This window comes from Ambystoma mexicanum, chromosome 5q (genome assembly GCF_040938575.1).
Source record: "Ambystoma mexicanum isolate Mex_15411 chromosome 5q, UKY_AmexF1_1, whole genome shotgun sequence".
NCBI classification, from domain to species: Eukaryota; Metazoa; Chordata; class Amphibia; order Caudata; family Ambystomatidae; genus Ambystoma; species Ambystoma mexicanum.
Genome location: NC_090933.1, coordinates 314,379,746 through 314,668,103, shown reverse-complemented (window position 1 = coordinate 314,668,103; position 288,358 = coordinate 314,379,746).

Sequence of the window (288,358 nt, the reverse complement as noted above, 5' to 3'; positions counted from 1 at the left end):
CTAAGAATTAACCTATCATGATGTTAAAATTAACAGTGATGTGCAAACATGTTAAAAATAATAGGAAGGTTCAAGTCTAAAGAAATAGATTGCAACATGCAAAGTACAGAATGGTTCTCATTGAAGCTGACTTCAACACTGAGATTCAAAGCTTCCATCTCCCTGCTTTCTCTATGAAATACCATTGCTTTTAAGCTAGAGCAGAAGGGCTTGACTCCTGTGTGACATAAATGTATGGCGTGCTGGATAAACAGAGGCTGCTATTAAGTGTAATTGAACTTTGTAAAATACCCCAAATTTGAGAAATGTTGTGGACTATTCCTGGCCTGACTGGAGGATGGCCTGCCATTAAGAGGGTCAGAGGAGGTCAGAGACCCACCTGGTCAGGGAGATAATATTTCATCTGCATTCATTAGTCCTAAGAGAACAAAGACTAATGAATTTACCCCAGCCTTCAGTCAACATTGAGCGGCAGAGACTGGAATAGATGCCTCAGCCATCCCTGCAATTTAAGTTGAGAATTGCAACAGAAAACTGTATATATAATTATGTGGCCATAGGTCTACATTAGAAATGACATTTTGTCCAGTATTCTTGAACCATGATACTCACAAAAATGGGACACAAGCTTGTCCCGAGCCGATCACGTTGATGTAATTTATATAATCCCTGTCGACTTCCCCGCAGTTGCACTTTATTCTATTAATCGGCTAATTCTGGGCCCATGGTCGGCCAGAGGTTGATTCTACGTAACTGAAAATCCTATGTGATCTGTGTTCGTATTTTTGGTCTATTGCTACTGTTAATGTCATCAGAACTGGACTTGACATCTTTGACATCTGCTTAGTGACTTTACATATGAGACTGTGACACAATGAGCGAATACCTCAAGATTGTTGTCAGTGCTGTTTTGCCGATGTACATCAATCTCCCTTTTACTACCGAAACACTGCTGATCCCATTTTTACCCCAACTAGAGGCACTGACACTGAAAACCCGTGTGTCTGTGCCAATCCTATTCTGGCAAGTGGTATACAATTGAAAGCAGGGTTCTTCCTCTATAAAGTACTTTGCTAATCACTATTCACTCAAATTGATCCACTTACAACCCTACTACACTTAAACACCATGGCAGCCACCTTAAGGAGCAAACAATTAACAAGCACAGACATGGCAAATGAGATAAACCCCTTTATAAACAAAGTGATAATTGGAATAAATGGCATTCATTGCAGACGGACAATCTATCAGTAGTATGGGAGACATGTACCCTGCCATCTGCAGACCTGTTAAGTAAAGGCCAGTAAGGGTGTCTAATTCAATAGGTGGGGGGCAACCAGACCTAACATATCCATCTGTCGATCCGGGGCAGATGACAGATGGTTTAAACTTGAGTTCCGATCCATCCATTGTCATTCCTATCACTACTGTCAAGGTGCACGTGGCCGAGGACGCTAACTTGAGGGATTCTCGAACTGAGGCTGCTTTGAGTGTACCATGTGTACAACCCTTCTCACAAAATGAACTCAAGGATTCAATTATTCTGGGTGAATCCTTCCTATGACTGTGTACGGACATTGTTGATTTAAATGATAACAGCACTAGTAAGCCTGATAACATAAAAAATAAATAATCTGTCACGGTGCAAAATTTACCACAGTCTGCTGTTTGTAATCCCAGCTTACTACAAAGACTGTACATCACCAACAGACCTAACTCACATGATTTTTTTACACCACAGAATATACAAATAAGACTTGATTCAAAAATGTTACCAAATCTAGTCTCCCGGGGCCCGGCATTGATTTCTGCCCTTCATCTTCGATGGAGTCGCTACTCTGGCTCTTCAAAAATATCAAGGACTCCTGATCTGTCCAGGACAATTCCCTTCAAAACTCAGAGATGGATAGGAACATTTAAAAACGGTTGCATTTAGAAACAATGAATAAGAAACAGAAGAGGGGTAAGCCTAGTGAGATTGAAATTGTTGACTCAAACAACGACAGCCTGGTCTCAAAGATAGGCTTAGACACATGACATGTCTGGATTTGGATGTGGGGAGTATGACACCAAACATTCCCTCCCCCTTATTTATTGTCATCTGGGGAGTAGTCTCACGTTGCAGTTGCATAATGCACCTATGGACAGTTCCTATGGACAGTTCCAATCTGGAGCAATGTGTCATGACTGTACTGGACAAATCATCTTTTCCAAGTTGGACAAAACAAGAAACACAATAGTGAATACTAAAAGAAAGCAACAACAACAAAAAAAGAATATGCTAGCACAAAATAACAATAGAAGAACATCCTGAGGTTCGTGCCTATGGTAAAGGCACTTACTGATACATCTACTCAGAAAACTCATGGACCTTCACCTCTAGTACCAGGGGGTTCAGTGGATCAAGAAGAACATCCACTGGTTCTTGTGCTGCGGAATAAAGCAAACCAACAAATAGAATGCCATGCAGGTCCACCTATTGTAGACTCATCGACAATGACCAAAGAAGACAACACCACTACCAATAACATGCCAGGGACGCAGGTCGAACACAGACAAAGAAAAGCCTGTTTAGTAGGCACTACGGACAAGGTTGACCGCAGTAATCTAAGGGAAGTTGGCATAGTATTAAGAAGGGAAAACTTCTCAGGCGACTGACTAGTCACCGAAATAATACCTACAGAAAATGCTGGAATGTAGGCAATAGAGTCGGGTAAGTGTGTGTATGTCCTGTTTAATAAAGTGACTAAAGCAAAGATGTGAGCGGTAAACTTACAAAGGTTACAATTGTTGCCAGCTGGGTCTTGCTCCTTAAAGGACAAGAACGAGCGCTGTCACGGCAGGTTTGGGAAAAAGAGATTCACATGCGGATAGTAGATCTACAAAAATATATGTATTGCAAGCAGTCAGTGTGGGTTCATACTATTAAGGAAAGTAAAGTAATAGATTGTTAGTCTGTTGTAAACTTACAGATTTTCCCAACGGAGTCCCACTCATATGTGGATGCCGACTAGTGCTGCCTCTCCAGGTAACAAGATACGATGGCGGGCAGTTACTGTGATGGAATAATGAAGGGCCAGCAACGTGGCATAATGATGTCACTGCGCCAAGGTGCATGTGATGTCATATGTCAACAACGCTGTTTTTTAAATGTAACTTTATGGACAGACAAAATTGCCCAACGCTGATAATGAAGAATGTAATGCAAACACCTAATCAAGTAAGAATCAAAGAGGATATGCAATGTGTATACAAGATATGATGGAATACTCAAATCGAGTCAACTGCGGTCAACTTTGGCCGTAGTGTCTACTAGACGGGCTTTTCTTTGTCTGTGTACGCCATTCACGGGGCACACAACAATTATTAATTTCCAGTTATCAATGCATTGGTCCCCTTGTCCTTTGATAAATCCTGACACTTAGCACTGGAGAGAAAGTCTTATTGAACTACTTATAGATCTTGTACACCCCCATAGGCAGACAGTCTTTTAAGCGCGTTTGCAAGTAGTCTGTAACTGTGACAATGCATATAATTAGTCCATTTCCCCTTTATAGAGCACATCCCGGTTATGGAGCCGCTCCTGACTCCTGGTTCACTACACTTAATTTGTCTTCCAGTTTCTGGTTATTATACAGGTAAATGGCATCATTACACGGTAATCCCCACCGCCCTATTACGAGGTCCCTCAGCGGGTCCCGTCCTTAACGTGTGGTCAGACCACACGTTAAGGACAGGACCCGCTGAGGGACTTCAGTGGATATAACAGTACCGCAAATTGCGGTAGCATTATTTGCTCCTTCCCCATTCCCATTGAGCCCTATGGGGGCTCAAATGGGAATGGGGAATGGTTCCCGGAATGGGGATTTACCGGTCCCGCAAAGGTCGGAGTAGGCCGGTAAGTCCCTATTCCGGGAACCCGGCCTCCGATGGCAGTAAGGGGGTAGCCATGGCGCTAATGGCGCCATGGCTACCACCTTCCAAATAATGAGGCCCAATGTCTTCCCTTCGACATTAGGATAGTTCCTTTACCAGCCCACCATGTTAGAAACTGTTGGTTGGCTTAGGTAATCGCAGTACCATTCTATTTTCTATAGAAAACTTGTTCTGCCTAATGAAGATTCTATCCCTTCACTCAGTTCTCTGATGGACCGGATGAGAAAAATAATACCCTTTGCCCACAAGCAAGATCTACCTTTGGTAAGACTTAGGGCTCCACCTAAGTTTTTATTTGTTTATTGATTTTTAATGTCTATTGCAATACAAGAGATGCTTTTGGGGAGTCCACCATTCATCTAATATATGTAGGTTAGACCAAAGTCATAGTTAAATACGGATTCACAGTTTTCAACTTCTTTATTAAAATTTAAAATGTGATTAGATTTAAATTGAAAATATGACTTGATCCTCATTATGAATTAATATAGAATTAAGCATACTTTTCAGTCCAGGTACTGATATATAAGGCGAAGATTCACAACTTCATCAACATGAGGCATGTAGGGATTACACTTTCGGATTATTATTTTTTCCACATTGTTTTTTCTACATTGTTGTTTCTAGTATTTGAATGCCATCAACTGTCTTCATACTTAGGAACTAGAGATGAACATTATGAAGTCTGGCTGTTTTCTGACACATTTTTTCATGTTTATCAATTTGACTGTTAAACAATAATTAAGTTTGGTTGATATCTGATATTATACCTGTTTAAATTCTTTTGTAGTGTTCTTATATGTAGCCCCTGAGGAAGAGTGACTAAACTCGAAATGCTTTAGGCATTCCCTCACATTAAATTTGATGAATCCATGGACTATATAAAGTCTCTTTTCTACTAAATATGTATGAACTTAATTGACCTAATAACTGTTGTTATACCTGAATCAATTGTCTTTACCTTGCCATAATGTAGAAAAGTGATTCTTTTGGAGACCTTATGCTACAGATTATCAATTGTTTGCCTGTCTTTAGGCCATAAGATAGTTTTCAGGGGACGTGGAAACTTTCTTTTTTCATTGTCTAGCCACAACCTATATGCCAAGGTTGCTTTTCTCTCCCCTGCACCTGTAATTCATCAAATTACTCATTATTGATTCAAATAAAGTAATTATAAACTTAGTTCTTAAAATTTGAATGAACTAATCTGGAACATTTTTGGTGTGCATTGTGTCAATTTGGAGTAGTCAGGGTTGGAAGCCACGCTCAAGATGTTTGCAAACTCTAGGTCTGCACACCAGTAGCTTTAACCCCCCATAATCTTTACTCTCCTGGAATGTCTGTGGATACAGCAATCTATATAAAACTTCTTTATGGACAAACATATTCTTCTTTTCCAAGAAACCATGGCAGACTCTCATTTTCATTTGGAGGGGTTTCACCCCTTTATCAAATCAGCCACCAGAGGCTCTAAAAGTCGACCATTGGGAGGCCTTGCAATTGCTGTCAATCTGGGCCTGAAGGCCACATTTTAGGAAACGGAAACAACTCTCAACAGACTACAAGTGGCAGTTCTGTCATTAGAAAACCTCAACTTGGATATTCTGGTTGTCATTCTATACTGGAACCCTCAAAAGATGACATGCAACTGTATGTTAGAGGTGTTGACTGACCTAATCACTAAGAGGTTTGACCTATGATACCCCCCAATATTATTATAGGTGGAGACTTCAACACCAGTTGTGTGGAGAGGGCCAGACTAAATGACACACAAACATTCCCCCTGGGGATTTTAGGGGGATCAATCATATGAGGTCAGAAATGGGACAGCTTCATGCACAATTGGGTCCTACAATTGGCTCTACCCATGAGTACACCAGAGGAAGGGGAGGTGTCGTCTTAGAGCAGAGGTTCATTGTCCTCCTGGATAGATCACTTATATCCTCCCAATTATCTACATTCATTGTGTGGACCTTTAGCAATACACAAGTTGGGATTTAGCGATCATTCAGTCTTACATCTCAGCCTGGACGTGGAGGTTAAAACACACATCACTTCCCACTTATTGGTTCCACTCTCGTTTGGTAGGGGAGCGTTATCTGTCACTGTTCTTTTCACACTTTGTCAACCACTTGTCGCGACTATCTTACCATGCAGAAAAAAGTGATCAAATCAGTAGAACAAAGAGGAGGTAATAACCTGAATCTCTTAAAGAACGTTAGCTTTGACATCATATATCTTCTAACTTAAAATTGCTGACTGGCAAGGGTAAGTTGTGACATCCAAAGATACATCCCAACATGTATTACATCAGAATTGCAGAGGAAAAAAACTTAAGAGAAGACACTTAAGAAACCTTTATACAAAGAACTTGTCGATGAAAGTATTTATCCAAGAAAAGAGATGAGTTCTACAAGGATACAAAGAACATTGTGAAACACCTTAAGGCTCATTTACACATCATGGACAATCAAAAGTTAAAACAGCAAGTTAGGCTTATCTAAACCTACAATGATATGCTTAAAATCAGAATCCTCCTGGATAAATTATTATTCAACCAAGTTTACAGATTTTGAAAGGGTAGTTTTATAGGATATTCGGATGACGGGGCCATTGAAGCCGCCAGCCTATCAAAGGGGAGAAGAGGACTTTCTCTGGGCTATCTCAAAGGCTAAGGCATCTAGAGCGCCTGGCCTGATGGCCTGGCGCCTTTACTATTGAAGAGAGACCCTCAGGCCTGGTTGGGACCTCTGGGGGTATTGCTCTAATCCATCGTCCCCACTCACCTTTTCCCTCCCTCCTGGCATGAATCAATCATTATTCTCAGCTTTAAAAAGGGCCATGCTAACGATCTGAACAATTATTGGACAATTGCACTCCCATATGCAGCCAGCAAAATATTCACTTCTCTGCTTTTGCTAGATATGAATCATTTACTGGTGCATCTGGGAGTGATGCATCGTTTCCAGGTGAGTTTCAGAGCAAGTATGGGCACAGTCCTTAATGATAGTTATGGGACTCGTATTGGCGTCGACGAAAAAGTGGGAATCTGGTACCATGTATATTGCCTTACTCAATATGAGTAGTGTATTCAACAGAGTTCACAGAACTCTCTTGTGGAACAAGCTGCTACAATGTTCTGTTCCCTTGAAACTAGTCCAATTAATGGCTAATTTCCACAAGAACACACCATTAAGATCAGGTTGACAAAAGAGGGTAGTGTTTCAGGACCAGTGCAAACCTGTGTGGGTCTTAGACTGGGTTGTGCCGTGGCACCTACCCTCTTCAATGTTTACATCAGAGACCTAGAAAAACTTTGGTCAGAGGCTAGCACCTTCCCAGTTGAACTGGGTCATGTAAAGATAAGTTGTTTAACATTTACCGACAACCTTTCTTTCTTTGAAAAAAACGCAATAGGCCTCCAAAGAAAGCTACATCTATTTTTGGCCTACTCTATTGAGAACAATTTCATGGTCAACAGGGAGAAATCCAAGATTGTTATCTTGTGAAATAAAACTAAACCAAAGTGATGCACTGGAAGGTGGGCAAATAGAGCAATTCGATATCAAAGATACAATTTTACAAATTTCTGTTCACTACAGTATGTAAGAACAGTCTCAGCGAGAAATCTAGGCCTCTGATCTGTCAGATGAAAGGTTAATTTTACATCTCTGTAAATTCTCCCTCCTTCCTGTAATCAAATATCTATCGAAAGTGGAGGCCACAATTTTGCATGGTTTAGACATGATTACCCTTGACTTGGGTTTATACCTAAATATTATTCAGGGTGTAGTCTGGAAAGAGACCATGAGCTTGTTGAAATCAGTCCCAAATGGCATCATCAGGCATGAGCTGTGTCTGATTTCACTTCAGGACCAGGTCTAAAGGAGGCAACTGTCTAACTCCCAGTAGCTGGGTGAATTATTAGCAAACCAGTCGCTAGAATTGTTAAATATGTTCAAGGTCAACTGTAAGAACCTCCTTATTAACAGAAGGCTATTAGGTCCATGGAAGAACAGTTCACTTTAAGGCCACCCTCAGACAAAAAAAAAATCTTCAATATGGACTTGTGTGTGACAATTGATAGTCTGTCTCGCTAGAAGATCTATAGAGACTATGCAAAATTCCCCAGAAAAAGAGTGAGGCTCCCTAAACTTGTCTTCTTGTTTCCTTGCAGTAAAATCTGATCTCTGTACCTGCGCTTGAGACTTAACCAGTTCCCTACACTGAAATGGGTGGGTAGCTGGAACTCTGAAGTTGGGTCAAGGTTGCATTGTAGATTGTGCAATTGTAGGTCTATTCAGGAGTCTTTGAAGCATTTGACCTTAGTTTGTAATAAAATAACCGACATTTGACTTAAACACTTAAGATCTGTAGTGCCCAAGGATCTCAACGGATTGGGTGAGACCTTTAGGGCTCGCCTTATGTGGGGTGAAAGTGTTTTGCTCATACTCACCCTACACAGCTTCTTGGTTTAGACATTCAGGAGAATTGATGAAATTCCTTAGGTTTTATTTTCATTTTTGAAGACCTACCCTTTGTACATTGTAGGCAAATTAACAATGTTGCAAATAATTGTATCTACTATGTGTGTACAATCTTTTTATTGTATGAAACCATTTACAAAACTTCTTTGTAATTGTGTGAATCTACTTATTTTCATCTTTTATATTTTGTCTTTTTCCTTTTTTATCTTTTACGTATGTTGAATTTGTGAAAGGCTTGAATTTAAAACCATAAAACACAAAAGAAAAAAAGAAGGGGATACATCTCCAATGAAAATTCAGTACTAATAGGTTAACACCTCCTGATCTCATTATTTCAGGGGGTGGCTTGTAGGGTAAAAAGCCCTCACTCTATGGGGAAGGGAACAAACCATCTGGGAGAGCTGCCTAGAAATCTTGAAGGAGGCTTGCCTATAATCCATCTGGGTGAATGCTGACACAGTTGGCTTATTTTACCTGGGTTGGAAAGGATTGAAGATTGCTTCAGGATTATTTTACCTGGGAGACAGCAACTGGAAAAACCGCACCAAGCAAGTACCACAAGTACCTCTTTGCTTCGGGACGCTGCTTGTGGATCCTGGATCAGCTGCTGCATTTTTTTGTTGCAGCTTTCTACGTGCGACTGCTATTGGATTGACGTGTGTGAAGCCACGGCCCCTGAAACGCCGCCCTCAAATACAGACGTGCGCGCGCACCAGCGCGCGCGCACCAAGCGAGTACCACAAGAACCTCTTTGCCTCTTCACCTCGTTGTTGAGGCGGGAGGTTTATCTTGTGGTACTCAAATCCTCAGTGTTATTTGGGGATAAAAAAGCGTGAGGGGCGTGGTCTAGTTCCCTATTAACACGTTTGCCATAATGAGAGCATTCAGTTTAAAAACTGGAATGCCGCCGTCTATTAGGTTGGCAACGGCAACAGAAAATCATGGCGATCTGCAGCAAACCTCCTCGAATATGAATTCAACACCTATCAGACCCAAAGGTATTAAAGGGGGGATGCCCAATATGGACATACGGTCATTTTGTAGTGGTTCTCTATCAGCGCATAGAATAAAGTCTAGATCAGAGAAAGAACAGCTTATAGAGGAAAAGAAGGTTCCTAGTGCTGCCTCGTCCGGTCTTGTGCTTTACTCGAGAATATACCTGCGACTGTCCAACCTATTGCTCCCATTTATCTGACCCCAAGCGCTAATGATGTAGTGGTAATTGACCTGGATCTTAATGACTCAGTATTTTCAAACAAAATGATGTCTGAAAATCTATCTAAATCCCCTATAATGTTTTCTGAGGTGACTCACACCTCCATACAAACTGTTTCCTCTATCTCTATATCAGAGACAAGTGTTGTACAGACCAACTCACAGGGAATGAATACATGATTTTGTTCGGAAAAAAGCGATTCATCTATAAATATCACATTACAGGCTATGAATTTAGCTATCCAGGCACTAGGGAAAATATATCAAACCATAGACAATCGAATGATAATGCAAGAAACACTTATCCAGAAAATGTTAGCACTATATGAATCATCTAATAGTGAATCTCAATTACAGATGGTTTCTTACTATAAGAATTTGTCACTAAAGACAGTCACCAATTCTATAGCATGCCGGACTGATAAGGTCTCTGAGCAAGACAATTTTAATGTGATCGCTGTGGAGCTTGGTGAAAGTGGAAGAACAACCAGTGCATTACCATACATTGCCTCAATCATATATGACCCATTAGCATGTATTTCAAATGTGTCTAATGACATATACACAGATCCACCGATTAAATCAGCTGTGGTTTCAAAAGTTGCACTATACCCGATGTTTATGCCGGGATTCCCAGATGTATACAAACAAAAAAATAAGGAAAACTTGAAAGCAATGACTTCCAGTGAGGAGTCAATACCTCAAGTAGTGAATAAGGGAATCAAGAAGGCCAAGAAAGTGGATTTAAAGTTATCAAAAAATGAATGCTCTTTTAAACACACAGGAGCCTCTGCCACCAAACAATTTTTAAAAGCTATTACGCTCCCTAAAAAGAATCAAATACTCACCTCCCAGGCCATTAAGAAAAGGTATGCTCAGCAAATGCTCATCAAAAAGAAAATTTAGAAATTAAATTTTCAGCCTGTTCAAGCAATGAAATATCCTCCTTTGGATGAGCTCTTACAGGCGCTAGGATCTCAAAACACTGCTAGCCCCCCTCCACCTTGTGAACTAGAAAATTCTAATATTCCTAAACCAAATGTGAGTAAGAACTCTAATAGTAAGATTATGTCAAGTGTTGATCATGACAGATCTGAAATTAGAAAAGCGATTAATGCTTACATGTCTAGTCATGTTCAACCTCAGATTGAAATACCTAAGAGAGCCTATGAATGCATTGAGAGAATGGATAATCAGAGTCAGAGTGGTTTGAATTCAGTACTAGAACAGTCAGCACAATCAAGGTTAGAAAAAATGAACTTACCCTCAGATCCTAAAAAAACAGTTCTTCAGTCCTCTAAAAAAGGAAATGTTTATTCAGATGAATGTCTCATGGTCGATGCACGAGAGAATGACACACTTCCCTTGAATGATTTGTCGTCTGCTGTCATACGACTAACTGAGGTTGCATTAGGGAACTTACAATCTACTCCCATAATAGGCAAGAAAAGAATTGAAACTAAAAAAAACAATAAAAGAACTCTGGCTGATAGAATCACTCCCCTAAAGGTGAAACCAGCCCCTCATTCATTAATCTTGGCCTGTAAACCACCCCCAATCACTCAATACGATTTAAATCGGAGAGAGGTGATGGCGATATTTACAGACATCCCGCAGTTGGAAGACATTGTATCTGCCGATTTAGCATTGGTGGAGTTTGTGAAGAATAAGAACTTGAATACAGTGAGGCTCTGGATACAATCCAGGGTAATGCAAAATCTTATTTGGCAGTCGAAATATTCCCTGGCTGCTCTGGGCTTTGATCTCACTATCGATCATTCTATCTTGCAAGGAGATTTCATGAAAAGCGGCCAATTGCCCCATGTGTCCGTACCCCAGAGACAGCAATCTAATTTAAATCAGATAGAACATCCAATGCCCAAGAAAACAAAAGGTAATGTCACTTTCAATATACCTTGCTCTTGCTCGCACAATACTGAGCGAAGATAGCTAAGCCCAAAAAGTTCACAAAAGCTTACCCTGGTCAGTTGGAATACTAGGGGCCACAAGCATCTTGCCAATAATGATCAACATCAGTTAAACAGCTATGATTTGGTGCTTTTGCAAGAAACTTGGCTGTCTGCACCTCCAATCTGGGACCGTTATGAGGTGTTTTTAAATCCAGCCATTAGAACGACAATGGGTAGGCCAATGTCTGGACTCCTTACAGCTGTTAGGAAAAAAAATGGCCTATCCTCACAACTGTGGGCTATACCCAATGAATTTATGATATTGATCAAAGTCTGCACTCCTGCTGATAACTTTGCCGTGTTAAATTTGTACTGGAACTCGGCGGCAATAAGTGATGACTGTTTCTTCAGAGACCTGAATGGTCTATTAGACATTGTGACTGGTGATCGGCAAACTAGATTTCTTATTCTCGCTGGCGATCTAAACTTAAGAGGCTTGGAAAGCGTGAACGAGCAAGCTAATCAAAGAAATGTACGCTGGAGAGCACTAGTACAATATAGAGGTCTGCATGTTCTGAATGGAGCTTTTACATCTGACATACCAGCTGCTCCGACTTGGCACAGAGGATCTGTGTCGTCAACTATAGATTACATCTATGTAAATGCGACTGTATGGCCAAATGTTCAAGATTTCACTGTTATAACCTCAGAAGCCAGTGACCATAATATGTTGACCACCGAATTGAATGTTCAAATGCAAGGTGATCATGGTGAAAAGAAAACAACTAAGGGATGTTTAGTAACAAACTCAGGCAGGTGTCGTCTCTGATGGTCGGAGGATGCCTTAATGTATTTCTGCGAGCTCCTTAAAGAGTCGAATATGAGCAAGGGTGATAACTCAGATAACTCTGGCATTGTGTACAGCAATATGCTTCAAATATTTCAGCAGACAAAAAGTCTCACTAATTCGCAACAGAGTCACTTACACACATTTGACAACTTGGTACGTATGAGAAAAACTGCCTATCGGGCAGAGGTAAGGAAGCTCGCCAGGCATCCCCCCGCCATCAGAACGAAAATGGTAAAGAAGCTGCATAACAGCTTTAAGAATTAGGTTAAGTGTCATAGAGGATTGCTTTATCAGAAAGACAGAGCTGAAATGTTAAAAACGCTTGCTAGCAAAAACATTTCTAAGATGTGGGCGGCTTTGAATCAATCCCTTGGACAGCATCAGGTCTGTATTCAGTCCTCTGCAGTTGATACACACACATGGGTTACGCATTTTAGTGAACTCTATGCGGCACCAATTAATAGTTCCCCCTCGCACACATCTGGCATCTTAGCACCCTTCAATCTTTCGTTCGATGAGTCGGAGATACTGCAACTCATAACTACGGCCAGTAAGTCCAAGACAGTTGGCCCGGATGGTTTGTCCAATTTTGCCATGCAAAGTCACCCTAAATTATGAGCTTCCATTCTCTTCCACATCTTCACAGCTGTCAATTATGATCAAAAATTACCACCTACATGGACTCAAGCAATAACGGTACCAGTTTGTAAAAAGGGTGACCGACTGTCTCCGGATAGTTATCGCCCGATCTCATTATTGGACGCCCCAGGAAAAATCTTCTGTAGAATCTTACTGAGAGAACTGAATGAGTGGGTTGAAATGAAATCATTGCGAGATCCGTTCCAGTCAGGTTTTGTGAGAGGTTTGGGGACCATTCCAAATATTTTCGCTCTTACTATGGTGCAAGCCCAACAACTAGCACAAAGACAACCGTTATATCTGGGATTTATTGCTTTTGACTCAATTGATCGTGAGTGACTCTTTCTTAAACTCAGAGAACACGATTGTCCTCACACCCTGTTATCCTTAATTATACTGCTCCACTCAAACACATCCATGCACGTGCGTATAACCCTTGATGGGATACTATCACCAAGGATAGTTACTCAAAGGGGTGTAAAGCAGGGATGTGCCATGGCTTCCTTCCTGTTTAATTTCTATATATTAGAAATCGGTGAATTTTTGACCAATTGTGTGGGAGATCCACCTAAGATAGGTACGCAAAAAGTCCTGTATTTGTTATATGCGGACGACTTAGTTCTACTATCATAGACCCCACAGGGATTGCAAAACATGCTAGAACAACTTGGAAGTTATGCTCAGGCCAACAACCTTAACATCAATACATAAAAAACTCAAATAGTTATCTGTAACCCGAAGAGAAATTTTAAGGCAAGCGATCATAAATGGCAATTGCAGCAGTGCAAATTCATATTGTTGACCAGTATCGATATCTAGGTGTAATTATACAACATAAAAAGACACTATCACAATACAAGTGCGAAGTAAGAAATAAGCTACAGTCATTGGTATCTCAATCGCGAATACTTCTTCGCAAGTTTGGGAAGTTTTCAATGAAACACATCATTATGTTCTATAAGATGAAGGTAACACCCATTTTATTATATGGTGTTGAAGCTTGCCTCCCTAAAGTTCGTATATTCTGGGATGGCATAGAGTCCTCCTATTGGAAGCAAGTAATACAACTCCCGACATGTACACCCATAGCGCTGATTCGCTTTGAGCTGGGTCTCACATCTCTTTATTCACAGGTGTTGTGGAAACAATGCGCTTTCCTTCGAAAAGCGCTTACTGGTCAAGAGATTCCAACTATTCTGAAGGTTGTAGCTCACAATTTACTTACGTCAAACAACCTCTTTCCATGGAAATGGCGTAATCATGTTTTAAATGCTCTTAGTGATGCAGCCATATCCATTGATTTACTCAGCTCGAATCCCAATCGAGCAAAAGTTAAAATATTTCAGTATGACTGGGCAGAAAACATAACAAAATGTACAACATATAAAGACTTCAATGTTCTCCTGTTTGGAGTGAAGAAGCATGGGATAATGGCAACTTATCTTGGAAAATTTCCGTGCCCTCAACTCAGGAGGAAGTACATGAAATTTTGGTTGAATTTATACATCACTCGTGACATATTATGTAGGAGAAACATTATTACAAATGAGCAAACTTATTGCCGGTATTGTGAGAACACAAATCAGATGGAAACTGTGCAACATTTGCTGACAGATTGGAAAGCAGTAAGTGAGGCAAGAAGCAGATGCTTCAAGGATAAACTGATGTTTCAGAATCATCTAACCCAATTTCAAAAATGGCAACACTTTTCTCCAACCCAAGAACTTCAATACAAATAGCAATTGTCCAATTTTTAGACCTGGTATTGCCGGATACCCTCCTAAGTGAGGATGAAAATCCTGTTTTGTAAATCATAAAACAATGACAAATGTTATTCGATTTTATTCCAGGGATAAGGGAGTAAACTGTAATGCTGGTGATGTAGTATTTAATTCCTTTTGCTTTTTTTATTCTATGACCTTCTTTTTAATTTGGTTGATTTATCAGGAAGTGTCATTATTATCAGTAACTGTTCTTTTATTGTTCTAATTGGTGATTATGTGATTATGTTCATTTTCTATCATAGATAATGTTGATAGAAAATGATTTGTTTAATGAACTGAAGATGAATGTTGGTATACATTGTGTAAATAATTTGAAAAGTTGTTATACGACTAAACAAATAAAAAAAAAACAAAAACAAAAAAAACTGGAAAAACCTAAAATCTGACTGGGCCCTTTGATTAAGGACTGTCTGACCAGACCCTTGTGCTTCCCCCAAAAGCAGAGCCCTGCTGAATTTCCTGAGTGCCAAAACAGAGGTTTCCAATGTAAGTAGACTAATCCAAATGAAAGCAAATGCCTGGGGGAATCTGCATGCCTTAATATGTTCCCTTAATAGTGGGTGGGGGGAAAACTATGTAGACCCTTAGCATGTTTTATAATTTACTGATTTCCCATACAGATTGACGCAGGGCGAGCTTGGGGAGTTTGAAACCTCTGCCCTCTTTCCTAGAGGTACGTTAAGTAAAGTAATTAGGCCCATTTATTTTTCCTGTCAACCCCAGATTTCTCTAAACAAAAGGGGTGTCTTTGTCCAAAAACTAAATTCCTAAACTGCCCCTACTCCCTAGACCTTGGGCCTCATTACGAGTTTGGAGGCAGCCATGGTGCTTTTAGCACCATGGCTGCCTCCCAACAGGGCTCCAATACCGGGTTCCTTCAATGGGGAATTACTGGGTCATTCCAACATTGGAGGACCTGGTAATTCCTCCTTGAAGGAACCATTCCCCATTCCCATTTGAGCCCCCATAGGGCTCAATGGGAATGGGGAGGGAGGTAATAATGGGCACATTACGAATGGCCCGTTATTATCTCCCTCTTCCCCTTGCAGGACCCGGAAAGGACATCTGGTTTTACCAGATGTCTGTTCTGAGTCCCACAAAGGGAACCTTGTAATCGGCACTGCCGTAATGAAGGGTGCCGGTCCCGTACCGGCACCCTTCATTACGTGAGCGCCAGGGTCATAATGAGGCCCCTTGTCTTTAAATAAAATCTAATCAAAGCCAGGGTATGTGGTGCTGGGGAGAGAAGTGATTTGCAAAGTGAAAACAAGTTTAATTCTCCATTGAAAAATGCACACTCTTTCCTGAGAGTGAGTAAGTGACCCTGAAGACAGACAGATTTTTTATTGCGTTTGGGGGAAGAAGGAAGAACGGTTATATCAATTAAAAGTGTTCTCAAAAGTATGTGTGAGATCAAAACTGCTAGCATTTTGAAGTGTGCAGGGACATGGCACGTTCAAAGTGCTGCGTGTGAACCTGCTTTAAAAACCAAAGCTCTGCAGTTTTTTTTTGTTTTTTTTTTAATCTGAACCTTATCAATCAATGCTTATGCCCAAATAATATGCCAAGGTATTATTTCATTTTTTTACATCAAACGGTTTCGTGGGACAAGAGTTTTGACCTTTTAATTTGGTCTGTGTCCCGTGGAACTGAGACAAAAAAGGAAAAGGTGTTTGTATTAAAGCTTTGTTTTATGCTACAGTTACAATGCCCACATGGCAAGCAAAAATTAGCACTGTCAAAGAAGCTTTGTGTCTGACCCAAGTAAAAAAAGTAATAAAAATGAGTCAAGGATTGTTTACAAGTAATCAACCATTACATCCACTCCTCTCCCGCGACTCACACGCCCTTGTCCCAGTACCACAACAAAACTCTGCCCCGACCCCCTAATTCAAACCAGCACCCGCGAGCCACAGCACACTGCACCTCATCCCCCTAACTCAAAGCAGCACCTGCTCACCCTGAGAAAGTGTGCCTTGTCCCCCCAACTCAAAGCAGGACCCACAAACCCCAGAGAAAGTGTGCCTGCTCCCCCTAGATCAAAACAGCACCTGCGAACCACATGGAAACTGCGTCTGACACCCCTAACTCAAAGCAGCACTCGCAAGCCCTGCAGAAACTGTCCTTGGTCCTCCTAACTCAAAGCAGCACCTGCGTACCAAAGTCGAAACAGCGCCTTGTCCCCTAACTCAAAGCAGCATGCAGAAACCCTACAGAAACTGTGTCTTGTCACCCTAAGCCAAAGCAACACCCCTAGTCACCCCTCCTCTGAGTACCCCACTGCCCCTGATCCAACCCAAGGCAGCACCTGCTAATCTGCCCTCCTCCCAGTTTCCCACTGTCCCCTTCCCCAACCTATGGCAGCAACCGCTAGTCTCTCCTTCCTCCCAGTACCCCACTGCCCCAACCCCCGAACCCAATGCAGCACCTGCTAGTCTGACCGCCTCTCATAGCCCACTGCCACCTTCCCAACCCCCAACACAGGGCTGCATCAGCTAGTCTGCCCTCCTCTCAGCACTCCACTGTCCCCTACTTCAACCCATGGCAACAACGACTAGTCTGTCTTCCTCCCAGTACCCCACTACCCCCTACCCCAACCTCCAGACCTAAGCAGCACCTGCTAGTCCACCCTCCTTCAGTACTACACTGCCCCCTGCCCCAAACCCCCAACACAGGGCTGCACCCACTAGTGCACTCTCCTCCCAGTACCCCACTGTCCCCTGCCCCAACCCATGGCAGCACCTGCTAGCCCACCCTCTTCCCAGTACCCCACTGCCCCCAGCCCCAACCCAAGCCAGCACAGGCTAGGCCCCCCTCCTCCCCCTCCATAATCCAGGCCTTGTGACAACAAGGCCTGGATTATGAATACACCCCATTGATAGATGTTGGAGAAGGATCTGTCAACATTATGGTGAATAATAAAGGACATCAGGATATTCAATTAGAGGAACATTTTTCATTAGGAATGGCCATACAAAAATCACATTATACTGCAGATTTCAATAACATGGCAATTGGAAATATCCCTGAAAGGTATGTAGATGCAGGGGGTGTATTGCCAGAATATCTGGATTCTTAGAGACAGTGTGCTGTCACCAAGAGGATTATATAGTATTTGGCTTAAATGAAAATGAAAAAGAAAATCAGCACATTCAAGTGGAGGCTACCATGCCAAAATATTTAAGAGTGGCAGCTTTACAGAGAGACACAGCCACACAGTTAGAAGAAAGCACAGAGATTCCGCCACTGGAGGATTTCCCAGAATTCTCAAAAATGGTAGAGGAACAGATTTTGTTGGCAGATGCATGTGATAGCGATGAAGATAAAAATGAATTGAGAAAAATATTTATAAAATTTAAAGATGTATTTGCTAAAGATGCATATGATTGCGGCCTAACTATTTACATGTCGCCACATTACCGGAAGGGTGTAGTAGAAATCCAGTATTTGTGCACCAGTACCGTTTATCGCTGGCATGTTTATAGTCATTGGCAGAGATAATTAAAAACCTGGAGTCTCTGGGAATTATCAGGCCCATTCATAGCACATCCAACACTCCTATTTTCGGTGTGTTAAAGCCAAATGGTCAATGGCGTCTGTGTGCAGATTTGAGAGAAGAGTGCCAGTGTCCAGATGGCCACTGCCATTCATTGATCAAGGACTTGCTCAGGTGCATGTCTCAAAGGTGTTTACTACATTAGATCTTATATCTGAATATTGGTGTGTGCCATTGGCATAGGATATTCAGAATTTGTTTTCCTTTTCATTTGATAAGACCCATACGCATGGGTTAGAACACCATTCGGGTACGTCAATAGTGGGAGTGAATTTGGCATATTTTTGAGAAAGGCTATGTCTGATGCAGCGGAAAGAGGAACTATGGTTTATGGTTTATGTGGATGATGTCCTGATAAAAAATGAAAGCTTAAAAAGCCATTTTGATGAAATTAGACATGTTCTTGGCCAATTGCAAAAGGAGGGTGCCAACGTATCTTTACAGAAAGCACAATGGTGCACGAAAAAGGTGAATTTTCTAGGCCATGAAGTGACTGAACATTGACTAAACCCACAAATGAAAACAGAGGAGGCCATACAGAAATTAAAAGACCCTAGAAGTGTGAAAGGTATAAAAGTTTATTAGGAATGACAGGATATAACAGGACATATATTGAAAACCATTGACTAAACTACTGAAGCTGAATACACCATGGAAATGGGAAAACAGAGAAATGTGAGGCAGTGGCTAAATTAAAGGAATGTCTTATAAAGGCACCATGCTTAGCATACCCCATAAAGAACAGGGATTTCTTTATAGAAATAGGTTTCTCTGAACATTGTAAGTCAGCAGTGTTATGTATATGTAGGATATTTTGTGTAAATTTGGGGTTTGGCAGTATTTTCTTACTGCTAAAGGATGAGCGATAGTTTGGTAATACTTATCCTTGCATTTAGTTTGGGTTTGGCCTCATATCACTCTAATGACCATACCTTCTTATATTATATTGGAGAATCTAGTAATATATATACTACTGGTGGTATTTTGTGGTAATAGGTTATTTAGTGGTGATCATAGTTTCCTTCCCTACATTATAACTCCATCATAAACAAAACCTTCCTTTCTATTAGAATACCTGCTAGTGATCTATAGAGAGGGGCTTGGACCTATACAAAAAAGGGGACCCAACCCTTTTATATAGAGTGCCACCTACAGCTCGTGGCCGGTTTCACTGGCTTATCTACACCAGCGATCTAGGCGCTCATAGACATTGCTGGCTCATGGACCTCCAGCAATCTATATTATATTAGATACCCTCCAACAACATGCAAGGAGGACACATGCACACACCTATTTATCACTGCTTATTCTGGGTTATTATTCTGTCTGCATGGGCAAATTGATACATGTATTACCAAAGATACAATCCCAAATGCAATATATAAAAAACTCTACGCAATCTGCTTTTATATATTATTTGTATTGCAAACAAATACAAATCACAATAAAAATGTTACCATGTGCATTTTCCCATAATCTGTAACAAGGAGAAAAGAAGAAAAATACAGAAACAGAGCAAACAAGCTTTTTTTCTTTTATGAATTGCTTTTTAACATTATACACATGACGAACCAAGATGCAGAATATTTCCCTAGCTACTCTGCCTACCTGATATTTTTACATCGGTCATTCGTACAACAGCACACAGTAACCTCACTTAAACTGTGTCTGCTTACCAGAAATATTTGTGGCTCTCTACCACACATGACCTTCCTTCACTCGCCTCCGAAGAACAGGCCCAGTCAGCATGAGCTGTCCCTGTAATCTTGATGTCTGGGATGCTCAGCCAAACTTCCAAGCCAGTGCCAGTGACACCAAGAACATCTATCTCCAGAGCCCAGCCAACACAAACTAACTTCCCTCTGTCAGTTTTCCCCTTAGCAGACCTCACCTTTGCCTACGTGATATATCTGCAGACACTTTCCTCCAATCAGGTTGAAAGGCAGCATCACCCTTCACTTTTACACAATAGAATCTTTGCTCAGTGAGCAACTGTATAAATTATTATTTCCTTTCGCGCATACGTTCTGCTTTCTGCAAACACAGAAAGAGAAAGAAGAAAAAAAAATGCCAGTGCACACTTGAAAAACGAATTTTAAAATATGTATTTTCACCTCATTTTGTACATTGGACTACATTATAATGTTAAGGTGTTAGCATTAGTGATTAGTAATTGTTAATTAAGTCAGTCAGTTATTACACAGCCACGGTAGTGGCTGTGTAGTTATGGTTAAGTTGCTGTTTCCATAGGAAAAGCCCTTTTTGGGTGGCTTATAACTTCTCTCTCCCTGGACGAATCCTCACCAAACTTTGCAAAAAAAGTATATGGATCACTCTGAATTTTTTTTTGCAAAGTTTGGTGAGGTTTGGTCTAGGGGGGCAAAGTCATAAGGGGGGTCCCAAAACTTATTTTTTTCCCATAGACTGAATGGGGAAAAAACTTTGCTCACGTCTACAGCCCAAACCGCTGGACGGATTTTCACCAAATTTGGACCAGGAGCAGCAGCTTGGTCCCGAAAGCGTGCTTTTGCAAAGTTGGTGAAAATCCGTCCAGTAGTCTTTTATAAAATGATCAAAAAATAGGTAAAAATAAAATATGTGATATCTATGTTCGGTTCGCAGACACACTTCCCTGTTCGCTGCGCGGACAGTGACCTGATTGGCCAACCGGCTTGCGTCATGTCCGAGGAATTGCAACGTGTTCGTTGATTGGACGGTGAAGAGCGTGAAGCGCGTCAGATTTTCAGGAACACCCGCCATCTTGGATTCGCGGACGTCCGCGGACAGTGCGGTGAAACTTTGTTGAAAAATACTATTTAGTAGAGTGTGTTGTTGTGTGAAAGTGTTTGGGGAGGGTGGGGGAGTATGAGATGGGTTCAATGTTTTATTTATTTAGGTGGTAGACCCCCCTGTTGTGTTCGCTTTGTCCGCGGACAACGTGGATGTTCTAAAATGTTCTATATAAATGAAACGGGGGTGTTATGAGGACACTACGCCTGTCCGTATTGTTCGCAAGCAAGCTGAAAGTGTTCTAAGAACACTGACGGTGTCCTGAAATGTTCGAAAATAAACAAAATGGGTGTGTTCTGAGGACGGTAAGCCTGTTCGTTTTGTTCGCAGGCAAGTTGAATCTGTTCTAAGACCACATCATGTGTCCTGGGATGTTCGTTAATAAATAAAATGGGTGTGTCCTGAGGACGGTATGCCTGTCCGTTCTGTTCGCAAGCAATTTCAAATTGTTCTAAGAACACATGTTCGCAAGCACGTTCAAAGTGTTTTAGAACATATTATGTGTCCTGGGATGTTCGTAAATAAACAAAACGAGTGTGTTCTGAGGACGTTAAGCCTGTTTGTTTTGTTCGCAGGCAAGTTGAATCTGTTCTAAGAACACATCATTTGTCCTGGGATGTTCGTCAATAAATAAAATGGGGGTGTCCTGAGGACGGCATGCCTGTCCGTTCTGTTCGCAAGCAATTTCAAATTGTTCTAAGAACACATGTTTGCAAGCACGTTCAAAGTGTTCTTAGAACATATTATGTGTCCTGGGATGTTCGTAAATAAACAAAATGAGGGTGTCCTGAGGACGCAATGCCTGTCCGTACTGTTCGTAGGCAAGTTGAAACTGTTCTAAGGACACTCATGATGTCTGCGGACATTAAAAGTGTCCATATGGCATAGTTAAAATGTTTGACTCTATGGGTGTCATATGATGCAATGGTTGTGGCTAAGGCATAGAGTCTTGGGAGCATGGCCATATGGCCATGCACCAAAGACTCTATGCCCTGGCCAAAACTCCCGCAGCATATCACACCCATAATGGTTTATAACTTTGGGATCCAAGAACAAATTTATAAGCAATGAAGTTATAAGACACTATGGGTGTGATATGCTGTGGTGGTTGTGGGCAGAGTCTATAGTCATGGGTGCATGGACAAGATCAAATTTATAGGCAGCAAAGTTATAAGTCGCTATGGGTGTGATTTGCTGTGATGGTTGTGAAGTGGGAGAATGGAAGAACAGGCTCCCGCCCTTCCCCTCTCGCGCTTGGCCTAGAGGATCACGGCCCAGACACCCGCCACGAGAGGAGTTTGCCCATCTACCAGACGACCAAATACCCTGGTACAGGAACATACGGATGTGCCCACCAGCCTGCCCTGCACATGCCGACACCTGTGGCATGGATGGACTCGACTGAACCATCCAGCACTAAATCAACACGTCGTTAGAGATGCCATGACGACCTAGCCAACGGTTAGCACACCTGTGCAAACATGCACACCGGACACTCCCACACCAATCCACATGAAGAATATACTCAGTGCAATGACGTAGGCGACAGACATACTCACGGACATGCATCTTTATTATTTTCCACATAGGCTCTCAAAATGCAGAAACGCAAGACGCATCATGAACTTATCTAAAAAGGCTTGCTCACGCTTCTTCTAAGAACCATGTACCATAATGAAGAATATAACGGAGACACGATACTGAGGATAGGGCAATATGATACCGTAACCTAAAGCGCTCTGCATCAAACGATTCCACCTATGCACCAGGCCCAAGTAGGCCGCAAGCAAAAGCTTCCATGAACATTGAATGAGCAAGAGCTCGGTTGCTGACCCTGCAGAATGAGCCCGGCGAAAGCACACCGCCAAGGGCACGATGTTGCAATCTCGCACGCCGCAAGCCAACGCCAAGGTCGCACCTGCAAGATAAACCAGGCACACAGTGGGAAAAACAATATTAATTGTGCTGAATTCTGCCTCAAACACGGTCCCACCTCATGTGACAAAGCCAAACCTGACAGGATGCCAAGCCCAGGAGGAAGGAGACGCCTGAATCCCACGTTTTAAGACACAGGCAGATACAATTAAAAGACTCACTGGACATTTGCAGCAGTGGGAGTAGTTGACCTCCCAACATATGAATAAATCCTCACATTGTTTACACCTACCCATAGTAAAACATTGTTGCAAATTACAGGTGCACCTCGAGCTGGGAACAGCGATAGTCCCAGACTGGGAGGCTCGCGAGCGGACCAATCAGAACATGGGGCTCTTATCACTGACGCCATTAACATTGACCAATCCTCAGAGGTCTTCATGTAACAATTTTCATGTATCCAATTGAAGGGACAGCCCAAGTATATCACCTGACTAACCCTCAACCACTAACACCGTTCTCTATATGTATGCTATACTAACCCTACCACTCGAGTAACCAATCCAGAGTGGAAGTAGGTTTTTTGTTAAACTTTGTAAGGTGACGCAAGTAGCGCGTCATACTAAGGTAAAAAGGGCCTGCGAGCCCCACGATTATGTGTGTGTCAGGACGGACGCATACGCTCCTTGACCCATCCCTGCCGTTTTGTCTAATAAACAGCAGAGTCACCTTGCTTCTTGCGTGTGTCTCATACTCTATCTCTTTTGGGATATACGGGAGGAGTTGGGGCCTCCCTGCCCGGAGGTCTGCGGACGGCCCGGCCTACCCCGGCAGAATTTCCCCCCGACAAGTTGGAGGCACTGCTGAGATCTGTTTAAGATCTGCTTTTTTTATTTTTTTACTTTTTTCCAGGTAATCTCGTGAGGAGGCCCGGCGGCGCGGCCCCCTCTGCCATTGCCCCCTTCTGAGGACTACAGGACAATCGCGGAACTGCGAGAAGACCGGACAGCGCAATCCGGATATTGGCCTTCGGGAGCTGGTTGAGAAGTATCCCGCCCGCGGTTGGCGAGTGTCCAGACGTGGTCCAGATGAGGCGAGGTGGCGAGCCGCTTGGAGGGATGCACGCAGTCGAGCGGCCCCGCATCAAGAGAACTTGGTGAGCATGCCACGCACAACAAGCAATGTGAAATTGTGAGGGAGGGGGGAGGAATTAAATACGGGAGGTGGGAGGTGTTGCACAGGTGCGCGGCGAAGGTTTGACAATTTAGTGTTGGCAATGAAATGAATGGTAGCCGAACGAGTGCGAGAGCAGTCGGCTACGTTACGCGAGAGGGGGAGGTGGAGCACGAAAACATCACGTGCGGCCGCTCGTAGACACTGATTGGCCTAGGTCGCGATTACGTGTAAGGGTGTGTGTGTGTGTGGTTTCCTACGATTTGGCATTTATTGATCAATGAGTAGATGAGGATCCCTATTGTTCGAGCAAGAAACTCGATAGGTAGATGACGTTTCCCTGTAGACGGTAGCTAGTTAGTTGCCCAATACGAAAGATAATTGGCTGGTTAAGCCCTCCTGTCGAGGGGCGTATCACACGCGAGGCGACGCAGCGTGCGCAGTCCGATTATATTATTGATTACCTTGTTCCAGGAGTGACAGGAAGACAGCTGTGAGGATTAACGGGGGTAGATTGCAAGTGTATTTTGGACTTAAAGAATATATGAAGAACTTACCAGTAGTTCGAAGAGATCGGTGACGTCACCAGTAGGGTTTTTATAGGATATCCCGAGCACAAGGCATCTTTCTTTCTGAGAGTGGTGGGGAAGAGAACTGTGGTAAGGGAGTGGAAACGGAGATAAACGGTAATGAATTGATCGAGGAAAGGCGAAACGGGGGACGTGGCGGCGCACGGAGAACGCCGGCCACGGCAAGTGTAGAAGAAGGAGGAGGAGCAAGTGAAAATAGGACGACTGTATAAGAACGTCACAAGGGGTACGCAGCCGCAGGGGGCTACGTGCGCCTCGGCCGCAGGGGGCCGTAAGGGTGTCGTGTAAAGGAAGAAAGACAGAAGAAAATATACAAATGTAAATACTATATTTTAATCATTTTCCTTAGTGGACTATCGCAAGTCCCCAAACTTACGGGGCCAGGTAACGATATAAGGCTGTATATTGTAAACTGCTAGTGAGATAACCGCTACCAAATAGGGGAAGGGTAACAAGTGCAACGCTACTATGTCACACGGGACAGGATCGGGAGGGTGGGGGAACACCCTCACTACCCCACTACAACACATATGTACAACACTGTCACCCCATAGGGAGAAACTGATCAAGTATAGCATAGAATGGACACAGGGGACGGACAACAAAATGATAACACCATGGCCGCCTAATGGTAGCTTCGATCCATATACCCAACATTCACTATTAAACCATTTGCATAATACATACAAAGGGAAGAAGTTGACAAACCACGTGGAGGTGTTTAACTTATGGAGGATGTTCCAGGGGTCCCGACCAGGACCAAATGGAATGTTCACTGTGGGGGAAATACCGGAAGAAAAAGAGATTAAGGAGGAAAGAGAGAATGGGAAAAAGGGGAGTGAAGACCCAAAGAACACAGGGAATGGACAAGAGGGAGGAGAAAAGAATAATAACTCAAAAGTAAATGAAATAAAAAAGGAACAGAGCAACGATATACCCATAGCAAAGGTAGTAAAAACAGAGGGAGGGGGGTTGTACCCTTTAAGAGAATTAGGAGAAATAGAAAGAGGACAGTTAAGGGCGGCTGAGGGGTACTCGAACCCGGCATACAGCCCGCCACCATATGTGGCTCATAGGAAGATGCCAGCAGGGGAGGAGAGGACTGGAGAAGAACAAACTGTGGAAATAGGACATGAGGAGTGGGTAGCCGCGCAGATATTATTAAAATTACGAGGTTCATTAACAGGAGAAGAGAAGGAGGTAGTAAGGAAAATAGACGAGGATAATACTAGGGAGAGTGGAATGAGAGGGTAAGAGCTGTTACGACAAAAGGAAGAGATTTTGGAGGAACGACTAGCAGAGTTAAGGGATGAGCAGAATGAACTGATCAAACAGCTCGAGAGGGAGGAAAGAGAGAGAGCGAGGGAAAGGAAAGAAGGTAAGAACGAATTGGAAAAAATAAGGGAACGAACTGAGGAGCAAAGGAGAGAAGCTGAAAGGGTAAAAGGAGCAGCAGAAAGGGTATCAAGAGCAGTGCTACGAGAGAGGAAAAGGGAAGAAGAAGAGAAAGAAAAAGAAATGGCAATGTGGAAGAAGAGATTACTATCAGAAACAACTAAGAAATACGAAGAAGGGAGGGTGATAGAGAGTATATTAGAAAGGGAGAGGTTGAGAGGGGAAAGGAAGAAAGAGGATGAAAGGATATTGGAAAAGATGAGTAGTGAAGTAATGGAGGAATTTAAAAAAAGGAAAAGGGAGGAAATTGGTAGAGAGATGGAGGAGAGAAATGAAGGGGAAAGAGAAGATAGGAGAAGGGAGAGTGGAGTAAGGGGGGATGTATATATAGACACAGAAGTAGCAACAACATCAGCGCAAAGGGGAGCGGTTGATAAAGGAGAAAAGGGAGAACTGGACCTAATAGACTTAAAAACAGTAACAATCAAGGGGAAAAAGACCGAGTGGGGGGGTGCCGTTTATGACTGACTTTTGTAGTGAGGAAGAAGAAGGAATGGAGAAGGAAGGAAGAAACAGTGAAAGGGAAAGTTTAGATAAACTATACACCACCCGGACCAATACAGACTCACCATGGATCTGTAGGAGAAAGGATGAACTGGAGAGAAGTGAGGAGGAAGAGCAAGGAATAGCGGAAAGACAGACACATGAAACCACACCGTCACCATCACACCCTCTCCCATCCCACCCTACATGCTCAACCACCTCACGCTCATTACATACAATAAAACTTGCGCCCTTCACAAACGAACTGACACCCTATGCATGTCGGCTTAGAGACCTCCCTAGACGCAGGCAGGAAGGACGAATACACACGCCCACATTAAATACAGGAAATGATGGAAGAAGGGGAAAGGATGGAGAAGAAAGAGTTACGAGCAGGGGAAATACGGACGAAATTGACGATGTAGGAGAGAGGGAAGAAGAGGAGGGGTGTGAAGACTCGATTTTTTGGAACCCAAGGGATAAAACGAGACACAACTTAATGCCACTTCTGGAGAGGGGAGGGGTTAGACCACAGTACGTCCCTTGGAAGCATACAGACAAAGAAAATATAAAGTGCAGGCTCCCATCATTAAGTGGAGGTGCGGGTAAATGGATATACGAAATGGAAAAACACACCGCAGGACAGAAACTGGCAGTGGGAGATGTAAAGGGCCTTCTAATATCGATATTAGGGGATGCAGCGGATGACATTTGGAAGAGAGCGGGATTCCCTGGGGTAACAATAGCAAACACATCGCATGATGGGGCACCATTCGCAAACTGCAGACATGCACTATGGCAGGCATTGAGGGTACAGTACCCAGACACATCAGACATAGGAGCAATTACCTCACGCAAGATGCGTGAGAACGAAGATCCTGTTGATTATATCCAGGAAATCCAAGAGAAGTGGCGCATGGAAACTAGAGAACAATGGGACAAAACACCAGCAATATTTTATCATATACTAGTACAAGGGCTCCCAGAAGGAGTTCAGAAACAACTGAATAAAGTAGTGGGAATGGAGGCAAAAGCATGGCCAGAAATACAACTGACAATAGTGCATCATTGTAGGGCATGGCAAGGAAAAATGAAACAAAAGGAAGAGGACAGGAAAACGGAAGAGGCTAAGAAGTACAGAAAAAACTTACTAAATACACAATGGAAGGGGCACTAATAACTGTACCTACAATAATGACCCAAAGCCCCACACAAGTATTGGCTGCACAAGATCCCTCCCAAATACTACCCTCACAGACAATAACACAACAGGTGCCGCCACTCCAACCATACACGACCAACATGGGAGGAGGATACTCATTGCCAGGAGCTGGGTATTATAATTACAACAGGGGAAGAGGAGGAATTATGAGGGGGAGAGGATACGGATATAACACACAACAGCAGGTGGGAGGACTTAGAAACTCCTACCCCACCGGGCAACCAGTATACCAGGACAACACAGGAAGCTTTCCATGGCAGAGTAGGGAACCACCGGTGTGTTGGAGTTGTGGATTAGTAGGGCACATGTCACGCACGTGTAGAGTAAGACCAGGTACACCATCATGGAGCGAACAGGGACAACCAAGGCCCACACAGGAACAGCAGGGCATACAGCAACAGCAGACGTTGCAACAGGGAAATGAACAGCAACAACTAATAACACAACAACAGCCACAGACATATTCACTGCCACAACAACAGGTAGCGATAACACAACAACCCCAAGCACAACAAACACAACTGGGTAGGGTGACGGTCCTGGGACACAACCCTTGCACAGGAAATGGTCAATCGTTGTACCCTCAATAGGACAGCCCACAGACGGCCTTGGTGTGTCCCATCCTGTCGGTAACACCTAATAGTGCGGAGGAACCACGCATAGAGGTAACGATAGGCGACAAAAAATTATCATTCCTTGTTGACACCGGGGCGACCCGGTCTTGCATAAGGGAAGGTACATTTAAGATGTCGGGCGAAGCCATGAACACCCAAGGATTCTCTGGGGCTAGAGGGTTGGTTCCTTTTACTGATAACATTCCCTTATCTATAGGAGATTATGACATGTCAGTCCCACTTTTATATTATAGTGCCTCACCAGTAAATATACTGGGGAGAGACATAATTAACAGGTTGAATATGACGATCTCCTTTACGGAGGACGGCATAATTTGCTCTACTCCAGGAATTAACATGCTCACAGCACGACAGATTATGCAAGCATACTGCGGACAGACAGCGATTAGGGCCGAGCCAGTAGATGGCGAACTCTTCCAGTACGGGACAGACATGGCATTTGCATGGATGCCAGGGATAGAGGGAAAGATCTGGAGGAGGCCAGCAGCCTATTTGTTCAGACCAGAAACACCAGTCAACGAACTAGAAGGAAAGGTGGTTCCAGTGGACATTGAGAGCATTATAGCAACAGCTGATTACATTGCTGTACATGCCCAAGACAGAGAAGGAAGAGCATGGAGGGCAGTGATAGCACTAGCAGAAGGATGTAGACTCACCCAGGTGTCAGATGAGGAGCTGTTCTCAGAAGAAAAGGAGGAAGGTGAAATGGTGTTTATGATGAGTGTGGAAATATGGCTAAGAGTGGCGTACAAACAAGTGGCACAGAAAATGGCAATGGCACTTGAGGCACCCACATCCACCCCAGTTCCCTTCTTTAAGGAGGATATGACAAAAGTACCCACATCATTATGGACTACTAGCCCCTATGACGTGGGGTGCATTAAAAGTATAGGGGGGTAAGGATAAAATTGAAAAAAGGTGCAATACTCCCCAGAGTGAAACAGTACCCACTATCAAAAGAGGCAGATGAGGGCATCTATGAAACCATAACGGCCCTTATAGATAATGGCATATTGGTCCCCTCAGAATCACCATGTAACACGGCTGTATACCCAGTGCGCAAGGCTAGAGGGGGGGTCTTGGCGCTTCATACAGGATCTCAGGCCCTTGAACAACATAGTAGAGGCAGAATACCCCATAGCCGCAAACCCGGCCACGATATTGTGTGGCATTCCAGCGGAAGCATCACGATTTACAGTGATCGACCTTAAAAATGCTTTTTTCTCAATACCATTGCACCCAGACTCACAAGAACTGACAAGCTTCACTTACAGAAACACAAAGTGGAAACACACCAGATTACCACAAGGGTACTGCGAATCACCCTCAATATTCAACAGAGTAATACAGATGGATTTGGGTAACATTGAAGTGGAAAGCACAGTGTTGCAGTATGTCGACGACATAATAATTTGCAGTACAAACGAAAGAACATGCAGAGAGGACTCATTAAAGATGCTGACAATATTGGCTGAAAAAGGTTACAAGGTGGACATGGAAAAGTTACAGTACTGTCAAGAACAGGTACTTTACATTGGTCAGCTCATATCCCAACATGGAAGAAAGATTGCACCACAAAGGGCACAGGCCATTTCAAAAACGCCAATGCCACAAACAGTGAGGGAACTGCAGCAGTTCCTGGGTCTGTGCAACTACTGTAGAGCATAAGTATTTGATTACAGCTCATACATAGGACCCCTGCTTGAGGCGTTAAAGGAAGCTAATAAAGGGGAGAAAAAGTTGGGGTGGACAATGGAAATGAAAGAGGCTTTTGATGAACTGAAAGATGCGATATCAACTGCTCCGGTACTGGCAACCCCAGACTATGAGAGACAATTCTTTATATTTTCACATTGCGACTCAGCAGTAATGAAAGCAGTGTTGGCTCAAAAAACAAGCATGGGCTACAAACCAGTAGCATTTTACAGTGGCCACTTAGATCCTGTGAAGTTAGGTCATTTCCCTTGCGAACAAGGTCTCGCCGCAGCTGCTTTTGCGGTAGAAAAAGCAACAGCAATCACCATGGGGTGCCCAACTACACTGTTTGTGGAACATGCACTATTTGCAATATTGAATAAACCTAAGTCCACCCTAACCACGCAAAGGGCATCAGGTTATGAGATCATCTTATCCAGAGCTGAACTATCAATTGTTAGATGTAGCACGGTCAACCCTGCAAGGTTCCTAGCAGAAGTACTTGAGGAAGGAGATTATGCCCACGATTGTACGCAAATAACTGAAATGTACTCATGTACTAGAAAGATTGAAGAAAACGCACTAGAGGGAGGTGAGCTCCTGTTCATTGATGGGTCATCAACTATCGACCAAAGGGATGGTATAAGGAGGACTGGGGCAGCAGTGGTAAAAATGATGGAGGTACCGGTGTGTGTGGCAATGAAATGTGTACAACTACCACAGCATTATTCCGCTCAAGCAGCAGAATTAATTGCACTGATTTTGGCGTTGAAGGAAAGCTTTGACAAACAAGTGACCATATATTCCGACAGCGCATATGTTACGTCCACTGTCCACTCAGGGCTGTCGAAATGGAGAAGAAGAGGGTTTAGGAGAGCTGATGGCACTCCAGTGCAACATGCCCTCCTATTGGCTGAACTAATTGAAGCAATAAATGACCCCCAAGAATTAGCTTTGGTCAAATGCACCGCACACACCAATGGTGAAGACCACATTTCAAAAGGGAATGCAGCAGCAGACGCACATGCGAAGTATGCTGCATATTTTGGTGAGATATGGAACCCCCCAGAGTCACAGAGAGGGAGAGGGAGGGGAATGGCTAAGGAGATGTTGATAAGAGAAGGGTACACCCATCTCCCAGCCACACAGATTATGGAGCTACAAGCGGCTGCACCAATGGCCGAAAAAGAAATATGGCTAAAAAGAGGTTGCACAATGTCACCAACCGACGCACTATGGCGCCAGAGTGACACTGGGAAGATTGTAATACCACTGGCACTATTGAACACCGCCCTGAGCCAACTACACCACCCATCCCACACAGGCAAGGAAGTAATTGCAGCACGAATTAGGGAAGACTGGTTCTGCCCCGAGTCAAATTCTCATGTGTCAAATTTTATCAGCAATTGTCTCACATGTCAACAGTTTACGGCCGTTCACACTCTGAAGGCGATAAGAGGTTCTATACCCCGGCCAGAGGGACCCTTCCGACATCTCCATATTGACTATGTTGATATGATCAACTTATGTCAAGGAAATAGGTATATGATTGTAGTAGTATGCCCATTCTCGAGGTGGATTGAAGCAGGGCCCTGTTCACACCCAGATGCATTTAGAGCAGCTAAATTCCTAGTGAGGGAGGTCTTCCCCAGGTGGGGAGTGTGCGAAGTACTGCGGTCAGATAATGGCCCACATTTCGCAAACGAAATGTTCCAGCACATCACATCCTTACTGAACATCAAGCATAAATTTGCATGTGCATACCACCCACAGGCCAACGGTGTATGTGAACGCCTGAATGGCCTATTAAAGGAGGCAATTGCAAAAATACAGCAAACAACAAAGAAGAGTTGGTTGTATTGCCTTCCATTAGCCCTATTTGAGCTAAGGAATAGACCAGGTTCCGACCACCACCTCACCCCTCACGAGGTGGTTACCGGACGTCAAATGCGCCTTCCCCTAACGCCAACATCAAGAGCATTTACTGACCACGCGAGTACTGCAAATGTCCTTGGTGATGAAATGTACCAATATGTGTCTTCTCTGATTACTAGTGTAGTGTTTGTGTCTCAACAGCTCGAGCCCACGCGGGGCGGGTCTAACAGCGAGCAACAAGAAGACGCGGATAAAGAATTGGAAAAGGAAAGACTGTGCAAAGTTGCTAAAGGTGACCACGTATTACTTCGCAATTTCAATAGAAAGTGGAACAGTCCACGCTTCACTGGCCCCCATCTGGTAGAGGAGGTATCAACGAGAGCAGTAAAGTTACAGGACAAACATGCCTGGAACCACCTACATGACGTAAAGATCTACAAACTCCAGACCCGCCCCAGCGCCACCGACAGGGCCACTGAAAGAACACCAACAGCGTCACCAACGGAGGAAGAGACTTCTACCGCAACTAACGGCCTAAGTGTCCCCATACCCTGACACCCCCCAGATTCCCCAGAGACAACTACTAGAAAAGAAAGGGGTGATCCCCATACCGCCCACCCCATGGTTACACGATCAAAGGATAAAGAGACTTCCGCCAGTTGAGCCCCAAACCCTCTGCCCATTGACCCCCTACCCACTGTAGTAATAACTGAACTGAAGGACATTGTTTTGCACATATACACATGTAAACACCTGAATGTTCTCTTTCTTTTCTCTCGCACATGCAGGTACAGCGTATTATTGTACTGTTAAGAAAGTAGATAACTAACCAATTCACTGCCCAGGAGTAGATGGTACCCTCAGACGATAATTACCTGGAAGAATTGTCACACCAATTTGTATATGAAAGAAAACGGCCAACGTACCTGAAAAGAAGGAGGGTACGTGTCTACTACACAGCATTCCTCTTGGCCATAGAACACTCAATGCCCCACCTCCAACCATACTTGCCTGCCCTAAGAGATAGATTGCTTAGATTGGCGTGGGAACAGCTCTTCGCCTGGGCACTGAATGACTACTTGATAGGGAGAGCTTAAAAAACGACAACTAACACCAATAACAAGCATATTAAGAATTTTCAGGCGGGCAACTGTAACATCGCAAGAATAAGCTGCCGGACTGCAGCAAGGTAAGAGCAAAATGCCGGTGAAATTAGCATCTGTAATAAAATTGATAGGGATTTTAATGATCACCGGGTTCTTGGCTGCCTCTGTATGGCAGTACAGCTATGCTATTGATATTATTGCTGTACCCAAACCTAATGCACCCCCACCCCCAGCTGCAACAGGTGTTACGTCAGGTGGTACTAGTAAAATCCCACACAAGAAAAATAGAGTTAAACGCAGCACATACTCAGATAATAAAGGTATTGACAACTACATACAAGATTCAGCACACATCTCAAACAACATATGCTACCAACACATGACCCACATAGGTAAACAGACAACAGAAGACAGCTGCTACGTTTGCTCATTAATTCCATACGCCATGAGCGCTTCTCGAACATTTGTTGCCACGGAGATAGATGAAAAAATAGCACGATGTATAATATACCTGGCACTGTTCCAGACGAAAGGAAAATTTCAAGGGGCATCTGGTGTGGAAAACACGAGATACATATCCATATGAAAACAACTTCCTCAAGACTTATTTGAGTTACCACAAGAGCAGTTTACATGCTGAAGGATTCAAATACATAACAAGTGGTCCTGAAAAAGGAGAAACAAAGAAAGTAACACTGCAGTACCTACCATGTGATTGGTACGCCACTGAAGTCCCTGGTAAAAACGGATGTTGGGAAAGACCACTGGTGATAATAACAGGGAAGGTGTACATGAACAACAAATGGGACATAGGAGTGGTTGGCAGCAACATGGTAACAAGAGAAAATATTTCAACTATTGATGGACACAACCATAGATGTTGGATGACTTGGGTCAAGTACGTACCCATGCTCACGTGGATGGAAAAGGATGAAGACCCAATAACAATACTGCCGCTAACTGCGCCTAAGGTATGCTACCAACATAAAAGAGAAGTGGACGTAGGATACAACACCAACTGTGAAAGCGTGATGGAGTTACCTGAGGGGGGAGCAGGAACAGCAGTAGTAATGGACCATTACTGGGCCTGTGGAGACAAGGCATACCACACACTGCCCCCTCTTTGGAATGGTGTATGCACAATAGTACACGTTAATGTACCATCACTAGACATTGTGTAAGTGCCTTATGGTCGCTTAGAGACTACTGTGACATTGTGCAATGCCTTATGGTCGCCTAGATTACACTGCGTATTAGTACTGGGTATCTGCACTGCGCACTAGCATTTCTCCGATTCTCTGCGCTAGTACCCTCAATGCAGCACCATTGTGTACTAACATTGCGCACTAGCCTCTCTCTGACGATTTTGTGCGTCAGTTCCCTCTAAACTCAGAAATGATAACCTGGACCTTCCTCATTATGTTCCCATTCTGCCTGGTCCCCCATGACACCCCCTGCACAGGGTCACACTTTCGCTTACACCCCAACGGCCTCAGCAGACTAGCTTGCCCCAGACATTATCCCATACCCGGCACACCCCCTTCCTACCCAACATCAACCCCTTCCAGCCTACCTCCTCCATTGACTCTCATCGCATAGCAGACACCCCCAGCCCCCAAGAAGCATCACAAACTACTCCCATCGGCCAACCCACTATCACGAACCTTACTACCAGCAGATCCTATCCCTGCTCAGGATTATCGAGATTCACCCGACTCAGATCCAGAACACACACACCCGCATCCTTCCCCAATCTAGGCAACAAACAAAACATAACCTTTACCAAATCTGCCCCTCACTGCACACGCCCTACACTTCCGACAGACCAGATATCACACGGCCTGATCGCACCCTCCCCCCGCACCCACATCAAAAAATCATGCATCACCACCGAAACCATTAAAGGTGCACTCATCAATGCGAGATCTGTAGTCGCCCATGCCTTAGACATTGCCGACATTATCACCGTTAATGATCTCAACTTCATAGCTATTACAGAGACCTGGCTCCACCCAGCATCTGGCCCCTCTCTATCACTTGCTATACCCAATGACTATGCCATCTTTCGTGCAGACAGACAAACAGCTAAAGGTGGTGGAGTAGCCGTTATTGCAAAAAGTTCCATCAACATTAGACACATACAAAACCAATCACTGACATCAGCGGAATTACTCACCCTCAAACTATCCACAACGCACACAAGCACTATCACCATCCACCTCATCTACAGACCGCCAGGCCCCATACTATCCTTTAATGACGACATAGCCCTTCTACTCTCTAACAATATCAAACCTAACTCTCGACTACTCATCCTAGGAGACTTTAATCTAGGTCTCAATGATGAGAAAGATGACAAAGCTCACACTATCGCCAACACTATTTCAGAATTAGGACTCACCCACCATATCGCACAACCCACACATAACAAAGGCCGCATCCTTGACTGGATAGCTGACCTCAATTGCAACACTACCATCCTCTCCAACACTCCATGCGCCTGGACCGATCACCACCTTATTACCTTCACCATCAACAAAGGCACTCAAACACCAGGGCCCTCCTCCAATGCCCCACCCACACTCACAAGAAACAACAAAAATATCACACTAGAGAAACTCCTCCCGCTACTCCAACCCATCATCGACTTCTCACCCACCATGACCAACCCTACTGAATTAGTAGATTTATACAACACAACTATCCTTAAGGCCATAAATACCATAGCACCACTCAAGCTTCGGAAAGCCAAACCACGAGCACACCTCAATTCCTGGTTCACCCCCAAACTAAAAACACTCCGCAAAACCAAAAGACAAGCTGAATTAGCATGGAAACAGTCACCATCCACTATTAATAAGACATCCTACGCACTAGCATCGAACATCTATAAATCAGCCATCATCCAGTCTAAAAAAAACATGTACAATGAAAGAATCAGCAACGCCAAATCTAATACCAAAGAGCTCTTCAATATCCTGAGAGAACTCGAATCACCCTCCCCCATTCCAGACACTTGCAACAAAGACATCCACTGGTGCACGAACATCCAGGAAGCACTCCTAGGCAAAATTGCCACGCTACAAGCCAAAATCCTGACAAAGAAAGAAAGCCTCACCCTCTCCGATAACATCACCCCCTCTACACACACCCACACCACCCCCCAAAATGATGACAATAACCTCTTTGAGTTTTCCACCATAACCATTAAAGAGGTTGAAGAAATAATCTACTCTCTTAAACCGTCCAAATGCCAAGGCGACACTTGCCCAGCCCCTATCATTAAAGATGCTGCCAAACAACTTGCTCCCTTCATCACCTCCCTCATCAACGCATCTTTCACCTCCAACATAGTGCCCAACAACCTCAAGGACTCCTGGGTTCTTCCTTTACTTAAGAAGCCCACCCTTGACCCTAATGTCCCCACCAACTACAGACCCATAACGACTGTACCCTTCCTACTAAAAATCCTCGACAGAGCTGCCTATCTCCAGATACAGAACCACCTCGAGAAAAATAACTTACTAGGACTCAGACAATCAGGATTCCGCCCCAAACACGGCACTGAGACCGCCCTGATTGACCTTAAGACACAGATGGACAACATTAAAGACAATGGTAAACTAGCCCTCCTTCTCCTCCTTGACTTATCGGCCGCCTTCGACCTGGTCAACCACGACATCCTCTGCAAACATCTATCCTCAGCAGCCAAATTTTCAGATAACGCCAACGCATGGATCCATTCCTTCCTTAACAACAGATCCATGAGAGTCTTCGCACCCACAGCCTCTGCCATCCCAGCCCCAGTCACTTGCGGTGTCCCCCAGGGCTCCTGCGTCTCCCCCACTCTATACAATGTATTCACGAAACCCCTCTTTGACATACTGGACCGCTTGGGTGTCATCTACACCAACTACGCAGATGACACCCAAATACTGATCCCTTTAACAGGCGACTACTCCACCGACCTCACTGCTCTCAACAACATTTATTCCATTATCCAAGAATGGATGGCCAAGCATGGCCTATGCCTTAATGACGACAAGACCGAGCTTCTTCTCCTAGGTTCCCAACCCAGACTTAATAAACTCGACAAACTCTATCAAGCATTCACTATAGACGGCAATAACATCACCGTCTCTAACAGCGTCAAAACCCTAGGAATCTACCTCGACTCCTCCCTCACACTGACAAGACAGATCAATTCCATCTCATCAGCCACTGCTTACACTTGTAAACTTATCAATGCCAGCAGACCCTACCTCTCACCATCCAACTGCATCACCTTAGCCAGAGCGCTAGTCCTTTCCAAAGTTGACTACTGCAATGCGCTATACCTGGGAACCAGTCAGAAAAACATCAACAAACTACAAGTCATACAAAACAACGCCTTGCGAGCAGCCCTGAACATACCCAAACAAGAACACATCTCGGACGCCAGACGCACCTGCCATTGGCTATCCATACCACAAAGAATTGAATATAAAACCATCTCACTCACACACAAATGCCTAGCTAACCAAGCACCCAGATACCTATCCGACAACCTCAAGCACCACACCCCAGCGCGCCCTACCAGATCAGCTCAAACACACTGCTTAAATATCCCAAGATTTAAGCTCCAAAAAGCAGGTGGCTCCAGCTTCCCCGTGCTTGCCTCCAAACTTTGGAATTCACTTCCACTCGAGCTGAGATCAGAACCGTCCTTTCACAGATTTAGACACAACACCAAAACTTGGCTTCTATCCAAAGAAACTGACTAGCCCTACCGCACTAGCATGGACCAAGACTGTAAATTTGTAAATATGTAATCGATTTGTACATTTCTGCTGCATTATTCTTGTTGTATTCATTATTCTTGTTGTATTCATCGCAAGCGCCTGGATGCCCTAGGGCCAGGCGGCGCTATACAAATAATAAACTAAACTAAACTAAACTAAGTGGTGCCCCAGAAACATGTGAATATGGCGAATTTCCCCAAAATGGATGAAGGAAACCAGAGGAAGAAGAGATCTGCACAGCTTCAGAAGGGGCAAGAGAACAGGAACAACGGCAACAACACCGTCCTGAATAGGAAGAAAAGACAAGGAGAACCTCTGACAGGAAATTACCTGTGGGGAAGGTCGGAAACAGCACTCACTTCAATTCCGCCAGAACACAGACTATTCAGCAGAGCAGCAATGTTCTTCTCCTCAATAATACATCCGGGACTACAGGCTTACGCAAACGCAAAATAACTCCAGATAACTAGGTGGGAACTAATGATGACAATTAACTCTACAGTGAATGGATTCAAGGCAATAAAAGAGGAACTGCGAGCTGTGAGGATGGTAGCGCTTCAGAACAGATATGTACTGGACCTCCTCACAGCAATGGAAGGAGGAGTTTGCGCTAAGATAGGACAATCATGCTGCACATTTATCCCTGCCAACGATGCTGACAATGGTACACTGACAGAAGCAGTTTTACAATTGACCCAGATGCACTCAAAAATGATGGATGAAAGTAAAGGTGTGAAAAAGGATGAGAGCTGGTTTTCAATATTATGGTCATGGATGCCATCTTGGCTGTCAGATGGACTGAAGATTATAGTTGGATGTACTATTTTGGCTGGCGCTACACTGATCATAATAAGATTTTGGAAGGCCCGGAAGGCACGCACCACAGACGAGATGATCGAAATGGTTGGTATGCACCTCTTGATGCCAACAAATGACGGCAAACACACAGGCACAATAATAAAAGAGAGAGAGAAGTTGCGCAACCAGATCATCACCAACCACCTGGACCCACCATCTGTAAAGCTCGAAAACCCAAGAAACCCAAAGAGCTACATAGGGAAATGGGTATACTGCACTCCTGGAGGAACCTGTGAATATATGTATTGGTCATTTGAAGACCATGTTAACCACTATGGACATTTGGGAGGAATAACTAAAATATGGAGAGTAAGAGGAGATAAAGAAAAGGATATGTTTGTGGTCGACAAGTCGACCAGAGGGGGGACTGAAGTGGGAGAATGGAAGAACAGGCTCCCGCCCTTCCCCTCTCGCGCTTGGCCTAGAGGATCACGGCCCAGACACCCGCCACGAGAGGAGTTTGCCCATCTACCAGACGACCAAATACCCTGGTACAGGAACATACAAATGTGCCCACCAGCCTGCCCTGCACATGCTGACACCTGTGGCATGGATGGACTCGACTGAACCATCCAGCACTAAATCAACACGTCGTTAGAGATGCCATGACGACCTAGCCAACAGTTAGCACACCTGTGCAAACATGCACACCGGACACTCCCACACCAATCCACACGAAGAATATACTCAGTGCAATGACGTAGGCGACAGACATACTCACGGACGTGCATCTTTATTATTTTCCACATAGGCTCTCAAAATGCAGAAACGCAAGACGCATCATGAACTTATCTAAAAAGGCTTGCTCACGCTTCTTCTAAGAACCATGTACCATAATGAAGAATATAACGGAGACACGATACTGAGGATAGGGCAATATGATACCGTAACCTAAAGCGCTCTGCATCAAACGGTTCCACCTATGCACCAGGCCCAAGTAGGCCGCAAGCAAAAGCTTCCATGAACATTGAATGAGCAAGAGCTCGGTTGCTGACCCTGCAGAATGAGCCCGGCGAAAGCACACCGCCAAGGGCACAATGTTGCAATCTCGCACGCCGCAAGCCAACGCCAAGGTTGCACCTGCAAGATAAACCAGGCACACAGTGGGAAAAACAATATTAATTGTGCTGAATTCTGCCTCAAACACGGTCCCACCTCACGTGACAAAGCCAAACCTGACAGGATGCCAAGCCCAGGAGGAAGGAGACGCCTGAATCCCACGTTTTAAGACACAGGCAGATACAATTAAAAGACTCATTGGACATCTGCAGCAGTGGGAGTAGTTGACCTCCCAACATATGAATAAATCCTCACATTGTTTACACCTACCCATAGTAAAACATTGTTGCAAATTACAGGTGCACCGCGAGCTGGGAACAACGATAGTCCCAGACTGGGAGGCTCACGAGCGGACCAATCAGAACATGGGGCTCTTATCACTGACGCCATTAACATTGATCAATCCTCAGAGGTCTTCATGTAACAATTTTCATGTATCCAATTGAAGGGACAGCCCAAGTATATCACCTGACTAACCCTCAACCACTAACACCGTTCTCTATATTTATGCTATACTAACCCTACCACTCGAGTAACCAATCCAGAGTGGAAGTAGGTTTTTTGTTAAACTTTGTAAGGTGACGCAAGTAGCGCGTCATACTAAGGTAAAAAGGGCCTGCGAGCCCCACGATTGTGTGTGTGTCAGGACGGACGCGTACGCTCCTTGACCCATCCCTGCCGTTTTGTCTAATAAACAGCAGAGTCACCTTGCTTCTTGCGTGTGTCTCATACTCTATCTCTTTTGGGATATACGGGAGGAGTTGGGGCCTCCCTGCCCGGAGGTCTGCGGACGGCCCGGCCGACCCCGGCAGAATTTCCCCCCGACAGTTGTACTTAATATAATATACTTACTGTTTGGTTTAGTAACTGGATTACATGTATTTCTTGTTTATTTCTGTGATAAAAGAAAAGATCATGTTAGTATTGGTATTTTATAACAACTTATAACATTGAATAATCAACCTTTTTTTCTTTTTTTGACCCTCATATTTAGTAGATTGCAAACCAGTGTACTGTGCAATTTGCTCAGTTTCTCTGTTTGTTGCTAGAATCATTGGGTCTGTTGGAGAAAAAAAAATCCATGTTGGATTAAAAAAAAAACTTTTTTTGTTATGCTACAGTCTATTTGTGTGTTTGTTTTCAGTGTTCACTTGTTGTTTCCGTCTAATGCCCTATATATTGGCTTGTTGCAGATTTTTGGAGCAGTTAGATACCTGTTGACATATTCTATCAGTCTATTTTTTGTTATAATGAAGTGGTATTGATTTATCTATTTGGATATTGTACATTTTGGGTTATTTAGATACCATTCGGCGTATTCTAACTGTCTATTTTTTGTTATAATGTGGTATTGATTTATCTGTTTGATTATTGAAAATCTTGGCATAGTTAGATACCAGTTGGAGTAGTCTAACTGTTTATTTTTTTTATATAATTTATTGGTATTCATTTAGCAGTTTAGTTGTCGTAGAATCTTGGGGCAGTTATATAGCTGTTGGCATATTGTAACAGCTTATAGTTTTCTAATAGAAGTTTAGGTAATGTTTAAGTAGAGTTTAGTTAATACATTTTGGTTTTAAGAAATTATAATGAATTGGTATTGATTTATCTGTTTGGATATTGTAAAATGTTGGGGTTGTTAGATACCATTTGGCATATTCTAGCTGTCTATTATATTTTATAATGTAGTGGTATTGATTTATCTGTTTGGTTATTGGAAATATTGGGGTAGTTAGATACCAGTTGGCGTATTCTAATTGTTTATTTTTATATATAATTTAGTGGTATTCATTTATCTGTTTAGTTGTTGTAGAATCTTTGGGCAGTAATATAGCCGTTGGCATATTGTAACAGTTTATAGTTTTCTAATAAAAGTTTAGTTAATGTTTAAGTACAGTTTAGTTAATACATTTTGGTTTTAAGAAGATTAAATAAGCATTTGTAAGATTTGCAGGTAATCTCTGCTTTAGAGTGATGGTACTATCATTACATTAAAACCATCCACAATTCTTTTTTATATATGCAGTATAGTGACCTGCATTGGTTGTGGCTCCTGTGTGGTAGATTATACCTATTGTTGTGAAGGTTTTCTTACCAAGTGATACTTGACCATGTGTGAATACAGTCAGTTTGCAGTTGTTTTTCGTACCATCTGCATTGTAACATAGAAGCATTAGTATTACGTATTTACTATGTGTTTGTATTAGTAAGGTGGAGAGATTATCCGCATTGCAGGTAGTACATAATCTACCATGGTTTGCATTTTGTACAAGTTGCTCAAATGGAACAGATTCACAATTAGGTATTGATACATACACAAAGCGCTCATTGGGGATGTGTTCTTGTGTCACATTGTTGCACATAGTGCATGTATGAAATCTGGAAGATTTCATTTACAGGTATGTTTTTGTTGTCCAGTACCTGTACTAAGTACATTAGAAATTCTTCTGGATCTTCCTTGGAGTTTATAGTGAATTTCACCATTCCAGCACTCCAATTGTTGTCTTATTCCCTAAACACTATACGTGTTGTCAGGATTATTTGTTGCGTTTATATGAAGTACTAACATTTGCAAACACAATTGGTCTGGACTGCGTAAGTAAATGTTGTCAACTATTGTTGGTAATTGAAATAGAATATTCATTGCTACATTTGCGTAGCAACTTACACCAATTACATTTGAAAATTTAAACGGACAAGGTAGTTCTGTATCTGAGAGCTCTTTTTGGAGTTTGTCTTCCTTCTTTGAAGAAGTACTTCGTTTACTTTCCCTAATAGGTTCTTTTTTGATTGTGGTACTTGATGAAGTATTAGTTTCTTTTAATCTCTTAAGAGGATTTGCAGTGACATCCTGTTGCATTTCTGTTTGATTTAGTTTTCTTTTAGAACATTTTACTTTTTGTGGAATAGGATATGATTTTAGATGGGGGGTGTATAGTGAACAAAGTCTATTGTATTCTGAAATGCAAGGAATATCAGCGTTTACTTGCATCAAAGTTGATTAGAAATAGACCGTCAAGTGTGCGTAAGCGTGATAGTGCTACGTAGCTCATGCCTTCTTTAAAGACTGTGTTACCAATGTCATCAATGCTTTGTCTAGGGTAAGACCTTGTGATTTATGAATGGTGACTGCGTATGCAAGAGTTAGAGAAAATGTTTCTCTTCGTACATACATGTCTTTGAAGAGAAGGAATCGAGCTGTTGAGCATCCTATCCTTTTCACTTCTGAAAGTTTGTCAAAGAGAATATTGACAAACTGAATGTTGTTGTCACGTGGGTATGTTTGAAAGCCAACAACTGTACCCAGTGCTCCATTAACTACTCCTTGATCCACATCAAGGTTACATTTAAGCATTAGTCTGTAATTTAAGGATAATTTAAATATTTTTTCCAATCCAGCTGGGTTGGAGATTGAATTTCCTACACTATTTAGTCTCGTTGTGGCTTGTTCACACATGGGTAGTGTCATACCATGTATGTCTAGTTTGTCTGTGGTGCTAATTTCAATTATTGGTTGCATTTCTTTTTTTAACATTGTTTCATTGAATTTGAAACAGCTTGCAAGAGTTGGCATTAAGGCCATACAATTGACATTTTTCTGGGCTAATTGTTCCATAACATCCGTAGCACATGCATTATGGCCATAAAGTGCATGAATGTGCCGGGTTTTCAATATTGCTTATGCTTATTGAGATAATATACCAACTCTAATACTTTTAAAGATGTTGGCATAAGTGAGATCTGCAGATTGCCGCATGTTTTCTGTTAATTCTCTGTATTGGAAATGTTGCCAAAGGTTGACATTTCCAATTCTGCCAACAGTTTTACGGCAGAGTTTGTGTCCTAAGGTTTTAAAAATATGCTCACCTTTCACTGGTGTCAATTGAAGAAGATCTCCAAAAACAATGATGTGTTTTCCTCCAAAGAGCTCTTCATAGTTTGTTTTGAATACTTCTTGTAATCTGAGGTGAATCAAGGCCAACATTAGGTTGCAGACCATGCTCACTTCATCTATTAGTAGCATTTTCATTTGTTTTAATACTCTGCGTAGTTCCATTGCAGCTTCTGTAGAAAGTTTGCAATAGTCTAATTTGTTTTGGTGTTCTACCGGCAGGAGTAGTAATTGGTGTAAAGTGAAACCACCTATGTTGTAGGCAGCTAAACCTGTGGGGGCAGTGACAACAGCTGACAGTTTGTTGTTTGTCAATTGTTGAAGGAATTTACTGATGATTTTGATTAAGAATGTTTTGCCAGAACCAGCTTCACCACTGATGTACAGTAGTATAGGTTTGTAATTTTGGCAGGTGCATTCTTTGCTTTCATGTTGTACACCATGTGCAATTTCTTTTGTTACCTCTTCAAAAATGCTACGTTGTTCATTGTTTAGTTTTGATTGTAGTATAGTTAAGTCTTCTTTATCTTCATACTGACACATGGTGTTGTCTACTTCTGTCATAGCTAATTCTGCCTCATTTGTTATTAGTGGCTCTCCCAGTGGTTCTTGGCTTCCTGTTACAGAAGGTTGACTACTGTCACGAGTGTCCTTATCTAGTTGGGCCTGCAGTTCTTCTTCATGTTGCTGTTCATTGTGCAACATTGTTTTGTACTGTGTAAAGTTTACATCAGTTATAGTGCTTTCATTTGCTTTGAAAGCGTCTTCATAGGAGTCATAGTTATCTAGTATTTCTTCTTCTTTTCTCCATGGTTTAAAGAGTTGTAGCAGGGACATGTAATATAGTTCTTTATGTTGAGGAGTCTTTAATGACAATTTGATATGATTAATTAAATTTGGTTTGGTGAGTTTTACTAAGCTGCCTTCACAATTTTCACTCTGTATCTACTTTTTTTTCATCGGGTTTTATATTATTTTTGTATGTGAAGTTTTGGGCTATGTGGTATAGACACATGGTTTCCAAAGTGGTACTTCTGTTTGGGTAGTATGTGTCCAGCAAATTGTTTTTTAAAATGTCTTGGCTGTTGGGATCATGTTTGGCTATTGTTTCTATATCTTCGTATGATTTTAGAACTCTTTTTCTAGATTTGGCAGGACCAAGACTTACCATACTATGTTTTCAGATTGTCCATACAAAGCAGTACCAGTTAAACGATCTGCTGTTTCATAGGAGCCACGTCCTCTATGGGAGAGTATTTTTATGCCCAAGCTGTATAATTTTTGAGACAGTGTTTTGTCTGATGACAGGTCATTCCAGAGGTCTTGTAGCTCTGTTTTTTCTGCTTTGGTTAAGTATGCTGTAACATATTGTGCAGCTGCAGTGGAATTGTCTGCAATGTACTGCCCATCTATGTTTGCATTACATAAGTGGGAAATGATTGCATTGTAATTATTGATATATTTATCTTCTTCTGTTCTTCTTATGTAATATGTATTTTTAGGTGATTTACCTTTAACAGTATGTCTAACTGAAGACATGAAGTTGTTCACTTGACTTGTTTTTGTAACCATTCTAGGGAAAACAAAGTGGCATTTGGTGTAGTATTTCCCTTTGTTTTTGTATTTGCGATGATAATATTTGCTACATTTGTGTCTTTGAAATTGTAAGATTTGTGCTTGAAGATCACTATTTGTTGCTTCTGATGGAATTTGACAAGTGACATATTTTTCAATAAATTGTAAAACAGTGGCGTCACTGTTTTGACCAAATTTAGGAGCATCTTTAATCCCTAAAAGTATGTGGATATGTGGTGCTCCACTGGCTTGGTATTCTTTTCTCCAAAAGAAGTGTTGCACTTCTCCAACGGGAGGAGCAGTTTTATTACAAATAAAGTGTAGCATAGCAATGAAGCGATGGTGAAAATATCTTGAAACATTAACAGGATCTAGAGAACAAAGTTCTCCAGGTTTTAGTATATCTATGTTTGTTTTGTTTTTGTTTGATATGCGTAGGAAATCATATAAATCTTCCCATGCATATTCTGCACAACTTAATGTAACAAACCAAGTGGGTGGACCAAGGTTTCTTATCATACAATGTACATCTCTGTGACGTCGAAACCACTGTTGTTTAGTACCATGCATATTTGCTAATAGATTTGTAATATTTGATTGTAAAACCTCATCTTTTTGTTGCACTTTTTGTAATAATTGTGTAGCTGACATATTTTGAAAGTGGGATCCTGATTTTAATGTGTGTGTAACTCTGTAACATAAAGTTGCTAGTTCACTTTCAAAGAGTAGGTGGAATATGTATTCCATATTTTGTCTAAATCTGGGATCTTCAGAATACATCCGTAATGAGCGATATTCTGATGCTGTTATTTGAATAGGTCTATCATCGTACCTTCCTCCTTTGCCAGTAGGAAAAAGTAGAGGAAAAGCATGTGCTTCTATACTTTTATCCCATATGCTGATTGGTGATCCTTTTGTTTGACGCATTTGGTATGTTTCTAGTGCATCTTCTACGGTGTCATTAGAATGCAATGGGGGAATTGTATAATGGTCTAAAGTATTGGATATTGTAGCAGGATCTAGGAGCTCAAATTGACCGGCTTCTTGTGTTTCTTGAATTATTTCAGTGGTATCCTTCAAGTTTTCTTCAATATTAATTTCTTTGTAGTATTCATTATTGTCTTTTAGATATTGCAAAGCTTGTCTAACTTTATGTAAATCTACCAGTTGTTGCCAATTTTCATTGTCTGTAGGTACACCATTTACTAAGATAATTAAAGATTGCTCCATTGGACGTTGCACTGCTAGAGTGTGCACATTTTCTTTTAGATCTAATGGAAAATACACTACTTTTCCACGAATACCTTTCACTAATTCAGAGGGAGGTAATTTTCCTGTTTTTGGTTGAAGGCGTATTATTGCTTGAAAGGGGTGCACTGTTTGAATTATTATGCTCTCATATAAATTGAGTTGTTGTAGTGGATTTGGTAGTGGAAATAATTCCAAATGATTTGTGATAGCACGTGAAGGAGTTTGTTGTCAAGTTTTGTAGTGCAGTAACTGCAAAGTATTAAGGGGTCAGTTATTTTGTATTTGTTTTCTGCTATAAGGTAGAGAGCTAATTCAACCATTTAGAATCTTCATTGTCTTCTATTTTATAAGTTAGGTCTACAGTTTTTGTGTTACTTTTATAGAAAGTTCTACGGCAACATACACACACATGGTTTGGTACTTCAGCAGATGTACTTTTAAATTTCAGTATGTCTTTTTTGTATGTGTGTAGTAGAAGGTTGCCATGCATAGAATTGTTGCTAATTTGCTCTAAAGCTATTTCATTCTGTAAGTGGCTTTCACTTGCAAAATATTTTTTCTGGATATAGTCAATTTCTTCAAGTAAGTCTTTTGCTGTACCATGTAGAAGAATGTTATTTAAATTGGCTAGTGCTAAAGCAGGACCTTTAGCATAGTACAGTTTATAGACTTGATTTCTTATAGTTGAATGATGTGTTGATATCATTTTGATATAATGGAAGGTGGTTTTGCAAGTAGGTCCTGAAATGCAGGCCAATGAATGTCTTTGTAGTCCTGTGTACTTGCGCACTGGACAGGTATCCGTATTTTGCAGTAGTTTCATTTTCAATTTGTCTTTGCCATTCACATATTGATTGAGGAATTGGCGTAAAGACTTGAAAGATTCTTTGAGAATGTTACACATTGACGTGCATGGCCATTTGTATACTAGACGTTCTGATTCAGTTGAATGGAGAGGTAATTCTAAGTTTTCTGGGGATATTTTGGTAAGCAGTATTTCCTGTTCCATTATGGTATTATTAACTTTTCCATAACCTCGTCCACTGCTATGTATGGCAATTGTATTTGTTTGCTTTTGTTTGTATGCTTCTTCATTAAAGTATGGTTCTGTGCTCGTAGTGTGACTCCATTCACTCCACAGATACTTAAGAAGTTATTTCTGTTGACATTTTGTTTATTGAGAATTCTTTTTTGTAATTTAGTCATTAGTTTTGTTAGTGGTTTCATTTTGTTTAACACTAAAATAAATACCTTTCTTTTGAGAAGGATTGCAATGTCTATCAACGCTTCTAAGATTAATTTCCTACGATAGGCTTGAAGGGTTGAGTTTGATTTCTCTCCTGTTTTTACAAGGTTTTGCAGGACTCTGTGATGTGACATTTTTGCTAAAAATACTTTTTTTGGTATGCTTAGTTTGCACTATATCATGATTTATAGGAGCAGTTTTATCTGTAGTGGTAGCTGATTTTAAGTTAATTGTTTTGTGGTTTGTTTTACATTTTGATAGAGGAGGCAAAGTTTCTGTACTTGAAGCCTGTTTTATTTCGCTAAATGACTGTATTAGCTGTTTTGTTTTAACTTTTTTTACAAATTCTGCTAGAGATGGATGCTTGTTTTGGACACTTCTATTTTCATTTGCTCTGTTTCTGCGTTGCTTTCTACGGACTTGATTTTTGGTAGGGATTCTTTAGGGTCTGTTGAAAAAAATAAAGAAGGTATGGGTTGGGGTATTCTTAATGTATGTGTGCTGTTTGCATGAGTGTGTGAGTAAGATAATAAAGATGTATGTAATGGCGTGTGATTGTGCATTGGGCAACTACAACTAGTTGGGATGGCTATTCTTGAATTAATGTGCTACTAAACTGGGGTACAGATGATAGCAGAAAGTAAGCTGGTGGTGTGGGGAAGTAGAAATAGTAAATCTAATGGTATACAATTAAAACAGTTGTTTGTTCTATAATATCAAAATTCTAGGGTTTGAGTTGGCTTATTTGTGTGTCGAAAACTAAGAAATTGTGCGTCATTCAGCCTGTAAATCTCTGTTTAAAAAATGGGGATTTGTAGACAGAATGGTGTACAATCTCTATTTTTAGACACAGAAATATCATGAATTAACCTTACAGTGTGTTTGAATTATAGTACAAATAATATGGGGGTATTCAACTTACTTTTTTTCTGAAATGAGCAGATTTCTTCTTAGTTGTTCTTTGTACTTCAAATTCGGCTGCTTCTTTTCAGGAGAATGGTCTTCACTACAATTGTAAAGGAAATAAATAAGGAATTTTGTTTGTATATAGCATTGTTTTTAATTTAGACATTGATTTTTTTAATTGACATTGATCCTCAGCGCCTTCATCAAAATCATGAAAACTATCTTATTCACATAAGATGTGTTGCACCAATTGAATACATATCATATGTTCTTAATGCATAAACTCTATTGTAATGACCAACTGTACCAACCAAAATATCATTTGTATGCCTTGTGGAAATCATAATGTACCACTGAATACCACTATTTCTGTAACTAAGCTCTTGTAAGTAACAGCACCTCAATGTACTTTAAATATGTTAGTTCAACATGCTTTGAAAATGTGTGTGTAAAAAGAAATTAAATAGCAGATAGGTTTGTAAGTGACAGTTGATTTCAGGAGATGGAAAAAATGACAGTAAATTCATTTTATAGATTATACAAGATAAAAGTCAGTTAATCTGATTTATGAATCTATAAAAATTGTACATGTACTATATAGAAAATATGCATACCTGTAGTTTGTGTTCATGCATATGGATATGCATGCAGCTGCAAGTAGAAATCTTGGAGACTTGTACAGTATTTCTGGTAGAAGGTGCTTTCCAATGATATGACACTTGTACTCAGAGAGATTAACAGTACATTTAAAGTGCTGATCTATGATGATGCAGTTAGATGTAGAGGTCTTGGATGTGATTGGTGGAGGTTCATGTGACTTCTTCGCTATATCCAATGAGGGAATGGCACAGAAAGTGAAAAGGAAATGGTAGAAGGACTGTTCATGTTACGATATGTCCGCAGGCATGGCGGAAGTCCGCGGACATCGGGTGTTACATCTGGGGTTTTTTGGGTTGGGAATCCATGCAAATGAGAATTAGCAGAGAAAGGGATTGGTCAATAAAGTTTAGTGGGTGTGTTGTGCAAGGAGAGAGTTTCTCAGATACTCTTTTTGCTGAGAGAAGAACAGATAGCTATGGCTGTGTGTTTCAAAAAACAGATTGTTTGGATTTTGGGAGACTTGTGGATACATTGGTTGAAGGTGCATGCAGAAAGCTGTGGAGTAGCTGTAGATCTTGTGGAAGTGCACTGGCATGGAGTACGTGGAATGAAGTGGTTGGACTTGCTACCTCTCTGTGCTACTTTGGAGACAGAGCAACATCCAGACATAATTGTAATTCATTGTGAAGGGAACAGTTTAGGACATGTGTCTGGAATTTCTTTGCAATTTGCAATGAAAGAAGGACTTTGGAAGGTCATGGACATGTTTCCAAATTCTCAAGTAATTTTTTCACAGTTTGTGCAGAGACAAATGTGGCTTTGTTCTTCTTCATTTGGTCCACAAATGGAGAAAGCAAGGCGCAATGTCAATAAGGCTGTTTGCGCCTTTCTAAGAGATTTTGGCATGTCCTCTTTTCACAATTAAAATATTATGTTTCGAAGTACATACATTTTTCGCAAAGATGGAGTCCATCTTACTTATACTGGCAATCAGATTTTTGGAGAAATGTACAAAATGCATTGCAACCTTTTTTGGAATTACAGCATCCATTTTATAGTAGGTGTTGAGCATTTCAAATTTTTCATACACAAATAAACACCAGCAAAGGCTCTTTTCAGAGCCACCACTTCCTCCCAGATAAAACTGCAATGGTTATGATAGGGTAGCACCCCAAAATTTTATATGTCCTTGGACTGTCCGCAGACTTCGAAAAAATACACAGGATCCTGCTTCATTTATTTTCACTTCGATTTTTTAACCATAAAAAGCGGCTCTGAAAAGAGCCTTTTTTATTTTTGTTGTTTTACATTTTTTGTTTTTTTTCATACAAGACACACTAGGAGAGGAGGGGAAAGGAGGGTAAGGGGGGGACACCAACCACAGGGATAAGAAAGGGCGAGCTGAGAGAGGAAGATGTAGAGTGGGTTTCACTTGGGTAGTGAGCAGGCCTTCTCGTGCTTTGAAACGATAGCCTCAAAAGCACTACAAAGTCTTTCGCCCCTGCACAGTATTGCGTCGCAGTAAATACACACAACTGTGACCCTCAAAAGGTAAGGGTCATCAGCATTGCGTATGGCCTGTGAGGCAGCTTGAGGAATACGCTGTCCCACAGGAGTGGTCCTTGTGGTGACTGGATCAGAAACAGAGGATGAAGTAGAGGAAGTCAACCTGCTATGCTCCTCGCAAGGTACAACTTTGCGAATGGCCCCCGAGTGGAATGACTTTAGGTGTCGCTTCATGGTAGTTGTCTCAAAGCTGTAAGAACTATCCCTCCCGCGACTGAGTACCATTTTGCACTCATTGCAGGTGACTTGGTTTGCACACGCCTTAGGACCATTACCACAAATGGTAAATAACCGCCACACCCAAGCCCTTGGGGAGGTGGTGGTGGTAGAGGGGGTGGGGGTGGTGCTGAGGCAGATGCAGCACCAGGTGGCAGTAGTGGAGCCACGGATGCCATCAAGTTCACGATGGAAATATGCAAATTGGCAGCAAAATTTGCTGTGCTCTGTAGGATAGCCAGAAACACAATGAGGACGAGCTCTAGGGCGTGGTCTTTTATAGGGGTGCTGTCCGCGGACAGATCAAACAGAAAAAAGGGTTCAAAAAGTCACAAAAAGTATGTAGAAACTCAGGATTACTATGTTGGACTTGTTCTATGGTGAGTTTTTGTTGGAAAATATTGTAGATTACTTGAAAATGTAGTTTTAAATTGTTTGGGGACACGAACAGTGTTCTCAATCAGAACATACACTGATCGTGGGCGCAGTCAAATGATAGCTTCACGAACATGTCCGCGAAGGGAGCGGGTGTCCACAGGACACCAAATGCACTGAAACTATTTTGCGCATGCGCGTTGGTGTTCCACAGACCCATTTCGGGTCCTGGATTGATTAAAAGAGCGTCACAAGTGAAACGAACAGTTACGGACAGGCGTTTGTTCTTAGAACAGTTTCAACTTGTCTGCGAACAATACGGACAGGCATAGCGTCCTCAGGACACCCCAATTTTGTTTATTTACGAACATTCCGGGACACTTGATGTGTTCTTAGAACAGTTTCAACCTGCCTACGAACAGTACGGACAGGCATAGCGTCCTCAGAACACCCCCATTTTGTTTATTTACAAACATCCCAGGACACATAACATGTTCTAAGAACACTTTCATCTTGCCAGCGAACAATACGGACAGCGTCCTCAGGACACCCACATTTTGTCCATTGACGAACATTTCAAGACACCCGGTGTGTTCTTAGAAGAGTTTCAATTTGCTGCGAACAATACGGACAGGCAGAGCGTCCTCAGGACACTCCCATTTTGTTTCTTTTTCTGAACATTTTAGGACACAGCCTGTGTTCTTAGAACAGTTTCAACTTGCCTGCATACAATACAGACAGGCATAGCGTCCTCAGGACACTCCCATTTTGTTTCTTTTCGAACATTTTAGGACACAGCCTGTGTTCTTAGGACAGTTTCAACTCGCCTGCGAACAATACGGACAGGCATTGCTTCCTCAGGACACTCCCATTTTTTTTCTTTACGAACATTTTAGGACACAGCCTGTGTTCTTAGAACAGTTTCAACTTGCCTGCGAACAATACAGACAGGCATAGCGTCCTCAGGACACCCCCATTTTGTTTATTTACGAACATCCCAGGACACATAATATGTTCTAAGAACACTTTCATCTTGCCAGCGACCAAATCGGACAGCGTCGTCAGGACACCCACATTTCGTCCATTGACGAACATTTCAGGACACCATGTGTGTTCTTAGAACAGTTTCAACTTGCCTGCAAACAATACGGACAGGCGGATCATCCTAAGGACACTCCCATTTTGTTTCTTTACAAACATTTTAGGACACAGCCTGTGTTCTTAGAACAGTTTCAACTTACTTGCGAACAATACGGACAGGCATAGCCTCCTCAGGACACCCCTATTTTGTTTATTTACGAACATCCCAGGACTCATAATATGTTCTAAGAACACTTTCATCTTGCCAGCGAACAATACGGACAGCGTCCTCAGGACACCCACATTTCATCCATTGACAAACATTTCAGGACACCGCGTGTGTTCTTAGAACAGTTTCAACTTGCCTGCAAACAATACGGACAGGCGGAGCATCCTAAGGACACTCCCATTTTGTTTCATTATGAACATTTTAGGACACAGCCTGTGTTCTTAGAACAGTTTCAACTTGCCTGCGAACAATACGGACTGGCATAGCGTCCTCAGGACACCCCCATTTTGTTTATTTACGAACATCCCAGGACACATAATATGTTCTAAGAACACTTTCATCTTGCCAGCGACCAATACGAACAGTGTCGTCAGGACACCCACATTTCGTCCATTGACGAACATTTCAGGACACCGCGTGTGTTCTTCGAACAGTTTCAACTTGCTAGTGAACAGTACGGAGAAGTATAGTGTTCTTAGGACACCTCCATTTTCATTTCTTTGCGGACATTCCTGACACCCGTGTTGTCCGCGGACACCTGAATTGCTTTTAAAAAAAAGAAATGAATTAGGACACAATATAATAATTTTACTTTATTTTACATGTATGTTAAATTTATGACAAATTAGGTGAGGCAGAAACTGAAACAAAAACAGGAGAATTAGGGGTTTCAATACGATTTATATGAGGTGAAGAAGGGATGGAAGTCTCATCAAAACTTTTTGGTTCATGGAGAGGTTTTGGGGATAATTGACTGGGATATGGTGAGGGGGAACAGGTACATGTGGGACAATGGTATGTAGTTGTTTGTTTGAAGTGATCTTCCACAAAGTTTTTTAAATTTTTAAAATGTGCCAAGAGTAGGTCCATATTTTCTGCTATGTGCTGAAGAGTGTTATCCAATACAGATTTTTCATTAGTATTTTCAATTTTTGTATGGTCTGTATAAAACAAATATATATGTTAAATGTATATAAAATAATATTAATTAATTGGTTTATATAGTAAAGTGTCTACCATTAGATTCACTATCTTCTGACATTTCCTCACGTGGGAAATGCTCCTCTAGCCACTTCAGAGTACTAGATATTTCTGTGAGAAAAAAAAAACATAATATCATTCTTTTTTGTATCTAATACAGAAAGTTTAGAAATATAGGAGTAAAATGCAGTACACTTATTAGTTTCTGGCAAGGTTTGTTCTGAGTGGTCTGTAGATCTGCTGTTGCTCTTAGTTGTGGAGTTTCTGTGAACGGCTATCAGCAGACATGAATAAACAGTTACTGCTGCAGCCGTAATTCAATGCTCTGTGTTTTACAAAATGCACATTGCTAGAGGCGCAGTGCCTCGACTCTCAGAATGTGGCTGCAAGCCTTGCAAATGTAAAATAGGCAAATGAACACGGGATGCATGTTGCCGAAGGCAGTAGTACCTCGGCTCTTAGCATATGGCTGCAAGCCTTCCAAAAATTAAATGGACAAACAAAACGTCCCTGCCCGACTTACCTAAACAATGTTGGCGTCTTGGAATTGCATACATCCATGTCCCTGGGATTTCAATGAATCTCACGAGAGTCGTCAACGGAAGGGGTTTAAATATCCAAGTGGGCGGATGCCTTGACAGGGTAATTAGTGAAAATAGGCCCCAGCTGGAAATGAATGTACACGAGCCCGAACCGGGAAGGGAAATCACCCCTCTCCCCGATGCTGCGCAATCCCAAAGGCGCCAACTAAAGCAGTGGCAATAAACACACGCGCTGCAAAGTAGAAAGGCGTCAAACTCAAAGGTCGCCTCATGAGAAGTAAGTCTTACTCAGGGCAAATTTGAAAACTACTACAGAAAAGTTGAACGAAATGTTCAAATAGGTAATGGCTGTGAATGATGTAAATGAGATGATTGACAAAGGTAAAGAGAGAACAGCCACAATGCAAATTACAATGTGAATAGAAAGGCGACATGAAATTAATGTATGTGTATTTCTGCAGCCTAGTGAGGGGAATTGCCAACCCTGACCTGTAGAAATATATATACTACAGGGAAAAAAAACCTAAAATAGAAACTACACTAGTTTCAGAAAAAGACTGAAGATAGAATAAAAATAAATGAAATAAACTGAACTGCAGAAAACATAGCACCTAAAATAGAAGCTGCAATAGTTTCTAAAGAAAAGCTAGAAGTGAACAGATAATGATAAAGTAATCTAGGCTGCAAGTGACATAATTCGAACTTAGGCAAATGTAGAGGCGGTGGCAGCCCACTCTTCCTGTGAGTTAAGGCCTACAACGTGGCTTTGGGTATTATAAATCCACCAATTTTCTCGAATCGATAATCTATTAGCAGAAATGTGAGGGTCAGAGCCTCTTACTTGTTCAATGGCCCACCAGCGTAAATCGTCGCAATTGTGACGTTGTTCGGAAAAATGAAGAGCAAGAGGGGATGTAAAATTACCAGTGCGGATCTTGGACTTGTGCTCAGAAATTCTGAGTTTTATGTGTCTAGAAGTTTTGCCAATGTAGGTCTTGTCACAGGGACATGTAACTGCATATATGACGTTCTTAGAGTTACATGTAGTGTGGTCCCTAAGCTTCCATACCCTGTTATTAATATTCACAGCCGAGGTAGCTGTGGTAGACCCGCAGTGGCAACAGTATCCGCATGGAAAATGGCCCTGTACTTTATTCATGCCCCACATCTCAGTGATGGTTTTGGGTCCTGTTGGAAATAAAGACCTGTGGGCTTTGGAGAGCCAGTTCTTCAGGTTTTTACCTTTTTTAAAAGCAAACATGGAAGAAACCAGATCTGGGTGGTTCAATTGTAGAAGATGCCAATGCTTGCTAATGGCTTTCTTGATAGCCGAATGATGAGTATTATAAGTCATCGCACAAACCATTCTTGATTGGTCCGGTTTATCACGGTTGTTCTTAGTTAAAAGGATCTCACGATGTTGGTGGCGTGCCCTCTTGCCTGATTGGCGCAATATGTGATGAGGATACCCTCGATCCAAAAGTTTGTTTTCAATAATGTCGGCCTGTTTGGAAAAATCTGTTATATCAGAGCAATTGCGCCTTGCCCTTAAAAATTGGCCATAGGGAATGCTGACTCTCAAGGCTTGAGGATGAAAGCTTTCGAAGTGGAGGATGGTATTTCTGTCGGTAGGCTTACGATATAAGTCCACTACAATTGCCCCGTCCTTAACTTTCAACAAAAGGTCCAAAAATGGTATTGACATGTTGTTAACAGTCATAGTGAAACGAAGATGGTCATTCAAAGAATTCATCCATGTAAGGAAGGTTTCATAGTTACCCAAGGTTTTGTCCCAAATTATTATAATATCATCTATATATCTTCGGTAGAAGATAATAGATTGAAGGTAAGGATTGGATTCATCGAAGATGGAAACCTTCTCAAAAGCCCACATAAATAAGGTGGCATAGTTAGGAGCAAAGGAAGCTCCCATAGTGGTTCCCTTGACTTGTAGAAAGAAATCCTCCTTGAACCGAAAGTAGTTTTTGGTAAGTGTAATTTCTAGAAGGTCAATGAGGAATTCACTGGGAACCTGTGGGTCATTTCTCATGTCCAAAAAGAATTTTATGATGGGAAGAGATTCTGACTGTGGGATATTGGAATATAATGATTCCATGTCTAAAGTGATGAATAGATTAGTGGCAGTGTTGAATGGTAAGCCCTCCAAATGTACGATGGCATCCGTTGTGTCTGCCAAATAAGTAGGAGTATCGGCAGCAAGCGGTTTGAGAAAAAAGTCGAGGTACTTGCCCAGAGGTTCTAAAATGGAGCCACATAAAGACACTATAGGTCTGTCTGGTGGATTCGAGCTATCCTTATGAATTTTAGGAAGGATATAAAAGAGCGGAGCTCTAGTGCCCTTGGTGGTAAGAAATTAACATTCCTTAGGGCTCAAAATGTTGATGTCATGTCCCCCTGTGGCCAAGGCGAGAATCTCGGCCCGTATACTGTCTGTCGGATCTCCTCTGAGTTTAAAGTAAAAAGAAGTGTTGTTTAATTGTCTCAATCACCTCGGAGTCATAATACGTGGCATCACAAACCACTACTCCTCCCCCTTTATCAGCCTGTTTGATAATAATGGGGGAGTCTTCCTTGAGTCTTTTAAGACATTCCCATTCCTTCTTAGAGCAATTGAATGACCTAATGTGTTTGGCATCAATAGGAGCAGAGAAGATAGAGTGGGAATCTCTAAGTACTGACCGCTCAAAAATCATGGTTTCAGGAGAAACCATTTGAGAAGTCGGTGTGAAACTGGACTTCAAATGAAATGGGGTGTTATTCTCTTCTAGGCGATCGGAATTGCTGGCACCAAAGTAATCTTTCAGGCGGACCTTCCGGAAAAAATTCCAAAGCTCTATTTCAAGGTCCATCTGACTAGGATTCTTCATGGGGATAAATGAAAAACCCTTTTCTAGAATGGCTGTTTCTTGGGTCGAAAGGATGCGTTTGGAAATGTTATAGACGGCTGACAAATTGTCAGAAATGCTCGCCGCCGGTATGCCTTCCTCCTGGTCTGAAACACGTTTTCTATGGGTGGAGGCCTAGATCAGTTGGAGGAAAAGGAAGGTTTGGCGGGGGAAACCAGGGTATGGGCCCTGCGGGGCATACATGGGCATCTGAGGGTATTGTTGCAATTGCCAATTTTGGTGTCCTCTGCGCCCCCTGTATTGCCCTCTATTCCATGAGCGACCTCTTTGGCCTCTTTGATTTTGATTGGGGAAAGAACCACTGCTGTCTGAAGAACTATCAGAAAAGGTAACCCTTTTTCTATAATTCTGTTGGCCTAGGTTGGCCCGAGTTGGATCATGCCATTGCCCAGGACCCACATGATCTGGACTTAATATAGGGTAAGCATTTTCTTTGCAAAAATTGGAAATATCCTTTCTAAGCTTTTCCATTTTTTTGGTTGTAGTTATCTTGATAAACTCCTTTGTATGTTTATCAATAAGGTCCAGTTTTTCCTTTATATTCAGGATGGTGGTATCAAGTGCAAAGGCTGCTTCTGCCTCGTCTATTTCATTGCCAACTGCAATACTTTTTTTAAGAGCGGTGTTGATGGTCAATAACATCCAATCTCTGCTACATTTGGTGCACATGCCAGCAAAAGCGGTTTTGTATTCTAAGTCATCAATAAAGAGGCATGGTTCATTCCTTACCAGTAATCCCTGAGGGATGATGTTTTTCTTCAAATATTCGGTAAGTAAATGTCCATGCATTTCCGTTCTAAACTTCTTTTTCCTAAGTTTAAGTATGCTCTCACTAGTGATGCCCCCACTTGATTCTTCACCTACTGCCTGGATCAAGGAATCAAAGAAAGAGGGCACCCGAATTGCCTCAACCAGTTGTTCCTCGCTGAACGAGAAAATGCCTGCAGCAGATATCTGGAACAATAGAACAAATCAATATTAAAGTAAGAAAAAATATATGCCACGACAAAAGATGAAAAAATGGAAATAAAAAAGAAGGAAAGAGAGTCTATGCAACAAACTATACTGGAAAACTATGGAAAAAACTATGGAAAAAGACTGCCCTTGATGGTATCACTATACAGTAAACTATGAACCTGTAACCAAAGAAAAATGGTTAGAATTAAACCCATGCAATAAACCAATTGCACTAAGACAAGCGAAACAGGAGATGGGAAAACCTCTACTTCGCTGACAAGGAGGAAGTAACAACAATAATATACGCAAAGTGTGTCAGCGGAAAAAAGCCAAATTAGGGATGAACCCGTCATTAGAACTGGGAGAGGGGCACCCAAATTCGGAACCACAGATCAAACCATACCAAAAACAGAAACAGAGAAAGTAGAAACCATTAATATTTTATTTGTATTTCATTGTATGTTTAAAATATACATATTAAATCATGTTTCGAGCTCATTATCTAAATAATACCATTTAATTAGAAAATTGAAAAACACAGTACTTTTCTAAAAACACGACTGATAATTCAGTCAATACTAACTTAATGTAGCCAAGCAGTCTGAACGTTGTGCCGGTTGAAGGGGATCATCCAGCTGGCGGTCAGAGGCTACGGCCACATTTAACAATATAAGAACCGCCGCAGCTAACTAGACAAGGCAATGTTGGTTACTTCTAAAGTTAAGACCAACAGAAAAAGGGGGGGGTGCCGTACGTCAACTACTATACTGTCATGACCTATTGAATACACTGGGTCCGACATGTAAATAGACAGTAGTTTCAATGGTACAAGGCATCTAAACTGATTCACAATTGATGCCCATCTTCTTCAGGACGGTGCACTCCCATCAAATGTATGCCACAGGATTTTATAATGTGGAAAACTGCATATGTAAGGCGATAGTGCGTTCAGCTATGGAGATTTGTGCAGGCTGAATCCATAAATTTGCCTAAAACATAAAACAGAAGTGGAAAAACACAAACACCAGTCAAACAAATTCAAAAATAATTAGTGCAATGAATATTACACTAAAACTTAAACATTTACGCAATGAACTAAAAATATGGTTTTGGTAGGAATGATCTTGTGAATAACGAACAGAGAGAGTGCCTCCCTCCTAAATGATAAGGCAAAAAATCCTCCAAACTTGTTAACGGGAGAAATGGGTATAACAATTAAATTCTCAAATTACCATTATCTCAACCTTTAACGCTGGTCACCTTATCCCGAATGTAAATCCTGAGAAATAAGTATAGGCCAGCAGAACCAGTTTTCTATGAAGTAGAACTGCAGAAAACAAAAAACGACAAGTAGGAACATGTTATAATCACGGAGAGGCAATGGTAAACTAAAAACCTCTCCGAAAAGCATTAAAAGACCACCGAGGTGCAGTCCTTCCCAATGTAGCCATAGGACCAAGACATTATGCTCACCTGAATAAGAATAAACAAGGCGAAGAAAACATTGATCTTGACATTGTGTTGCAGGCGACAGATGGCATCAAGGCGTCTGCAAAAAGTTGTCTTATCAGGACGGAATGTTGTTCGGCGTGGCGTAATGAACACACCAAAAACAAAATAAATAGATAAATAAATACGCAATGTCCCGCCAGTACAAGGTGTTATCATAACACATCATAATTGTTTTGTGGTGTTCAGCCTGATAGTAATCGAATTATGTTCCCAAGTATTTCAAAATATTTCAAAACAAAATGCTCAGCAGATGTAATAAATGCCGTGCTCAGAGAAGTGTCAATAATGCAAGGAAAGTAAAACGTTCCTAAATATTTTGAAGGGTTTTGCAGAGCATTTTCAGCAGTTGACTAAAGCAATAAGTTTGTTATAGGCGATGCGTTTGTTATAGCGCCCATGAAACTGACTAGCACTTTCCCAACTATTAGTAAAAGCCAGATATATCTGCTTGGGAACAATATCCAAAATAGTGTCCAAGATAGTATACAGGCTCACAAAGGCTGGCAGAGGCTAAAAGGATCACCATGCTGATGTCCTCCCTCTTGAACGGCTATCAGCAGACATGAATAAACAGTTACTGCTGCAGCCGTAATTCAATGCTCTGTGTTTTACAAAATGCACATTGCTAGAGGCGCAGTGCCTCGACTCTCAGAATGTGGCTGCAAGCCTTGCAAATGTAAAATAGGCAAATGAACACGGGATGCAAGTTGCCGAAGGCAGTAGAACCTCGGCTCTTAGCATATGGCTGCAAGCCTTCCAAAATTTAAATGGACAAACAAAACGTCCCTGCCTGACTTACCTAAACAATGTTGGCGTCTTGGAATTGCATACATCCATGTCCCTGGGATTTCAATGAATCTCACGAGAGTCGTAAACGGAAGGGGTTTAAATATCCAAGTGGGCGGATGCCTTGACAGGGTAATTCGTCAAAATAGGCCCCAGCTGGAAATGAATGGACACGAGCCCGAACCGGGAAGGGAAAACACCCCTCTCCCTGATGCTGCGCAATCCCAAAGGCGCTAACTAAAGCAGTGGCAATAAACACACGCGCTGCAAAGTAGAAAGGCGTCAAACTCAAAGGTCGCCTCATGAAAAGTAAGTCTTACTCAGGGGCAAATTTGCAAACTACTACAGAAAAGTTGAACGAAATTTTCAAATAGGTAATGGCTGTGAATGATGTAAATGAGATGGTTGACAAAGGTAAAGAGAGAACAGCCACAATGCAAATTACAATGTGAATAAAAAGGCGACATGAAATTAATGTATGTGTATTTCTGCAGCCTAGTGAGGGGAATTGCCAACCCTGACCTGTAGAAATATATAAACTACAGGGAAAAAAACCCTAAAATAGAAACTACACTAGTTTCAGAAAAAGACTGAAGATAGAATAAAAATAAATGAAATAAACTGAACTGCAGAAAACATAGCACCTAAAAAAGAAGCTGCAATAGTTTCTAAAGAAAAGCTAGAAGTGAACAGATAATGATAAAGTAATCTAGGCTGCAAGTGACATAATTCGAACTTAGGCAAATGTAGAGGCGGTGGCAGCCCACTCTTCCTGTGAGTTAAGGCCTACAACGTGGCTTTGGGTATTATAAATCCACCAATTTTCTCGAATCGATAATCTATTAGCAGAAATGTGAGGGTCAGAGCCTCTTACTTGTTCAATGGCCCACCAGCGTAAATCGTCGCAATTGTGACGTTGTTCGGAAAAATGAAGAGCAAGAGGGGATGTAAAATTATCAGTGCGGATCCTGGACTTGTGCTCAGAAATTCTGAGTTTTATGGGTCTAGAAGTTTTGCCAATGTAGGTCTTGTCACAGGGACATGTAACTGCATATATGACGTCCTTAGAGTTACATGTAGTGTGGTCCCTAAGCTTCCATACCCTGTTATTAATATTCACAGCCGAGGTAGCTGTGGTAGACCCGCAGTGGCAACAGTGTCCGCATGGAAAATGGCCCTGAACTTCATTCATGCCCCACATATCAGTGATGGTTTTGGGTCCTGTTGGAAATAAAGACCTGTCGGCTTTGGAGAGCCAGTTCTTCAGGTTTTTACCTTTTTTAAAAGCAAACATGGGAGAAACCAGATCTGGGTGGTTCAATTGTAGAAGATGCCAATGCTTGCTAATGGCTTTCTTGATAGCCGAATGATGAGTATTATAAGTCATCGCACAAACCATTCTTGATTGTTCCGATTTATCATGGTTGTTCTTAGTTAAAATGATCTCATGATTTTGGTGGCGTGCCCTCTTGCGAGATTGGCGCAATATGTGATGAGGATACCCTCGATCCAAAAGTTTGTTTTCAATAATGTCGGCCTGTTTGGAAAAATCTGTTTTATCAGAGCAATTGCGCCTTGCCCTTAAAAATTGGCCATAGGGAATGCTGACTCTCAAGGCTTGAGGATGAAAGCTTTCGAAGTGGAGGATGGTATTTCTGTCGGTAGGCTTACGATATAAGTCCACTACAATTGCCCCGTCCTTAACTTTCAACAAAAGGTCCAAAAATGTTATTGACATGTTGTTAACAGTCATAGTGAAACGAAGATGCTCATTCAAAGAATTCATCCATGTAAGGAAGGTTTCATAGTTACCCAAGGTTTTGTCCCAAATTATTATAATATCATCTATATATCTTCGGTAGAAGATAATAGATAGAAGGTAAGGATTGGATTCATCGAAGATGGAAACCTTCTCAAAAGCCCACATAAATAAGGTGGCATAGTTAGGAGCAAAGGAAGCTCCCATAGTGGTTCCCTTGACTTGTAGAAAGAAATCCTCCTTGAACCGAAAGTAGTTTTTGGTAAGTGTAATTTCTAGAAGGTCAATGAGGAATTCACTGGGAACCTGTGGGTCATTTCTCATGTCCAAAAAGAATTTTATGATGGGAAGAGATTCTGACTGTGGGATATTGGAATATAATGATTCCATGTCTAAAGTGATGAATAGATTAGTGGCAGTGTTGAATGGTAAACCCTCCAAATGTACGATGGCATCCGTTGTGTCTGCCAAATAAGTAGGAGTATCGGCAGCAAGTGGTTTGAGAAAAAAGTCGAGGTACTTGCCCAGAGGTTCTAAAATGGAGCCACATAAAGACACTATAGGTCTGTCTGGTGGATTCGAGCTATCCTTATGAATTTTAGGAAGGATATAAAAGAGCGGAGCTCTAGTGCCCTTGGTGGTAAGAAATGAACATTCCTTAGGGCTCAAAATGTTGATGTCATGTGCCCCTGTGGCCAAGGCGAGAATCTCGGCCCGTATACTGTCTGTCGGATCTCCTCTGAGTTTAAAGTAAAAAGAAGTGTTGTTTAATTGTCTCAATCACCTCGGAGTCATAATACGTGGCATTGCAAACCACTACTTCTCCCCCTTTATCAGCCTGTTTGATAATAATGGAGGAGTCTTCCTTGAGTCTTTTAAGACATTCCCATTCCTTCTTAGAGCAATTGAATGACCTAATGTGTTTGGCATCAATAGGAGCAGAGAGGATAGAGTGGAAATCTCTAAGTACTGACCGCTCGAAAATCATGGTTTCAGGAGAAACCATTTGAGAAGTCAGTGTGAAACTGGACTTCAAATGAATGGGGTGTTATCCTCTTCTAGGCGATCGGAATTGCTGGCACCAAAGTAATCTTTCAGGCAGACCTTCCGGAAAAAATTCCAAAGCTCTATTTCAAGGTCCATCTGACTAGGATTCTTCATGGGGATAAATGAAAAACCCTTTTCTAGAATGGCTGTTTCTTGGGTCGAAAGGATGCATTTGGAAATGTTATAGACGGCTGACAAATTGTCAGAAATGCTCACCGCCGGTATGCCTTCCTCCTGGTCTGAAACACGTTTTCTATGGGTGGAGGCCCTAGATCGGTTGGAGGAAAAGGAAGGTTTGGCGGGGGGAAACCAGGGTACGGGCCCTGCGGGGCATACATGGGCATCTGAGGGTATTGTTGCAATTGCCAATTTTGGCGTCCTCTGCGCCCCCTGTATTGCCCTCTGTTCCATGAGCGACCTCTTTGGCCTCTTTGATTTTGATTGGGGAAAGAACCACTGCTGTCTGAAGAACTATCAGAAAAGGTAACCCTTTTTCTATAATTCTGTTGGCCTAGGTTGGCCCGAGTTGGATCATGCCATTGCCCAGGACCCACATAATCTGGACTTAATATAGGGTAAGCATTTTCTTTGGAAAAATTGGAAATATCCTTTCTAAGCTTTTCCATTTTTTTGGTTGTAGTTATCTTGATAAACTCCTTTGTATGTTTATCAATAAGGTCCAGTTTTTCCTTTATATTCAGTATGGTGGTATCAAGTGCAAAGGCTGCTTCTGCCTCGTCTATTTCATTGCCAACTGCAATACTTTTTTTAAGAGCGGTGTTGATGGTCAATAACATCCAATCTCTGCTACATTTGGTGCCTATGCCAGCAAAAGCGGTTTTGTATTCTAAGTCATCAATAAAGAGGCATGGTTCATTCCTTACCAGTAATCCCTGAGGGATGATGTTTTTCTTCAAATATTCGGTAAGTAAATGTCCATGCATTTCCGTTCTAAACTTCTTTTTCCTAAGTTTAAGTATGCTCTCACTAGTGATGCCCCCCTTGATTCTTCACCTACTGCCTGGATCAAGGAATCAAAGAAAGAGGGCACCCGAATTGCCTCAGCCAGTTGTTCCTCGCTGAACGAGAAAATGCCTGCAGCAGACATCTGGAACAATAGAACAAATCAATATTAAAGTAAGAAAAAATATATGCCACGACAAAAGATGAAAAAATGGAAATAAAAAAGAAGGAAAGAGAGTCTATGCAACAAACTATACTGGAAAACTATGGAAAAAACTATGGAAAAAGACTGCCCTCGATGGTATCACTATACAGTAAACTATGAACCTGTAACCAAAGAAAAATGGTTAGAATTAAACCCATGCAATAAACCAATTGCACTAAGACAAGCGAAACAGGAGATGGGAAAACCTCTACTTCGCTGACAAGGAGGAAGTAACAACAATAATATACGCAAAGTGTGTCAGCGGAAAAAAGCCAAATTAGGGAGGAACCCGTCATTAGAACTGGGAGGAGGGCACCCAAATTCGGAACCACAGATCAAACCATACCAAAAACAGAAACAGAGAAAGTAGAAACCATGAATATTTTATTTGTATTTCATTGTTTGTTTAAAATATACATATTAAATCATGTTTCGAGCTCATTATCTAAATAATACCATTTAATTAGAAAATTGAAAAACACAGTACTTTTCTAAAAACACGACTGATAATTCAGTCAATACTAACTTAATGTAGCCAAGCAGTCTGAACGTTGTGCCGGTTGAAGGGGATCATCCAGCTGGCGGTCAGAGGCTACGGCCACATTTAACAATATATGAACCGCCGCAGCTAACTAGACAAGGCAATGTTGGTTACTTCTAAAGTTAAGACCAACAGAAAAAGGGGGGGTGCCGTACGTCAACTACTATACTGTCATGACCTATTGAATACACTGGGTCCGACATGTAAATAGACAGTAGTTTCGATGGTACAAGGCATCTAAACTGATTCACAATTGATGCCCATCTTCTTCAGGACGGTGCACTCCCATCAAATGTATGCCACAGGATTTTATAATGTGGAAAACTGCATATGTAAGGCGATAGTGCGTTCAGCTGTGGAGATTTGTGCAGGCTGAATCCATAAATTTGCCTAAAACATAAAACAGAAGTGGAAAAACACAAACACCAGTCAAACAAATTCAAAAATAATTAGTGCAATGAATATTACACTAAAACTTAAACATTTACGCAATGAACTAAAAATATGGTTTTGGTAGGAATGATCTTGTGAATAATGAACAGAGAGAGTGCCTCCCTCCTAAATGATAAGGCAAAAAATCCTCCAAACTTGTTAACGGGAGAAATGGGTATAACAATTATATCCTCAAATTACCATTATCTCAATATATCTTAATATTCATTGCACTAATTATTTTTGAATTTGTTTGACTGGTGTTTGTGTTTTTCCACTTCTGTTTTATGTTTTAGGCAAATTTATGGATTCAGCCTGCACAAATCTCCACAGCTGAACGCACTATCGCCTTACATATGCAGTTTTCCACATTATAAAATCCTGTGGCATACATTTGATGGGAGTGCACCGTCCTGAAGAAGATGGGCATCAATTGAGAATCATTTTAGATGCCTTGTACCATCGAAACTACTGTCTATTTACATGTCGGACCCAGTGTATTCAATAGGTCATGACAGTATAGTAGTTGACGTACGGCACCCCCCCTTTTTCTGTTGGTCTTAACTTTAGAAGTAACCAACATTGCCTTGTCTAGTTAGCTGCGGCGGTTCTTATATTGTTAAATGTGGCCGTAGCCTATGACCGCCAGCTGGATGATTCCCTTCAACCGGCACGACGTTCAGACTACTTGGCTACATTAAGTTAGTATTGACTGAATTATCAGTCGTGTTTTTAGAAAAGTACTGTGTTTTTCAATTTTCTAATTAAATGGTATTATTTAGATAATGAGCTCGAAACAGGATTTAATATGTATATTTTAAACATACAATGAAATACAAATAAAATATTCATGGTTTCTACTTTCTCTGTTTCTGTTTTTGGTATGGTTTGATCTGTGGTTCCGAATTTGGGTGCCCCTCTCCCAGTTCTATAGACGGGTTCCTCCCTAATTTGGCTTTTTTCCACTGACAAACTTTGCGTATATTATTGTTGTTACTTCCTCCTTGTCAGCGAAGTAGAGGTTTTCCCATCTCCTGTTTCGCTTGTCTTTGGGCACAGTCATTTGCCATTTTCGGATGTTCAGAGCCTGGGAGTGGCAGCGCGAACCACATGGAGTGCATAGAGAACCCATACACACTGTCTAGAGTAAGCCAGATCAAATCAACAATGCTTACTTGAAATCTGTGTACCCTGGGTGACCGAGGAGGACATCTGGCCAAACGTGTCCTGCCTCTTCATAGACCTGACAGGAGTACATGTACTATCCGGACTCTCTGGACCTTCCATACATTCCTAATTTCAACTACCAGATGATTTGGGACAGAGAGCGGTCAACTGGCAGTTCAAAGCACCATAATGGGCCCCGATCAGCCATGCCTCTCGTCTCCTGGTAAAGACCACCACACCTGAAGCATGGCCCAGAATGCAATGAACAGGGTTGGGGGGGTGGTCAGCAGGGCCCTTGGTAGGACAGGCAACCACTAAATGCATGGAAGAATAGCTGGCATGGGGGACCTCCCAGGGAAAGCAGAGTGTGCTGTTGGCTACACTGTAGTTTTCAATTTACTCTGTTTCATGCAGGACCGCTCAAGCCACTCCTTGTTTGCTTTCACACAACTTGGCCATGCAGGTGGGTGGAGAGGTTTTACAAGACATGCTTGGGCACTTGTTCATCCAAACACATCTAGCAACATGCACCATGGGATTCTTTTTGGAAAAGATTGGGCTTTCTGGTGCCCCTTTAGTATGGTTTGCTTCTTTCTTGGCAGATCGCAACATACTGTCTCTCTAGTCCCCTTTTGTTCTGTGCCATCCCCTATTTCTTCTGGGGTGCCTTAGGGGTCTTTGTTGTCTCTGCTTCTACTTAATTTTTATTTACGTCCTCTGGCTGACCTTATCTCTTCCCATGGTATTTGTTTTTATACATATGCCGATGATACGCTGCTGGTTATTCGGCTCCATTCCACGGTCTCAGATTCTCACTGTAAACTTAAGGCATGTTTAGCTGAAATTGGTGGATGGATGTCTAGGAATTGGATGTGGTTGAATGTGGAGAAAACAGAGATTGTGGTGGTTGGCTCTATGGATTCTCACTCTTTTTGGCACTCAGATTTTTGCCCAGACTCTTTAGGTCCCTGTCAGGGAAAGGCTTTGGCACTAAGACGGCTATGCTGGATCTCAAGGCCAATCTGCTCCAGAATTTGGACCAGGGGCTTTTATCAGCACCGATGCTGTTAGATTTATCTTCCGCATGTGATCGTCTAGACCACGATCTTCCTGCCGAGAGACATCAGTCAGTGGCGGGCTGCTCGCTAAAAGCTGCACTTGGATCTCCTCTTTTTTGGGTCCTAGGACTGCACGAGTAAACGTAAGGGATGTCTTTTCTACCCCTTCCTTCATCACCTGCGGCATCCCTCAAGTGTCTTGCATCGCTCCTATGCTGTTTAATATCGATATGATTCCATTTTTGCTTCTGTTACTTGGCTTGGGCATGCTAGTGGCAAATTATGCTGACGACACTCAAGTCATTATCAAACTTTCAGGTGCATTCTCTGTGGACACAGAAACGCTGAATGCCATCTACAGGACCATCCAGTCCTGTAAATTCCCTAGTCCTTAACGCAAGCAAAACTAAGCTTCTTATTGTTGCCCCCACCAAAAGTTGTGATCGCTCTCAGGAGAATATGCAAAGTTTCTAATTATGGACACGCCCATGCGTCAACATGTGGCTGCTGTTAGATCCGCCTGTGGCTTGATAAATACATTATTACACAACATACAACTTTTTTTGACAAAAGAGAACCTGACGATTTTAGCCGCAGTTCTCGTAAACACTAATCTGCATTACTGCAACAGCCTGCTTAGCGGATTCACTGTTTCTGTTATAGCTGCGCGTCATGTCACTCAGAACGGTGCAGTGCGGACTGTTATTGTTCTGTCCAGACGCTCTCATGTTATTGTTGGCAGAAGGGCCCTACACTGGTTACCAGTTAAACATTGCATCACCCACAACATTGTGACATTAACACATAAATGTGTGGTGAACGTTGCCCCTGAATATCTCAAAGCACATATTTCTTTATACGTCCCGAGTCGCTAACCTAGATGAAAACAGCATCACAGATTGATTGAACCAAGGCTCAATCTGGTGAAGGCAGGCAGGTGCAGCTTTAACTCTCAAGGTCCCTGTGCCTGTAATGCACTGCCACCCAGCATTAGACTGGTGGGTACACCCTCACAATTCAAAAAGGCACTGAAAACCTTTCACCTGATTAGTACCTTACTGTTTGGTTTCATGGCTTGCCTCCTCTGACCTCTGAGCCTCGTCCCCAGTCTTCTTGGCACGTCCCTTTGGTACTTTTTGTTATGATTGTCTGTCTTTCCTCTGATGTTTGCACGCCCTCAAGCCTGCAGGCTAGTGATGCGATGGACCAAAAATTCTAAATAAATTAAATGAATGAATACATGTATTGCAGTTCAGCTTCGTTCTTCAGTAGTCACTGCTTCCATTATAGATTCTCGGAACTATTGAAATGCTATTCACCTGGGACAGCCTGATTTTCTAGTACAGAGGTTCAAGATTCTACAAAATTATGCAGCACATTTAGCTCTGAATGTTTCTAGGCTTGTAGGTTAATGGCATGGGAGGTTACCAGCACCATTGTTACCGGCCCGGCATACTCATAATGAAGCCCAATATATCAGAATTTCTCACAAATTCAACCCAATCCTGATCTTCCACATGTCTAAATAAACACACAATATTCCATGATGCCACCGTTATCTCCCTGGTCTCAGAAACCTAGCTCTCGATTTATTTTCCACTGTGTGGTTTTCTGGGGAAGAGGGGCAGGATAAGCCAAGCAAAGTAGAAACTGGCAGTGGGCCAGCTATTGGGTCAGCTTGTGTTGCATCCAGTATTGAACCTTCCAATATTTATCCAGCATTAACATACGCTGGTGGGCGTCCCCTTAATTCAATATGTAAGTCTGGTGAGGGAAAAGTCCTAGCATCTATTGACAGCAACCCTGATTGAAGGTGCCCATTCACCAGAGTAATCTTAATATAGTCTAGGGGCCTCATTATGGGTCTGTTGGAACCATGCCAGTAATACCGCCGGGTTGCCGCCGGACCCATACATATTTACTGGTGCCTGAATTCATGGTAACACTGGGGGATTACAACCCCGGTAGACAGGAAAGTCAGGCGCCAGCAAGTTGTAAGTCCCCAGTCCCATGAAGTCCTATGGGATTCTATGGGAATGGGGACCACAGAAGCACCGGTTGTTAACAGTGCCTGGTGTTTCCGTGAAAACTCTGCGAATGGGTGCCGTGCCGCCCGGCAGGTCTGACCTGCCGGGCAGGAAGGCACCCGCCTGTCAGAGTTGTAGTGTGCGTGTCCGGAAACAGCGGTGCCGGTAAACTTATAATCAGGCCCTAAGTGTCCTATATTATCAAGGTGAATGCAACATATATCAGTTACCTTACCAATGTAAGGTACTGTTTCCTATGCCTTATTCAGGGTATACATTTGTTAAGGAGGCTTTCTTTATCTTCCCAACAGCTGTGTTTCAATTTTTCCACTGTTGATCGCATGGTGTTATCAGGCCACCTATTTTGATTAATTTGGCTTTTTTACATTTTTAGGGGACCTCTGACGAACTTTGTGAATGCTTATATTGCTAGATGCAAGGGGGGGTGGTCCTATAACCACAGTGATAGGTGTGATAGTTAATATGACTCACCTTATTTCATGCTAAAAGATGTGTACTAAGAGTCAGATGAGTTCCCCATTCGTGCGGGTCAAATTAGAACAAACTACCTTTGTCTCTGAGAGTTTTGCATTTCCCCCCATCTTCAGGACTAAAGTGTTCATTGCAGCAAGTTCTTGTTTTACCCAATGGCAGTCCAAACAGTGATCACTTCCACCCCCATATTCTGCTGCACTGGGGATTTAGTAATTGGCTTATGCTGGCATGGTTGCTGTTTATCTGGGATTGCACCTTTGCCAATACCTGCTGACTGAGTCATGTGAACGGTCCCTATGATAGCAGTAATATCTTCTAAAAGGACTCAAAACCGATTTGAGGTGGGAATTACATCATTAATAGTAGGTGGCAGGGGCAGGGTTACAGATTGCCAACAGGGATATCATTACAAGTGACAGCTTGTTGAGGGGGTGAGACACCCTCTACATATTCCACTGGTTGTACTTTTATAGGACATGTAAACCTACACCCTCCTTGCTGATGTTCAGGCATTAGATTAGCTTAGGATCACAATCAAAAACTTTTGATTTTGCCCCTCCCACTTTAGGTATATTCTGCTTAGTAGTAGGAAAGGGCAATTTACTTTGCTGCAACTTCCCGTTCTGGGGCCCCTCTCATGAGATTCCCCCACCCCTAAACTTGCCCCTTCTCCAGAGATCCTAACTCCCACACCCCGGGCAACTCTCCCACTTGGTCAAATTCATCCAAAAGAATACCTATTTTATCAATCAAAATATTGCCTTTCCTAATGGGGGCCGTCAAACATATACTTGTTTTTGAATCCTGTCCTGGTGAAATCAACATTGTTGTTTTCCATTTTGATATGATTGAGCTACTTTGAGAATGTGGCTGCACACCATCCTTGTGTCACTAGAACAATCCCCATCCAATTTGGGTTAATCCTATTACAATATGCTATTAAGATACAGTATGCATTAACTAAGTGCAAACAGTGCATATAGTGTTAGTGAAAATAGTATAGTATACAGTATAATTTAATATTCTACCTATATTAAGCCATTAAAGTTCAGACTGTTAAAATCACAGAATCAGAGAATTCCAATAAGGTCGTAAGAACCTTTAAAATCAAAATCAAAACCAAGTTATTAGAAAATGTTGAGAGAAGGACTGTTAAATGTAACTAGCAACACCAGCCCTAACTGCAGCTCCCTAACAGCTCTTTCAACATATACTATTGAAACAAACAAATAAAAAGCAAAAGAGGAGAAACAAGAGGTCCTGAATTGTCACACACTAGGGGAATACTATGGAGCAATGCCCGACTGGTTTAATGGGCTTTCATAGAGCGACCGCTCGACCTCCCGAGAGATGGCAATTATAATTTTGTGGAACAATCCAGAGGAATTCAAGCATAACAGCTTGCACTGTAATATGTACACCGGAGCACACGACACAATAGAACAAACTCCAGTTTAGAACTCTAAAATGAAAGTGACTTCCCACTCCAGTATTCAACTCTAAGCTCCAAGAGCCACAGCGATCTCAGTCACAGACTATTATGGCTGTTAGAGCGTACTCACCTTCACTGCAACAGCCAAAAGAACCCTCACCTGGCCACGCAGCGTATTTGCCTTTAATGGGTGGAATACCGGAGAGCCATCATAGGAAGTTCAATAGGGAGGAAATACCAATGCGTGAATGCCTCAGGTACCACTGAAACCACGTTGGCCTTTCGAGGCGTCCCCAAATATTCCAGAAATACTCCAGCAATATGACAGGGTAACAGAGTGTAAGTGGTAAAACAACGCAGACAGCCACCACTGCCAAGACTGTGCTTTCTGCTCTTTCATCACAGTTTTTCACCATGAGAGTCAGCTTTAGTAGCAAACAGTTGTAAGGCACGAAGGACCCCTCCTGCAGCCACATAACAGCCTCCTTTGTTGAGACTGCCATCTGCTCTTTCACTGGTAATTTTCATTACTCCTCCAGGGGAGATGGTCTAAATCTCGCACAGACCCATACCCATTTCCACAGCTGGGCTCTAAGGTGAACCGCCTCTGGCTTGTTGCAACAATGTAGATAAGGGAAGTCTGCAAGTCAGGTCCATAACGTCGGGATGAGAATTGGCTCTAATAGTTGAGTGGGTCAGGCTGTTGCATGTAGTGGGGCTGGCAGCGGCCCACAGCTGGATGATGCATCCCCACCCCTTGGGGCCTACCAACACTGCTCGAGAACTGGGCCCTTCCTAACTATCTAGCAAACCACAGCCAAGGGAGCAGGTGTGGCCAAATTAGCGGGGATAGCAGACCCTGTTGAGCTTGACTCTAGTCTGCCACTGTGAGGAGACATGAGATGTGTAGGATAGGTGGGAGGCGCTCTGGCTAGTGGTGAAATACCACTACTGTTATCACGTGTTCAGTGAGGCGGGGAGGCAGGCCCCATGGGGTTGTCACTTCTGGCTCCAAGTACCCTGCTCCAGAAACATTGCCAGTTGCGAAGCTTGAAAGAGGCAGTCCGATAACGCAGGTGTTCTATGGCAAGCTCAGGGAGGACATACAAATCCTACTGACACAAAGGGTAAAAGATTGCTGGATCTCGATTTTACATTTTAAGACATACAGTGTAAATGGGGCCTCATTATCCTTCTGATTGTATGTGTTCCCAGCAGGTGTAGCAATTGACCACAGGAAAACTGTCTTGTGGCAGCAAAGCATTCATAGCAACTTCACATATTGACCCTTCCATGTCGGCTCTTCCTATCATTGTGAAGCAGAATTCAGCATATGTTAGATTGCTTACCCACTAATGGGTGACATTAGCTGGGTTTAGACCATCGTATGACAGCTTAGTTTTAGCCTACTGGTTATGTGTTGTTGCAATAGTAATCCTGCTCAGTACGAGAGGAACAGCATGTTCAGGAATTTGGTGCATGTGCTTGGCCAAGGCGCCAATGGGGTGAACCTTCAATCTGTGGGATTATGACTGATTTCTTCTAAAGAATACCCCCTAAACTGTAATGGTAATGCAGTACTGTGGAGTCTCGGTTGGCCTAGGATAGCCAGCCTCTGGGCTGGTGCAAAGAGCTGCTTGCTCCAGGGCCCGAGTGTGGATAGAAGGGGGCAACCTCTCGCACCGTAGTGCACCACATGTTCATGGGGCATGTGGTGCATAATTATTTGGAGACTATCTGATTCTGGGTCAGGGTTTTGTATGTAGCAGAGCAGTTGCCTCGCTGCAATCTATTGGAAGTCATCCTCTTAGCCAATGTTTTTCTCAAAGGTGCTGCAGTGGTGCAGATTGCGACAAGGCTATCAAATTTTCCTCCTTCTACTATGACACAGGTTGCACAGGAAAATCTGAACCAGCCGGGGTGCACCTGCGGAATGTGGGCTGGGCAGGGATCCCCCTTGTTCCTTTCCAGTCAGCCTAGAAGACCAGATGGTCTTAGCCCAGCCGGCAGAAGAGTGACATGATCCAGCCAGTGGGAGTCAGGGAAGAGAGGCAGCGTCTTGGTTGCTGAGGGTGGCTCAAGCCCTGGACCCAGGGCGCAGATGTGGTGGCTTGAGCCCTGGACCCAGGGTGCAGAGGTCACAGCTTAAACCCCAGACCCTGGACGGGGACCTTAAAGCAGGGATGACCTCATGGCTGCACAGCCATTCGAATGGGCCCAACTAGCCATTTGGCCAAGGCGCTCAGACAAAATGGGCTGAGCCGCGGCTGAGCCAGCTTTCTCCTACATTTGTCTGCAGATGGGTTACATAATACTCAGTGGGAAGTGTCTCCCTGGGGGATGGATGTATGTCATGGGAGCTGGATCGCTCCTCCATGCTCGAACTGGGGCCCCAGAGCAGGTGTGAACCACCACACCTGACTGCAGAAGGAGAGGCTAAGCAAGCCTGGCAGATGAAGGCCCAGTTGGCAGCCGAGTTCCGTCTGGTGTCCCAAGAAAGTTCTTTCGGGGCTGGGCCTCGCAGTTAGAGTATCCGGCGCTCTCCATAGGGCATAGCTTGAAGGTGTCCCAGCCAGAGCCACAGGCATCCTGGGGTGATGATGCATGGCACCGGCCACCTAACTCACTGGTGGTTCATGCTTGAGCCCCAGCCTACTCTGGAGAGCAAAGCTCTAAGGCATATTATTGGATGCCACTGGGTAGATCATATCTGTCAAGTTTCCTTGTTCCATGTGGGACACCACAAAGCACTTGTGTTTTCTTTCTTTCATGCACTGCATGTCTAGGTGAGCAGACAAGGTGATTTTGCAAGCCGTGATGAAGATGAAAGCCAGGTGAGGCCTTTGTTGCTGTTGTTGCATGCCACTCAGGAGACCACATGAAATGGTGACCTTGTGCCCGGGGATGTCTTCACTGTGATCTGAGATTGTACCTGTGTTAGGTTGAGGTGAGCAGGTCCAGCGACAATGGTGTGGAAAGAGTCATCATGAAGATAGCAGCCCGGTTACGGCTTTGCTGCAGTTGTTTCATGCCCCCCAGGGGACCACATTCTATGGTGACATTGGCCCTCATTACGAGGTTGGAGGTAACCATGCCGCATTTAGCGGCATGGTTGCCTCCTTACCACATGCCAGTTCCGGGTTCCTCAAAGGAGGACTTACCAGGCCATCCCAACCTTGGCGGACCCTGTAATTCCTCGTCCGAGGAACCCGGACCCGGACCCGGTCCATCCCCATTCCCATTCAAGCCTGGGTTGGTGATGGGTGCTCGTATATCATGAGTAAGTATATAATGTATGGGTGCACAAGTGAGTGCTGTGTGAATGAACAAGTGAATGTTTGTGAGGATGTGTGTGGTGGGTGCTAGTGGGTTTGTGCCAGGCCTGGCAACTGTTCTGTGGGAGTGTGGAGAGGGCTTGGGTGATATGATATGGCATTAATAATGGTGGGAATACAACAGCAAAATTAAACATTGCCATTAAAAATGATGCAGTGACAGCATCATTTTTTACTGGGCATCCTTGAGAAAGCAATCATGATAAGTGTTATAATGAAGGCTAGATTTCCATTTTGGTGCAGCCAGTCTAGCCATGTTTTACTGTGGAATGAGTGATTTTAAGGACTAGATTGGCATTATGGTGCAGCCAGTCTAGCCATTTCATACTGTGGCATGACACGTTTTACTGGGCATCTTTGACAAAGCCAGCATTATATGTGCTATTGGCTGGGCACACTGGCATTTTGGTGAAGCCAGTGTAACTATTTATTTGGCATGACATTTTATTTACTGGACATCGATAATAAAGCAAGCATAACACGTTTATTTATGTTGTTAGGCTGGCATTTTGGTGAAGCCATTCCAGCTATGTCTTACGTTGGCATGGCATCTTTTAGTGGGCTTCCATGTTAAAGCAAGCATGATGTGATATTACGTGGCTAGACTGTTTTTTTTGGTGCAGCCAGTTTGGAATGTTTTCATAATGTGGCATCACATTTTTAATGGCAAGGCCAACTACAGTATGTTCCTATGTGTGTATACAGCCATACATTGGCAGAACGAGTGTGGATATGTATTCTTATGTGTCATTACTGGCATTATTTACACAAAGCAAACATGAATGTTCTTATGTGGGAATATTGGCCTATATCGCCAGAGTCAGCATAGAAATGTATGGACACATACTGGCATATATTGTGGGCAAAGACATAATGAAAATGTGTAAATAAATGCTCCTGTGCACTGTTGCCGAATTGCATCTATTGTTTTTTTGTTACTTTACAAAACCAGTCTAAACTGCCTGTCTTTTTCCCCAATTTTCCACTTAAAGTGTGCTTGAAAATGCACCATATTAAAATATTAATCAAAACATGTTCTATGCGAAGAAACCCCCAGGGCACCCATTTGTTGGTTCAGGTTCCCTCGCTCCGATTAGTGCTCTGGCATTTTTTTGGGAATTATTTACAGTCCTCTAATTAAAAATTCACCAGCTTTCAGTGCATCCACGGCTAAATTGTATGTGTCAAGGGGGCATAGACATGGTTGTGAATCCTCGTTCAGGCGTCCTTTGGCAATTTCACTTAAGTTTTATGGATATCCATGGTTTCACCCCAGAACAGTAAAAGTAATCGAAACAAGAACACCATTCTCTCCATGCCTCGGAAGACTTTGCCGTTCAGCCACACCTCACTGATGACTTTTGACAGGGCAAACTCCTGTGTCTGTGATTGCTGCAGGTGCTCATGCACAGTGCTCTATTACTTCCTAACTAGGTTTGTGCCATAGAAAATCCCTCCCAAAAAACTCTTAATAAGTGTAGGCCCTCATCAGTGGGTCGTATCCTATAAAGTAGTTTATTTGCCTTAGTTCCTTCACAGCAGAGGAGCTTTCACACATTTGCAAAATATTGCAACACTTGAGGTTTCACTCTACATTAGTAAGGGTACCCAGAAGAAGAACTCTTTCTCTTTGTCACAAAAAATACTGCATCTCTTGCACACCTCACCAACGACGCCCAAGGTAGATATGCACGTCGCAGGTTGCTGGTGGTACTCTTCTCTGGAGGTGATTGCCTGGCATTTCAAGACTCAGCTATCCTTGCGGGTGGGATCAAACCGATATGGAAGAGGATATCTCTCTCTTAAAATGATACACAGAGTTAAAACGTGAACACATACCTTTGCGAGTGGAGACTATACCATAAAACAGGAGATATGCCCTTGCTTTCTCTCAGCATTCTCCAAATATTTGCTCTCACGTATTTGGAAAAGGTGATTAGTTAGGGCAATTCAGAAGTGAAACATTTGCACAATGCCTGGAGGGTTGCTGCACATTGGCATACTTCACTGATGATGCCCAGCATGCTAGAATTGCCCAATTGTGGTTGACGGTGGTACCTATGTTCAGCAGATAATTGCACAGCTTTTGGAGCTGGACTATTCATATTAGTGCACTGAACCTGAAAAGGAAATTCATATTTCTTCTCTTGCAGGCAAATAGTGCATACTCGTGATTGTAGATACCCATGAATGGGCACTGCCCCATAGGGCAGGGTATGTGGCTCTCATTTACGGGCCATACCCATGTTTACACATTTCTTTTACAGCCTTTTCCGGTTAATGCAGTCAGTGTTGGAAACATAGCTGCCATAGCATAAGTACAATTGGCACAAGGGAATGATATAATATGTAAACGTGTTATGGCATCTTCTAAAAAGCCTACCTGACGCAGGGGAATTAAGTTGCATTTTCAATATACCAAAACCTGTCCTGCAGTGAGTTTGTGTGCAATCGAGTAGTGACATTGGGTTATAGGGATCAGGTAAATTAGCCTGGACCTTCTCTACAATGACATGACAGCACTACACCTCCACAAGACTAAATGTGGGATTGATTCTTAACATAGTACTTGTCAGACATAGCCAAGACTGGAAGATCATTTTGGGAGTTTCCCTATGGTGTGGTCAATCTCCTTATGAACAACATGGATGGGATCAATAGCTACCAGTGCCCAAGTGGTTGGTCATATGACCATGGTCTGAATATGTTTCATACTTCAGGGTAAAAGGGATCACTAGAAATTGGAAACAGATGGATTGGATCAAAGAGTATATGTGGTGGAATCTTTTGTGCACCATTCATACTTAGGAATTATTATCGTCACACTCGGGAATTACTTCTCATCATGCTCTCTTGAATATGCTGTTACCAGTTTCCAGGCTTCTGACTATATGATGGACTATGATGTTACCTGAAGAAGGTATGGGTGGGTGGAGAAAGCAGTGGGGCTATGGTGTGGCCACAGACATGTTTGCAAGGGGAGTACATAACATAATTTATTAATCCTGGTATGCACTCATCAGATATACTTTATGGGTATTATGGTCATGATGACATATACTTCCAATGTAGGATATACATGCTAGTTATTTTCTATCCTGAAAGTTTGTACACTGATGACAAACTTGGTGTTTCCTAATCGATCTGCTCCTCTTCTAACTGCACCCTCTAGATTCTAGGTCGTCCACAATAGTTAATGTAAACCTATAGCAAAATAAGTTATATAACCCTTTGAAACACATTATGTCAGTATTCAGATGCTTGTTGATTACACTTGAATATTTACTATCTTAGATGAATTTGATTTGGGTCCTTTCCAGTCCTATAGTTGAGTTATTCTAATTTGATGATGGTTCATTGACTCCAATGAGTTCAGCTTCTATTGCAAAGGACATGCTTCATTTCTAATTCCATGTATTGCTCATACATGTATTATAATCTTGTAATAGCTCCGCTCATACAGTTTTAGAAATTGTCAATGAACCATCATTTTCCCAAAAAATATCTTTTGTACAGTTTCAATGATTTCCTGTATAATTAAGGATAACTGCGCATGCCATTGGCTCCGGAACAATGCCTGCAAAAACGAGCTACTTTAACCAAATAAGCTTTTTCAATGACCACTGAATGAGAAGTTGTGTTCTGCTCAGTGTTAGACTCACACTCCGAATGCGTGCACGTTCGAATTGGTGTATGACTCAACTTTTGCAGACATTTTACTGCTGGGGTGAGTATTGGAACTAATACAAATCAAGCCCATAGCACATTGTCGGTTCATAGTAGTTGCATGTCTACATCATTATCACAGACATGTGTGTTAAATAGAAATAAATAAATAAATAAATAAGTAAATACATTTCTATGTTTATGTTCGAAAATGCTCTTTGAATGTATGCAAAGCAGCCACAATCTATTGTGCCATTTATCTTCATATTCTTTCCCACAGTAGATTCATTGTATTGTTTATATGCTGAGTGATAGAATATTTTATTTATGAACAGCATCATCACAAGTTGGGCCATAACCCTTAAATGCAGCGATAACACTATTACCGCCACATTTAAGGGTTGGCCCAATCAGAAGTTGGGCGTTAAACGGGAGATTTACCTGCACATTTCTGCTGGAGGTAAAAATCTCCATTTAACACCTGTTATTGGCGCTATTAGCACAGCGCCCCACAACCCCATTGGGAATGCAGAGTGGGGATTTACAGCTATGCCCCTACATGTGATCTGGCACAAATTGCGCCAGACTGAGTAGCGGTAATGCTAACGGCTTTGGTGGTAATCCGGCACTATTAGCACCGGGATAGCGCCAACATTGTGATGAAAGTCTGCTGGAGAAATGAATTTGCAACATGCATGCTGGATGCAAACAAGATCATCTGAGATCATGCTGAGATACCCAAAATGCAGGTTTGCACTGTCTCATGATTTATTTTTATTATTATTATTATAATTATTATTATTATTAATGTATTTTTTGAGTGTGGACCTTGTTTCGGGAAGCAAGGCAGCACTTTACAAGTCAGAGGGGGAATCATATGGTGAAAGAAGTAGTTTGCAAGGGCTCAATATAGAGGAGTGGAGAGCTAATAACGGCGAAGGAGGGTCAGCAATTTGCCAACAAGGGATCAACAAGTAACTAGGGGAGGAAACAGGACATATCAGATCCCCAGTCTCAAATTGATTGAAGAGTGGAGGGTATGTGATACCAGGCATTAGGGAGAAGTAATTCATTGAAGATTTCTATCCTGAAATGGAAAAGCGAGGTGGTCTGTCTGGTGTTAATGGGAAAAAGGTTTCAGAGTCTGGAGGCATGGACAGAGAAGTCGTATCTCCTGGTTCCTGCCTTCCTGCACCAACAGAGTTGAAGTCTGAACAAGCCCTTGTTTTTTCCTTCTGATTTATTGAGGGAGTGATGTTTGTGTGTGGGGGTGTCTGAGTGTCTGAGTGATATGCGGGTGTGTGAAATGCGTTAATTTGTTGGGCGGCAAATTTGTATTTGCATTTTTGTATTTGTTTAATATTTACATCGCGCACCAAACCCTGAGGTAGCTGCGCGCTTGAGAGACTTAGTGGTACATACATGAACAGGCAGAAAGAAACAGTCAGGCGAGAAGATAATAAATACAAAGGGCACTGGTTACAAATGGGTCTGAAGAAGTCAAGGATAACAGGGAAGTGGAAACATACATTACGTCAATATCATGCATATTCCCTGAGCAATAATGAGATAGCAGTAACTTAGTGGTGGGTGGATAGCCAGTTTTTTATTCTGGCTTTGAAGGAGAGGAAGGAAGGTTCCTGTCTGAGAGGGATGGGGATGGAATTCCAGCATTTGGCTGCTTGGACCGGGAAGCTAGCTCTTCCGGCAGTTTTGAGATTGAACCTTGGTACCGGCAGACTATGGTAGAGAGAAGATCTGGTGGTACGTGTAGGTTTGTGCATACAAATTGTGTCTGCCCAATATCTCGGGGATGAGTTTGTGAGGCATTCATGCGTGATGGCCAGGGTGCGTGGATATGTGACAAGATCTGGGGAGACTGAGTGCCACTCTTAGTGAATTATTTTGCAGTACCTGCGCCAGTTTAGATTTGGTTCAGAAGTGCCCAGGAATAGTGCATTACAGTAATCAAAATTAGATAGAGCGAGAGCTTTAGCTAGCATTAGACAGCTACTTTTGGAGAGGTACGAATTGCAATTGTAGATCAATTTGTTAGTATCAGCCATGGTGGATGCAACGCTACTGACCTGTCTTTTGAGAGAAAGGGTTTAGTTTAGATAGACCCCCAATGTTTTTATTTCATTGGAGACTTTAATCATGTTGCTGTCAATGACGAAGGAAGTGTATCTGTCCTCGAGTTTGTTCAGACGTGCCTGTGTGCCAACAATCATTAACTCGGTCTTGTCGTCATTGATGCAAAGACTGTTGTTAGCCACCCATGCTTGGATTTCGCTATAGATGTTGTTTAACAGTTTTAAGTCATGATCATAGCAGCCAAAGAGGGGGAAGAGGACTTGAGTGTCATCTGCATAATTGGTGTAGACGACACCCATCTTGTCCAAGCGGTCAAAAAGTAGCTCAGTGAAAATATTGTATAATGTGGGCGACACACAGGAACCCTGAGGGACGCCGCACAGTATCGGAGTGGGATCAGCTGAGGCAGAGGGGAGAAGACTCTTGTAGCCCGGTTTGAGAGGAAGGATTTAATCCAGTTGGAAGCATTGGTGGAGAATGCTGTTGCTGTTTTAAGGTGTTTAGTAAGAATTTGATGGTCGACGAGGTCGAAGGCTGCGGAAAGGTCTAGAAGTAGGAGGACTGTTAGCTTGCCATTGTCCTTCGCCTCGTCCATTTGGATCTTAAGATCTAACAGAGCTCTCTTGGTTCCATGTCTGGGTCTGAATGCAGATTGTCTGAGTCTGAGTAGTTCATTTTTCTCTAGGTGCTTCTGGATTTGCAGGTAGGCCACCCGATCCAGGATTTTTAGCAGGAATGGGACAGTGGTAATGGGCCTGTAGTTAGTAGGGACATTGGGGTCGAGGTTAGGTTTTTTTAGTAACGGCATGACCCAAGCTTCCTTGAGGTTGTTGGGTACCTGGTTGGATGAGAACGAAGAGTTTATCAAGGAAGTGATGAACGGGGCTAGGTTTTTAGCTCCCTCTTTAATGATGGAGGCTGGGCATATATCTTCTTGGCAGTGGGAGGATTTTAGACTCTTTATGATATCTTCAACTTCCTTTGGAGTCACTTGTGAGGAGGAGAAGGAAGTGCAAGTTTGATCGTTAATCAGTGGGTCAGTGGCAGTATGAGGATCAACGGTAAGGCTTGCTTTTTTGGCTTTGATTTTATTTTGGAGTAAGGTGATTTTATCTGCAAGGGCTTTCTGGATTTTAGTGCACCAATCTGCATTTTTGATGCAGTCTTGTGTGGGAGGTGCAGGGGATTCCAGCTCTTTTAGAATGCTGAAGTTCATTGGTACAGGATTTGGCGTTAAGGATTCTGTAATTAAAGGTTTCTTTTTTGGCAGAGAGGATAGCTGCTTTGTAGATAATTGAGACTGTGGTAAATGCGGTTTTGTTGTAAGTAGTGGGAGATTTATGCCACATTGATTCAGCAGATCTTTTGATGTTTCTGAGGCTTTTTAATTCTGGGTGAACCATTTATTAAGGTGGGCCAGGGGTTTGGCCTTCCTGAGTTTCAGAGGGGCAGCAGCGTGTGGAGCCGACTTGAGAGTGTTGTTGAAGAGGTCTACCAATTTAGTGGGGTCAAGCTTGCTAAATTTGGCCTTGTTGGGGATATCGCTGATGAGGGGTTGGAGGCTTCTGGAGAGTGATGGGGGTGCTAGTGTAGATTTGGGAGGGTATGGTCGAGGGATGGAGAAGAGTATGAGGTGGTGGTGTGACCAGGCTACAGGTTCATTTTGGGTAATGGAGACTGAGCAGTTAAGGTCAGACACCCAATCCAGCATTCTGCCTTTGGCATGGGTTGGTGTTATTATTCTGTGTGTAAATCCTAAATTAGAAATAGCATTGGCAACTGCTAAGGCGAGGAGATTGTTAGGGTTGTGGAGTCCAAGACTCAGGTCTCCAAGAAGGATAGTTTGGGAACCCAGTTTGATGAGGGAGGAGAGAAGATTAAGGATGTCATCCTTGAAGGTGAGGGAAGGACCAGGTGGTCAATAAATGAGGTGCAAGAGTATAGTTTGGGTAGAGGAGAGGGTGAGCTTCTCTGATAGGAGCTCTGCGGAAGGAGGCTGGAGGAGGGAATAACTCTGAGGGCTAGGTGGGTTTTGGCTATGAAGGCCACTCCACCGCCTTTACCTGACGTCCTATCGGCTCTGATAATGGTGTAACCTTCTGGTTAGGCTAGGGAGAGTGCTGGGCCTGCTGCGAGGTGTACCCAGGGTCTGTAACAGCCAGAAAGTCCAGGCTATTTGTAATGATGAGAACCGCGATCTCTGTGGCATGGGCGACAATGGATCTAGAATTGATAAGGGCTTCTTTGATATTAGGGGATGGTGGGGTGCTCGAGTTAGGAGTGGGCATAGGGGTCAGGGGGATAGGACAGTCTGTTTCTTTGCTAGTATCAGGTTGGATGTTTTTTGTTTTGTTTTGGAGGTGTTTTTGTGTTTTGGGAGCGGGAGCATAGTCTCTGGTTTCTGATGTGAACTGGAAGTGGGATGAGTGGAGTTGGGGGCATGGCGAAGCGAAGTAACCATTCGAGAGGGGTGAGTGGGTCACTGGTTGCTGTGATGGGGGTTGTATACTGGAAGGACTGTGGTTAAGAGCGGGTAATGTAGGTAGAGAGTAAGGAGGGGTGCCAGTCTGAACTAGTGGAAGGAATGAGACCAGGGCCAGAGTGGCTCTGTGGAAGGAAGACATAATAGTGCTCGGTATAACAGGCTTGGATAATGAGAAGTATAAAATGAAGGCTCTGTAGGAAGATTATCAACACAGAAATGGCACAGAAGCACAGAAGGGCACAGAGAGAGCTGTAAGTTGTTCCAGTAGGCAGTGCAATGTGTACAGAGTATGCAAGCGGGCTAGGCCAGTAGGTAGATTCAATAGTACAGTGGGCACCTTAGGCTATTTCAAATCAAAGCCACGGGCAAGTAGGCTAATATAAGTAGCAATGCAAAAGGAACAGTGGGCTATTGCAAGTAAATGCAAAAGGCAATGTAAGCTAATTCAGTAAACAAAGCAATAGGCACTATATTAAATGCAGAGGTCAGCGTAAGCTAATTAAGTAAACAAAACAATAGGCATGAGAGGCTAATTCAGTAGACAATACAGAGGGCACAAAGTATGCTGCTGGACTGGGTAGGCTATCAGCATTCGGCAGAATCAGTGGAATCAGATAGTAGTAAAGTGTGTGCGGCAGGTTAATGAAGATCAGAACAATGGGCACCATATGCTATTTCAATGAAGAATGCGGACAGCACAGTAGGCTGATTCAAAGAACAACGCAACTGGCACAGTGAGCTAATTTCATAAGCAGTACAGTGGGTATAATGGGTGCACTGTTTGAACATTAGCAGAACAAGGGAAGGTTTTAGGCAGGAATACGTGGAAAGCAGCAACAGCGGAATGTACAACATGTGCATTAGTATACAGCTTTAGTTCGGGAGGGGCCGACTGAATTAGCAGTGTGGCGTACACGCTGGAGTGGATATAGTGCGCTATTCTGCAAACACAAGCCCCCAACAGCACTGAAACTGGCCCGGATGGCAATAATAAGCAGCAGGTTACAATACTGATATTGAGGCGAACAGCAAGACACAAACCACACTGTTGGAAGCACTGATATGGCCCGTGGTGGAGCATGCAGGTTGAAGTACTATCAGAAGGCGAACAGTATTGCGCGAGAGACAGGCACCGCAGTGGCACTGAGGCTAGCATGGATGTAGGCAGGAGTAATTAGCAGGCAGGTTAGAGTGCTTGTAGAAGGGCAGGACAATATGATGCGAAGCATGACATTGTGGCAGATATGGATACGGGCTATGTGAGGCAAGCAGGTCAAACTTAAAATGGGCGAGCAATACTATGCAGGATACATGCACAGAATCAACATTGTGATTGGCATAGACATGTGCTGTGGTGAACACAAGGTTACAGCAGGATACAGTACAGAATAAAATATTAAGGCTGATGCATATGCATACTTTCGCCCTGGCAATGATACGGTGTGTGGCCGGAGGTGCACAAATGAAATACTACAGCCCGTAATGTTAGCTGTGGATGGGATATGTTGTAGGGTTTTTGCGGAAGTTTGGCCAGTTCTGAGAAGTGTGCGTACCTGAACGGTTATGTGACTTGCGCCTCCAGGTTTTCCTGATCACGTTTGAATGTTGTAGGCTGGTCGATGGAGGGCCACTGCCCACTTGCAGACTGTCCACGCACGGACAGGCAGAGACAGGCTAAGCCTAGTAGGCGGTGCCTTAGAGGTAGGGGGCTGGCTCACGCCTTCCGGTCCTGCCGGGAGCAGAGAGTAGGCACGTAGCTAGTGGTTGCTAGGCAACCGAGATAAACAAACAGCCTGTTACGATGCGGCGAGCATTTTCTGGTTGTGGGTGAGCTCCACGAGGCGAATGGCGACTGTAACAATACACAGGAATAAGCCCAGAGGTGACCGTGTTAGCGGTTCAGGGCACCGCAGGGGTTTAGATGGCCTACCGTGATTTCAGTGCACGGTATGGCTCAGCGAGGGGGTCGCTGCTCATGACCCACTGAAGACTCCTAGGCTGGCAGTGTACTCCTCGATGGAGGGATGGCTGCTCCTGCAGCTGTCCAGAGAGGGCTCCTGCCCTGATGGGGTGCTGCAAGAGAAGGAAAGAATTAAAGGATTGCAAAAACATCGATGTATGACGGTCCTTGATGGCTGCATCATGGAAGTTATTGATAGTGACAATGCTGGCTTATATTGTTTGTGCGAAGTTTACTAAAGGGAGGCCTGTTAGGGAGAATTCTCCTTCTACGGCTAATTTCCCTCATCTAATGAGTCCCCCAGCAGCTTTGTTGGATTTTTGGAGTTTATTTTTTCCAGCTAGTAAGAGTGTGAGCCTTTTTTCACACTCTTACCAGTGTTTTGCCATGTGTATTTTTACTGTTTGTGTGATTTTGGGATCTGGAGCACACCACTCCATGAGCCCCACTTTTTGTGTGTGTTACAAAGGACCTATAGTGCAGTGAAACAGGGTTGTCTACTGTCCCCCAGAAACATGTAAAGTTGCCATTAACTTTATGTAGTCACTTTAAAACTACACACCCAGTACACCCCATCTTACATGGAGTATTGGAAAGGGTTAACTCCTACACCTTTTTTGTCTGTGCCTCTCTGAGCTTTGTTTTGCTCTTTTAACATTTAGACTTGGCTGGTGGCAGTGGCATCTACCCTAACTTTTCTAGCACGATTATATTATATAAACATGGTATTTTTCCAGGCTATTGTGGTAGCCTCGAACTTAAACCCACTTGCCCAAATACTTTTTTATTTCGGCGCCGGTTGGGTTTAGTAGCCATTACTTTTTGTTAAAGTCCTTCTTGTGTTTTACTTTGTGCAGCAAACCAGGTTTGCCTTCTTTGTTCACTGTCTTTTGGCGGGCTTCTGCAGAGAAGCCCTCCTCTTGGCGCCTGGGTGTCTAGGTGGGCTGAATGTGAGGGAGGGGTGTAGTCACACCCTGCACAGGGTCTCCATGGAGACCTAAGTCGCACTTTGTCATGATTGGCTGAGGTGGTTGTCCGGGCCGGACAACCCCCCTGCTGGATGATTGACAGCCAGGCTATGTGAATGGCGGATTTTCGCATAAAAGGCAGGACTCTTGGGCTGGAAGTCAGAGTCGCCACTGGAACTGCAAGGAACCGAAGAGAATCAGAGAAGACGGCTGCTGCAACCCTGAGTCCCGGTGAAGCCCTGCTGCAGTCCCGAGCTATCTACCCTTATTCGACCAGAGAAGATCCAGTCCAGAGTCTTCTTCCCTTGAGCCTGGTGGGTTCAACCAGCTCATCTTCCACAGCCTTAGGATCCCCTTTGTGGTCAAAATCGCTGCACCTTGATGTAGTGGTCCGTATAGCCATCTGAAGAGCCTCTCCTGTTTTAAAGGAGCACACCTTTTATTCACCGTCGCTGCTGCTGGCCTCATCCCTGGGTAGTGCAGATCGCTCCAGACATCCTCCTTCTTGTCACCACGACTGAAGCTCCAGGAACCGTGAGTCTGCAGGAAACTACTAGGAACAACTGCCGTGGCACCAGCTTCTTCAAGGAATAAGGTACTGTATCCGACTTTGAGGAACTAGGGTGAATCCTTTTCTCCTCACTAAAGGCTTGTCCTTTTAATCCTTCCCTCTTATAACTTTTGCCTCCTCTTCTGACAATGACTAAGTACTCCTGGCAACCTTGAATCATGAACTATCTAACTGTGTGATCCTCGACAACAGGAACCCTGTTCCACCTAACACTGGCACAGTCCTATTGACTTTTATCTTTGGGTTAGAAAGTGTTCTCTGATTCTGTCTGCCTTGACAAAAGTATTGCCTATGATTTTTGCCCCCAACTCTCTTGTGGTAACTCAAGTGCTAAGTGTGTTTTTACCCCGGTAACATTTCTTCCCGCGGATACGCGTATCTTTAGTAAGACTGAACTGTCATTACTGTCAAAAAGTGATCGCATATGTAGTCCCTTTAACATCTTTTGTTTCATAACACCGTTCTGTCAAATTATAAGGTACTTACCTTGAGTTGTTCTGCACAAGGGGAATTGGTTGTGTGTAGTGTATTTGAAGTGTGGTTTTATTTTCTAGAAGTGAAGTGTTTTGTGAACAGATGGTTTAAAAATAAATGTAGTTATAAGTTTTTAAAAGAAATCTTGAATCAGTGTTTGCTTTAGTCACAGTAATTGTAGTCCTTTGTGTAATCTCTACTACTGCTCATTTGCTCTTGAGATAAGTCTGGCTGCTCAGTCACTGCTACCACTCTTTCTGTTTAGTACAGGTTTGTACCAAAGGTGAACTTGTATTACCACTTGTAGTCTTAACTATATAGGAAAAAAAGATACCATAAAATCATTAACAGGCAAACAATAATCTAAAAGTCCATGGGCCTCATTACGAGTAGGGTGGTAAGGGATACCGGGCACCGGTAAGGAGACCGGTGCCGGTAATCCCCTACCGCCCTATTCCGAGGTCCCTTGGCGGGGACCATAAGGAACGTGTGGTCTGACCCGCTAAGGGACCAGGGCGCTCATAACGGGCTTGCAAGTCTATGGGGGCACAAATGGGAATGGGGAATGGTCCGTTCAATGGGGACTTACCGGTCCTGCCAGGGTCGGACTACACCGGTAAGTCCCTATTGAACGAGACTGGACACGGGGACGGTATAGGAGGCAGCCATGGAGCAAATAGCTCCATGGTTACCACCCATCTCCTAATGAGGCCCAATGTCCTGATTTTAATAAGCAGTCTGCTAGTCATTTTTAGTAGGTGCAATTTGCAAAGCTCTGATACATGTGCATCCGGAGATGCATATTACTAACACAAATAATAACTTTAACTACACATGTCAGTATATTTAGATGTGAAACTGCTCATCCTTCTACTGATGTGCCGGGTGAGAGTATTGCCCTTTCCAGATCAAAGGTATTCTTCTTTAACAGGTAGCACACCTAGTTAAGCTGTCCTTTCGTTTATCATTCATCTTTAATGCTGAACTGTATGAATTTAATGGAAAATAAACAAACTCTAATGGAAACTAGCAAAGTGATTTTGTGAAAAGAGACCTGCCAGGATGCTGGTAAACACGGACTGTCTCTCTCCGTGTAGATGCTTTGAATGGGGATTTAAAACACACAATCGTGTCTGCCATATATGGATTACTATGCACGTGGCAATCTTGCCAAATCAAGCAAGGACTACAAAACCACAGGGCTTTGTAGTTTATTAGATAACTGAATTGCAAAAGGAAGCTTGGAAAAAAGGAGCAAATGGAAAGGCTGAGATTAAAGAATTAAAAGCTTAACTCACTGAAAAAAAACCGTGGAATTACTACCTGTTTAAGGGCAGCATGATATAAGTCTACTGGGAAATGGAGAAACGGACATACAACTACTTATTTTCAAAAACATATATATACACTTTCAAAAAAATATCTATGTCCCTCTGAAACACAATAATCTAGTGATCAAAGTGTCGAGACTACTTTTATTCCTTTTTCCAATGTATCACCCGTTAGATGTAACAGGACGACCCATTTCAATGTATTCGGCTGACATTGCTTTTGCTCAAAGTTCTCCACAGGGGGGGCTCTGAGGACATTTTATGTTCAATCATTCTTGTTTGTACCACTCTCTCTGTCTTATCAATATATATCAGCCCACAAGGACAGATTATCATGTATAGAACCATCATGGTATGACAATTGGTAAGGTTTTTGAGGTGCCAAGGATTCCGTAAGCCAACAGCCACGTCTTTCACAGTGATAGATTGTGGGCACATCAAACAATTACCACAAGGATATTGACCAAATACTTCACTTAAACACCATAGTTGGTTCAGGGTAGGGGGTTGTGTAGTGTGTTTTTAAATCATTCCGTATTAACACATCTCTTATAAAGGGGCACTTTTTGATGGCAAAACTGTGTTCATTAAAGGAAGAGTTACCACAATTTAAGATTTTCAATTTTTTTTAATACAGTTTTTGATTGTATAGGATACATTTGTGAATGTGCTCAAATACATAATTCTCTGTTCTTTTACTGTCATGTATTTCTAATGTGGCATCTCTATTGTTATTCCAAGCTCTTTTGGCTGGCTTTTTTAGTTGTTTTCTGCCATATCCTCTTTGATGTAATCTATTAATAAGTGCAATGGCTTCTTTCTCATAGACATGTTTATTGGAGCTATTAATGCTATGTCTTAGGAACTGTCCTAAAGGTCAATTATCCTTAACATTCTTCGAATGATGGTTAGTCCGGTGTAGCAACTCATTTCTTTCTGTTGTTTTGTGGAAGGGTTTCACATTTAAACTCCCATCTTCTTTGTATATCGTAAAATCCAGAAAATGTATACTTTTGTTACTCATACTCAATGTGAACTGCAAATGTTTATTTTGATTGTTTAACCACTCAATAAAACTTTTTGCCTGTGTTTCTCTATCATCGCATATGCCAATGATGTTAACTATCTGTCTTTTCCAGACTCTAATGTAGTGTGTAAAGGGATTTCACATTTCATAGACGACCTTAACTGTTCACATATAAATTGGCAACACTAGGTGAAATTGTGGACCCCAAAGGGGTGCATTCGATTTGTTAAAAGAGCACACCTTAGAATTGAACAAAAAAATCTCTGTGAGTGTCAATTCGGTGCAGCAGTATACAAATTCGTTTGGTATGTATTCCGAACCGTTATACTGTTTCAATTCTGATCTAACTACTTTCAAGGTGGCTATTTGTGGAATTTTGTATACAGAGAAATAACATCTAAGCCTCTGAATATGCTATTTTGGCGGCTAAAGTATTCATCTTCCATCGTATTAATAAAGTCAATGTTATATTTTATTTTTTTATTTAACATCATATAGTCACAACAACAAAAATACTTTTAAGACAACAGAATCCCTTTCCCTATATCCATAAATACATATCCATAAATATAATACAATCATGACGACATGACATACAATCAAAAACAGAAGAGCTCCTAACATTATCTCCTCCCACACGCCCCATACTGTTTGCAGCAAATGGTCCAAGCCAATTTGGCAGTGTTGCCATGATATTTACGATATTTTTCCAAAGTAGGGTATAATAAATCATACAGAGCTCCTGGTGCCCATTCATAAAGACAGACCCCACTTCTTCACCCAAGGAATTCACATCAATGCCTACAGACCTGATTGTTGATTGTCTTAACGTTGAAACAATGGGGCAGACCATCTGCTTAGAAGTTGCCAAGACCATCTCCCCACAAGCAACAAAATCTGAATTCCCTTGGAATTTTTTGCCACGCTCCCAATATTTCAAAAGACTTGACAACGTTAAATTTGATGTTTAAATAGTCCCGCATCAGGGAGTTGCCCTTGAAATGATTGATATAACCTCGAATATGCTGAATGTACTCCATAAAGACAGTAGTATAACCTTTGCAATTCAGGTTCACGATCAGTTGTTCCTTGGTTAATGAATAGAAGATGGCTTTCATCATGTTCTTAAACTCGCTAAGTGTTATGGCAAGTGCATTTTTCAGAACCAGCCCAAGCCACCTAATGGCAATAAGCTTAATGTTCGCAATGCAGCTAGCAGACATAAGGTTAGCTCTGAACACCATTGCATCATGGAGTCGTTTTTTCAAACTATAGAGTTAGAACACTCAGTTGGTAACGAACAGGAAATGGCACAATATCAAATTCCAATTATATTGTTTCCATCGATGTGTAGGAGGGAAACCTTAGCAAAGTTTTTCAGGATTACAGACTCCACTAAAATAGCTATTTGCATACACCTGCACATGTGAATACCCCTAGCTTCCTAATTACGGTACTGTCTCTCCAAACTGTGCTGCTCACCAATAATGTATTTGCTCCTGCTCCTCCTGCTGCTCCTCCTACTCACCTCGCTCTACACTTTCTCCAATCATGCTATGACTTCCTCCTTTCCTATTCCTATTATAAACCTGATAACTCAAAACTCCCACTACACCATCCCACTTCCACCTCCTTCCACCAAACAAAGCCGACAAGCCAGCCATTCCTCCTCTAACACATATCCACCTCACCTCTCTTCCTCTGAGACCCATCTTCCATACTCTTCCTTACCTCATCAACTGAACATTGCACTCTGGAATGCTAAGTCTTTATGCAAAAAAAGTCCTTTATCACTGACTACTTTCACTATTGCCCTTATTGCTATCACTGAAACCTGGATTTCTCCATCTGACACTGCCTCTGTGGAGGCCCTACAGGACTCCAAACTATTCTTCATTTACTCACCTTGAATGATTTGCAGAGGTGGAGGCGTCGGACACCTACTCTCTTCCCACTTCAATGCCTCATCCTTCCCTACCTCACCATCTCTACTCTTGCTCTGCCGTACTTGGTTTGCATCATCTTCATCTAATCCACTCCAGATCCCACTGGACCATTCCTTTATGATCTTGGACAACTCCCTGACACTCTTTCCACGAAACATAACCTTATTCTCTTTAGGTGACTCTAATGTTCCCACTCCACCCACTTCGCAGAAATCTGAACTTTAGTCTTTTCTTAGTGACCATGCTATCCACTCTATCTATAAACTACCTACCCACACAGGGCATAACTCTTTGGATCTCTTATTCATCTCCACCTCTCTCAGCCACTAATATTACTATCACACCATCCAAATCTGATCACTCAATGGTCTCCCACCATCTCCTTTCCACCCTCTGACCTTTTCTCACCACTTTCTTCACCTATTACTAAAAGGAAATGTAAACCTTCTGTCACTCCCCCTTTCTCTCCGACCAACAGTTGTCACTCTCCTCCTTCACAACGGATGCCTCTCCCACCGGCACTGTCTTCTTCAACTTCCAATACCTACTATATGGTATCCGCAGAAAAAGTCGAAAAGCTAACTTTGAATGAAGAAATTATCACACTTTTTTGCGATAATTTCTCCAATTTTGGGGACATTAAAAAAAATATAGGGGTGAGGTTAAATAGTTAAAGTATGGGGGAGAGGCGGTGCGGGTACAAAAGAAAGCTGCAAATATTTCTCCATTCAATGTGTTCACGTATATCCTACTATGTGACTCATTCTCCTCTCATTTCACACTGCTTACTTTCACCCCTATGTCTCAGGATCCTCAGGCATGGGTCACCTCATTCATGTGCTCGCTTTGCACAGGCATACATTGGCTGATGTACAAATGGAGGTGTACCCTCTCGCATGATGACATGCAACTCTACCTCTCTGCCCTGTAATCTCTCATGTCCACTCTTGATAGAGCAAAAAGGGAATTTTGTCTATTCCTTATTGACATTCACTCCAACCATCCTTGCCGGCTACAGGGAACCCTAAACTCACTCACTCCTCCTAAGTCTATGACTATCAACTGCACTCTCACAGCTAATGACCTAGCTGAACACTTTGCTGAAAACATAATTAGAGGCTTTCTCCTGACCTTCCTCACACTCTCTCATCCTACATTTTACACACCTCCTACTCTACCATCATCCTTTGCCTCTATCCCCCACTTTAGTCACACTAATACTGACAAAGTGCTATCTCTACTGATGAAGACAACACTTATTGTGCCCCACCAGACACTTTTGCTCCTCAGCTAGTCAAGCCTATTGTCCTTTTAGTGACCACTCCCCTGGCTGAACTCTTCAAACTGTCCTTTGACTCTGCTTGCTTTTCCTCTGTTTTCAAAACAGCCATGGTCATCCCTCTCCTAAAAAAGCAAGGGGCTCACCTGAACCTAGCTGGCTAACTTTGCCCTGTGTCTCTCCTTCAATACTACTCCAAAGAAATTGGTACAATTTGACTGTGGCAGAATTGTTCGCTGCGGATTTGATCGTAATCAAACCCAATTTACAGTGGGCAAAATCATACCAATCCATCTCACCTCCCACTCTTTCCCCAAAACATCCCTACCATCCAACCTCCCCAATACAACCCCACCTTTCTCCCCCACAATTAGCTTTTTACCATCCGCATCCCATCTGACCGTACTGTGTCATTTCTGTCCCTGCAACACGGTTTGAAATTGACGCTGCAGGGTCCTTTACACTGTTTTATTTTTTTAAAGTCCCCCGCTTCACACTCACAACCCCCGTTCGAATTATAGTGAGCAACAGGAGCGAGGGACACCCCCACAACCTTCGTTCCACTTGTTCGCTATAATGGAACTGTATGGCCCATTTGACCAAATTTTTGGGTATACAATCATTTCGTACAGCCTAAATTCGGGCAAATAGGCCATACGGAAAAAAAAAATGTGGTCAAATTAGCCAATAACCTTCAAAGTGCTCAAAAGGGATTTTTTCAACTGTCTTATAAATTTCACAGGTATCCAAAACTTTTGAGACCCACTAAAAGCAGATTTCTACTAATTTTACTCCACAGAAACTGGTCTCATGAATGTGTCCAACTTCATCATCTCTGCTAAACACCCCAATGTATCCTTTATCCTTTATCCTAATTCTCCTTGACCTGTCTGCTGCCTTTATCACTGTTGATCACGCCAATCTCCTTAGCACTCTGTTTCTTCTTGGGGGTTGCCATCAAGCCCATGCCTGGATTGAATCCCACCTTGCACATCACTAATTATCTGTCTCCTGGAGAAACAACACCCCTCAACTCACTTCTCTAACTTTAACACTCTACACCTCTGCTCTGGGGCACTAACATCCTCCTTTGAGTTCTTGTACCAACTCTTTGCATGTGACACCCACATCTTCTTTTCTTTTCCTGAAGGCTCCTCTGATCTATCAAAATGTCCAACTATCTCTGTGCCATTAAATATTGAATGGCTTTGCACTCTCTGATGTTACAACCTACCAAAACAGAAGTGCTCTGCTTCCCTGCCAAAAGCTCTCTCTCATCTCTTCCCTCTGCCTATCCAGTGCCTACCTGACACTCTCTCCTATCATTCTTCAGCTCAAAAGCTTGGTGTCATCTATGACCCTTTGTTAAATCGTAATCATATCATACCTCCTTATTATGAATATTGGCCTAAGCCCGTTCGCCTTACACAGAAAACCGTGTTTGTAATGATCCCAATTTGGTTAAATTCGCCTCCATTTTAAGACTCATCTGCCATTTTGATGTCAACTCTTGTTCCATGTTCTAAAAAAGTGGACTGTGTTTTCAACTTGCAGTCGAGCCGAACGACCTTTGAGCTCTGTTAATGTTTAGGCTGACCGAGAGCAGACTGTTTGACTAATGGAAAGAAACCTTGTGCTTCATATGAACTGCCATCCAAGTGTTGTCTGCGCTTACAAGCCTCATTCTCGTATAAACAAAGAGACAATGGAAATCAAACTCTGGTTGTGTGTCTTGGCAGAACTGCATTGTAGCGATTCTTGGAATAAGGCTTACCATGGATCAGAGAACCAACAGCATCATTGTGACTTCATAGACATGCAAACTTGTCTAATCCTTTGTATAAAATTGTACAATCTCTCATATGAACTAGGCACAAACTCTAGCCAGTGAATTATTAGTTTGGAGAGGGGCTGGACAATCTTTCACTCTCACCCCTCACTATGTCTGCTGGTATACATTGCGAGGTGTTGGGAGCCAGATAGCTATCTGCTTTTCTTTGTAACTGTACAGTAATAAAAGATACTTGTATCTTTTCAACACGTGTTTGGCGTATTTCATTTCTGGTACTAAGCCTCGATATTTATTTGGTCTTTCAGATGGCGCCTGAATAGGGACCCTCAAGATTGATGCCACCTCACTGAAGAGAAGACTTGGCTATCGGACCAGGATTGGAAAGTGAGAAAAAAGGGGGCCCCTTTGTATGAGACGCAACACCTTGACAGTACTGCACAATCCGATCCCTGAACAGTGAGCACCCGGTCTGAGAGGGCATCTTGATGAGGGTCCTCATATCGAGGCGGGCTGTTTTGCCGAAATCGCCAACCACAAGGTCGTCTTTTGTAATCCGATCAGACCTCCTCAATCCTTTGTAATCAGATGAGTCATGGCCCGATTCCTAAGTATCCTGATATTTGGTTGCAGTTTTGTTCTCATGAGTACAAAGGCCACCAGGTAACACCAGATCTGATATGCCTGGGAAATGGTCTGCCTGTTTCAGGCGTTTATTCCACAGAGACAGACAATCTTTGGAATTTGGCTGACCGTGCCACAGGAGGGGTCGCCGGCATGTAATATGTACTGTAAGTATGGCATTGGTAGTATAGTATTCAACAATATTTGGCACAGACAAACTAGACATGCTTGCAAATTTCAGTGGCCAGTTCATGGTAGCTTTGAGATTGCTCGTATAGAGTATTTAGAGTCTATATTGTTAAAGAAAAAGGCTAGGCCTGCAGCATTTGATGTAATTCAGAATTGGAAAAATGAAGCTATGCAGCAACTTAAGAGTAAAGAGAAACATGCACGTCGTCCAATGTCTAATTCAGAAAAAGCATTATTATATGATCAACAGAAACAGTCGGAGTCTGTTAGAAACATGGATAAGGCTTTCCAACTTGGTGTACAGAAAATATATCTGTCTAAAGATGTTCATGCCTCAGACAAATTAATTAATAAGCTTTTAAATGAACGTAGGACTGTTGCCACTGCACCACCTCCTTATGTGCCTCTTCCTGCTGTTTTACCTCTTCCTGCTATTGCACCTCTTCCCGTTGCTGTGCCTGTTCCTCCCGTTGTTCCTCCACGGCCAGCTGTCGCTCCTCTTCCGGTTGTTGCTCTCCCTTCTTCATCTCCACCCTTCCCGACAATTGCTGTTCCTGTCATTACGTCTTTGTTGCCAGCGGTAGTGTCTCCACTAACTGTTGTACAGGATTTGTCTACTCTCTCTTTCCCAAGCAGTTCTGTTCCGCTTGTAGTAAATGAAGGGGCGAGTGTTGAATCAAAGATAGTGACTCGTAATGCAGTCTTTAAAACTAGAAAGAGGGAATTGTATCTATGGGCTAAGAAATGTATAAAAGAAGGTGAAAAATCAGTTGTTTTAGCTACAATTTCTGACCTAGAAAGTATTCCTGAACATAATGTTTTGAACGAGGGGATGGGAATGCACTTGGCTGAAATTTAAAATGATTTAACGGACATGGATGTTCCAAAAGGGTTGAGGGATGTGAATGTTTTAGCTTACTCAACGGACACTGCAGTGTACATGAGCATGTCGAGAGGGTTTTTGAGTTTAACCCTTTAAGTGCCATGGGCATTTCTCCCCTGTGCCAGGGCCTTTTTTGGTGATTTCGGTATGTGGCCATTCAATGGCTTGTAACTTTTTTGTTACATGAGATATCTCGGCCAAAATTGGCTCCTTTTTTTTCCACATATAGGCGGTCGTAACGGCACCTAGGTTGCTGTAGGGCGGTGAGAGAAAATAAGCAAAAAGGGCGAAGATTTGGGGTTTTTTCAAAAAATGCCAATAAAATGATGTACAAAGAAGCCTGTGGTTTTTTCCTTGTAAGGGCTAGGAACAAATGGTTTGCTATGCTGAGTTCCCCAATTTCCTGGCTTTCAGGAACAGGTTGAGTGGAAATGGAAAAAAAATATTTTGATGTTGTTATCAACCATTTTGTGAGAGGTAGGCTATTTTGGCCATTTTTGCAAATTGGACATGCATGGACGGAATGGAAGAAAAGGGTAGGCAAGCCGAATTGGAGGACAGAAAGGCATATATTTCTGAAAAGTAGACAAAATTCCAAGGTTAGGAAGGGGTGATTTGTGTAGGTCAGGCAACAACTTGGTTAAGGGAAACTGCCATCGGTTGGGGGAAAAGCGGGAAAATGACCGAAAAAAAAGGTATGTGTTGGATATGGTTGGCTTGGTACGGCAATGGCTTCTATGAATTTTGAGAAAAGCAATGCTCTGCTACATTCCCCCGACTCTTGCAGTTAGGAGGGCACACATTTTGTGTAGTGTTTTACAAAACAAGCAATACTACAAGCCAAACACTGAGCCATGGTACACAGGAGTTTTACGCTCACGGCCTGACCAGACGCACTTAGCATGTGTAAATCGGGAAAACTAATGTGGTGAGGAATGGCAAGCATACATTTTTTGAAAAAGCACAGGCAGACCTTTTCAAGGGTAGGTGACTTTTGCAGGTTACAAAAGTGTATGGTGGCTAAAGCTGCGACTAAATATAGGTCACATTTGGGAAATGAAAGGCTTGTGAGACAAAGGGCACCAGCAAATGTGTCAAAACGTTATGAAAACCACACAAACACAACACATGGCCTACTGCCCCGCGTTCCCACAGGTGTCCCAATGAAAATGGTACCTCACATGTGTGGTTGCACCTACCTGGCTGCCAAGGGGAAAGCCTAAAACACAAGTAACCCCAAGTCTGTTTTCAGAGCAGAATCTCAGACATTCTGCCGACCGGCACAACATACAGATATGGGCCTCGGCTGTCCAAGCCACCAAGGAAAACAGGGAATCCCATGCAATCCCGAAAAGAGGACACCCGTGGGAATCTGCAGAGGTATGATTTGCGCACATCACCCCAGAATTTATTACCCAGACACCCCCGCAAAGTCCGAAATGTGGGGAAAAAATGCATTTTCCGCACATTTCGCTCGGCGCACCCATCGAAAAACATGCCCCCAACAACACATGGCCTACCGTACCACGTTCACACAGGTGTCCCGATGAAAACAGTACCTCACATGTGTGGTTGCACCTACCTGGCTGCCAAGGGGAAAGCCTAAAACACAAGTAACCCCAAGTCTGTTTTCAGAGCAGAATCTCAGACATTCTGCCGACCGGCACAACATACAGATATGGGCCTCGGGTGTCCAAGCCACCAAGGAAAACAGAGAACCCCATGCATTTCCGAAAAGAGGACACCCGTGGGAATCCGCAGAGGTATGATTTGCGCACATCGCCCCAGAATTTATCACCCAAACACCCCTGCAAAGTCCGAAATGTGGGAAAAAAATGCATTTTCCGCACATTTCGCTCGGCGCACCCATCGAAAAACCCGCCCCCAACAACACATGGCCTACCGTCCCTCATTCCCACAGGTGTCCTGATCAAAACGGTACCTCACATGTGTGGGTGCACCTACCTGGTTGCCAAGGGGAAAGCCTAAAACACAAGTAACCCCAAGTCTGTTTTCAGAGCGAAATCTCAGACATTCTGCCGACCGGCACAACATACAGATATGGGCCTCAGGTGTCCAAGTCACCAAGGAAAGCAGGCAACCCCATGCATTTCCAAAAAGAGGACACCCGTGGGAATCCACAGAGGTATGATTTGCGTACATCGCCCCAGAATTTATTACCCAGACACCCCTGCAAAGTCCGAAATGTGGGGAAAAAATGCATTTTCCGCACATTTCGCTCGGCGCACCCATCGAAAAACCCGCCCCCAACAACACATGGCCTACCGTCCCTCATTCCCACAGGTGTCCCGATCAAAACGGTACCTCACATGTGTGGGTGCACCTACCTGGTTGCCAAGGGGAAAGCCTAAAACACAAGTAACCCCAAGTCTGTTTTCAGAGCGGAATCTCAGACATTCTGCCGACCGGCACAACATACAGATATGGGCCTCAGGTGTCCAAGTCACCAAGGAAAGCAGGCAACCCCATGCATTTCCGAAAAGAGGACACCCGTGGGAATCCACAGAGGTATGATTTGAGCACATCGCCCCAGAATTTATTACCCAGACATCCCTGCAAAGTCTGAAATATGGGGAAAAAACTCATTTTCTGCACATTTCGCTCGGTGCACCCATCGTAACACGCCCCCAACAACACATGGCCTTCCGTTCCGCATTCCAACAGGTGTCCCGATGAAAACAGTACCTCACATATGTGGGTGCACCTACCTGGCTGCCAAGGGGAAAGCCTAAAACACAAGTAACCCCAAGTCTGTTTTCAGAGCGGAATCTCAGACATTCTGCCGACCGGCACAACATAAAGATATGGGCCTCGGGTGTCCAAGCCACCAAGGAAAACAGGGAACCCCATGCATTTCCGAAAAGAGGACACCCGTGGGAATCAGCAGAGGTATGATTTGTGCAAATCGCCCCAGAATTTATTACCCAGACACCCCTGCAAATTCCGAAATGTGGGAAAATGAACGCATTTTCCGCACATTTTGCTCGGCTCACTCATCAAAACACGCCCCCAACAACACATGGCCTTCTGTCCCGGGTTCCCATATGTGTCCCAATGAAAACGGTACCTCACATGTGTGGGTGCACCTACCTGGCCGCCAAGGGGAAAGCCTAAAACACAAGTAACCCCAAGTCTGTTTTCTGACTGGACTTTGAGACGCTCTGCCGACCGGCGCAACATACAGATATGGGCCTCGGGTGTCCAACCCACTGGGGAAAACAGGGACCCCATGAATTTCTCAAAAGAGGACACCCGTGTGAATCCACAGAGGTCTGCCTTGCACAAATTGCCCCAGTTTTTATTAGCCACAAAAGTTTGATATTTGGTGGGGAAAAAACACAATGTTCACTTTGTCTGGGGTTCTGGGAAATAAATTCTGGGCCGCTTTGCGCAAGTCAGACCTCTGCGCATTCCCACGGGTGTCCTCTTTTGGGAAATGCATGGGGTTCCCTGTTTTCCTTGCTGGCTTCGACACCCTAGGCCCAAATCTGTAGGTTGCCCACATGAACAGATTGTGCTGTGGCGAAAGGCTTGGGGTTACCAGCGGTTACCCTTGTCCTTATGCGCCCCCGGTAGGTGCATAGGTGCACCCACACATGTGAGGTACCGTTTTCATCAGGACACCTGTGGGAACGCGGGACGGTAGGCCATCTGTTGTTGGAGACGTGTTTCGGTGAGTGGACACAGGGAAATGTCTCTGAAATTGGCTGGAAATGCAGACAGTTCTCAGACCTTTCCCTCTGGCCACTCACCAAAACACACCGCCAACAACATGTGGCCTACCTTCCCGCGTCCCCACACGTGTCCCAATGAGAGGCAGACCTCTTGTATGCAGGTGTCGTATCTGAGTGACAATGGGTACATCTTTTGTATAGTAACTTCTCTGTAGTGCGCTTAGGAAACAGTAAAGTACTGGTAGTAAGCCAACACGCACCTTTCCTCACACTTCCCATACATACCAGTCACAATGCAGTTGGACACGCAAGGTGGGATTTAGCACAAGGAGAAACCTCCTTGTGTAGCACAAGAAGGATCCTGCTTGTGAGCAGTGATGCCACGACAAGGCACCCACCGGATCACTGGCCATTCGTATCCTTTTCGTGTCTGCAGTCAGTTGGCATCCATTTCAGCAGTTGCACTTCTACCAAATCACTAGAACCAGAGCAAGTGTATCTACACATGAGCATATCTACACACTTATACCACGTAGACATGTGCTTACGATGCAACTGTGTCTCTAGCAATATCTCAACTATCATTTGGCAGCAATTGTATAGCAGCTGTGTCTGCATGCAAACTTTATGTGCCTGCAATCACATGTGGACACTGATAGCAAGTGCATACTGGCTCACTTGGCTACCCTGCCCTACAGGCGCTATCTTCCACACCAGCTTTGAGTATGCCCATAGCAACTATGGGCAAACATTCATATGTTCAACCGTACCCACACAAAACACCCACCCTGCAACATGACAATAATTTCTGCAGTGCTGGAAAAGTGCATTCACAGAAATTGCATCTGCATGTTCTTTGTATCTTTACCTAATTCACACACCAATCATATCCAATTAATTCCTACAAAAGACGTGTCACTTAGACCACACATAACATTACTCACAGTAAAACAATAAACAAGGCAGGATGTTACAAGGTACGCAAGACACCGCTGCCATATAGTTGGTGTCCAAGTACGACTTTCATGACACTTAGACCTCAAGGGAGGGAGCCAAAGTGGCATGTATTATTTTGAAAAGACACCTCTTGAGTGGAGGGATCCTGAATGGTGTTCTGGTCTTCCACAACGCACCGCTTGAGTAGAGGGAACGGGACTGGCCTTTCTTTGCATGCCAAACCTTAGGTGGAAGGAGCCAGATTTGGATTCCTTTCCAAAGTACGCTGGAAGCGGATGGGGCTTTCCAGATGTTTTTTCCTACGGCAATCCCGAACAGGAGCAAGCTGCAATAGCGTGCCTTGCCAAGACACCCCAAAGGGGAGTGACCCAGAGTGCTCCACCCTTCTTCTCCATGGCCAGCCTCAACTAGAGGCGGTGGAGTGGCATTCCTTTCCAAGATGCACCTGCTTTGGAAGAAACAAGCATTGCGTTACTTTGCAAGGCACACCATGCGCAGAGGGAGCTAGACAGCCTTTTCCTTATGAGGCAGACCTGAAGTGAAAAGTTACGGGGGTGATGCTCTTTCCCAGGCAGGCCTCAAGTAGAGGGGGCAGGACTAGCATTGCTTGCCAAAGCACGCCAAAGGGGAGTAAACCAGAGTGCTGTTCCCATCTACTCCAAGGCACACCTCAAGTGGAGGGAGCTGGAGTGGCATTCCTGTCCATGATGCGCCTGCTTTGGAAGGAACATGCATTGCGTTACTTTGCAAGGCACAGCACGCGCAGAGGGAGCTGGACTGCCTTTTCCTTATGAGGCAGACCTGAAGTGAAAGGTACCAGGGGTGATGTCTCTTTCCCAGGCAGGCCTCAAGTGGAGGGGGCAGGACTAGCATTGCTTGCCAAAGCATGCCAAAGGGGAGTAAACCAGAGTGCTGTCCCCACCTACTCCAAGGCACACCTCAAGTGGAGGGAGCTAGAGTGGCATTTCTTTCCAAGATGCGCCTGCTTTGGAAGAAACAAGCATTGCATTACTTTGCAAGGCACACCACGCGCAGAGGGAGCTAGACTGCCTTTTCTTTATGAAGCAGACCTGAAGTGAAAGGTACCGGGGGTGATGTCTCTTTCCCAGGCAGGCCTCAAGTGGAGGGGGCAGGACTAGCATTGCTTGCCTAAGCACGCCAAAGGGGAGTAAACCAGAGTGCTGTCCCCATCTACTCCAAGGCACACCTCAAGTGGAGGGAGCTAGAGTGGCATTTCTTTCCAAGATGCGCCTGCTTTGGAAGAAACAAGCATTGAGTTACTTTTCAAGGCACACCGCGCACAGAGGGAGCTAGACTGCCTTTTCCTTATGAGGCAGACCTGAAGTGAAAAGTACCGGAGGTGATGTCTCTTTCCCAGGCAGGCCTCAAGTGGAGGTGGCAGGACTAGCATTGCTTGCCAAAGCACGCCAAAGGGGAATGACCCGCATGGAACAACTCAAGTACAGGGACCCGTAATGATTACTATTTCGCAGGCATGCCTCCAATGGAAGGAGCGTGATTAGCGTTTCTTTGCAAGTCACGCTTTTAGCTGAGGGATCTAGACTGATGTAAATTTCGTAGGCAGGCCACGAGGGAAAGCTACGGCTGTGGTTGCCTTTCCAAGGCAGGCCGCAAGTGGAGGAAGCAGGACTAGCAATGCTTGTGAATGCACGCTAAATCAAGTGCAGTGAGTTGACATCCTGTTGCATTTTCATTGAAGGTACACCTCCAGGGCAGGGTGCAAGAGTGCCATTCCTTTATAAGACATGCACGATTTCAGTGGCTAAGAGTCCCTTTCAAGGAATGATGGGCATTTTCGGAAATCAGTCGATCTCCCAATATTTTTCCTTTGTATGATACAAAAGGAAACAAGGCTGAAAGGAGAGGGCAGGCTGGGAAGGGCATTGGGGAAAGTACACCCGAGTATCCTTCCTCTTTCCTTGTTTTGTACACACCTTACATTTTTGGTACGGTTGTGCCTTCGTGGCAGTGGGAGGAACATAATCACCAAAGTGTCGCTCTTGCAATCTTCGACCTCTGGAAAGGAGGGAATTTGTACATGAACATTAGCCAGAGATTGAACAATTGCTAATTCTAAATCTAAAAAGGAGAGGTTGTTTTCTGGAGTAGCTGCATGATACACCACATAAGCATTGTACGTTGCCATATGCACAATGTTTGTGGCTAAATTTTTGTACCAGAAACGCGACTTGCATTCAGCGTGGTATGACTCAAGCACTTGGTCATTTTTGTCTACTCCACCCATGTACTTGTTGTAATCCAGAATGCAATTGGGCTTCAACACTTGCTGAGTCTGCCTGCGCAGAGGGACAGCTGAAGTACTTTCATCATGAATAGTACTTAGCATGTACACGTCCCTTTTGTCGCAGAATTTTACTGGTAACAATTCATCCTGCCGCAATGCCATACATTGTCCCTTGGCCAACTTCTTACACACAAGTTGTCTGGGGAAGCCATTGTGGTTACTGCGGATTGTACCGCATGCCAGTGTTCCAACATTGAACAATTCCTTGAACAGTGGAATTCCAGTGTAGAAATTGTCTACATACAAATGATGTCCCTTGTGGAGCCATGGTGTGAGAAGATCCCAAACAATCTTCTCACTTGTCCCTATATGGGCTGGGCAGCCCGGAGGGTTTAGGGTAGAGTCTTTACCGGCGTAGACTCTCATGCTGCTGACATACCCAGTGGTACTTTCACACAACATGTACATTTTAATCCCATATCGTGATCTCTTGCTAGGAATGTATTGCCTGAATACTAGGCAACATTTGAACAACACCAATGATTCATCAATGGATAAGTTCTGGCTAGGAACATACACCTCTGCAAATCGTTGAGTGAAGTGGTCCAGAAATGGCTTCAGTTTGAAGAGCCTATCAAAGTTTGGGTCCGTTCTGGGTGATGCTGCCGAGTTGTCATTGAAGTGCAACATACGGTGCAGTGCTTGAAAACGATTTCTGCTCATTGTAGCTGAAAAAAACAGGCAATAAAGTGGTGCTACAGTAGACCAGTATATCGCGACAGGCGGCTTGTGTCCAATTCCCATGAGTAGAATGAGATCCCAAAACTTTCTCATTTCAACATCGTTTGTGGGTACCCATGCTTGTGCTCTGGAGTGGGGTTTCAGAGTGGGACCCCTTGACCTCATGAACTGTGCAGCGTATAAATTGGTTTGCTGAACCACATCTGCAATGAACCCATCATCAACAAAAAGGTTGAAAAAATCAATAGGCTGAAACCCTTCTGTATTCAATGTGCACCCTGATATAGAAGTGAAAGGGGGCACAACAGGCTGAGCCATTGCTTGAGGCACCCAGAGCGACTCTTGAGTCATGTCAGGAACTTCCACATTGCGTGGCCGTCTTGCACGTCCCCTCCCCCTCACAGGTCCCCTGTGTGTGGGAAGTGTGCAAAAAGTGGACGCACTCTCCCTTCCTCTTCGTCATCAGATGATGACGATGATGAGTGGGGGGAGGAACTTTCGTCAATGGCCATCTCACTTCCCCAATCACTTCCCTCCTGCCCCTCAGAAGCACTATCTGTTTCAGAAGGCATGTACACATCTGTGCCTTGCTCTGAGCCAGACTCCATCACTACAGCTAATGCCTCTGCACCAGACATTGATCGCTGAGAAGCCATGAGTACCTTCGCTATGGAACCCTTCACTGCCCAAAGACCAGATGAAGACTGAAACTATAAGTATATGTGCTTCTCAAAGTATGGAACGTAGCAGAGTAAGTGGTATTCAGTGCCACAAACCTACTCCACTCAAGTACACCAAAAGGTCCAAACTTTGCTCACAAACTGTAGCAGCCCTCTGCAATATGACGTACTAACTGCACGCTACAATAAACGGAGTACTACTTTGTAAACACTGACGTGAAATGCTAAGGACCAGCTGACTGCTTTCCTACAAGTGGATAGACAGCTACAACACACCTGCACCTAAAAGAAAGATAACAAAAAATCTATGGACAATGTCCTCTTCGCTAAACTTTACAGAAATACAAGCGTGGGGACGAGGATTTCAGCCACACTACCTATTCAGAAACAGCCAACATGCTTTGCACCATGCCCTCCTCCATGGGATGCTGGTGGATGGGAAATCGAGGTGAGAAGCAACCATGCAACATATTAGTGATTGGGTGAGTTGAAAAGCCATAGGCAATGAAGAAGCAGAAAGGGAAGATAAATAAAGTACACGGCAGACCCTTCCAGGCAACTGCTGGCACACTTTTGACAAAAATACCTGCTCATACACATAGGGGTGTCTGTTGTAAGGGGAAAGGTCACAAGGATGAAATTAATGCAAGGCCAAGCAAATTGATTTAGGCTGAGGCAAGCGGTGATGGGTAGCTAAGAAATAAGCAGCACAGACATACTGAATGCATTGACATGCCATGAACGCAGACAATTGCTAGGAAGTGGGAGTCTCACTGCCAACATAATTACTACAATTTTTATTCACATTTCACATATTCCAGTACGTCCATCAGTTACTGGGCAACCCCCCCGTAGAATAGCGTCTGGGCAAAATCCATTATGTCTCCAATGAACAGCTCCATGCCTGTTTTGGAAAGGTGCACCCCATCTCTGTTAAACATCACAGCACCTTTGATAATGCCATGGTGAATGGTCCGTATTCTCTTGTTGCCCTCTGTCAGTCTAGTGAACTCGCCATTCAGTTTCCACACCGAGCGGTTGATGGCCCTTGTATTCCCTTGAGTTCTCCAATCCATCCTGGGAATCATCTGGGACCAGGCCACCACAGTGTTTGGAAAACTCTGTGCAATCCATTCAAGGTCTGTCATGGGCTGCTCCCGTACCCCCTTCCGTCCCACAAACGCAAAATCATTTCCTCCCAGGTGCACCACTATAAGGTCAGGGGGGGCCCTCTGCTTTTGCTTGGGCATCGATGATGGCTCTTCTGAGTTGGTGAAGGCGCATCCCCCCGACCCCAAACCAATGCACTGCAAGGCCATCCCTTCCAGATACAGATGTAGGTGGCCCTCGGAAAAGTCGTGCAGCCCTTTGGATATAAGAGTGGCCGAAAATCCACACAACCCCCATCCTCACTAGGAAATGGAAACAGGAAAACCCCCATGATTATGGCGATACATACAGTTTACCAAATAACACAATGATTGCGTCAACACATGGCTCTTGTAACAATCCCAGACACATACTTCACCCACTCGGAATGCACCTCTCATTTCAGATAACAGTGGGTCAACATATAATTGCCACAATATTTTCAGGGGAAAGAGGTGAAGAAGATAGTATGTCACCTTGTGCCAATAACACAGTTGTGCTGGCACAATTGCAATCAGTGAAGGTTTCTACTCCTGTGGGCCACCAACTGCACTGAACGGTGTTAAGGTTACTTGCACATGCTACACCACTATACTTTGGCAGGGTGACTAGTCTGCCAGAGGATATGAAGTTCACAGGAAGTGTGCTTTGTACGCTCTCTGAATATAGGTACCCTGACAGAATGAACCACAATAACCACAAATGGATGCACCTTCAGACACTTTCCTTGTGAGTGTTTCGGCCACAGCTCCAGGACCACTGGTGAACTTGGGGGTACTCAACTACCAAGGCAGAGAGGCGGGCAAGGTCACACACATCAACCACCACCACCCTACATTGCTTTCTGGTCAGCACTACAGCTTTCCCCTCCAGGAAGGGATGGGAACCATGCCAAGGAACCCTGCCCCCAAAGCTGAATTTGGCGGACAAAATATCCACCCGGGGGACGGTGCCCAAGACCAATGAGATCCCCACACCCCCCAACGTCCTGCCCCTCTAGCTACCCTGCATTCCAGCTTTTCCCCCTGCAAAAAGATGGGTACCCTGGCGGGGCCCACTGGACCCACTGCTGGAATTGGACCACAGAAATGGTGAACGTTGCAGTAAAATGAATGAGCTCTGTACCAAGTGTGCATAGCATGCTAAGAAAAAATGACCATCTGCATAACTACTGGAAAAAAAAAATGAAAATTTGCTGCTACTTATGTCGGCCAAACCGTTCCTTCTGCAAAGCAGCCACCTTCCTCAATGCAAGGCACAACCATCACTGGCCCCCAAACCTCCCCACTACCCTTTCCCACCCATATCACTGACAATGCAGCCACATTTACTTCCACCCCAGTAACCCTCCACCCCCACATTACCAAGTAATATATGTTGTACTTACATAAGTCAGCGAAAGCTTTTCAGTAGCCGCAACTGCAAAGGAAACATAAAAGAATTACATTCAGTGCTTTGCCTACCAATAACACATCCAAACTATCTGCCAACTATCTGTACATTTTTCAGCTCCTTCCACCACATACATGACACTTCTCAGTCATCTATCACCATGGAAGCCTGGACTGCACAATGATAGGAAACTGGAATAGGACCAATGGGCATATGGCAACCGCCAGCACAAAAAAAAAAAAACATTCCACAGATGGCTAAGTGGCAAAGTTCCCTCCGAGGGAAAAAGCACTGTTCAGCTGGATTGGGGGCCATTTTGTGTGCTACCCCGGCAAGTGTGTTACTGGCCACCGCAATACCTCCCCAGAGCACCCACTTCCCTTCAAAACACCAACACTACAGGCCCAGTTCCCACCCATCCCAATAGCAGTGTGCCTTCCACCCACTATACAATGTTGCAATAACCAAATTTTCATACTTACATAACAAGGGAGATGCTTGAAATGCTCAAGACCTGTAAAGGGAAAAACAAAACATAAATTATCTGTGTCAGCGCACCCACATACCAAACCACCCATACTATCCCCCCTTATTGCATTGGCCAGTACGTTCTGGCCACCCCAGCGCAAGATTAGCACACCAATGTGCCCTTCTGCGCCAAGGCAGGTATAGTAAACAAAGAACACAATTCAAAATGGCAGGCTGCCCTTTAGCGGGGGCAGAGGGGCCCCCTAGACCGCTGTGGATTTTTCTAACATGAGGGGGGTGCACCTCTCCACCCCCACCCCAATTCGAGGGGCGGCCCATCTCATATAGCCCTCCCCAGGGTCAGATAAGGGTGGGGGGGGCTGTCCTGCACTCCTCCCTGGGCTCAGGCGTCTGTTCCTACGAGCAGATATCTGGTCCCAGGGAGGGCTGCTTGACATGGCACCCACTCCATTGTGGGCAGGGGGGAGGGGGTCAATGCCCCATCCCATTAGAAAATTCCCCGACCCTTTGAGGTGCCCCACCGCCTCCCCCCTAAAAAGCGGTCCATCATTTTCACTTTTTTCCTTTGGTAACCCAACTCCCCTTGGTGCAGAGAGGCACATTGGTGTGCCAATCTGGCGCTGGGGTGCCCAAACCTTACTGCCCTGCCAATTGGGGGGCCTGTCCCACCATTTTCGGGGGCCCTCTCCCCCCCACCCCAAATGGGTGGCAGGGGCACCTCATGCAGGCCTCCCTGGGCCTCCTACAAACGGCTGCGTGAGGTACACCCCACCTCCATTTGGGTTGGGGGGGGAGAGGGCCCCCAGAAATGGTGGGACAGGCCCCCCAATGCATGGGGCAGTAGGGTTTGGGGCCCCTGGGGGCAGATTGGCACACTAATGTGGCCATCTGTGCCAAGCAAACTTGGGTAAACAAAAGAAAAATACAAAATCGTAAGCTGCATCTTAGGGGGGGCTGAGGGCCACCCTAAATTGCCCGCAAATGTTGTACTGCAACGAGGGTGGCACTCACCCCCCGACCCCAAATGGAGGGCCCCACCTCATGCAACCCTCCCTGGAGGCAGATAGTGGGGGGCCCACCTCATGCATCCCTCCCTGGGGTTAGATGCCCCTTCCTAGGAGCAGATATCAGCCCCCAGGGAGGGTTGCATGAGGTCGGGCCCTCCATTTGGGGTGGGGGGGTGAGGGTCACCCCCGTTGTAGTACATCATTCGCTGCCAATTTAGGGTGCCCCTCAGCACCCCCTAAAATGCAGCCTATGATTTTGTATTTTTTTTTTGTTTACCCAAGTTCGCTTGGCGCAGATGGCTACATTAGTGTGCCAATCTGCCCCAGGGTGCGCAAACCCTACTGCCCCATCTATTGGGGGGCCTGTCCCACCATTTGCGTTGGCCCTCTCTTCACCCACACCGAACGGAGGGGGGGGCACATCATGCAGCCCTTCCTAGGAGGCTCAGGGAGGGCTGCATGAGGTGCCCCCCCAGCCATTTGGTGTGGGGGGGAGAGGGCCACCACAAAAGGTGGGGCACGACCCCCAATAGATGGGGCAGTAGGGTTTGGGCACCCTGGGGGCAGATTGCCACACTAATGTGGCCATCTGCACCAAGCGAAGTTGGTTAAACAAAAAAAAATAATACAAATTCATAGGCTGCTTTTTAGGGGGGGCTGAGGGGCACCCTAAATTGTCAGCAAATGATGTACTGCAACGGGGGGTGGCCCCCACCCCCCCACCCCAAATGGAGTGCCCCACCTCATGCAAACCTCCCTGGGGGCAGATAGGGGGGGCCCATCTCATGCATCCCTCCCTGGGGTCAGATGCCCCTTCCTAGGAGCAGATATCAGCCCCCAGGGAGGGTTGCATGAGGTGGGGCCCTCCATTTGGGGTGAAGGGGGGTGAGGGCGACCCCCCGCTGCTGTACATCATTCTCTGCCAAGTTAGGGTGCCCCTCAGTCCCCCCTAAAAAGCAGCCTATGAATTTGTATTATTTTTTTTTGTTTACCCAACTTCGCTTAGTGCAGATGGCCACATTAGTGTGGCAATCTGCCCCCAGGGTGCCCAAACCCTAGTGCCCCATCTATTGGGGGTCCTGCCCGACCTTTTGTGGTGGCCCTCTTCCCCCCCACCGCAAATGGACGTGGGGTGTACTCACGTAGCCGTTTGTAGGAGGCCCAGGGAGGCCTGCATGAGGTTCCCCTGCCACCCATTTGGGATGGGGGAGAGGGCCACCACAAAAGGTAGGGCAGGACCCCCAATAGATGGGGCAGTAGGGTTTTGGCACCCTGCGAAGTTGGGTAAACAAAAAAAATAACACAAATTCATAGGCTGCTTTTTAGGGGGGGCTTAGAGCACCCTAAATTGGCAGCAAATGATGTACTGCAATGGAGGGTGGCCCTCACCCCCCCGCCCCAAATGGAGGGCCCCACCTCATGCAACCCTCCCTGGGGGCAGATAGGGGGGCCGCACCTCATGCATCCCTCCCTGGGGTCAGATGCCCTTCCTAGGAGCAGATATCAGCCCCCAGGCAGGGTTACAAGGGGTGCCCCCTTTCTACTTCGGTTGGGGGGGCACCCCCCCTTCCATTCAGTAAAAAATCCATGGTGGCTAGTTGCCCCCCACCCCTTCCCCACCCACTTTTCCCATCATTTCAATTTTCTTTTTACATTCCCTTGGGGCAGATGGTCAGCCATCTGCCCCAGGGTTCACATGCATGTGCCCCCATGCTTTGGGGGCCGGAAGGGGGCAGAGGGCTGCTTACTTAAAGCAGCCCCTTCCCCCCCACCTCACAAACGGATCCATGGTGGTCTAGTGTGTTGCTGGTCACGGATCGAGCGCTCTGCGCCGATCCGTGACCAGCAATGCCTCATATATGTGGTGTCCTTGGAAAAGGGAGAACCTCCCCTTTCCAAGGACACCACTTTTTGCCAAATCCCTGGTGGTCTAGTGGGCCCCAGGCCCCCAAACCCTCTCCCACCTCCCCCTTCCCTCGATTTTTTTTGTTGATTTTTTTCCCTTTTCACCCCTGGGGGCAGTGATCATCTGCCCCCAGGGGTCTCTGGCGCTGTGGCCCCATGCCTTGGGGCCACGAGGGGAGGGGGGCCGCTTACCTAGTAAGCAGCCCACCCTCCCCCTGCGTCACAAACGGATCTGTATTAATCTGATGGCATTGCTGCCCGCGGATCACGCGCCCTGCACCCGATCCGTGGGCAGCAATGCCACACAATGGGTATCATTGTAAAGGGGAGAATCTCCCCTTTCCAACGATACCCGCCTCGATCTCCGGCTTGAAATGCAGCCGGAGATTGAGGCGGAACAAGAAGGTCTCTTACCTTCTCTCTTCCCCGCAGCAGCTGAAAATGGCTGCTGCAGGGAATTTACTTTCAGTTTCACACCGATGTGCGTGACGCACGCTGACGTGAAACTAAAGGTAATCCAGCCCCCTGGCAGTGAGTAGCCCGGGGGTTGGATTACAGTTTTGAGCGATCCCTGCTTTGCGGGGATTGCTCAAAACAAGGTGCCGAAAAGGACAAACTATCTCGTTCTTTGCACTGGGTGTGCACTGCCAAGGACGAGATACCTCGCCCTTGGCACTTAAAGCGTTAAAAGGGAGTTAGATCGGTTACAGAATGATGAAGCAGATGGTGATAGATTGAATGCTCTGTATGTGCAGAAACGGTTTCTTCCTTTTTGTAAATCAACGAGTGACGAGTCGTGAATTTGCACAAGGGATGCACTTAGATGGATTTGGATGTGTCTATATCTCCCATAGAAGTATATGATAAGTTTAGTCAGTATACTCCAGAAATGCAAAATAAAGTGTTATAGGTAATGGTAGAGTACCTGCAGGATGAGTGTAAGTAGAAAAATATTTGTTGTCCCCCAGATTTGATGATTATTTATAAGAGAGCATTTTCGTCCGATACTGCTTTGACTATTTTGTCGCACGATCTAGCTTTATTGCTTAACAAACGTTCAGAGTTGCCTACTTCTCAAATGCCAACGAAAGAGGTTCCTCCGACATTTGTTCCTAAAGTGGAAATTCCAACTGATGCCATAACAGGCACAGCAGCTACCACTAACGAAGCTCACTATGTTTCACAATTTGTTCACGTCCCGTTCTCTAGACAGGAAGTGAATACTATTCGACAGTCGATTCCAGATATTAGGGAAAATCAAACAGGGTTTTATAAAGAAATAGAATCTGTCTTGCATTCGTCAGTTTTCACGCTGGGTGATATAGACTTGTTGTTCCCTGTGATCCTACCTGCTGATTTATGGAAACAGATTAGAACTGTAGATGATCAAGCAGGACTGGGTGACACATGGGTTAATTTGGTAGGGTTAGACTGCAAAAGGAAAACTGGTGAGAGACCTCCACAGGTGATACTGCCATTGCCAGACAGAATAGTGACTACATTAAATACTCTAGTTCTAGAGAGAAGAATAGTTTGGGGCAAACTCACTGCTTGTTCCCAAGGGAAATCTGAAGGTGCTACCGAATGTTTTAATCGATTCGAACAAGTATTTTCGTGTTTTAATGGACAGGATTTAAGCACTAAGTCAGGAAAAAGGTTGTTTGTGGATCATTTGTGTGTGGATTGTTGCCTGATATCCAATCACAAATTATGACTTCTGAAAGTGCCTGGCAAGCTAAATCACAGTCTGAAGTATTACATATGGCTCAGTATTACGAAAATAGAGTCAATAAGGAAAAAGAGAGGATTGAAAAAAAAAAGGGAGACCTGAAAACCAAAGTATTGTTGCAACAGATAATTAGAGGAACCAGAGGTGGAAGTACACAGTTTAAAGGTCAGTTTGCTCCACAGAGTAATGTGCAGGTGGGTCCAGAGTAATGTGCAGGTGGGTCCTGTTCACATGAACCAATGTGCTTATTGCAGACAAGAAGGTTATTGGCGAGCACAATACCCGATCCTTCAACAGAGATCGAATAACACATATGGTGCCATGGGTAGACGACCCAGCGGCCGCCCTGGGGTAGGGTGTCCTGGTAGAAGTCAGTTCGCTCAGAATCCACAGTCATTCTCACAAGTTAGTCAGCAACATGGTGTTGATAATAGGAATATTTTTGATAATCCTTCAACTGCCTAGCTTTCTGAGGATCTCATATTTGATGATATATTGTTCCGCTACGACAGCCCGAAGCATAGTCTGGAACCGGTGCCTATTCCTGTCAATCAGAAAGGGCCCTACGCAGAAATGAAGATGGGGAATATGAAGCATATATTTTTGATAGATACGGGAGCGCAGAAGTGTTCCATTGTTCATTTGCGGGTTCCAGATATTCCACTGTCAGGGCAGAATAACATTTCTGTAGGGTTTTCTGGCATGCCAACGGTTAGTCCAGTTTCTCAGCCGGTACCATTTTCACTGGGGCCATTCACGGATCACTGTCCATTTCTTCTAACGATGAATTGCGGGGTCAATTTGTTGGGGTTCAATCTGTTGAAGGAATTAAATGCGGTAATTCATTGTTCTTCGGGTGGAGTACATTTGCCGATTTCACCCCAGCAAACTTCTGCTTCGCAATTTTTGACTAGGCCTTTAACGTCTGAAATTAGTAAAGTTCTGACATGTTTATGGGCGGTTGACGACAATGATGTTGGCTTTTTGCAAATTGAATCTGTTAAAATTGTTTTGAAACCAGGAGCTAAGGTGCCACGTATTCCACAATATAAGAATTCAGTTGATGGTGAGCAAGCTTTGAAAAGTATAGTTTTTGTTTTTGTCCATCGTGGAATGATTGAGGAAATTGCAGGAAGTTTGTGCAACAGCCTGATTTTACCAGTGTACAAGAAAGGGGATAATGTGATTCCTTTCCGTTCTATTATTGATTTGTGTGCTATAAATAAGATTGTTGCTCCACAATTTCCAATTGTGCCTGATGTGACCACAATATTAATGATGATTCCAGCTTCTGCTACTCATTTCAGTGTTGTGGATCTTAAGAATGACTTCTTTAGTATTCCTGTACACGTTGATAGTAGATATTTGTTCGCGTTCACCCTAGGGGGACGCTCGTTTACATTCACTTGTGTGCCGCAAAGGTACACGGAGAGTCTGAGTATTTACAGTAGAGCTTTGAAGGAGCAGCTCGATACACTTGAGTTGCCTTCCACTTGTACATTTTTGCAGTATGTTGATGATCTTCTTTTAGCTGCAGACTCAGTATTTGCTTGCAAGGAGGGCACCGTGTTGCTGCTTATTCATCTAGCAGAGCATGGGCATAAGGCTTCATTGAAAAAGTGTCAATATTGTCGATAGGAGGTAGCCTATTCAGCTATCTCCTGTCAAAGGAGGGAAGAAGACTGACACCTGAACGGATAAAAAGCATTGCTAGCATATCTGTCCCAAATACACAGAAAGAGGTCAGAGCCTTGATTGGCATGGCTTCATACTGTAGACAGTGGATCCCGAACTTCTCACTAGTGATAAAAAACAATGTTGGCATTGACAAAGAAGGGCATTGCTTTGCCATTACCGTGGAACTTGGACCACCAGAAATCTTTTGATCTGCTCAAGGCTGTGCTGTGTTCAGCACCAGTTTTGGGCACACCAAATTATGACAAGGCCTTCGTTTTGTATGTGCATGAATGTGATGGATGAGCTTTGCCTGTGTTAACGCAGGAACATGGGCAGAAGAATAGACAGTGCAGTTATTTTTCCTCCACACTTGATCCTGTTGCATGCGCTTTGCCGAGATGCTTGAGAGCTGTCACTGCTGCTGCTGCCTCTGTAAAACAAATTGAGGGTATGGTTTTAGGTCACTCTTTAACCGTGATGGTACCACACTCCGTAGATGTTCTATTGAACAGAACACAAACACAAAATCTTGCCTCTGCACGATTATAAAGATACAAACCTATTCTATTTGCACCGCATATCCAGATTAAGAGATGTTGCATATTAAATCCGGCCGAACTATTGCGTCTTCCACAAGACATTGCTTGCAGTGACAACATGTCACATGATTGCCTTTATACCACAGAACAAGAAACCAAAGGCAGAATACACCTGTCAGATCGATTAACATTATTACAAGAAAACAATGAGTCCTCAAGGACCATGATTTTGGATGTTCAACGTCTTTGTTAACCACAAAGGTCATCTGCATGGACAATAAAACTACCGGTAAGGCATCTGGCAATTTCAAATAACTGCTAGCGCAAACTTTAGCTAGTTTGTTCTTTAAGATACCATTATGGCGTTCTACAAGTCCGGCACTTTGAGCATGTCTGGCGGAATGGAACCGTTTATTGATCTGTAATCCCGCGCATACTTGCAGAATAACAGCAGCTATAAAATGTGGACCATTGCCCGACCAAATGACCCTTGTCAAACCAAACCTAGGAAAATATTCCTTAAGCATGGTATTCGCTGTTGTCAATGCTGTGACATCTTTTACAGGGAAAGCTTCAACCCACTTGCTAAAGGCTCAAATGACTACCAGAACATACTTATAGTTGTGAGAACGTTCCATTTTGATAAAGTTGAAATGTATCACTTTAAAAGGCACAGAGGGGGGACCAAAACTACCCCTCAGTGTCAATGTACCCTTTCCCACATTATGTTATAAGCATACCATGCAATTTTGGACTAAACGCTCAGCAGTCTGTCTTTGAGATGTTTACATTTACCCAAGACAGGTTCTGGCAATTTTTCTAGCACATATATGAGTGGGACCATGAGCCACTGTAACCATAGCAGTGACATAAGCATCGGGTAGCATCCATCTTTTCTTGATATTGTCTATCCAACAACCTTCATCATCTAAACTTGCTAAACCCTCAGCCCACTGCTTAAGATCTTCTGGAATTTTTTATAGAATTGATTCCTTCATCTAAAAAATCTAGATGCCCAATTCAGCCACTTCACCATTGACTTCATTAAAATTCCGGTCTCCCACTCTGTCAAAACTCTGGGAGTCTACCTGGACTCCAGCCTATCCATGGATAGACAAGTCAGCACAATAGCCTCAGCAGCTGCATATCATGCCAAACTTATCAACGCAGTCAGACCCTTTCTCTCCAAAGAGAACTGCACCAACATAGCCAGAGCCATCACCGGCTCTAGGCTAGACTACTGCAACGTACTCTTTCTAGGAACCTCCAACAAAAACTTAGAGAGACTACAAGTAATACAGAACAATGCTCTCCGGGCAGCCCAAGGCATTGCTAAAAGAGAACACATCTCTGAAGCCAGAAAACTAGCCCACTGGCTCCCAATAAAGGAAAGGATCGTATTCAAAGCCCTGACACTGACCCACAAGTGCATTCACCTCACTGCTCCAGCATACCTCTCTCAAAGGATCCACCACGTCTCCACTACCAGGCCAACCAGATCACCATACACCAACATGCTCTCGATGCCACTAGTAAAAAGAGTAAAAGAGGGCGGATCCAGCTTCCCCTATCTAGCGCCCACTCACTGGAATGCCCTACCTCCCACTATCCGAGGGGAGGCCTCCCTCACCACCTTCCGCAAAACTCTGAAAACTACCCTCTTCACATAAGACCCGACACACCAGCACGAATACTTATCATATATGTTGTAATATACGTCCCAATGCAATATCTGTAACAACAGTATGATATCTTGTAGTATTCATAATGTGTTATCAATCGCTTTCATGCCTGTACCATGTAACTAAGTTATTGCAAGTAACAGCGCCTCAATGCCCCTGGGCTTCTTGCGCGCTATATAAATATAAATAAATAAATAAATAAATAAATAAATAAATCTATTATACAAGTGTTCATGGCTTCTTTTGTTACATACGTTTCTGTATACAAATCAGTGGCAGTCTGTTTGGCTATCCTATCAGCGAATGAGTTTCCTCTCCCTACATCATCTGTTACTTTCTGGTGTGTGGCGCACTTCATAATTGCTAGTTGAGTAGGAAGCGCAAGTGCTGAGAGTAGCTGAACTATCAAGGTACCATGTTTAATCTTATTTCTGTGTGAGGTCAAGAAACCTCCCATAGTCTATCGAAGTTGTGAACACCCCAAAGGCATACTGGCTATCTGTAAATATATTCACTCTAATCCCTTTGGAAAGTTCACAAGCTCGAGTCAATGCGATAATCTCTGCATCCTGTGCGGAGTTATGTGAAATTCTCTTGGTTTCCACAATCGTGCTTAATGTAGTGATGGCACGTGCAGCAGTGGATGTACCATCTGGATGTTTGAAGCAGGAGCCATTGCAAAACAGCTCCCTTGTGGATCTTTCAATGGTGTGTCATTTAAATCAAAATTCCTTCTCACACCTTCTCTACTTTCATCTACAAAACTGGAACAGCAGCTTGCCTCAACCTCCTTAATATTAGGAACATTGGCACCTCCTACATTTCAACACTGCAAAGCATCTCTTAACCACTCTTGTCTTCTCTAAACTGGACTACTGTACTAGCATCCTCTTTGGTCTCCCCAACTATGCTTTCTGTCCTCTCAACAAGTTCATTAACTTCTCTACTAGCACTCTCTTTGAACTCCCTCACTTCACACCTACTTCCTTGTACCGATAGCAGGCTGGCGTGCTGACAATGCAAAACAGGTACAGATTTACATTTCTTCTTCTGGATCACTAATCTATCCATGGAAAGGCACCACTGTATTTATCCTCCTCTATCAATCTACAAGCCTTCTCGTAATCTCTGCTCTGCCTCGTCGACTACCCTTGTGGCTTCTTGCCTTCCCTGTGCTCCCTCTCGCTTCCTCTCCTTCTCTTTTCTTGCTCCACTTGCATGGAATTCTCTTTTCCTGGACATCCAAGAAACAATCCATGCAGATTTGCAAAAACCAGACTAAAAACCAACCTCCTTATCTGTGAGTAACCCTCTTAACCTACCCCTCATCTGCCTGGTAGTTAACATGTTTCCCTCATCTCCATCCTGCTTCTGTCCCACACTTCCTCTGCCTCCACTCTAGCCCTCCAGCGATCAAGGTCACACCCCTAGGACAGCTGGCTGTACCGCCTCCCTTCACTTAAAAATGTCTAATGCCCATGGTCCTTAATCTATGTATGTCTACTTAAGTATTGTCCCCGGTGACTGTTCCATTTACTTCTCTCCACAACCTGTTCAGAATGTCCCTCAAGCTCACCCCACTGTAGGAAGCTCACCGCTTCCCATCAAATCTGATTCCTTTTCTATTGTAAGCTCTTATGATCAAAAGAGCATTGTTCCTCCGGTATATATAAATAAATAGAATTCTTAATGGGGCAAGTTAGTATGACAAAAGTGGCAATTAACCTGTACTGAGGGCTGCACAATGAGCTTTCCCACCCCATAGTGCACTCTTCCCTCTCAATTCAGTGCTACAAAAGGGGAGCAATGAGTGCTTTTGGAGAATCATGAGGTCACTGTTACGACGTATTTTCTATACTCTGACCTGAAGGACAGATGTATAGAAGGCTATATTGTGACAGGGAATTTTCTGAGAGCTGTAGCCAAACCAGTTCGAGGTAGCAATGATGAGTGGTATGGGCTAAGTCTAAAGAGGTGGTGAGCTTGTAAAACGTTCACAATGAGTACATACAATGGGAGTCACAAATTACACTTAGACAATTTGTATAAAAATGCAGTTATTTATTTATTGACAAACATTACGAACAATGACTACTAACAGGTAGAAGTATCACACAACACTAATAATATAATAATACAGTAACTAGAGTAGGCAATAATACAGGACAAACCCTTGTAAATGATTAGTGTATGCACTACAGGTCGACAGAGAGTTAGCCCTAGCTTCAAAGGTCCTTAACTAAGTTGTCAGGGGTCTTATGCCCAAATGTTCAGGAAAGGTTCCGACACAAGTAGGTTCTCTGGGGTTCAGTGAATGATTCCAAGGTTTAGAGGATGAGCTATTCTATTCGACTAAAGTTTCCTCAACTTTCGAAAGGCATGCGCAAGCAAGCAATGACAAAGTCAACGTGTTATTAAAGTTTGGAAAAGTTAGCAAATCCTTCAAAGAGAGTTTAGGGGGCAGCGAGGAGCTACTGTAACTCTCCCCCCATACTCCAATTCTCCAGTTGGCAGGTTGAAGGAAGATGGTCAGAGGTAACTTTTCCTGCTGTCAGCCTCAGCCCTTGATTCACAGCAGTTGCAGGTTTGAACAAATCTCCTGTTGTTGTCTTTGGCTGGTGAAAGGACTCTCAGTGGAAGAATGCAGCACAACACGATGCAGGACCCCTCACAGGACTGGACTTCATTCAAGTGGGCTGTTTCAAATGGCAGTCACTGCAATACAGCAATGCAAAGGGACTCACTTGTCGGACTTTCCCTCCTATCTCGGGTCCCCTTGACGCTAGAACTCTGACATTTCGTAAAGGTAAGTCTTGTATCACATTCAGAGGAACCCCTTAGTTCCAGGCCTCAACTTGAAATGTTGATGTCGGAAGCACGGTAGCCCAAATTCAGAGCTGGCCAGCCAGAGAGCAGTCCTGGGGCGCTTCCGAAGGTTCTTCTTCGCAGGGTACCGAGCATACATCAGGAATGGATGTTCCCTCCACTCCAAGGGTCACAGCTCCCTTGCAGGACTACTGTTGATCAACAGCAAGACAGGGCTCTTCCAGGATAGCAGCAGAAGTTGGTTGCCAGGCCTCCTTCAGATGGCTCACAGGTCTCCTCACAGGTCTCACAGCTGGATAGAAGTCTTGGCTTCTTCAGGTTTCTCCAGGATCTCTCTAGAGTGGGTTCGGGGACCCTCCTCTTATCCAAAAGCCAGGTAAGAGCAGAAACTCCCACTAGCCAATAGTAGAACTAGCCCCCCCCCCCACACACACCAGCAGTGGTACAATCAGCACCAGTGGTGGGAACACTCATGCATGACACTCAGACACACTGAAACCAGACAGTCCCAGGCCACATGCTGCCAGAAAATACATATAGCTCTTGAGTAGCCCGCCAAAAGCCTGTGCTTTCCTGGGCACTGGAAGTCCATGTAAGGATTTTCCTGGCCGCACAGGCCAGGAAGAAGGCTAAAAGACAAGCTCGCCAAAGGACAAAAGAAAAACCTCATGGCATGGCCATGTATGGTCTCTAGCCAGAGTTAGTATCTAAACGCGGTAATCACAGTAAGGCTAAAACAAAAAAAACACCAAAAAATGGTAAAAAGTAACTGCTGCCACCAGATTGTCCATTTAGCACACCTAGAGTAACCAAACATCCTCCCAGTGTTAGTCTAGGGCAAAAACAATAGTGTAGCCCATTGTACTGCATTGTAAAATGCATGTTACAATGATACAAGTTACAAAAGTGATACAAAAGTTACCAGGGTAGTAACATCAGTATCAAGGATAAGGGAAACAATGTTTCTCAGTACTCACAGCCTGAAAGACATGTCATTTTCCACATAACAGATAAGGAAAAGACAGTGTAGTGAAGCTTAAGGCTTCACTGCACTGTAAAAAGTCAGATACAAAAATAAAAAGCAAAAAGTGTGGGGGGTCCGTAAAAATGGAAGAAAAGGTGCAGTTAAGAGGAATCATTCCTGTCTCTCGCTGTAGAGTACAACTAAAGTGTCACTTGCAGCTCGTGACGCAGGGGCGGGGGCTGCAGTGTTGGGAATTCGATGGAGCGTGACGAGGCAGGCGAGACCAACGGTTGGAGAGTGTGGAAGAGGGATGAGAGCGGTGGGGTTCGTAATACGTTCTACTTATAGATATATACTAATTACAATTTAAATAAATATCTATTAATTCACTACCCGTCTCTGCGCCTACCTTCTAGCCACCATTCTACAGTGATGACGAGCCCCGTGACTGCTGCATCGTCGGCCTGGCAGGCCCATTCAACTATCTGCGGTAAGCAGACCGCAGCACTCCCCTTCCCACTATGGGGCCATATATGGGGCCATATTTTTAAAACCTTGAACAACCATCACTGTGCCTCAGCAAACGCCTGTGCAGCAGCCTCTGTGTGTTACATGGCAAAGCTGTCTCAGCAGCACAACCTCACAGACCTCTGTCATAGTTTTCTACAATGTTACCGTATTGCGCAGTATATAAGAGCACTCTCCACTCAAGCCCAACTCCCAACCAAGATATAATAGGCACACCAGTTTATCTGTGTCCATGCAAGACACAGCACACAAAGGCACACATTCCCAGCTTAAAGGGAATATTGAACACTGCATTTACGCAACAAATACAGAATACAATACTCATAAGATAAAAAAAAGGGGGGGGGAGAAAACCAGAGGAAACCAGCGCACCTTCTCCTATCCTAAATTCTGCTACTGAAAAAAAAAAGAGAAAAATGAACAGAAAAGGACGAACACACACAACAAACTTAACAATGGCATTAAACAGTGTACCACCACCTGCATTCTTACTACCTGATGCCGGAGAACCTGCAATTCCTTGGAAGGGGTAGATAAAATAATTTGAATTTTATGCAAGTATAATCTATGGTAGCAATTACAGTGTAGAGAGGAGGGAATCTCTGCTACTACATTGTCTAGGCACTGCTGGCCAAGAAAAATGTGAAACTCTACCTGATCTCCCGGAAAACGAAAATGAAAATTTGAATGAATACAAAAGAGCCATAAAGTAGCTCAGCAAACATTATGAAAAAAAAATGAGCACTGTACTGGAATGCTATAAATTTGGAAAAGGTGTGCAAGAAGAAGGTGAAAGTGTGTAACAATACATCACAAGTCTGAGGAAATTGGCCAGAACATGTAACTTCAACAATCAATTAGATGAGCGATTAAGAGGCCATGTTAGAGTACAATAGTGTAAAATGTAGTGAAAAGTTGTGGTCAGAAGATGATCCCCCTCTGGATACCGTCTTAAGAGTGGCTTAAGAAGTAGAGCATACAGAAAAATGTGCTGCATATTAGAAAACAGAATGAAAGATACAAACCTAAAGGCAAAGATTACACCATAGCCTGCGAATCTACCCAAGATGAATGATGCAATATCTCTGTCAACGTTAATACAATGAAATCAGTGAAATGGAAAACATTAGACAGAATGCAAAAATCCACGTGGAGGGATGACAGGAGAGGTAGAATGTCTTTTCACACTAGAAGAAGAAGTAGTCTGAGGAGGAGCAGCCCCAGGAGATGTTCTAGGTGCGATAGTGCAAACCATTGGGCGGGCAACACAGAATGCCCAGCTCGAAAAATAATCTGTAGAACATGCAAAGGAAAAGGACATTTCTCGAGTTGATGCAAAGAACAAAGAATGCTTCTATCAATTGGATCGGAAGTGATGATAGTCAAGAAGAGAGTGAGGAATGTATATCCATGGTAGTTGATGAAAATGAAGAAGAGATCGACAGCCGCAAAGCCCTTATATCTGTGGACGACATAGCTATGTTCATGATTGACTCTGGTACCAAACACACTTTATTACCCCAAAGAGAGTGGAATAACATGGTTCAGGAATTTCTCAATGAAGTAGATATCAATCCTAAGGCATATGGTGTTGCAAAGATTGAATTGATTGTCTCGTTCTGTTTTGAAATTCAAGGAGAGAGAAGCCAAGGGCAAAGTGTGTGTGCCCAAGAGAGGGAAAACTCCTTTGCTGAGTTGGACACACCAAAGAAATCTCAAAGTCAAATTGGATCCCAATGCTGAGGAAACTGTATTGGCTGTAGGAAGCGTCAGCAACAGAAAAGCAGGGATGAACAATGTTTTCAAGCATAAAATAGGCTGTCTGCATGGGTTTGTACCCAAAAGCAAAATGATAGATAACTGCAAACCAGTGACTCCGAAAATTACGCAACATACTTTCTTGTGCCCTACAACTATGTCATGCTGCGAGTGCTGGAAGCTCACAACTTGTGTGCTTTCCATGCCGTCCTCGTGCCCATTCCAAAATGGCCACCAGCTTTGCTTGGTGATAAGGCATACCCGAGTGCCTCACACTCTGCCTTCCTACCAGCCTATTGCTCAATGGGCAATTGATACTTTCCTATTGGGGACCGGCAGGCTTTTGCTGGCCCCCTCATCAAGGCCCACTTCCTGGGCTGCACACATTGCCTTCGACTATTCCATGTCACCAGAGGGTGAGGATGTCAGCAACATTGTTTTCTCCCTCGCTGGCAATCTGGAGGTCGTGCCTGCCCACCACATCACTCTTGCATTGAAGAGGATGCATTAGTTTGAAGAAGCGCAGCAACATCGTTTTCAAATTTGAAAAAAGAAAAAAGAAAATAACTTTATTTTTTGGCCCGAAATCCTCTAAATATGCACATTTATTGCCACGCTGGCCTGCATCTCCTTTCTTGTGCACTACAACTATGTTATGCTGCGAGTGCTGTAAGCTCACAACTAGCGTGCCTTCTGTGCCGCTATTGTAGCCATTCCACAATGGCTGCTGTCTTTGATTGGTGGAGAAGGCATACCCGAGTGCTTCACACTCTGCCTTCCTACACGCCTATTGGTCAATGGGCAACTTAAACTTTCCTATTGGGGCCTGGCAGGCTTTAGCCGTCCCCCTCATCAAAGGCCCACTTTCCAAGACCCTGATTGTCCCCTGTCAGTGCTTGGACGCGCCCCTGGCCCATCAATCCACATGTCAATGATTAGTATTTCTCCACACTTTACGCTCTGTCAGATTCTGCATTGATATGAGAGGACAGGTTATTTATAATATGCTTAACACCCAGAGGTTTCTAAACACCGACCTGGGGATTGAACCTGTGTTGCTCCGTGTTGCCTTGCTTCCAAGGCGAGCACGTTGCCCCTGAGTTATCCTTTCGAGACATTATCAGGTAAGATCAGTGACTTCCCCATCCCCTTTGACTCCCTTCATCGAGACCTAGCAGCTGCCAACCCTGGAATGGCCCCTCGCTCTATGGTGACTCTGTTTTCTGCCATTACCCACTGTGACTGTCTCACCATCTAATGTAGGGACGTGCTGCAACCCCCGTTGCATTTCTAAGTATTGTGCTACGCTAAAATCACATTAGCTCTGCCTGTCTGCTGCCTTGAATGTATGTATTTTGTGTAATGCGTTCTGGTTCTGCAACTCCCCTGCCCCAAATATGCTTTGAAAGTGCCTGTTTTTGCGCCCTCTGCACTCTCTGTGCTATCACTTATTAGCACCTCATATGCACCCTCTGCCTTCTATACCTTCCACCGCTCCCATTTGGTCACACTAAGGAGTCCTACGGCAGCAGCACCATTGTTAGCCCATCAACGTTACCTGACTGCACCTAACCACATCTTCCGTCTGCTCACGCCAGTGCCTGACTGTGTAGGTTGATTTTAATTCTGCACTCCCTATTATTAGCTTGCCCTTTGAGATTGCTTCCCGCCCACCTGCAACTACATATTTGATGTAGCACCTCGTACTGTGAGGTGAGGCTTTCCAAATTGTGCACCCAAACTTATGTTGCTTTTTACCTACCTGTAACTGCATCTTTTGATGTAGCCCCATACCACGAGGTGAGGCTTTCCAAATTGTGCACCCAAACTTATATCGCGTTTTACGTACCTGTAACTGCATGTTTTGATTTAGCACCCCTTACCATGAGGTGAGGCTTTCCAAATTGTGCACTCAAACTTATCTTGCGATTGACTAATATGTAACCTATGTACTTTGCACTTACTGTAACTAGCGTCTAGATTCCCCAGGGTTCAGTGAGCTGAAATGAATGTAAACATAAATAAATAACTCCCCTTATCGATGAGAGAGGAAGTTAAATGTCAATTAAAAAACCTGGAAAGTCCAGGAATCATGGAAAACACAGATCTGGCAGAATAGGTTTCCCCTTTAGTATTTTTGAGGAAGAAAACAAGAAAACTTAGAATTGTTGTTGATATGAGAGAAATTAAGAAGAGCATAGTTCCGAAGATATACCCACTACACAACATACAGGAAATCATGTTGACAATAGCCCCTGTGAAATTATTCTCAACTTTGGATCTCGCATCTGCTTATCATCAGGTGAAGCTACACGACAAATCCAAGTATCTCACAGCATTTATCACAACTGAAGGTCTGTTTCAATATAAGCGAATGCCGTTCAGGTTAGTTTCCACCACTTCAGTATTTAAGAAAGTCATGCATAAACTATTTGGTGGAGATGAAGGCATTCTCTGATTTCAAGACATTTTGGTTTATGGAGACAACTTAAAGGAAACAATTGACTCAAAAGCTACCCCTGTTCAACCATGCAATAAAGGTAGGTATGCAAAACAGCAGGCTAGGTTTAACAAATACTAGCTGATAGAGGGCGCATACGAGGCTAGGGAGTTGGAGGAGTCAAATTTTAATCAAATCAAAAGAATTAAGACACACATCTAAAAGTTGTAGGTCTAGGTACACAGAATTAGACCTTAAAAATACAAAAATGCCCAAGGGGGCTGCAGGTTCGAAAGGTTACACTTCACATTCAAGTGAGGGTTAATAGGCAAATGTTGCTTCAGATTTCTAAACTGCTTTGCATTAGTAGCACCTGTTGTTGTCGACACATGAAGAGGATTGGTGTTTCTGGTTCGGGATGTTGGTGGCCTTCAGAGGGTGCTAAATAATAGCAAGTGTATTGAAGGGTCTGTACTGTCATCAGGACGTGGTCACTGGGGGACCAGGCGATGTCAAGATCTAGAAAACAGATGACAAGTGTGTGTGCCAGGGGTGGGAGACTGTATGATATGAATAGGTGTCTCGGCGCTAGAGAGCAAAAAGCCTACCTTTATAATGTCGTTTGGTTGAACCCAAGTCAATGGATAAGGCCTGTTCTTTGTACTGCCCAAATATGATAGTTCCTAATGTGTGGAGCACCTATTGGAAGAGAGATGGGGTACCAAGTGGTTATCTGATTTGTTGGAATTGCTTATGAAAAAGGTTGTAGTGTAGTGTATAAACATACCTGGAGAGGGTGCTTTGCCAAGTAGACTAGAGGTTGTTGAAAACAGTCGTAAATGTTGCAGGAATCTCTAAGGCATCTAGATATTGAAGAATGTTTGTTTTAGACGCAGTATGCGTAGCAGAGCAAAGCTAATTTAGTAGGAGAAATCGCGGATATAGTTATAAAAAATGTGATAGCTTACTCACGACCACAGTGTGGTTTACGAGACAAAATAGTAGATTGATGGTGTGCAAAAAAAGCAAGTGGGGACCGTAGGTTATTTGGCCGTGTCTAAAGAGGGTGTGTGACTCAGCGACCGGTACGTGTATCATTACGGATTGTGGAGTTTTAGGAATACATCAGATTATCGCAGAAAGAATCGGGCGGCCGGTTCCGTGTAGTAGAATAGCTTGCCTGTGTCGTGAAAGGTGCACTTGTTAACTCCCTAGCCTCGTATGTGCCCTCTATCAGCTAGTTTTTTCTAAACCTAGCCTGCTGTTTTGCATACCTACCTTTATTGCATGGTTGAACAGGGGTAGCTTCTGAGTCAATCCTTCACTATATACATGTTACTTGCCTTCCCGACTCAAAGCCCCCCCTTAAACAAAAAAGAAGGTACTCCTTGCCCTACATTTTTCTGACAACTTAAAGGTACATGATGAGAGACTAGACAGAGTATTCAGGAAATTACATGCAGAAGGTATGAATTTAAGTGTAGAGAAATGCAAGATCAGTAGGCAAGAAATCAAATATATAGGACACATTATTTCATCAGAAGGCATACGTCCCAAAAGACAACTTGCGGAAGCAATTGAAAACATGCCTAAACCAATATCTTGCAAGAAAGTTCCAACATTCCTGGAATTTTGCCAAACATACCATATCCATGCGTGAAATTATCAACGGGAAAGGTCTGATTGTAAGGAATAAGGAATGCAAAGAAGAATTTGTGTTCATCAAAGAAGCCCTGGTGAAAGCTCCTGCATTAAAGAACTTTAGGAACAACCGAAAAACAATCATAACCTATGATGCAAGTCATTTTGCTCTAGACACAGTGGTAAGATGGGAAATCAATTCTGATAACATTTGCTTCCACATTGATGAAGGCAGCAGAAAAGTCACATGCCACAATTGAAAAAGAAGATTTGGCAATTAAATGGGCTGCAGAAAAATGTAGTAATTTCTTCTGGGGAATGCATTTTGAATTTCACACCGATCACAAACCTCTGGTAGAGATAATTATGTCAAAAGGTCTTGATAAAGTATCAAATCATATCAGAAGGTGGGTGTCTCAACTGCAGGAAAACAATTGCACAGTTAAGTATTTACCTGGAGTGAAGAACTTTGCAGCAGACTGTTCGTCAAGGCTGGCATCTGTGACAGAAGTAGATGATGAGGAAAAGGAACAAGAAGTCGATTTGTCCCTAACATCTGTGCCAGTACCACGAGAGGAGTGGGAAGAACCTATGAGACAAGATATTAAGTTGAAATGACTAAAACTGGAACTATAGGGGAACAGTTCCCACATGAAGAAGAACTATTTTGATGATTTTGGTCTTGCTTTGTTTTGGAATGTAATAGATCAATTATGTATCCAAGGAGACAAAATAATTCCTCCATTCAAAGTTTGCGACACACTTATAAATCTTGCCCATGAGGGTCATCAAGGGATCATCAAAACAAAGCAGAGAATACAAATGAATACTGGTGGCCAGGATGCGATCTACAAATCTAGAGATCTTTCAGAGAATGTATCCTTTGCAATAGAAGTGACAGAGTGTGTGTGAGTTCAAAATACCCCATGGTCCTCACAAACATCCCAGAACACCCATGGGACAAATTGGGAATGGATGTTGTAGGTCCTGTGTGGAGTAATGGTGTGCCATCCTTTTGCCTGGTGGTTATTGATTTATTAAATGGGTGGGTTAATGTTCTGATCAAACCCAATATAACAACCAAATCAGTCATTTAGTTCTTATAAGAAGTCTGTGGACGGGAAGGTTTCCCCAGTGTCATTGTGACTGACAATGGGTCACAATTTAGATCTAAGGAAATGGTAGAATATTGTCAGAAGAAAAATGGCATATACCATCCCCAAACCAATGGAGTGTAGTATGTTTCAATACAATTCTCAAAGAGACTATCAGGTGGGCTTTGGCAAATGGTAGAGACTGGGAGAGGGCAGTGAGAGTGAGGGGGTGATTGTTGCTCACAGATTTACTCCTCATCGCACCATAGGAATGTTTCCTTTTGAACTTAGCAGAGGCAGGAAAGCCAATACCAAGCTTGTACCAGCGTGGTTGGTCAAAGATACTGCGATTGGAGACACATTTGAGAAAGTTAGTCGTAACATCAGGTGCAGTCAGTTGAGGAACAAAGAGGCACATGATTGCACTGTGTTAAGAAAGACAATGCCTTTCCCACTGTAGGAGATAAAGTAAGAATCAAACTTTTCCCTGCTCTCAGAGAGGGATGCTTTAGATGGTTCAAGCCAAGTGTGGTTACAGAGATTTTCAAACATGATGTCAGAGTTGATGATGGGAGAGTATGGAACATGGAAAGAGTGTTTCTGGTGAGAAAGGAAGAGAGTGTTGCCAGAGAGAAAGAGAATGTTAGTGTTACCAGAGAGAAACAGAATGTTACCAGAAAATCAACAAATGTTAGAGAATGTTCTTCTTCAGAAAGTGTTAGTACACTAGAGAAATTAAGTATGTACTTTCAATGCCTGGTCAGGTAGCTGGGGTTTCTGGCCAGTCAAGGTTGGGGAGAATTTATGAGAGATCCAAACATCTAACGGGCTATGTGTAGAAGGCAGCCTGCACAGAAGTTCCCCACGTTGTACATAGTTTCTTCGAGAACTGAACAGAAGTTTACTCAAGCTACATAGTTGTTTCAGACTGGTTTCGTGAAGAGAAGGGGATGTGTAGAGTGAAACTACAGTGTCAGCTACAGGCTTGCGACGTGGGTACCGAGGCTGCAGTGCGGGGGATTCGATGGAGCATTACGAGGCAGGCAAGACCGACGTTTGGAGAGTATTGAAGAGGGATGAGACCAGCGGGCTTGTAATACGACCTACTTATAGATATATACTTATTACAATTTAAATAAATATCTATTAATTCTCTACCCGTCTCTGCGCCTACCTTTTATCCACCATTCTGCACTCGCTCACCCAGACTAGGGACAGGGGGAACCAATCCACCCATGGATGGGTACTGTGTTCCATTCAGTTATCCCAGTTGGACAGCTCATCAGAATTGCTAAATTTGGGATCTGGCCTAGGCCCAATAGTAAAGTTCAAAGCCTGCAGACACATGAACCACCCAAGCCACTTTTGATTCTCTCCTTTAATATCCACCAACCGCCTCAAAGGCTTAGGGTGAACATACACAAGGAAGTGAGTCCCATGGAGGCAGGACATCAACTTCCTAAGACACCATATGATGGAAAAACATCTTTTCTCCACCTGAGGCTGCCTGAGTTCTCCACACCTAGACTGGTAGCTGATGGGACTTACAGGTTGTTCCTTAATTTTGTCACCAAGCTGTGTTAGGACTGATTTTCTACACTCTGACCTCAGGTACAGATGTATAGAAGGCCAGCCTATATTGTGATAGAGACAACTCTGGGAGCTGTAGCCAAACCATGTCAAGGTAGCAGTGATGAGTGGTCTAGGCTTTATCCAGATATTGCAGGCCGCCATATATTATAAAGTGATGAAGGCCCAAATGTATTAGAGCGATTTTGAGAGACAATAGTAAACAACTAAATCCAACAAATATGCCAGCAATTTCTTCCCTTTCAAGATGGTAAAATGCCTATAAAATAAGCAGGTCTCAATTGTTCTTTAAAGAGATGTAGACAAGGTTACGTTCCAAAGTCGGCTGAAAGATTATTCCAAATGTATGCTCTGTTGGCAGCAAACATAAATCCATATCCTGACTTGAAATTTTAGCTTGGAAGAGGAATGTGGTTAATTAATGTTTAACTAATGATTCAGCATAGGTGGCTGCTCCTAATAGACACTTATTTGTGATTGCAGGTATTTTAAAGTCAATTCTGGGAATAAGAGATATCCAATGGAACTTCTTTATAATTTCTGAGCTATTTGCAAATAATTGGTCATTAACCAGAACTCGGACCCCATGGTTCTGCAGGACTTGAAGTTGGAAGATTAGTGATTAATCATAGCTGACTTGTGATAACCAAGTTTGACACTTGTAATGGCTTCAGCTATGTGGCCTGGATGTTCTTCCTGAAGGAATGGACACATCTTCTTAAGTAAGCCTATGAAGGGAGGATAGCACAGGAGCAATGTGCTGGCCTTGAAAGGCAAGACCACCTAGAGCAACGGATCCGCTTTTTGAAACCGAACTCAGGTAAGTTATTACATGCACTATAAAAAAACAAATAAAGCTTATGTAGTATGAAAAGGAGTTTATAATGTGGTTAATATGCACTCCCTCTTCCTCTGTGGGTAAAAGAAAGACCGTTATGGGTTTTATCAGTGGAAGAACAGGCATAGACCGATTGTTAAAGGTGAAACGAGGAGCCGAAGTTTTATTCTTCACAATATTTCTTGTGTCAGAGATGGTGCGTTTGGTTTTAGCTAAACTGTGACTGAGGCAATGATTATCAATCCAGTTATTGATACCAGAAGCAGGTACCCATTAGCTTAAATGGCACCAATTATTAATTGAATTAATCTTTTATCACATGCTTAATACCAGAGACCAGTCTCTATGCACGGGACCAGCATTCAAACCTGTGTTGCTCCGCGTTGCATTGCTTCCAAGACGTGGATCCTTTTTATGTTAATTGATTTCATCATATCTGTAGCATATGTGTAGCATGGCACCTTATCTTTATTTGTTACATCGAGGGCTCGTGCATGAGCTTCTCCCGTTTGAGTGGGTGAACTGCAACAGCTGTGTCTTCTCTTTGGGTGATGGGGTGTCAAATTTAATGAGACATTGATTGTTTAATTTCATTGGACTACTTTTTACCTCATCTCACCGATTAGGGGCATTTTTCAGGGGCCTTAACTCTCATGCTAACTACATTTACCCTTCATTAATCTGTTTGTATTTTGCTTGTGAGAGTTCTACATTTTATATCTAATGAATATGTACTTGAATGTGTCTGAAACGTGTGAGGTGCTGGGTTCAAGTCTGAAGATATTTAGGGCAGGGAGAACTTGCAGGTTTAGTCAGGATAGGACTACGCTTGAAACCATGAGGCATCAGATGTTAATGTGCCTGGTCCTGATGAAGGAAAGAGACAGACGGGTTGGCAGATTTCTGATTGAGTTGTATTACCCTGACAGGGGCACATTCTGGATTTGCCATTTGTGAGGGGAGATTTCCCAGCTTTTAGCATTATTACAGATTTGGAAGACAGAATAGGGAGTTGTCAAATTCAACTGTGAGAAGGATAAATAAGGAAAGGAATACACATATGTGAATTTATATTAAAGGAGATTGACTCAGTTTAAGTAGTATTTTTAATTATGTGAATTAATGCATGAATGATAATAAATAATAATAAAGTATGTTTATGGAGATCATATTGGATGCATTGTGTAGACATGTTTAATTTTACACCATAATATAAACACTTTTAAAACTTTAATTCCTTCCACCCTAGTATGTTCCCCTTTGGTGCAGGTGAGTACTCCTTTCTGGCCCTGTTGCATGCTGCGAGATATGTCTGTGGCTTGGCCTCCCTCTATAGCCGACATTCTGCTGGGGATGCAAGGGTGCCTGTACAGGGTCACACACAATTGTTTTTTAGTCTAACCCTTGTTTGAGCCCTGCATTGGAGTACGTGCGTGCCTAGAAACTTCGTCAGAATCTGTTGGCATGACACCCAATATGACCTTGTTTTGCCACAACAGTGTTTCTGCATTTTGTATGTGCTTGTTGACATAAATAAAACCCTTCAGAACGCATACTCCCATATTTTTCTCCTCACATTATTAGTGAAACATGCTTTCGCTAGTGTGGGTATGTGTCCACTGTTCCGCAAATCCACTTTGAAAACCTTCTTCGATCAGCACTGAGGGCCCGATTCTGTGGGGGCTAAGTACCGAAAAGGTCGTAAATACCATTAACTACCTTTTTGGTACTTAAGACCTATTCTGAATCTGGCACATTCTGCCAAAGTCTGTATGAAAGCCCCACTTTCAGAATATATTTTATTTAGTTATTTGTATAGCGCTAAAGCCCGCGGGCATCAGAGCGCTTGCCAAAGAGACAGGACCTAAATAGACAGAGGACGTGACAACAAAACACAAATATAAGTCAGTTCTGTGATGTGCTTGAATTTGTGGTCTGGTCGGCTACTTATTTGAATAGCAGGGTCTTTAGTTTCTTTCTGAATTGTATGTAGTTTGGTTCCAATTTCAGTGCCGCAGGTAGTTCGTTCCATTTAAGGATGCTTCTGCTCGAGAAGGCCTTGCTAAGGCCGTTCTGCTTTTTAGCTGGAATAGTTTGGAGGAGGCCTTTATTAGCTGATCTAAGTTTTCTGATTGGTTCATGCCAATTGAATTGTTTCTTTAGATATGTTGGGGCTTTACCGTATAGGCATCGATGGACCATGGTGAGGGACTTGAATGTGATTTTCTCCTCAACTGCCAACCAGTGCAAATCTTTCCTGTCACTCGTAATGTGCTCCCTTCTTGATTTTCCCGTGATAGCCGTGATTGCATTGTTTTGTATCACCTGACACTGTTTCAGGCATTTGCTACTTGCTCCCAGGAGCAGGGACTTGCCATAGTCAAGTCTGGAGAGTATAGTAGCTCTGGCTATAGTAGCACTATTTTTCTGATTAAGTAGGGGTCTGATTTTTTAAAGTAGTTTTTGGTAGTACTGGCAGTTTCTTTTCAAGTACGTTGTATGGGACTCCGCTCCTAGTGAGGCCTGTAAGTAAACTCCAAGTGTCTTCACTTTTTCTGATATTGGTATTTGGGCGTTTTTAATACTGAAGGAGGAGTATGATGGGTCAAGTTTTTTTCTGGCTTGTGCTGATCCAAAAATCATAAGTTCCGTGTTTGGTACCATTAAGGCACATCCAGTTTTCCTTCATCCAGCCTTTGATGATATTGTATATCGATGTTAATTTATCGCTATCTTGTTTGTAGTCGCCACTCAGCTCGAGGAACAATTGCGTGTCGTCAGAGAAGTAAGTGAAGAATATGCCTAATTGTGTCAGCATGGTGCAAAGATAGTGCATATATAGGTTGAACAACCAGGGCGAAAAACTGGCTCCCTGTGGAACTCCACAATCTACTGGTTTGGTTTTAGAGGCCTGGTTTCCCCAGACTATCCTAGCTTGACTGTCTTGTAAGAATGAGGATATCCACTCAGTTGCTTCTTTTGAGCAGTTTCCTGAGAGTTCTAAGGCCTCTCGGAACTTTGTGTGATCAAGCAGATCGAAGGCTGCCGAGAGGTGTAACAAGATCAGAAGGCCTGATTTGCTCCTGTCCAGTATTTCTAACATCTCGGTCTGCAGATCTAACAGTGCTGATTCAGTGCTGTGGGCTGTTCTAAAACCCGATTGTTCGGGGTGCAGAATGTTGTTTGTGTCCATATAATTCTGGAGTTGTGCAGTGGCAACTTTATCCAGTATTTTCAACAAAAAGTTGCAGTTAGTTATTGGTCTAAGGTTTGCAGGGTCCTGTCGGTCTAGTTCCTGTTTCTTCGGTAATGGTGTAACCGTGACTATTTTGATTAGTGTGGGTACAGTCTGATCCCTGAATGACGCATTTACCATTCTTCTAAGGAAGGGAGAGAATATGTCGATGTTTTCAAGTATGAGTTTTGGTGGTAACATATTTTCTGTGCATGAGGTGCATCTTGTGTTAGAGATTGTTTTCTTCATCTCATCAAGTGTTATTGGTTTGAATTGGAATTTAGGAATAATGGGTTCAGGCTTGATTTTACTTGGTGTCTCTGGAGTAAATAGGCTATTGTTCTGGCAGGTTATAATAGCTTGTCTGGCCTTAATGATTTTGTTATGGAAGGCCATTTGGACTTTCTCACAATCTAGTTCGGTTGGTTGGAATGGCGACGTGAGTGCTTTAGGATTATCAGTGGCTTTAAGGATTTGGAAGAGTTTGCCGGTAGAGTTGGATGCCTTGCTAATAAGTGTGTGGCATGTAATACTATATGTGGTGGTTGCTAGGATGGGTTGAAAACGAACCTAGCAACCATCACATTCGTTACCTGCCATTTAAGATGGGTATTATTGTGGCACTCCTCCATTTTTAAAAGTGCGTTAATGTGGCGCACATATACGGTACCATTTTGGTGCCGATATTGTGGAGGTATGCAACAGAAAGCCAGTTGCAGTGCAGGTGGGTGGCCAAACATTAGTGTTTGGCGGAGGTGGGGTTTTTGGGACACTGGTTGCATTGAACCCTGGCTCTGACCGGCACACTTGCACTACCTTTGTGCTGAATTTTAGCATGATTTTTTTTTTAAAGTGCAGTGTATGAGGTAGTGCTAGTATGCAGGTGATAGACAGGGTTCAATGCTTGTAAATGTAACCAATATCCTTATGGAGACATACACATTCGCAAACATTAACTGCTACTTTGCATGTTGAACATGAAGGGAACTCAGCAGCACTTTTGTGAAATAACAATTATGTTGTTATTCAAGGAAAGTGCTGCCGAGTTATTTCCACTGCGCCCTTTAATAATAATAATTTACATTTATGTAGTGCTACGAAGCCTCAGGTATCTGAGCGCTGCTTATTATTACCCATGGTGTGTGGTGCTCATTTATCGACCTCGGAAGAATGAAAGGCTGAGTTTGGCCCCACCGGGAGTCAGCAGGCTCTGCACGGATGTCAAAGCAAGCGCTCTACCTGCTGTGCCACTTGACCTTTGTACTCAAAAACTGGCATGCACTATGAGGACTCCCAGGCCCACTTGAGAATAGTGGTCGAGCGTGGGCATCCAGATTTGGCGCAGTGATTTGTGCTCTTTAGCACGCTCACTGTATCAACTTCAGAATGGGGGCCCTGAGTGTTTTGGGGAATTGATTTTGTCATTATGCATTATCATATCTGTGGCACTTTTACCTCTGTCATTAATCTCCCACCATTAGGCCAAAGGCCTTCTTACTCTCACTGCGTGTCTGTGAGAAGAGCTCTGCCGCTTTTTCATTGGATAAAGTGGGCATTCTTATAATTTGTATCTACAGTTTGTGTCTTCTACTCAGGCTTAACAGTAGTTTTCTTTTATCACTACTCATATTATAACGGCATTGAAATGTGCCCACTTACTGGACATATGCCGCAGTTGTATGATCATTGTCATCTTAGTACAAATACCAACATATTTACAGCTTTAGATGGTTTAATTGAAAGTGTCTTTTGTAAAAGATTAACACATAGATGAGAGGCACACGAAGGCCAGGATGAAAGTAAAAAAAGTGTGGTGCATCTTTAACGTAATCAGTCATACATCCAAAACCTCACAGAAGTACTGCAGTAGGGCTCAACATCTTGTGGAGTACAGCAGAGTGACATCTTTATGGGAGGGCAAAGGGGGCACTTGCCCCGGGCCCCCCCTTGGAGGAGGGCCCCCACAAAGGTGTCTAATCTAAAGAAATTAGTGACCATTGTTTACAAAACTTAAATAGCACACATCAAGATTTTGTATGGCATGTTGCTGAGGCTCTGAAGCTATTGCCTGTCTGTTGTAACACATGCTTTCTGCTTGGATCAATTCATCCTGTAATGCTTTCTGTGTTCACTGTCTCACACATAGTTTGTGTGTTCACTACGACAACTCCTGTAGCAATCTCACATTTATATGGGAATTATATTGATCATGTGCAATAGCCAAAGTTGAAATGCATACTGATAAATGTGAGTGCCACGTTGGTTTAGAAGATAGCTCAGTGTGCTAAGCACTAATTGTAGAGATTTGTGTTCATATGCAAGATTATAATACTGAATTTCAGCAAAGCCAACTCAGCCTTTCCTCTGTTTGAAGTTGATAAATCTGTAGGTATGTGTACTTTGTTTTGTAGCGCAACAGGTGCTATTTTCAGCAGTATACCTGTACCTTTGGTTGCTATAAAAATAACTAATATAGCATCAGTATAGTGAAGGTCTAGAAATTGGTTTCTGCATATGGATGCTTGTAAAACCTGGACAGCCACCTCAAATGAAGACTGTAAAGTGCTAGTCCGAGAAGTGATTAGGTATGCAAATTCAAGACTGTGGAACCAAAGTGTTCATGCTTCTATCCTGGCTTCCCCGTCAGATGATACAGTGAACCTGGACAAATCAAAGTATTTAATTGACATTACTGTCCTGGCTTCCTTGAAAAGGTTGGCTTCTTACATGCAGGGGGTATTTTTTAGCCCATTCATTACCAGATCTGACTTTTTATGTAGGTCATTTCAGCAGAAGGGTTCCTAAATAAAAGAGAGAGTGGATCAGATATTGCAGGCTTCTGCCAAGCATATTTCAAGGTCCTCTCATTTGGCACAAAAACAGTTCACTTTTTTGTACAACCGAAAGGTTTTTGTGTATGTCCATAAATAACAATTTCACAAGCCTGTGTTTTGGGCTATATTAAAGCATTAAAATACAAATGGGAAAACCAGATGAAATCTTTTAGGATCACATCAAATAGTAGGCTGGCACCTAAATCCTTCCCTTGATGATCGAGACACGAAGCTGGTGGCTGCTAATGATGAAGAGTGCCCTGTACCTTCCACGTGGCTGCTAATGATAAAGATTGTCCTGTACCTTCCTCGGGACTGCTAATGATGGAGAGTGTCCTGTACCTTCCTCAGAACTAATGATGGAGAGTGTCCTGTACCTTCCTGGTGGCTGCTAATGATGAAGAGTGCCCTGAATCTTCCTGGTGGCTGCTAATGATGAAGAGTGCCCTGTACCTTCCACGTGGCTGCTCATGATGAAGAGTGTCCTGTACCATCCTCGGGACTGCTAATGATGGATAGTGTTCTGTACCTTCCTGTTGGCTGCTAATGATGAAGAGTGCCCTGAACTTTCCTTGTGGCTGCTAATGATGAAGAGTGCCCTGTATCTTCCTCGTGGCTGCTAACAATGAAGTGTCCTGTACCTTCCTTGTGGCTGCTAATGATGAAGAGTGTCCTGTACCTTCCTCGTGGCTGCTAATGATGAAGAGTGCCCTGTACCTTCCTCGTGGATACAAATGATGAAGAGTGCCCTATACGTTCCTCGTGGCTGCTAATGATTAAGAGTGCACTAGAATGCAAGTTGGCTTGTCGTGGACTGCTGATGTTGGCCTTGAAATGACACTTATTTATCAGTTTTATTACAGCGAGAATGAAGAGGGTAAGGGGATTGGAAGGGAGTACCATTGGCTATTTTCATCTCTATGAGTTAACATGCCAAGCTATGTATTGTGATCGTGATGAGGCGGACACGACCAGATATTCTGGATACTTCAATTCCTTTGCCTCGATGGAGGGGGCCCCTAAAGGTGTCCGTGCCCCGGGCCCCAAAAATGCTTAAGATGGCACTGGTACAGCAATTGCATATATGCAGAAATATGTGTGCATTTTAAGAATATATGATGTTCTGGCTCATTCCCAGTATCACCAGTTGATGTTGTGCTGTGTATCTGGAATGGTAAATAAAGTACGCCACAATCTTCAGTGATTGCCTCATTACGTACAGAAAAGCCGGGCCACCAACCAGCTTGCTCGGCGCACAGAGTAGGCATGGCTGAAAACTGCCATAGAAAGTCGCGCCACAGAGTCTGAGAAAGTGCAACAATTGGCAGCAACACTGAAAGCTAATTTTCAGATCTAATTAAAGCTCATTGCGACAGAATGCCCCCCTCCTCTGTTTCCGACATAATCTTGCTATATGGTCACATCCATCGCTGAGGCTCATAAAAATACAACCGAGTTGGCTCCCATGCTGATTGCAGTACTCCGCCACTGTTCGCATGTCTAATCACAGAGCCTATTTGGACGGGTGCATGTATTAACATATGCAGAATATCCCCATCACTGGGTCTTTTCCTGAGCACGGTGGCAAGCACTGTGCCTGCTCATTATTGTGCATTTACATGTTTTCGAGCATCTGATCGCATCTGCCTGCTGTTCCACCATCTCGCGCAAAGCCATTAGCTCTGTGGGATCAGAGCTCGATATAGCTGCAGCTTTTAGCTTTGTTTTCCGGCCTCTGGAGAGCAATCAGATAATTTATCAGACGTTCTCTGGAGATTACTTAGGCCTGAGATGGATTTTATGGAAGTGCTTAAAGCTATGTACCTGAACATGTATTATACATTTGCTGTGCTCTAGAAAACGCAACCGGACAACCAGCAGGGCAGTTAACACTGAGTGAGCACAGGCAACGATACCGATAAGCTTGATGCTAATTGCAACTTGTAAGAACTTGGTACAAAGAATAATATGACCAGGCATTTTGTAGCAGAATTAAAAGAATATAATTTATTATGTGCATTATTATCATAAGTATTATTATTATTATTATTATTATTATTATTATTATTATTACTATCATTATTATTATTATTTATTAATGTTATTACTTTAAGATAAAATGTTAACATATACATTCATTTTATAAAATAAATAAAATACAATGCAATTCATCACTAGGGACATACCCGATTATTTACAATAATATCAAGATCTATCATCTTTACATATGTTGCTCCTCTGAATTCATCTTACTGGATTTCACACATTAATAATTCCTAAAAATACATATATAATCATACATATACAATATTTAATAATGATATTGGTGTGTCTCCATAGTGACACTAGCAATGTAACACTTTCAAAATTGGTACTGTCGGGGATCGTGGATCTTTGCCATAATTATACCTTAAGAATGTTCTTTTCCTAATTCTTCAGCGTTGTCTGAATCTCTTTCCAAATACAGTGTAAAGCGACATGAAGTATGTTCCCTCTGTAGAGTAGCTTGTTGCAGTACATGCACAATAGAATGCCCTTTGCTGGGCAGATGTGGGAAATGCTGTACATGAAATTACCCAACGTAATTATTGGAAGAGCAGTAGACTACCCAGTGGTCCCTTCTGCTTTCATTTCAGTTGTTGTCAAATGCAGTACAAGCACTTCACGCTACGCCATTAGTCTTAGGAGTAGCATTTACAGAGATGCATACATTCTGTAATACAAGAATGTTTACCCAAAGCGCTAGGGGCTTAACGCACACAACACAGCATAATACACCCTATACAAATATCCTCATACCATCTGCAATCCACTCTCCTTCCCCAATTAAGCCTGCCTGCAGTGACCACAGAAAGTGCCGGCCTTAGCACCTATGGTACCCTAACAAAGACTGCCTGCAGTCACCACAGAAGGTACGTGCCTGTGGAGCTACCCACGAACTGCCGTAGTATTCGCGGACACCGCACACACACCACCGTCTTCTTCCACCTACACAAATACAACATATGAACCATTTTTCACTCCCCCACACTTTCCAGCCCCTCTTCCCACCACCAAATGCTGCAAAGCATGTTGTCGAGCCCCTTGCACTAGTTTCGATTTTCTTAGAAGTACTATAATAGTATGAGAAGTGAAGTGCACGCATGGTTGTATTATGTTGCTGTGGTTGTGGCCAGGGACTAGACACTTGGTTGCATGTCCGGAGGCCGTAGGCCATGTTCTGTGTGGTAAGACCCTAGCACCAGAGGCCATGTACCCAAGAGTTGGCCCACCGGTTGCACGTAGGTTTCAGGTTGTTGGCTTGTGTGTATGGTTTGTGAGCAGAGTACAGATTGTTGATTGCATGGATGTGTTATGTTGTGGTGATTGTGCGCACATACTACAGTTTTGGGTGCATGCCTGGAGGTGATGGGAGTCAACAGCCCTGGAGTGTGTCCACTGGGTGAAGTTCTGGAATACTGTCTGTACAGGAGTGGATTTGGGTCGGTGGATGGTTTATGTGTTTGGGTTGTGGCCACTGGCCATATTCCTGACTTCTTTACTGTACTATGATATAATGGTTGCAAACACTTAATAGCGGTTTGGGTACAGAGGCTCTGTTCTGAAAATTGTGTAGTTTGGTTCGAAGTACTACAATAGTATGAGAAGTGAAGTGGGTAGGGTTGCTGTTGTTTATGTTATGTTTGTGGGTTGTGGTAACTGGCAAGATGTTTGCATTCATGGTTGTATTATGTTGATGTGGTTGTGGCCAGGGATTAGATGCTTGGTTGCATGGCTGGAGGCCATAGGCTGTGTTGTGTGTGGTAAGCCCCCATTGCCTTGGATTCATGGCCAGAGGCCATGCACCCAAGAGTGTGCCCACTAGTTGCACATAAGTTTCAGGTTGTTGGCTTGTGTGTATGGTTTGTGTGCAGTGTACAGATTGTTGATTTCATGGATGTGTTATGATGTGGTGATTGTGAGCACACACTACAGTTTTGGATGCATGCCTGGAGGTGGTGGAGTCAACAGTCCTTGAGTGTGTCCACTGGGTGAAGTGCTGGAATACTGTCTGTACAGGAGTGGATACAGTTCGGGTGGATGGTTTATGTGTTTGGGTTGTGGCCACTGGCCATATTCCTGAGTACTTTACTGTACTATGATATAATGGTTGTGAGCACTTAATAGAGGGTTGCGTGCAGAGGCTTTGTTCTGAAAGTTTTGTGGTTTGTTTGGAAGTACTACAATAGTATGTGATCTGAAGTGGGTAGGGCCGCTGGTGTTTATGTTATGTTTGTGGGTTGTGCTAACTGGGCAGATGTTTCCATGCATGGCTGTATTACGTTGCAGTGGTTGTGGCCAGGGCCTAGATGCTTGGTTGCATGGCCGGAGGCTGTAGCCCGTCGGCCATGCACCCAAGCATCTACGCCCTGGCCACAACCACTGCAACGCAATACAGGCATGCATGCAAACGCTGCAATACTGTTATATGGACTTCACACATATGTGTACAGAGTGCATGTTTATTGTACCTTTCATTTGGGTAGGTTATTATAAGCATACGTTGTTCGATCGTAACTCTTTCCAATATGCATTTTACGTAGGGTGGTCACCTTTACAGAATCTTCCTGCAGGACAACCTGGACTTGGTAGTGCACCAGAAGTGAATTGGAATGTGTGCAGTTCCATCTGGTGTAATTTGTTCCCCTTCTTCCACATTGGGGAGTGACATGACAGAATTTCAGATTGAAATTGTTTCCTCTAAATCAGACACTTTGTTTAGGGAGTCAAATAAGATATTGAGAGAGTACAGGATTTGCATAGCATCATACATTTACAATGCCGGTATGTTAAGCAGTTGGCCCCATACATTTTAAGGTGTACTTGCTATACATATTTACTAAAGCTTCGTTTATGAAAATGCATTGGGAAAAAGGCATACAACATCAAAAAAAGGAGCACCTGACAATGAACTAAACTTACACTACAAAATTGGTCATAGAACTATGGTGAGCGACATGAGTATTTATTGTTCTTTTCCCCCACTCTACATGGAAGGGCACAGTACTACAAGGGACACTACTGTGAGCCAAACATTTCCAGTGCACTTTCAAAATTGTAGTCTTATTTGGAACAGAGCATGCTGCAGTGCCACTTGTAATCACTCCGACTTCACATTTCTTAAGGAAGAAAAATACCTGCTAATATCGCGCACAGTACTACTAGGGACAATACTGTGAGCCAAAACATTTCCAGTGCAGTTTCAAAATTGCATTCTTATTTGGAACACACAATGCTGCAGTGTTACATGTACTCAATCTGAGTTCACATTTCTTAAGGGACACAAATCGCTGCTAATATCCACCCCTCGCTGCTACTGATGTCTAACTGGTGCCATTCCAATGCTCTCTTTACACAGAGCAACATTTTAAAATGCTGCACATTCACAGAGAGCTGCACTTGCCCCTTTCAGCACTGGGATTTACTCACCACACAAAAGTGTGAGTTTAGTGCACAAAAGGCTTTAATCAGGCAGGAGGTCAAGACAAAATCAGGATCTTTACCATCCTGCAGAGGCTGGGGACAAATTGCGGGACCAAACCATCATTGTTGGTCACTTCTGCACAATACAGGGAGGTTGGTCATTTTACTCTTACCTTACTTTTATGCACTTTTTTGCACTTTTTCAGATGCAAAAAGAATGTGCTTGATGCGCCCATCTTGTGCTAATATTATGCGTGAATCAATTGCACTAACTTTAAGTGAGGGGGCGCCACTATATGCCAACCCTCTCCACCAAACTTGACATTAGTTCCTACAACATTTCCTCCTGCTATTTTCATTACTTTCGTGGCAAGCGTAGCCCAACATGGAATGTCATGACCTAGGTCCGCAAAATAGGAAGGCAAACACAAGAAAAAGCAGACATGCTCACACCGAGCGTACACTCTTTGTCTTGTCATACAAAGTGAATACTTCAAGAATTCATCAACAAGACTGTTTAATGTTGTGAATGGTTTTATTTCTCAAAGAATGTTCACAAGAAACTGTAAGCTGCATGAGACGACCGATTTTTCATTTTTGTGTGTAACCTCGAGTGCTGAATACTGTCTGTGCGTTTGTCTCCTTCTTTTGTCTTCTGGCAAATTAACACAACCATTCAATGATGGTGCTTGATGGCTTGTGTGGGGGAACACACATTTCTTATGGTTTTCAAAAGGGGAAAGTTCTTCTTTCTGTCGTTTCATACATCATGCATGTTTGCATGTTGCTTCTTATTGCCGGAAACACAAATTGACAAATAGGCCAATAACGATCGTCCCAGATAATGATGACTGAATACACACCACTAATGGTAATCTTGTAGTGTTTATTCCAGAATCCATCTTCTGGTATGTGGAAGGCGTGACAGTAAGGAGGGATCTGCAAATGAAGTGGAATAAGAATACATTTAAGTAGCCATTATCAGTGGCAGAGTAAAGGCCAAGGGCTCAGTGGGAAGCATGTGACAAAGGGCCAGAGGTGGGTGGTTCATGGAGGTGGAGTTTAGGGAGGGCTGACTTAAGTGTGGTCACATGCTCAAAGGTGCCCTTTCCATAAAAAATCTTTTTTATGTACAGTTGTCTTTATCACAGGCACAAGTTTCCTTAACCCACACACGTGAAACATTATTGAACATTACAGATGCAATTAACGGAGTTTGTGCACAGTACATTGTTGTCACATGTTAATAATACAGTGTCTATTCATATGCACACTACAGATTTCTCTTGCTTTACACAGGAACACCTCTATCCAGCAAGCCCAAAATAAATGCATAATCACATTGTTTTGCTTCACCTGTTTGTATACCAATGTGTACAGCAATGCATATATTGTGAAATTATTGTATTATGTGATTTGCTAGAAAAGCAATTATTTACTCGTTTGCCTTGCAACCATTATCACATACTGAAAGGAAGTATATCACTGAAGATATTGGGTCACATTGTTACATGTCCGCCTGGGAGAAAATCCTGCTTTTGCTACTTAAACAAAGTATGTAATACTGGGCAAATCATGCAATCTGATCATGGTTGATGTACCAGGTTTGAGAGCCTATAAAAGCAATGCAGTGTGCAACTTTTGCTATGAAATAAAATGTACTCCCAGAAGCTTAACAAGACTGCTCTCCGTCCAGCCTATGCAAACACATTTTACTCAGGTCACAAAGGACATATATAGTGCTCACCAGGTTCAGTATAAAGAACGTGAACTAAAGTGTGCATACAGAGCCCAGGTAGAAGGAACTGCAGGTTGTGCCTACACGCGTCCGGGAACACAGAGTGTGGTCTAGGTTGGCCACAGGGCATCAAAGCAAGATTGGGACCACAGAACACCTTCCAAGATGGAGGTATAGAATGCAGGAAGATAATTACATGGTCCGAGTAGCACCCCCTTATAGGAGAGAGTGGAACAGTTGGGGGAGTATAACGCACAGTGACTTCCACAAACCTTTTATATGGGGACCTTATATGAATATGCAAGTTGCACTGCAAACTGAAACAGCGCAGGGCAACAATGGGTATACTGTTTCGAGCCTACTAATCCTTCAATTTTATACTGTGGCGGGTAGTTTGTCATATTGCAGGGACTTCTTTATAATTTCAGTAGCTGTATAAGCAGTACTACAAAACATGTTTGCTTCAATACGTAAAGTGGATGGTGTGCATTTTGTGGCCCATGCATACATGAAGAGTGGAGTTGGTTGTGTCCACGGAGCTAAAGTGTGTCATTGACTTGCATTGGGTGTTCACCCAAAGGCTTCCTGTCTGTTTTGTAGGTGCCACTCTGCTTACACAGTTACACACATGTGATTTGTCTTTGAAACATTGAAAACACACCCTCGTTTCATGCTTTTGCTTTGTAAAAATGATTTCAGTGCCAGCGAGTGTTGTCTGTGTGTGCCCATAGAAATTTCCAAAAGAAAAACCTCCTAGGGGACCGCTGCGATTACATGACAATGCAGGAACTCTTTTGACAAGACATTTGACAGTACAACAATATATGCGCCTCTGGCCGTTATTCATTTTAATTTAATAAGGTAGTGCATAACCCTCCAGTATTGGAAAGTTAATTATAAGGACAATTCAGCCAATCTTTGAGGCACACGATCAAATGCACAGTGTCCTGTTTCAGAGCACCAGTTGCATTCCATTGCAGTGTTAAGCTCTCGGTATAGGTTTGAATCGGCTGGAGATCGATGTGAACCAAATGACCAACAATCATAGCACTCATTCAGGCTGAATCCCGGAGAGATGGCACTGTAACGAAGCATACACGACTACTCTTACAAAACCCAGACAGTGCTCATGGACAAAGTTCACAACACCCTACGTTAATAATAATGCATATAGCACTGTATCCTACTCATTTTTAATCCATATAAAAGTGTAATGTACACTTCTACTTACATAATTTCTGCAAAATCCTTTGGATACACTGTGCCGTCGTGAAATTCCTCTGTACTCTGTATTGAACAGTTGCAGACTACCTTAGTGGAAAATGTGCACTGTGAGTACAGTGTAAGTTATCTTTGCTTTTTTTCGTACAATGTCTGTCCTTGGAGCAATTCATGCGTAGCAGTCAAGGCTATTTTATAATAAGCGTTTGTCCTGTGGAAAGAGAGGCATGTTTGGTGTCGATTTCCGGGCACAATGTGGGTAAAACAAGCATTCCAGATGGAAAGTGTTAGAATTTGATCGTGCACTTAGCAATGTAAGCAGTGTGGTTATGCAGAAATTACTATTTGGTCCATTCAGAGATGATGATACCTTCTACATGGTGCAATGATTGGACGGATGATTAAAAATACAATTCTACAATAATGGGCTCTATGTAATATTTATATCTGCAGTGCCTTACAATTCAACAGTGTACGTTGGGAGAGTGTGTGTGAGACGGCTGAGTACATACGGATGGCAGGGCCATGTTCAGCAGTTTACCGTCTTTGGCAACAGACATATTTGGCGCCCTCATCCAGGAAACAAAAAGAAATTACTTTACAGGTCTTCAAAAGCTTGTAAGTGGAGACTGTTTTTCAAATTGGGTTTGCATTACATATTCAAGGATTAAAGCAGAAGTTTACAAATTCGCTGTACGAACTCCGGCCACACACGTCTGACTACTGCAAGCAGTAGTGTTGAGACGCGCAGGGCCATGGGGGCGTGTCTGCTTTGTAGAACATAGAGCATACAATGCGGAGACTGGCAAACAGCGTTCCGTGTTCAGCAGCCATGTTGGGAGTACTGCTGAGTTCAGTTCCCTATGGGTCAGGGACCACGAAGTCCAGAAGGGATGCGTACGGTGGTTCATGACATATGGATGCATTTTGTATTTGGTTTGTGGTGACTGCAGATTATTCGGTAGGTTACTGTACTATAATGTATTGATTGTGGCAGTTATTACAGCCTTTGATGATGAGGGCATTCAGCAAACAGTTTGTCCATTGAGTGGAAGTATTGGAATACTATGTGAACTGAAGTGGCTACGGGGGTAGGTGGTTGTGTTTTGTTCTGGTATGTGGTAAGTGGGTAGAGGTTTGCATGCATGCTTGCAGTATGCTGTGGTGGTTGTAGCCAGGTGGTACTCTTTTGAGTGCATGGCTGGAGGCTATGCACTGTAGGGTATGCAGTGAAGAGTGTAGGCTGTAGGTACAAGCAGTACAGAATGACATAGCTATGTATTGAACATTGTGATATTGGTATGTGGATTGCTGAAACATGTGCACAGATTATAATTTGGAGAGTATAAACAAGAATGTCACCAATAATTGTATACTTACTGTTTCTATTGTTGAGGGCCTATGTAGTTTCAGTGTATGGTATGTACCATGTAGGAGTATCTGTTGATTCATTCTCTGTGGTAAAAGAAAACACAACATGTTAGAGCAGGTACTTTGTTGTTTTGTAGTTCATTGCATTGCAGATATTTCAATACTTTGTGGACCCTCATAATTAGTACTGCGTAAGTTCTATGCTTTAAACAAAAGTACTGTGCAATGTGCACAGCACCTGTGTTTCTTTGCATAATCATTGGGTCTGAGGGGAAAAAAATATCCATGCTGGATTAAAAGATAACCTTCAAAATTCATGTGTTGTTATGCTGCGCACTCCCTTTCAGTTACATGTGCACTGGTTACAACAATGTTTAAGGTGCACAGTTGCTGTAGGAGAAATTGAAAAGGTGTATGATTTCTGTTTTGTAAGTGATGGTAGTATGGTTGCAGTTATGTACCAATTAGGCATATTCTAACTGCTTACTTGTTTCCTTTCTTTAGCAGTACTTTTTTTATGTGTATGGCAGTTGCTGATGTTTTGTAATTATTGTGCCATTGCATTGTGATTTTGCAAAATTGTGGGCGCAGTTCGATACCTATTAGCGAATTGTACCAGTTGATAGTTTGAAAATTTTTGATGATATGTTTGTAGCATTGTGGTTGTTGAAGGTTCAGTTTGGCGGTTTCAATGGTGCAATCAATAATTAAGTATTATGGTTGCAGTTAGATACCAGTTGGCAAATTTTAACTGTTTACAGTTCTTCCTTTTTATAGGGTATATTTAGAAGCTCCTGCATTCTCGTTGGTACTTTCACATCTTTTAACATTCTGAAATGCTGGTGCAACACAATGGGTGTACTTAATAATTTTTGCATATTTCTGGCATTGGTACAGACATTGCTACACAGTTGTTTCCTTAGTTGAGTAGTTGGTGGTTTTAGAGGATACTGAGAATAGTTTTAACGCCTCATACTTAGTAGTTTTCTTTTAATTACCGTGTAGGAAACAATATCAGTGTGATTTTTGTACACTTATTGTTTTTCTGCCTGTAATCATAAGGGAACTATTGTACATCAGGCACACTGATGTTTGTGTTGCCTAATTGCAGCATGCTAACTAGTTCCGATTCCACAGAGTAGAAAGTGATTTTTTTTTCTCCAATTCTGTATGTACTGGTGGGTGTTGGGGAGTGGGTTATTCTACTTTTGCAGATCAGTGAGTACATTTTGATTTCAAGAATATTAAGTAGACATTGGCAAGATTTTCTGGTAATCTCTGCTTTAGAGTAATGGAAGTATCATTGCACTCAAACCATGCACATTGCTTTCAAATGTTGTGTAGCCTGTGTGGTAGATTATGTCTACTTTTGTGAAGGTTTTCTTGCCAAATGATATTTGTCCATGTGTGAAGGTAGTAAGCTTGCAGTTGTTTTTGGTTCCATCTGCATTATATTTTTAAAGCATTAATGTTATGTATTGGCTATGTGATTGTATATTTAACATGGAATGATTATCGGAATTGCAAGTACTATACAATATGCTATAGTTTGCATTTTGTACGAGTTGTTGAAATGGTCGCACAGGTAGGTATAGATACATAAACAAAGCACTTGTTAGGGACTTGTTCCTGAATGACATGGATGCAGAGAGTGCATGTATGTTTACATATGTAGGAAATCTGGAAGATTTCATTATGGGTATGTTTTTGCTTTCCTGTACTTGTAATAAGTACAATGGAAATTCTGATGGATCTTCATGTGTGTTTAAATTCAATCTCGCCATTCCAGCACAGTAGTCTAATTCTGGCCTTCATCCTGAGGCACTGTAAGTGTTTTCAGGATTGTTTGTTGCATTTCTGTGAAGGACTAGCATTTGTCAACCCAACTGGTCCGAGCCATTTAAATACATGTTTTCAACAATTGTTGGCAATTGGAATAGAACATATTTTGCTACATTTGCATAGCAACTTACACCAGTTGTATTGGAACATTTGAATGGACCAGATAGTCATGTGTCTGAGTAGTTTGATGGAAGTGCACATGCTTTGTTTGAAGAGGTAGTTTTCTTTTTATGTGCAGTTGGGTCTGTATTCTCCATTTCAGTCCATTTTTTTGTGTTTTTGGAAGTTGATGGTGTATGAGCTGATTTCACTTTCTTTGGTGGTAATGTTGGGAGATGATGTATAAGTTGTGATTGCATTAGTTTTCTTTAACAAAGTTTACGTTTTTGAGGAACAGGGTATATTTTGAGATGGGATGTGTAGAGTGCATGTAGCCTATTGTACTCTACAATGCAGGGAATTTCAGCACACACTTTACTTGCATCAAAATTGACTAGAAATAGTCCTTGAAGTGTATGTGGGTGTGACAGTGCTACGTAACTCATGCATTCCTTAAAGACTGTGTAGGCAATATCAATTAATGCTTGATCTAAGGTTAGACCTTGTGATTTATGAATAGTCACTGCATATGCTAGCGACAGAGAAATCTGTTCTCTACGTACATACATGTCTTTGAAAAGAAGGAATCGAACTGTTGCACATCCTATCCTTTACACTTCTGAAAGTTTGTCAAAGTGGATATTCACAAACTGAATGCTGTTGTCACATGGGTATGTCTGAAAGCCAACAACTGTACCAAGTGCTCCATTAACTAAACTTTGCTCTACGTCAAGGTTGCGCTTTAGAGAGATTTTTCTAAGGTATTTAGTCATGCTGTCGCCTGTTCACAGATAGGTATTGTCATACCATGTACGTCTATTTTGTCTGTGGAGTAAATTTGCACTAGTGGATGCATTTACTTTTTAAGCATTGTTTCATTAAATTGTGCACAACTTCCTAGAGTTGGCATTAAGGAAATACAGTTGACATTTTTGTGTGCTTATTGTTCCATGACATCAGTAGCAGATGTCTCAGGGAGGATAGCTCAGCAGCAATGGGCTCTCCTTGGAAGCAAGATGACACTGAGCAATACAGGTTCAATCCCCGGGTCCACGCTTAGAAACCTCTAGGTATTAATCGCATTATAAATAACCTATCATATCATATCATGTGTTATGGCTGAATAGCTCATGGATGCATCTGGTATTTAGGGGAAACTTCGCTTCCTTCGATATGTTAGGTTATTTATAACGCGCTTAATACCCATAGTACACAAATCCAAAGGTTTTTTATAATGTTGCCGTAGGTGAGGTCTGCAGACTGACGCATGTTTTCAGTTAGTTCTCTGTATTGGAAATGTTGCCAGAGATTTAAATTTCCTATGCTTCCAAGAGTTTTACGGCACAGTTTGTGTACTAAGGTTTTAAAGACAGGTTCACCTTTCACTGGTGTTAATTGAAAGAGATCTCCAAAAACAATCGCATGTTTCCCTCCAAAGAGTTATTCGTAGTCTGTTTTGAGGACCTCTTGCAATCTGAAGAGAATCAAAGCTAACATTAGGTTGGAGACCATGCTCACCTCATCTATTAGGAGGATTTTCATTTGTTTCAAAACTCTGCACAGCTCCATAGCAGATTCTGTTGAAAGTTTGTCTAATCGGTTTTGGTGTTTTACTGGAAGGAGTAGCAATCGGTGTAAAGTGACATCATCTATGTTGTAGGCAGCTGAACCTGCGGGGGTGCTTACAGCAGCTGAACGCTTGTTGTTTGTTAATTGTTGGAGGAATTTACTGATAATGTGTTTTAACAATGTTTTGCCTGACCCAGCTTCATCCCTTACATATAGCAGTACAGGTTTTCAGTGTTCACAGGTACAAGTTTTACTTTTGTGCTATATACCATGTTTAATTTCTTTAGTTACTTCAAGGAAAAGGGTACGCTGCTGACTGTTCAGTTGTGATTTCAGTACAGCAAAGTCTTCTGCAGATTGCTCATACTGACCCATGATGTTCTCTACTTCGGTCATGGCTAATTCTGCCTCATTTGCTATGAGTGGCTGTCCAAGTGGTTCTTGGCTTTGTGTCACAGAAGGTTCACTGCTCTCAGGAGTGTCTGCATTTAGTTGTGCTCGAAATTCTTCTTCTAGTTTGTGTTCATTGTCCAATATGGTTTTGTACTGGTTAAAATTGAAATCTATTATGGTACTATCACTTGCATTGAAAGCATTTTCATAGGAGGCATGGGTGTCTAATAAATCTTCTTCTTTTCTCCATGGTTTAGAAAGTTGCAGTGGAGCATGTAGTACAGTTATTTGTGTTGAGGAGTTTTTAATGACAGCTTCATATGATCAATAAGGTTGTGTTTGGTAAGTTTCACCAGGCTGCCTTCACAACTTGCGACTCTGTATTTACCTTTTTTTCTCATCTGGTTTAATGTTATTTTTGTATGGGAAGTATTGGGCTATGTGGTATAGGCACATGGTTTCTAAAGCAGTACTCCTGTTTTGGTAGTATGTGTCCAATAAGTTGTTTTTCAAAATGTCTTGGCTGTTGGGATCGTTTTTGGCTACTGTTTCTATGTCTTTGTACGATTTCCAAACTCTTTTTTCTGGATGCAGCAGGACCAAGGCTTAGCCACACTATGTTTTCAGGTTTCTCATATAAAGCAGTGCAGGTTAAATGGTCTGCGGCTTCGTAGCAGCCACATTCTCTATGGGAGAGCATTTTTATGCCAAAGCTGTACAATTTCTGTGACAGTGTTTTGTCAGATGATATGTCATCCCATAGGTCTTTCAGCTCTGTTTTCTCTGCTTTAGTTAAGAAGGCTGTGACATATTGTGCAACTGCAGTGGAATTGTCTCCAATGTACTGCACATCTACATTTGCATCCCTTAGGAGGGCAATGATTGCATTGTAATCATTGTTGTGCTTTGATGATTTGATTCTTTTTATGCAGTATGTTGTCTTAGGAGATTTGCCTTTTACACTGCGTCTAACCGAAGACATGAAGCTGTTTACTTGCCCTGTTGCTGAAACTGGTCTAAGGAAACCAAAGTGGCATTTGGTGTAGTGTTTGCCTTTGTTTTTATATTTACACCAATACTTGCCACACTTGTATCTCTGAAACTGCTAAATTTGTGCATGTAGGTCACTATGTGTACTTTCTGAAGGGATTTCGGAAGTGACATATTTGTGAATGAACTGCAAAACCGTTGCATCACTGTCCTGGCCAAATTTCCAAGCATTTTTAATCCACAAATGTATTTGGATGTGTGGTGCTCCTCTGGCTTGATAGTCTTGTCTCCAAAAGAAGTGTTCCACTTCTCCGAGGGGAGGAAGTGTTTTATTACAAATGAAGCGCAGCATGGCAATAAAGAGATGATGGAAGTACCTTGATACATTTACAGGATCAAGAGTTCTCCTGGTGTTATGTCCATACCTGTTTTGTTTTTGTTCGCTATGCGTAGGAAAGTGTGCAAGTCTTCCTATCCATACTCTGCACAACTTAAAGTAACAAACCATGTGGGTGGGCCAAGGTTACATAGCAGACACTGTACATCTGTGTGCTGTCAGAACCAGTATTCTTTCATACAACGCATGTTTGCCAACAGATTTGTAATGCTTGACTGTTAAATTTTGTCTTTGTCTTGCACCTTTTGAAGTAGGTGTATAGCAGACATGTTTTGAAAATGGCAACCTGTTTTCAATGTGTGTGCAACCCCATAACACTAGAGTTGCTAGTTCACTTTCAAAGAGGAGGTGGAATATGTATTCCACATTCTGTCTGAATCTATGGTCTTCGCAATACATTAGTAAAGTGCGGTATTCTGATGCTGTTATTTGTGAGCATCTTTCATCGTATCTTCCACCTTTTACCATTGGAAAGAGTAGAGGAAAGGCTTGTGTTTCTACACTTTTTCCTCATTTACTGATTGGCAATCCTTTGGCTTGCCGCATTAGATATGTTTCTAGTGCATCATCTATGGTGTCTTTGGAGTGCAGTGGGTGAATTGTATAGTGATCGAAAACGTTGGAGACTGCAGAAGAATCTAGAAGTTCAAATTTGCCAGTTGTTGAGGTGTCCTGAATTATGTTGGTGGTTTCTATCAGGTTTTCTTCAACATTCATTTGTATATATTATTCATTGTTGTCTTTAAGATATTGCAAGGCTTTCCTAACTTTGTTTAAGTCCACTAGTTGCTGCCAATTTATTTTGACTTTTTTAGGTACACCATTTCACCAGGATAATCAAAGATTGTACTATTGGCCATTGCACTCGTAGAGTGTCTGCATTTTCTTTGATATCTAATGCTAAATAAACTACTTTGCCACAAATGCCTCTTAGTAATTCAGTGGGAAGCAATTTTGCAGTTTTTGGTTGCAGTCGTATTATTGCTTGAAATGGGTGTACTATTTGGATTATAATGCTCTCATACAAAATAAAGCTGTTGCAGAGCATTTGGCAGTGGGATATTTCCAAATTGTTAGTGATAGATTGTGAAGGCATTCGGTTACTGTCACGTTTTGTTGTGCAGTATGTGGACAGTATGGAGGTGTTAGTAATTTCGTATTTGTTTTCTGCTAAAAGGTAGAGAGCTAATTGGAAGCATTGTGATTCCTCATTGTCTTCTATTTTGTTCATTATATCTATAGTTTTCGTGCTCTTTGTATAACAAGTTCTGCAACAACACATACATACTTGGTTTGGTACTTCAGCAGATGTGCTTTTGAACTTGTGTATTTCTTTTTTGTATGTGTGAAATACAAAGTCGCCATCTGCAACAGTGTTGCTATTGTTTTCTGAAGTCACTGGAGTTTGTACGTGCTCTTCAGTGCCAAAATATTTGCTTTGGATGTCCTTTATTTGTTCGAGCAACTGTTTGGCTGTACTGTGTAGGAGATTATCATTTAAAAGCTCCAGTGCTAAAGCAGGATTTTTTGCATAGTACAGTTTGTGAACGAGATTTCGTACAGTTGAACGGTGTGTTGCTAACATTTTGATATGACGGAAGGTGCTGCTCCAGAAATGCAGGCATGAATGTCCTCGTAGTCCTGTGTATTTGTGCACTGGAAAGGAATCCATTCTTTGTGGTATTTTAATTTTCCCTTTGTCGTTAGCTTTCACAAAGTGATTGAGGAGCTGCTGCAAAGATTTGATAGAGCTTTGGCGAACATTCCACGTTGATGTACATGACCATTTGTAGATGGGGCATATTGGTTCAGTGGAATGGGGTGTTGAATTTAAGTTTGATGGGGATTGTTTCGTCTTCCATTATGGTATTGTCTACCTTTTCATATCCTCGCCCACTGCTATGCATGGTCATTTGGTTTGTTTGCTCTTGTGTGTATGGTTCTTCATTGAAGTACGGCTCTGTGCTGGTTGTGTGACTCCACTCACCTGTAGAGATGTTGCCAAAGGTATCTAGGATGATATTGTGTTTGTTGCGAAGCACGGGTTGTAGTTTACTAATTAATTTTGTTAGTGGTTTCATTCTGTTTAAAATTCATATAAAGAATTTCCTTTTCAGGACCATTGCAATGTCTATAAAAGCTTCCAGGATTACTTTTCTGCAGTAAGTTTTAAGTGTTGAATGTGATTTCTCCCCTTTATTTATAAGGTTCTGAAGAACTCTGTGGTGGAAAATCTTTTGTTAAATTACTTTTTGGAATGCTGTCTTTTGGCTATGTTACTATTTTGTACGTGCTCTGTTAGTAGTAGTGATAGTTGCAATCTTTTCAGTTTTTTTCTTTAATGTCTACATTATGAAAGAGGAGTTACAGTTTGCTTACTGGTAGGCAATTTGCTTTGCGTTAGTGACTGTATTAGCTGCTGTGTTTGAACATTTTGTACAACATCTGCCAGAGGTGGATGGCTATTTTGTATGCTTGTAGGTTGCTGCGCTCTATTTTTGCATTGTTTTCTACAAAGTTGATTTTTGGTATGCATTCTGTAGTAGCTGTTGTAGAAAAAAGGAAAGTGTGGGTGTAGAGATTTTGTATTGTATATGTGTGCACTGTGCATGAATGGTTGAATATGAGGGTAGGTATATTCATAGAGATGTGTGATTGTGTAATGATCTGTTACTTTAGGTTGGGAAGGCTATATTGTTATATGGGTGGCAATGAGATGCTAATATAAAGTGGGAAACTATTGAGGTGTAATGAGTAAGAATGAAGCAAATACTGTTGGGTTGATGGAATTATGTATCTTACAATACAAGACGACTGCACTGTCTCAGGAAGAGTTACAACTCTATGATAGCATTGCACTTACTTTGCTAGCCATTCAGAGTAGGTTTCTTCTAGGTTGTATTTTCACGTCACACGCCGCTAGCTTTCATGACAGAGGTGCTTACCGCAACTGTCAAAAAAGAAAGTATGAACATATGTTTGTTACTGGCATAGTGATTGCATTTGGAGAATATATCATTTAAAAGTGTAGGGGGATGTCTTGGCAGGAAGAGTTTCTGTGTGTGTGTAATTGGATGGTTTTATATATGAATGGTGATATGGAAGCATCAGTATTTTTGGTAAGAGGCTAAGAAGTTTATTTGTAAGTGTGCCGTATGACGACAACTTTAGCAAGCGTGTTTATTGGTGAAGGACTATTTACTTTGAAAATGGATTAGTCCTAGTTGTAGAAGGGTGAGAAAAAGGTTCAACAAGATGTACAGATTGGAAAGGAGAATGTGTTCATGTGTGCAATGCATTAATGTTTCTGCAACTATATGCTTGCTACATGGGTGGAGGATTCATTTCAGTTGCTTGATTTATTTATCCACATTTGTAAATGGTACTGTTCTCAATGCACACATACTTTTTGGGGGGTTTTCAACTAATAGTGCATTATGTGAAGTGTGCAAGGTAAGTGGCAGGCACCCTGTTGATATGCATGCAATGTATGCAGTTGGTGTACTTTGGTAGGATACATTCAGTGATCCTTTTCTGTGAGAATTTTACGAATTTCATAGGAGGTGTGTTAGTGTGGGGAAAAGCTCGTAAAAATGACAGAAGCAAAGAAATGAGTAACAGTTTGCCCATCACAATGGGTGATATGGGTATATTAAAAGTGTCAAAACACAAATCATTGTAGGTGGCATTTCATGATAGGTGATGGGAAAAATGACAGTATGCTTTTTGGGTACGTTATGGAGGTTAAGTGGCAGGTACCCTGTTGAGAGGCACTTATAACAGAGTTGCAAATGTTCTGTATACAAAATATTGATACCTGTAGTTTGTGGTGATGGATGCCGATGTGGATGAATCTGGATGCAGAATTCTTGGATAGTTTTACAGTACTTTTTACTGGAGGTAGTTTTTAATCACAGGAGACTTGTACTCTGAGTGTTTATTGTAAATATGAAGTGTTGAACAGATATGATAGAGTTAGATGCAGAGGTATTAGATGTGATTGGTGGATTTGTGGGTGACTGCTTAACAGTACCCAATGAGGGAGAACTGCTAAAAGAGTAGTGGAAAAAGAAGAAGGACTGCCCCTGCTTTACAGGGTCCGTCGCCACCATGGTAATTGGGGAATCACACATACCACTTCCTGTCCTTCTCAATATGCCTGGCATAGAAATGGGACTGTGGGGAGTATCCGATCAGGTGTTGAGGGTGTGCTTAACAGGAAGGGGTGGTAATACTTTTTTTCATTGATGTGTACAGTGAAGATGGCACAGATGCAGAGAGTCAGAGTGTTGATCGTGGGCGATTCCTTTGTGGGTGATCTGCAGAGGTAAGACCAGGGTAGAGGCATTGATGACAATTTTGTTTTGAAGGAGTGGATGCTTTGTGATGCAGTGTGCATGTGTGCAGTTTGCAAGCTGTGCTTTCAGAGTATAGAGATATGGCCTCTTGGAGTACTGTTGACATCCTAGTGGTACATTGTGGAGCACTGCATTTGTATTATATAAGTTTTGTAAGTTTGCTCTGCCAACTGAAGGACTTGATGATTGCACTGATGTGGCTTTTTCCCACTGCAGCAGTTGTTTTCTCACCAAGAACAGTATGGAACAATCCTGATGTACTTTATTCCCAGCAAGAGGTCAAACAGTGTCTTGTAAACGGAGGCATGTCTGCATTTTTGTTCAGTGTTGGGATGTTCTTCTGTGCCAATGAAAACATTAATGCTTCTAATGTGAGCATGTTTAATGCACCTACCTTTTTTTTCGTCCTCCATAGAACATTTTATTTTGTCCTTGTTTTCCAGCCCAGGTATCATATCTCTCCAAGACAGTGATCATGGCACTGGCTCCCAGTCGCTATGATTATTAAGTTCAAAACCATCTGCATTGTCCACAAGACCTTCTGGGTCCTGGGGCACAATTCCTTCAACTGCATCTTCCTAAATATCTTCCTTCTCAAGCTCTTCAATCATCCCTCTCCTACTCCCTCAGGGTCAGTTGTTTATCCTAGCAAATAGTTGGTGGTTGATATATTTCTTCAACTAGACCCTAACTCTGGAACAGCATCCCTGCCTCCCTGAGACTTGAGGGAACCTTCTCCAGTTGGAAGCACATCTGATGCTTCCTTTTGGATTATGCTTTCTCTCCTCCTCTCCCCTGCTGAACTCATGGCTGAATATAAAATTGCACTGGTCACATGGCCACCCTCGGATCTCCGGCCCGGGCCTCTAGCCAGCCAGTTGCACCCATGCACTGCCTCATTGGCATCCCTGCACATTGGGACTGTTTACTGTATACCTAAAGCCCCCTACCAGCACTTGACACCTGATATCTGCACTTACCCTTCCACTGCCACCAGCAGGAGGCATTTTACTTAGTGCTTATGTTGTCATGTTTTTTTTACTGCCATCCCTACGTACTGTACTGTCCTTGCCACCCCGCCCCAAGTCTCCCTTCCCCTTCCCCTGCACTTGCGCAATCTCAATGTCACCAGGCCTCATAAGATCGGTGTCTGGCTTCACTCTATTCCCCCAACCCTTGCCTCGTCGCACCTTATTACACTTATGGATATGCACTTTATGAATACCATATCATATCATGTCACATAGATTGTACATGGGTTCTGCACAGTAGTCTTCAAGAACCCTCTCATGCTAGTAGACAGTTCCGGCATTCGTAAACAACGTGGCATCTGGGTATTTACATCAGTGATGTTAGTGACTCAACTATGTCGGTCAATTGATTGTGTCTGAAGCAGGTGCTATACACAATGCACTGCATGTGGTGTTAAGTCCATCCACACATGTCCATGGGTGGTTTCATGCTACCCATACCTTCCATTGACACTGGCAACGGGCGGGACATTGTGCCACGAGTGACATAGCTTGTTGATGTGTTGCAGGACACCATTGTGATACCTATGTATGTGGGCTATGCTATTCACATGGCTCTTCATTACATTTTCTGTCTCTGTGCAGGTGATGTGGTACTGGATGCAGAGGAGGATGTTGAGGAAGAAGAGTACTCAGCCGCAACAGAGAACCAGTGGAGGACATGTTGTGGCAGCCCATGAAAATATACTGGTGCTACAGGCCATCCTGGGCATGAATGAGTACAAGCCCTCCTCTGATGAAACCAGTGGCTCTGGTGGTGAACCAAATTTGAATTCCTCTATGGTTTCGCAGGTGACTGCATCAAGGGTTGGTGCTGTTGTAGCCCATGCATCTGCAGGGGGTCATGTCCCCTCACAGGGCCAGTCAGTGTTGTCACGTCTGTCTGTGGTGGTTACGGCTGCAGGGTCACGCTCCACAGTATTGGTTCCTGGTCCTGAGAGAGCTGAGCAAAGTAGGATGCAGTCCTGCAGCCACAGACAGCAGCATCACATCAAGAGTCATGTTGCGGCTGGCAATACAGTGTTGGAGCAGTCCATGTATACTGTTGCACAAAGACAGGGTGCTTCCGATTAGATGTTGGCTAAGGCCGTGGTTAGGGTGGCCAATTTCATAATCCCACCAGCAACACAGGTAGAGCAGCTGCTACAGGCATTGCAGTCCACATGCCGCTCACACAGGCTGCTCATGGAGGCCAGCAACAGGAGGCGATGAGCGGAATTGAGGTCTCTGCAGGCATCCCTGCTTGCAGTGGATCGGGTCACAGGGAAGCCCTGAGACAAGAGTTTCTGTCCCTCAGATCTACACTGGCAGCGCTAGAGGCAGCCCGCTGTACACAGTTTGAACAGCACTTTTCGTACAAACCATTTCCATTTTCTGTAAAAATAAAATAAAATCTGGCTACTTGTCTTCATAGCTGATCGACAGTGCTATACAATTAAAGCTCTTTACCAGAAATTGAAGTGAGTCCTATTGTTCTTACTCCAAATCTTCCATATCCAAGCATTCACTTTTATGCATCTAAGTATCCATTTATACAGAATCAGTGAACAACAAAGTTAAGACTTTATCCACTATTCTTCTTATTGCTGAATCTTTGGCCAGAATGTTTACATCTTGGCTATTGGGAAGATGAGTCCTGGCAGTTCTTGATTCTTCCGGTATCTTTCACAAATGCTGAGTTTTCCACTGTGACAAGGGAGTTCGCTACAGAGGCAATCTTGAGATGTATGGTTTCTAGTATCACCACTGGGACAAGAAATAAGTGGCTCATGATTTCCTGAGTATCACTATTGAGATGAGGGAGATTATTCCTGAGGAATACTTGACTCTTGAGGCTCTGTGTATCACGACTGTGACAAGAGAGATCACCGCCAAGGAATGCTTGATTATTGAGGCTCTGTGTATTTTTACTGTGTCTGTATCTCTGTGATGAGAGAGATTACTCCTGAGTAATAGTTGACTCTTGCAGCTTTGGGTATCAATACTGTGACGAGGGAGGTCACTCCAGAAGAAGACATGACTCTTGGTTATTTGGGTATCACTACTGTGATGAGAGAGATTCCTCCTGAACAATACTTGACTTTTGGTTCTTTGGATATCACTGTTGTGATGAGGGAGGTCACTCCTGAAGAATACTTATTTGATCCTTTGCGCTCACTGGACCCCACCCATCTATATATACCCGTATATTCACTGGGTAGTGCTGCCAGTTCTTCCCTGGGTCTCAGGTTACTGTTACTGCTGTAAGCATTCAGCGTGTCTTCCTGCTTTCCTCCTCTCTGGTCTGTGTGTCTCTGCAGATGTGTTGCTGCGGCAGTATCTGCGTGTCTTATGTACCACACTGTCCACCTTGGAGAGGCCACACTGCTGCTGGATTCTTCCTGCTTCTGCAATGAGTCAGGTTCCCTCTGGCTCTCCAAATCCCTCTCTGCCTCTTCCTTAGAGACCGACTGTCTTTCACTCCTTCAGGCAGCCTGGGTTTGACTTTCCAGGGCCCTGCAGGACGGAAGCCAGATTCCTTCACTGCTCTTCCTGCTCCTGTATGTCCCTAGTCCTTCCTCTGTCTTTACTTTATATAGCTCAGCCTGCCCCAGCGTTGGGTCAAGATTGGCTATGCTCGCCTTTGAGATTATCTTCATGCGTTCTAGTGAATGTCTCGTCCCAGTTCTTGGATAATCCTTTCTACAGGGATTCTGTATGCTTCTTTGGTTCTTCATTGTCTCCGTCCTATCTGATTTTGAAGCTACAATTATAGAGACTTTATATTATTATTATTAGTATTATTATTATTATTATTATTATTATTATTATTATTATTATTATTATTATTATTATTATTGGATTTATTGAGCGCAGACCTAGCTTCATGAGACAACAGAATGCTTTGAAGAGGTATCCACCAAAATAGATTCATAACGGAGCACTTTACAGAGGGGAACAACATTACAGATACATAAAGAAGTGCTTTTCAGGGGTGACAACAGAACAGATATACAGTGGGGGTAGGATACAGGGGGGGACAGAGGAGGTGTCAGCTGTACTGGGTGGCACAGAGGAGAGGGGTGGGTGCCGTCTAGCGAGTCAGGTAACACAAGGGGCAATGCAATGGCCTAGGGGTTGAGGAGCAGAGACACCTTGAAAAGGTGGGGCTTGAGTACTTTTCTGAATTGCAGGAGTGTGGGGGTTAGTCTGATGCTGATCCATAGTCTTAGGGCATAGGTGGAGAAGGTTTGTTTTCTGGTCCTTTCCTTTTTGCAGGGGTGGATTTCAAGTCTGCACTTGTCCTGACTTATGCTGGTGCACTGTCCACCAGAGATGCAGACTTTCTCCGCCAGGCAGCTGGGTGACTTGCGAGAGACTGCCTTATAGATGATGCAGCAAACTTGATGGTGATTTGTGCGTGCAGTGGGAGACTGTGAAGGTCGATGAGGGCCGGGGTGATGTGGTTGTATCTGCGTAGACCCTTGATGAGCCTATGGATGTCCTTGATGGAGTCGATCTTGGGGTATAGCTGTGTGTCATCAGCATATTTGTGGGTGTGGATATTGTGTGTGGCTAGGAGCAATCTGAGCTGCTCCATATATAGATTGAAGATCACTGGGGAGAGGATGGAACTCCACAGGTGATGGGTAGCATTAGAAATCTAGAAGAGTCCTTCTGAACAAACTGCTTTTGGTTGGTGAGGTAGGACTTGAGCCAGAATAGGATGAGGTTTCTGATCCCCATGCACTGATGTAGGGTGTCCATAAGCACCTGGTGGTCTGCTGTGTTGAAAGCGCCCAAGAGATTGAGTAGAAATAGGTGGCAGGGATGGCCGTTGTCAAGGTGGTTGAGGGTGTCGTGGTCCACCTGTATGGATTTTTTCTCTGTGATGCATCTGGGTCTGAATGGTAGGTTTGGAGGAGATTGTTGGTGTCGATGCGTTGCTGAAGTTGTGCAGCTACAATTTTTTTGATAAAATATTCCTCAAAGTGGCACTCACCACTACAGTAAAAGCATACCTGGTGCAAAGTCTACAATCATGATTAAGTGACCTAGTATCTATAGTCACAAATTAAACGCGCTATCCTGATTAATCAAGAGACCCCAAACTCTGTTATATGCAGTGTATAACTTAGGGAAAATTGTACAGGGAATTGCGAGCTCTGGGTATATGTAGTATCTTCACATACAAACTCAGGGTATTCAACCCATAATATGGTGCCCATATCAATGCAGGAGCAATCGACGATAGACATTGTTCCAGGGGTTGCCATAGTTACAAATTAAACAACACAACAATGGCGATGGGGTCTCGCGCAACACACAGCGAGCCGACGCAAAAAAAAGATCAACATCTGCATAACCAATAAGCGCAATCACATTGTGAATTCTTGATCTCTTATATAGAAACAATTTGACATATCATGAATGCATTATGATTAAGTTTCTAACTGAATAGGAATCAGTGAGCGAAAGCAGCAAATATAGTGCAAACAGCAATATTATGCCCAGGAGACCTTTGCCTCACAATGAATATATGAGCACTCTATGAAAGGTATTTAGTACTAATATGTACCCCATAGACTTTTGAATTTAACTCTAAACTGACTAAAATATTCAAAGAAGGATAATACACAAGCTAAACAGTATCCCTCGTAAGATATGCCATGCGGCAAGTCGCAGCTGACAAACTAATCTGTCATTTTGCATCTACTATTTAAAACGCAAGCAGCACATTGCAAACACAAATTTTTATGGCTGATAATTAATTACAGGGATTGAACCCATGAACATACTGGACCCAAATAAAACAAATAAAGACCAATGGTAAGAACTTGCTTAATTTACTAATATGACCTAGTAATCATTCTAAAGTTAACCAATATAAGCAAGGAGATTCAGTTCACATGCAAACAAGCTTTAATTAACTATCACTGATCAAACTATATAAACGAACCAGGTGTATTTGAAAAAGGGTAAATATAATATGTCTGAAATGTAATAATGACTGATTGTAATATTGAGACCTGAGCACAATCAAGACTAGAAAAGATTGCACAAAAAGTATATACTCACTTGTGAACTTTAAACAAATAATACTATCAAGTTAACGATGAAGCTAACTGGACATGAATAAGTGAATACGAATAATGTCGTATGTTATCTGTTTCTCTCCCTGTCTGTCTATTTTGTCGATGTCTATTATTATATATATATATATTTTTTCCTTATGTATTATTGTGTATTTTCTATCCCTTAATTGTTGGGTCACTCTTGTTTTTTATGAAGCCACCGTTACTCCCATGTGCTACAAAATTGACTGCAACTTTACTGCTGAATTCACAAATGTATATGTAATCACCAATGAATGAAATTGGGATGTATAATATGTTTAACCCGATCATGTAACCTTTCAAAATAAGATGCACAGATTTGAAAAAGGCCACTGGCCGAAACACTTGTCATCCAAAGGGCACTACTTTATGATATACGACTTACCATACTATGAAATAAATTGAAGGTTCAACATACTCAATTGGCGCTTGTCTTTAATGGAGTTTCTTATTTATCGCTGGTATAAGTGTTTTTTTTTTTGCTTTTATGCCACCATTTTCCTATAAGACGTGAGAACTAAAACTACTGAAAGCACTGTGACAAATAGGTTTCCGAGTCAAAGAGTTGAAGACAAAAACGCATCAGCTACTTTTTACATGAACCATACATGCTCATTTGGACAGTTTACGTTTTTGGATGCAAGTATAAAATGTCTGCAACATCAGCCACTCAAATGGCATTCAAGGGCTCTTTTGCTTCTTGTTTCTGAAGAAATGTAGAGGAGGAAGGGCTGCATCTCAGTGTGGCCATGCCCAATCCCAATACAGAAACATCTTTAGGGAATTATATCTACAGACAAGTGTGAGAAACCTGAATGTGTCTCACCCACTAGTCCCCAGAGATCTGTAATCCAGGTGGCCAGGACACGGCCATCGCTATTGGGTCCAGTTCCTGGGGGTGGACCAGTTGGGGAGGATCACCTGGATGAGGGGTTCTTCGGGGAAGGGAAGTGGGACACCGATGGGTGAGACATGGAATCCCCTTCCTTATAACACCTTTTCCATCCTACCCCATAGGATACTTAGAAGCTCTACCCCTGTCCCTCTTTCTGAAACAAACACTTTCTTACATCATGAAAGACAACGGACTAACACCACAGCCATTTAGCTGACATGTCCCAACACAAGGGTCAGGCAGAGTCAGGCTATTGACAATAACTAGACACACACCTGACAGCCCTTTCGCTTCCCCACAGGGAAAAAAGACAGAGCACAAAAGCACACACTGAGCAAGGACAAGCGCAGGAGGGGGCAGCTATTCCAAGATGTCAGTTCAAACAGAGGTGAAAGGTGACGAAACCTCAAAGGACGACAAGGTGAGAAGTGCCCTTGTCGTTTTCGACCCCAACCCATGAGGGCTCAGTGAAAGGAATCATAGGACCGCGAACTACAGCTGACGTGCAGTGTAACAGATGTCAATGGTGCACTGGGCCCTCCTGCACTGATAACCAAGGTGGGCAGATGCGCTTGCTACTCTAGTACCAACCTTGACTTCAGAGACAAGAACCACGAAGGAGTTAAGCACAGCCGGTAAGTCATAGAGAGAACCGATAGTAAAATCAGACTCTGTTGAGAGAAGGTTACAAATGGCAACATGATATGAATTGAAAAAACTTATGAACAAATAACTTGTATGTTACTGATCTTTTAAAGCCCAGGGAAAGACCAGCTGCAGAGTGGTCCGGCATCATGTGGGCGATCATTCGAAAGACTCTGTCTGGTCCCCTTTTTGTTGAAACTACAAATACCAGGAGGCCCTGGGAGAGCACGACGTAAGAGGTCAAAGTGATCATACAATGTTCGAGTGAAACCCTTTGTACAATTGAAAGTCTTTGACACGTAGTCAAAAGGAAAGCTAAGGCAAGTGTGGACCCTACAGAGAGATGCCGAAAGAAAGCGTGGGCAAGAGAACCACTGCTTTATGATGAGATGAGAGAATCATGAACTGTGTTAGAATACTTATATCAACCTGACGGAGGGATACCACAAGGAAATCTAAGGGAAGTGAATCCCGCAAGCTGTTACAACTATTTGAACTGGCAAATGTGAACCGGCAAATGTGAACCCAGCTGATGGTTGGCTGTGACTAAGAGCAAAACGTAACACCACGTAAACACTGTGTCGACAAGTGTGTACCCGGCAGAGGGATGTCCACAGTGAACAGACGTTTCAAAAGACAATGAGACTCTTGAATGTTGAAAGTTGCTAATATTTTGAACGAAAGGCCATAGTGAACCCGAGTGAGTGAGGCCAACCTTGCCAACAGTATCAGAGCCCGGTTGAGGGGGATCCATGGTTAAGGGAAATCACCTGATGGGAAGATTACTGAGAGGATCTTTGGTTTTGTTGTTTATAGCACATCAGGCCCTCTGAGGCAAGAGACTTTGTGTAAAAGAGAGTTGGCCACAGAAGGTCCTGATATTTTGGAAACAAAGTTTAAGCTTGTGCTGAAGAAGCCCAGGAGTGTGCTGTGCTCTAGAACCCTGCCTTGTCCCGTGCTAAAAACGTGTGGAACGGAGACCCAAGTTATACCATCCTGACCTATCATTTTGTGATGAACATTATCCCACACTATTTTGTAACTTAGCGGTAAGGATTGGCAGTATTTTTTTTTTTTTTTTAGTTGAGGCCCTTTTTATTTGACAAGGTGCCACTAGGACAGCCTTATTATTATTTGATGGTTGTAGCTTGCTCCCATTTTAGGTTTAGATTAGGCGTTTTTCTCACCCGTGTATACAGTTTAATAAACACCTTAGAACTGTGATCACTTGTGTTTCTCTTTACTGTTGCCAACATGAGTTCCTTACACGGGGAAGGATACCGCACAAGAGATACCCAATAAACAATGCACTGAAAGTAAACACAGAAAGGATTGTACCTCTTTCAAACTTTAGCCTGACCAGTAATTAACTGATGAAGCGTTTAAACAAAACCAGCTTCTAATGCATAGTAAAGGGTCCACAGTTCTTCAGTCACTACCTCCTCACTATTCTGCAGGACTCCGGGGTTATTTCAGGAAAAAACAGCAGGCCCATTCTTTATCTAAAAGAGCTGGCATTAGCATCTCTTATTAGTGCTGGTCTGCAGCTAGTGAAAATCATGGTGTGGCAGTGTAGAAAAGCGTTTGGCCTAGTGGATTTACAGTTTGAGGCAACTTCTTTGATTGCTTTATGTGTTTGAGTGTGGGCACAGTATGGCATGCTCGTCAGAGTCACATACACAAAACATTCCAGTGTGCTCTTGTATTGACATTGGACACATCAGACCAAACAGGCATACATTCTGTTACATAAGGGAGCACCACATGGACTAGAGTGACCAGACATCCCGGTTTTAACAGGACTGTCCCGGAATTGGATGCTCTGTTCCCCTTTCTTAACATTATTTGTCTATTGGAGAATGGAGTGGTCCCAGTTTTGGTCTTCATAGCTCTCACACAGAAGAAATGCTGCCTTTTTACGAACAAAAGATATGTGTTCATTCCAAGAGTAACACTTTAACTCCCTTCCCCTTCAACTGCTGCTGAAATGTAGTGCCTTGACAGCCACTTTCAAGAGTTACTCCTACCTTTATGTTAGTTGCACTGTGTCGGTTTTTAAAATTTTAAATCTGGTCACCTAACACAGACGCCATTAATCAACAGGGTGCTGACTTGTGCAGCACACAAATCATTGCTGCAAACATTTCACTGCATTGATTTGCCATGGACTACTGTCTGCAAGGTGACAAACAATGAACTCACTTTCCAAAGGTGCCAAGTGAGATTGAGTTGCCATTTGGTGTTCACGCTAGGCAGTGGCTGGCTTGTTCAGACAATTAAAATACCTTTGATGCTGAGCAGATGCATTTAGTCCATGTCCCAAACAGCCACTAGAATACTTAAGCAAGAAAATTAGAGTTACCCTTCCCAGGGATGCATCATATGTAATGAAAAAGTAACATACAAAAAAACGTTTTGGTGTGTCAAATAAAGATATTGAAAATAAAGAAAATAGTTTAAAACTTTTCTGTGTGGCACATTAATTCTCTTTGAAGAATGCATAGGTTTGGTCAACTAACTGATACTTGCTCTGGCCTGGTGAATAAAAAATGCCTCATGTTCATGCTTTGCGCCCTGGGCCCACTCAGCCCTGGGCAAGAAACGGGGCTGTCCCTGGCACACATTCTTCTGACAATCTCTTGGGAAGCACGTGGCTTCATAAAAAATGTAAATGAGGCCCCACTCTTTGGAATTTAATTTCTCACATTTATTCATACTACTAGGTCATTCTACTGCAGACCCAGTAGTCCCAACACTCCCTAGGGTGCAGTACAACCACAATCTGGTTTAGTGCTTTTGGCAATGTCTCCACCCAACGCTTTGTTCACACTAAAATATGTCCTTCACAATTATTGTAATTATCTATCATCAAGAACACAAACCAGGATTCTGCATTTTACTGAAAGTTTCTGAGAACAGCTAGGCCCTGCAACAAAAACTAATATGTGTGCTGCACATCATCCACCCTCCAAGGACCATGGCATGCTGAAAACTTGCTGGGGGAAGCAGGAATAAAGTTACATTAAATGGAAGGACAGTGGCTCAGATCTGCAGCCTAGTTTCCTGAATGGTAGGAATCTACAACTCTGATGAGGCCTAGTTCAATGTGGCAGGATGCTGGCTAATGTGGAAAGATGCCCTTATGCTAATGGAATCCTTAACAATATTTATTGCTGCCAATCATTCCACCACATACTCAGTAGCCTGGTGTTATCTGGAATGTGGCAAAACTAAATCCAATGGCCTCAAATGCTGCGATGAATGACAGAAATACTGAAACTAAAAATTACCAAATCTTCATGCTAATAGAATTTCGGCAGAGTGTACATCCCTTCATGTTTAGCGTGTTGCATCTGCATCTGCATCCTAACACTGCACAGGAGAAGAGTAATAGGCGATAGAATAGGAGTGATATTTATTTATTTTGATATTCATAAAGTGCACCAAACCCAGGGGAATCTAGGTGCTGGTTTACATTCGAATGATTATGATAATAGGTGGTACATTGGTTTGCATGAAGTAGTGGTTACAGTGGTACATACATAGTGGTTCATAAATCTGCATTTCTGGTCTGTGCAGAGATGGCAGATGACAAGTGCTTGTAGAGATGTGGGCGTACAATTACTTTTGTAGGTCTTGAGAGAAGAGCCAGGTTTTGAGGCCCTTGCAGAAGGACCAAAAGGAGGCATCAGATCTTAGAGCTAGCGGCAAGGTGTTATAGTGTTTGGCAGTGATCACAGGGAAGCTGCTGCCCCCAGCCTTCTGGTACATGTACCTGGTCATGGTGAATAAGTGCGAGTAGGCAGCCTGCATAGGTCTGGTGGATTGGGCCTTTGAGATTCTTTTGGACAAGTGGGGTAGTGTTTGAGAGACATTTGTGGGTCAGAGACAGCGATTTGAACATGATCCGTTCTTGGACCAGGAGCCAGTGGATATTTGGTCTAGCTGTGGAAATGTGGTCTTTTTCATGGATAATAAGTGTGGCTCTTACAGCGTTGTTCTGGGTGACCTGTAATGTTTTTATATTGCAGGATTCGGAGCCTGCAAAGAGTGTGTTGCAGTAGTCAATCCTGGACACTATAATGGCTCTAGCAAGTGTGGTTTAGCTATCAGTGGTCAGGACAGGCCTGCAGGCATTGATCAGTTTTGCAGTGTGTGCTGCTGCTGATGGGATGGCATTTACCCGTCTGTTTAGTGATAAAGCAGAGTCTAGGTATACTCCAAAATTTTTTACCTCTTTAGCGATGGTGATGATGTTCCCGTCGATAATTAAGAATGTGTAGGAGTCGTTCAGTTTATGAAGCAGAGATAGTGTACAAATAAGGAGTAGTTCAGCTTTCTCACTGTTATGAATATTTTGCTTAGTGCATGGGAGTCGGCGTCATAATTGCCAGAGATAGGTAAAAGGATGTGGGTGTCATCTGTATAGTTTGTGTTGGTGACACCCAAGTTGTCTAGGAGGTCAAAGGGAGGTTTAGTAAACACATTGATTAGTGTCAGTGAGCCACATGAGCCTAGTGGCACTACGCAGGTAACTGGTGCTTGGGTGACTGCCACTTAGGTGGAGAACACTCTCATAATGCGGTTAGATAAGAAGGACTCTGTCCAGGCTATGGCTTTAGGTGAGAAATGGGCAGCTGAGGAGAGGTGTTGGTGGAGGATTTTGTGATTGACCAAGTCAAAGGACGCTGAGAGGTCAAGTAGGAGGTGGGTGACCAGTTTACCCTTGTCTTTTATTTCATCCATTTGGATTTTTAGGTCCAGGAGGGTGGATTCCATTACATTCCCGGGAGGAAGTCAGCTTGGCACAGGACAAGGGGATTGTGAGTTTCGAGGTGGTTTTATATTTGCAGATATGGTGCTCTGTCAATTATCTTAAGGAGGAATGGTACGGTCATGATAGGGCAGTAGTTAGTGGGAACATTGGTATCTAGTGTAGGCTTTTTGAGGAGGGGGAGTACCCAGGCTTCTTTTAGATTCTCTGGAACGTTGCCAGTTGAGTTATTGATCAGTGCCAGTGAAAGGGGCAAGCTCTTCAGCACAGTATTTTATAAAAGAGGCTGGATATATGTCTCCTTGGCATTTGGATGGTTTAAAGTCTTTAATCATTTTGGTAGTTTCAGTGGTCGTGACCAGGGCAAATTCCAACCAGGGAGTGGAGATAGTGGGTGGTTGTCACTGCTCTAAAAGCTGGTCAGCTGATGAGAGTTTGCTTTTTTAGCTGTGATTTAGGTTTGAAGGAGGGAGATTTCTTCGAGGAGCGCATTTTGGATGTTCCTGCACCTTGGCAGGTCTTTAATGCAGTTATCTGGTGTGGGAGCTGGTGTTTCAAGTTCACGTAAGAAAGCAAAGAGCACCGGTAATGGTGCCGGTGCCGTTAAACCCACTCCACCCTATTACGAGGTTTCCTCGCAGGACCTGGAAAGGACCTCTGGTGTCCAGGAGTTTCATAGTGTCCGGGAGATTCACTGTTTCAAAGGTCTCTTCAAAGACCTTCAAAAGTGTTGGGGTAAAACCAGACATCCTTTCCGGGTCCGGGAGGGGACCAGGGAGCTAAGGACGGGCCCGGTAAATAATCTTAAGAAGGGCACGGCAACCGCCTGACTCCTAATGAGGCCCAATGTCTTCTTGTTCAGTTAAAGAATACACTCGGCCAGTAGGGATTTTGGCCTCAGGTATCAGTTCAATCGGACAGTCATACTGCCTATGTGGAGGCAGTTATTCTGCCTTGCCTTTGTCAAACACGTCTGCATATTCAATATACTCGCATGGTATGTGTGTACCACCATGATGTACTGCACTAATGATAGTAGGACCTTCCATGGAAGCCAAAATTTAGGATTTAGTTGACACCACCTGACTCGTAAAACAGTGTTCATTACAATATACAGACAGCTATTCAATCTGTCCAGTGACCCAGTCAATTGTTGGATTATGTAGAGTAAGCCAGGCAATCCCAAGTAACAGTTGGTAATCAGGAGCTGCAATTACTTCAAAAACCATCTCCTCAGAGTGATGGTTCGGTAACACCAACCAAATAGGTATGGTCTCTTTGGTTACCATTCCCGAGGTCAATACTAACCAATCCACAGTGCTCACTGTTTCAGGTTTGTCCTTGGTTATCATGTGTATAGAACAGTTCTTAGCGAATGTGATGTCAATATAATTATTTGTGGCTCCGGAGTCAACCATAGCCCTGGAACACACTGCTTGGTCTGCGAATTGTAGTGTCACCTCCACGGCTATTTGAGCAAAAGCTGGGAGTGAATGGGAGTCCGATGTAGCACTCAACACAGGGACTCCTACTAATGACGAGTTTTAGCATTTCCCGAACGCTTGAGTGGTTTCTTAGGACACGTAACCTGCAAGTGCTCAGAGGAACCACAATACATACATAAATTGTTTTTTCTTCAATGCTCTCTGTCTGCATTGGATAAACAACCCCTCACAGCTCCAATCTGCATCGGTTCAGGCTCATTAGATGGGGCTAAGGGTACCTCAGTATGAACAGATGATTCAGAATAAAGGGTTTTTTCTCCCCTTTTTGGGAATTTCGTCAGGCGTCCATTTGCAAGATAAGGTCGATCAGTTCTGTGAACCCAGCAGGGACCATAGGAATGGTTGATAAAGCGTCTTTCAGTTCTTCCGACAGACCTTTATAGAAAACAGCCGCTTTGTTGTCTTCTAGCCATTGGGTCTCAGATGACAATTGATTGAATCTGGCTATGTATGCTAGTAAAGTCTGATTACCCTGTTGTAGATTAAGCAACTCCAGGTCTGTGGCTTGAATGGCATAGCACATGTCAAAGACCATACTCACGGATGCCAAAAGAGCATCACAATCGTAAAGCAATGGGCTATTCGTCTCCAATAAAGGATTTGCCCAAGCAGCAGCAGTACCCCCAAAATGGGAAAGCACAAAGGCTGCCTTTGTCGTTAAATCGGGAAATTAATTAGGCCGGCAAAGAAAATGGAGACAACACTGGTTGACAAAGGTTCTATAGGATTTAGGATCACCTGTGAACCTTTCAGGGGGAGCCAGCAGAAACTGTGTGGGCATGACCACTTGAAAAGCTTCCCGATGTGATGTGGATAGCCCAGATCCAGACGCCGTGGCTACTGAAGTCTCCACTACTTGAGGAGATGCACACATGGCATCTTGCATAACATCCATGCGATAACACAATGTATCTTGTGCCGTAATCATTTCATTTCTCAAATCAGCGATTAGCTGGGTTAAAACCGCCAAAGGATACGTACCCTCCATGGCTTCTGATTCTGTCATAAATCAACCATGTATCTAACCAGTAAAGGATACAGGTATGACCATAAAGGATACAATTGGTAGGGTCTTCCGGATCCTTGAAGATGGAAACGGCTTGAAGGTAGTGAAGTCAGAATAGACCTTCCAAATGATGCCACTCTATGACTAAGCTAACCAGTCAGAGGGAGGAATCACTGGAAAGGGTGTGGGAAAATAATTGGAAGTCAGTCTAGGATAAAATAAAGTGTAATGAAGATATGTCCCAACATAAATTGTTATGAATATTTCAACTAATTGGACAGCACTAACCTGAATGCTGATAACAGGAATCTCTGACAACCAGTCTCAGAAGAAATCAAAATAGAACCAGCGAAAAAAAGGTGGGAAGGTTAGTAAGGGAAACTATCCCGAATGGCACGAGGTTCCCGCCAGATACCTGGTTGTTGCACCACAGGATAGCGTCCAACTGTACTGTGCACAATCACCTTCTTAATTAACAGTTGTCGGGAGTACTTCCTTTCCCTTGTAGAAATGAAGAAGGATAAATTAGAAATCCGCCTGTTGCTTCCTTAGAGGCGACAGGATTCAATAAGAACGTAGCACATTTGAATTCCAGAAAAACTGTGTGTGGATTTTACACGCGGCAACAGTACACACAGCCGGGAGAGCCGCACGTTTGTTTTCTTACACGCGGCTGCAATAGTTCCAGGAAACTGCATGTGGATTTTACATGCAGCAACAGTACACGCAGCCAGGAGAGCTGCATGTTTGTTTTCTTATACGCAGCTGCAATAGTTCCAGGAAACCGCGTGTGGATTTTACACATTGGCAATAATACACGCAGCCAGGAGAGCTGCACATTTGTTTTCTTACACGCGGCTGCAATAGTTCCAGGAAACCATATGTGGATTTTACACGTGGAAATAGAACACGCAGCCAGGAGAGCCGCATGTTTGTTTTCTTACACGCAGCTGCAATAGTTCCAGGAAACCACGTGTGGATTTTATACGCGGCAATAGTACACGCAGCCAGGAGTTTTCTTACACGCGGCAACAGTAGTTTAAGGAAATTGCGTGTGGTTTTTACACGCGACAAGGAGATTGCAGTTGCAGGAGTTCACCTGTAGAGGATTACAGGCAACCAGAAGAGTCGTACGTTCTTTTCTTACATGCGGCAACAATAGTTTAAGGAAATTGCGTGTGGTTTTTACACGCAACAAGGAGATTGGGGTTGCAGAAGTTCATGTGTGGAGGACTACACGCAGCCAGAAATGACCAAAGAAGTTGCTGAAGAGTCGCGAGGACTCAGATCATAGCTTCAGCTACAGGACTCCATGTTTCTCAATCAGAAGCCGCGAGCGACTTCCACATGCTGCTTATAAACGTAGAGCAGAAAACACGTGAACATCTCACTGCCTGAACACTGCTTTTGGCTCCTTCCTGTATTAATTGAATCTAGGCAGGTTGCCTCTGTTATTATTTAGTGCCTGAACAATGCATTTTGCTCCTTTTTCTGATACTTGAATATAGGCAGGCTGCTACTGTCACTATTAGAACACTGCAGTGGCATCTTGCCCACTGGGAGACTATAATTGTGATTTAGTGCCATGTCCTCCCTTGCCCTATGATAGTTGTACTTAGACTTCTGACTACTGACTAGCATTTGAGCAAAACTAACTCACACACAATATGTACTCTCTGCCTGTTCTCATTTGCATAGTTTGCAAGCTACTCACCTTTCTGACCACACCTCACCCTTCTACATCAAAGTACTTCCACCACTATCAAATCACCTCGAGTCATCGAGGACACACGAATGAACTCCTGCCCATGCCCTCACACACTCCAGACAACACAGCACTGATGATACCTAACCTCGGCCTTAGACTAGACAGACTCAGAGCCCATACCCTCTCTATCCACGACCATGCTATCCCCACTCACATACCACACAGAAATTGCAGACTTAGCTCACGCACCTCTAAAGTGCATACACCCCAGCACCGTGATATTACTACCACGCTCACTACACCTAGCGGTAACTCCCACTCTCAATGTACCATTGTACCTAAGGCAGACACCCACACCATACCTACAAGAATCTCTAGCCCAACACCATACAAATGCGCCTTAATCAATGTACGATCACTCAAGGCCCACGCATTAGAAATAAATGATATAATAACTACCCAAAATCTAGACTTTCTTGCGCTCACAGGGACATGGCTCAACAAAGCTTCCGGCCCAGCCATCTCACTGGCTCTACCACAAGGGTATGCCATTCTCAGACAAGATAGGATAGCCAGAACAGGAGGGGGGGTAGCCATTATTCACAGAGAAACACTCTCTATCAGAACCGTACCCCACCAAGAGGATGAAAATATTGACATCCTTTCAGTCAAATTAGCACTCTCCCCAAGCAGCACAAAAAATAATCATACCATATACCGTCCTCCCGGCCCAACCACCAATTTCATAGATCAAGTCAATCACCTCTTAGGAAACAACCTTAAAAAAACTACAAAATCACTTCTTATAGGTGACTTAACCTAGGATTCAATAACCCTAAGGACAAAACTGCTATCTCTCTAACCAAAGACCTCCAAAACCTAGGCTTCTCTCAAAAGATCACCTCGCCTATGCATGCCAAAGGACGCACCCTAGATTGGATTATAGATCACAACTGTAACACAGCCATCACCTCCAATACTAGCCTCCCTTGGACAGACCACAACCTTCTCCTATTTGACATCCCTGTCTCACTAAGCGCTAAAGAGCCTAGTAAAGCACTGGCGAACCAAACTAGAAGTGCCAAAAAACTGAACGCTGACAACATCAGTGCACTCCTCAATCTGCCATGCCTAGCGCCTCCGTTCTCCGCTGACCCTAACATCCTCGCAGAAATATTCAAAGATACCATCACAATGGCTGTCAACACCGTTGCTCCATTGGAAAATAAAAAAGAAAAAAAATCCTTCCACTCAAATTCCTGGTTCACAGAGGAACTCCAGACCTTGCGCAAAGACAAACGCTTAGCGCTAAAACATTGGCAGCTTAACCCCTGCGATACCACGAAAGCTATCTTCAAATCCATAGCAAAAAAATACAAAGACGCAATCTTCATTGCTAAATCTGAAGCCTACAATCACTGCATCTCCAATGCTAACTCCCACTCCAAAGAACTCTTCAATATATTCAAAGAACTAACCGTTCCACCTACATGCCCCGATGAGATCGTCAAAGACGAGGCTTGGTGTACAGGCATTCAATCAGCTATGCTCACAAAAATAAACCTCCTCCAAAATAAAATATCCCACCACTTCAACACTCTATCAAAGCAAAGTGCACATGCACAGACAAAACCTAAGGTAAAAGTAAGAAACGTGCCCAAATTTGCATTTACCGAAATCTCCGAAGCGGAGGTCACCGACATCCTCAAACACCTCAAACCTTCACAATGCAAGGGCGATGTATGCACCCCCAAAATCATCAAAGATTGCGCAGAACCACTCGCACCTCTTCTCACTGCCTTCATCAATACATCCTTCAAAATGGGCATAGTCCCAGACAGCCTTAAAGTGGCCTGGGTATGCCCCCTCTTAAAAAAAACGACATTAGACCCTGCTAACCCTAACAACTACCGACCCATAACCATAGTCCCATTCCTCCTGAAACTACTTGACAATGCCGCCCACAAACAGATTCAACTTTACCTTGAATCTAACGCAATCGTGGGAAAAAGACAATCTGGATTCCGCAAGGGACACGGAACTGAAACCGCCCTTCTAGACTTAAAAAACGAAATCACCAACATCCTAGATAAAGGCAAGCCCGCCCTCCTTCTTCTCCTTGACCTCTCAGCTGCGTTTGATTTGGTAGACCACACTACTCTTACCAGTCACCTGACACACGCTGCACACTTCTCTAATGACGCAGCATCCTGGGTAACATCTTTCCTAGAGGGAAAAGCTATGAAAGTGTTCTCTAACACAGCACATGCAGCACCCTCCATCATCCACTGTGGGGTGCCACAAGACTCTTGCACTTCCCCCACGCTCTATAATCTTTTTACCAAGCCACTATTTGATAAACTAGACGCGCTGGGGATCACCTACACAAACTATGCCAACGACACCCAGGTTCTTCTCCCACTGACAGGGAATTACCACCAAGACGCCGCCACCCTACAGGAAATCTACTCTACCATACAAACTTGGATGGCTACCAACGACCTCTGCTTGAACAGGGATAAGGCCGAAATCCTCATTCTAGGACAGAAATCCACCCTTTCCAACCTCAACCCACTGTACATTAATTTCAACATAGACTATTGTATCATCCCAGTCCTATCTTCAGTCAAAACTCTAGGGGTTCACATAGACTCCACGCTATCCATGGACAAACAAGTTAGCGCCATAGTCTCGCCTCAGCACTGAGTACCAAACTCATTAATGCAATAAAACCATTCCTAACCAAGGATAACTGCCTATCCATCGCCCGAGCAACCTTAGGAGCCAAATTAAACTATTGTAATGGGCTCCTAGCCGGCACCTCCAAAAAAAATGTATCTAGGCTCCAAACAACCCGAAACAATGCTCTCAGAGCAGCCCTCAGCATACCTAAGAAAGAACACATCACACTAGCCAGAAAGGCAGCTCACTGGCTCCCAGTCAAAGACCGTATCGCTTTCAAAATTCTCACAACCACCCATAAATGCATCAACCTCACAGCTCCCCCTTATTTATCTGACACAATAGGTAGATATCAGTCCATTAGACCTAGAAGAACACAATACACAAATCAACTAGTAATACCTCGCATCAACAGAACTAAAGCAGGAGGCATAGGCTTCCCCTTCCTCGCACCCAAACTCTGGAATTCCCTACCTACTGACCTCAGAACTGACACATCCCTCTTCTCCTTCCGAAAACAAAAGCTCAAAACTGCCCAATTCAACTAACCCCGTTCTCATGTGCTCCTGCTGCTCTTGAATTTCTGTAAAAAAAGTATATCTCGTCCAATGTAACCATATGGACACGAACTGTATGCAACTAAGTATAAGCAACACTGTAACTAGTGCCACAATGTCTTCGGTCTGCTGTGCGCTTAACAAATGTGAATAAATAAATAAATAAATAAATGCATCTCAAATCACATGATACTAACGACATGTATAATGCAAACCCTGTTTTCCGGGTAATGTTTCAAACAATCTCCATCTGGACTAGAAAGGCTCTGAGGTTCTACGGGCAAGACCTGCGAGAATAGGGTGTTACAGGTCCTGGTCCAGTAATCTGACTGCCGTGCATGACAATAAGTGGGGTAATATCCTCCATTTTTGACTCGTCACACTTGACTTTCAAAACTCACCCTTAAACTTTACAGATTTCAAAAACACATTTCAGAAAATCAAAACTATTTCAGTGTGCACCCAATCGTCACAGGCTACGAACCCTCTCTATCATGTTTTTTACTTTAATCTATGTTTTCACTAAGCACCATGAATTCAATTTCCCCTAAATAAATAATTCTCAAATCATTATTTATTATTTATTTATTTTTATTAGTTTTATATGGTTTACAAGGAAAACCTTTAAAACAGATAACAAGATACACTTCTTCCGACTTCTTTCACCAAACATATGTTATTAGACGCTTTGCCAATCGTCCCCTCCTACTGTCGGAATCGGCTCTTTTAGACGGGTTTTCAATTCCTTCAAAAATTGAACTAAACCAAACATAATTTTTCGGTCAGCACCTTCAAATATAACTTTCCACCAATCTTCAGCCGTATAGGTACTTCGTGCCTCAAAAAGCGGTCCGTATAACTTGGTTCGCAAAGAGCGAAATTCTGGGCAGAACAACGTCAAGTGTTTTAGTGTCTCTATCGAATGTTTACAAAAGCGACAGATTAAATCAACAGGTTCCTTACGTAACCAAGTACCTGTACGGTCTTTTGTCATGAAAAGATTAAGTCGAAAGTGCAGATATAGTAATCTTGAGTTCTGATCAGGAAATTGCGTCAGATACGGTTGTAGTTTGTCTAGCTCTCTTGCTTCTGGTGGTACTTCTCTTAAGAGACAAGAGCTGGATCTGTCAGTACAGGTTTGATGCCAGTCCGCACTCCATAGTTTACATTTGGCCTTATCAGGATTTTCAAGTAAAGTAGTAATGTCAATGTCATTTGCGTCCAAAATTTCAGAACATTGCCGATTCCATTTAGCAAGCATTGTGTATTCGTGTTCCGAGTCCGGCTTATGTATTATTTTGAAAGGAGGGGCTGCATTGGAGAGCTGTGACTTCCTGTATAAAGTTACAGCATTCCAACAAACTCTCGCTTGTATGGAAGTCAGTCCCAGTTCAAATCTTATGTTGCTAGTCGGACATCCTTTAGAGATGTGTAACGCTCTGGTCCAAAAGTTGTTTTCAAGTGTGTTCCATAACTCGTGTGAGCAGCCGAACATATTTTCAGCACCATAGATCAGGGTCGGTATTACTTTTTGTCTGTAAAAATTTATCACAGGTTTTATAGAAAACTTCCCAAATTTTTTGTTTATGATCGCGGCCTGGCAAGCCAGTTGTTGACATTTCCTTTTAGTGGCCTCAACCCAAGGATTGTCATTTATGTGTGCACTTATTATGGATCCCAAGTATTTTATGTGAGTAGAGATCTGGAGCGGTATTTTTTCCAGGTACCACACATATTGGGTTGATCTCTTTTTATAGGCTGACAAGTTGCACAATATCAAGATCTCACATTTCTTCTTATTTAAACAAAGCTTGTTTTCCATTACATATCTTTCTAAGGCATCTAGTTTTCGTTGTAGGCCGACCGGTGTGACATCCAAGAGTAAGAGGTCATCAGCATACAACAAGTAACCCAACTGTGAGCCATGAATTTTAGGTGGAAATGCTATTGCCTCGTTTAATGCGTCGCCTATGTCAGAAATAAAGGGATTGAACACAATTGCAGCCAAGGGGCATCCTTGTTTCACTCCTTTATTAGTTGGAATCAAAGGAGATAAGGCTCCTCCTTGGTCGAGTCTGACTTGCACAGTGGTATTAGAGTGGTGTGACCGGTACATCATTGCCAAGAAAGCTGTTGTGGTTGAGTAAAGCTATAGCATCAGTGGACATACAACAAGAAGGTAGTGGGTTCGTGATGACACAGTCCCCTCCATCACTATCGACCATGGTCTCGGGGTTGATGTGTGTTACGTACGATTTACTATTGCGGTTTATTGCGTCTATAAGATCCACTGGACACTTCCAAGCTTTAAGTTTCTCCCACAGAATCTGGCGATCAACACTATCGAAAGCGTGTGAGAAGTCAATAGATGCAACATATATGGCAGTGTTAGTTCGTATTGACTCCATTTTTAAGAGATTCAGCAAGGGTGTTAAGACCGCAACCTACGCCTTTAATAAAACCCGCTTGTCGTGGGTCATTACGATGACTTTTAAGTGCCCACGATTTTAAGGTTTGTTGTAGTTGAGTTGCATAGATTTTTCCTATTACATCTAACAAGGCGATAGGTCGATAGTCTCTCGGGTCCAGTCTGTACCCCTTTTTGAAAATCGGCACAATTATGGCATTTTTCCAAGATCTTGGGGTAGCTCGTTTTGTTTTTATTCTTTCGAAGAGGAGTAAACAGAGCTTTGCCCATTCTTTTGGGTTTTGTTTCATTGCGTAGTTCGTGAGGCCATCCGGCCCTGGAGCTCTTGATGCATTGGAGTTCTTAATTGAGTTTGTGATTTCGTTTATGTCAAACTCCAGTGTCCACGGGAGTTTGTGCTCTGTTGTACTTTTGTTTTCCACTTCAAATGTGTTAAACAAGTTCGTATAATGTTTTACCCAAGTTTCTTGACAAATTAGAGATACTTGCAATGCTATTTGTGGGGCGGCAAGATTGTTTATTACACGCCAAAATTCAGCTGAGTTTTTTTTTTTGAGATTGCGCATCATCTCTTCGGAGTCATTCTGCAAGATTGTAGCATAGTGATTATTTCTCCAGTTTCTGTATTTTTGCGTTATACGTTTTTTAGCTGCATCGTATCATTCTTTGTTACTTCTAGGTATCATCCTTAATTCTTTACGTAGAGTTCGTTTTTGTTGCAATACTTGTAGATCAAACTTATGTTTATGCTGTGTTTTTTGTTGTTTATGGCCTTGTTTGTGTTCCACAAATTGAATCAACAGGTGTTGATATTCAATCTCACCTGGAGTGTCCTCCAAAGCAGATGTTACCGAGTTTATATCTTTGGTTTTAAAGTTAAGACGAATTCTTCCGGATCGGTACGTGGTGTCGTGGAGCCATAATTGTTGGGATGTCTGACTATAGGCATTGAACGACATCTTTAGCATGTCGTGATCACTATGTTTCATTTTGGTGATCTCGAGCCGATGTACTTTGGCTGCAAGATCTTCAGACACGAAGAGATAGCCTATAGTTGAAAATTGATTTTCACGTCTCCATGTGGGCTGTGCCGGGATATCACCCGGTGTATTCCCATTCAAAAGTGTAAGGTTTCTCAAACTCATTTTGTTCATCCAAAGCTGTCCCATTTTTTCGTTGACCTTGTGAGTCAAGGAGTTTATTTTTGACGCAGTATTCAGATTCAAGCAGTCTATGTTAAGATCACCGCAAAGAAGAATCGATGGTCTGCTTGAGTTTTCCATTAGGTTGTCCAATATAGTGGTCACCTGGTCTATAAACTTAACAGCGCCAGTTGTAGTATGATTCCAATAGAGATTAATTATGTACATGGACTCTGATTTGTCGAGGGAGGTAATACTCACTTTGGCAATTTGTATATATGATGAAACATTTTCTGTCTCAATAATTCTGAGTCCGCGATCTTTTTTGACCGCTATCAAAAGGCCAGACATCGGCCTACCTTTGGGTGGTTTAAACGCTGGATTTACCACTATCTCAAAGGCAGGCGACAACGAGCAGGTTGTCAGCCAAGTTTCTTGTAGACAAATCAGATCTAAGTTGTTCATCCAAGGGGAGTTGAATAGGTGAACAAAACCCTGTGTGTTCCACAATCCAAAATTAAGGCACTGAGGTGAACTCCGATTTAAGCATTAATCATGGTTTTTGTTGTTTAGGTTTGCAGCTAACCATGCCCAATTTCCATTTTCTGCGTCATTCTTTTGAGTTGGCCCGATGTTTTTGTTCAGACCTTCAACAGTTATTTGGATTTGGTAATTTAAGTAGAACTGAGTTGTTTCTGTGTCCTTTGGTTTGGTCTCGGTTCCAGTTGATATCCCGGGTTTCGTGTCTTTGTATTCTTTGGATTTTGTACTCGAAGTTATTCTTTTCTTTAAATTTTACTGGCTTTTATCATATGTATTGTTTGAAGAAGGTTCAGGAATTTTGTCAACTAGGCTCTGTGGATATAAGTCGAAACCTAGGGACAGAAGTGCAGGTACCGCGTCCAACAGTATCTCGCGAATAATTTTGGAAGCAAGGTGCAGAGTCACCATATCGTTTCTTTCTTCGCAGTGAAACTCCACTATTTTCACGTCATCGGAATTGAGTGTTCGCAAACTCGGTATCAAATAAAATAGTTTGGATAGATATTGCCGATTTAGAATCAAGTTATCACATGAGTCACGTCTTTCCAGAATTAGTTTTTCAAATGAAGATTCCTTTTTTGTTATTTTTGGTTTAGACATCATATTTTTAAAACTTGGTTTAGTTTCATCTTTCAGCTGTTTATACACAAATTGGCGTTGATGGTTCGAGCGTCCTGAGATAGTCGAACCACTTTTTCCAGTTTCTGTGGGTTTATCGGAGACCTCCACATGACTGATATCACAGTCAAGGTCCTTCAGACTCTTCGACACCAGCTTGAGCCGCCTTTCAGCCAGTGTTTCGAAAGGTGAGTCCGGTTTACCGTTCGCTTCGGGAATCGTGGCAGCAATCTTTTTTATCGACATGTGAGAGTCCTTTGGTTGGCATGTTACAGGTTCGAGATCCTTGGAGCTTGTGGCCGCCAGTTTGAGTTGTCTTTCAGCCATTGTTACAAATGGTGGATCTGGATCATTATTCAGTTCAAAGATCGTGTCAGCATCACTGACGATAGTAGATGTGCGTCGTGTCTTTGATGGTTTTTGAGTACCAAGTAAGACGTCGGACTGAGTCTTCCCAATGTTACAGCTTGGATAAGAGGATTCCACTCCTACATGTTGTGAAGCTAAGCTCTTGTTTGTAAGGTCTAGAAGCTCGTCTACTTGATTTACTTCATCATCGTCATATATAGATAGATTTACCAAATCCAGGTCATCATCTGAAGTTCTTTCGGGAGAACAGGTTTTGACATTAGTGTTTCCAATTCTTTGGAGGGTTTTTGAGTTAGCAAGGTCGGAGGAATTGCATCTCGTACCAGCGACTGTTAAATTCACTGTTTTCAGGTTTCGCAGAAATTTTCTGGAACCATTTCCGCGTCTCATTTTATTGGACGGTAAATTTTTAGTTTTTTTTTCGCAGTTGGCAGACTTCCCAACAGTGAGTGTAGATTCTGGCTTTGACAGCCGTTCGGGTTTTTTAAAGATGTTGTATACCTCCATACTAGCGGAGGTCGGCACAGCACTCAGTCTTGTTGGTGTTATATCATCATTTGCACCTTTTTGTTTTGAGACAGGTTTACTTCCTGAAGATGATGCCAGTTGAGTTTCAGCAATTGCAGGATTACATGGTTGGCTGCTAATTTCAACCATCTCATCAAATGTGGCTAACATTTGCAAGGAAGAGTCTTTATCGCACACATTAGACACAGGGAGAATACACTCCTTCTGTGAGTGTGGACCACCAGCCTTGTCTGAGATCTTATCCAACTGAGTAGTTATATTTTGTTTTTGGGTGGCCGGAATATAGCTCATCGAATTTCGATTTCCTTGCTGTGTTGTGACTGTTACATCAAGCGCACTGTCTGTGTCGCTATGCGCCTTAACTGAGGCAGTTGCTTCCAAGTTTGTGTTACACACCGACTTCCCAGGGTGCTCTTTGAAATGTTTTAAGGCTTCACGTGCTACTTCTGCCAACAATTTTTTATCTTCATTATTGTTTGCAGTAAAGCTACAGATAGAGTTTAGAAAACGGTCAATTTTGTCATTTGTAGAGGTTAGGTTAGTTTGATATTTCGTTTCTTTTCTTTCTAGTTCAATTATTTTTGTGTTGAGAAGCGGAGTTAAGGTTGAAAGATCTTTTATGTTTTCATTCATCTGCTCGTAGAGTTTCAAAAAAGGCGCAATAGAAATTCCCATAGATGCTATGATAACAGCCTGTAGGTCTTTAGAGACAGGTGCATTTCGAGGGACCTCTTGCTTACTGGGCATATGTACTTGTTTTGAGGAATTTGAGCATCTGCAAGATCTGATTTTAGGGTAAGGGCGCTCCATAATCGAAGAGTCAGACGAAGAAGTTTCTGAGACAGAAGTATTTTGTAAGTGTTGGTGTCTAGCGGTTTTAAAACATTCAAAATATACAGCTGAGGAAGATTCGTGACTCGTTTGATCCTTGTGGATTTCTGAAGTGGAGGTAACTTTTGACTTTTTTACCTGAGAGCAACGCAGCGGTGATAAACTGTCTGTGTTAGTCCAACTGCGTTTAGCTCCAACGGTAGCTCTGCGTGTGACACTTTGAGAGCCGCTTTGTGTCGCTTCATGCATCACTTGTTCTAACATTCGTTTTTGAACATCATGTGACCTTGATTCACTATTTCAACATGTCGGTTTTGTTGGAGTTAATGCTAAGTCGATAATTAGCTTGTTAACGATGTCTAATGAAGGTCTACGTTTCCCAGATCCCTGTGTTATAACTACCTCAGTGCGAGCTTCCGAGTTAGGTAATGCAGAGAGCATTAGTACTCTCTCTGCTCAGATCGTCTCTTTGAGGAATTTCGGCAAATGAGGTGTTTGATGTTTTTGTTGTTGGTGTGACCGGTACATCATTGCCAAGAAAGCTGTTGTGGTTGAGTAAAGCTATAGCATCAGTGGACATACAACAAGAAGGTAGTGGGTTCGTGATGACACAGTCCCCTCCATCACTATCGACCATGGTCTCGGGGTTGATGTGTGTTACGTACGATTTACTATTGCGGTCGTCTAGTTCCCTGAGATTCATTACACCAGTCTCCCCAGTGTTAGAATCCACAGAACACAGTGTATTCAGACGACTTTCGTCAATACCGCTGTGTTTTTGAATGTGAACATCGACCGGCATTGACACAAGTGCCTCTTCCGTAAGATCAAGCTTTGGGTTTGCCATTGAGCCGTGGTTAACGTAACAGGCATTGTTCGCCAGGCTATCTAAACAAACTGACCCTAAGGTAGGGTCAGTGCTGTTAGTTAGGTTGTATGGTGGACACTGTTAAAAAGCCATATGTATTGGGGCATCATAAGCGGGTTCAACGTTTGTTTCAACATTGTTGGCATCAACCTCGACCATTGGGCGGATGGCACCGCCTGTCTCAGCGATGACTTGTGTGCTTAGAGTACTTACAGTTGTTGAGTTCCGCTCCCCACAGAGAGCTACAGCCGTCTTCTCGGAGCCAGGGTGTGCATCCATTGAAGTCCATTTCTTGGTTTGTGCGCGAGTCTTAGCGAGGTGCATCAGAGTAGGTGTTACTGATACAGTTTGTGTCAGGGACTAGGAGTACATCACAGCAGCAGCAGGCGTGATGTTTGGTTCGAGCAATCCGACAGAGTCTCTGGCGGCAGACCACGCAGAACAGCAAAACAGCACAGTACTCGCCCTTTCGCCGAGGGCTTACGCCGCAAGGGCGTGGAGGCGGCTCTTTTAAAGTCAGCTGATCCTGCTGCTGACTTAAAGGCACACGCACCTCCAAAAAGTTGTTTTCCCACGTCAACACTCCACCGCGAAAGCCGGGCACAGGAAGGTATTCCACAATAAGTTCAGCAGCAAAACAGCACTGTACTTGCCCTTTTGCCGAGGGCTTACGCCGCAAGGGCGTGGAGGCGGCTCTTTTAAAGTCAGCTGATCCTGCTGCTGACTTAAAGGCACACGCACCTCCAAAAAGTTGTTTTCCCACTTCAACACTCCACAGCGAAAGCGGGGCACAGGAAGGTATTCCACAATAAGTTCTGCAGCAAAACAGCACAGTACTCGCCCTTTCGCCGATCATATGTTTTCTTTCCACATCTATCAATTCCTCTATTGTTTTTTCACCATATTCAGTCACAAAATACTAACAGACATGCTCGACCGGCCACATGTATCTCAGTCTTCTCTATAAGACTTATTTTACCCATAAAAAATAACCTGATTGGGATGTGAATCGTTCACTTTAAACTGGTCTTCAATCAAGTTTGTTGCCTATGTCACCAGTAATTAGGGCTCTAGAAACAATTTCTTCTGTTATGTCTTTACGAAGCAGGAAACTGGCGTACTCTTTATTGTGCCACCTTCCCTCACGATACCTCTTCATTGCTTCGCCTCTCCTCAAGTCAATTATTTAATATTCAATGCTCATTGTTCTCAAAATACTTTACCCCAACCTCTCTCCGTTACTCGTATTTTCCCTTATCTCTTTCTTCACTCAGTGCCCATTCACAATTTTGCCACCTCACTCAGTTTTTACTCACCATTCACGTATTTGACTTGATTTTCCACATCTTTATCAGCTGCTTAAACTTTCCATTCTTTCAGCTTTCTGTAGACGCCGGGAGGGGATTCTGACTGAAAACAAAGCATCCGTCTCATCTAGTTTGCAAGTCTGATCATTAAAAATGTTTCTGTATCCACAGGGAGCTTTACGTCCTTTCAGCCGAATGGAGAGGTTGTGTGATATTTTCGGGACCCCAAAGCCTACTATCTTGATGGATTTTTTAACCATCCTCTCCACTACCACGTGAACTAGGAGACCCCAGCCCTTTAAGACGAGGTACCAAACCCTTGAGATGGATGTGGATGTAGGCGTTACTCAAACATCAATAATCAAATAGACTCAGGTAGTTGGCAAAAAGATTACTGTTTTAATATCAATTATCTAAAACAGGGAGTACAACGGACATCAATGGACATCTCAGCGCATGCTCTCTCAATGCATCTTAAAAAAAACATTCTTTTATAGCAATAAATTGTCATTGATGACGTCAACCTACGGATTTACTATCGTCATCCTACGTGGCAAACTACAAACACCTAGTGGCTATTGTGATAGGTTCTAAGGGAACATCTAAGTATACAATCCATACTAGTCTGAGAGAGTGAAGAAAAATTATAGGTTCCTTAACATCAGGTGGGGCAACTAAGCCCTCCCCTTAAACAGGTCACTATGAACATCACTAAACACACACCGTCCCGTTGGTTACACAAACTATATGACCCTTAATCACACAACCCCCTACAATTGGTTGGCAATCTAACCTCCGTCAGTACTTTTCCACCTGCGTTAGCAGCACACAGGCTGGTCTTCCAGGTGCTGGTGAGCTAGACTTAACCATAGCTTTCCACCAATAAGCATATTCATCTATCATCACCTCAATGGTCTGCTCTCAATTAAGGATTTGAACTTGTCCTTGGAAGTGCTCTTTTGCTCCGGTGAATTCAGGGGAGTGAAGGCACGCTTTGCCCTCATTCGTAGGTGTGGTTGTCATGTTCGTCCATTCTTCAATGTGAATGAAGACCACAAAATCAATCTCTAGTGCATTTAAAATACAATCTTCTAATAGACCACTGATGTCTCCTTGTTTTTGTCCATATCTTCTGAACAGGAGTTTCAATCTTTCATACGATTTGTATCCAATGTCTGCTCAACCCAGCCTGATATGGCCTTGGCTTCTTGGGGCTTGTCCACCCTTGCCTTTCTGAGTTTAACTCCTATTAATTCGTTCTCTTGTTTGGAACTGTGACACACTGGAAAAGAGGCCTTCATTTTTTTGTCCAGCTCTGCTATAATACGTAGTGGAAACATCAATTCTTTACTCACTTCTATATATGTATATGTTGGCGCATGCCACAAATCTATTCACTATAAAACTAGCCTCAAGAATACTTTGTCTGCTTGCATTTCTTTGCATGTGTCCATGTGTAAAACAACTTGATATCTTCATTGTTTCTGTAGCATAGGTTTCTTCATCTTGATCCCAAAATGTCACTTATCCTTGATACTTTCATTTGTGCCTTATATAATATCTTCATTCTCTTGTCTCTGCATATCTTCTATGCTTGCTTCATGTGACAATGATGGTAGTGACCTCATCATTCTTCTCTTCCATTCATTGGCCCTGCTTCTGCTGTGATTTCATTCAAATGGCCATCATACTTTCTCGTATACAGGTATGGCTTTTTCAATGGGAACCTTGATTCCAGGATTCTCCTCAGTATCAGTATTTTCAACTGGCACTGCACGTGTCTCACACTCTGGTCCCCAACATATAGGCAATATGGGTGAAGTGGTTGAGGTTGGGGGTACTTGGTTCCTTCTCTACAGTCTGAAGGATAAAGAACAGTTAACAAGTGCTTTCCCCCATGTATATCTATAGCGCGGCCCCATGTCGATGTTTCCGGTGTATTCCAGCGCTGCATCTCCTTCAGCCATACATCATATTGTGGGCCTCTATTAGATTTCAAGGTCATGGCCACACATCTCTTACCCAATATACAGGCTAAGTCCATAAACCTAGAGACATGTTTATGCTTACAGGCTCTGCTATACATTCCCAATATGCATTCCTGTGGAGTCCATTTTTATCTGGTAATCTCTGCATTTTCGAAAGTGAGTTTCAGTCTTGTTCAAAACCTTTGTATCACATCACATTCCCAAAACAGGTGCATTAAGTGGGCGTCTAATTGACCCCATTGGGGGCAGTTAGAAGGTGTATCTTTGTGAAATGTGGCCACTCTAGCTGGGGTGATATACGTACAGTGGAGGACATTAGTCTAAAGCAATCAAAACCTTGGATTGCGTGATACATTTTTAAAATGGCTTAGTGCCCACAGCCGCTGTTTCTCTCTGGTATCTGTACCCAGATCCGTTTCTAAGCTCGTTTTGAGTTTTGTGAGGTCGATATTAGTACTTTCAATTAAAGCTTTATATAATCTAGACACCAGTCTCCAGCCATTATCCAAATCATACATAAGTGTTCGAAGCACATTAGGTTGAGGTTCTGTTGGCCAGTCCGGCAATGCGCATTTAGCATGCTTAGTTATCTTCATATATCTTAGAAACTGCCCTTTCGGGAGTCCCTCCTTACGGGTAAGATCTGAGAATTCTCTGTATGTGCCGCTCTCATACATGTCTACACACATTGCAATTTCTTTAGCCTCCCAACACTGTGCTACTTTCAATTCATCAGGGTCTAACTGTGTGTTTACCCGAATGGGCATATGAGGTGAATAGGGATGTTTGAGGTTCAGGACATTATGTGTATGTGACCAGACCTGCCTGCCCAACAGCTACAACAGTGGATGGGTTACCTGCTTGCCTGCAGGGAGCCAAAGTGCTTCCCGTAACCACCCACGGCTGACCAGGGTCTCCAAAAGACGATGCTCTGTGTTGGGTTCGTCTACCAGCCACCTGGTGACGAAGCTAAATTGAGCTGCCAGATAATAGTATTCAAGTTTTGGCAGCTGGATTCCACCTTGTTCGAAGGGGAATGACTGAATAGCTGTGGATAGCCTGTGCCTTCTCAGGCCCCATAAGAAGTTTCTTAGCATGGTTTCTAATTCACGAAAGAAGGGGGCTGTAATTTAGTAGGCAACATTTGTCAATCCATATAGTAGGGGGGGTACTATGATCATTTTCGTAATGGACACTCTTCCCATGAGCGAGAGAGGTAGCTGGGACCAGAACAACATAGACTTTTTGACATCTTCCACCACTCTCAATGTGTTTAGCGCGTGTGTTTGTTCTGGGGAGTGCGCAACTCGAATGTCTAAGTACCTCAAACAATCGTGTTCCCACCTCAGTCCCCAGTCTAGTGTGGAAGTTAACCTTCTGTTGTTTAGCCCAACTAGGGGAAAAAGGCATGATTTATTTCTGTTAAATGTTATTCCAGACAGTCTCACAAAGTTGTCCAGTACTTCCAATACTATGGGTAGGTTGTGATGTGGTTGGAAAAGAAAAAGTAGTATATCATCTGCGTATAATGAGAGCAAATGTATGGTATTGCCTATGTGTATCCCAGCCTCAAGACATTTGTGTATAAAGTATGCAGCTATAGGCTCTATTGCCAGTATATAGAGCATTGGGGAGAGAGGGCACCCCTGTTGGGTCCCCCCCTGGATATCTGACAGCCTAGATATGTGTCGCCCTGTTCCAACCCTGGCAGTGGGGGAAGTGTAAAGTCCCAAAATCAAAACCCTTTAGCGCTGCTTCAATCCGATCCTAATACACTGAATCAAAAGCTTAAATCACATCTAATGATCCAACCACATACTGTTCTGGACGTCCGTTTGTTTGGTCAATTATGTGTTGTAACCTCTGTAAATTCAAAGTCGCATTGCTTCCCGGCACATTCCCTGTCTGGTCCGAGTGTATTAGCACTGCCGAAGTCGGGTTGTGAGCATTGTTGTCAGTAGTTTAACATTGCAATTCAGCATGCTAATAGCCACATATGTCCACTGGTTTCCAAGGCTTAAGGGTGAGGAATATCCATGTTTCTTTAATAGTGCCCGGGAGTTTCCCTGTTTCAAAGGTCTCTTCAAAGACATTGAAAGGTGTTGGGGCTACTTTATTTCGATATGTTTTATGAAACTTAGCTGGGAGACTGTCTCCTCCCAGTGTCTTCCGGAGGCTGATGTGTTAATCGCTTCCTCCAGGTCTTGTAAGGTGAAGGGCTGGTCCAAGAGATCACGTTGGCTACTAGTGAGTGATGGAAGCGTGATTTTGGTGAAGGCCTCCTCTATTTCTTTTGTTAGTACCTGTGTATTTTGACTATATAGTGCAGTGTAATAAGTGGCAAACACGTCATTGATTGCAGATACCACTCTCCAGGGTTACCCACATTCATCATGCAAAAACGTGATTGGAGCTCTTGGGTGCTCTTTGCGGCATTGCCAGAAAAGGAGCCTGCTCGACTTGTCCCTTTCTAAATGCATGCATGCAGTATAGGTGGCATAATCAAACTTCAATAGTCGTTTCCAAGTGGCTTGGTGGTCTAGTCTGACTTTGCGTAGGATCTGCTCTGCAGCTTGTTCCACAAGCTGCCTTGTTTCTAATTCCTGTACTCTGCTCTCCAGAATTTCCAGTTCAGCCTGTCTCCTAACTCCTCTCATCCTCGTGATAACCTCTCCCCTAGTAACCACTTTTAAGGTTTCCCAAACTGTACCCCATCTTTCAACGCTGTTAATGTTATCTTCCAGGAAGAGGTCTAATGTATTTTGAAGTTGTTCTTGGGATGCTACATCTAGTAATGCAGCTGTAGGTATGCGCCACATCAGAATAGGTGGGCGGTGGCGTCTCGCAATTCCAGGTCACAATGAGTGGCGAGTGGTCTGATAAAACACTGGCCATATATTCTGCACTTGTGCTGTCATGTAAGTGTTCAGCGCCTACAAACAAATAGTCTATCCTCGTATGGAGGTCATGTGGGGAAGAATAATAGGAGTTTTCCTGTGTGTCCGGGTGGATCACCCGCCATACATCTGTTAAAGCAAGTTCAGTCAGTACAATATCTAAAGGCGCTACTGCGGCGTTGGGGCTCGGGATCTAAGTGATATGGACCTGTTGCATGTGATGTCTCAAACACAATTAAAATCCCCTCCCCATATAAAGAAGGCATCTCTGTAGGGGGTAAAACAGGCACTTAATGTGTGAATGTGCGCCGGTATGGCATGGTTAGGGAAGTACAAATTGACTATGACCACCTCTACACTACCTAGATACCCTTGGAGGATGACATATCGGCCCTCTGTATCTCGATCACAGCTCAGAAACTTAAACGGGAGCGTGCCATTGACCCATCTGAGGACTTCTCTTGCATATTTGTAGTATGGGGCTCCATATACCACACCCTCCCAGCATTTCACTACATTCTCTTGATCCTTTGCCATCAAATGTGTTCCTTTCAAGAGGACTATGGAAACCTTTTGGCGCTGTAGGTAACCAGGACTAATGTCTGGCAGAGGGACTCCCAGGACCCCCCTTGTTAATTGACTTAACTCTATGTCTACGTATATATGAGCCAAGGCCTCTTACATTCCATGTGACAATATTAATTTGCACCATATTTCAGATATGTCCTCATAATTAACAAGCCCCCGCACACAGTATCCATATCCCAGGACATTCTCAGATGTAAGAGCAAGAGCAGTATCATATATATTTGATCATTAACCATTCTCGCGCACCCTCCAGTTTCATGCAATGTACCGAACAATAGAAGTGCAATATCGCCTTGTTTGGGTAAAAACAAACCAAACTGAAACAAATGACCCCGGAACGTGGTGTTCAGACTGTGCCCAACAGATGTAGTCTGCTCGGGCTTGCCAGTGCCTGTTACCGGAAAAAGGCACCAGCCTGAAAATCCAACAGATGTCCGCTGTCGAGTGTCAATATGGATCAGGGAGAAGTCCATCAGAGCTCAGTGGGCTGGTCTCCAGCTCTGGTGCTCTAGCTATTGTTTTAATGTTTTGCACACATGATGGCATTTGCTTTCATGCAATTGTACGCAGCACCTCAAACCAGGACAATGACTGTGCTCCATACACATTCCAAACCAGAGCGTATGCTCAACTTTGACATCTTAACATCTCATCCCATCTGTTGTGGGGACGCTCCTCAAAAGGTGCCTCTAAGTAGTTCCATTTCCTGTTGCTTTGTGTGTAGAATCTTCATATTTGTCCAGGTTGTTGTTATCCAAACACATTGACACTGCCTCCGTGCTGTCGAAAAACCTTGATCTTCCCTCATGTATTACTTTGAGTCTTGCTGGATATGTAAGCATATATCTGATCCCCTTTTTTCACAGCCTAGCCTTGACAGAAATGAATCAATTCCTTTGCTGTTGCACCAGAGGGGCATAATCCGGATAGATGACTACTTAAGAGCCCCCTTGTTGTATCACTCCACCATCTCTGGAAAACTGTGGTAATACCTCCCAGTGTCGTAAGTTCAGTATCCCAGCTATGATAGGACGAGGAAGGGTGGGGGTCTTTTTTGTAGAGGTCGATGAGCCCTTTCAACTGTAAATCCATGCAATAACTTGTCTGGGCCAAACTCTTTGTAGGTTGCAGGGTCTTTGCCTTCTGCATCTTCTGCTATGCGCTCTCTGTTCCAAGCAGTGAGTTTTGGTTTCGAGTGTTTTCAACCGGGTGGCTAGATCGGTGGTGTTAACAGTGGTTTCTTTTAATAGTTCCTCAGTGTTCGTGCCTCGCTCTGCCACGGTTTGCACGTCATGTCCTAGTAACTGCACATCTGCCTTAACTTCATCTATCCTGTTTTCCAGTGAAGTTCTAAGTGTCCCAATCACTGCAAAGACCTTGTCTTCCTGCGGATCTGCTCAAGCCGCCACATTTGCGGCGTCCTTACCACTCTCTGTCGTGGTCTGCTCCTGTGTTCTACTGAGTCCTGCAACGGAGTCCATGATGTTGACCTTTCTTCTTATTCTTTCTTGTAGGCATGAACCCAAGCTTGTCGGTTGCAGCGCCGTCCGTATGCTGTGACACTGCAAGTGCTGTGCTGTCCTTCTGGTTGTAGTTTAAATTACAGGTTGGTTGCTCTGGCCAGCTCAAAGTATTATTATGACCCAAACTGTCCCCCAGGACTACTTGTCTAGTTCTGTGTTCCCGATATGTGCTTCCCCCTCTTCAGGCAATGATTGTGTAAGAACTGATCTTCCTTAATTTACATGTGCTTAAGTAGTTTGCAGTGTTTTGTTGGGTGCCCCAGCCTAGGGGGTTCTAATATCCAGCTCAGTGTTTCAGGACTCCCAGGCAGCAGCCAAGTCCTATTCCCTTGTTAGTAGCGTGAGGTCTGGCATCTACTTCCTTAGCCCCTTCTTTATGAGTTATGTATAGGGGCTTCCGACCAACAGAGGTCTGCTGTGATGTGGTTTATGTCCAAAGTGGCACTTGAACTATTAGTCACTGTGAAGTTCGTCCCAGAGCAAATCCCCACTAGTCCTTTGCACAACAAGCTAGTCCAGCAACAGGCACAAGCATTTCAGGGGCTCTCAGAGCGCCCAAAGGCAGTGTGTTGCTGTGCATCTATCCAGGGGGAAGCTGCGCAGTCACTCACCATATTCGCAAGCAGTGCTCTGGCGTGAAACATCCTTGGATACCTGTTGACACCACCCAGAACTAGCAGTCTGATGGCAAGGGCACCAAAAAACAGCATTGTGTGCCTGTATAAGGTCTCAGGTGCTGCTCGGGGAAGAAGGAGGGACTTGTTGTTGCTGGTAAGTGCACCCCTCCTTTCTTATGTGGTGGTATTACCGAGAGGCTAATCAGTTATCACCTCTCAATGTCATTGTGCACCACGTAGCTTCGATGAAGACAGTGCAATCCCCTGTCCTGAAGGAAGCAGGCAAGCTCCTCACTCGAGCAAGTTCTGCTAGCCCTGTACAGTTCTTGGTTCAGGGGGAGCAGCTGTGCATGGTCTCGGTGCCCGTTGTGAATTAGCTCAGGATCTTGTCACTGAGCACTCATCTGTTAGCATAGCCCTCCCGGCCAGGAGTGCATGTAAAGACTTCAGCCGCTCCGCATTCCTCCTAGCTGAGGTGCTCACCTCGTAGCATCTCGTAGCATTTTCCAGCGCTGCAGGAGCAGCTTCACTGTTGTGGGGGTCTGTCTGGAGAGACAGCTACACTCCCCCATTGCATGGGGCACTCACGCTCAGGGTTGCAGAATCAGGGAGATCCCTGTTCTCTGGACTTCTCCGAACGTCGTGGCACCAGGCACGCAAACGAGCCTCCCGTATGCCACCAGGTGACAGCAATATCTTGGGTGCCCTCTGGGGCAGTCACCGGCGTCACACCAGGCCAAATTCCGTCCTCTCTAAGGGACCCACGTTTTCAGCACTGGGATACATGCGTGGCACTAGGGAGAGGGGCGCTCAGATGGCAACCGCATGCACTTCTAGATTGTTTGCTGCTTTTTAAAACGTATTCAATACAATGGAGCAGCGCATATTGTCCGCCATTTTGGACCTTCTGTGGCTGGCATCGACCATAATTTCTTCAATTTTCAGAGGTGCTAATATCCACCACTGCACTGCACCTAGCACAGCCCAGATATGGTGACAGAGGTCGCCAAGCAGGTGCCTCTGAGAAAATGGTGTAGCAGAAGGTTCTTAAAGCACTGTGTTCAGAATCTTTGTAGGTTAAGCACCTGAGCTCAGCACCCACACAGCCTTATAGCATGAGCTCCAGGCCACGCCCCCTAAGTTTAACCTCATGTACGGACTTCAGTACCCAGCCAAGTACACTGGTCACACGATCACGGATGTCTCTAGGAACGCGGTGCAGTGTATAATCCAGCACTTTGTAAGTATTTTTCGTAATTGGGGACCTTTTTTCAATCTGGTACTGCTTTCCAAATAGACAATTCCACTTAACTATGCATAGTATTAAATGCTATCATTGACTGTATATAAGGGGTTCTATGCCCTAATTCCCACAGATATGATCATGCATGACTATGTGGGAATTTCGGAATCAGAATTTGAGTGTGCAAGAGATGGAATATTTTAACATCAAGAAGATGGGATGAGTGACCCTATACATATATTTTCTTGTATCAGTTTATTCTTTCTACAACAGATGGTAACGGAATCACACATAATCACACACACATTTATATGGAGATTGTTGTGACTGAAAGTGGATGCCTTTGTGGACTTACAATAGTGAGATTCATTTAGGCTGTTTTGTATAATTTTATGTTTGCACCATATTGTAGTGGCCGCCAGGGTAAAGTCGGAGAGCCAGTTTTCCAACCATGATCTAACTTTTTTTAATACATTTTCATTTTTGAATACTTCACTGTCTGTTCTTTGCTCTGAATTATGGGATGGGATTGTATAAATGGGGCGGGGGGTAGATCTGTGGATCACGACTGAATACACTACTGGTGAAAAGCATAATATATTCTATAGACAATGCATGTTATGGGTGAGGTTGCCCAACATCTCGTCATCAGCATACATCTTCACAAACAGCCTGCCGTCAAGCCTTTTTCCCTGAGTCTTAGTCCAAAGCAAGGGTGACCCTTGACCTTTTTTCTGGCAATAGACCTGAAATATGTGTTCCTCCTTATAATGTGTACACTCAACCTGTACTGTCAACATCGTCTTTGACCCGAATTAAGGCCTGCCTTTCCTTTCTTTATATCTTTCAAACGTTCCAACTTCATTGTTCTTCCTTCTTTTGCATCAAAGATTTTTTTCTCCATTCTTTCCTTCTCCTTTTCTCTGCTCTCCGTCCCATGTTTTTTTTTGTTTATTATTTATTTAGAATTCAAAGAAGAGAATCACAAATGACAATGAATGGATAAGCACCAACCATCTGGCTCCGGTTACCTATGACAGAGTTATTGGAAGTTTGTGTATATCAAATAAAAAATAGATTCTGCAAGAGTAAAGGTGTGGGAAATAAAAAACACTGAAACAACTTAACATCTGAATATAGCAACTGAAATCTGTGCCATGGGGCCCTTCAGAATAAAGCACACATGTGGCTCTAGCTATTTGCGACTGGTAAAACAATTAACAAAAAGTAAACAAACGGGTTTCACTAGAAGGATTTGGAATCACAATGGGGCAAAACAGCTTCAGCTTCAAATTATAAGTGGAAGAATTCCAAAAGAGTGACTGCAAATATGTCACAGACAATTATTCTAACGTTATGTTATTTACAAACATTCAAGGTCATTTCTTTTGAGGATTTTAGCACCACCCAAATTCACTGACAAACTCCTGTTTCTCACTGTTAAAAATGGACTTCCTCCCTCACTCCACCAAAAGAAATGTACAAATGCTCTCTATTTCCTTTGAAAGAGCGTTGGCTACAGAAACAAGGTTAACATTTCCCAGTCTCAGGGACCGTTCACCCTATGGGAACATTCAAAATTGTTCAAAGTGTGTGTCACTGCAAACCAGCTGAAATGAGGTGCTTAAACAAAACATTGGCGTACCCAAAACATCAGACTTGCAAAACATATAAAACGAGGAAATCATTTTAGGAAAGAACTTTCATTGAGATAAATATTCTGCCATATTGTATGTGTTATGAGTAATGTGTCATAACAGGGTGCATGAGTACTGCAATTAACTGTATAATGCCAACACTTCCTTATAACAAAGAGGTGTTTTAAAAGAAAGGACATCTAGAAATCTTAAAGTTAAATCATGTATGCACCAATGGAGAGTGCACCACTGTGGCTCTGTAAAAGAACCGTAAAACATACTTTTCCAATAAAAATTCAAAGCCACAAATGCATTCACATTCCAACTAATCATGGAATCATCCATACACACGGAAACATACTCCATTGTATTAATTCCTTAGCAACATTATTTCAATAGTGTGGAGTTCTACTGCACGTTGCTTGTAATGCAAAAATAATCATTAAAAAAGGCGCTTATTTACAATCAATCTGTTTACGTAATTACTGGTCTGTCTTTCCTCCAGTGATCCAAGTGGGTGGAGTGGTTGGGGCGGTACTCCTCTACTTTTTTAAATTAAATGTTACTGTTCCTATACTTTTATTTGTAAAAAGTAACCGATCCGCAATGGTTTCGATTTAAAATAAAAGTGTAGGAAGACGTTGAAACTTGCAGTTCAGTGCATTCCCTTAAACAGCAGGCACATTTGTTTTGGGGTTTGTATTGTGGTTGGGACGGGGAACAAAGTTGCACTACTTCTTTTCATACACTTCGACTTCTGCTTTCCTCACAAGAAATATTCTGTTCCCATGCTTTCCTCTAGCCATATGGATCAGGGGACACATGCACACAAGTAAACGGAAGAAAGTGTTTCAGGTCAAATGCCTCAATGTCTCTTCCTCGTAAGCTGTCATGGCAACTGTGCAGACACACTGGCTCTTCACTAGTGGACGTATGTTCGTATTACCGGCCAGTGGAGGAATGGAGGAGGACAATGGAGGAGGACATCATGGAGGCTATGTGCAAAAAATAATTCATCAGTCACAAAGCGAATGTTCAAGTCAAGCATTTACTAAGGGCGTTCTTCCACACTCCCTTAATGTGAACGGACGCAGGTTGTTGTGCCCTGTAGACCTCTCCAATATCCAATGTCCAGTATACTAAAATAAACATTTCCGATTCAAATCACAGTGTTGCAAAGCACGTGGAGAGTCTGTTCTCGGCTTTGCCTTTAAAACCTCCTCCCCTTTACGTTTAAAGATGTTACGTGGCATAACTTTGGCTACCGCTTTTGATTCACTAAAACTCATTTTGATGAGGTATATGGTTTGTGAAATCCTATATATTACTCAGCCCACAGTAGTGGTTGTGTAGTTATGTTAAGTTGCTAATCTCATAGGAAGAGCACTTTTTGGGTGGCTTATAACTTCTCCCCTCCTGGACGAATCCTCACCAAACTTTGCAAAAAAGTATACGGCCTACTCTGAATTATATTGCACATTTTTGTGAGGTTTGGTCGAAGGGGGGAAAACTTGTAGGGGGATCCCAAAATGTCTTTGTTTCCCATAGACATAATGGGAAAAAAAACTTTGCACATGCCTACAGCTCAAAATGCTGGACAGGTTTCCACCAAATTTGCGGCAGGAGCGGCGGCTTAGTCCTGAAAGCATGCTTTTGTTAATTTGGTGTAAATCCGTCCAGTAGTTTTTTTTTTAAATGGCCAAAACATAAGGCAAACAAATGGTGATATATATGGCCCACTCTGAATTGTATTGCACATTTTCTTTTTTTCCCATAGACATAATGGGTAAAAAATGTGCACACGCCTACAGCTCAAACCGCTGGACGGATTATCGCCAAATGTGCAGCAGGAGCGGCGGCTTAGTCCTGAAAGCGTGCTTTTGTTAATTTGGTGTAAATCCATGCAGCGGTTGGAGCTCTAGGCGTGCGCAAATTTTTTCCCATTATGTCTATGGGAAAAAAAGACATTTTGGGACCCCCCATGACCAAAACATAAGGAAATAAAATTATTGATATCTATATCCGCTCCGCGGACACACTTCCCTGTTCGCTCCGCAGACAGGACACTGATTGGCTAACTGGCTTGCGTCATGTCTGCGGACACGCAACCTGTTCTCTGATTGGCTGGGATGAGGCGTGAGGTGCGTCACATTGTTTTGATGCACCCGCCATCTTGGATCCGCCGACAGCGCAGCGGCGAACAGAGACAAAATGCAATTTTGGGGAGTGTGTTGGTGTGTAGAAGTGCTTGGGGAGAGTTGGGGAGTAAGAGATGGGTCAAATACTGTATTTCTTTACGTGGCAGATGCCCTTGATGTGTTCGCCATGTCCACGGTCATCGCGGTTGTCCGTGGACATAATAAATGCACCACTGCCTATTTTACTTTATTATGATGTTGGTTTTGGGTTGTTAGTAGAGGATTGATTGTAATGAATATCCCCTATAAGCAGCTTACATACCACAGTCAAAATGTTTGGTGTTCTAGGTGTGTTATGCTGCAGTGGTTGTGGCCAGGGCCTAGAGTCTTGGGTGCATGGCCGAAGACCGTAGGCCATAGGTCATGCACCCAAGTGTCTAGGCCCTGGCTACAACCACCGCAGCATCACACACCCATAGAATCAAACACCCATCAAATATCCAGAACCCAAACGTTTGTGTACTGTTTCATTTGTAGAGTTTGTATGTCAAGTTTTGGCTAGGCTATGCAGTTATGATTGTGGTGTTTGTAACAAGGAGTGTGGTGTTTGTGAATTTATGTATTGTATACTTACTGGTTGAGTTTTATGTGGTTGTATGACGTTTTTTCATAACATGGGTAACTGGACCAGACATACATTTTTGATCTGTGTGATAAAAGAAACGACCATATGTTAGAGCAGGTAGTTCATAATCAGTTATTGCATTGCATAATAGACATTTCTGTGTTTTTTTACCCTCATATTTAGTACTTTACAAGTACTATAGATCAAACCAGTGTACTGTGCAATTTGCTCAGTTTCTGTGTTTGTTTTCTAAATCATTGGGTGTGTGGGGGAAAAAAATCCATGCTGGATTAGTAAAAAAACCTTCTATGTTGTGGTGCAATATATTTCTTTCATTGGTTTACTGTTTATTTCTTGTTTCTTGCGAATCTTCTATCTTTGGCTTGTTGCAGATTTCGGGGGCAATTAGGTACCTGTTGGCGTATTCTAATTGTTTATTTCTACTTTTATGCTATCAATCTATCTGTTGGGTTTTTGCAGATTTTTTGGGGGCAGTTAGATACCTGTTGGCACATTCTAACTGTATATTCCTTGTTTGATTTTAGTGGTATTTATGTATGTGTTTGCTTGTTGCAGAATCTTGGGGCAGTTAGATTTCTGTTGGCATACTCTAACTGTGCACAGTTTTGAAGTTGAAGTTTTGCTTATGTTCATACACAGATTACGTATTAAATTTTGGTTTTAAGAATATCAAGCAAGCGTTTACAAGATGTGCTGGCAATCTCTGCTTTAGAGTAATGGTACTATCATTACATTTGAATCATCCACAATTCTTTTTTATGTATGCAGTGTAGTGACCTGCATTGGTTGTGGCTCCTGCGCGGTAGATTATACCTATTGTTGTGAAGGTTTTCTTACCCAGCGATACTTGACGATGTGTGAATCCAATCAGCTTACAGTTGTTTTTGGTACCATCTGCATTGTAACGTTAAAGCATTACTATTACGTATTTACTATGTGTCTGTATTTGAAAGGTGGAGCGTTATCTGAATTGCAGGTAGTACATAATCTGCCCTGGTTTGCATTTTTTACAAGTTGCTGAAATGGGATGGATTCACAGTTAGGTATGGATACATACACAAAGCTTTCATTAGGGACTTCTTCCTTTGCCACATGGTTGCAGTCTGTGCATGTATGTTTCCACATGTATGAAATCTGAAATATTTCATTTATTGGTATGTTTTTATTTTCCAGTACTTGTAGTAAGTACATTAGAAATTCTTGTGGATCTTCCTGTGAGTTTATAGTGAATTTGACAATTCCAGCACAGTAGTCCAATTTGTGTCTTATTCCATGAACACTGTAAGTGTTGTCAGGATTGTTGGTTGCATTTCTATGAAGGACTAACATTTGCAAACACAATTGGTCTGTATTGTGTAAGTAAATGTTCTCAATAATTGGTGCAATTGGAGTAGAACATGTATTGCTACATTTGCGTAGCAATTTACAGCAGTTACATTTGAAAATTTGAATGGACCTGAGATTTCTGTTTCTAAGTCATTTGTTCGGAGTGTGTGATGCTTCTTTGAAGAAGTAGTTGAGTTACTTTGAGCAGTAGATTCTTCTGTCGTTGTACTTGATGAAGTATTCTTTTTTTTTTTGGAGGCATTGTAGTGATATCCTGCATTGTTTTTCAGTTTGAAGTAGTTTTCTTTTACAACGTTTTGCTTTTTGTGGAACAGGATAGGTTTTTAGATGGGGGTGTGGAGCGAACACAGCCTATTTTATTCTAGAATGCAAGGAATATCTGCATTTACTTTACTTGCATCAAATTTGATTAGAAATAGGCCGTCAAGTGTACATAAGCGTGATAGTGCTACATAGCTCATGCCTTCTTTAAAAACTGTGCTACCAATATCTATTAGTGCTTTAAGACCTTTTGATTTGTGAATGGTAACTGCGTATGCTAGAGTTAGTGAAAATTGTTCTCTACGTACATACATGTCTTTGAATAGAAGGAAGCGGGCTGTTGAACGTCCTATCCTTTTAACTTCTGATAGTTTGTCAAAGATAATATTGACAAATTGAATGTTGTTGTCATGTGGGAAAGTTTGAAAGCCAACAACTGTACCAAGTGCTCCATTAACTAGACCTTGTTCCACATCAAGGTTACGTTTAAGCTTTACTCTACAGTTTAAAGATACTTTTGATATTTTCTCCAAACCAGCTGTGATGGAGATAGAGTTTTCTAGGGTATTTAGTCTTGTTGTGGCTGGTTGACACATGCGTAGTGTCACAGTTTATCTCTGGAGAAAATTTCAATTATTGCATTTCTTTTTTCAACATTGTTTCATTGAATTTTGAACAGCTTGCAAGAGTTGGCATCAAGGACATACAATTGACATTTGTGTGTGCTAATTGTTCCATGACATAAGTTGCACATGTGTTATGGCCATAGAGTGCATGGATGTGCCTGGTTTTTAATATTGCTTGTGCTTCTTGAGATAGTACACCAACTCTAATACTTTTTATAATGTTGGCATATGTGAGGTCTGCAGAGTGGTGCATGGTAATTCTCTGTATTGGAAATGTTGACAAATGTTGACATTTCCTATGCTACCAAGAGTTTTATGGCAAGGTTTGTGCCCTAACGTTTTAAAAATATGTTCAGGTTTCAATGGTGTCAATTGAAGAAGATCTCCGAAAAAAATAATATGTTTTCCTCCAAAGAGCTGTTCGTAGTCTGTTTGGAGGACCTCTTGTAATCTGAGGTGAATCAAAGCCAACATTAGGTTGGAGACCATGCTTACTTCATCTATTAGCAGCATTTTCATTTGTTTGAAAACTCTGCATAGTTACATTGCAGCTTCTGTGGAAAGTTTGTAATAGTTTAATTTGTTCTGGTGTTCTACTGGAAGGAGTAGTAATCAGTGTAAAGTGGCACTGCCTATGTTGTAGGCACCTAAACCTGTGGGGGGAGTTAAAACAGATGACTGTTTGTTGTCTGTTAATTGTTGAAGGAACTTGCTGATTATTTTGATTAAGAATGGTTTGCCCGAACCAGCTTCACCACTCACATGTGGCAGTATAGGTTTTTAGTCTCGGCAGGTACAGTTTTCATTTTCATGTTCCACACCATGTTCAATTAGTTCTGTTATTTCTTGGAAAATGCTATGCTGCTCATTGTTCAGTTGTGATTTTAGTACAGGAAAGTCTTCTGTAGCTTGTTCATACTGACACATGGGGCCTCATTACGACCCTGGCGGAAAGTGACTGACCGGACCGCCACAGCGTAAATAGCGTTTCCGCCATTGTACGAAGGAGCAAAGTGCGGCCCATTCCGACCCATCGGGCACGAGCACCACACCATGGCGGAAGTGCAAAGTCCGCGATGGCGGAAATGACCCCAAAACGGCCCACACCGCCGCCGTACGGCGCCCTAGGTGCAATACCGCCACCCATCACGGCGGACACCGCAGTGTGCGCCTACCGGAAAGTACGGTGACCGTAAATATACGGAAACGGAAGTAAAAACATGGGCCCGGAACGGGAAACATCCCGCCGTACACCTATAAAACCACAAAAACCACACAACCACTAAAAACACTACCCCGAGACAAACCCCAACCCGTCATCCACCCTAGCGAAACCAAGAAAAATGGGAAAAGTAGCGAAGAAAGCGTGCGACCGCAAGCGGCAGGTCCACTTCTCCCGTGAGGAACTCACCGTGCTAACAGAGACCCTCCAGGAGAACGCTGCCGTCGTTTTCTCCACGCAAATGACCAGGACGGCACTTGCGAACAAGAAGGCCATATGGGCTCTGGTGGCACAGCGGGTAAGTGCGGTGGGGACCGCACCCCGCAACCCACAGCAATGCAGAAAGCGATGGGACGACCTGCGGATACGCGTCCGCAGCATACTCTCTGCCAACCGCAACATTGCCACAGCCACCGGGGGAGGTCCTGAATCACCCATCAAGTTGACCCCCTGGGAAGAAATCTGTGCCTCCACCATCGGAATGGAGAGCATAGAGGGAGTCGGAGGGATGGAGAAAGGAGTGCAGACATCCGAAGATTCAGGTAGGTGGGCCAGATAAAACAATGCTAAATCCACAATGTCCAATCATGTGAAGTACCATGTGTCCACATAGTGCAACAGAAACACATGTCCAGGAGAACGTCCACACACATCGCCCTGATAGCGCACTTAAAAACTCACAATAAATACATAAATAATTATTAACCCCTAAAACACCCACTACACGTGCAGCAGGCACACCCTAACTGCAGGCTGCCAAACAACTGCACCCTCACTCCACACACAAATGAAAGCACCTCCAAGGCCCCGACCCAAATCACCCTCAGGTACCACCCCAATGCATGTGATACAATGCCATTCCAATACCCACAGACCCATTAATAACCCTCACCCTCCTTTACTCCACCACAGGGTCCGATCCAAAAGACGAGCATCAGGACACCCCTACCAGCATACCTGCAAAGAGGGCCAAGACCAACGGCCAAAGACCCTCCACCTCAGCTGCACGCATCAAGACACGGCAGCAGCACACATCAGGTGGCAGCACAGAGGAGGGAACATCAACAGGCACCCCAGCAGCCAGCATGCCCACAACACCACCACCACAGGTCCCCCCAACGGATGCCACAGAAGGCACTGCCTCTGGTGGCAGCAGCACCATAGGTGACACCCCATTGATGGCAGCATGCTCCGACACAGAAGACGGGGATGTCGAAGTCAGATCCATCCATGACCTGTCCCATTCCCCCTGTCTGTCCCATCCCGTACAACATGAGGATACCACGCAGGGGCACCCACAAGACGATGACTGGCCATCCCCCACAAGCCCTGTGGCAAGGCAACATGAGGTCAACAGCCCCTCTGTGACACCCCCGCAAATGGCCATGGCCCAGCAGAGGCAACAGTCCCTCGACCAGTTAATCGTGCAACAGCAGCAACTGGCCACGCTCCTCAAGGACCATGCCGATGAATGTGGGCGCACTAAGGCAGACATAGAAACATCAACTGAGACACTCAGGGCAGAAATGGAGAGAAGTACAGAGACACTAAGGGCACAAATGGAGAGTAGCACCGAGAGCCTGAGGGGGGAACTGCATGCGACGTCCAAAGACGTATGTGCAGAACTAGCCGCAGTGCGCCGTGTGCTCACTGAGCTCTCACAAACCCTTAGGGACATGCATGGACGTGAGCAGGCAGAGACATCATCCGTTGCAAGTTCCGTCCAGAGCAGCCCCCAACGTAGATCTGGGAGGAACCTGCGCTCCACAGGCAGGGGTGCCCCTGATACCCGCAGAGGGGGCTTGCAATAGCGACAGCCCACTGACAATGAGCATCTTTGGACACTGGTGTTCGGGGGGGAGGTAGGAGGGTGGAGGGGGTGTGTTGGGCTCACTTGGGTGGCGGGTCGATAGGGTGTTCAACATGATATCACATATGCCATAAACAGTGCACGATCAACCAATGAGATGTGTGGACAATGATCTTTGTGTACTAGGCCATCATAGGCGTACAGTCCATATTGTGCATGTACCAGACACACACAGTGCCACGAGTCCCGTGTCCATGTATCAGCCACCAGGCGTGAGTGCTAGAAGCATGCATCAATGAGATGCTGACGAATGTCACGGCCCTCCGGTGCCTCGCAGACTCCTTGAGGTGCTGCCACATCCCCACCCTCATCATGACCATCATCAGGTGCTTGCAGTTCTGCGTCAGGGGGCATGGGCACATTTCTACGTACGCACATGTTGTGGAGCATGACACATGCCATGACCATCTTTGCAACCTTCTCATGGCGGTACAGGAGTGCCCGCCAGACCTGCTGAGGCAGCGGAAACGAGTCTTCAGTAGGCCGAATGCCTGTTCAATGACTACACGGGTACGTGAGTGGGCATGGTTGTAGTCCTCCTCATGCTGGTCCCGTGGGTTCCGGACTGGTGTGAGGAGCCATCTCTTCAGTGGATACCCAGCATCACCTGTATGTGGACAATAAACGTATGATGTGGAATGCCATTGCTACGTACGCACACCCCCCCCCTTCCTGCCAGGTCATTGCCGCATCACATACCCCACATCATCATGCATGAAATGAGACTCACCGAGTAGCCAGGATCTGTTCCCTGCGTGTCGCTCCATGTAGCGTGGTATAGTAGAGTTCCTCAAGACCATAGAATCATGGGTTGATCCAGGGAATCTGGCACAACAATGTGTAATGATCCTGTTGGAGTCACATACCATTTGTACATTCAGGGAATGAAATTGTTTTCGGTTGCGGTACTGGGCCTCCATGGCATGTGGGACGACCAATTCCACATGGGTGCGGTCGATGGCACCAATGCAACCCGGTATGTGCATGGAATCCCACTTTTGTGTTGGTAATTTCCTGCTCCGAGCGTGGTAGAGAGATGTAGTCGTCTGCGTGCTGCAGGAGGGCATCGAGCACTTGCAATAGTGTCCGTGAGAACAGTGGCTGAGAAATGCCATGCAACTGTCCGACTGTGTGCTGGTAGGTGCCTGTGGCCAGGAAGTGGAGTACAGACACCACCTTCAGTAGGGGTGGGATGGCGGTTGGGCTATCTATCATGCTGACAAGGTCAGCGTGTGTCATGTCCACAATGGCGGCTATGGTGTCCCGGTCCAAACGGTAGAGGGTGTGGATCTGCTCATCAGTGAGGTTGAACGGATGTGCTCGGAGGCGTGGGATTGCGGGCTGCCTGCGTGGTGGTAGTGGCTGTGCTGGCGGCCCTTGCTGGCCCTGCCTTGGCCTCCTCCTCCTCCTGCATCTCCTCCGTGCGGCCGGTTGTAGTTGGTGTTCATCTTCTTCTTGGAGTTGGAGTACTTGCAGTGCTATCAGGTCCCCCAGGGCCAACATCGCGAGTCCTGCCGGTAGCATTTCGGAGTGGGTGTGGTTGTGGGAGGAGACTGGGTGTGCAATTTATGTGTTTTCAGGCTGTATGGCCTCCACCTGTGGTGATTCATTCCACCTGTGCAAGCTGCTCTCCCCTTTGGGCGAGCACGTCCCGCACACAACGCTGCAATTCGAGGAATGGCATCTTGCTATTGCAATCATGTATTTGTACCCGATGGCCGTGTAACATTTGTTGATATGTACATTCGGCTATGGTCCCATTGTTTCACATACAATCTTTGCAGTCGCGAACAGACTTGTGATGGGTCAGTGGAACGTAGTACTCGAGTAACGGTGGGCCCTCATGCATCACTGTACCGAGTTGCAACGACGGCCGGGGCGTCCCATTAGTGGGTGAAGGCAGTTGCCATTTTCACACACAGCCGCACTAGATGGATTAATTTGTGATTTCAAACGGCCACAGATGCCTTTTCGACGTGATGTTGCAAATGAGGAATTCGAAGGGCGGCGCTTTCGGTTTTCAGCTAGCGGCGAGGAGATGCCCACAGGTCTGACTGCAAATATAACGTTCTATTGTTCAATGTCCTTGAGACAGGGGCCATGGCGAGGATGCAATGATTGATATGAATAGTTTGGGATGCGCAATAGCGACGTGGGCGATGAGGCCGGACGTTCCCAAATACATGTTACTTCACAACACTGGAATTACGGGCTGGGGCACTGTGGATTTTGCAGGCTGCATAACGCACAGACTCAATGGAAATTTCTAATGTTATGTGAGTAAATATTCAGGCGTTTTTATACCGGGATGAGGGAATGATGAATGGATGCATGGGCAGGTGATTTGATACAGGGTTTGCCATGTACAGGGCTTCTTGGAATCTATCCGCCTCCCCTGCGCTATGTGATGCAGGGCATCCATAGTGGGACCATCGTCTATCTGGCCTTGTTGAGCCCTCCCTGTCTCGACACGCCTTCAGACACTTGTGTCCATGCACGTTAACATTCCCATCTGATGGAATCTGTTTTGACAGACGCATGCACAGGTACACTCGTTTGTGATGGTGTTTACACCTCGATATAGATGGTTATGAGTTGCAAGTGGTTTTGGGGTGGTGATGATCCTTTGGAGTGGGCTAGCATGCATATGGCTGTGGATTTAGTGTGATCATTGAAGTGAGTTGTTCGAATGTAGTTCTGATGGCCATTCTGTTCTTTTTCTTTTCTTTTGGTTGACAGGTATCTCCTCCCCTTTTGCCACTGCCATCTGTATGCCACTCCTGCAGATGGCTTTTACTCCCGACACCTGCTGCTTCGTGTTAATCAGTGGAGCAGCATTACGATCTTATGGGACGATCGCCAATGGGCCACATGCCCTTACACAGTACTAGTGGCTCGGAGCAACATTTCGGCCTTTCAGCTGGACTAGTGCCTCCCCATTGGGACGGGCCTGCGGTTCTGTGCGCTTCCATGTTGCCTTTTCGTACGTGAATGTGGCTCTGTGTACCATGATGGAACAGGGCGTCACACAAGTAGTAGCTGGTCATTCCTTGCGGATGCAGCCCACAATGGTGATATGTGTTTTGGAGTTCATGGACTAATGGCTGTATGGGCTTGGTGATTTTGTTGTGCATTAAATTTCTATTCTGATATGGGCCGTGTAGCGTTCTTCTTTGCGAGTGATGTGGCATATTCCTATTTGGGGAGCGATGTATTGTGAGGAGATCTGCATTGGGTTCCAGCTTCGGAGTTTAGTTGCGTGGTACTGTGCTGGGCGCGTTTGCCTACGGAGCCCAGTGAGGTCAGGGATGGGGGCTGCCAATATGACTGTTTGAATGTTGTCATGCTCAGGGGCGGGGGATTGGGTTTTGTGTAACAGATGCCGGTCAGCCAGGTGGACTGGTGGAATGTTGTGATTTTCGGAATATTGCTGGTCACAGGTGCCTGTGTTTGCGTGCGTTTCGGGGGGGGGGGACTGTGGTCATGTCCATTGGAATGGCTTCTGTATTCGTGCCATCTGTGCCCTGCAGCTCCCATTGGCCCCTCTTGTGATTCTTTTGTTCGTTGGCATGCATGGGTGACTTGTACATTTCACTGGTTGCATTGTGACTTCATTGCACCTACGGGGAGTTGTACTTTGTGGGCAGGGAGCGGTGTACAGGCACTCAGTGGGGCCGTTTACGGTTGATTCGCGATGCCGTACTTCTCACCATGGCGGAATGGTACTTTCCGCCATGCTTGATGGCGTTAGGTACATGTCCGCTAGGGTCGGAATTCGCGTATCCTTGCGCCATGGTGGTATTTACGGTTTGGCATGGCGCGCGCGCGCGTACTTGGTGCAGTTAGCGTTGGCGTTCACTACGGTGTCGCTAATGGCTTCGTACTTTGCGGTGACGGGTCATAGTCGCACCGAGCGCTATTCGATGGCAGTATTGCATTTCCGCCATCGTTTTCCGATTTCCGCCAGGGTCGTAATGAGGCCCATGGTGTCTTCTACTTCTTTCATGGCTAATTCTGCCTCATTTGCTATTAGTGGCTGTCAAAGTGGTTTTTGGCTTCCTGTTACAGAAGGTTGACTACTGTCAGGTGGGTGCACTTGTAGTTGGGTCTGGAGTTCTTCTTCGTGTTGCTGTTCATTGTGCAACATTGTTTGGTATTGTGTAAGCTTTACGTCTGTTATAGTGCTTTTATTTGCTTTGAAAGCATTTTCATAGGAGTCATATGTATCCAGTAACTCTTCTTCTTTTCTCCATGGTTTAAAAAGTTGTAGCAGAGACATGTAATACAGTTCTTTATGCTGATTAGGTTTTAATGAAAATGTGATATGATTAATTAAGCTGTGTTTGGTAAGTTATGCTAAGCTGCCTTCACAATTTACCACTCTTTATCTACCTTTGTTTTCATCTAGTTTATTATTATTTTTGTATGTGAAGTTTTGGGCTACGTGGTAGAGACACATGGTTTCCAAAGTGGTACTCCTGTTTGGGTAGTATGTGTCTAGTAAATTGTTTTTCAAACTGTCTTGGCTTTTGGGATCATTTTTGGCTATTGTTTCTATGTCCTCATATGATTTGAGAACTCTTTTTCTAGATTTAGCAGGACCAAGTCTTAGCCGTACTATATTGTCTGATTTTCCATACAAGGCAGTACCAGTTAAACGGTCTGCAGCTTCATAGCAGCCACATTCTCTATGAGAGAGCATTTTTATGTCTACGCTGTACAATTTCTGTGATAGTGTTTTGTCTGATGATATGTCATCCCAGAGATCCTGAAGCTGTGTTTTCTCTGCTTGTGTTAAGTAAGCTGTGACATATCGTGCAACTGCAGTGGAATTGTCTATAATATATTGCACATCTATGTTTGCATTCCATAGGAGGGCAATGATTGCATTGTAATCATTGATGTATTTTGATTCTTCTGTTCTTTTTATGTAATATGTGTTCTTGGCGATTTACCTTTGACACTATGTCTGACTGAAGACATGAAGTTGTTTACTTGACCTGTTGCTGAAACTGGTCTCGGGAAACCAAAGCGGCATTTGGTATAGTATTTCCCTTTTTTTAATATTTGCGACGGCAATATTTCCCACATTTGTGTCTTTGAAATTGTACAATTTGTGCATGACGGTCACTATATGTTGTTTGTGAAGGGATTTCACAAGTGACATATTTTTGGATGAACTGCAAAACAGTGGCATCACTGTCCTGACCAAAATTAGGAGCATCTTTAATCCATAATAGCATGTGGATGTGTGGTGCTCCTCTGGCTTGGTATTCTTTTCTCCAAAAGAAGTGTTGAACTTCTCAGAGGGGAGGAACAGTATTATTACAAATAAAGTGTAGAACAGCAATGAAGCGATGATGGAAATATCTTGTTACATTTACAGGATCTAGAGAGCTGAGTTCTCCTGCTGTTTTTATATCTATGTTTGTTTCATTTTTGTTTGCTATGCGTAGGAAATAGTGTAAATCTTCCCATGCATATTCTGCACAACTTAATGTAAAAAACCAAGTGGGTGGGCCAAAGTATCTTATCATACAGCGTACATCTCTGTGATGTCAGAACCAGTATTCTTTTGTACCATGCATGTTTGCAAAAGATTTGTAATACTTGACTGTAAAACCCCATCTTTTTCTTGCACTTTTTGTAATAATTGCGTATATTTTGAAAATGGGTACCTGAATTTAATGTGTGTGCAACTCCGTAGCATAGAGTTGCTAGTTCACTTTAAAAGAGAAGGTGGAATATGTATTCCAAGTTTTGTCTGAATCTGGGGTCATCAGAATACATTCGTAGAGAGCAATATTCTGATGCTGTTACCTGTGTGGGTCTATCATCGTACCTTCCTCCTTTTCCAGTAGGAAGGAGTAGTGGAAAGGCCCATGATTCTATACTTTTTTCCCATATGCTGATTGGAGATCCTTTGGCTTGTCGCAATTGGTACATTTCCAGTGCATCATCTATAGTGTCTTTAGAGTTTAAAGGATGAATTGTAAAATGGTCTAAAATATTGGATTCTGTAGCAGGATTTAGAAGGTCAAATTGAGAAGTTTCTGGTGACTCTTGAATGATTTCAATGGTTTCTCTCAGGGTTTCTTCAATATTAACTTCTTTGTAGTATTCATTGTTGTTTTTTTAGATATTGCAGGGCTTGTCTAACTTTATGTAAGTCCACGATTTGTTGCTACATTTGTTTGCCTTTTGTAGGTTGTCATTTAATAAGACAATTAAAGATTGATCTGCTGACCGTTGCACTCCTAGAGTGTGTACATTTCCTTTGAGATCTAATGGTAAATATACTACTTTGCCACAAATGCCATTGACTAATTCAGAAGGAGGTAATTTTGCTGTTTTTGGTTGGAGCCGTATTATTGCTTGAAATGGGTGAACTGTTTGAATTATGATGCTCTCATATAAATATAGTTGCTGCAGGGGCTTTGGTAGTGGGAATATTCAAAATTATTTGTGTTAGCACGTGAAGGTGTTTGGTTGTTCTCACATTTTGCATTGTAGTAATTGCAAAGCATTGGGTCAGTAATGTCATATTTGTTTTCTGCTACAAGGTAGAGAGCTAATTGGAACCATTTGAAATCTTCATTGTCTACTATTTTTACATTATGTCTATAGTGTTTATGGTACTTTTATAAGTATTCCTGCGGCAACACACACACACACATGGTTTGGTACTTCAGCTGAGGTACTTTTAAACTCTAGTATTTCTTTTTTGATGTGTTTAATAGAAGGTTGCTATTTGTAAAGTAGTTGCTAGTTTGTTGTACATCTATTTCATTTTGTAAGTGGCTTTCAATTCCAAAATATTTTCTCTGGATATGCTCTATTTCTTCGAGTAGTTGCTTGGCTGTACCATGTAGAAGATTGTTATTTAAATTGGCTAGTGCTAAAGCAGGACTTTTAGCATAGACTAGATTTCTTATAATTGAATGATGTGTTGATATCATTTTGATATGATGGAAGGTACTTTTGCAAATAGGTCCTGGAATGCAGGCTAATGAATGTCCTTGTAGTCCTGTGCATTTGCGCACTGGACAAGCATCCATATTTTGTAGTAGTTTCATTTTGATTTTGTCTTTGCTTTTTACATACTGATTGAGGAACTGGCGTAAAGATTTGAAATATTTTTTTGCAATGTTACACATTGATGTGCACGGCCGTTTGTAGACTGGGTGTTTTGGTTCAGTAGACTGGGGAGATGATTCTGAGTTTTCTAGGGATATCTTTTGTGAGCCAAGTTTCTTGTTCCATAATGGTGTTATTAAGTTTTTAATACCCTTGTCCACTACTATGCATGGCAATTAGGTTTGTTTGCTTTTGTTTATATGCTTCTTAATTAAAATATGGTTCTGTGGTCGTGGTGTGACTCCATTCACCTCCACAGATGTTTAAGAAGATATTTTTGTTGATATTCTGTTTATTGAGAAGTCTTTTTTGTAGTTTAGTAGTTAGTTTTGTTAGTTATTTCATTCTGTTTAAAACTAAAATAAACAACTTCATTTTGAGAAGGATTGCACTGTCTACGAGAGCTTCTAGGATTCATTTTCTACGGTAGGTTTTAAGGGTTGTGCATGACTTCTCTCCTGTTTTTTAAAGGTTCTGAAGGTGTCTGTGGCAGACATTTTTTGTAAAACTTTTTTGTGGTATGCTTACTAGTCACTAGATCAAGATTTATAGGTGCAGCGTTAGCGGTAGTGGTGGCTGAAGTTTTGTTAATCACTTTTTATTTGGTTATACATTTTGATAGAGGAGGGTAGGTTTCTGTACTGGAAGCTTGTTTTGTGTCTCTTAATGACTGTATTAGCTGTTTTGTTTGAACATTTTGTACAAAATCTGCTAGAGATGGATGCTTATTTTGGACACTTTTATTTTGATTTGCTCTGATTTGTGCAATGGGCAGCTACATCAAATTGGGAAGGTTATTCTTGCATTTGTGTGTTACAATACGGGGCTTCAGTTGACAATATAAAGTATGCAACTGGTAAGGGGAAGCACTAATACTACATGTAATGGTAAAGGGTTAATATATGTGTTTCTTCTACAATACTAAAATGCTAGTGTGTTCGAGGAACAGTTAGAGCATTATGTTAGTTTTGTACTTACTTTTTGTATGGAAAAAGTAGTTTTCTTCTAAGTCCTTGTTCGTACTTCAGACAATGCTGCTTTTCAGGAGAGTGGTCTTCATTGAAATTGTAAAAGAAAGAAGTTAGTGAATATGTGTGTTTATAGCACTTTTGTTAATGTACACATTGTTTTTCACTTTCCTTTGCCTATGTGCATCCTGTATATTTTATTTAGAATCTATTAGTTCAATATGTTTTTTCAAATGAGTATGATAGTAAACGTGTAAAGCACACTTGTTTTTTTAATGTAATGTAAATGGATGTTAAAAGATAGAAGAAATAATCATATGCATTTTTTGCTATTTTTACAGGGTAAATTGCAGAGATTGTACATAAAAGCATTCCATGCATGTCTTTTTGAAGGTGTGGGAAATGAAGCAGAAGGATTTCATATAGAGGCAGTGGTGTTGTTTGATCTGGGAGCCTTTCTAATGATATTGTCTGCGTGTGTGCTTGAATGAAGATGTATGTACTCATCCTGGCTGTGTGTAATTTTATTACACTGGACAGCCTTTTCATTACTATACTTTTATTTTTTTCCATCTTATAATATGATACAATATTTTGTTAGATAGGTGTGTGTGTAAACAAAAATTTGGAGAGCTGAAAGATTTGCAATTGATACTTCATCATGGCAAATAGGAGAAATGACAGTAAGTTCATTTTACAGTTTATACAGGGTAAGTGACAGTTACTCTGTTCATATTTTTATTTATTTTATTTTACATTTTTAAAGCACTTACGCACCCCACGGGTATCGAGCCGCTGATGCAGGAATTGTTTGTTTTTTAGTTGTGTAATTATTTTGTCTAAATTGCATATTTAAAACGTGCTTAAACACCCAGAGGTTTCTAAGCGTGGACCCGAGGATCAAATCTGTGTTGCTTTGTGTCATTTTGCTTTCAAGACGCGCACTTTGCTGGTGAGCTATGCTCTCGGGCTGCATTGTATTACTAGAAGAGGTGTACATGTACTGTTTAGAAAATATTCATACTTGTAGTCTGTGTTCATGCATGTGGATGTGCATGAATCTGCAAGTACAATTCTTGGGGAATTTTATAGTAGTTGTTGCTTTAGGTCCTTTGCAGTCACAGCTGAATTGTACTGAGAGAGATCAATAATACATCTAAAGTGCTGATCTGTGATGACAGAGTTAGATGTAGAGTTCTTGGATGTGATTGGTGGATGATTGTGTGACTGCTTAACAGTAGCCAATGTGGAAGTGGTGCAGAGAGTGTAGTGGAAAGGGTAGAAGGGCTGCCCCAGTGTTACTTACGCGTTCTGCGGACAGCGCGGTTGTTTTCAGACAGGACATGCCACATCCATAGTTTCCAAAAATGAAGTGGGAGTGTATTTTGAGGATTAGCCAATCAGGTGTTGAGGTTCTGTTTCGTATCGAGAGGAGCTGTGTGTAGTGAAGATGGTTGAGGTGCAGAAAGTCAGGGTGTTGGTAGTTGGAGATATGTTTGTGAATGGTTTGGAGCAGTATGCTAAATCTAGGAATGTGGCTAACCATTTTGGCACAAAAGGAGTGGATGTGGTTTGGAGCACTGTGCATGATTTGAATTAGCAGGCAGTTCTCATAGTTTGTCAGGATATGGCTAGGTTTCATAGTCCACATGTAGTGGTCCTACACTGTGGTTCTGTGCTTTTGGGCTATGTCAGGGCCCCTACTTTGTTGCAAGATCTGCAAAACTTGGTTCAGGCAATCATGAAAGTCCTTCCAAATGCCAAGGTTGTTTTTTCTGATTTGGTACCTAGAGCAGTATGGGACACTAGTTGTGCTTTTTTGTCCTCAGCAAAATATTGCTAAATGTGAAATCAACGAGGCATGTTTGCTTTTATGCTTAGAGCCGGTATGTTCTTTTGTAATAATGAGAACATTGATTCTGGTAATCTTGTTTATTTTAAAGAAGATGGCATTTCTTTATATTTTATGGTTAATGCCATGCTGTTTTGGAACATAAGGGCTGCTTTGGAGAAGCTATATGAAGATTTTTCGAGGAAAATAAGAAAACAAATACAAAATAAAAGGTTTTTCTGAAGCATCTGCAAAGCAAATAAAAAGGCTCTATTAAGAGCCTACCTCAAAGGGTAAATGGGGCACACTATATTTTCATTCCCTATGCTCAGATTTTTCGATTTGTCAGCAGGCAGCGTGGTTGACCGCAGGCAGCGCATATTACATACAGGGATTGTGGGGTTGAGAGGCGTACAAATGAGACTGAGCAGAGAAGGGATTGGTCAATAAGGTTTACTGGGTGTGTTGTGTGAGGAGAGAGTTTGTCAGTAGGTGTTTTTCCTGAGAGAAGAGCAGATAGCTATGGCTGTGTGTTTCAGTAAGCAGATTGTTTGGATTTTGGGAGATTCATGTATAAATTGGTTGGAGATGGATGCAGATCACTGTGGAGTGGCTGCACATCTTGGATTCTCTAATGTGGATGTGGACTGGCATGGGGTGCGTGGAATGACGTGGGTGGATTTGGTACCTCTCTGTACTTCTTTGGTGACACTGCGTCATCCAGACATTATTATTATTCATTGTGGAGGGAACAGTTAAGGACATGTGTCTGGAATCTCTTTGCAATTTACAAAGAGACAGAGACAAATGTGGCTGTGTTCATTTTTATTTGGTCCACAAATGGAGAAAGCAAGCCACAATGTTATCAAGGCTGTTTGTGCCTTTTTGAGAGATTGTATGTCCTCTTTTCAGAATGAAAATATTATGTTTTGTAGCACACACATTTTTCGCAGAGATGGAGTACATCTTACTGATGCCGGCAATCAGATTTTTCTGCAAAATGAACAAAATGCATTGCAACCTTTTATTTAATTACAGCAATCCATTTTGCAGTAGGTGTTCACCATTTGAAGTTTTTGAAATACAAAAAAACACCACAAAAAGGCTCTTTTCAGAGCCACCACTTCCCCCTATAGAAAAGTGCAATGGTTCTGATAGGGCAGCACTGCACAGTTTTTAGTTGTCCGTGACTTCCACTACCTCATGCTGTTCCCCTGTCTCCTCTGCATCCTCATGCGTGTTCCACTCTGCAGCCCCCTGGGGACGTGGTGGTGGTGGAGGGGGTGGGAGTGCTGATGCTGAGGCAGTAGCAGCAGAAGCAATTTGGGATGCCATCTGGAAAGTTAATAACCAGGAACTAGGAACGAGGAACCAAGAACAGCAACCTGCACAATTGTCCTGTTGTAAATCTTGGAAATCCAAAAGTAGAATGAGGATCAGCTCTGGGGTGTGGCCTTTTATAGGGGTGCTGGGGCACGCTGCTTGGACACCCGTGCCGTCCCTGAACATCTAGAACAGGCTCAAAGAGTTCCTTAAAGTATGCAGATCAGCAGGGACATTGTCTGGGACATGTGCAGTGGTGAACTTTTACCGTAAAATACCCTGGATTGTTTAAAAAAGCAGTTTTTATATGTTTGGGGGCCGGAAATATTGGGTGTGACCACATGATGACATCACGGACACGTTTGCAAATGGGACGGCTGTCCGCAGGACACCAAATGCGCAGTGGAGGTTGTGCGCATGCGCGGGGGTGTTCTACGGACAGTGTTCAGTCCCCAAAACTAATTAAAAGTGTGACACACATTCGGCAGACAGTTGGGGATAGGCACAATGTTTGTAGGACCCAAGTGTGTGATGCACATGTGCACGGGTGTTCTACGAAGAATGTTGAAGTCCCCAAATAAAATAAATGTGCATCAAAACTTTGCAGACAGGCGGACGGAATATGTGTTCTATGGATATATTCATTCTGGTTGAGTACATTACGAACAGCGTGGGTGTTAGTAGGACAACCCCATTTTGGGTGGTTGTGAGAGGCAGACATCTTGTGTGTTCTAAGGACACCTCCATTTTAATTACGGAAAGTACAAACAGGTATATTGTCCTTAGGACACCCCCAGGTTGGTTAATTGAGGACACCCCGGACAGCCGCGCTGTCCGCGGACACCCTGGCTGCCTTTTTTTTAAAAAAGAAGACGTGGGCATATACTAAGAACACATTTTAAATGTTATTATTGTTTAACAGTAGAAAAATTAGGAAAGAGAGGGGGAAGCAGAAACTGAAACAAATACAGGGGAATTAGAGGTTTGGATATTATGTATGGGAGGGGAGAACGGTATGGAAGTCTCATTGTACTGTTTTTCTTGGTGGGGAGGGTTTGGGGATAGTTGGCTGGGACATGGAGAGGGGGAACAGGTACATGTGGACAGTGATATTTAGGGGGTAATTCATAGAATTCAGCGCACAAGTGGCGCACACGGCTGGTGCACAGTGTGCGCGTGCGAATCCCTGTGCCAGCCGCATGCGCCAAAACCCATTTCAGCGCACAGCCTATTCATGGATACCAGCCACCAAAACCAGCTGTGGCGCACAGTGGCGCAGCGACCCTGCAGCAGCGCCAGTTACGCCCCCAAGAATGCCTCTCGCGCAGGGAAAAGCCATCAAAATCCCCAATCCAGCGCAAAGGGCTGCGCTAACCCTGTACCAGCACGGCAAGCGGGCTACGTGTATCACTGGGGTGCGCGGGAAGTACCTCACGTCATTTCAGCTGGGTACGTGCATTTCAGGGGTGCGCGGGAAGTTCCAAACGCGAATGTCCTGGTTACGTGCATTTCGGGGTGCGTGGGAAGTTTCACACGCAATATCAGCAGGGTACGTGTATTCCAGGGGTGCGCAGGAAGTTCCACACGCGAATGTCCTGGCTACGTGTAATTCGGGGTGCGGGGGAAGTTTCACACGCGATATCAGCAGGGTACGTGTATTCCAGGGGTGTGCGGGAAGTTTCACACGCGATATCAGCAGGGTACGTGTATTCCAGGGGTGCGCAGGAAGTTCCACACGCGATTGTCCTGACATGTCCCCCTGAACCCCAGCCACCAGGGGCACCCCCCACCAGGCCCCCACCCATGTCTCCCACCACCCCCACCCCCAGCACTGTGGGGCACCTGCCAGCAGGCCCCCACCCATGTCCAACTCATGTTCCCCACCATCCCCACCCCCCAGCACTGTGGGGCACCTGCCAGCAGGCCCCCACCCATGTCCAACTCATGTTCCCCACCACCCCCAACCCCCAGCACTGTGGGGCACCTGCCAGCAGGCCCCCACCCATGTCTCCCACCACCCCCACCCCCCAGCAGTGCAGGGTCACCCTCCACCAGGCCCCCACCCATGTCTCCCACCACCCCCACACCCCAGCAGTGCAGGGGCAGCATCCACCAGGCCCCCACCCATGTCTCCCACCACCCCCACCCCCCCAGCAGTGCAGGGGCAGCCTCCACCAGGCCCCCACCCATGTCTCCCACCACCCCCACCCCCCAGCAGTGCAGAGTCACCCTCCACCAGGCCCCCAACCATGTCCAACTCATGTCTCCCACCACCCCCACCCCCCAGCACTGTGGGGCACCTGCCAGCAGGCCCCCACCCATGTCCAACGCATGTTCCCCACCACCCCCACCCCCCAGCACTGTGGGGCACCTGCCAGCAGGCCCCCACCCATGTCTCCCACCACCCCCACCCCCCAGCAGTGCAGAGTCACCCTCCACCAGGCCCCCAACCATGTCCAACTCATGTCTCCCACCACCCCCACCCCCCAGCACTGTGGGGCACCTGCCAGCAGGCCCCCACCCATGTCCAACTCATGTTCCCCACCACCCCCACCCCCCAGCACTGTGGGGCACCTGCCAGCGGGCCCCCACCCATGTCCAACTCATGTTCCCCACCACCCCCACCCCCCAGCACTGTGGGGCACCTGCCAGCAGGTCCCCACCCATGTCCAACTCATGTACCCCACCACCCCCACCCCCAGCACTGTGGGGCACCTGCCAGCAGGCCCCCACCCATGTCTCCCACCACCCCCACCCCCCAGCAGTGCAGGGTCACCCTCCACCAGGCCCCCACCCATGTCTCCCACCACCCCCACCCCTCAGCAGTGCAGGGTCACCCTCCACCAGGCCCCCACCCATGTCCAACTCATGTTCCCCAGCCAACATGTCATCACAATCTAGATCCCTGGTCCCTATGGTCAGCCTCCAAATGCAAAACACCCACCCGAGTATTGCATCCACCCACTCATAATTGGCAATTACATGACAGAACACCAATTGCAAGTTCCGAAACAAACACATTTCCCTCACATACACCCAATGGTGTCAGTGAATCTCAAAACCCATATCATGATATGCATGAAACCAATGAGAAACTACACATTGAAGTTCAATAAAAAAATATGTATTAAAGGAAACATAAATAGAATCAAAAATAAAGAAACAGAAATGGGAATGTACAAAAATGAAAAGAAGCATGTCCGTGAAAAAAAGCAAAACCAAAAATCATAATCCAAAGTAATGGTGTCCAAAGTCACTGTCCACAAAAGAAAATCCAATGGGAAATAATGATTGAAAGCCATTGCTCCATGGTCAAATTGTGAAAATACAAATACAATCCAACAGTGAACTATGTACATACGAATAAGCCAGGGTCCATTATCCCAACAAAAGAAATGAAACCTATCTAACTACACTAACTAATAAAATAAACTATATACAAAAATGTGGCCAATGTCCAAAAGGTCCAAAATAAATCCAAAAAAAAGGAAACCTAACACTACCTACATAACTATGTACAAGGGCAGCGGGCTAGTTCGACGGCTCACTTTTGGATGTCCGGGCCAGGGCATCATCGAACTCCTGCTCAATGTCCCGGAGGCGGTCCTCCTCCATGGCCCCGAGGGTCCGCAGGGCGGTCGACGTGTCCACCTCCAAACCCCTGCGGATTGCCTCGAGGCACTCGGCCCGCCTCAGGGCCTTCCGCATGGAGTTCTCCGCCCTGACCATTGTGAGCCGTGCCTCTTCCGCCCGCTGCCGCTCCGCATCTATGGCGTGGCCCAACCGCTGCCACACGGAAGACACTCTCTTTCCTGGGTCCTCCTGCCCTCCGGCCGATGCCTGCCCCTCCGATGTTGAAGGCCCCGAGCCTTCATGGCTCCCACCACGTTGCTACTGCTGCTGTGCCTCTGCCCGTGCACTGCCTCCTGCTGCCTGCACATCCTCTGCCGGCTGGGGTGCAGTCGTTGATGTGGCCACCTCTGCTGGACGTCCGACTCCCGACTGTGGCAGGGATGCCTCCTCCACCGGCCTGGCCGCACCGTCAGAGGCAGCTCCACAGGGCACCCAGGTGACTGATGGGTGGGAAGATGGCACGAAGGACGACTGGCGCGTAGGGGGTTCATTTGAGGAGGGGGTCGTAGCAAGCCCCATCAAACGGAGGAATCCGGCCTGGGTGACCTGTCCCAGCAGGCTGACGTGGTCAACGAGCCATTCGAGATGACGTGCAGTCTCCTCATGAAAAGACTGCAGGTCACCTCGCATGGTCCGTTGACGCAATGCCACACCAGTCAGGACAGGCTCAACCCGGACCCGGATAGCCACATCCGCAGGCAGAGGAAGGCCAGTTGTCGTTTGCTCATCCCCTGCCTGAAAACGGGTCTGGACGTAGGCATCCCTGCTGGTGCAAGATGATGCAGGGACAGGATCAGGGACAGGATTGCACACAGGCACCTCCGCGGCGGCCTGTGCTGCCTCCTGTCCCTGGTCCTGCACTGCACCACTAGCACCAGTGGGATCCCCACCTCCAGATCCCGTCTCTGTTGCTTGCACGGCCTCCTCCTCCACCAAACCCCCCACCAACCTGGATGACTCCGTGCCATCTTCCCCGTTGGGCCCTGTGGGGTCCCAGCTGCCCCTTCTGCTGCCGAGGAGTCCAACTCCAACCTCCGCCACTTGGACCTCCCCCCGGCAGCTGCGGCCTGGGACGCGGCACCGGACTCCTCACTCCCCGACGAGATGACAACCTGGGAGGGGAGCCGGGCCTTGCGTCTCCGGCTGGCGGTGGGATCCCCGCCGCTGTGCTCCACAGCACCTTCTCCTCCCTCTTCATCAGTTGACGCTGCAGACAGGAAGAAATAAAACACAGGCACGGGGCACTGTACAATGGACACATACACACATGACAGTTGTACATGAGTGGCATTGGCAAACCTCAGACATGCCATCACAATCCCCAACACACATGTCATTTCAACTTGCACACATGAGCCATACCACAGCCATATCGCAACTGCCAGCACCATCCATACCCATACAACAGCATGAGCAGGCAAAGCTGAGCCAGACATCACATGCAACACAGGAAGTGCACCACACATGTACACACACCACCACACTTGCATGCATGTGTACACCTCTGGCAAGTGTCGCAGTGTTCAGATGGGCATCCATGTCACATCTGCCAATCAGGCTTCCACATCCCGCTGTCACATGCATCCATGTTGCATCACTGTTGCACCCTTGTCAAATACATACAAATGCACATGTACACAGTGCTGATACATGCAGCTGAAAACAACATACATGCGTGACATCACGGACATGTCTACTTACATACACATTCATCCAAACATGTGTGCCCACACAACTGCATTTGGCATGCAAGCCTACACACACAAGCACCATCCATGTCTCACACATTCCAGCCCTCGCATGTGTTAGCCCCACGGCCCTGTACACCCCCACCCATACTCGACCCCATACAAACAGATGTGCAACCTGCACACTACTGAAACATCACCACACGCACAGCTCACAATCAGGATGCATGTACACTTACCGCTCGACTCCAGACGGGTCTGCCTCTCAAGGACCTGGACGTGGAGCGCTAGGGATATGCGTTCCAGGACCCTCATCTGATCTTCCGACAAGTGGCCCCGGCACCCCTTGGCATCCGCTGCCTTCAAGAGGCGCCGGGCCTTGTTCAGGGTCCTGGACCTGAAGTCCTCCCAGCGCTTCTTGACATGTTGGAAGTCGCGGACTGCCACCCCCTCCGCGTTGATGGCAGTCACGATGTCAGTCCAGATCCGAGTCCGTCCTTCCTTGTCGGCGCGGGAAACTCCGAAGAGGGCATCATAATGCCACAGGACTTGCTCTACCAGGACACCAACTTCGGTGGCACTGAAGCTGGTGCCCCTCTGCCTCTCTGGCCGGGGGTTGTCAGTGGTCTCAGATGGTGTTTGCCCCGACATGACAACCCCAGAGGCAGGAGTGGGTGGGCAACTGGGTCCTGGGGCTGGGCTGTGGAGCGATGGAATCCCAGTCAGGAGTCTTCGGTTCCAGCAGGGGTGGTCACAGCAACAGCACCCCTGGCTGATGTGTAGGCAGCAAATGGCAGGGCACGTGGGCAGCAGGCAGTCAGGCAGCAGCAGATGGCAGGTGGGAGCGTGCTCGGAGCTCAGGGGGGCAGTAGTTCGGCCTTCTGGGCAGGAGCGTGGTCTTCCGTGTGCTTACGCATGGCCAGCTTGATACAGAGTGAGTTGGAACATGAAAATTCGGCACGTCAGCGTGTAATTCGAGGAAAGGCCCTTAGCGCGTAAGCGCGTCTGCACGCATACGCAATTTCATTGGACAGAAGGCCCCTGAAGTGCAAGCGCCCCTGTGACGTGACGCGCACAGGCGTGCATGGGCATTTCAGCTTGCGTGAAAAACTGCACGTCTGCGTGTAATACGAGGAAAGGGCTCATGCGCGTAAGTGACGTGACGCGCGCGTGCGTTTCCCTCAGCACGGGTTAAAGGTGAGCGGGCCCAGCAGTTCGCTGTACGTGCCTTTCGTGGAGACCGACGTGTGTTAATGCTTCCTGTTGTTTCGCGCGCCATCACAACTTCACAGCTGTCAAGGACGTATCTCTTCTTTTGGCGGGGGTATTGGCTACGCGTGTTTTTCTACATCGCGCAAGTCAGACGGTGAGTCGCACATGCTCTTTTTCCCACTGCGGGTGCCCCTGTGTATCGCACCCATTTTCGATGTCATAGTAGCCTGCGTGCCCCACGCGTACGCGTTATTCGTGTTACTGGGTGTCACCTCGTACTGCGGGAGGTTGAATCCACGCACGTAGGCTGCAGGGTTGCGTGCACGGTTTTACTGCAGTTTTGGGGTGCCTGAGCGTTGCGTGACCCGTCACCCCATCACCGGGGTCACATACAGCCTTGCAGGTGCAGGGGGGCTGTTAAAATCTTGCTTCCCACCCCCTCCACCCCAATTGCCCAGGTCAATTGTGGTGTACACCTCCCATTGGCACCACTCCATCTGTGCCAGCACTACTACTTCAGTGCCATGGTTGGGAGGCCACCAAAGGTGAGGGGCGCCTCAGCTGGGCATCCTCCTCGTGGCGGGCGTGGTCGGGGACGTGGCCGTGGTGACCAGGGAGTAGGGGGACTCCAGGGTGTCCAGGGCGGCCACAGAGGGGGAAGAGGCAGGGGTGCGCCACTTGAGCACAATGTTGTGCCATGTGTCGGTGCAGTCATGTCACCACCCCCTGTGGTTCCTGGGGATGCAGCTCCTGCATCTGGCACTGGCACCCATTTGACCCGGCAGTCCGTTCCATCGACTGCCACAGGCCCAAGGGTAGTGGTAGCTGCAGGTGCAGCTGTGGACACCGCCACCCAGGCTCAGGGTCTGCCAGCGCAGGCTGCGTTGGCACTTGAAGAGCCCTTGATAGATCTCCAACAGGCCAGGGGGGAAACCATAGGGGCAGGCCGGGCTGCTCAGACCAAGACACGTGTCCCTGGGGCAGTCATGTCATCTGCTGACCTGAACAGCCTGTTGTTGGCAAGTGCAGGGGAAGATGCACCCAACAGCACCCCGGTTGTGAGTCTGCCAACCAGGACCGTTGCGGTCAATGACCCTGCCACAGCTGATGTTGCTGCGCAGGGTCCATTAGTGGACACCAGGCTGCCACTGACACAAGTCAGGCCTTTGGTCATCTCTCCACCTGCCACTCCCTTGGCTCAATCCACCGAACCCACTGGCCATACTGGTCAGGGCGCCATTAGGCAGCCTGGGTCTGCGTCACAGTCCAAGAGGAGGAAGGTTGCACCTGCAGCACAGGCTGGGACCCCACACACAGCCACGACCTCCTGCACGTCGAGGAAGAAGCCTTTCTGTAAGCAGGAACTGGACTTCCTTGTGGACTACGTGCGGGGCCACAGCCGTGACATGCTAGTGGGTGCCAATAGTCAGACTACGGCTGCCCAACGTGGCACCCACTGGAAGCATGTTGCGGAACATGTCAATTCATTCGGCCATGAGGTGCGCACGGCAAAAGAGTGCAAAAAGCGTTGGAATGACATCAAGCGCAGCACTAAGGCTAAGCGTGCCTCTAATTACAACTTGACTCTGGTGACTGGCGGTGGGCCTGCACCAGAGGAGGAAGAGCTCACTCCGCATGAGGCTCTTGTTGCAGAGTTCATACCACCTGAATTGGTCGAAGGAGTGGGAGAGATGCTGGACTTTGATGCGCAGTCCAGTGAGTGTTGATGCGTGTTTGTTGAGGACGTGTGTGTTTCACTTGTGGTATGTGTTGTGCATGATTGCCGCTACATGTGACGTGTACATGGTTCTGATGTGTAAGTAATGCAATGCTTCCGTCATGCATGTCTCCACTGCCTGCATGCGGGACTCCATGTAGGCATGCTCCCTTGCCCCTCCTCCGCCACTCTGCACCCCAGTTCCACCTTTGCACTGGTCTGCTTCAATCTTGCCAATGTGTACTTTCTTGTTCATTTGTCCTGTGTAGATGCTAACTTCCAGCGTAGAATCTGCCAGACATATGCCGTGTGTTACAGCCTTAGTACTCGATGCAGGGTATCTCACTTGTACTGTGCATGGGTCAGATGTCCCGCAGGGACATAAGTGCCATTCATGCTCCATATGCATTGCACGCATGCCTCTATGTGTCCTTGACTGGATGATCACTGTAATACAAGTCCTTGGTTACATACATTGCCTGCCATCTCATCAGCCTTCCCATGTCAACTATGGCTCAGTCCTGCGTTGCACACATGTTTAGGGTCTGACAATCTGTGTGGCTCACAGGCCTCAGCCTGTTCAATGGCCAATGACTCTGTCCAACGGTTGTGTCTTCTTCACACATGGGCGGAATCCAGAGTTTTCATCATGTGTCCTGCTTACTGTCCCTGCATCATTTGCAGTGTTGTCACTTGAATCACATTCAGCTGATGATGCCAGTCAACACTGCCTGTCAATACACAGGTGTATGGTCAGCCTTTTGATACCATGCTAGGCATCCCTGCTTTGGTACTGGGGTGGAGGGGTGCTTGGCTTCTAGATATGGTACACATTGAATGCACAATGCACGTGATGTCTGAATTCAACATTGCACTGCCTTCATATTTCCTGGCACACACCATGGAGTCCTTGTACATGTAGGTAGTGAGTGGCGTACACATTTTCTGCACTGCATAGACCCACTTCCATGGAAACTGCCACCTTTCAACAGGTCTGATCACAGAAGCAATTCATAGTTGACCCAGCATGCATGGCAGGTTATATGTTGTGTGTCACATGTCTGCCTGAGGCGTTTGCTGTCGGTGTGTGTGTGTTGTGTGCTTCTGACATGTGTAGTGACCTTTTTTCTCTCTATTTTTCAGGTGATGACGCAATGGAGGCAGAGGATGGTGTTGTCATGCCAGACACAGGGTTGGTACCGCTACATCAACCCGGCACTAGTGGGGGTCGTGGGGTGGTAGGCCACGAAACCCCCCAAGTGCTACAGTCCATCTTGTCTCTGGCTGCCTATGAGTCCAGCCTTGATGACGACTCTGACGTCCATGTTGAGTTGGATGAGCATCAAGTCCATGTGTCAGGGGTGAGTGATTCTGATGTGGACACTCCTATGTCTGCGACACCTGCACTGAGGGATCAGACAGTCTTGGTTCCTCCGCCCGTGGCGGATCGGGACGCAGGGTCAGCCTCCACACCAGTCACTGATGTGCCTGGGACATCACATCGACGGGGGCATGTAGTCGTGCAGCCGCGGGCGGTGCCAACACATCGAGGACCCCCGGACCTTGGGTCCCGCAGGGGTCAAGCCCGGCAACGCGGTCGCAGTGCGCAACCGCAGTATACTGAGTGGGAGCAAGACATGACTGCCAATTCAGAATGGCAGGGGGCAGCAATGGAGAACATCGCTGAGAGCATGGAGTGTGTGGCCCGATCTGTGCTCCCCCCTGCTAGGCAGGTGCTTCTCCAGCAGCAGGCGGCACGGTCCACGGCCAGCTCGCTCAGGCTGGGCATGGCGGCCTCAGACAGGGCACGCCAGGCTGAAATGTCTTCTCTGCGTCAAGCAATTGCTGCTCACGCAGAGGCAGATAGGGATGCCCTGAGGGAGGAGTATGCTTCGCTCAGATCCACTCTGGGTGTTCTTATGATGTCCCGGAGGCAGCAGGCAGAGGAGAGGTTTGCACAGCTTGAGAGTACCATCTCGGCTGAGCTACAGGCTTGCCGGGAGGTGCAGCGGTTGTCCAGCCAGGCCTTGCAGGAAGAACTCCGTGTTACATGTGCTACCTTGCAAGAGGAAGCACGTGTATCACGTGAGGTTCTGCATGCAGACATACGCCACATCGCCACACAGAACCAGGCTCACCCGTCCGGCAGACTTTCTACCGACGAGGGGCAAGCTGCGGCTAGGCGTGGCCAGGCTACTGTGCCACGTCCTCCTTTCCAGGATGAGCCAGACTCGGACGACCATCTATCTCCCACATAGGTCGGGCTGTGCAGGCGTTGAGCCCATGGAGGTTTTTTTTTTTGGCTCAGCATCATCGCATGTGGATGTTGAGCAGCACCCTGTACCTCCCACATGGGGGACACGACACAGCAAAGCTTGCACCAGGCCCGTCTATTGTGCTTTCATGTGACGGTGCTGTGCTTTGTGGCTTTTGAAGGCATCCACTGTCTGTTCCAGCTGGGCCCTTCAGCCTTGTCTTGTGTATGTGTTTGCTGCTTGGGGTCCTTGACTCACATATGCCACTCCTACCTCCCTTATCCATGGGCTCGCAAGGATGGTTCGGTGTTACAACATTTTACACAAGGGCCTTGGACTGTCATATCTGTGGCATGTCTGGTGCTGTGTGACTTGTGTTTACACCCCTAGTGGGGATGATTTTGGTGTTATTGTCCACTGTTCAGCTTTTGCTAGATGGGGTGTTTCATGATTAATGTGTACATTCATTGCTATGCATTGTGTAGTATGTTTCTTATCTTTACTGTACACGTGCTTGTTGCAATTCATGCTGTAGATAGTGTTCCACACTTTGGATGTGAAAGACGGACTGATGGTGTGATTTATGCTGTGACTCTCTGACATGGTCAAGTAATGAGATGCCTGAAGAGACACACACAGATGACTTTGAAGCATTAATCATGTGTTTCATGCCCTTTCTGCAGGGGGATGAGCCTCCAGAGCACCTTAGCCAGCAGACATGGCCCATTGGACGACGGAATTCTGGGCACGTTTGTTGGTGCCCACATGCACATGTGTGCACAAGCAGAGGCACAGGGATTGCAGACCTACATCCTAGAACTGCTGTCGTGTTCCAAGGAACTCCAGGCAAGGTGAGCAGCACAGGGGGGCCACTACACAGCAAAGTTTGCACCAGGCGAGTTGCACATGCAGGCTTAGTCACAGCACTGAGGGTGAGCTTGGACGAATATTGGTGTTGAATCACACAATGCAGCTCAGATGTGTTGGTGGACTAATGGCTGTTGATTGTAGGGTTGTCTGGGACACCTGCAGGGGCAGTGGCACATGCCCTCCGGTACACCAAGGTCCATTGAGGCACTTGTATCAACCATGTAGCCTTCCGAGACATGGAAAGGGGCAGCTCACAGGGACATACAGCAAGGGACATACTCGGGTGCAGTGCATTTCATTTCCATGTACTTTATGATGAATTCACTGCCAACTTTGTTTCGGTCATGGTGGTACGCAACTTGCTCTGAAGTCATGGCTTGCTATATGCGTCTGTCTGCTTACCCAGGGAACATTGCATGTTGTGTGAATTGTGACACATTGGTGTTCCATTTGCCACGCACCCACCAGCGGCTGACTTACTGCATTGACTGTGTATGACCCGTCACAAGGGTACTGTTATATATGGGTACAAAGCATCTACACCAGATTGTCTGTTTGTAGAGTTGTTTGTTGCTATGGGGCATGTTTGGTGGTGTGTTTTTGTGTAATTGGCACGTACAGGTTGTTGACTGTGGCTCTCTTTGCAGCATTGCAGTGCTCCTGTAACCGGACCTGAGAGTGGGCAGGCAGGAGGCCAGCACTCAAAATCAGAGCTAAGTGTCTTATTGTTTTTCTTTCAAACTGCTCTGCATAGGCTTGCTGGGGGGTGCACTAATGCATGGATGTATGTGTGATTCAATTTGGTATGTTTTTTTTCCCCCTAATCACCCGGAATCCTATGCAATTTTGAACCCTGTACCCTCTACTCGGTGTTCCTGCTTCCCCTACCTATCCAAGCAACGTTCCCTAACCCTCTTTCCCCACTGGGGTTGCGGATGCCTGTGTAAGCCCCGAACTTGCAGGCGCCAAAACCCTAGAGGGGGTGGTTGGTTCGTACCACTCCTAAACCTGGACTACATAAGGCCATGACAATGATGTCCAAGTTTGTTTGGATTGTGTATGTGTTCATGCAGGTAGTACATTTTCGTGCATTCCCTACTTTCATGTGTCATTCCTCCTCCCCTCTCCTGCCACTCATTCCAGTTATCCGGTGTGCCAACACCTGTCCCGACTGCATATCCCTGAACCTCCTTCCCCACCAGGGTCTCAGGGGCTGTGTGAGTTTGACCTTGCAGGCACCCGGGACACGGTGGGGGTGGTTGTTTCTTGACACTCCCGCGCCTGTACACGGGACCTGTGACAATACACATCCGTTCATGATGCATCATCCTATGTTATGTACCACACATGGTTCACATCCTGTTGTGACATTGTTTTACTGTGCTACCTTGGTTGTTGCATCATTGTGGTAGTACTTGGCCTTTGTGAGGTACTGCTATGTCAAGTCATCTACTGGAGGGTGTTCGGGTTCGTTTTTATGCCTTGGATTTTGTGATTTTGGAAATGAGTGTGGATTCTGAGGGTGCAGGCATCTTTTTACACACAAGGTGGGAGATGGTGACGAAGGGTAAAGGTGATCCTGTGGCCAGGTGGAATTGAGGGTTGAAGGCTCCATGACCCAGGTGCAGTTGTTCAGTGGGTCATGGTCATTTGTGAGGGAGGGGGGGTTGTTTTTGATAGTTGCCTTGCCCTGCAGTGTGATGGGAACTCTGACATTGTAATGGTGGTGTCCTATGTACATGTTGTGTTCTGCTGATCAATGCCTGTTCATGTGTTGTGTTTAGCTTTCAGGTGCGAGGGGACAGTTGTGGTTTGACATGCTGGGGTGTACACATGGTGAATGTTCACATGTGATGTGTAGAGAACACTGATGGTCACTTGAGTGCACATGCATATGTTGAGTGCATGTCCTTGCAGACCCACACACTTGCACTCTGATGCACTACATGTACTCCCACCCTTGCATATCCACGTGTACACTGTTTGCCTTCTGGTGGCCACTATGTCCCTGCAGCACATGTTCTGTGACCAATTATGGATCCTGTACATGCCTTATTTGCTTTTTGATGTGGTCTGTCGCTTAGATGTGATGCTCAGGGTGTGCATCACACACAATGGCTGTTCACTGTGCTGTGCGCTGAGCAGTGTGTTGCAGGAGTAGGACACAGCACACAGAAGCTGCAGTGTTGATTTTACAATGCACAATGTGCATGTAGACAGGCATTCATTGTTATGTTACGTGTGCAACTCTTGTAATGCATTTGGAAATGACTTATTTTGGGTGGGAGGTTGTTGGTATGTCATTTCATCTGATTCCTGGTCAGGCATCATTGTCTGATGCCACTGTACATTTTGGACATGGCAATGTGTACCTTATTGTTGCTGTGTTGGTGTATGGGTATTGCTTGCCATGTCATGTTGTGGTTTGGGAGGGTTTGAGTGACATAACAGTGATGGCCATGGCCTGTTGTGCAGGTGTGTGTGATGCACACCTTGCATGTCAGGGTCATCCGCTTCTCAGAGCAACTAGCTGTGGTAGATCTCTCTCCGCAGCAGGGCCCTCCCTCTGGAACAGCCTTCCTGCCTCACTTGAACTTGAGGGGAACCATCTCCGGTTCGGGAAGCACCTCAGGACCATCCTCTTAGCTTCTGCTTTCTCTCTGCCTCTCCCTTGCGGAATTCTGCACTGGAACTGCACTGGAGCTGCAACTGGGCCACTCTCACCGACCTCGGTCCCTGGCCCAGCCTCTCTCCACTTGCACTGCATCCCTGGCAACCCCTGCACTGCGGTACTGTCTCTCTATCCCTACAGCCCACCCTTCCCAGCACTTGTCTGGACTTACCTTTGCAGTTGCCACCAGCTGACCTATGTATTTGTTTTTTGGTCTACTTCCCCTGTACTGCACTCCCCCCCTCCCCTTCCCCTTGCACTTTTCCCTTCCCCCTAGCCCTGCACTTGCACAAACTAAATGACACCTTGCCTAGTAGTACCGTTGTCTGTCTTCCCTTGTTCCCCCCTCCCTGCCTCATCGCACCTTGAAATACTTGTGTATAGGCCATATCATGTCATATGTCATATGTGTGCCTTTTGGTCACACGGGATAGCTTGTGTTTAAGTAGCTAGGGATGCAGATGATGTGGCACTTCCATGGCAACTATCTCAGGGTGGTAGGGTTGTGACAGTTGACTGTCTCTTTGTCATCATCGATTGTCACCTGGTATGTGCCAGGCCTGTGTGCACTCCGCAGGGGTGGGAGTTTAGGTGAAAAATGTGGCCCCAAGCTGGGTCCGTGCTTCCTCGCCATGTGCCCTGTCCCCTCCCATGGGCAGCGCCTGTGCCTGTGGTTGGGGATGTGGGGGCACCACCATGTCCACCGGGACGCCCTGCTGTATTGCAACATTGTGCAGGACACATGCTGCCACAATGATCCTGCACACTACTGGTGGTGCATAGAGTAGTTGCCCGCCAGAGCGGTCAAGGGAGCGGAAACGTGACTTGAGCACTCTGAATGTTCGCTCCACTATGGCCCTGGTTGTAATATGGGCGGCGTTGTATCTTACCTGGGGTGGTGTGGTGGGGTTCCGGATTGGCATCATCATGTAGTTGCTCAGAGGGTAGGCACTGTCCCCTGGGGAGGTGATAATAGTTGAGATTATTAGGGTTTGGGTATTTGTCTGTGTGTGACTTGCATGCATGTGCAAGGGCATTTGTACTCACCTAGGAGCCATGTGTCGCCATGCTGCCCAGCTTCCAGGGCCCGGCTCAGGGTGGACATTCTGTATATGAAACTGTCATGGGTGGAGCCAGGGTAGTTTGCATAGACAGAGGTGATGATTCCCTTTGCATCGCATACCACCTGTACATTGATGGAATGCCAGTGCTTGCGGTTTCGGTAGATGTGCTCAGTGGCCCTAGGTGGACGTAGCGCCACATGGGTGCAATCTATGGCACCGAGCACTTTGGGGAAGTGTGCCACCCTGAAAAAATCCAGGACAACAGCCTGCCTTTTTGCGGGTGTTCTGGGCATGTATATGTGCCTGCGGACTGAGGGGCGGGCTGTCATGATTGCCAGTACCTGGTGTAGGCAGCGTGACTGCGTGGCCTGTGAGACCCCCCCACTATGGCAGTGGTCCGCTGAAATGACCGAGTGGCCAAAAAATGCAGGACATTGAGCAGCTTCTCCAAGGGGCTCAATGCTTGGGAGCAAAGGGTGGGGGATGTAAGGTCATCTTCCCACTCCCTGACCAGGTCTAGGATGATATGGGGTGGAAACCTATACCTGCCATAGACCTGGTCGTCAGGCATCCCAAAAAGGCTTGTCCGTGTTGCGAAAATCCGTGCCCTGGCTATTCTCCTCCTCCTGCGGTGTCCCACGATCAGTGCTGAGACAAATGGGGCATTCATCGTAGCTGTATATACGCGTTTGTTGTTTGCGCGCACTTTTGTACTGTGCACGGGGCGCTTCCGCCTGCCTTTGTGTGGCAGACGCGTTGATGCCTGTGCGCGTCTTTTGCAGTGCGCGTGTTTCCCGTATTCGGATCCATGAATACGGGTTGTTCGTGTGCGTGTGGGCATTCCGTGTAGTTCCCTGCAGTACTTCCCCAGTTACGCCTTCTTTTTCACGCGTTGTTCCCCATTCCGCGTGTTACGCCCACTGTTCCGCCCACTTTGGTTGTGTGCGCCGCGCTATGTGCACTTTTGCTGTGCGCGTAGCGCATGCCGTGTATGCCTGCGTGCGCCATGGCTGGATTGCGCGCACGGACAGCGGGAAACACGCGCAGCGTCTTCCTTGAATCGCACGCGTGCGCGTGCGCTGCGTTTCTCACGCTTGCGCTCCCTTGCGCCTGCTTGCGCATGGATTTTCGGCGCACGTTTGTTTCATGAATCGGCCTGTTAATGTTTTCTTTAATGTGGTCCACAATACACTCTTTTAATTGATTGAAGTGTTGCATTAACAAATCCATTTTTAGTTCCATTTGTTTCAGAGTATCTTCTAATATCTCTTTTGGTACATTATTTTTATTGGTTGTCTGGTATGTTAAAAAATGTTTTAAGTACACATAAACTAATAGTTATAAATTGGCTTATATAGAGAAATGTTTCTACCATAATTATCACTGTCTTCATTCATTTCCTCTGTTGGGAAATGTTCTTTTAGCCATTCCAAAGTACTGGACATTTCTGTGTTAAAAACAATAAATATTAGTTTTAGTGTACATAATACAGAACATGTATAAGTATATGAAATAAATGTAGTGTACTTACTACTTTTTCATAAACTTTTGCAGTTACTGCTGTGTAAGTATGCTCTTGCTTCTTGCTGTGCAGTTTCTGTGAGGTAATTCAGTTGGAAGCATATTTATTTTGTTTTGGTATATTCCATTATATTGGAAATGTTACTACAGTGGATGGTTGGTGTCTTAGATATACAGTTTCCACTTCTTATTTATTATTAAATGTAATGTATTTATGTGGTGCTTTTTGAATATGTTTGGTGTTTTTATTGTATGATACAATAATGTAAGATGCCCCCTGAGTTTTTGGATAGTGATGATGGTGACCGCTTCCGCCCACGGACATGTGCACGGTCCGCGGACATCAAAATCACTAGCAGGACAGGGGGTTTAGTATTTTCTATGTTATATAAATGTAAGGTAAGGGAGTCTTAGTAAACATTTATCACATTGCCATTATTTATATCTATATTCAGTGAAAACAACTTTGTTAAAGGGACATTATGGTTAAGTTGCACTATTAATATTAATATGAATTTTAGCGAAAAAAACGTTAAAGGGACTTTATGGTTAAGTTGCGTTACTAAAATCCTATGAAATTAAGTGAAAAAAACATTATGATTCAAAATAAAACCGAAAACCTCATGAAATTTGCCAGTTATGGTAAGCTAAGCAACCATAACTCGCGCCACCACCGTGCACTGCTAAGACTAACACCCAGGACATCAAAGATGACATCACAAATGTCAATGATGGCATCACTGATGACATCGCACGTATATTTAGTTTTCATGCGGAGCCTCCACACAGGATTGTGATTGTAATGGCAAAAAAAAAAAATTCTGAGATCTGTGCTCATAAACTGTGAGTTTCGTAGCTGGTTTTCTGAGTGTTTTAAGGTTTTATATCATTAGGAGAGCAAAGAGCCGTGGTGGCCACCAACCTGCCCCACATTATGGAGGATTCAAGACAGCTTATTGAAAACACAGCGTTTTTTCTCAATTGCAGGAAGCAGCTGAGAGAGAGCTTCTGAGTTAGCATTAACTAACACTTTACTACCCCAACTGGGATGCTGCAGTGCTGAATTGTGTTTAGGAGGTACTTCTACACCTCTCGGTACAATCAGACATCTTGGAGCGACAAGATGGAGGTGCTTTGGCTCCACTGCTCATGTGAAAGAAACAGGTGCTCCTCCTGATTCCATTTAACTCTTAATGCTGTGTGGGATTTGGTGTATCCTCATGGAAGCTTGAGGTAATGTGAGGCTGAGTTGCATCTGCATTTAAGACCATGAAACGTTTAGCATGCATGTGTGCAGAGAACTAGCATGGATGTGTGCAGAGAGCTAGCACAGATGTGAGAGTTTATGTCTATAAGTATGCATGTTTGTGTTGTTTAGGTGTGTGTGTGTTTGTGAGAGTTTATGTAGTTGTATGGGTGTGCAGCTGAATGAGAGTATGTAAGTTGCATCCATGTCCATGAGCGAATGGATGCTGCATGATTGTGTATGCTTGAGTGTGTGGAAAGCCACAGGCTTCTGATTTGGGTGCGGGTGTGTTGGGGCTTCACGGGTGCTGTTGCAGCCACTATTGACATCTTTCTTACTATGACAAGGAATATTTTTAATTGGCATGAAGTGTGAAGCCAACATGATGAGTGTTTTTCTGAGGTCATCATTGTCCACATTGGTGTCACCAGGTTAGACATATTTGATTACTGTGGCATGACATGATTTTTTGGCATTCAGGGAAAAGCTGATATAATATGTGTTCTTACATGGCCATACTTGCCAACAATGGTGCAGCCAGAGTGGAAATATCTTCTTACAGTGACAGGAATACGTGACCCTACAGCATACACTGGTGCAGTCAGTGTGCATATGTTCCTTACTGTGACCTAGAGTTTGATTCATGAAAATGAGCGCAGGACACTGCGTGAGCCTGTGTGCAGAATAAAAAATGGGTGCCCCAAGTATTCATGGAATTGTCCACGCAAACTAACCATATTCGCAAGTTGCGGCCAGAATGTCCCCGACACGCTCATGCGCAAAGCATACACTGCCAGATCAGCTACCTTTGTGCACTGCCCCAGGCTCGAATACATGCACCCTTCAAACATTTTGAGGGGTCGCCCTCAAGCAGACCTGCATCTTGGGAATCCTATGCAGGGTCCCCTGTAACTCTTCATCGCACCCTGACAACCTCTGTATGAAAAATCGTAACTCGGTCTAAACTCAGAAAATCATGGTGCAAACCCCAGTAAACTGTTCCTGCAGCCCACATCACTGCCTACGCGAACCCCTGCATTACATTAGAACCCCAGTTGAGTACCCGCACCCTAAAAACTGATCTGCAAACCCACTGCTGTGCTGCAAATCCTACGAGCAAGTGTACTTATGCCTGCCTTCGGGTGGCAGATCGTCTGGAGGACTTGCGTGGCCATTTCCCGGCTGTGAGGTTGCACAATCGAATCCATGAATACGTCTCATGCTGTGCAATAGTGGGCATGCGAGGGACTGTGGGCATGCGAGGGACTGCCTGCAGGCCGTCCCTGGGAACTCCCACTTTTTTGCAAGTTTTTCTCCATTTGTGGTGTTCCGACCCCTTCCCAGTCCTCTGTGCAAGTCACGCCCATTCTCTCCATGCAGTCTTGCGCAAGGCCCTCGACAGCTCACAGATGTGCTTTGCCAGTGCCAACTCAAAGCAAGTCCAGGAAAAGTTCAGCACATTCGATTCCATGAATCGACAGAGACGTATTTGCACACAGTTGCCCTATTCTCCATGCAAATGATTCCAGGAATCAGGCCCATAGTATTTATTTTACTGGCATCAAGGGTTAAGCCAACAAAGTGGGTGTTCTTATGTGGCCATACTCACCTACATTGTTGCAGCCAGTCTGAACATATGTTCTTCTGTACTGTGCATAACATCTTCTGCTGATTAAGGGTAAATACAACCTGATGCATGCTCTTACATGGCCATATTGGCCAACATTAGTGCAGTCTTTTAGGGCATGTTTTCAAACTGTGGAATGACATTTTATTGGTATCGGGGGTCTCGCTACCTTGCAATGGTGTAGTGAGTCCAGACATGTTTTTTCTTACTGCAAAGCCAACATGAGCATGTTCTTATTTACGAATAGTGGTATATATTGGCAGAGCAAGCACAAACACGTGAGGAATGGGTCCACTTCTGAATTACCTTTCGTTTACACAATAATAAAGTATTGTTAGAGGCTCAACTTCACCTCATTGAGGAGGCCCAAAAAGGCCGAAACACATGTCTGGGGTTGCTGTTTGGTACTCTTGTTCAGAGGAGAATTGCCTAGCATTTTGGGGCTAGACTACCCTTATGGGTGGGACCAGACTGATAGGCAAATGGATATTTCTCTTCTGTGAAGGGTGCAGTGAGCTAGATGGTTGCTGTAGACCATCCTGAGTGGAAGACATTCCATTGAAGAGGCTATTTTACCCTGTTCATCCTCAATAGAGGAGCTCTCACACTCTTGTTTAAACAGTCATTTTAATACCCTGTGGAATAATTTGCAGACAAAACTGTAGTAAGGTGCAGTTTCTTATGATATTAAATTTGCTACGCACACTCACACAACACCATATGGCCTCATAACCCCATTTTACACTCACAGTGTTGCACACAAAAACAATCATGCTAAACAATCGCCATGGACCCACCATGGAGAGGGAATGTTGCAGCTGGCTGGTCCTGCTGCCGCTGTGTTCCTCTCCCAGTGCAGCTTGATGCCCTTCGCCAACACCTGCACAGGGGTCCGGTCCATTGTACCTGACATCTGCTGCCTGAGTCCATGACTTTGAATTGGAGATTTCTGCAGCCTATCACCGGGGCATTTCCTCGGGACTCTAGCCGTGCCTCGATGGGATGTTGTTGGGGAAGTCCCTTGGTTGCTTGTCATTGTGCTCTGTCTCCTGTGGTGGTCTGGAGCTGGGGCAGGTGACTGGACCCGACAATGTACTGCTTCACCTTTCATGCAGTGTGGGCCTTGTGCTGCTTGGTGGTTTGAAATAGTGGTCGGTAACAGCATTTGATGTTCTTTGACGTGTTAGTGGTGTTGTGTACAGAGGTGAAGGAGAAAGAGCCCAATACCTTTTGGGACTTTTCTCGAGGTATGCACTGCCATTCCATACCCTCATGTGCATTTCAAAATTATGTATTTGAAGCACATCATCTTGGCTCTGCAGTCTGTATTTTTGAAATATTTTTAGAGTTGTGTTTTGCATATTGATGGGTGGGGTTGCTTTATTTTGTCCTGCAATGTTCAGGCTTGCTGGACATTTCATATTTTGTTATTCTGGATCACCATTGCATTTTCTGTCTGTTTCTACTTCTTTGTTCATCCTCAGCCTATTCTTTACTCTGTTGTATTCTACCATCATTTCCTAATGTGTACCAATTCATTAATGTATGGTAAAGCACTTAGGAGTAGGTACTATAGAAATAAAATGAACCAACACACAATACATTACAATGAAAAGAGTAAGAATAGAATTGGCAAACAATGGGAACAAGAAAGAAGCAAGGCAACAGAGCATGAAAGTAGGGCAATATTAACGGTTGGGAAGTCTGGACATAGTCAGCGAAAAGAAGAAGTAGGTGGATTACCCTCCTTAATCATTAGAGAAGGATGGAATATCTCTCGAAGAAAATGTATGTCCATGTTAAACAACATATAAAAACGCTTAAATGTATTTAAGTGCACATAAAAATCCATTTAATTGAAATTGAATTCTGTGAAATGAATACATTGGGCCTCATTGCACGGTAGGCAGTAAGTTACCGCCTTTACCGGCATGGCGCTAATAATGTGTCCTTGTTGGAAGTAGGCCGCTAATAACGTGGCATCACCAGTACGCAGGCACAAGCTTAGCGCCATGCCGGTAAGGACCCTACCGCCAAGGTGGTAAAGACCCGTTAAGGCCCTTAGAGGCACAGAAGAAAGCGCTGATAGCACTTCCGCCCTCCTACAACACAGCATTAGCAGTGACCGCTATTAGTGGTCACCGTAAACAAGCGGAACCGGAAATAGCATCATCGCACAGGAGCAGGAAATAGCACGGTGGCCATCTTTAAAAACACAATCCATTGCCATCCTCTGCCCCCCGGACCTGCATCCACACCAGAGGCTTACAAAATCCTTCACAGACACACTGACAATGCCCAAGGCAATTAAAAAAGGAGCAGAGCAGCAGCGGAAGGAGTGTTTTTCTAATGAAGAGCTTACAATGCTCACTGACACGCTTGCTGCCAATGCAGAGGTGGTGTTCGCCAATGACATGCGGCGTGCCACCCTAATAAAAAAAGGCGATCTGGGCAGAGGTAGCCCATAAAGTCAGTGCGGTGGGCTCCACCCCCGCACTGTGAAAGATGTCAGGAAGCGGTGGGACGATCTCCGCCTCCGTGTACGCAGCATCCTGGCTGCCAACCGGAACATGGCCATGGACACAGGAGGCGGTGGAGAATCCCCGATAAAACTAATGGAGTGGGTGGAGACCTGTGCAAGCACCATAGGGGTTGAATCAATCGAGGGAGTCAGCCAAATGGAGTGTGGTGTGCCCACATCGTCTGATGGAGGTGAGTGGCCACACAAAACACTGCACTGTGAAAGATGAGGTACCTCCCCAAATGTCAGCCCTAAATCATCTCATGGATGTGGCCCACAAACATAACCGCACACAACCCAGCCCATATGTGTTTCACATCCCAACACACACACATGGATGCATCACCACAGACACGTGTCACCCAGACTCATGCATGAATGACCCACCCAACAGTCTTACGACCTCTATGCCCAAACATGAAGTCCGAATGCATAGAACAGCATGAACAACAACATCTGCATGAAGCACGTTGACCAACACCAATGCCATCCCCCTCTTTGTCCCCCACAAGCTCACAGAGTGACACCGATGAGCAGGACACTGCGATGCAGGTTCCCCCCGCAAAGAAACAACCCAGGGGAAAGGAATCAGGCAACATCGCCAGCATATCAAGGGGCACAGGGAAGAGTGCACTCCTGCAGAGTGCCAAACCTACCAAGCCACCAATGTCACCAAGACGTGAACCTACGCCTGAACCAATTGCAGCACCCACTCTAGTAATTCCCCCCACGCACAAACCACCCGCGGAAGGGACACTGTCTGCTGCCAATAGTTCCATCGGAAAGGCAGCAGCCAGAGCACCCATGTCTGATGTGGAGGACACTTTTGACTCGGCCATACAACTACATACACCCAGCCCCCAGCAGTCAAAAGAACCGAGCCCACGCCCCACATCACATTCCAGCAGTCCTGGGCAGTCTGGTGATGAAATAGTGGCAGAGTGCTGGAGTCCACCAGTGTCATCACCTGATGCAGGACCAATAGAACAAGGTGCGGCTCCCACCCCACAAGCAAGACACAGTGGCCATGATATGGCCATCATCAGACAGCGGCAGAAGGACATCACTGCACTGGTTGGGCAGCATGTGGATGAGGCAGCACATGCGAGGGAGGAGTGCAGGGAGCATGCAAGGGACATCAGACAGGCCGTGGAAGCCAGCACCAACAGGCTATGTGAGGAAATGTCACTTGTGAGGCAGGTCCTCACACGCATAGCAGACGCAATGGACAGGCAGAACCCCCATTGGCACTGGAACAACCGTGCACCTCCTCCTCTGCCAGCTGAAGGCAGCCCAGCCCCCGGCGCAGGTCCTTGCGGGCCATGCACCGCACAACCTCTCAACCCCCCAATGGCGGCAGTGGGGATGGGAACTAGGGCCAGCCAGATGTTGCTGACACATGTACAGCTATGCAGCACTGATGTACAAGCCATTCATGGGGGTGTTGTGGGGGGAGGGGGGAAAGGGTGTTTTGGGAGTGTTGTGGGGGGAGGAGGGAAAGGGTGTATTGGGAGTGTTGTGGGGGGAGGGGGGAAAGGGTGTTTTGGGAGTGTAGTGGGGCAGGGGGGAAAGGGTGTTTGCATAGTTGGGTCCATGCACTTCTTTAAGTAATAAGACATTAAACACGCTGGTGACAAGATATATCACAGAAGTGGACCTTTTCATTGTGTATGTGTGCTTTTTTTGGTGGACAGGGCCCAGTGTGCACTTCACCACAAAACCCAGTGGCCAAATACCCACATCCATTCAACAAAGTTCACCCATGTGTATTAGAAAATTTGGTCAATCAGATGCTGGCGCATAGCACGTCCCTCCTGGGCATCACCACCTGCATGACCTGCAGCTCCGTCTCCTTCCTCCTCATCTCCATCATCATCCTCAGCAGGTGGTTGCAGTTCAATGTCAGAGGGCATTGGCACATTCCGTCCGATACACATATTGTGCAGCATGACACATGCCATGGTGATCTTGGCCACCTTCTCATGGCCCTACAGGAGTGCCCTGCCCGACCTGCTGAGGCACCGGAACCGTGTCTTCAAAAGGCCACCTGTCTGCTCAATCACCACACGGGTACGGGTATGTGCACGATTGTATTCCTCTTCGTGCCTGTTCTGTGGGTTCCGTATAGGGGTAAGGATCCACCTCTTCAGGGGATAGCCAGCATCACCTGCATGGGTGCAACAATGGGTATGTGTAAGTGTTTACATCAAGTGGAACATGTACATATCACACAAATCAACTTTGCATTGTGAATGACATCCACAAATACCTGCATGCATGGGTGCAATCAGAGTCACTGCAATGTGGGAAGGTGAGGTAGTCCTTGCAAGTGGACATGCACCATGCATGCCTACGGCAGTTATTGGCATGTACTGGGTGAGGTCAAGTCATTTGTGTCTCTTGGTCCTGGCAACGTATGTGCCACACTGCTAGTGTACTGCCATCCCGAAGTTCATGTCCCCATGATGTGATGCGTCACTTCAGTAGTGGTGTACGGGTGTGGATCAGTACAATGGCTACAGGAGAGCCCTTTGTATGCACTCAAGGCCGCATATCCATTGTGATGTTGTTCAGCGTGCATTTACAATGTCCATTTTGGCTGCATGTTGCTGCTTTGTGTTATAGAGGGTATGATGTGATGTGCAATGTGCATGTGGATGGATATGGCATGTTTGGTGTAATGGATTCGTTTCTTTGTTGTGCAGATCACTACTTGAATGTGGTTTTGTGTTAGGTCCATTGTGGGCTGCCTCGGTGGACAGTGGTGTGAATATGTATATCCATTGTTTATCCTGACAACTGTTCACACCCAGTTGGAGTATGCATCTCCCCCCACCCAATCACACCCAGTTGGAGTATACATCTCCCCCCCCAATCACACCCAGTTGGAGTATGCATCTCCCCCCCCAATCACGCCCAGTTGGAGTATGTATCTCTCCTCCCCAATCACACACCACGTCACACTGCCATGTGCTTGCCCTGCTACTCACCAAGTAGCCACGTATGTTGTCCAGCATGTCGCTCCATGTAGCGTGGAATCGTTGAGTTCCGCAGGACCATTGAATCATGGGTTGATCAAGGATATCGGGCACAACAATGTGTGATTATCTTGTTTGAGTCACATACCATTTGGATGTTGATGGAGTGGTATTGCTTTCTGTTTCGGTAGACTCCCTCATTGTCATGTGGGACCACCAATTCCACCTGGGTACAGTCGATGGCCCTGATGCAACTTGGGATGCCTGCCAGTGAATAGAAGCCAACTTTGGTGTTTGAGATCTCGTGGGCAGTCTGTGGCAGGGGTATGTGTTCACTTGTGTGCTTCAGGAGGGCATCGAGCATCTGGTTCAGCATGCGTGAGAAAACTGGTTGTGATATGCCATGCATCTGCCCTACCGTATGCTGGTAGGTGCCTGTGGCCAGGAAGTGGAGAACAGTTACCACCTTCAGTAGAGGGGGGATGGCAGTACGGATGTCAATGAGGCTCACAATGTCATTGTGTATCATGTCCACAATGGTGGTGATGGTATCCCGGTCCAGACGGTACAGGGTGTGTATCTGCTCAGGGGTTAGGTTGAGTGGACTGGCTCTAATCCTGGGGATTCGTGGCTGCCTCTGTGGTATAGCTAGGTGCACTGGTGGGGCTTGCTGGGCCTGTCTCTCCTCCCTCCTCCTCCTCCTCCTCCTCCTCCTCCTGCATCTCTTCTGTGCTGCCTGTTGCTGTTGGTGCTGCAATGCAATCATGCCCTCCAGCCCATGTAATGCTGCTAGTATTGGAATCATCGTTGTGTGGGGAGGGGTGTGGGAAGGGGTGTGGTGTGCTCCTTTTGTACTGCCCCAGTCTCAATTGCCTCCACCTGTGCTGATTGTGGCCACCTGTGGCAGTTGGGAACACTGCACATGTCCCTTAATGGGTGGTTTGCGATGTCGGTATTTCCGCCATGCCGGTATGGGCTTTTTGGGCCTACTCCATGCCGCTATTAGCATGTCCGCATGGCTTGTGATGGGCTCCTATTTCTGCCATGCCGCTATTGCCAACATGAGGGGTCATGCACCCGCAGCCTTGCCGCTATTAGAGGCAGCGTTCTTAGCGGTGCTGCTAATAGCGGAAAGACCGGTCGTAATTGGCAGGATACCTGTAATCCTTTACCGGCATCGTTATTGCCTTGCCGCATACCGTGTAATGAGGCCCATTGAGTTGTATTTGAGTTGTCTTTATCTGTGCAGGGTATATGTGTACATTTCCCTCACAGTCTCCATGTCTTTCATGTCCTTATCCAGTAAAAGTTAAAAAACTCAAACGCCCTATTCTCAAAACAACTAACTCTCAACAAGAAGTCTTTGAAGCAAGTATGTATGCGCGGAACTATGGTGCATGACTCATCTTAGAATAAACATGTTTTCCTTTTCATTGACTAAAGTAACATACATTTAAGGGTGGAATACCGTTGGTCCGGGGAGATGTTCTCGAGATGTGCACTACTGTTATCCAAAAGACCGGTAGCAAATGGACAATGCTACTATTTGCTTGTACAATAAAAGCATGTATCATTCTTTGGACCTACTAATTTCTACATATTATTGATGTGTATGGCTTACATAGGGGGCCAGTAGCACACACATATTGCTAAATGCTGCTTTGTTCTTCTAAGACATTACTACAGTGGCATAGGGAATTCACATGCCACTGTCCAGAACTTAGAGAAGGGGAATACATCAGGGCTCTGACTCTATGTGTCTCTGCTTGTCTCCGGTGGTGGCCCTCGTTTCCTTTGAGTCCTACCTGCCCCAATTTAACATCCTCAGTACTACTGCTTCATATGACCAGCCCATGGAGTGGATGATGGTTGAGGATGGGGTGATTCACAAAATATACCATATATAGATCAATTTTAGCTTGGGTTTATGAAGTAATATCATAGACAACTCAAGTTTAAATCTCGTTGTACATCAAACATGATGCAAACTCCTTTGTGGAGTATCTTCCTGTTAGTGATATGTACACCGCTTAAATTAATTATTGTGTATTGATTCAACTATTTCCATTTCCAAAGGATGTGTCCCCACGATGTCACATCACAACTGTGTAGCATCAAGTTATATTTGAATGCTTTGACTTTACAGGCAGTGAAATACATCATTATCTGTGACAGGATTTTTTTTGTTTCTTGTTAAGATGCTGTGGGCTGTTAAGTCATCATTACAAGTTTGGAGGTACTTCCTGTGGACATACTTTCAAACTCATCCACTGTTTCTGCCAATCACAATCACAGCACATTTGCCTGATTGTGAGTGACTGCATGGCAGTGTTGATTATCATTCCTGAAATCCATATGACTCCTTTGGGGACTTGAATTATACCACAGGGGTTATCCCATTTTTGGCGAATCCATCTTTTTGTGAGGAATTACCACCATTCCTCCCCAACCAAGGAATTTGGTGGTACAGTGGAAATAATAGAATTGCTAGCACTACCATTGTTTATACAATTCATTATCCCTGCCTTCTACATCCACTGTAATTCTGGTCCTTAAGAGAGAGCACAATGTTGGTAAAGAGGCACAGGTTGGCTTGTGTAGGAGATACAAGGTAGCTCCACATTTCATCATGCACATTTTAGCGAAGGTTTGAATTTTAGCTAGGGCCAAGGTTGTGAGACTCATATATGTTACGGAATCTAAATAGACGCCAATGCACATTACACATGCTAGAAAATAATCACTTTGCTCCATGATGTCACAGTTGTGAAATGAGTTGCACTGAAAATCAAACAAACATGCAACTAACATACTAATACCTTACCCATTTAACATATAAGAGACTCCAATAATAACATTCAGTTACCAGTCCATGATACAAACTGGATGCTGATTGATGGAAATGCATGGTGGTCTGGAATGTGGAATGCGTTCTGGCAAAGACATTGCATTGTCTCAGGGCATGAAGCGCCGGAAGAATGTAACACTTTCTCTCAAGTGATTCAGTTTGTATCTCATGTAAAGGCACAAAAGAAATCACGTGCTATTTTAATGGGCTGATTGGTCAAGGAGAGGTTCTTTTTGAGTGGCACATCTTTTTTAGAAAAAGGTTGGAGGCAGAGAGGGCTCGGTCATTCTCTCACTCACTGACGAAGGAAGCAGAGGTGCTGGATGAGAGGGCTGGTTCCTGAGAGGCTGAGTCTCCTGTTTTCTTGCTGGCAGTCCTTACAAGAGATTGAGTCTCGAGAATCCTTGTCTGGGTTGACTCTGGGCGCGGCAAGCAGAAGGGCTGAATCAGGGAATATCACCAGTTTAACCTACGTAATTATACTATAATTGAGGGGCATGTTAAAAATGATGTTTGATACTATGTGGCATAGGTTAAATATTTCAGTTAATTTTTAGGTGCTGCATTAATAATAATAAATGTGCATGTAAAACTGTGATTATATTTCGCCAAAGTTTGCTGCGATTCAGAGGGTCAGAGTTTCTACCAAATCTTGTTGCAAAGTTCAAGACTAATTACAAGCAGAGCTCTGGACATTATTGCCGATTAGTGTGTTGAAATCCATTGCAGGAAATCCATGGTTATGTTTGAATTACAACGTGGGTTCAAAAGTCATTCTGTGTGACTTGCATATTTCTAGTTTCTGATAACGAATATTAATTTGAAAAGGTAATTTAGTTTCAATGTATTTATTCTGCACTTTTTTTTTACTCTGAGAGGCTGAATGAAGGTTTTGTATTTCATTTGCATGTTTAATGTATTCTAGGATGCAAGCAACAAGGGCATAAAAGAGTGATATTGAAGATAAAATATCACAGGAAATCATGAGCTAATTATTCAGTGTACTAAGTTCATTACTTGTTTACTATTAGTGACCCTTGTGAAATAATTATTAGTGAGTGTTCTGAAAAAGGTGTCACCACTACAAACATACCCCAATAGGTTTACCACAATGGCCCTCATTCCAACCCAGGCGTTAAGGGTTTAACGGCGCCGTTGGCGCCGTGAACCCTTAACGCCTGATTTCCACCTTAACGCCTGCTTTCAGAGGCGTTAAGTACCAAGGCGCTAAGCGTCCTTGGCGCTAATTACGGCACCGTAATTTACGGTGCCGTAATTAGCGCCTTCCCCACTCCCATTATGCCCTATGGGGCAAAAGTGGGAATGGGGAAGGGTAAATGGGGATTGGGGATTTACCGCCCCAATCACCTTGGAATGGGGCGGTAAATCTGCCATCCACCATGGTGTAAACAGAGTTTACACCATTGTGGTAAAGTAGGGAACTTACCACCTGCGTTGGAATGAGGGCCAATATATTTCCAAAAGAGAAGAAAAATACCACCATACCAAAATATCACAAAATACCACAAGATACTAAGGGGGTAATTCAGAGAATTCGGGGCACAAGTGGGGCATGCGGCTGGCACACAAAGTGCACGTGTGGCAGTCTGCGCCAGCCGCGTGCAGCAAAACCCATTTCAGCGCACAGCATATTCATGGATTTCAACATCTATAACCAGACGTGGCTCAGAATGGAGCAGCAACCGTGCAGCAGCACCAGTAAAGTCCCCAACCCCGCCCCGTGCGCCAAAACATTGCACAAATCCACTACATGGCGCAAAGGCCAGTGGACCAGCATACAGCCCCCCAACCACGAAAACACGTGGAAAACTCCCCACGCACACCTCGGAATGCGCATACCCCGCCTGCGCTATGGAAAACACATGTAAAAGTCCACACACACCCCTCGGAATACAGGTACCCCTCTCACACTAGCGAAAACGTGTGTAAAAGTCCACTCGCAACCCCAGAATACACGTACCCCGCCCGTGACCGCGAAAACGTGTGTAAAAGTCCATGCGCACCCCCGGAATACGCGCAGGCAGCCCATCCACCCTTCCCATGCCCCACAGGCAGCCCATCCACCCTCCCCATGCTCCACAGGCAGCCCACACCACAGTGGGCACTTTTTCCACGCATTTTACCTAATGCTAGCGGGGTAAGTGTATTCCGGGGGTGCGCGTGGACTTTCACACTCATTTTCGTTAGCGCGAGCAGGGCACGTGTATTCCAAGGGGTGCGCATGGACATTTACATGCGTTTTCAATAGCGCAAGCGGGGTACGTGTATTCCCAGGGGTGCGCGCTGACTTTTACACATGTTTTCACTAGCACGAGCGGGGTAAGTCTATTCCGATGGGTGCACGTGGACTTTTACACACTTTCTGCTAGCACGGGTGGGGTACGTGTATTCCGGGGGTGTGTGTGGAATTTTACATGTAATTTGGCAGTGTGGGCCCTCCCAGGTGTGCCCTTTCCCCCCTTCCCATGCCCTGCAGGCAGCCCACACCACAGGGGACTACCCTACACCCCCAGGCATGCCCTGCAGGCAGCCCACACCACAGTGGACTAGCTTCCACCCCTGGGCATGGCCAGTGGGCAGCCCACATGGCACCATGCACTCGGGAGCACCGACACATGTCCCCCACCCACCCCCATTGACGGGCACCTGCCAGCAGGCCCCGACTCATGTACCCCACCCACCCAGCCACCCAGCCACCCAGCAGTGACGGGCACCTACCAGCAGGCCCCGACTCATGTCCCCCTGCACCCTCACCCATCCCCATTGACGGGCACCTGCCAGCAGGCTCTGACACATGTCCCCCAGCACCCCCACCCACCCAGCAGTGACGGGCACCTGCAAGCAGGCCCCAACCCATGTCCCCCTGCACCCCGACCCACCCCCATTTATGGTCACCTGCCAGCACGCCCCGATTTATGTCCCCCTGCACTCCCACCCACCCCCATTGATGGGCACCTGCCAGCAGGCCCCGACTCATGTCCCCTACCCACCCAGCAGTGACGGGCACCTGCCAGCAGCCCCTGACTCATGTCCCCCTACATACCCACTGACCCAGCAGTGACGGGCACCTGCCAGCAGGCCCCGACTCATGTCCCCCACCCACCCAGCCACGCAGCAGTGACGGGCACCTGCCAGCAGGTCCAGGCTCATGTCTTCCTGCACCCCCACCCACCCCCATTGACGGGCACCTACCAGCAGGCCCCGACTCATGTCCCCATGCACCCCCAACCACCCCCATTGACGGGCACCTGCCAGCAGGCCCCGACACATGTCCCCCTGCACCCTCACCCACCCCCATTGACGGGCACCTGCCAGCAGGCCCCGACTCATGTCCCCCTGCACCTCCACCCACCCCCATTGATGGTCACCTTCCAGCAGGCCCTGATTTATGTCCCCCTGCACCCCCACCCACCCCCATTGATGGGAACCTGCCAGCAGGCCCTGACACATGTCCCCCACCCACCCAGCCACCGAGCAGTGACGGGCACCTGCCAGCAACCCCCGACTCATGTTCCCATGCACCCCCACCGACCCAGCAGTGAGGGGCGCCTGCCAGCAGGCCCTAACACATAGCCCACCAAACAACATGTCCTAACAAAACAGACCCATGGCCCTAATGCCAACCCAAATCCCCCTTTCCCCCCGGTACAAGCATGCAACCATCCGCAGAACCCACTCACAAATTACCCATGCCATGACAGTCTTCAAAGAACCACCATGCCCATGCATGAATGCACAACAGAGCCACACAGTGGCAACACATGACTGAGGCAATGTTCATTGAGACATGCACAAAACCAATGATAGAACACAACACCAAACATATAGTTAGAAACAATTTATTAAAAACATAATGAAGAAACATAGAAATCAAACTTGAAAATCAATATACAATGACAGATATAACCAAAACAAATGGTAATACAAGGAAAAAAGAATGAACGACATGTTGAATAAAAAAGTGGGCCATTGCCAATGTCAATAAGAAAAAAAGAATCCAAATAAAAGAAAACCATTGTTCCATGGGAAAGTTGAAAAATAAAGTATGTACAAGTCTGCAACTATATACAATGGAAGTCCAAATGGTCCATGATCCAGAAACAAAAGGAACCATACAAAAAAGTCCTATGAATAAAAAAGTATATCCACGAAGTGGAGCAATGTCCATGAACTCCAAAATAAAAGAAAAAACAAAGGAAACCTAACACTAATGAACTATGTAAAATGGCGGCAGGCCGGTCCAATGGCTCACTTGTTGATGTTCCGGGCCAGGGCATCATAGAACTCCATGTCGATGGCCCGGAGGCGGGCCTCTTCCCTGGCCTCGAGGGATGCAGTCATGGCCTGTTCCAACTCCCTGCGAGTTGCCTCGAGGCACTCAGCCCGCCTCAATGCCCTACGCATGGAGTTCTCCGCCCTGACCATAGTGAGCCGTACCTCCTCCGCCCTCCACCCCTCTGCATCTATCCGCTGGCCCAACCACTGCCACACGGAAGACATTCTCAATCCAGGGTCTTCCTGCCTTCTGGCCGATGTCTGCCCACGTGATGTGGAAGGCCCCAAGCCATCATGGCTCCCACCCTAAGCCTGCTGCTGCTGTGCATGTGCCCTGCTGGTCGATGCCTGCACGTCCTCCCATTGCTGAGGTCCAGTTGATGGGATGGCCAACCCTGCTGGACCTCCGACTCCAGACTGTGGCAGGGATTTGTTTTCCACCAGCCTGACCGCTGGTTCAGGGCAGCTCCACAGGGTGCCCAGGTGATACTTGGGCAGGAAGATGGCATGGAGGACGACTGGCGCATAGGGAGTTCAGTTGAGGAGGGGGTCGCTAGAAGATCCAGCACACATAGTAACCCGACCTGAGTGGCCTATCCTAGTAGGCCGACATGGTCAATGAGGTATTCGAAATGACATGCATTGTCCTCACGAGAACCCTGCACGTCATCACGAATACCACATTGACGCAACGCCACGCCAGCTAGGACAGGCTCAACCCAGTCCTGGATTGCCACATCAGCAGGGAGAGGAAGGCCAGTTGTTGTTCGCGCATCCCCTCCCTGAAGATGGGTCTGGACGAAGGCATCCCTGCTAGTGCAGGATGATGCAGTCACAGGATCGGGGACAGGATTACACACAGGCACCTCCGCGGGGGCTTGTGCTGCCTCCTGTTCCTTTCCCTGGACTGCACCACTAGCAACAGTGGAATGCCCCCCTCCAGGCCCCGTGTGTGGGCCTTCCACGGCCTCCTCCTCAACCAAACTCCCAACCAACCTGGATGACTCTGTGCCATCTTCCTCCATAGCCCCTGTGGGTGCTCAGCTGCCCCTACTGCTGCTGAGGAGTCCACCTCCAACCTCCGCCTCTTGGACCTTCCCTCGGCAGCTGCGGCCAGGGACGCAGCACCAGACTCCTCACTCCCGGAAGAGATGACAATGTGGGAGGAGATCTGGGCCTTGCGTCTCCGGCTGGTGGTGGGATCCCTGCCTCTGTGCTCCACAGCACTGTCTCCGCCCTCTTCATCAGTCGACGCTGCAGACAGGGAGAGACAGAACACAGGCATCGGGGCACTGTACAATGGTCGGATACACATGTCAAAGTTGCACATGAGTGGCAGTGTCAAACTTCACAGATGCCATCACACTCCCCAACACTCAAATCATTTGAACCCACACACATGCAGAATTTGACAGGAATCGTGCAGCAGGCAGCAGCATCCATACGCACACAACAGCATTAACATCCAAAGGTTGGCATGACGTCACAAGCAACATGAGGAGTGCCGAACACATGCACATGCGACAACAGACATACATGCATTTGTACATATCCACCACCTGTCACATTGCAATCATCGGCAACTATGTCACATCTGCCAATGGGGTTCCTACATGTCTGTGTCACATGCATCCATGGCGTATCACATTTGCACACATGTCAAACACACACACTCACATGTATGCCGTGCATGTACAAGAAGGGGGAACCAGCATCCATGTGTCACACCCCAACCATGCCATAGTAGATACAAAGAAATGCTAACATGTGTGCATCCCCATATGCATTTGTGCATCATGCATTTGATCACATACACCATTGATGTGCCTCACACATGACTGGACTCACATGCGGTAAGCTCATGTCTCTTCACATACACATCCATACATGGGCCTTTCAAAGTATATGTCCAAGCTCCACACACCTGGCACACCTCAACATGCACTGCGTTCAATCAGTACACATGGATACTTAACGCTCGACTCCGGACTGGTATGCCTCTCAAGGACCTGGAGGTGAAGCAATGGGCGTATACATTCCAGGACCCTCACCTGGTCATTGGTAAGGCGGACCCGGCACCCCTCTGCATCTGCTGCCTCCAAGAGGCGCCGGGCCTTCCTGAGGGTCCTGGACCTGAAGTCCTCCCAGCGCTTCCGGACGTGTTGTATGTCACGGGCTGCCACCCCCTCACGTTGATGGCAGCCATGATGTCCTTCCAGATCCTCTTCCGTCCATCATTGTCGGTGCGTGGTTTTCTGAAGAGGGCATCATAATGCACCAGGACTTGCTCCACCAGGATACCAACTTCTGTGGCACTAAAGCTGGTAGCCCTCTGCCTCTCTGGCTGGGGGTTGCCAGTGGTCTCCGATGGTGTTTGCCCCAACATGGCAACCCCCAAGGCAGGTTGGGTGGGCAACTAGGTCCTGGTGCTGCGCTGTGGAGCGATGGAACTTCAGTCGGGAGTCTTCTGTTCCAGCAGGGGTGGTCACAGCAACTGGACCTCTGCAGATGGCTGACGTGCAGGCACCAAATAGCAGGACACATGGCCAGCAGGCAGGCAGGCAGCAGCAGATGGCTGGTGGGAGTCGGCTCTGGGATCTGGAGGGCAGTTATTCGGCCTTCTGGGCAGGAGTGTGGTCTTCTGTGTGTTGTCACGTGGCCAGCTTGATACGGAGTGATTTGGCATGTGAAAAAACAGCACGTCCGCGTGTTAATGCGTGTAATTCGAGGAAAGGGCCTAAGCGCATAAGTGACGTGATGCGCGCAGGCGTTTCCCTCAGCACGGGTTAAAGGTGAGCAAGGCCAGCACTTCATTGTACGTGCCTTTCATGGAGACCTACGTGAGTTGCTACTTCTGGTTGTTTTCGCACACCATCACAACTTCACCGCGGATCAAGGACATATCTCTACTTTTGGCAGGGATATTAGCTATGCGTGTTTTTCATTATCATGCTAGTCAGACGGTGAGTCGCGCACGCTATTTTTCCCACTGCGGGAGCTTCTGTGTATCGCGTACCCGTTTTTGAGGTGATAGTAGCCTACATGCCCCACCTTATGTGTTTTTCGTGTCCCTGGGTGCCACTGCGTACTGCGGGAGGTTAATTCCACACACATGGGCTACCGGGGTTTGTGTGCATGGTTTGACTACAGTTTTGGGGTGCCTGAGCGTTGCGTGACCCGTCACTTTATCACTGGGGTCACATACAGCCTTACAGGTGCACAGGGGTGCTGTTAACATATTGTATCCCACCCCCTTCACCCCAATTGCCCAGGACAATTGTCGTGTACACCTCCCATTGGTACTACTACATCTGTGCCGGCACTACTCCATCTGTGCCATGGTTGGGAGGCCACCAAAGGTGAGAGGCGCCTCAGCTGGGTGTACTCCTCATGGCGGGCGTGGTCAGGGACATGGCCGGGGTGACCAGGGAGTAGGGGGACGCCAGGGTGTCCAGGGTGGCCACAGAAGGAGGAAGAGGCAGGGATGCACCACTTCGGCACGATGTTGTGCCACGTGTTGGTGCAGTCATGCCACCACCCTCTGTGGTTCCGGGAGATGCAGCTCTTGCATCTGGCACTGGCGCCCATGTGACACGGCAGTCCATTTCATCGACTGCCACAGGCCCAAGGGTAGTGGTAGCTGCAGGTGCAGCTGTGGACACATCCACCCAGGCTCAGGGTCCGCCTGCACATGCTGCGTTGGCACCTGAAGAGTCCCAGGATGATTTCCAGGAAGTCAGGAGGAACATGGGAAGTGCACAAAGCACTGCCCTGATTGAGGCACATGTCCCTGGGACAGTATTGTCATCTGCTGCCCCGAGCAGATGGGTGTTGGCAAGTGCATGGGCAGATGCAGCTGACAGAACCCCGGCTTTGAGTCTACCATCCAGGACAGTACCGGTCAGTGACCTTAGCACTGCAGATGTTGCTGCGCAGGGTCAAGTCAGGGGCACCCAGCAGCCACTGACCCAAGTCAGGGCTTCCATCCTTGTTCCACCTGTCACTCCCTTGGTTCAATCCACCAGCGCCACTGCCCATACTGATCAGGGTGGCATTTGCCAGTCAGGGTCTGGACCACTGTCCAAGAGGAGGAAGGTTGCACCTGCAGTAGAGGCTGGGACCCCAGACACAGCTCCGGCCTCTGGCACGTCGAGGAAGAAGCCTTTCTGCACGCATGAACTGGACTTCCTTGTGGACTACGTGTTGGGACACAACCGTGATATGTTAGTGGGCCCAAATTGTCACACTACGGCTGCCCAGCGTATGTCCCACTGGAAGCATGTTGCGGAGAATGTCAGAGCATTCGGACATGAGGTGCGCACAGCTCAGGAGTGCAAAAAGCGTTGGGATTACCTCCAACGCTGTACTAAGGTGAAGCGTGCCTCCAATTATGCCATGACCCAGGTGACTGGTGGTGGGTCACCACCTGAGGAGGTAGATCTCACTCGCACGAGTCGATCGTTGCGGAGTTCATACCGGCAGAATTGTAGGAAGGAGTGGGAGAGATGCTCGACTTTGATGCCCTGTCCAGTGAGTGTTGTCGCGTGTTTGTCCAGACCATGTGTGGTTTGCTTGTGTGATGTGTTGTGCTTGAATGCCACTACATGCTATGTGTGCATGGTTCTCATGTGCAAGTCATGCAATGCTTCACTGATGCTGTCATGAGGCAAGACAGCAATCATGGTGTACCAGCTACTGGAGTGGGTCATAGGTTATTGGTAGCCAACAAACCAAATAAACATGCTGTTGCAGGAAGTATCCTGCCTTACAAAAGGCTCCTATGTCCTTTTTTCAGGAGAAATAGCCTGCAGACTACAATTCCCAGGCACCCCAGGGCCAAGAACTACTTAATGAAGCCCAGGTCGGGCGGGGCACGTGCGCACAAGCGCGCAACAACATCCAGGGCACGGGGCATGTGCTCAGAAGCTCGACCAGAGAAGACGTGTTCTCCGGAGCTCCGAGCAAGGGGAAGCGCATGAGGGGCCACCCCCCATACATCCTCCACCCAGGCCCCTCGCCAGATACAAATAAGTACCACTAGCCTCAGGGAATCCAAGCAGACCCGGAGGAAGGCGTGCACCGTTGTAGTGCACCGTAGAGAACCAATTGATTTCGCGAGCAGCTGCGGCAAGGGGCACGCGCAGGGGGCACTGCACAACGTTCTCACGCCCCCTGCTCCAGCAAAAGCTAAGTTTAAGCGCTTTGACTGCCAGTGCCATAGTCTCATCTAAAATGACTCTGAGCCACGCGCGGACCCTAGAAGCCCTGCAGCCCGATAGCAGTGCATGTCATTAACACACTAATTACCGTGTGCCGATCTGCAGGAAGTCAACTCATTTAACAATACGCGGCTTTCTGAAGAGCCTGAATTCGACATGTGTGATTAACAACACGGGTCGTTATCACGTTGAGGCTCCCATTTCCAGAAACCTATACCTTTTGGGCAAACCATTGTTGCGGAGACACGCGCGGCTGTTAATCCGCACGTGTAGGGGATAACCTGAGCAAATGCATGTGCCTAAAATGCCTTGCATGGCACACCTTGAGCATGCATAAGGGTGCAATTAACTTCTTGTGAGAGTGCATGTATGTAAATGTTTGGTGTGTGAAGTAACATGCAAATGGTAATTCCTACTCTCTTTTCAGCAATAATACTGCTCCGGACTCCGGACCTGAGAGTGTGCAGGCAGGAGGCCAGCACTCACCCCCTGAGATAACTCTCTTTCTTGCTCTCAGCCCTTTTTGTGGGGAGTGGGGGGGAATTGTGCATGCTAAGTGAATGTGCAAATGTTTCATTGTGTTACTCCGTGTTCCCTTCCCTGTCCACCTCCCCTATCCTAACCCTCTCACCGGTTACCCTTGCTAGGGCACCCATCCAACCAACGAGACCCTAACCCTCTTTCCCTGCCAGGGACTCGGAGGCTTGTGTAAGTTCCAACTTGCAGGCACCTAGACCGTGGAGGGGTTGGTTGGTTCGTGCCACTCCTGAGCCTGGAAACTGAAGCCGTGATAGATGTGTGCCTGCTGTGCAGGATGCTGGACATGTACAGCAGATGGGGACTATCCTTCTCAACACACCTGCACCCTGCTCACATGCTAGTCACCTGGCTGCCCCTCCGGTCCATGTTCTAGCTCACTGGCCCTTCTGCATGGTGTCTTTCCACTCAGCACTGGGACTATGTCATCGCATGACAGAGGTGCATGTGTGTTCTGCCTGCATGCGGGTACTCCACGTAGGCATGCTCCCTTGCCCCTCCACCCCCCTGCACCCCAAATTTCACCATGTCAGTGGTGGGTATCATGTTGGAGTACTGCACTGGCCTGTTCAACGCTCCTGTGTACATGCACACTTCCCCCTGCCAACCTGCCAGACACATACAGTGGTGTACATCCTTTGTCCTTGATGCAGGGTGTCTCATTCGGACTGTGCAAATGGCAGATGCTGCACAGGGACATGAGTGCCCATTCATGCTCCATGTGCATTCCATGCATGCCCCTATGTGTCCTTGCCCAGATGATCATTGTAGTACGTGTCCAGGATGACATACATTTAATGGCATTTGATCATCCGTTCCATGCCCACTCTGGCTCAGTCCTGCATCACACACATGTTTAGGGTGTCACAGTCTGTTGTGTAGGGCACAGGCCTCCCCCTGTTTCAGGCCCCCTGACTCTGTTCAACTGGTGTAGAGGCTTCTGCACACATGGGTGTACTGCTGAGGGTTCCTCATGTGTCCTGCTTACTGTCCCATTCTCATCTGCTATGTTGTCAGTTGACTCATATGATGCAACTGACGCTAGTCAACACTGTCTGCCAATACACAGGTCTCTGGTCACCCTTTCGCTGCATTGCAATGCCTCCCTGCATTTTCACTTAGGGGGGGTTGTCTGGTAGCCATGCAACCCATTGCATGCACATTGCACGTGATGCCTAAACCTGCCCTTACACTGCCTTTGTGTAATGCACTTGTTCATGTAGATAGTGGGTAAGGTACACATGTTGTGCACTGCATCAACCCACTTCTGAGCCGTGTTACACCATTCTATATGCCTACTCATTTCTGCAATGTAAAAGTGACCTGGCATGTATGTTCAGATTTTCATCCCTTCTCTGTCATGAATGCCACGGGCACAGGTGCATCCTGTGACACATGTACTCAGTATTGGAACTCCCTAGTGGGTGTTTAGCTAAGTTGATAGGTCAATCTGCAGCCTATACCAACTGGTATAGGGCGCAGATTGAATGTAGCCTGCCAATCGGGCTGTAATGACTGTGGAGCTGCCTTCACGTGTGTATGTGTACACTTTCACATACATCAAAGCAAGCAGCTTTGTAGCTGCTCCCTTTGCTGTATTGAATGCTGTTCATGTTCACAATACAGGTGTATAGGGAAAGGGGTGTTTTTGAACGCTTTCACATGTACATATGCAAGCAGCTTCAACGTTGTTTAGTGCAACATTGCAGCTACTCACTTATATGTGTATGAAAGTGTTCATTTATACATGTGTCTTCCGCAGCTTTTTTGTTGACTGACTAATATGTAATTGATTGACATTAATGCTGGTGAGGTTTCAGCATTGCGCACGTCATGTTGAACTGGCATAATCCTGAAGGTGCACTATTGTGCAGTATATGTACGCCCCGTCCCACTTAGCCAATATGGTGGGGCCTGGCCCTGAAGAATTTACACACAGAATTATGGAATAGGGCACATTCATAGCACAGTGTGCTCAATCAGGCACTGAGGGTTGTTCGGGAGGCTTCATGGCCTGCAGCTCAGACCGTACTCGGTGTTATGGTCCCTCATGCCTGGTTGCAGGCCCTTGCTTTGCTCGGGACATTCACTATATTTACATGGCCCATGACACCCGGTACGGCCAAGCTGCAGATGGATGAAGCTATATTGGTGATGATGGTTTAGTGATGCATGTGTACATGCATATTACGTGTCATTGTGTGTTTGGATTCACTTGCAGCTATGGTCAATTTGCAGTTCAGACATGCTTATGGTGTGTGCCATCTCTGTGTTGCCATCTGTCTATTCTGCCTGTGACATGTGCCTGACCGAGGTGTTGTCTGATGAAGGTGATATACTCCATTTTCTACTTGTGTAGGCTTTGCTATTTAGACACATCCATTTATGCGTTTGGGATGTATTTGCATATCAATGGAACTGGATGCATGCCAGGTTCTCATATGTGTGTGAAATGTCTGCTTCATGTGTTGGTTGTCGATGTACTGACTATCTGTGTGTGGGTTATGTGCTTCTAACATTTGTACTTATGTTTGTTTTTCCCACTTTTCAGATGATGATGATGCAATGGAGCCAGAGGATAGTGATGTCAGGCCAGACACAGGGTTGCTATCACCCCAGCACCCTGGCACAAGTGGGGGTCATGGGGTGGTAGACCACGAGAACCCACTTGTGCTCCAGACCATCGTGTCTAGGGCTGGCAATGAGTCTAGACCGGATGATCACTCTGACGACAATGTCGAGTTGGATGCGTGTCATGTCCATTCGTCAATGGTGAGTGATTCTGATGTGGACGATCCTCTGTCCGCGACACCTGCACTGAGGGGCCAGATGGTGGTGGGATCTCCACCTGTGGTGGATCGGGATGTACAGTCACACTCCACACCAGTTGCTGATGTGCCTGGGGCATCACGTCAACAGAGGAATGTAGTCCTGCAGCCGCGGGCGGTGCCAACCCAAAAAGGACAACGGTTCCTTGGGCCCCACGGGTGTCAAGCCCAGCAACTCGGTGGCCATGGGCCACTGGGTATACTGAGTGGGAGCAAGCCATGGTTGCCAATTTCGAACACCAGGGGGCAGCAATTGATAATATCGCTCAGAGCATGAAACGTGTGGCCCAATCTGTGCTCCCCCCTGCTAGGCAAGTGGATCTCCAGCAGCGGGCGGCACAGTCCACGGCTTGCTCGCTCTGGTTGGGCATGGTCGCCTCAGATAGGGCACGTCAGGCTGAAATGGTATCTCTGCGTCAAGCAATTTCTGCTCATGCAGAGGCACACAGGGAGGCCCTGAGGGATGACCATAATTCCCTACGATCTAATCTGGGTGTGTTCTTGATGTCCCAGAGGCAGCAGACAGAGGAGAGGTTGGAGCAGCTTGAGAATACCATCTCGGGTGAGCAACGTGCTTGCTGGGAGGTATTCCAGATGCCATGCCAGGCCATGCAGGAAGAACTCTGTGTTACACGTGCTACCTTGCAAGAGGAAGCACGCATATCACGTGAGGTTCTGCATGCTGTGTTATCGCCACACAGAACCAGGCTCACCGGTCCCGTAGACTTGCTGCCATTGAGGGGCAAGCTGCGCATAGGCATGGTCAGGGTACTATGCCACGTCTACCTTTTGAGATAGAGGGTAAGGAGGATGATGACTTATCTCCCTCACAGGTCGGGCCATGTGGGCATTGAGCCCATGGAGGTTTTTATTTTTATCTCAACATCATCGCATGTGGGTGTTGAGGTGCACCCTGTACCTCCCCCCTCCTGGTTCCTCCCTCCCCCAGGCCGTATGTGGCCATTTTTGATTTTTATAGTTAGTTTAATTAGTTAATATAGTTTAAAATTGCTTGTCTATTGTGCATTCATGTGACGGTGTGGTGCTTTGTAGCTTTTGAAAGCATCCAATGTATGTTCCAGCTGGGCCCTTCAAGCTTGTCTCGTGTATGTGTTTGCAGCTTGGGGTCCTGACTCACATATGCCACTTCTGCTTCCCCTATCCATGGGCTCGCAAGGATGGTTCGGTGTTACAACCATTTACACAAAGGCATTGGACTTTCTTCCACATGAGCTACCTATTGAAATCCGCGGCTGTCAGAACACAACTTGTACTGAAGTCGCACCTCGCCACACGCGTCTAGAAGCTCACCCAAGGACCATTCTATCATGTGTGATTCTTAACACATTGGTCTTCCATTTACTGCAGGGCCACGTGCGGCTGCCTTACCGCATTGACAGTGTATGAACCATCACGGGGGCAAGCAAAAGTATACAAACAAAGCAGCAGACAAGAGTGTTTGGTTGTGGAGAAGTCACTAAGTTTGAGGCATGAGTGGTGTTGTGTGTGTGGTGAAAACACACACAGAATAGTAACTCACGCTCTCTTTGCAGCATTGAACTGCTTCTGTTACCGGACCTGAGAGTGCGCAGGCAGGAGGCCAACACTCACCCCAGAGATAAGAGTCTCTTTGGCTTGCATTTGACCCATTTTGTACAATGTGCATGTAGAACATGGTTTCTCTGATTGATTATGTGTTATTGTCAATAGTTGTATTTTGTCTTTTGCCTACTTTACCCTTGCCCATCCACCTCCCCTCTCCTGACCCTATTTCCGGTTATCCTGAATACAGATTCCTATCCAAACAACGGATCCCTGACCCTCTTTCTCCACCGGGGTCTCGGAGGCCTGTGTAAGTTTTACCTTGCAGGTGCCCAGACCGCAGAGGGGGGGCTTGGTTCATGCCACTCTTGCGCCTGGAAACTGGAGCTGTGACATTACCCATCAGTTTTTGCATCCTCATCGATTATTGTGTACTGAAAATGCTACCCATCCTGTTGAACCATTGTTGAACTGTGCTACCTTGGTTGTTCTATCATTCTGCTTGGACATGTGCTTGGCCCTGTTCAGTGACTTCAAGTCATCTACTGGAGACTCTTCCAGGGTTTTTGGTGGCTACAGGCTTTTTCCCTGGTTTGGGGGTTTGGCTCCTTGGAGTTCTCTGCGATTTGGTATTTTTACCAGTCAAGGTGGCCTCTGAGGGGGCTGGACCCTATTTACATGCAAGGTAGAACATGGAAACTAAGGGGTAGGGGGATCCTGAAGCCAGGTAGACTAGAAGGAAGAAGGCTATGGATCCCAGACACAGTTGTTCAGAAGGGCATGGTAATGTGTCAATGAGGGAGGGCCTTTTGTTGTTGGACAGTATACTTGGGCTACAGTGTTTGGGCACTCTCTGACATTGTCATTGTGGGGTACTATGTACACGATGTGTTTTGCTGGTCAATGCCTGTTCCTGTGTTGTATTTACTTTTCAGGTGTCAGGTGATTGTTGTGGTTTGACATGCTATGGTGTACACATGGGCAATGTTCACATGTAATGTGTACAGGACACTGAGGGTCACTTGATTTCACATGCATGTATTGAATGCATGTCCCTACAGACACACACCTACACAATGCTCCACCACACATAAAACCACCCTTCCGTGCCCACACGTGCACACAGATTGCCTTCTCTGGCATGCAGTGTCCCTGCAGCGCATGATCACTTACCATTGGGGGATGGTGTACATGCGTCAATGGGTTATTTTTGTTGCTTGTCCTTTTTATGTGATGCTCAAGGTGTATCCCCAGCACAATGGCTGCTCACTGTGCTGTGTGCTGTGCAGTGTGTTGCAGGAGACACCCACAGCACACAGGTTAAGGATTAGCGGATTTGGCTTGGCCAATGTGCATGAGAACAGGCATTCAGTCTTTTGTTGATGGTACCACTGGTGGCATGCATTTGTGTGTGACTTTGTATGTGTGGGAGGTTGTTGGTCAGTCATTTCATCTTATTCAATGTCACGTGTGATTGTCTCGGGCCTCTTTCCATTTATCACATGTCACTTCTGTATCTAATGGGTAATGTGTTGAGCTTTTGCTGTTGCATGCCATGTCATGGTGTGGCAGACAAGGGTGATGTGGGTTGGGAGGGTTTGGGTGACATACCAGTGATTGTCATAGCCTGTTTTGCAGGGGGGAGAGGGGGGCTGTGATACACACCTTGCTTGGTTATGTTTAAGTAGCTAGGGATGCACACAATGTAGCACTTCCGTGGCAGCATACTCAGGGTGGTAAGTTTGTGACAGTTGACTGTCTCTTTTGTCATCATCGATTGTCACCTGGTATGTGCCAGGCCTGTGTGCACTCCACAGGGATGGGAGTTTAGGTGAAAAATGTGGTCACAAGCTGGGTCCGGGGTGCCTCGCCACATGCCCTTTCCCCTCCCATGGGCAGCACCTGTGCCTGTGATTGGGAATGTGGGGGCACCACAATGTCCACCGGTACGTCCCTCCATGTTGCAACATTGTGCAGGACACATGCTGCCCCAATGATCCTGCACACTACTGGTGGTGCATATAGTAGCTGTCCGCCAGAGCGGTCAAGGGAGCAGAAGCGTGACTTGAGCACTCCTGGTTGCAATATGGGCAGCGTTGTATCTTACCTGGGTGGTGTGGTGGGGTTCGTATTGGCGTCATCATGTTGTTGCTCAGAGGGTAGGCACTGTCCCCTGGCGAGGTTAGGATGATTGTCATTAGTTGGGTTTGTGTATTTGTCTTTGTGTGACATGCATGCATGTGCATAGACATTTGTACTCACCAATGAGCCATGTGTCGCCATGCTTCCCAGCTTCCAGGTCCCGGCTCAGGGCAGACATTCTGTAAATGAAACTGTCATGGGTAGAGGTAATGATTCCATCGGCATCGCATACAACCTGTACGTTGATGGAATGCCAGTGCTTGCGTTTTCGAGAGATGTGCTAAGTGTCCCTAGGTGGACGTAGCGCCACATGGGTGCAATCTATGGCACCGAGCACTTTGGGGAAGTGTGCCACCCTGTAAAAGTCCTGACCCATGGCATGCCTTTCTGCTGGTGTTCTGAGCATGTATATGTGCCTGCGGACTGAGGGGCACGCAGTCATGATTGCCAACACCTGGTGTAGGCAGCGTGACTGCATGGCCTGTCAGACACCCCCGACTATGGCAGTTGTCTGCTGAAATGACCCAGTGGCCAAAAAATGCAGGACATTGAGCACCTTTTCCAAGGGACTCAATGGTTGGGAGTAGAGGGTGGGTGATATAAGGTCATCTTCCCACTCCCTGACCAGGTTGAGGATGATACTAGGTGGAAACCTATACCTGCCATAGGCTTGGTCATCAGGCATCCCAAAAAGCCTGGTCCAGGGAAAAAAAAATGCAGGTCCTGGCTATTCTCCTCCTCCTGCTGTGTCCCACGATCAGTGCTGCGACAAATGGGGCATTCATCGTAGCTGTATATACAAGTTTGTTGTTTGCGTGCACTTTTATACTGCGCGGTGGGACTCTTCCGCCTGCCTTCATGAGGCGGACGTGTTGACGCCTGTGCACGTCTTTTGGCATGCGCGGGTTTCCCGTATTCGATTCCATGAATACGTGTCATCTGCCTGCGTGGGGGCGTTCCGTGTATTTCCCTGCAGTACTTCCCCAGTTACGCCTTCTTGTTTCACGCGTTGTTCCCCATTCCATGTGTTCCGCCCTGTGTTCCGCCCCCTTTTTTTGTGTGTGCGCTGATGTTGTGCACTTTCGCTGTGCGCATCACGCACAGCGTTCTGGATGTTGCAATGACGTGTGCGCCCGTGTGCACCACGCACAGATTTGGCGCTCATCCCGGGAAAAACACACGCAAGGCCTTCAATGAATTGGACGCGTGTCCGTGCACTTGCTTTTTCACGCTTTCGCCAGCTTGCGCCACGATTTTCGGCACACATTTGTTCCATGAATCGGCCCCTAAATATAGCCCAAAAAGATCTCTAACACCATACACAACATCCTATTATAGAGTGGTAGCTTTCAACTGTGGTGAGTATTTCGCCTCCTGATTCCAAGTGACAACATGGCCGAGAGCTTTGCTCTACTGTCTATCAGGTATCACTCAGATCCCTTCAGTGGAACATATCTCCCCAGTTGATCACTCTCGATCATAATTTTATATGTAATGCAGTGACGCTGTTCTAGTTTGGAAGCATGCACTAAGGAACATATATATTTTTACTGTCTGGGTTATTCTTCAACCTGTTTGCCCTGCACTATATCGTTGTCTTATGTATTTTCTATAGCGGTAAAAAGTCAATGAATCCCTTTACTCACAGATGTTTGGGGTTAATAATTCCTATGCTGTTTATGTCTGGTGGTTTCGGTATGTCATTCTCTCTTTTTCCCGGTGTATGTTACAATCAGTGCTTAACTCTACTTTTTTGCTCAGGCTGCAAACTTGTACCTTTGATTCTGGAATGCATTACATAGGATGCAGACCCATGTCTTGCGTACCCGCAGGCAATACTTTGCTGATACGCCTTTGCCAATTCTCCCCAGTTATTACTGTTGTTTTCTGGTTCACTTCTCCACATTGAAATACAGTACATTCTGCAATTTGCAATCATGTGTGTACATTGTGGTGGGCAGGGACGTCATTTCACCAAAATGCCAGGGGTAGCGTAAGTGACCTCACATGACCCTTGACCTCTGATGACATCACAGGAAATGATGTCCTCTGACCCCACCCCAAACTGATATCGAGCGAAGCGATGGAACACGACCTTTCACCCCTTGACAAAGCAGGAAGAGGCATCACATATCATTGTTCCTAAGTACACTACAAAAAATATGGTTAAGATATCACTATAATGTGATATACATTTCATACAAGAATGGATCACCATATGTATCATTAAGATCAGTGTCTATAGGCCCATAGCACCAAATTACTGTGAATGCAAGCAGACATTCATGGCCAAATGATAATGATGTGATATTATATAGCACTTACGCTTAAGCGCTTTATATAGCAAAAATATACATACAATATCACCCAACCTGTGTTGGTACTCATTTATCAACCTCAGAAGGATGAAAGTTTGAGTTGAGGTATTTAAGAACCGACTAAATCAGTGACTCACACCCTGAAGTGTGCCTGAAATAAAGTTTTAATGAGTCTAGCAATTATTGTATAGAATTCCAGAAAGGCACATTATTTGGTATTCCTGTTCTTTCTAATTTAGGGTAACTGCTGAAAGTGTTAGATTTGTGGAACCCCTGTTTTTTTAATTTATTTTTTTTTATTTATTTTATATTTAAAGAGGCCTGAACAAGAAAGCTACCCACTCCAGAAGCAAAGACCCACACGTGCTACATACAGCCCAGGAGCTTGCATTAAATCATCCTTGTTATGCCCTCAATCAATATTGATGTTGGACAAATGGACAGGGGTCCATTAATTTACTATCAGTGACCAGTGAAGGTGAAAATGTTGCACAGAGAAGCCATTGGACTGCAACTAACTAACGTGTCTTTGGGGCAGATGTTCAACTACATCTGTGAATGGATTCTGGTGTTTGACAACTGTGCCCCACCATGGTAAGTCCTGTAGGAGAGCTGTGGAAGGAAATGCATTAGCCAGGGGTTCCTTGCTGCCCTGGAACTATGAGAAATTAATGGGCCCCTGGGGGGCAATACAGATGGTCTGTGCTTCGATGTGGCACTTTCTTATTCTGCCGTCACCACTCATGGGTAACTCCGACCTGTATGTAGAGATGATGTAGTGGGAGTGCATTGAGTGGCTTTTTTGTGTATCACATTGACCTATGTGAAGTACCTGCATAGGCCCCATGTGTGTTCTCACCTCTGTGAGTACCTTCTATTTGTGCCTCCCAGCTATCGTCTCTTCTCAGTGTTTTGCACTGACTCTGCTCCCCTATGTGGAGCAAAATGTGTGTGGGTGCTCTTTCATGATTTTATTTATTTGTTTATTTATACCGCGCCAAAGCCCGCAGGCATCAGGGCGCGCACAACAAGACTCGGACAACAAAAAGAAGACCGGACAGCGGATTAGGTGGATGGATGCCTGGTTTCTGTGTTTATGCTGCTGATGGCCCTGTGGTGTACCCATATCATGTGTCAGAACTCACGACAGGTCATCCAGATATGGACCTTTCTTTTGACAGAAGTGGACTGGCTTAATGAGCTTTGTGGAGATTTCATGATGGGCCTCTGCACCATGAGTCTCCTTTCTGGTTTTCTTCTCCTCATACCCTCTCTCCTCTGTCTATGAGCATCACACCCTTCGTGCCATGCTTTTCATCCCCCAACATCCCTTTGAAGTAATGCATTTGTAATACAATTTAGTTTGTCAGTCCTCACTCTTAAAAAAAGTAATATTGTGATGTTTCATTTTCCCTCCATATGTACTTTAAAATTCACAATGCTGACCCATTTATTCCAAATGTTCTTGTGGGAGACCCCCTAAGCTCTACCTAGGTTTTTGGCACTGAATGTAATACGGGGCAATTTTTTGACCCCCGTCCACTCATGCTTGTAGCACTTCATTTGCCATGAGAAACACTGAATTACATGCACCAGAAAACAAACATGTTACCTTTACGGTTAGATCAATAACGGCTGACACCGGAAGAGCTTGAGTTCGAGCTCTGTGCGTACTGTGAAGAGATTGGGGTTGTGTTAGATGTGGGTGCCTGAAGTTCCTCTGGCGTTTTCCAACTGGAAAGTCAACTGAACCCTTTCTGAACTTCTCTAATGCAATTGTGTGTCAGGGGAAGACCCATCCTTTAGTGATCTGTCAGACTTTGCCTTCCTTTTCTATTGGCTACGTGTTGTGCAGTTTTTATTCCCGATGTTAACAAGCATCCACCCAGGTTATGGGCCAGACTGTCAGACAGCAAACACTGATGGTCCACAATAACAGCGTGAACTGCCCTGAGTGTGCCCTCAACGTTTTGTGTAACCGTCTGCACCCCATCAATGTGTTTTCATCCTCGCAAGGGCAACACACTGTGTGCGACTGCGTCATATTGTCACGCCTTGTCTCCACCTCCCCCGACTCCTCCTCACCTGTCTCCTCCGGTACCTCTTCCACCCTGGCTGCAGCCTTCATTTTCTTGACTCTTTCTCCTTCAGCAGGCTTCTTCTCTTTTTTTTGTCGGAGGTAGGGACGCGCTCCCTCGGTAGCCTCTGTGATCTGGCTAATTACAGATCTAGGGGATACCCGAGGAGAACGCCCTAAAATGGGGAAAAAAGCCATTAGGCAAAAAAAAAAAATCAGTATTCAGTCCGCCTTAGGATAGGTATCCGTGGAATACTGAAAGTCCTGCAGTTGTATGATGGATTGTACAGCCGATTCCTGCATCAGCGGTACTCCGAAGACGTAGGAGGAACGCCCACACCTTGCTCCGCTCGTTCCCCGTGAAATGCAGCGAAGCAAGGATTCAGCCTCCAGTGTTGTGTGGTCTCGTTTTCTTCTGGGCAGAGTCCCAACCGAGGGAATGTCTCATTCCGACGGAATGAAGGAGAGACATTCCGAACAGTATAGCAGGTGAGTAGCTGTGAAAAAGAAAAGAAGAGGTTTGGGAAAAGACAGAAAAGTATAGATCAGCAAATCACACAAACAGCGAAAACGTACACTGAAAGCTCCGGCTGAGAGAAGTAGCAGAGAAAAACACATATACGGAAGACGCTTGGTAGTACGCGTCGTGATTGAAAGTACAGAGAATAAGATCCCAATCACCTTACCTGAAAACCAAAGGACACCACTTGGGTAATGATAGCAGATAGGCAAGATAAGGAACTAGGACTAGAGAGAAAAGCAAAAATGCTGGAAGGCTTGACACTAAGAGCGACTAGCAGGGCACGTAACAAAAAACGATATAACGCGCCATGCTCTGCTCTGGCTTGCCGGTTTATAGATTCCATCGCCCATATTGGAATAAACTAGACCGTTGAAACGGAACGGGCAGCCATTTTAATAGTACCTCCAACGATAAACAAATCTCCAGGGCTGATGCATGACACATATTTAGTCTGACGAGTGGGTTTTAGGGTCATCAATCAAATTTGTAAAATACTCAAATTGGCCTGCGCCATCAGTGTTGCTGTTCTTTCAGTGGAGCGATTTATCTTTGCACATTGGGATGTGCATTTCTTCAATTATTACTGGAAAACATGAACTGCAAGTACGAGGATGCAAGCAGTAAAGCCATGACTGGATCAATTTTATGCATCCTCACCTTTTCAGTTGAGCACGTGAAGCATGAGGCTTTGTTCTTTGTGGTACAATGGATGCAAACACTCTTACATTAAGACACAATGGAGAACGTTCAGACTTATCGACATATTAGATGGCTAAAAAGTCAGAAAACAGAATGACCACAACACTGACATTCAGAGTTGCAGACCACGCCCTCATAGCAACCATGTATAAGGAACTCCGATTTTCAGCAACACATTATGACCTGACTTCCGATCTTGCCTTCAATGAGGTATGTTTCATAGCTAGGGTGATGTTGGTGGGCCAGTCTCTGCCTGGGAAAAATATAATTATCTGGTGGGAGAAGCAGTGCCTCTTTTGTAAGACGGAGAAGGCTTCAGTTCTTTTTGACACCAATGAAGAAGTGGTAATGTGTAAATGTGAGGGTGATATGGTGTATATACTCTTAGACCCTTATCATCTGTATGACACTAACAATAAAAACAGTTTTTTTTTTATTTTAAATGACTGCTCTTTCGTAAAATACCACATTTTTCGAATTGGGGTTTGTATTTTTCTGGTAAAACTGATAGTGGTTTTGTCCATGTGTGCGCTCCCAGAAGGTGCCCCTACTCCTACAAGACAAGTGAAACAAAAAATGGAGTCTGTGCTCCCAGCCCAGAGAGAAAAGAGAGAAGTAGAAATACAGGGTCTAATTCACAGAAGCATTCTATAATGGCACACTCCCATTGGAAAACACACTGTGGATCAGGCCCACAGTGTGTGCCCTCACTCCTAGGAGACAGGAGAGACATAACAATTAAGTGTGTGAATGACCCTGTGCAATCATTGGAACATCTTTTGGTAATTGATCACACCCACCTGTCTTATGCTTTGGTATAAGACACACAAACTAAAGCAAACCTGGTACTTCACACGTTGGGCAGGTGTGTCATTAAATTGCTTTTCATCATTAAATCAGTAATCACCATCCATAGGCACCTCAATAATATTGGATCTTCTGATCCTGAGCTAGTATTATCAATTGAACCACAGAAGTCAGTGTTCCCTAAACTGCCCAGGGTTCCCATCCTTTGTGACACAGCAGGCCATCCTCTAATTCATTGTTGGCCAAAGCGTGGGACTCGTCCCCCAGCTGGGGCTTAGAGCCAAACCTGGGGCATGAATCACACTGCTTAAACATCAATTAAGAGCTGCCTAGTCAGTTCAACTGAGCAGTAGGTGCACCCACAGCAGGGCTCAAGTCGAGGGTACACACCCATATAGTCCACCCACTTTTTTCAGAGGGTGGACTCAGTCCCCCCCAGCTAAAATGAGAAACATTGAATGTCCTCCTTGAATTTATGAATTACAGTCGACCTCAGGGATCGAACCGCAGTCATCGGATTTGCAGGCTGGACACTTCACCACTGCATTATAGCCCTATGAAAAATAAACAGCTAAAGGTGAAATGTCCCATTTCGCTACTGCTACTATTTCGTTCCAGGGAAAACATTTGGATTGATTCTTGGAGATTAAAACATGACACCTTTTAATGTTTTCAAAAACACTTTTAGAAGAAAATATTCTCTCTTGGTTTTGTGTGTGCGGTTGATTGTGTGAAAGGCAAATGCCATTCGTTCTGTGCAATTTGAGTGGTTATGCAAAGCCAATTTAATGAAATGTGAATATTTAACCCTGATATGCTAATTTCTGGGAATGTCATATCCCATTGCGTTTGTCGATGAGTCCCCCCACTTTAATTTTTAGGACTTGACCCCCGTGAGGTGCGTTTTAGAAAGAAAACACAGCCTGACAGAATATCCACGCCATGCATATCTTCTTTGTCTGCAGAGTCTTACATTTAGAAACGTTCGTGGATTGATGTGGTGGGGGGAGGAATAGAGAGATCGAAAGTGGTATAGTCATTGAAAAAGACAAAATGGGGAGAAAACTGAGAGGAGGGGTGAAAATAATCAGAAGCCAGGGGAGGAATAATGGGAAGCAGACAAAAGATCAGAGAACAGGCAGGAACGAGGGAGAGAAGAAACAGAATACCAAGAGAATTTGCACTTGTGTGTAGGCATGGGGTGGCCATTAGCTAGGCACTGATACAATGGTATCGCCTTGCAATAAAATCGCAACAGCTCAAACCTGGTGTGATTATCTAGGCATATGATGGAAAATGCCTAATCCCTGTACACATGCTAAAAGTGTTGGCTTTGCCACAGCTTGTTTTTGCAGGACGTCTTAAGTGGTTATTTAAAACTGTCATTAAGCCATTAACTCTCAGCAGAGTGCTTAGGGACAACACTTTTGAAGCTCGATTTTATGTATTGAAAGAGTGAACAGAAAGGGATCCCAGGAAGAGGTTATTAAAAAGGTTTAGCAACACTCCATGCACTACTTAACTCCCAATTGTTGTATGTTGTGCTTGTCTACAAACTCAGTTGCTCTTATATTATGCTAGGGCTAGCAAAGTCTCAATACGCCACTATCCATTTGTCACAGACCATCATTTTCGTAATTTGCAAATATAATATTTGCAAATGTAATATTTGTATGGCACCTGGAAATACCTTTTTATTATGTGGATTACAAATGTCTAATACATACAAATAAGTATAAGTTCTATACACATAGCCAACAGGTGTTTTGACCTTTTGAAAGGTCTTATTCAGATCTTTAAATTAATGAATTGTGGCTTCTTACTTAGTATTGTATAATCAACCTATCGGATTTAGACACCATGCACACCAAATGTGTAGTACTATTGTATTAGTAAGTAAAATTGGTTGCCCATTCAATTTAAGTGTGCGTATAACTGATTTAAGGTGCAGAGGAGAAAAGAAACAGCCCTGGCATATGGGTTGTTAACACAATAGGACAAGATTAAGTTTCCTGTTTGGGAACTCCCGTCCCCTGGGCTAGAACAGCCCAGTAGTTTTAGAGTAGTAGAAGTAAGTATTTCAATTAAAGTCACTAAACCATATGTACACCATTCACAAAGTCTTTTTTTCTCTCAAAGGTGATTTATTCAAAAAATATGTGCCCAACGCGTTTCGAGATTCGTTCTCTTCATCAGGGGCTGCATGTTCAATCAATTTTCACATATCTACAAATATTCAAAAAAGAAACATATATACAAATCAGTAAGTGCAAATCATCTAAAAAAGGTTTTTGTGTAAATCATCTAATAAGTTTGTTTTTGTACAGATGTAAAATTCAATCATCATCTGTCTAAATAATGATTTGTGGTAATACACTCTAGAAAACCTGATCAATTTTCTCATGATGTGACAAATTTAAGAAACAAGGTAAATACATTGGTACCAATCCTTGATTATGGTTTTTAAATATGTTCAATGATTCAAGGTTGTGAGAGCGGTAAGGACATTTTGGAAATAATCAACCTTAAACAAATGTAAAATTACTTCCTAACATGTTAATGGGAAGTGAGCCGTGTGCTCACAGTATGGCTTCCAAGTTGTTAATGAGAGTAAAGCAAACCTAAGAAAAATTAAAATATTGTATGTATAAAAGAACATTCCCTCAGATTGGACAAATGTTATAACTAAAAAACGAGAAGTAGAAACACTCACTCAAGTCTGGTCTGTAGCCCATTAGATTTGAGATAAATTCTCATGTGGGCACATATGTTTGTAATAAATCACCTTTGAGAGAAAAAAAGACTTTGTGAATGGTGTACTTATGGTCTGACTTTACAAAGAAAATATTGACTTTAATTGAAATAATTACTTCTACTACTCTAAAACTACTGGGCTGTTCTAGCCATAGATAGTGTGCAGGTGACGGGAGTTCCCCAACAGGGAACTTACTCTTGTCCTTTAGTATTGTATAATCTCATCTTTGATTGCCCCTTTAGTACACTAAAGCATTATATCTCTTAGATATTCCTATGACTCTTAGTTCTAAAAACTGTCTTGTCCTATAAATCTTAGTTAATGATCATCAATCGGAGGGCATATCTTAATATATTCCATCATCGGATTATCAGGAATGTTCTCTCTCCACTGCTACTGGATAAAGGATTGACTAGAGAGGGGCATATTTGGCCCCATTGCAACCACCGTGGTCTGTCTATTGATGTTATTGTCAAATAAGAAAGCATTATTAGTCATAGTGAAAATATGCATTATCTTCAACATGATAAGGTGCATCAAGTATGAAGCAGATCTTTTCCCAAAAACATAATCTATGGTTTCCAAAACTAGGTTGTGTCTGATGGATGTGTACAAGGTTTTCTCTTCCACTGTGACCAGTCTGTATTCGTCATTGCATTCAAAAGATTCTATTATTGCTAACAGGTACATGGTATCACGCAGATAAGATGGGATTTTCACTAGTTAAGCTTGCAAGATGGTAACTTTAAATCTTGAAAATGTTTTAGTAACCCATCCCTTACCGCTGGCTATGGGTCGTCCTGCGGGTATGTCCTCAACATGTTTATGCACCTTAGGCAAAAAATAGTTTCTAGGTAACCTAGGTTGCTTGATTGTTAAAAACCTGTTCTCACTGTCTGTCAGTAGCCCAGTGTGTCCCCATCTGGTCACCATTTCCTTTGCTAACACATTGATTTCCTTATGTGGGTTACTAGTTAGTTTCTCATAACACCCTGGTTTATTAAGGTGTGTCTCTGTCATACAAATGTAGTCTTGTCTGTCTATGACTATGATATTCCCCCCTCTGGCATCTTATTGACAACAATTGATTTGTCCTTGGATAGTGTTTTCAAAGATGTCCTTTCACTACTTGTTATATTTTTGCATCTCCTCCCTTTAATGTTGTTACCAGTCATACAAGAAAATTGAAAGAGATGTATGGCATTATCAGGTCCTAAAACATGGGTGAATTTGGATTTATCTCTAAGCTAATGTTATGTGAGATTTTTAGGATAATTGTTAATTTCTTTCAAAATGTCCAATTCCTTTAACTCATCATGTTCTCCTAGTGCCAATAGAAATCTGGTGTTGCTAATGTTTCGCTTTGTCATCTCACTATCTATGCCAACCTCTTCCTTAGGTCTAGCCCGGCACTGTTTAGCATGAAAATATTTCTTCAGCTTGAGCTTTCGTGCAAATTTAAAAATAACAATTTGTACAATTACCCACTTGTTGGTAGCCATAGGGGCAAATGACATCCCTTTATTGAGTGTTGATATTTATGAGGTTGCTAAGTTTCTATTTGATAAATTCATCACTAAGTTACTTTTTGTCTCTGTCGCTGTTCTTTCTGTCTGTGACCAGGATCTGGTGTTCCTTCTCCTTGGGTCCATTTCCTCTGACTCCTCCTCCTCTTCGCATTCCTCTGGTCAATCTCCTTGAACTTGGTTTATCATGATACTTGTGACTGATGGATCCTGAAATCGTATGTGGTTGGTTTGAAATTACACCTCTTGATCCTCTTGATATGCTTTAAAAAAGTATTTGTCTCTATTCTCTTGTTACTTTCATCCGGGCCTGCTGCCCCAATGTCAGTTTCACTTTTTATGTAAGAACTCCACGGGGATGACTGTGATTGTTCTCTCTTGATCCACTTTTGGAATCATCATATTTCTCTTGGAAGTTGTACACCCTATCATCTCAGTAATCCCTATTAAAAGCATTGTTATGCTTCAACTATGTGAGAATAATGCTTTGAAATCATCATGGCTCCATGTCAAATATTCAACCATATTATGATAGGTATTTGCAAGCTCTAAACCTGATCTACATACAAGAAATTAGAGGGGTGTGCTATCAAATTGAGCTAGCTACATTATTTATGCTGTGTGATCTCAGTGGATGATTAATAATCTACTAATTGGAGGGTGAATGCATGGTTGTATGCAATTGGCAATGCCCAAGGCCAGAAACAAATAATCCATTTAATTTTTTTCAGCAATAATCCGTGCTCCCCTTCACTTCCAACTGTTCTACGTTGTTATTGACTACAAACCCAGTAGGGCATATATTATCCTACAGCAAGTCTTAATAAACCAATGTTCTTTCATCACAGATCATAATTTCGTAATTTACAAATGTATTATATGTTCAATACCCATAGTCGCCACGTGTTTTGACCTTTTGAAAGGTCTTCTTCAGTGCTTTAAATCAATTAACTGTGTCTTCTTCCTTAGTATTGTACATTGTCAGTGTTGATCACCACTTTAGTACACTAAAGGATTATATCTCTCATATACGTCCTTGCAACCTGGGTCAGTTCCCCTTCCCCAGATTCAAAGCAGGATTCTCATTCAAAAGGTTAAATGAACCAGTTATTTTTGTGTATCCAAGTTTCAATTTACAAAGTTCCTCCTACTCCAAAAGTCGTCCACTTGGACTTTAACCAATAGTTCAATTGGACAACAGTCTTTGTATTTTCATGTCTAGCAAATGTTCAACATAACTTCTTCTGAGAAATAAAACACTCTTATAAATCTTCTGTAGCAACAATAAACTTTTTCAGGATGCTTCCACAACAGCTCAGAAAATATTTTAGTGACTTTGTCACTTCTTCTTCTTGAGGACACTTCTCCCACAATATGGTACTTCAATGGTTTTTTCCAGGTCCATGAACCTGCCAGGACTACTTCTAAAAAGGTCCCTATCCTGGTATACTCACCTGCAAGGACAAAGAAAAAAAGGAACACTATGACTCGTGGTAAGGTCAACTTCAAATCTTTAAGAAAGTCTTTATCTTGCAGCCACATCAACAATCACAATCTCTTTTAGAAAAACAAGTTGCACATTGGTGCTGCTTCTTCCAATCTTGGCTTTGCCACAAGTAATGAAGGTTTGCCTCCTCTCCTCCTGAACACTCTATGTCAGGAAGGCCCCCTTCCTGCCATTCTGTTTTCCTACTTTTCCATCAACACACTGCTGATAATGTTTTCTTCTCACATTGGCTTTTATTTGGCTTAGGCAATGTGTGTTGGTATTTTGCTTAACTGCTGAATTGTTGTTATTCCGGCAACAACAGTTATAACCCTCCTGGAGCAGCTGATGTTCTAATGGCCTGCACCTGAAGGGTGCACATATATTCAAAAGTCCCGCTCAGGTGTGGGCCATTAGAACCACTAGATTGCATTGTTGCCTGCAGTTTAGTGCCTCTGAGGCCCTCTTCCATGTCCCAGTACTAGAAGTCCCTAATGTTTCTTGTACCACTTTTTTCACAACTAAAATATTCTGCTTTGTTGAATTAATAATGCTTAATAGCTCCATTTCTAGAAAAGGGTTTTAGATAATAAAATGGTTGAATCAGATTCAAAGAAGAATTGTCTTCATCAGAAGTCAAATTATTAATGTTATCATTCCCAATTATTTCCTTTTTTTCCTGCTTATCACAAGAGTTTTCACTACTCTTAATGTGTTTTTTTTATGGCAAGGGACATTTGACTCTGACAACAAGCCATTACATATTCTGGTATCATAGAGATCTCCCTTTCTAAAGAAGACAAATACTGCATCTTTCCTAACGGAATCCTCTTGTTCCCTCTCCTGGGATCCACCCAGCTAATAACACCCCCAGGGTTAGGTTTAGGAAGCATCTGCCTTCCCCTGCTCACCTGGGAAGAGATTTTAGGTATGGGTTTTGTGAGGATTATGCAGGGTTCATCACAGTGGGCTTGTCATCAAAACATTTGAATACCACTTCTCTAGCTCTAAGCTGGCATGTGCCATTTAAATATATATCCATTATATGTGTACTTGTAGCCCCACTGGCACCACCTGTTGTTCTCCCAGATCCAGACTGTCAGGGATATGCTTGAGAGCACTGGGCAAAGGACATTTGTCACAGTACGCAAAGAAGATAGAGGTGCTTTGTAATACATAACAGAAAGTGGGTACATACAAGAGAGATCTGAGTTCAGAACAGGTAACCGGTGTATCATGGGTTGGATGGGCTGACAAGACAGTTGTTCTCAGTGTAAGGGTAAAGCTGGAGACCACATACTGACAGGTAAGACTGAAATGGACTAGAGAAAGGCAATATAAGTAATTTGTTTATTGATTCCTGATTGAGACCAACATAGGGGGTCACATTGTATTCCAATAAAGAGCAGTTGAACAACAGTCGACCAATTTGCAATACAGGTGGAAAACAGCATGGATGGAAATAACCAGGTACAGTGTAGTTAGAGAAAAGACATACAAAGCAGAGACTGAAGACAGAGGTTGCAGACAGAATCTTTATAAGAAGTACATTATAAGGCACATAGGAATGTTGGTGGTAGAGAGGAAATCCTAGGCCAAGCATCAGTACATTTATTGAGGGCTAGCAGGGAAGCAGCCAGGGCAAGCTGAAATACAGCAACACATAATCCTAGCTTTCTGGGAATATCTAGAAACATAAAGCACTACTCACAAATGAGGCAGGTCACTGCCAAATCAGAAAATACATGGGCCTGGGAAACTCAGTGTACTAGTTATATACAAGACAGAAGGTCACTGCAAATTGTATTTATTTATTTAATTAATTTGATTTATTTGTATTTTTAAAGTGCTCACACAGACCGGGGGAATCTTATTTGCATATTTCTAACGTGGAGGTTTCTAAGCAGGGAACCAGGGATCGAACCTGTGTGGCCTCGTGTCGTCTTGTTTCCAAGGTGAGCATGTTGCAGCTAAGCTATCCTCCCGGAACTCAGTGATAAAGTGGATTCAATAAAGACAGTGCACTGGTGGCTACCAACCAGTGGATTCACTTGAACTATGGACTGAAATATAGTAATAAACTAAGAAACAAACAAGCCAACAAATAGGAAAGCTTAATACTGCAGTTTGATGCTAACTGCAAATTTGTGGAATTGAATGACATGATAAAATGGCAGTAAAGAAATTGACTGATATTACAGAGAGAAAGAGAGAAAGCAACATCCCCAGAAAGACACAGGAGGTGTCTGTGAGGAAGGAAAGCTCAAAGTAAAACAGGGCTTTTGAAGAAAATTAGAAATGTAGTAAATATACTATATTCAACTGTATGTCTTTAAAGGCAGTCAAACCAGGAGCTGCAAAGCAGGTACAGCAAACAGTATTCAGCAGCAAAGTTCATGATTTCAAGGAAAGGTTAAAAAATGTTTCACAGAAGCACAAAGATGGAAATCTCAGTGAATGCAGCTGACTTAATAACTGCACTGCTAAAAGGGAGCCGGAAGGCCTCTGAAGGCCCATGCCCCAGACCTAAAGTGTGGAAGTATTTGCAGTCTCTGGCAGATGTGCCAATTAACCTCAACCCAGGTTTTGATAGCCTTTAGCAGCTGATTGTAATCAAATCAGAAGGCTGCTAAATGTGAATGTAGGTAAGATCCCTCTGTCTCTCAGCAGCCTGCGTCCTGAACATGTAATTAAAGTCCTTCCACCAGGTCGCTGATTCTTGGATAGCGCACATCTACCAGAAAACATCTTCTGGTTTTGCCTAGACCCCTGAATGGAACAAGAAACTAGTTTGGGCCACACCTGCATTGTTGAAAAAGGTAAATTAAAGCAGAGGTGTTGTGTAGGTTTTAACCTGATAATTATTCCTTAAATAGAGTCTTTGAATGTGTACATGCATTGTTGCTGGGTGGCAGGCAGGTCGGATCATGACACAGACACATTGACCAATGGAGAATCTGGAAGTGAGTCCCAAAGGGATGTGTATGTGAGTATTGCACATCCTATATTGGTTTCCCCTAACGTGACACTGTTGCAGTGGAGAGCAGTGGAGAGGTTCCTACCAGAAGAAGACAGACGTCTTACTCACTGATGGGGATGTTCAGTTGTTGTTGCCTGTCCTTCAAACCTGTGCTCTGCAAACAAGTGACCTTGTTAATGCCTCTTGCGTGCAGTCTTGCACATTCCAACTATGCCACCTTCATGTATCATCCTACTGCCAATAGCTTGGAATGCAGCCCCTTCATCCTTAAAACAGGGGTCAATGAATAACGCCTAAAGATAATCAATGTTTTCTTTTTATGCCCTTTATACTTGGGCCATTTGTTGTCTCACCAGCTGCACAATATCTAAATTGCTCAAAATGTACCATTGCTCTTCTGGACAGATTTGTTCTATCGAGCAGATAAATGGAAGTAACTCACTCAGTTCAGTGCAGGTTTGGCTCACACACTGTGTAGCTATTTCGAAGCGTCATAGTAAACTTCAGTCATTGCAGATCAGCTGACACTGATGGTGGGAGAAGGATGCAACAAACTATGCTTCACTGTGATGGTGGATGAATCACACAGCCGCTCAAATATGTGCTGGGTCCAATTACAATTGGTTAGAACAGGTATTTTTTAGCTCCTGGTGGGTTAGTTTGAGCTGCAGCTGCAATGCACGCAAAATATTGCTGCCTCTCTGAGAACAGTTGCAAACATAGCATATCCTTTGTGCCACATGAAGCATATCACAGACAGGGGAGCATTGTCTTACAACCCTGCAAGGTGAAGATCATGTACCCATGCATTGTGTTCCCCAGCCTTAGTACAGCAATGGCATTGAAGCCATTGTCTGCTGATGCAAAGTCCAATGCTAGTTGCCAGGGTGTTAGCCACTCTGTCACCACAGGCTACACTTTATTCCAGATGTCAGCTCTGTTCTGATGTTACCATAAAAACCTTGCATAGTAAAGTGGCTTTTTGGTGGATATTCTGCAGATACTCAATTACTTTCCTTGCTCACCACTAGAGGAGTGGGTGACCCAATGTGCAGTTACTGCCATGCAGTCAGTGCTTTGCCCACCTGTCGCCATATCCATAGTTTTCCCACCTTCTGAACTGCCAAAGTACTTTCTTGCCATAAGACGTTCTGCAACATGCAGCCTAGGTACACCCTTGAATGTATATTAAATCTGGCTCAGAATTTTCCATCAGTCTTCAGCATTTAACACCATCTCTCTGAAAAATTTGTTTTCATAAAAGCTATAAAACAGAAAATATAATGCCAGCATTATTGCTAATTTAGCATTGGGCAGCTGTACTCTGGATGGTTGCAAATATGTTTCTGACTGCATCTAAATGAGTCACTGAGGTTAGGCTGGTGCACAGATAATATTAATTCCGCTAATGCTACATAATTGTTTTGGGTGCTGCTGATGGCACATGTAGGTTGATTACTTTGCTATGGGGCTGGCATACCTCAAAGTTCTCACAAGTGGGACAGTACCAGCATGCTGCTGAGTATTTGCGGTCTCCTCGGGGTATGCTGTGTAATATGTTGTTCCCCGTTTTCCGCATGATGTATTTTCATATGCCCCAGCAATGCTGATATGCCCCGTCTCCTTTCCTATGGGACACAACGTTTAGTTGGTCAGATGCAGTTCTTGCAACTGTACAAGGATATTCCACTCCATAGATGTTCACTTCAGACCCACAGCAGGTGTCATTGGCTGTTGAGCAGAGGCTGTAGTAGAGGGAACATGGTGCTCTACAGGGGACATTGGTTCAAGAGTGGAACTGGTTACTGCAACAGTCTGTTATATGCAGGATCTCTGAGGTGTTGCAAAGAGAGTATACACAGAATGAGTGTTTTGAGTTGATATTTCGGCACGTCTGAACCTGTTCACGGGTTGTGGTGGTAATAGGTTCATCTTGAGGTTGTTTTTATTCATCTAATTCTCGCTCTGATCCACTGCTGACTCAGTACCAGTGTTCATAGCCATATAAACCTCTCAGAGTGTTTTCTTTTAACAATAGGGGGTGTAAGCAACATCCTGGTTTCATCATCACCGTCATCACCATCGATGCCATCATCAAAATCAGAGGCCAAAGGAGTGCAATGGGGGATAGGCAATAGCAGTGCTAAATTGAGAACAGTCCTCATCCTCTAACATGGGCTATTGGGAATGGCTCTGCAGCCCATTATCTATTTCTAAGAGCTGCACATTCTCCTTTGTTCCCTTCTGCCACAGATTCAGTGTCAGTCTCTTCTGCTTGTAATTCAAAAGACAGCCCGCAGAACTTGGATGTGTCTGGTGCTCTATTGCAACAAGGGAGCATTAAATACATCCCCACTGTTGGCAGACTGTGATATTTGGAAAGTTAGTGTTTGTGCTGTCTTCAGTGAGGTGGCAGTAACATATAAGATAGAGATAACATTGGAAGGATAAGTAGCCACCCCACAACCAGAATTGGAATCCTTTCAATAGTTTTTGTATCTGTGGTGGATGTACAATGTGTGCTTATTGACCATCGTTGTACTATCGTACTATTTACGATGTGTGCATCCACAGCAATTGCAGCAGCTACTGTTTCTGCATTGAACAATGCAGTATTTCCATGGCACCTTGCTCTCCCCTTCCACATTGTGCCTTTTGTGATGTGGACATCTCAATTGTTGGTTCGTTTTGTCTCTAGTACCACGGACACTGGCAACCCTGTTTTCAAAATGAGGTTGTGCTGCATGCCCGCCACCTGTGATTACTGCCACCAGTTCAAAATGCTTCCCTTTGCTGTTACCTAATACAATGTAACTGTGTGTTTTGTGTGTTAATGGACCTATTCAAACAAGCTGGCCCAGCAAAAAGTTCTCCTGCAGCCTGCTGATCAGTGTGCTCAAGCAGTTAGTGTGTTGTGTCACACGGCCCTTCAACATGCCACTAATGACCACCACCTGTGATCACCTTCACCATGTCCAACAATTTTCCAGGTGCCCCACATTTATTTTGGTACACACAAAATGATGTATCTACTTGTTCTGTGTGTGAGTGTACTCATTCAAACAAGCTGGCCTAGTGCAAATTCCTCCTTCAGGCCTACTTTAAATACAATGGCCCTCATTACGACCCTGGCGGAAAGTAACTGACCTGACCGCCATAGCGTAAATAGCGTCTCCGCCATTGCACGACGGAGTAAAGTGCGGCTAATTCTGACCCATCGGGCACGAGCACCACGCCATGGCGGAAGTGCAAAGTCCGCGATGGCGGAAATGTCCCCAAAACGCCCCTCACCGCCGTCGTACGGCGCCCTAGGTGCAATTCCGCCACCCATCATAGCGGTCACCGTAATGAGCGGTAATCGCAAAATACGGTGACCGTAAATATACGGAAACGGAAGCAAAAACATGGGGCCGGAACGGGAAACAGCACACCGTACACCTACAAAAGCAGAATCCCAACACAACCATTAAAAATCCTACCCTGAGACACATCCCAACCCGTTAGCCACCCTAGTGAAAACAATCAAAATGGGAAAAGTTGCGAAAAAAGCGTGCGACCGCAAGCGGCAGGTCCACTTCTCCCATGAGGAACTCACCGTGCTCACAGAGACCCTCCAGGAGAATGCTGCCATCGTCTTCTCGACGCAAATGACCAGGACGGCACTTGCGAACAAGAAGGCCACATGGGCCCTGGTGGCACAGCGGGTAAGTGCGGTGGGGACCGCACCCCGCAACCCACAGCAATGCAGAAAGCGATGGGACGACTTGCGGATACGCGTACGGAGCATACTATCAGCCAACCGTAACATTGCCACAGCTACCGGGGGAGGATCGGAATCACCCATCAAGTTGACCCCCTGGGAAGAAATCTGTGCCTCCACCATTGGAATGGAGAGTATAGAGGGAGTCGGAGGGATGGAGAAAGGAGTGCAGACATCCGAAGAATCAGGTAGGTGGGCCAAATAAAACAATGCTAAATCCACAATGTCCAATCATGTGAAGTACCATGTGTCCACATAGTGCAACAGAAACACATGTCCAGGAGAACGTCCACATACATTGGCCTGATAGCGCACTTTAAAAGTCACATTAAATACATAAATAATTACAAATCCTAAAAACACCCTCTACACGTGCAGCATGCACACCCTAACTGCAGGCTGCAAAACAACTGCATCCTCAATCCACACAAAAATGAAACCACCTCCAAGGCCCTGACCCAAATCACCCTCAGGTACCACCCCAATGCATGTGATACATTGCCATTCCAATTTCCACAGACCCATAAATAACGCTCGCCCTCCTTTACTTCACCACAGGGTCCGATTCAAACGACGAGCTTCAGAACACCCCTACCAGCACACCTGCAAAGAGGGCCAAGACCAACGGCCAAAGACCCTCCACCTCAGCTGCACGGATCAAGACACGGCAGCAGCACAAATCAAGTGGCAGCACACAGGAGGGGACTTCAACAGGCACCCCAGCAGCCAGCATGCCCACAACAGCAGCACCACAGGTCCCCCCAATGGATGCCACAGAAGGCACTGCTTCTGGTGGCAGCAGCACCATAGGTGACACTGCATTAATGGCAGCATGCTCTGACACAGAAAACGGTGCTGTCGATGTAGGATCCATCCATGACCTGTCTCAATCCCCCTGTTTGTTTCATCCCGTACACCATGAGGATACCACGCAGGGGCACCCACAAGACGACGACTGGCCATCCCCCACAAGCCCTGTGGCAAGGCAACATGAGGTGATCAGCCCCTCTGTGACACCACCGCAAATGGGCATGGCCCAGCAGAGGCAACAGTCCCTCGACCAGGTGATCGTGCAACAGCAGCAACTGGCCACGCTCCTCAAGGAGCATGCTGATGAATGTGGGGGTACTAAGGCAGCCATAGAAACATCTACTGAGACACTTAGGGCAGAAATGGAGAGAAGTACAGAGAGCCTGAGGGTACAAATGGAGAGAAGCACCGAGAGCCTGAGGGGGGAACTGCATGCGACGTCCAAAGACGTATGTGCTGAACTTGCCGCTGTGCGCCGTGTGCTCACTGAGCTATCACAAACCCTTAGGGACATGCATGGACGTGAGCAGGCAGAGACATCATCCGTTGCAAGTTCCGTCCAGGGCAGCCCCCAACATAGATCTGGGAGGAACCTGCGCTCCACAGGCAGGGGTGCCCCTGATACCCGGAGAGGGGGCTTGCAATAGCGTCTGCCCACTGACAATGAGCATCTTTGGACACTGGTGTTCGGGGGGGAGGTAGGAGGGTGGAGGGGGTGTGTTGGGCTTTCTTGGGTGGCGGGTCGATGGGGTGTGTAACATAATTTCACATATGCTATAAACATTTCACAATCATCCAATGAGATGTGTGGACATTGATCTTTGTGTACGAGGCCTTTATAGGCGTACAGTCCATATTGTGCATGTTCCAGACACACACAGTGCCACAAGTCCCGTGTCCATGTATCAGCCACCAGGCGTGAGTGCTAGAAGCATGAATCTATGATATCCTGACGAATTCCATGGGCCTCCTGTGCCTCGCGGACTCCTTGAGGTGCTGCCACATCCCCACCCTCATCATGACCATCTTCAGGTGCTTGCAGTTCTGCGTCAGGGGGCATGGGCACATTTCTACGTACGCACATGTTGTGTAGCATGACACATGCCATGACCATCTTTGCAACCTTCTCATGGCGGTACAGGAGTGCCCCGCCAGACCTGCTGAGGCAGCGGAAACGAGCCTTCAGTAGGCCGAATGCCTGTTCTATGACTACACGGGTACGTGAGTGGGCATGGTTGTAGTCCTCCTCATGCTGGTTCTGTGGGTTCCGGAGTGGTGTAAGGAGCCATCTCTTCAGTGGATACCCGGCATCACCTGTATGTTGACAATAAAGGATGTTTGTGGAATGACATTGCTACGTACGCATCCCCCCCCTTTCCTGCCAGGTAATTGCCGCATCACATACACCACATTATCATTCATGAAATGAGACTCACCGAGTAGCCAGGATCTGTTCCCTGCGTGTCGCTCCATGTAGCGTGGTATTGTAGAGTTCCTCAAGACCAAAGAATCATGGGTTGATCCAGGAAATCGGGCACAACAATGTGTAATGATCCTGTTGGAGTCACACACCATTTGTACATTAAGAGAATGATATTGTTTTCGGTGCCGGTACTGGACCTCCATGGCATGTGGGACAACCAATTCCACATGGGTGCAGTCGATGGCACCAATGCAACCCGGTATGCCGCCAAGTGCATGGAATCCCACTTTTGTGTTTGTAATCTCATGCTCCGAGCGTGGTAAAGAGATGTAGTCGTCTGCGTGCTTCAGGAGGGCATCGAGCACTTGCAATAGTGTCCGTGACAACAGTGGCTGTGAAATGCCATGCAACTGTCCGACTGTGTGCTGGTAGGTGCCTGTGGCCAGGAAGTGGAGTACAGACACCACCTTCAGTAGGGGTGGGATGGCGGTTGGGGTATCTATCATGCTTACAAGGTCAGCGTGTGTCATGTCCACAATGGCGGTTATGGTGTCCCGCTCCAAATGGTAGAGGGTGTGGATCTGCTCATCAGTGAGGTTGAACGGATGAGCTCGGAGGCGTGGGATTGCGGGCTGCCTGCGTGGTGGTAGTGGCTGTGCTGGTGGGCCTTGCTGGCCCTGCCTTGCCCTCCTCCTCCTCCTGCGTCTCCTCTGTGCGGCCGGTTGTTGTAGTAGTTGGTGTTCGTCTTCTTCTTGAAGTTGGAGTACTTGCAGTGCTATCAGGTCCCCCAGGGCCAACATCGCTAGTCCTGCCGGTAGCATTTTGGAGTGGGTGTGGTTGTGGGAGGGGGTTGGGTGTGCAATTTATGTGTTTTCAGGCTGTATAGCCTCCACCTGTGGTGATTCATTCCACCTGTGCAAGCTGCAATCCCCTTTGGGCAAGCACGTCCCGCACACAACGCTGAAATTTGACGCATGGCATCTTGCTATTACAATCATGTGTTTAATCCCGATGGCAGTGAAATATTGGTTTATATGTTCATTCTGCTATGGTCCCATTGTTTCACATACTATCTTTGCAGTCGCGAACAAACTTGTGAAGGGTCAGTGGAATGAAGTACTCGATTAACGGTGGACCCTCATGCAGCACTGTACCGAGGATCACCGACGGGGGGGCGTCCCATTTGTGAGTGAAGCCAGTTGCCATTTTCACACACTGCCGCACTACATGGATGAATTTGTGATTTCAAGCGGTCACAGATGCCTTTTCGACGTGATGTTGCAAATGAGGAATTCGAAGGACAGCGCTTTCGGTTTTCAGCTAGCGGCGAGGAGACGCCCACAGGTCTGACTGCAAATATAACGTTCTATTGTTTAATGTCCTTCGGACAGGGGCCATGGTGAGAATGCAATGATTGATATGAATAGTATGGGATGCGCAATAGCGTAGTGGATGATAAGGCAGGACGTTCCCAAATACATGTTACTTCACAACACTGGAATTCCGGCCTGGAGCACAGTGGATTTTGCAGACTGCATTACGCACAGACTCAATGGAAATTTCACATGTTATGTGAGTAAATAATCAGGCGTTTTCATACCGGGATGAGGGAATGATGTATGGATGCATGGACAGATGATTTAATTGAGAGTTTGCCATGTACATGGCTTTTTGGAATCTATCCACTTCCCCTGCGCTATGTGATGCAGAGCTGCCATAGTGGGACCATCGTCTATCTGCCCTTGTTGAACCCTCCCTGTCTCGACGCGCCTTCAAACACTTGTGTCTATGCACGTTACTAATCCCATCTAATGGATTCTGTTTTAACAGACGCATGCACACGTAGACTCGTTTGTAATAGTGTTTTCACCTCGATTTATATAGTTATGATTCGCAAGTGATTTTTGGGTGGGAATAATCCTTTTGAGTGGCCTAGCATGCATATGGCTGTAGATTTAGTGTGATCATTGAAGTGAGTAATTCAAATGAGGTTCTGATGCCCATACTATTCTTTTTCATTTCATTTGGGTGACAGGTATCTCCTCCCCTTTTGCCGCTGCCATCTGTATGCCACTCCTGCAGATGGCTTTTACTCCCGACACCTGCTGCTTCGAGTTAATCAGTGGAGCACCATTACGATCTTATGGGACGATCGCCAATGGGCCACATGCCCTTATGCAGTACTAGTGGCCAGGAGCAACATATCGACCTTTCAGCTGGACTAATGCCTACCTAATGGGACGGCCCTGCGGTTCTAGGCCCTTCCATGTTGCCTTTTTGAACGTGAATGTAGCCCCTGTGTACCATGAAGGAACAGGGCGTCACACAAGAAGAAGCTGGTCATTTATTGCGGATGCAGCCCACAATGATTAAATATATTTTGGAGTTCATGACCTAATAGCTGTATGGGCTTGGTGATTTTGTTGTGCATTAAATTTTTATTCTGATATTGACCGTGTAGCGTTATTCTTTGCAGGTAATGTAGCATATTCCTATTTGTGGAGCGATGTATTGTGAGAAGATCTGCATTGGGTTCCGGCTTCTGAGTATAGTTGCGTGGTACTGTACTGGCCGCGTTTGCCTACGAAGCCCAGTGAGGTCAGGGAAAGGGGCTGCCATTATGACTGTTTTGATGTTGTCATGCTCAGGGGCGGGTGATTAGCTTTTGTGTAACAGATGCCGGTCAGCCAGGTGGATTGGTGGAATGATGTGATTATCAGAATATGGCTGGTCACAGGTGCCTGTGTTTGCGTGCGTTTCTTGGAGGGAGACTGAGGTCATGTCCATTGGAATAGCTTCTGTATTCGTGCCATCTGTGCCCTGCAGCTCCCATTGGCCCCTCTTGAGATGAGCCTGGCTGCTCAGTCACTCTGCCAACTTGTGTGGTACGTGCTTATGCTGATGGTTGGTTTGTTTACTGGCAAGAGTACAGGGCTGGTGCAGTCTCCCTCAGGATACTGCTTTGAATGTTGCCTTACACTGGTGTCAAGCGATGGGCGCCTGTTGTTGTTTTGTCTCATATTTCAGTTCATATTGCTGTACTTGAACCTTCACATGCCTGTGCTGCATCAGTACGGCAATGGTGACATGCCAAATATGGATGGCCACTCACAAGGCACTTGGAGCCCCTACATTCATTTGTTCGTTGGCATGCATGGGTGACTTGTACATTTCACTGGTTGCATTGTGTGACTTCATTGCACCTACGAGGAGTTGTGCAATGTGGGCAGGGAGTGTTGTACAGGCACTCAGTAGGGCCATTTACGGTTGGTTCGCGATGCCGTAATTCGTTAGGTAAATGTCCGCTAGGGTCAGAATTCGCGTACCGTTGCGCCATGGTGGTAATTACGGTTTTGCATGGCGCGCGTGCGCGTACTTGGTGCAGTTAGCGTTGGCGTTCACTACGGTGTCGCTAATGGCATCGTACTTTACGGTGACGGGTCATAATCGCACCGAGCGCTATTCGATGGTGGTATTGCATTTCCGCCATCGTTTTTCGATTTCCGCCAGGGTCGTAATGAGGGCCAATGTGTTCAAGCAGTTGGTGCGTTGCATTGCACAGCAAATCAACCTGCATATAGTGTCCACTGCCTGTGATCACTGTTATCCCCTCCAGCAATGTTTCCAGCTGCCACACATCATTTCTCCCCCACAACAATTCAACTGCTTGATTTGTTCACAAGTGTGCCCGTTCTAATAATGTGACCCAGATGAAATGTGTCCTCCCGCCATCTCCGCACTCAGTGTCTTCAAGAAGGAAGATCGTTTGGTCACACAGTCAGTCAAACTGAAATTAATGGCTACCAGCTGTGATCAATGCCACAACCTTCAACAATGTTTTCAGCACCGCAACATGCTCTTTTACCCTTGTTTTGTGTGTTAATGTGCCCATTCAAATGAGCTGGCTTAATGCAAAGTCCTCTTCCACCCTATTGTTTAGTGCTGACTGTGCTCAAGCCACTGTTTTGTTGCATCACACAGCTAATCATCTTGATACTAATGTCCACCACCTGTGATCACCTTCATCATTGCCCAGTTGAACATGGTGGACCTTCTCAAATTCCTTATCTGCCCTATTTCACAGTACTACACTGTGTGTGTGCAGGAGGTGTGTTGCAACACACAGTGACTCAACCTACTACTAATGGCCACCAGCTATGATCACTAGCACCACCATTGCCAACAATGTTTCTGGCACTCCCAAAATGTTCTGTTCCCACAAAACTGTACAACTACTTGTGTGTGTTCCCATTCAAACAAGCTGGACCAGCGGATATTTCTACTTCAGCCTACTGCTGAGTGTGCTCAGGCATATGTTTTTATGTGACACACAGCCAAGCAACATGCCCATAATGCCCACTGCCTGTGATCGTCACCATCTCCAACAATTTTTCCAGCACACCATAATGTTTGATTCCCTGAAAATAGTTAATCTACTTGTTGAGTTTGCGAGTGCATATTTTCAAGCAATGTGGCCCAGCTCAAATTCCTCTGCCAGTCCACAGCTCTATGGGGGTCATTACGAGTCGGGCGGTAGGGGATACCAGGCACCGGTAAGGAGACCGGTTCCGGTAATCCCCTACCGCCCAATTCCGAGGTCCCCTAATGGGAACCGCAAGGGACGTGTGGTCGGACCACACGTCCCTTACGGGTCCCGCTAAGGGACCAGGGCGCAAATAACGGGCTTGCCATTCGCGAGCCTGTTATTTGCACCCTCCCCATTCCCATTGAGCCCTTTGGGGGCTCGAATGGGAATGGGGAATGGTTTGTGCAATGGGGACTTACCAGTCCCGCCAGGGTCGGACTAGACCGGTAAGTCCCCATTGCACAACACCGGACACAGTCACGTTATGGGAGGCAGCCATGGAGCTAATTGCTCCATGGCTACCGCCATACTCGTAATAACCCCCTATGTGTTCAAGAAGGTGGTGTCTTGTGTCATACAGCCAATCAATCTGCTACTAATATCAACCGACTGTGATCACCACCTCCAACAGTTTTTCCAGCATCACCATATTTATTTCTATTCTCCCCAAAGTTGTGGCACACAAATTCAATTAAATAGCTTGTGTGTTAGTGTTTGTTCAATCAAGCAGTCCCCTTAAAATGTATGCAAAGTAAATTGAGTTGAGTTGCTTGGCAGAGAAAGTGGAGTTTTTGAAATATAATGCCAACGGCTAGCCTGCCTTTTTGGAAAATGTATGTTGTTTTCAAATGGTGTTTACACAAAGAAAACTCCTTACTATACTCTTGTCTAAAATCACTCTGACCAAGTACAATGCTATAATATTTAAATTCATAGCATATGTTTACAAAATGCCATCCTTAAAAATGAAACCAAAATGCTCCATCTCTCAAACAGCAACAGACAGCTATGGTTTAAATTAAGGTAATTTGGAATTCAGATTAATAATTCCCCCAGGCTTAGCGACAGGCACATGCTTAATGTTAATCTGAGGAATCAGTTGCTATGTCATATGCTTGACCAATTAGTACCCAGCGAGAGTCAAGCAGAGTGCAACACGCATTGTGATTGGCTCTCGCCGGGGGTCGTTACCCGGCCGAGAATCCTTTGCTTCTAGGATGGGATTCCAGCCACCTTGTACTCGGCGGGGGGCGTGGCAGCCCCTCAGCTAATGAGGAGGCTCAAAGCGGGGCCATCCCTGCTCCGAGCCTCCCCACGGCTGAGAGGCTGCCTTTGCCCCCGCCGGGGACTCAGGTAAGGCTTTTTTTAATTGTTTTTTTTATTCCCTTTCCTCCCTCCTCCCACCTCTCTGTCCTCCTCACCCCACTTACCTTCTTGCTCCCTAGTCCCCGATGGGGGACGGGACGATGGAAGCCTCCAGCCGTGTGGAGACTAGGAGCAGGGCCATCCCCACTTTGCGCCTCCACATGGCTGCAGGCTTCCACCTTCCCTCACCGGGGACGCAGGTATGTTTTTTTTAAAAACTTTTTTTCTTCCCCTCTTACCCCCCCAACCCCACTCACCTTCTGCTCCTTTTTTTAGGAGCGGAAGCGCTGGGAACACTTCTGTTCCCAGCACGTCCGCTCCGAATGGCCGCCATGGAAACAGAAAACGGACTCCGTTTTCCCTTTCCCGGCAGCCATTTTCTTGGTTGTTTCTTTTTTTTCTGTCCTGAAAAACTGCAGCGTTTCGGGATTGAAAAAATGCTTTTAGTTCCCCGGTCACACAGATATATCAGGGCGGGGTACTAATAGCAATATGCCCCTCGCGGCGGGGGCATAACCTTGATGGTCTATGGTGTCCAAAGAAATAATACCAGTGCACAAACCAGTTTGCTGAAGTGAACTGCTACTTGTGCAGTGATTGCATGAGTCCTGCATCTCCTTTTCATCTCTCACTATGTACCTGTTTGCCTGGGCAGGACATCAGTAGCACGGTGCCCAGGTCAGTTGATGTTGCTTCCTGGTTTTTAGTCTTCAGTGCTTGACCAATACAGTTGTGAAGAGTTAGTTGACCTCTCATACCAGGCTTCATCTCTTCTTCCGATGATCTTGAAAAAGGAAAAGAGGCATAGTAGGAGGTAATGATATGCAGAGATACATACTGACACAGGGGGCAGGGTTGTGAGTCCTCTCTGCTACCACCGTGCACCACCTTGATGTCTCCTTGGTAGACCTTCCACCCCAACTAAGAGGGGTTCTGGGCCTTTTTAATTGGCCTTGTCATTTACAGTACACTACAATGTGTTGCTTTTGTTATCTAAGCACCATTGATGTTGTCTAACACAAATGAATAATCAGTAATACAGTACACAAGTAGAACCGTAAGTGCAAACCATGGTAAATGTAACAGAAATAAAGCAGAAAACATGTAAAAAGTATCAGTAAGGGCATGTGCAAGCAGCAAGTGTGTAGTTATCAAGAAAAACATTCTACTCAACTAGGAAAAAGAGAACTGTGGGTGCTTCAAGAACACCATCTTGCACATTGTAGCATTATTTTTAATCAGTCTAAATTGGAGAACTTTGTATCAAACGCACAAGAAGGAAAGAAGTAAACATTCCTAACTTTATTTTAAACTAGAAACCTCACGTTTACGTGCACGCACACACTTGCGTGCACACACACAAAACAAATTCACATACAAACACATCCATTTTGAAGAATCTCAAGATATTGTACACTTGTATTCGGGAAGCGAGTTGCTCTTCCTTGCGCTCTCTGTAGTCATTTCTTTATACATGACTGTTCAACCGAGGACTTAGATGAGTCAAGTATCCAAGAGAAGAGGGAGTCGCAAAAGAAGCTAATGGGGCCTTGTGCTTGTTAAGGGCACTCAAGCATTGCATTGCTTTTCTGATAGTTCATCTCTGCTTGGGTTGCTCTGATCGTACTGCTTCACTGTATCTTTTGTTTTATTTCATTTTGCTATGCTTCACGTATCATAGCACTGCCAGATGTGTGGATAAAATATCACTTTTGAAATTTCATTTTTTTGCGGGCTAGATAGGAGTATCATTTCTATAAACATATACCAATATTTTATAGGGAGAGTGTTACATTATATATCAAGATGTTTTACCTTTTTAAAAGGGGGGCATTTGTTCAATCTTGAGATAAGAAAATGCTTCTCGCTGAAATATATACATGTTATACTGGAATGTATTTTCCGTATATAAGGGTGCATAATTATGTTTTGAAATATGCACACAGCACACTGATATCCAGTTGTTGCCTATTAATATGTACATATAGAATATTGAGAAACATATAGGAAATATATAAAAAAGGGTACTTTGCAGGTTGAAAATCATGAATCGTATACTAAACTTTGAATATCTTATAAAGATATGGTATACTGTCAGAAATCAAGTATAAAGTATGCTGACATGTCCCAATGCCATAATAAGTAATTATATATGATATATACAGAACAAAATATGTTAAGTTATAATGCATTTATTGTATAGAAAAATGTAAGTTCATTTATATTCCTCTGTAAAATTCATATATTTTATATATAAATTCATATATTAAGTGCTATAATAAATATAATGCACATTTTCATTATGTGTATACATAAATGTGCACTGAAACAACTTAGTTAAATTGTAGTTAAGTTGAGCAGATTTAACACAAGAACATCCTTGAAATTCAGTGGATGTGAAAAGTCATGACCAGCTTAAGTCGGCGTGTTCACGTTGCAAATCTGATGAGCCCATACATATCGTAAGAGAAGGGATTATGAGGGTATAGCATTATGAGGGACATCAACATGAGCATGAGTTAAACTGGTCCTGACTTGCCACATCCATTAAATTTCAAGAATTGTGTTGCGTTAAATCTGCTCAAGCTAACTAAACTTTAACCATTTTTTTCAGTGAATTTCAAGGGTTTTGTTATATCATCGTTTTTTACATGCCACTAGCCATGGCCTTCGGCCCTGCAAAGTGAGCAGATTATTTGACCATGCACACTATACCTTTTAAAACACTACCTTTCTTTCCCGCTCACTATCCAAGGCCTCTGCCAGGACCATTGGCCCCAGCCTTCAGCTGAGGCCCCTTTACATGTTGCCCCAACAATTTTCTTCCGGTCACACTAGTCATGCCCTTCGGCCATGGCCAAAACCCATGGCCTTCTGCCATGGGCACTCTATATATTGTTCCAATAGATTTTCTAAATGGGCCCACTAGCCATAGTACAAAGACCGATATAAAGTTTTTAAAGCAAAGGGGGCACCACCTTCTCTGTAGAATATTTGAAAAACTACTGGATGGATTTGCCCAAACCAGTGAAAGAAATTAAGTCAATGCTTTGTGCCAAAATTGTTTTTCACTTGGTCCAGATCCGCGAAGCGGTTTTCATGCAACAGCTTTTCAAAAACTACAATTGATATCAATGGGGAAATACATGTGGCTAGGCTGAAAACAATGTTTTTATATTTTCTTAATAACTTTT